General features: G+C 36.5%; 2 protein-coding genes and 1 pseudogene across 18 annotated transcripts in view; 2 read left to right on the top strand and 1 right to left on the bottom strand.

The window, feature by feature from the left end:
• The window catches only part of FYB1 (FYN binding protein 1), a 165,859-nt gene extending 34,998 nt beyond the window's left edge, over positions 1-130,861 (top strand). Inside the window, exons 1-19 of one of the 11 annotated variants that reach the window (XM_005556777.5) lie at positions 12,006-12,126; positions 28,546-29,707; positions 78,449-78,605; positions 90,952-90,998; positions 92,889-92,908; positions 93,457-93,491; positions 94,427-94,547; positions 97,170-97,329; positions 97,835-97,976; positions 101,576-101,598; positions 104,473-104,539; positions 106,071-106,208; positions 107,891-107,916; positions 111,769-111,835; positions 114,588-114,687; positions 115,143-115,305; positions 125,742-125,775; positions 127,859-127,890; positions 128,658-130,861. In XM_005556777.5, the coding sequence (XP_005556834.3) occupies positions 28,573-29,707; positions 78,449-78,605; positions 90,952-90,998; positions 92,889-92,908; positions 93,457-93,491; positions 94,427-94,547; positions 97,170-97,329; positions 97,835-97,976; positions 101,576-101,598; positions 104,473-104,539; positions 106,071-106,208; positions 107,891-107,916; positions 111,769-111,835; positions 114,588-114,687; positions 115,143-115,305; positions 125,742-125,775; positions 127,859-127,890; positions 128,658-128,680 (2,490 nt within the window). In that variant the 5' untranslated portion in view covers positions 12,006-12,126; positions 28,546-28,572 and the 3' untranslated portion in view covers positions 128,681-130,861. Of the gene's footprint in view, positions 1-12,005; positions 12,127-28,510; positions 29,708-41,368; positions 41,449-78,448; positions 78,606-90,951; positions 90,999-92,888; positions 92,909-93,456; positions 93,492-94,426; positions 94,548-97,169; positions 97,330-97,834; positions 97,977-98,462; positions 99,117-101,575; positions 101,599-104,446; positions 104,540-106,070; positions 106,209-107,890; positions 107,917-111,768; positions 111,836-114,587; positions 114,688-115,142; positions 115,306-115,565; positions 115,664-125,741; positions 125,776-127,858; positions 127,891-128,657 lie in introns of those variants that run through there. The other 10 variants (XM_005556774.5, XM_073993347.1, XM_005556776.5 and 7 more) reach the window with 10 other exon arrangements.
• Positions 130,862-158,371: 27,510 nt separating this feature from the next.
• On the top strand, positions 158,372-287,163 carry RICTOR (RPTOR independent companion of MTOR complex 2). 7 transcript variants are annotated; one of them, XM_065546187.1, is made up of 40 exons: positions 158,372-158,442; positions 158,613-158,660; positions 196,150-196,231; positions 205,299-205,396; positions 222,950-223,014; positions 223,890-224,021; positions 229,807-229,870; positions 235,583-235,709; positions 242,418-242,587; positions 245,796-245,863; positions 248,888-248,955; positions 252,587-252,669; positions 256,096-256,183; positions 256,705-256,795; positions 256,907-256,973; positions 257,423-257,503; positions 259,233-259,333; positions 261,086-261,251; positions 261,546-261,647; positions 261,766-261,812; positions 263,540-263,675; positions 264,092-264,291; positions 264,745-264,871; positions 265,242-265,406; positions 265,553-265,629; positions 266,396-266,474; positions 268,442-268,551; positions 269,302-269,389; positions 270,580-270,672; positions 271,052-271,158; positions 271,724-271,953; positions 273,357-274,365; positions 274,853-274,924; positions 276,858-277,035; positions 277,743-277,827; positions 278,571-278,804; positions 280,033-280,188; positions 280,529-280,652; positions 282,135-282,273; positions 282,715-287,163. In XM_065546187.1, the coding sequence occupies exons 4-40, from the start codon at positions 205,361-205,363 to the stop codon at positions 282,787-282,789; spliced, it is 5,040 nt and encodes a 1,679-aa protein (XP_065402259.1). In that variant the 5' UTR covers positions 158,372-158,442; positions 158,613-158,660; positions 196,150-196,231; positions 205,299-205,360; the 3' UTR covers positions 282,790-287,163. The 7 variants fall into 7 exon arrangements, with proteins under 7 accessions (XP_065402259.1, XP_015306804.2, XP_005556821.2 ...); XM_015451318.3 differs by lacking the exon at positions 196,150-196,231 and having other exon boundaries at positions 278,685-278,804; XM_005556764.4 differs by lacking the exon at positions 196,150-196,231.
• On the bottom strand, positions 203,825-204,022 carry LOC123573943 (androgen-induced gene 1 protein-like; annotated as a pseudogene).
• Positions 287,164-288,358: the final 1,195 nt, after the last annotated feature.

Genomic DNA, 288,358 nt, shown 5'->3' with positions numbered 1-288,358 from the left:
ATTTCTTATGACTGGGCTGTTTATTACATGCTTGAAATATACTACCCTGTAATAGTCATTGTACTATGAATTTTCCAGAAATATCTCATATGTTTTTCCAAACAGTCTTGGGTTTCTTGAGAGAAGAGATTTTTTTCTTATGCAACTTCGACCATAGCACCTAACATAGCACCTTTGTAACCCAAAAGGTACTCAGCACATTTAGAGAGAAAAGGTGGGCCAACCTTGTATTTTGAACTTGCCATGTGCCAAGCCCTGTGCCAGGGGCTTTTGAATGTGTTCCCTAATTCAATTCATGGGCTTGAGGCTGGAAATGGGGACATGACTTGTCCAAAGTAACACAGAAATTCCAGGGCAACAGCAGCTGAAGCTGGCAGCTCGAGCTGTTTTGCTCTGAGCTAAGTACTTTTTTCCATTCCTTCAAACCGCCTTCCGGAATAAATATGTCTTGATAACAGCTCTTCCTCCTCATTTTCTTTATTTCTTCCTCCTTGTTCTAATCAATATTAATATAATGATATAACACTTTAGTATATTTTCCTTTTTAAATGGAAAGATATTTGCACAAGATTATGCTCCATTTTTATTATGGGACAATGATTGGCCTGGGACAATCAATCATTCCATTCACTCTACTAATATTGTATGTACGTGTGTATGTATGTATATGTGTGTGTGTGTGCATGTGTGTGTGTGTATACTGAGACGGGGAAGTCTAAGTTCCCACAGAGTCAGCAATTCTCAGCTACACCCTGTGCAGTTAGGTTTCAGTCATTAGACTGCAATGCCAACATCAGCCTTGTGGATGATGCCTTTGAAGGGGTGTCTAGGTAAGGCCAACTCACAGAAGTAATAATACATTTTTACCTAGTGATAGGACTTTAAAAAAAGTGACTGTAAGCATGTTTAAGACAGAAGAGAAGCTGCAGGGATATGGAAGAATATATATATATATATACACACACACACACACACACATATATACACACACACATATATATATGCTGTGACAAATTACCATGAATTCAGTGGCCTAAAGCAACACAAATTTATTGTCTTATAGTTCTGGAGGTCAGAAGTCTGCAATGAGCCTCTGAGGCATGGGCAGAGCTGTGCTTCTTCTGGAGGTTCCGGGGGAGGCTCCATTTCTTTGCCTCTTCCAGCTTCCAGAGGCTGCCTGCATTCCTCGGCTCATGGCTTTATTCCATCTTGAAAGCCAACAATAGCTGATCAAGCCTTTAGTCTTTCTCAGCTGCATCACTCTGACACTGGCCCTCATGCCATCTGCTTCCATGTATAATGATCCTTATGGTTACTCGGGTCCTCCCAAAATAATCCAGAGTAGTCTTCTCATTTTAAGATTCTTAACCTAATTGCTCTCCTGCAAATTCCCCTTTGCTATATAAGGTAGCATACTCACAGTTCCTGGGATATAGAGGTAGACATCCTTTGGGAGATGGGGACATTATTTTGTTTACCTCGCTATAGGAAGAGTTTAGTTATGTTGGAAGCAGTATAAAGTACTTCAGAGATTCCCGATCTTGATTTGCCCATTAGAACCATCTGAGAGCTCTGAAGACTACAGATGCCCAGACACCTCACCCAAGTACTGTGATTTAATTGAACCACATGGGCCCGGCTGTCAGCATTTGGTAAAATTACCCTCAGGTTATTCTCTTGTGAAGCCTTGTGAAGCCAGCTTTTAGAATCACTGGGTGTATTGAACAAAGTGGATCTGGGCCATTATACAGACTTAAGTTTCAGGACCTCTTCTGCCTTTTAGGCAACTCACTTTACCTCTCTAAACCGGAGTGCCCTTATCTCTAAAATAGGCATAATCGTCACCTTGGCAATATTATGAGGATTAAATTAGACAATCTGTATAAATTCCCTGCACCTTGCCTGGAATATGTTAATGCCACAATAAGGGTAGCTATTGATCATTGTTTGACCTTCATACAGTAAGTCGAATCGTATCCCTAAGTTAAGGCAGACATAAATGTCAAAAGTGAGTATCAAAGGATGTACCCCCAACTCACCCACCTTGGTCAGACTCAAAGGAGTTTAGAGTCTCAACTAATTCTGGAAATGGACACAGTTCAGGTGAGTTACTAGTTTCCACTGTCATTTTATTTAAGTCTGGACAATGGCTGATTTCTCCTCGGGTTTTCTTTTTATATAGTCACTCTCTTAACACTGCAGAGAATGAGTCTATAGAACAAATTAGCTTCACATTTCATGCAAGCAGTTTGTTGTCTGCATTTCTCTATCGGGGAATGGTGGACATCAATCCCATCCCAACAAGCTCAGAGCCCTACTGTGTTTTACATGGATCCTTTAGTAAGGGAGTATCAGCCCCTGTCTTCTAAAATATTCATTCACTGTTCCCTGGGTCCTGAGTCCCAGGCTCCTTTTGATAGCCCCAGTCCCATTCTGGCCAAGGCAGGACATTGAATCAGGACAGACCCCAGTCCTAGGATCACAGCCATACTCTTCACACAGAGAGATGAGATCTTCTGCCACCATAAGACAAAGCCTTGTTACTATCTCATTTTATTTTCATGCATTACAAAAAAAAAAATTATAGTGGATAAAAGAACCATCCTAATTTTATCATGAAGGAAAGCTGTGTTTAGGTAAAAGTCCCAAAGTGGCCATCAACTGTAATACTCTAATTGTGTTTTAAAATTTATTAGCTCCCAGAACCAAAAAGGAGGAAAGATTACATTATAATTCAGAGATCTTGCTTTATTAGCTTTCAGAGTGAGAAGGAAAAAAAAAAAAAAAAAAAAGGAAGGGAAGTTTGTCTTGATTTTCTTCCGCTAACCTCTTTCTTTAACCACTGGGGAATAACGGGGAAATACAGTATCAAAAAATGTTGACCCTGGTGATTTGAAATTAAAATCAATGATTCCTGATATTCAATAGTATTCAAAAAAACTGGAGTCTTACGATTCTACTTCCACTTCCTTCAGTTCTGGAAAGAAACTGACAGCCCATTACTGTAGGTGATAACTTTTCCAAAGTTGGCATGTCCATGGTACAAAATATTTGTGGCTATCTTTGTCCCATGAGGGGTAGACACATTTTGGTTTGTTTGTTTTGAGAAACTTTACAAACAGAAAAAACAGAATATATAAGAAACAACAATGTATTCATCACTAAGAACTGGCGAAGATTTTGTCATCTTTGCTTAAAGGCTTTCTAATATGAAAAGAATAAACATTGTATAGAAAGTTGAAATTCAGTCATAATTCTTCCTCAGGCCTATTTCTTGCCATTGCTTCCCAAAGATAGTCTCTATCATGATTTCACCGTGTTTCCTTTGAGGTTACTTGTCTATCTACCAACCAAGTGTATCCTATTCATCCTGATTTTTATGACCAGGCCCCAGATCCTAGAAGGTGGAAACAATATTATTGTTCTTGTTAAAAGTTATCCTTTGTCTCTGAGTTTTTCATCTCTTATTCCAATCTGATCATTGATCTTAGAGAGATGCACTGGGCTTTATATGTGTGTCAAGAATGGAAACAGCGTATATGTCTTACCCAAGCCTTCTGTTCCCAATTCCCAGTTGGCCCTCGCAAGGTGAAAGGTCTTCCCCAGTGACAAACATTTTGGGTCAATCTTATGGGATTCAAGAAAAACAATTCTATAAAGAGAATCAGGAGGAGAATTTCAAAGTCTCATGACTCAATGAGGCCTGATGAAGGAAAGTTTTATATGTGCTATTAAGGAGTTGAAATTTCTTCTATTATGGATTGCAAACCAAATGCCTACTGGATTCAGGCAGATGACTTCAACGAGGGAAGCCATTATAGCAAACTATGGAGGCTTTTCAGAGCTCCAACAAATTGTTGCATCAGAGAATCAGACTTTTCATGGAAAGCTAGAAATCTGCATCGTTACATGAAATTGCTCTAGTGTTTATATTTTCTCATTTTTAAAAATTAAAATCTACAGAAAAGCTTAAACAATAATACAACACACATCTATATCCCCTTCATCTAGATTTATCCCAAATTGTTAATGTTTTGCCACATAATGTATGTATATAAATTATTTCCTAAGCGATTTGAATACAAGTTGTGCAAATGACAATTCATTCTTACAGATCTTTGCATGCACCTCCTACGAATAAGAACATTCTCTAGTTTAACCATAATACTATTGTCATCCCCTAAGAAAAATAATAATTTCATACCATTTAATTGCCCATATTGAAATTTCTCCAGTTGTACCAAAATTATCTTATCAACTTTTTTTGTGCAAACCAGAATCCAACCAAGAGTTATGTATTACACTTGATTTTTACATCTTTTTGGTATATTTTAACCTAGGCAAGTTTCTCCATCATTTTATGCTTTTCCAAACTACTTTTAATTGATTTATATGAATGTATGTGCGTGTGTGTGAATTTATGTGAACTTATATGTGTTTGCACACACAGAGATGCAACAAAAACAGGTCTGAAGACCAGATTTATGCGGTGAGTTTTATTCTCTGCACCCAGAAATAGTCTATCAAAAGTCCCAAAGACAAAAGTGGAAAGACAAGAGATAGAGAATGCCTTCTTTTATTGACATTTATTGATGGCCTGAGCACCTAATGCTGTACTAAACTCTAAGAATGACAAATGAAAGTCACTTGGAGGAGGAAGCTAGTTACAATAGCAGTTTGCCAGGTGCCACCCTAAGCCTACTAAATCTGGAATCTGCACTTTTAAAATCTCCTCTGGTTATTTTTATGAACACTAAAGTTTGAGAACTATTATTCTAAAGACACACAGGAAAATTAAGAAGTGAACTCTACCCCTGACAAGATCTAGTAGAATGAAGATGTAGAATGCTATTATACGATGCAATACATACTCTGAAAGGGTCAGAGGAGACTTTGATGGAGGAGGTGAAATTCTAGCTGAGTTTGAAAAAGGGTGGATTAACAAAGGGTAAGACAATGGGGGAAGAAGACATGAAGTCAGAGAAGTAAAAGCAATGCCACCTGCAAGTGAAGAGATAGTAAGGTCTGATGAAGGAAATGCTTGTATGTACTCTTAAAGAGTTGATTTTTTTTTTTTTCTAAAGGTTTGGAAAGCTAGTGAAAGGCTTGAGCAAATATCGTCCAGTTGATCACAGGAAGATCATGTTGACAATCCTGCAAATAAAGGATTAGAGGCAGAACAATTCCATCGGAAGCCACTGCAGTTAAAGAGGCAGGAAATGATGAAGGTAGTTCACTGAGACAGGAGGAAAAAGGCTGGATTCAAACAACACTTGGGACACAGCAGCAACAGGATATGCTGATTAGACATGAACATGTGAGTCAGAGAAAGGAGTCTAAAGCCAATCCTCAGCTCACCTTTCGGTCTTGTGTGGATAGTGCCTGTTGGACATTCAGGAGAAAATGTCCCTTATGTGGTTACTTAGCCAGGAGAGCAATAGTGAGACCCTCAGAAGTGTGCACCAGGGACCCATAAGAGGCCTGCTGCAGGGGCAAAATGCTGTGACGAAATAAGCCTTGGATCAGACTGTGGGCTGGGTGCACACTTGCATGCTGAGCAAAGGAACTTGTTAACACTATTTAAAAAGTGGAACCAACCAGTGGTGAACATTGTAGTTTTGTTGAAAGATTCCTGTATGCTTTGCCTACTTCTAGTGCTATCATTTTCTCTCTCCACTCTTTTTATCAGTTGCCTCCAAAATAAAGTAAATATCTCAGGAGGAGGGTTCAAGACAGTTCATTGCGCATGAAGAGAAATTGTTAGAAATCTTATGTTTTAAAAACCTCCTTTATTTTCTATTTTTGTTTGCATTTTATAATGGTTAAAGTATATTCACAATATAATATATGTGTATGTTGTTCAAAGAAAAATTTTGTACAAGATAAATTTAACAGTTTATTTGAATAAAAAACAATTCATGAATCGGGCAGCATCAGAACCACAAGAGGTTTAGAAAGCTCCACCCCACTGCATGGACAGTGAGTTTTCATAGGTGCACTAAGAAAAAAGACAAAGAAAATATATTTGACTGATTAGAGCAAAAAGACTAGTTAGAGGTTAGTTGGCAGTATCTGATTGGTAAAGTCTTTACTTAGAAGTTAGTTGGCCATTCTAATTGGTAAAGTTTATTTTATTGTTTACATTGGACTTTGGTTTGCTAACATAAAAACATAAAACTCTGGAGCTGTCCCAGCCTAATGTTGTCAATTAAAATGTTTTAACAGACACACACACACACACCACACACACATTTATATACATACATGTATATATGGGTTCATTAATAAATATTCACAGTTTTGCAGTGCATACTCAAATATATTTTACTGCTAGCTATACAAAACCAAAAATCTTCAGTGACCACTCTTCCGCATGGCAGAAAGTCAGGAGGAGATTCAAGGATGTGAAGTGGGGAAGCAGACACAGTTCTCATACCTCTGCTTCTCAAAGATTGTTGACATCTTTTATAAGGTTTTATCCACTAATAAAACCCCATGTAATAAAAATCTCTGGAAGGTATTCAAGTCCTTTATAACTTTCCCTAATGTAAATGTATTTCTAGAATTTTAGAAGCTTGGAGGTGGAAAAATCTCTGATGTTAACCAAGTAGTTTCCTACTTGGAAGAAAGCAGGAAGAATGAGCAGGTTAGAGGAAAGAGGTTGAGGTTAGAAGGATTTAGGGAGAGGCAAGTAGAGAAAAGCCACTTTTTACACATTAAATAGAAGCCAGTCCTGCAGCTTGCAGATTATAATGTTTCTCTGATATGTGTTCATGAGTGTTGAGTTGAGTAAGGGGAAGTAGCTGTTAAAGTCAAAGCAAATAAGCAGAACCCATTTATTTTCTTCTCTCCTACACAGTCCATTCTCATCCTAATGTGTTTGGGCACTGAGTGATTTCTGACAACAGACAATGAGCTCACTAGAGGAATACACACCTTTAATGAACTGTGATCAGGATGTGATTGGCTTAAAGACAGAGCTCTTGACAACTCAACATATGTTGGCAGGGCAACGACAAGCTTCCAGAAAGGTGTGGACTCATCAGAGCTTCATCTGCTGCTCATTACTCTGGAGCAGTGGCGAAGCCTGGGAAGCTATCCCTGGGTGAGCAAGCAGAAGGTGGCAGTCTTCCCCCATCTGTCTTCACAGGACGCCCAATCCCTGTAGTAAGGAAAACCGTCAGGATTGTGCTAAAGGCTGACTGGAGGCCAAACCATTTCACTTTCAAACACATTCATGATTTGTTTTCTGAGTAAGTCACTGGAGGCTTTTATCTAGCACAGCAGAGCTGGCTTGGCCACCAGAACCAGATCACCTTTCCTTGAAAGATGGCTGGAATGGCCATCATCTTCGTGCTATTTTCTCCTTTGAGAATATTAACTTTATCATTTTTTTAATTGCAGAAAAATATAATTGCTAGTAAGTACAACAATAAGTACAGTATTTAATTTAGAAGGCAGAGAAGCAAGCATATTGACACGTGATAGTCATGAACAGGCTGACTCCTCAAAGTCGTCATTATACTGAGCAGACAGCACAGGATAGGGTTTCTCCACCTGGAGAAGAGGGGAGTGTGGGATGAGATAGGAACAGCAAGAAATTTGGGCTGGGGTATAAAGACAGAAATTCTTATATCTGAAATGGATATTTGAAACTGGGAGTAGTGAGTTGAGAATAAGCTGATCTTCTCCATCTCTACTACACCCACCCCCACTCTAATTCTTTTACCTAGGGTTTTATTTCCTTGTATTGCACAATAGAGCTGCACTGGATAGGGAAGTGGAAACCTAGTTTTAATGTCCACAAAGAATGAATGAGCTACTCATTGAGACACTCATCATTTGCTTAGAATTACTCTTGCATGGGGGAATGGAAGCCCTAAACATTTAATAAAATATCCAGAAGCACTGAGGTGTTAGCTATGATTCTGTAGCAGATATAAGACCAAAAACTTTATTTAAGAAGGCTTTGAATTTTTTTTAATTTAATTGCTCAGGTTTCCCTGTAATTTATGAAGGCCTTTAGTGAATAGCCACAAAAATAATGAAAACTTCATACTCAAATAATAACGTAATATTAAATTATTGGTTTCCTTTAGAAACATAATGCAAGTAATTCTTTCTAACTTCACCTTCTGTTAACACCATCTCAAGAAGGACTATATGTAAAGGAAAATATGCTCTTCATATTTTTATATTTTCCTCTAAATGATAGGGGAAAATACTAGTACTATACGGTGTCTTAAAGTCTTACATTAATTTGCCAGTTCAGAAAATTGATTGCATGTAGCCAAAGCATGTAGTAAAATAGCTTTGCATCAAAAGCAATGCTTTTGCTTTTATTTTTTATTTTTAAATTTAATTTTATTTTAAGTTCCAGTGTACATGTGCAGGACATGCAGGTGTGTTACATAGGGTAACATGTGCCATGGTGGTTTGCTGCACCTATCAACCCATCACCTGGGTATTAAGCCCGGCATGCATTAGCTATTTTTCCTGATGCTCTCCCCTCCACTGTCTTCCCCCGACAGACCGCAGTGCATGTTGTTCCCCTTCCTCTTTTATTGATTATAAGACACATAACACAGAGTGACAAGGGGAGAATCAAATGTAATTATCAGCATCATCATCTTGTAATCAAATAATATTCTTGCACAAATTTTCCTTTGTAAGTAAAGAGTTTATTAAAATAGAAAAATGAATGTTTATTGTTATGCGATAATAAGAGAAGCTCAAAATAAGATAAAGTTGAGCAAGTATCTATACTTCCACTTATTTCAGAAACATACCATGTTACTAAACTCACCTCATAACATTTTAGTTGTTTTTATTAAATCTTCAAACCTTTCAGACACTACTAAGCATACAGACCTTTCACATCAAATTAAACTTTCAATTTTTTAAATTAAAACTTTCTAAATGTGTACATTTCTTTTCTTCCTTTTTGGAAAGCAAACTTTTAAAAATGTATATACTTTGAGGACACAGAGGCTGAGAAATATAAATTGCAGGGCTCACCTTTCCTTTCCTAGGACAAATTCATTAAAAAAAAGTAACAGTCCCACAAACCAGGAAGCTACCCTTGGCCTCTAATAAATCAATTTACTCAATGTTTATAAAGTGCCTTCTGTGTGCCTGGCGATGTACTAGAAGCTAGAAATCCAGGACAAATAAGCCACAGTTACCACCAACCCTTAAGGAACTCATGATCTAGTGAGAAAGACAGATATATCTCCAACAACTAAAACAGAGTACAAGACGCCAGAGCTCAGAAGGCCTTATCCAGTCTTGTGGGACAAGGTTCAAAAGAAGATGATATCTACCCTGGGCTTTGGAGCATGAGCAGGAGTGAGCCAGGTGAAAAAGGAGAGGGTGTGTTCATTCCCTGAAGACAGGGTGTGTTCATTCCCTGAAGACAGGGTGTGTTCATTCCCTGAAGACAGGGTGTGTTGCTCACTTTTGGTGGATTGTTTATTTTATTTTATTTTATTTTATTTTATTTTATTTTATTTTATTTTATTTTATTTTTTGAGACAGTCTTGCTGTTGTTGGCCTGGGCTGAAGTGCAATGCTGCAATCTTAGCTCACTGCAACCTCTGCCTCCTGGGTTCCAGCAATTCTCCTGCCTCAGCCTCCTGAGTAGCTGGAATTACAAGCATGCACCACCACCACACCCAGCTAATATTTGGATTTTTTAGTAGAGACAGGGTTTCACCATGCTGGCCAGGCTGCTCTCAAACTCCCGACCTCAGGTGACCCACCCTCGTGGGCCTCCCAAAGTGCTGGGATTACACGCATGAGCCACCTAGAGGTTGGCAGAGAGGAGAAGAAAAACAAATAATCCCAAATTCCAATTAGGCTTCCTTCATGGTCCAAGATTAACTGTCCCATGTTAGGTAAAGTCTTCCTCAACTCTTCTGCCCCCATGCAGAAGGAATTATATATTCCTGGGTATTTCCAGAGGCCTTTATTCGTACTTTGAGCTTAACACTCATCACAGTGTGTCATGGTTAGTTATACAGTGTCTATCTCTATAGTGGTTATAATACATGTTTGGTTGCAGCAAAAGAAACACAACATAACATTGATTTTTTAAAGTTAAATGTTTTTCCTCCTGTTCCCGTCTTTATAACCATCTAGCAAAATCCAGTGATGATGGGGTTGTCTCCTGTGTCGGGGGCCAGGTCCTTCTATCTTCTGGCTCCATCATGCCTAGAGTATTACCTTAGTCATCACTGGATCAGAAGAGCTCAGGCCCCCACAGCATTCCAGCCGGCTGGGAGGAGAAAGCTTGATGGGGCCCTCTTTTAGGGCACCACCAAGAAGCTACATAGATCCCTTCTGCATAGATCCCATTGACTAAAACTTAACCATATGGACAAATCTAATGGCAAGAGGGACTAGAAAAGGCCTTGTCCCGTGTAGCTGTGGGCCAGGTAAAAAGCCAGAGACTGCTTAGGATAGAATAAGCATCCTAAACTTTTGGCAAACTTCTTCTATCATTTAGGCCTGTCAAAAAAAGGACTAGATAGTAAACATTTCAGGCCATATACGATCTCAGCCATGTCATCATCATTGTTGTCATCATTGTCTTCTTTTGCTTCTTCTCCCTCTTCTTACAATTCTTAAAAAATGTAAATTCTTAGCCTGAGGTCTGTACAAAACATTCTACAGGCCAGATTTGGCACGTGGGCCATATTTTGCTGACCCCACTACTCTATAAGAAGGGAAAATCATACTGGGAGGAAAGTGACCATCTCTGGCATAACGTCTGTAAGATTATAAGCCATTGAGAGGAAAATCCTCGTCTTCTCCATCTTTCTAGTCTTGGGCAGTGCTTGACCCACACAGTAAGTGTTTGATGTTTATGAATGAATGAGTAGAAGGAAGGTGGGGGAGGTTAAGTGTTTGATGTTTATGAATGAATGAGTAGAAGGAAGGTGGGGGAGGTTAATTTCACAACCACAGTTTGTTAAAATCTCATTTAGTCCCAATGGTAGCCTCTGTTTTGGGGGGTTTCTTTTCTTTTCTTTTCTCTTTTTCTTTTCTTTTCCTTTTTCTCTTCTTTTTTTTTTCTTTTCTCTTTCTTTCTTTTTTTCTTCTTTCTTTCTTCTTTCTTTTTTTTTTCTGTCTTTCTTTCTTCTTCTTTTTTTCCCCCTTCAGACAGGATCTTGCTCTGTTACCCAGGCTGGAGTGCAATGGTACAACCATAGCTCACTGAAGCTTTGAACTCCTGTGCTCAAGCAACCTTCCCACTTCAGCCTCCCAAGTGTCTGGGGTTACAGGCATGCACCATCACACTTGGCTAATGTTTTTATAGTTTTGTAGAGACAGAGTCTCACCATGTTTTCAAGACTGGTCTTGAACTCCTGGTCTCAAGCAATCCTCTGCCTCAGCCTTCCAAAGTACTGGGATTAAGGCATGACCCACTGCACTCAGCCCCGATGGTAGTCTTTTCATGTGGATTATCATATAAATACTCCATTTCTTCCAGCCTGAAGAATAGTCTAACAGAGACCAGACAGAGTGAGTCTAGTGGGCTTTCCAGCACATGAGTGACCACCCTTCAGTTGATATGGTCAAGCACCCCACTTTACCTCCTGACCTCAGGTGCAGTTAGGTTCCAAATATTCCACATGCTCCGGTGGACCTTTCTAATTGTAAGCATCCCCCTATGGCCCCCACAGCAGGTGACACCTCTGGGTGTGTGGGAAGATTATGGGTCCAAAGAACTTACAGCTTCTTCCTCTTGAATAAATATGGTGGAAGGCAGGAGAACCTTGTTTTGGTTTTACCCTTTTAAATATCACATGCTTGGTGGGAATGTCAGCAGAAGTATCCAGGCTGAACAGGCACTTTTAAGTTCCTCTTTCTCCTCCTTCTTACTCAATATCCTGAGGGCATAATAGAACTTTTCTTGTCTAAGTTTGCCTGGTTGGGGGAGGGAGGTGTGGCTCACTCAACCACTGCCCTGAACAAAACCCTGCCAGGCATCAGAAAACTCCGCAGTTCTTGAGTTCCACATGCAGAGCAGATGCAACAGCAAAAAGTAAGTGGGTCCCAGACCCTGGCCCAGGAAGATCCACTAAAGGAGGCCATCCTTCCGCCTTATTCTGCAGGAGTCAGGTAACAGCTATGCCTAGGTTTCTTCTTTCAAATAAATGTGTAATTCTTTATAGCAGGAAAAAAAGCACCACTTCCAAATTCTGGCACACAGACTGTACTAGCCGAATAACTGAAAGAAATGCATGTTCTGTTGGAAAATAGCAAAAGAGATGAACATGAGACACTAAAACTCAGCCTCATTGTAGCCAAAAGGATGATAAGCAGATAAAAATGTGGCCAGGAATGCGTCTGTCACTTGCTGTTTCGTAACTGGATAAGGCCTCTCGTGTGTTCTTTTTGGAACCTCTGGTGCCACTAGTGTTGAACAATGTCTTGCAGTGAAACCAGAAACAAGGTTTTATTGCCAACAGAGCTGGGCACAGATGATTTATTTCATCCTGTTTTCTTTTTTTTTTTTTTTGAGACGGAGTCTCGCTCTGTCGCCCAGGCTGGAGTGCAGTGGCGCGATCTCGGCTCACTGCAAGCTCCGCCTCCCGGGTTCCCGCCATTCTCCTGCCTCAGCCTCCTGAGTAGCTGGGACTACAGGCGCCCGCCACCGCGCCCGGCTAATTTTTTGTATTTTTAGTAGAGACGGGGTTTCACTGTGGTCTCGATCTCCTGACCTTGTGATCCGCCCGCCTCGGCCTCCCAAAGTGCTGGGATTACAGGCTTGAGCCACCGCGCCCGGCCTCATCCTGTTTTCTAACAAACATGTGTCCATCCTTTTGATAAGAAAGAGTAACTTTCCATTTCCTCCAAACCTGGCAGGAGGTGGGAATTCGTGTGAGATTTCTACATAGACTAAAGAAAGGGACTATACTGCCATCAATTATGGAATCCTGGCAAACTGGATAAATGATGACAAACAGCTGCAAATCAGCCAAGGAGGCCTTTCAAAGCAACCAGCAACTCCAAATTTTCATCGGAGCCCTTGGCTCTCTTGTATACATTGCTGATTCTTCTGAAAAATTCACAAGGCCTTTCCCCCCTCTATTTAACTTGATTTGCCGTGAAGTAATTAATAGAAAATGGGCCTCTGACTCTGCTTTCTATTAGCTGTGTGACTTTGGGAGAGCCACTTAACCTCTCTGTGTCTCAGTTTTCTCATCTAAATATGGGGATGATAATAGAACTTATCTCATGAAGTTGTTGAGGGGAAAAAACTATATACACTTTTTGAATACTAATGTAAAATAATAGATTATTCATATCCACCATTTTAAATATTTTTGCATTAAATACAAATAATTCTGTGTGGAGAACAGACGGGTTTATCACAGGAAGAGTGAAGCTGTGGCTGTGGTTTTCTGCCCATGCTACGGGAATGCCAGCGGAGGTTTTAAGTAGAGCAAAACGTCCCCATGCAAGGTGAGACACACGCACTTCAAAGAGTCCAATGCCTTAAGAAATTAATCATAAGTGATAGGTGAGGGGGAGGAGGATAAGATTGCTCTTTACAATAAAACCACATATTTTATGATGTGCCATTAAAGGTGATCCTGAATATCAGAGGAGTTATGGTGCACTTAAGACACCCCATGGAAAAGTTGACCATCTGTTTCAAAAAGGAAAGGCTAAAATGGATTCCGTTTCCCTTGAGAAATTATTGTAAAGGTTGAAATCCACACTGCCTGATTGTCATGTCCATTATTTGTTTACTACCATTGGGCTTCAAATTCCCCCCAGCTTCTGCTGTAGTCCAGAGGCTTGGAAGCTCGCTGCAGCTGATTTCCCGGGCAATGCGACACCTTGCAAGTTACGGCCGCTTCATAGAGCAATCACACTGACATCTAGTGGTTCAAAGAGTAAGTGCAGGCGGTGGCTTTGAAGCTTTTACCAGCCTCAACGTGCTTTTAAAACCACATTTTCCACCATGTATACAATATGTTCACAAGACAGAGAGGTCAGTGAAGTAGAAATGATATTTCACTTGTCTGAGGTGTTACTAGAGGCTGCCTCTAAAGGAACATTTCTAAAAACAAGAAAGCAAAGAGAGTGAACCATGGCCCGCTGGTAGGTTTGGGCTGAGGTTCCAGAGGTTGCGGTTAAGACTGTGACTCCAGAATCAAGATCCTGAGCTTGAAGGTGGTCTGTGCCACGCACCAGCGGCGGGCCTTGGGCGAGTTCCCAAATCGTTCCATGACTCAGTTTCTTTATTTGTCAAATGGGGATAACAGTAACGTCTCCATAGACCTGTTATGAGGTAATCCCTGAAAAGCTCTTAGCACAGCACCTGGCCAAGAAGGCAATCCGGGTTGCCCTCTCTTCTTGTGACTGTTTTTTAATAGCAAGTTGCTGTAGACGCTGGTACCCCACAGGTCAGACAGCATAGAGCAATGGAAAGCTCAGAGGATGAGCAAGGGAGAGACCCAGATTTTAGCCCAGCTGTGTGACCTTGGACAGATGTCTTACCCAACTTCTTTTTTGTAAAATGAAGGACTTGGTTCGCTGATGTTTAAGGATATTTTTCTTTCTCAAACACTGTGCTTCTAAACCTTACACAGGCTTCTAATTGAAATTGTTCTACCTTTAAGGCCCATTTGTCTCCTTTCTTTTTACCAAAGCCCAGGGCCAAGCATGTCCCAGGTATTTATTATATAGTTGCTGACTGATAAGAAGTGATTGCTGGAACGCTCTCTATTGGTCACTAGGAATAAACCAAGAATGTCTTTGGGCAGGATGAAAATCCAGTGGGAAGCTCTGGAAGTCAAGGAATATTCCCCCATCAGAAGCTGGTCTGGGGTTTCTCTGATGAATTTGGAAAGCTCAGTGGTTGTCTTGTTTTTCTACCTCTGCTAATCAGCCTCTCTAAACAGATAAGAAACCAGGAAAACTATTTAGCTATATAAATTCAATACATAACCTTGTTAATCATGTTGCTGAGGCCTGTGCCATGAGAGTTGGTCAGAGCAGTGGATGACTTTGCTTCTAAGTGCAGGTGAAATGCTACCAAACTCACCTGCTGTCTGTGACTAATCCCCAACTCAGTCTTTCCAAGTTAGGGATAATCCCAGCTGGGATGTCACCTCTAATATGGCAACAAATGGTGGTGCAGCAAAAAATGATCATGAAACAATCTTTTCTCCCTTCCTCCTAAACTTCACCCACATAGACTATTGGACATTTGTAGAAATCCAACACAAACACAGGGAGGGGAACAACACACACTGGGGCATGTTGCGGGGCAGGGGGAGGGAGAGCATCACCATGAATCGCTAGTGCATGTGGGGTCTAATACCTAGGTGATGGGTTGAGGGATGCAGCAAGCCACTATGGCACGCATTTATCTGTATAACAAACCTGCACATCCTGCACATGTATCCCAGAAAGAACTTAAAATAAAATTTAAAAACAAACAAATAAACAGAAGAGTGAACAAAGGAGGGAGATGCGGGTAGAATTTTAACAATATGCATAACACTATTTTTATATTAGAGATTTCTAATATATGCTAATATAAATATACGCAATATTAAAAATCATATTATATACACACATGAAAAAAGGTAATTTGGGAGTTTTGTAAGGGTATGTATTATTTTCCTGTGGTTGCTCTAATAAAGTACCACAAACTAGGCAACTTACAACAACAGAAATCTATCCTCCCTCAGTTTTGGAGGCCAGAAGTCCAAACTCAAGCTGTGGGCAGAACCATGCTCCCTCTGAAGGCTCTAGAGGAGGATTCGTTTCTGGCCTCTTCCAGCTTCGGGTGGTTCCAGGGATTCTGTGGCTTGTGGCTGTATCACTAAAACCTCCACCTCTCTTATAAAATGGCCTTCTCCTCTTCTGCTGTCTTCTCTTCTTCCGTATCTTATAAGGACACTTGTCATTGGATGTAGGGCTACCTACATAACCCAGAATGATTCCGTTGAATGATCCTTAATTATACCTGCAAAGTCCTTTTTTCCAAATAAGGTCATATTCATAGGTTCTGATACGTGGGCGTATCTTTTTGGCATATAGATGGGCATAATTTATAGACAAGCAACCAGCATCTGCACTCCAATCCCATTCACTTGTGCTAAATCAGGGTACCCACTCCAAAAGGTGCCCCCATCCTTGCCACTGAATTTCTGCCACTCTTTTGGTAGTAATTGATCAAGAAAGATGTGAGGATAAGAGTAAGACAGATCCAGGATCCCACTCGTCTTTAATAATGTTTGCTTCTGAATACACCACAGGATGCCACACCCTCCCCCCCGCACCCCTGACTGACTGGGTTGGTGAGTCCCCCTAAAGATCCCTGAGAGGAGCACAGCAGGGTAGGTTGGGCCACACAGCAAGTGCTGCTTTAAAAAAACTTCCCCCAGGGTGATCCTACCACACAATGCCCTTCTCATTATTTCCCCATGTCATCGCAAAGAAAACCACTCAAAATACTTTTATTTACCCTATCAGTCAAAAACAAACAAACAAAAAAACAAAAACAAAAACAAAAACTAGTCAGAGTTGTGCTTATATTTCTCAAGTGGATTTTTTATTGTTTTATTCATATTAGATATTTGATACTGATCCACTGTTATATTTAATTTAAATTTATAATTCTTCAAACATTTTTTTAACATTCTTATTGAATTTTTAATTATGGTAAAATATATATAATATAAAATGTGCCATTTTAACCATTTTTAAGGGTAAAATGTGGCATTACATACATTCACATTGTGTGCAAACATTGCTACTATCGATTTCAGGAACTTTTTCATCTTTCCCAACTGTAACTCTATATCCATTAAATATTAATTAACTGTTCCCTCCTCCCTCCAGCCCCTAGCAACCACCATTCTACTTTCTGCCTTTATGAATTTGACTACTCTAGGTACCTCACATAAGTGAAATCACACAATAATTTTTTTTTTTTTTTTTTGACACAGAGTCTTGCTCTGTTGCCCAGGCTGGAGTGCAGTGGTGCGATCTTGGCTTACTGCAACCTCCACCTCCCCTGGGTTCAGGTGATTATCCTGCCTCAGCTTCCCAAGTAACCTGGGATTACAGGTTTGCACCACCATGCCTGGCTAATTTTTGTGTTTTTAGTAGAGACAGGGTTTCAACATGTTGGCCAGGCTGGTCTCAAACTCCTGGCCTCAAGTGATCCACCCGCCTTGGCCTCCCAAAGTGCTGGGATTACAGGCATGAGCTATGGCACCCAGCCGATACTTGTTGTTTTATGACTGGCTTATTTCACTTAGCGTAATGTCTTCAAGGTTTCTCCATGTTACAGCATATGTCAGAATTTCCTTCCTCTTTCAAACTGAATAACATTCCATTGTATTATAAACCTCATTTTGTTTATCCCTCTATCTGTCAACAGACACTTGGTTTGTTTCCACCTTTTGGCATTGTAAATTATGCTACTATAAACATGGGATCTACCCATATCTGCTCAAGTCCCTGCTTTCAGCTCTTTTGGGTGTACACCAGAAGTGGAATTGTTGGATCATATGGTAATTCTATGCTTAATTTTTTAAAGAACCACCATACTGTTTTCTACAGCAGCTGTACCATTTTACGTTCCCACCAGCAGTGCACAAGTGTTCAATTTCCCCAAATCCTGTCCAACACTTATTATTTTCTGCTTTTTTTTTTAAATTATAGCCATTCAAATGGATATGAAGTAGTATCTTATTTTGGTTTAAATTTTTAACTAAAAGAAAAATTTATCTAGAAATTATAGATGACTCTCTCTGTGGTACTTTGTTTTGAAAACCATTTAGTATTTAGAAAAGCATAACACAGGAAAGGGTTTTGGTGTGTTTCATTTTTTTTTGTTGTTCTTTGAACTAACCAAAGATGTTAACACTTTTTTCACTTTTTCATTCAGACAGAAGTTATTATATATAAATGCATTGTTATCAATCTGATTTTTGCCATGGGACTTCCCAAATTATAACTTCTTTCTCCTGTAGTATCTGTTTACACCCTTCTTCAACCACCCCTAGTAATAAGTTTGAGGCTGCAGCCAAATGAACAATAAGCACCATCTCAGGCAGACAATGAATGAACCAGAATGGTGTCCTGAGCCCCTAAGCCAGTTAGATGGTTCACGTAACCAACTCTAAGGGGCAGCTGTTTGGAGCCAGGGTTGGGCTGAAAAAGCCCTAATATAGTCATCTATCTAAATACCTCACCCCTACACCAACACACATATGCACAAACTAAACGTTTTTAAAACAAACGGAATTGTTTGTCGTCTCTTAGTTGTTTCCCCTTTTCACATTGGCCACGATGTTGTAAAGTCAATCAAGATGTTTTGGCCTTGAGCCCTGTAAACTCCGTGTCTTGCTCTGTTTCCTTGCTCATCTCAGATCTGCCAGGATCACAACCGTAAGTAGGACAAATGTTATCACATCCCTTGCAATGACGAGGGATTCTTGGGCAGGAGGTCAATGGCTAGAGTTAGGTGGAAAACATTTTGGATTAGAATCAGAAACTGCCAAAAAGTTTTGTGTGTGAGCTGAGAACTTAAACTAGTAACTACATGAGAAAGACAATGAAGGTCATGCTTCCTATGGCATATAGGGTGAGCACAGAATTTGGAATCAGAACCTGGGTTTGGTTCTCATCCTACCACCTGCTAAAGCTTAAGTGATTCAGTTTATGGTTGGGTTGTATATTAATAACACTAAGAACTAACTGGGCTTTGGGAGGATCAAATGAGGTATTATATGTGAAATTTTCTTTTAAAATGTGATTATTAGTTTAATAATGAAATTAGGAATGGGTATAAACTACTAAACTCAAGAATTTTTTTATAATTATATGAGTATATATAGAGGTGGGGTTTTTTTTTGGCAGGGGGGGTGTAAAGGCGATTTGTTCACCAAGAAAAGTGTTTTTAGTAAAGCATAGATGTTAATCTAGATTGTGGCAAGGTGCCACACAATAGATTTAGCACATAAGCAAGGAGTCTCTAGAACACACAGAAGAAAATGAATGAATCCATGAATGAATGGACAAGTGAGAGCCCAGAGCAGCTGAAGCCATGAAATGCTTTGGAAAGAGAAGCGTGCCTGGAAAAGGAGAGTGGCTGGGTCCTAAGAGCAGGATGAACACCATGGAAAGCTTGAAATTGAAAACATCACAATTTTAATGAGAAAAAGTGCAACCCAAAGTGAAGAGCACCATGATAACAAAGGTGAGAAAAGATGCTCATCTCATGGCAGAGTCTTGTTACTGCGCAGTTATCAGAAACAGTGAGCTAAGAGGTGTGAAGTGCTTATATTATTTAATCCCGATTACTAAACACTGAATGCATTTTCTTCAAAGCTCAAAAGGAGACAAAATGGAATGGGAACAAGGGGGAGGGTTGGGGGGAGGAAGGATACCCCGCATTGTCATAGTCCATAGAGTGAGGTTTCAAAATATTATCTCTTTCTCTTTTTGGAATCTTCCGTGCCTTTCCATTTCTAATGTATAGCTTTTACTTTCCTCAGATCAAACTCTGGATCTCTCATTGACTGAAAGCTGCCACCTACCTTTTTTTTTTTTTTTTTTTTTTGAGACAAAGTCATGCTCTGTCACCCAGGCTAGAGTACAGTGGTGCATTCATGGCTCACTGCAGCACTGACCTCCTGGGCTCAAGCAGTCCTCCCATCCCAGCCTCCAGAGTAGCTAGGACTACAGGTACTCACCACTGTGCCTGGCTAATATTGCATATTCTTTTTGAGAAATGAGCTCTTGTTTTGTTGCCCAGGCTAGCCTCAAACTCCTGGCCTCAAGCAATCCTCCTGCCTGAGCCTCCCCGAATGCTGGGATTACAGGCTTGAGCCACCCACTGTGCCCAGCTGCTGCCACCTGTCTTGGTTAACTCGTTGAGTTCTGCCTCTTCTTAGCAGTTTTCACACAGATCTTTTCACATTCTGGGAAGGAAGTCTCTAGAAAACCCCACAGACAGCCTCATTCCTCCACCCCCACTTCACTCCATGTAGACAATAAACTTTCAGTTTCTAACATCATGTTGAGTGTAGAAAAGAAATTGAGCGCCCAGGAGCGTGTGTCTGTGTGTGTCTGTGTTTTTGCATTTGTTAGGAGTGACACGACAGCTGAGGAAAAAAAGGAAGCATAACATTTCTATTTTTCCCTTGTCAAAAGTATCTTTCCCAGACAACAAGGATTTTTATTTCAGACTTCAAATGTCCTTAGCAAAACAAAGTTTTTATTGGGGTATATATGAAAATTGAACAACCATAAGAAATAGTAGTTGAAATTTAGGTCTCTCTTTGAGGTTGGAGGAACAGAAAAAAATGAAAGAACTTATATTGTATTATGAAGTGTACATTAACTGTTAGCCTAAGAATCAAATAAGCCACTAATAAGATATCTATGAAAACATTTTTCAATTATCTCTAAGTTCGTTAGTCAAAATATAAATTCCTGAAAAATTATTTTCTAATTTGGTATTTTCAGCTCATGCAGGCTGAGTGAATTATCCTAAACAAATGTAAGTTAAATTTGCTATAAAAATTATAAAATAGAATAAGAAAAATAAGTGGTTTTAGGACCATTTGTTGTTCTATACTATCTACATCTCAACTATGTATTCTCTACATCCTATTGCCATTCTATCCACATCAAGAACTCAAAAACATATAGCAATACAAACCTCAGAAACACCTAGAAAGTCATATATATTCATATGTATTATTTGTATTAGAGACAGGGTCTCGCCATGTTGCTCAGGCTGAACTCAAGCCCCTGGGCTCAAACGGTCTTCCCACTCAGCCTCCTGAATAGCTAGGACCACAGACATGCACTATCATGCCTGACTAGAAAGTCATATTTAACTTCCTTATCCATTTATGTTTAAGCCCTCAGAGGCCATGGCAAAGTCAAAACTATTTGTACAGGAGCTATTTTGTAGGATAACCAGGAAGAGAATGTTCAAGGTTCAAATTTGTAGATCGATGATGATTCTCAAACTCCTGATTCTAAAAACAGGGGGTACACAAAAATCCAACCGATGTATATGTCTTATAGAGTATACAAGGCACCAGCATTTGGGAGGTGGACCATCACCATCAAAACTTTACTACCTGCTAGGCTATCTTGCTTCTTCTGCTCTAATTCACTCTGGAAGAGAGAACACAGTAGAAACAGGAGAAGGGTCCGGATCGTCAGTACTCGGAATAACACCAGACCAGGAGATGATGCATACGGACATCTGCGGAGGTTCTCTGCCAAGGTCTGAGGGGACCTGGCGGGGCACACACACCACCCAGAAAGTCCCCATTTAAGTCAGGTGTTTCTTTCCACACGACACCTCACAATGCAAGACAGGGCATCGCTGATTGCTGGGGTTGTGGCAGTTCCATCTCCACCTTCACAAGCTACAGAAAAACATACAGGGGTTGTCACAATCAATGCTACCACCGGTGCTTCCGCCACCAGCTCCTCCTACCCATGCCCTCGCCCAGAGCCTGCAGCAGAGGGCTCCTGCCCCAAGAACTTAATTTGCGGCGAGAGTCAAGTTCCCACATCCTGTTGAAGAGGGGCCTGGTGCTCTCTCCAGCCTCAGAGGCTCAGCCCACTGGAATCCACCACAGCTCATTTGTAATGAAATAGATATTCTATTAGCAAGTGCTTAAATCGCAACTACAGGTCAACAAAGGAGCTAAGAAAATCATCTCCTCCACTCCCATCTGTATGACCAAGCAAGGTGAAATTTAAGTAAACTCAGTCCATCAGCCAGTATGTTCAATGCATATTATGGAAAGAGATGTGCCAGGTTCAGGGATGTGTGTGTTTGTTTGCCAGGGAGGGAACTGCTGTTGAGCAGGAAAAATAAAACAAGGTTCCTGCTTTTACATCTCCTTGGGGAAACAGCACATATGTAAATTATAATTCATTAAGAATCTAAATAGGCCGGGTACAGTAGCTTGTGCCTGTAATCCCAGCACTTTGGGAAGCTGAGGCAGGTGGATCACCTGAGGTCAGGAGTTCAAAACCAGCCTGGTCAACATGGTGATACCCCGTCTCTACTAAAAATACAAAAATTAGTGGGCGTGGTGGTGCATGCCTGTAGTCCCAGCTGCTCGGAGGCTGAGGCCCGAGAATCGCTTGAACCCAGGAGGCAGAGGTTGCAGTGAGCCAAGATCGCGCTACTGCATTTCAGCCTGGATGATAGAGGAAGGCTCCGTCTCAAAAAAAGAAAAAACGTATTTAAACAGTGTTAATGGGGATAGAAGAGATCCCTGCGGTTCTATTATCTGTAGTGGAACTTGTTATCCACCATGCCTGTGAAGGGTCTTGTCAGGAGTACTGTATTTTCAGCCAGCAACCATTAACTCTTAAGTTGGGGTAGTTTTTTTAATGTAATTTATAGTAGTAAAGAGTTTTATGAAAGTTTATTTTCAGATTAAAACCATTCCCTTTTCCAGGTTTCCTGGGTACAAAGACTGTGTGTGTGCGCGCGTGTGCATTGTGTGTGTGTTGTGTGTGATGAGAAGGGATGGAGGGCTTGGTCATGGGGGACATATGTATTATTTTCTTTAATCTAGGCAATGCAAACCAGTAATGCAGAATCCTATTGCTGTATAAAAATTTGAATTGCTTGAATCTATTACAAATTTTTGCCAGTGTGCTTCCTGCCTCAAGGATAGTAAGTTTCTCCAGCTTAGGGGAGAACATTCTGTCTCTTTTTGTTACACTTTTTTGTTACACATTCAATCTTTTTGTTACACCTCCTGGTCAGACCTTGGCAGAGCAGGTCCTAAGTTTGAGTAACAAAAGGCATCAGCCCCACAGAAGCTGGGTCTCCAACCAGAGCACCATCTTCATCTGCCCTGGCTACAACCTCCAAAGCCTTAGGCAGGACGAGGGCTGGCTTCCTGGAACCTTTTCTCCTGTACTCATGAGCCCCCTCACAGCCTCTTGTTGCCCTCTGATATCACTGTACTGGGGTCCTATTACGGGTAAGGATGGCAGTGGTAGGAACAAATTTTGTTCCATAAGAAGAACCAGCAGTTGAAACCGAGTAAGTCATGGGTAACAAACGATTTTATCTCAATATAAGAATAAAGAAACTCCACATATGGTAAAAATTTATCAAAGATTTTTTGAAAAACCAATTTGGGTAAACTATTTTATTCATTTACTGCCTCCCTCATGATTAGAAGCATTACATACAATCAAATGAAGTCATTTTATTCCTTTTTTATGGGCTTTATACAGGGAAGAGTAACAGCAGCCACAGCAGAGATTAATTCTCCTCTTGCTTTAATTGCAAAAGTGACACAAACATATCTTAAGGAGGTAAAATCTGACTTTGAAGTCATTTTAAATTCATTAGTTACCCATGATTTATGGAAGTTTCATTTCTTTTGTATTTTAAAGAATATCCTAAAGATGAGACTTTCCAAGGTGGGCAACTTTAAAAACCATTGCTAGTAGTGGCTCATTTAGTTTCTATACAGTTATTTGTAGGTGTTAGAGTGTAGTCTATGGAAAAAAAAATTAAAATCTGACTTCCTGGTAAGTTAATTTCAGTAGTTCAAGAGCAATAGAATTAGCTCAGGGTTTCTCAACTTTGGCACTATCCACGTTTTGAACTGATAATTCTTTCTTGTGGGAGACTCTCCTATAGGACAGATGTGCAGCATCCCTGGCCTCTATCCAACCCCTTCCCTGGCTGGTCATTTTAGTCAAAAATGCTTCTAGACATTGAAAAACCTCCCCCAGCGGGGGGGGGGGGGGAATTCCCACTAGCACAGGTTAAGAACCACTAGATTAGCACAATATCCAAGAAATATTTAAAACCATGAGTAATATAACAATAAAACTAAAACAAAACAAAATCCTGTTCCCAATAATAGAGATAAAATATTTTTAGTTTTCCACATGTAACTATGTAAGTGACTGACTACAAAAGGGAAATTTTCTTTCTAGGAACAGAAAAGATGGGATGTCTATCCTTCGTGCCGTCTCAGCCTTTAACTGTTTACTAGGTTCATTACTTTTATGCAGATTGCTAAAACTGAAAAAGATTTTCTGAAAACTGGGCTTTTTAACTGGAAATCTGGAGGATGTAACAAAAGCATTTTTGTTAACAGACATTTTCCCAAGGTCTGTGGCAAATGTAAAAGTTTATACCATTGAAGATAGTGAGGAAGGGCAAAATATATGGGGGCTAAAGGAAATTAATTTCCATGAAGAGATTTTCTACTATTAAATCTGTGTTTGTGAGCTATATTGGTGAGTCATCTGGACTAAGCATTATATGGATACATAGCAGGTAGAAATAATAACAAATTGCTTCAAATGGCTTTGAAAAGAAATTGCAAATGAAATTTTTGTTTTACTAAAACATTATAAACTGTGATGTCTTCCAGGTTGTGAAATACCTCCTCTGATTAATAAGTAGAAGCCCAATCTTGATATCATTAAGTTAAAAAGATTCTGCAAATAACATGCACCGATATGGTCCAACTGGCAAGGGAAAAAAGTAGAGCTAATATTGAAACTATTTAACAACTGGAATTGGCATAGGTACAAACAATCAGAAATGGTTGCTGATCATACATCCACCTGTACTGGTGTATATATATCTACTGAATATCAGTCCTAGAAAAAGACAAGGTGCAGAGTAGATGTTTCCATCTGTGTGAAAAGTGGGAGAAGGAAGGATGTAAGTGTGTGAATATGTGTGTGTTTATGTTTACATATGCATCGGTTAGCAGCATACATGGGAAACTGGTGACAGTGATTGCCTCTAGAGAGAACCAGGGAAGATCATCATGTAGTTTATTATTTAAGGAAGATCAGCTTGAGACTAAAACGTAACACTGCTAGTCATTATTCCAGAACAACAGGTATGAACTCATACTGTACTGGTAAATGAGGGCATCAGCCTAACTGGGGAACTAACTTAAGGAGTTGTAGAAGGCTTACTTTTCACTCTATCACACACAACAATATATTACCCCTACCCTTTTTTAAGTAAAAATAAAAGTACTAGAGAATTGAATAGATATTCAATCCACAATGAAATCAGAATGAGAGAATATCCATTTTAAAAATCATTTTTGCTTTTTCTATCATTATGATTAAAGAAAAAATCTACCTATTATTGTTACGATTAAGGATGAGTCTGGGTGTTGAACACTTTATCTACTAAACTTATTAACAGTGATCGTGATTAAACAATCTCTAAAGCTAAGAAGCCAATATTAGTGATTAGATAGTTGCAGAGTACAGGCTACTGATTTGCCAGACATATTAGTGACTAAGGGACTCTAAGATGTCCTGCATAGGAATTTGTTGCTCTTTCTTTCCCTGTCTTTCAACATCCAGTGACAAGTCTCACAGTGTAGGTAAACCAAACTTAAATATTGTAACTCTATTATGTTATTCAGGAGTACATTAGTTTTAGCTATTTTAATTTAAAATTGGGACATAACATTAATGATTGCAACTTCAGAATTTGGTCACCTAGAGAAAATAATGTTTTGTGACTAGCGAATTAGAAAAACAGAGATAGCAGGTAATTATTACATATATATTACAGGCAGTTCTTATCTAAGAACTTTACATGCCTTTACCCATTTAATCCTTATTTTAAAAGAAAAACCCTGTGAGCTATAGGTACTGTTATTATTCTCATTTTAAAGATGTAGAAAACTGAGCCTCACAGAGGATAAGTACCATGCTAGATCACGTGGTTAGTAAAGTGGCAAAGTCAAGGTTTGAACTCAAGTCATAACCCTAGAGCCTGTGCTATTAACTTTGACATTGCACTGCCTCCTGGGTCTGGGTTGGCAGCTGAAAGACTTACGTTCCAATCTAAATCTACCACATTGAGTTTGATAATGGGTCAGGGTATTTAATGGGTTTTCCCCCCATGAAATCCAAGGCATAAAGTAGCCACGTAAGTAGGATACCACTTAAAACTCTTGCTTTCCATTTCCTCGTTGATGCAGAAAGAGAAAGTACTAGAGAATGTCTAACATTTCACTTGATTTATAAAAATCAGAAATCCTCCAGTGTGCCAGGTACTCTTTAAAGTGCTTTACATATAGGAAATTGTTTACTTTTCCTAACAGTCCTACAGGTGCACATTATTATTCCCATTAGGGAGGTGAGAAAACTAAGCCCAAAGAATTTTGATGTCTTTTGTCCAAGGTTAAATAGCCAGTAAGAATCAAACCCAGGCCACCTGGTTCCTAAGTCCGTGCTCTTAGTCACTCAGCTATGCAGCCTCCTGTTATAAATCTGGAATATACATTATATGATATGGAATTATGTCTAGAATAAAAGACATCTTCCACAGAGACAGACTTCCTTCATTAGGGGGCAAATTTCTGTTCTTGGTACTGCCATAATTATGCCCTTTGTACTGACGTTTGGGGTCCTCTGCAACTCTGATCTCCCTGAGGGTTCAGGGAAGAACCCATTCTCTCCTACTCGCTCCCCCAGCACCCAAATTCTCCCTTGTTCTGCTGTCTTCCTACCTCTTGCCTTTGGGAATTATTTGAGGATTTGAGGAAGTCAGGGGTGGTAGGAAAGTGGCAAAGGGAGGAAAGGTAGAAAACAAGCAGTTTCCAACAACTCAGATAAGGGAGATAAATTAAAGGTACAAAATTCAAGCTGGAAATTGCTGCTCTTGTTAGCTTTTCTGCTCCTGCTTAAAACCCTAGCCTTCCACCCTGCAAACACACATGCCCTACAGTTTGGTATGGAGAGAAACTCTTGCTGAGGGCACCATTTCTTGTAAAATCACTATGCACAGTGTTCATCTGAGTGCCTGCCTTCATTCCCCAAGCATATATTAGAATCCTGACGGAGCCAGGCCCTGGGCTAGGTGATGCCTGGATACAAAAAGAAATGAGGCAGTTTCTGGACTTTGGAGACCCAGATACAACTGAGTTTGCTTGCCTGTGCTCACAGTTCCTAGAACTGTTAGGTAGCATATTCAAAACCTTGAGTACACTACTTAACAGTTCTAATAATAATTTCCATATATTGAACTCATATTGTATACCAGAGAGGCATTTTACAAATTCCGTGTTTAAAGCACATGACAATTCTGGCTAGGATTTAAACCCAGTTCTCATGCTTTTGCCATGCCATCCTCCTGCAGTTCCAGCCTCATTTTCCTTTCTTGTGAAATGGGGTTAAATAACGTCATTCTTTTAGAACTACTGTAAGAATAAGATGGGACGATATAGAACTAAGCACATGCATTTACCCCCCACTAAATGGTAGTTCTCATCACTCTAACAGGAAATAACATAGGGGCTTGTAGAAGCACCTGAAGTGTACATGAGTCAGGAGGTGGGAGTAGCCTTCCCAACCGGAGGGATCTGGTTTTGCACCTTGAAAGAGAAAATGTGCCTGGGTACGGGGCAATGAAAGGTGAGGGATAAGTAGGAAAACATGTTATGGGTGAATTTTAAAGCATGAAAAGGGAAATTGTTATGGCCACATTGGTTAACTTCCGTGAATTTTTTAAAGTCTCCAATCTTCAAATATTTCTAAAAGAACTAAAAATTTAAACTCTTTGCTTTCAAGACAAAGAGCAAACACACCATTAATTTTCCCAGGTAAAATGGGATTACATTCACAGAGAAAAGTGAATACCTATTATCTTTGCTATGTAATACCTTAATTCTAGACAAGCAGGGGAGACCCAGTAAAAGAACCTCTCAGAAAAAGGGATGACTGTGGAAAGAAAGGTCTGGAAATAAGATTGACAGCCCGTCCCTATTACCTCTTCCTTATCTTCCCCCTTGAGCCTCCAGAGCATGACCTCTAAACAGAACAATTCTGAAAGTGAGTACACTCACTTGCTAGTATGGACACAGGTGAATCATTAGTGCTAAATAATTACAAATTAGTAGAAGAAGTCATTTTATTACTTACTTATAAAAATGAGCAAGGTTTTCCCACCACATCTCCCTGTTAGCAAACAGAACTTAAATGTGGATAGAAGCAAAAAAAAAAAAAAGAAAAAAAGAAACTCTTGCAAACCATAGAGATGTATGTTAAACATGGCCATAATTTACAGAAGAACTTACTTACTTTCATTTTTTAAAGGTAGTTTCTACTTAAGAGTCTCAATTATAAAATATGGAAGAAATCCTTTTTTAGTCACTTCCATATTTTTTCAAGTGAAACTTTAAAAATAAATAATACCAAGTTAGAGTAAATCCAACAAGATATCTAGAGGAACAGTGGGAATAAAGAAAGGATTTGTTTCTTAAGCAAAAATAAGCAAGTCAGTCTGAGATAACCAAATGAAAAAGTATATGCACAACCATAGCCTTCCCCTTTCAAGAAACTCTCGCAATTTATTTTGCCAGAGAGGAAGAGAAATGTTACAATATCTTGCTAACCAATCAGCAACACTGCAGGCCTCAAACCAGGAAGCTCTTTAAGGTATAGTATTTTAAACTGTGCAAGTAAGACTTTTGTCTCTCAGCTAGTTTTTGTTCCCTATGTTTGTAGGATGCAAAGGCAGATGTAAAGTCCCTCATGGCGAAATTTAACACAGGGGGCAACCCGACAGAGGATGTCTCAGTCAATAGCCGACCCTTCAGAGTCACAGGGCCAAACTCATCTTCAGGAATACAAGCAAGAAAGAACTTATTCAACAACCAAGGAAATGCCAGCCCTCCTGCAGGACCCAGCAGTGTACCTAAGTTTGGGTCCCCAAAGCCACCTGTGGCAGTCAAACCTTCTTCTGAGGAAAAGCCTGACAAGGAACCCAAGCCCCCGTTTCTAAAGCCCACTGGAGCGGGCCAAAGATTCGGAACACCAGCCAACTTGACCACCAGAGACCCCGAGGCAAAAGTAGGATTTCCGAAACCTGTAGGCCCCAAGCCCATCAACTTGCCCAAAGAAGATTCCAAACCTGCGTTTCCCTGGCCTCCTGGAAACAAGCCATCTCTTCACAGTGTAAACCAAGACCATGACTTAAAGCCACTAGGCCCGAAATCTGGGCCTACTCCTCCAACCCTGGAAAATGAACAGAAGCAAGCATTCCCCAAATTGGCTGGTGTTAAAGGGAAATTTATGTCAGCATCACAAGATCTTGAATCCAAGCCCCTCTTCCCCAAACCTGCCTTTGGCCAGAAGCCACCCCTAAGTACTGAGAACTCCCACGAAGAAGAAAGCCCCGTGAAGAATGTGTCTCCATCAAAGGGGTCCCCAGCTCCCCTGGGAGTCAGGTCCAAAAGCGGCCCTTTAAAACCAGCAAGGGAAGACCCAGAAAATAAAGACCATGCAGGGGAGATTTCAAGTTCACCCTTTCCTGGAGTGGTTTTGAAACCTGTTGCGAGCAGGGGAGGCCCAGGCCTCTCCAAAAATGGTGAAGAAAAAAAGGAAGATAGGAAGATAGACGCTGCTAAGAACACCTTCCAGGGCAAAACGAATCAGGAAGACTCGGCCTCAGGGGCTCCTCCTTCCAGGTTCCCTAAGGCCCCTTCTAAGCTGAGAGTCGAGGGGCCATGGAGCCAAAGTCAGGAAAAGGAAAAGGGAGACAAGAATTCAGCCACCCCAAAGCAGAAGCCATTGCCTCCATTGTTTACCTTGGGTCCACCTCCACCAAAACCCAACAGACCACCACATGTTGACCTGACGAAATTCCTCAAAACCTCTTCTGGAAACAGTGAGTTCTTTTCTCCTTTGCTATTCAGTATGGTTTACTCCAAGGCAGAGAATGTTTTAGCTTCTGGGGAAAGTTTCGTAAGGAGGAATGATTCTGTATCTGGTACTCATATGTGGTGTATAATGAATTTTCTTTGTCTTGTTTTTTTCTTTCATGTGGGAGGCCTGGGAAAGTAGGAAGTCTTCATTCTGTGAGAAAATGCCTTGGTCAGCTGGGGTTTTGTTGGGGGAAGGGAGAGGCAATGCATCCACTTCATTGATACGTGGCTTTGCTTAATGATAACCATTGCATTTACTTCCTTTGTTGGGTTTCATTTCTGTTGAATGAGACTGAGGTATGTTACCCCATCAACGCAGAGGAGTTAGACAGAAAATGAGCTATCCTCTAGGTCAGTGGTTCCCAAAGGGAGCAATTTTGTCCCCCAGGGGACATTTGGCAATGTATGGAGGCATTTTTGATTGCCACAACTGGAGGGTGCTACTGGCCTCTAGTGAGTAGAAGCTAGGGATGCTGTTGAAGATCCTACAATGCCCAGCACAGGCCCACAACAAAGAACTATTCAGGCCATAATGTCAATAGTGCAGATCTGACAAGCCCTCCTTTAAGTGACTGCAAATATCCACACAATTCATCATGTTTTCTGAGCCCAGTATTCAAATGAGAAAGGAACAGGACTCATGAAATTCACATTTTAGCTATTTTCTATTTCTCAGTATAAAGTTTTCTGAACTTTTCTGATTCATAAAGTAATATATAGTTAGGAAAATGAGCCAGACAAAGGAGTACTTTCCTTTCCTTTCAGGTAAGTAGTTTAAATTTCTACCAGAGATGTCACTGCAATTCTCTGGGATGTGGTACTGAGTGACTGCATGACAGAAGCTCACACATGCCTGCGATGATTAATATTTTAGGTAAATGATGTGCAATTGTTGTTTATTGTGAGGGGGGAAAAAGGTGCCTACAAGTGACCACACTACTCTTAGTCACATCTTTCTCCTTACAAAAGTATGGTCTCGTTAAAGCGGTTCTAAGCCTAAAGGTCATTTTTAGTTTTTGCACTGTAGAAACATCTTGCGATATATTATCTTCCTGAGATCAGTATTCTCCTTGTTCGTAAACAGTTTAGTGATCAAGTCCTCTGCTAATTCAAACACACAGAAAGCAAGTTTGGAATGATCCCATGACCATCTGTCTTCCAGACAGGTTTATCCTTGTTTCACATTGCATCTTCTCCTCATCTGTCATTTTGTTTCAATACCGGTTCATAATTCAGAACTGTTATTTTTGTGAGACTTTCTAAAAGGTCCCTTATTTCTCTTATTTCTTCACCTCAGATAAAAAATTAAGTATTATAACCTCCATTTTATGGCTGTGACTTCATGCCAGGGAAGGAGCTCTGATGTTAGGCAGAAATCCCTGGGAACTTTCTTCCATCTTTGTTTCACTGCACCTCCAGTGCGGGTGGTGGCAGAGCACGGTGGTAACACACGTTGCCTGGTGTCATGCTTTTCAATGAGTTTCCACAAATGCTAACCAAGTCCTCTTTCTGACTCTGAAGGCCTGACAAGGTCTGATTTTTAGTGAAGTAAAGCTACAAAGGACCCAGGCAGAACTGCAGAGCAGACGGAGTTTATCCTTGTTCTCCTTCTCCTCTCCTTTGCAACCCTCCCCGGCTCCTGAATGCCTACCTGCTGTCAGTAACCCATGCCACAGTTCACATTTTAAATCTTGTCATCAGTGTAATCCCCTTAACATCTGATGCCTCAGGATGTATTATGCTCCAAAATGTATCCTGTTCTTTCTTCATTCACCTCTTCCACAAATCACAGCTCAATCCCTCTTAATCTAGATTGACCTCACTTGACATCTGGATTAAGCAATCTGATTCATAACTTTAAACTCTGACTAATATCCCTTTAAAGCATCCACATTCTTAAAAAGCATTTGAATTCTTTTATATTTTAAGTAGAAATTACATTCTGACTGAAAAAGCAGTAACTGTAAAATGGTGTACACTGAAGCTACCTTTAACCCTTGTCTGCCACTTTCTGGGTCTTTCTAGCCCCTACCCCGTAGAAACCACTCTTCTTAATTTCTTATATGTCCATCTGAAGTTTCTTTATGTTCACGCAAGCAAATACAAACATAAATACTACCCCCCACTGGCTTTTTACTCAAGAAATAGAATATTATGTGCAATGCTCTGATCCTTGTTTTTTTAAAACAAATAAATCCTGTATATCTTCCCACATTTTAATAAAGAGTAATTGATTGTTCTTTAGAGCTGTATAATACTTCAGTAAATGGGTGACAAGCTTAATCGATTTAACAATTTGTATTGTTTCCAAAAAACAACACTGCAGAAAATAAACTGGTGTTTGTGTCATAAAGTAAGCATTTATTTTCTGAATTTTCTGAACACAAAATTTTTTAAGTCAGGTCTGCCTACTCTTGATCCTGCCACTGCTATTTTTCTTAAACAATGCTAGAAATACTAAGTAATTTACCATTTCATTTAGGAAGGTTAAAATATATCACAATTAGAAAGTATATATTCATTTTATATAACTGGGTAAGCAAGATAAAGAAAAGAATTAAATTTCTGTTGTAGCAAAATTTTTTAAAATTCTGAATTCTATTTTTTATAATTCTGGAGTACGTAAGTAGAAAATAAATAATTATTAAATTATTAAATAATATACATATACATAAATAGGTGGTATATTGTACACACAGTCTTTAGATGGGAAAATTCTTTATTAAATGTAATTATCGCCCCCATTTCACAAGTGAGTGTTGAGATGTGACATATCCAAATCACACATCTGAGGCTAAAATCCAAGTCTCCAGATTGCAAGTTTAATAGTTTCTCCACATACCATTGTGCCCCTGTATGTATGTTTGCATGTTTGTGTTTAAAGCATAAGTGTATTATTTATTTATATTGAATATATATGCAGATACCCCTTGACTTATCATGGGGTTACATCCTTATAAACATTCATAAGTTAGAAATATTATAAACTGAAAACACATTTAATATACCTAACTACCAAATGTCATAGCTTAGCCTAGCCCACCTTAAACGTGCTCTGGACACTTACATTAGCCTACAGTTGGACAAAATCATCTCACACAAAGCCTATTTTATAATAAAGTGTTGACTATCTCATGTAATTTATTGAATACTGTACCATGGTTTCTACTGAATGCATATTGCTTTTGTACCATCATAAAGTCAAGTAACCATTAATTTGAACTGTCATAAGTAGGGCACCATCTATGTATGTATACATATTATCACAAATATATACATAGGATTTTAACTTTTTTCAAAGGACTTTCAAAATGTTTATGTCTTTTAATACTTATAATGTCCCGTGAAATAGATAGAGCAGCTTTAATGAACCCATTTTAAACCGATGTGCAGAGTTTCCAGGTTATCCGTTACTAATGTTATTAATGGTACAGAGCCTAACATGAGAGTGTTTGCCATATAATGCAGACTTCAAAGTCAGTAGACCTGGGGTTTAAGCACGACTAATGTATTTACTAGCTGCATGACCTTAGCTTTACCTCTTTCGGTGTATGTCTTTCTTCATTTGAAAAAATGAGTATAATACCACCTACTTCGCCAGCACATTATAATCACTACACGAGATTCGTTGTAAGTGCTTAATACAGCATTTGACATATAATAATATCAAAAAAAGTGAGCACTATCTATAATTTTATTACTTTTATTAGCATGAAAATTTTATTACCAGACCCGTGATGCTTTGATCATTTTATATTATAAATCATTTTTATGTTATATTATATTATTCTAGGAATCATTAAACTGCATTTTACTTACTTGTTTGTAATATGTAAATGTATTTGTGATTTATGATGCCAGAGTCAAACAATGATGGTTAGAAGAGAGGTTTCCCACCAGTTGGCCAAGAAAGTTCTGCCCTCAGATGCCTCCTTCCCCACAGCAAAGGCTGGTAGAGAGCAGTAGGCGGCACCCAGGTGGCACTAGGTCACAAGTGCCCCCAGATTTTGCCATCTCCTACTGACTGAAGCCAAGGGAAGGCATCTGACTCAGCCAAGCAGAGGTGGAGAGGCTGCAAAGCCAGCATAGATGACTGTCATCCCAAGACACTGGTATTATCAAAGGCAGTTTTCGAAGGTCATTGTTTCCAGAGTGCATTTGCTTTCCCCATTACCTGTCAACCTGGAAGAAATAAATAAATGTGACCAATGGATTTGCTATGGATTATGATTGGCCACAGCTGCTTAGATTGGCAAATTCCAGGGAAAATACTTCTGAGTGTGCTGCTACAGGCCCTAAAAGTTTTTGAGATTGGAGTTTTTATGCCAGCTCCAACAAAAAATGCCCAAAACACACCTGACTAGGCATGAATTTTCATATAACAGGGATTCCAGATAAATTATTTGCTGCATGGTATAATTAGAAAATTTATTTATTTGCTTGTAAGAAAATGGGAAAGAAGAGAGGGAGTCTATGCTTTAGAAAACATGAGATTCTATTACTAAATATTTATTCACTAAGATTTAATAGATACTGATGAGAGCAAAACGAAAAGCCTTGCTAAGTGAATGTGGAGACTCCAAAAAGACTATTTTTTGTTGTTAGAAGTAACTATACTAGCGTTCAAATTAACAAAGATTCATCTAATAACTCTATATGCCTTTTAAACTAATACTATTTTCATAGCCTTCTACTTCATTTCTTCCTTTCCAGGTTCCCATCCAATTCCTTAAACCTCTTCCCCAGATATACCCTCCATCTCATATCATCTTTGCCCAATATATTAACTGTTAAAAATATTCATCATTTATTGAGGACTTGCCATATACCAGATACACATTACGCTGTTTATTCCTCTCAAGCCATGAATAGGAATTCTATGAGGAAACCAAAGCTCAGAGAGGTTGGGTAACTTGCCCAAAGGCATAACATGACTAAACAAGGTGTGGGTCAATCTCATGTCTCTCTGATTCCACAGACTGTGTTCCCACCCGCATTCCACCTCGTCGTGCTGGGTTGCCTCTCTTCAAACATAGAATATCACAAGACAATGAATCAAGCATAAATGAAACCCCCCAAATCCTCATTCCTCTCCCTTTCTGTGGCCTTTGGTTGAAACATACCTTTTGTTTGTTGTCTGTTTTGTAAATACCACTCTAAGCTCCATGAAGACAGAATCCAGTCTGCTTGCCATTCTCTCATTTGGAGTACGGAAGTAATATACATTTTTGTTAGCTTCTCAAGTTTATTCTTTCACAGAATTCTATTTAAGCAGGCCGGGCGCGGTGGCTCATGCCTATAATCCCAGCACTTTGGGAGGCTGAGGCGGGTGGATCACCTGAGGTCAGGAGTTCAAAACCAGCCTGGCCAACATGGCGAAATCCCATCTCTACCAAAAATACAAAAATTAGCCAGGCGTGGTGGTGCTCACCTCCCAGCTACTCAGGAGGCTGGGACAGGAGAATCACTTGAACCTGGGAGGCAGAGGTTGCAGTGAGCCAAGATTGCACCACTGCCCTCAGCCTGGGTGACAAAGCAAGACCTTGTTTCAAAAAAAAATTCTATTTAACTAGAATTTATGTGCTCCCAGATTTTGTTCAGTATTAGATTTTCATACTTTATAGTGTAGCAATTGTTTTAACACAATAGATAACCCCTGCCAATAGACTTGTACTCAACTGAATGGAGCTTGGACACAAAACAACTGTTACAACAGAGGGTCTATCTTGCAGATCGATTTAGCTGCCTTCCTTGTTAAACTGTAAGCTTGACTCTAACATGTTGCTTTTCTGATCATGAAACTAAATTTTTTTTTCCTAAGAACAATTTAGGGTTACAAAAGACTAACCATTTTTTAAAAAATCAAAAATCTCAAAATATTCTCTGAACTAACCTTTCCTTTGCTTCCTTTTGGGTCCTGAGCCAGTTCTGACACAAAGGGCTTCTTCCCATGTATCAACACAATACTTCACCAAAGTTTGGGTTCATAAGAACCCCTGGACTGACTATTGGTTTGCATGTAGGATTTGGTAAAAACCTGCTGGGAAATATTCACTTCAACCCTTTTTTCTAGTCTTGTTCTTAATACTGGTGAGAAACCAAGACTGATTTTTTCCATGTGTGAGCTATAGGAATGATCAGTTAAGCACCTTGACAGCAACAGGTGTAAAGCCAGGACTCCAGAGGGCATTAACAAAAGACTGATGGTCCCCTCCTCATCTGTGTATGTATCATTTAACTAATCCAGCCTACAACAACTTGAAACCAAAAGGTGCTTGGGCTATTTTCACCAGCAAGTAACTTGTTTCCAGGAGTCGGTAAGTTTTTCCTTCACAGGCCCCAAAGCCATCACCCTTCTTTTTCCCCTCATTCTCCTTTTATATGTACTCTGTTAACATGACCTTATTAGATATTTACATATTGAAAACTGTTTTATATCAGCATGTGGCAGTATTTTACAAATTGTTGCTCTTAGCCACCACAGGAAAAAGGGATTCTATGTTCACATTTTAGAAATGCAGTGGTAAGTGCTTTTCTTTAAAGATTTCTCCAAGTGTTAATATGCCACTGTGCACTGGGAATGTAAGAACACAATACAAAAAGAAGAGATCCCAGGATACTTTGACTGAAACAGCTCATAGACTGGACTATTACAGTACTCTGAATCACTGGAGGCAAAGCTCTCTCATACATAGACTGGAATTGGGAGTTACTCAACAGTGTGGTTCAGCTTTGGGGGGCCCTCAGCACACCCTGCACTCTCATTGTCCCAGGGCCTGGTGCACACTTTGTGGCTGGTGTCATTCTTCTTTTTACTCCAGCCCGAGCCCAATTTATTTCACCCACCCTCCTTAATCCCTGAAAAAGTGGTTGTTCAGAAGACCTCCAGGGCTTCTTCCTTCTAGTGCACATTGAAATGTCTGAGGAACCCACTTACTGTTAATCAGGCAACTTACCTAGGTTTAAGCATAATAGAAATGCCTCAGAAAGACTCTCCTCCCTTAACCACACCGTCCCTGGTCAAATTTTATGAAGTACCCCTATTAATCTTCCCTCTTGGAAACTTCTCTCTTCTGCCCTTCTGAGATAAGCCAGCAAACAAACTGTTCCCAGTTGTTTCCTATCCCAGCTGCATTCTTTGGTCTTTTTTAATACAAGATTTCCTTCTTTCCTTCCTTCCTTCCTCCCTCCCTTTCTTCCTCCCTCCCTCCCTCCCTCCCTCTCTTCCTTCCTTCCTTCCTTCCTTCCTTCCTCCCTCCCTCCCTCCCTTTCTTCCTTCCTCCCTCCCTCCCTCTCTTCCTTCCTTCCTTTCTTTCTTTCTTTCTTTCTCTTTCTTTCTTTCTTTTTCTTTCTTTCTTTCTTTTTCTTTCTTTCTTTCTTTCTTTTTCTTTCTTTCTTTCCTTTTTCTTCTTTCTCTTTCTTTCTTTCTTTTTTTCTTTCTTTCTCTCTTTCTTTTCTTTCTTTCTTTCTTTCTTTTTCTTTCTGTCTTTCTTCTTTCTTTCTCTCTTCTTTCTTTCTTTTTTTTTTTTTTTATTTGAGACAGAGTCTTGCTTTGTCACTCAGGCTGAACTGCAGTGGCACAATCATAGCTCACTGCAGCCTTGAACTCCTGGGCACCAATCCCTCCACTTCAGCCTCCCGAATAGCTGGGACTACAGGCACATATTGTCACGCCCAGCTTTAATATTTTTTAAAATTTTTTGTAGAGACAGAGTCTTGCTTTGTTGTCCAAGCTGGTCTAGAACTCCTGGCCTCAAACAATCCTCCTGCCTCGGCTTCCCAAAATGCTGAGATTACAGGCATGAGCCACTGCACCCAGCTAATGTTTCATTTTTTTTTTTTTTTTTGAGACAGAGTCTCGCTCTATTGCCCAGGCTGGAGTGCAGTGGCCGGATCTCAGCTCACTGCAAGCTCCGCCTCCCGGGTTCACGCCATTCTCCTGCCTCAGCCTCCCGAGTAGCTGGGACTACAGGCGCTCGCCACCTCGCCCGGCTAGTTTTTTGTATTTTTTTAGTAGAGACGGGGTTTCACCGTGTTAGCCAGGATGGTCTCGATCTCCTGACCTCGTGATCCGCCCATCTCGGCCTCCCAAAGTGCTGGGATTACAGGCTTGAGCCACCGCGCCCGGCCTAATGTTTCATTTTTATAAGCAATCTACATGGTCTTTATTTCAAGATTCTGGCATTTAAATTTACTGTGGAGAAGTATGTGGACAACCTAAATTTCCCTCTTTGAAAATGATTTGCTTTTCTGCCTGGATTTCCAAAGAAATCTTTGTCCTTAAGGTTAAGAATCTTAGCCAGTATGCGTCTGTGTCAATCATTTTATCAGTATTCTCTCAGGCTCTCAGGAATTTGCTGTGCTATATGAACAGGGGTCACACTAGTTCTTTTGATCTGGCTGAAGGATGACAAGTGCATCTGCAAGTTCTAATCCAGTGTGATAAATTTGCCTTCCCCTCAGAACTGCGATTTGAGTTCTGAGTGTGGCTTTGAATCCATTCTTCTGTGGCATACATATTAGCTGTGCTGGTCTCTAGGGTAGTCCTTACTGGGGACCCAGATTCCATTCCGTTTCCTGAGATCTCATTCAGTGCCCTGTACCGGGGCAGGGCCAGCCCTGGCAACTCATCCCCCTCCTGCCTCTCCTGTGATCCTGTTGTGGTATTTAGGACTTTTGTGCTGAAGGATTTCCCTTGACCTTCCCAGGCTGCTCACTCACCTTAGAGTTCGCTTCTCCAACCTGTAGTGTATTAGAGAGAATGCACAGGCTTTTCTAGAACCACTGTCTTCCCTCAGTATTGCTTTTGGACATAGAGAACAGGTGGAAGGTTAGCTTGCCTCCGGTGGCATCAGAACCTTCTGTTTCTTCCCTTAGCCACCACTTTTTGAAGTTTATGCATGATATTGTCTTCCCTTTCTTGTGAGGTGACTGCTAGTGAGTTTTAGATAATGTTTGCCTTGACTTATTTTGTTTTTTACTATTTTTACTTGGGAATTGGAGGAGGGACACTCTGAAATTTCCCATCCTCATTTTTAAATACCACTAAATACTTAAATTATAGTCTAAGGATCAATATTTCCAAAAAGACCATCGATTTACCCCTTCACAAGGCAGACAGCAAGACGGCAGAACTATTAATAACATGCACTGAGTGCCCACCCCAAGCCTTGTTCCATGCTCTCTGGACCATGATCACTGATCAAGGACACTCAGGTGTCCTCTAACCCCTCCCCACGTCTCCCACTCTGAGGAGTCTTGTGGACATGATCCCAGTGGGGTATGAGGAAGATCCAGGGCTGGATGCCTGGACTGTGATAGAGCCTGCCCTCTCCTAACCTGCAGATGCCTTGAGGGCCATCATTGTGTAAGCCTTTAATCAGCCAATCCACTTAGAGGAGGAGGTGAACAGAACACTGGATGGGAGAGTGAGCCAGGACAAGGAGAAGGCCCCTGGAGCTGGCCTGCGAGAAAGGCAGATTCCTCATCTTCAGAGACTTTGCCATTGAAAAGTTCCCTTGGCATATTTAGGGTCCTGGTTCCCTGCTGCACACTCAATTTGACCTTCAAGATTCTTTCTGCTCAGGCACCAGCTATTCCTTTAATATTAATTTTAGCTCAACAATAGTCCACACTTATCATTTAGTTTACAGGGAAGAGTTTCCTTAATATAGTATAATATATATAATATAGTATAATATAGTTATAATATAGTTATACTCACCCTGCTTTAAGAGAGACTATCGCTTTTCTTAGTTATGTGAGCAGAAGTTTCCAAATAGCATAACTTAGGGCAATATGCCATGATTTGCCCTTGTTATAAGAACTCCTCCTGCGATCAAGAGGCTAAAATTGATATATGTTTAAGCATCTCAAAAAATAAGAAAATATTGTCCATTCAACTGGCATTGTATCAACTTTAGTAGCATACAAGAAGATATGACCACTTGTAATATAAACAAATGTTTTCACAGTTGCTGAAATAAATAAAATGTAAAATACATTACCCTCAAATAAAGTATGAGATGCATTATGAGATGATTTACTTAATTTGATCAAAATTATACAACCTCTAAAATATTAAAAGCATTAAAATGAAATTATAATTTACTTCAGAAAAGGAGAATGAAAAGAAATTTTAATAAAATACAAATACATATGAGTATAATAATTAAAAATAATAAAGGCTCTTTCTGATTTACTTTCAATTGTGCATACACGCATCAAATGTTTAAAACTAGCTAAGAATATCGGACAAATGTATGTGTTATGATTCAGTCTGCAGGAGATGCCTTGTTTCACACAATCTGCTAAAACAATTTCCAAGCCAAGTCAAATAAAATCCTTTTATAAATGATTAGATGATGAATACGCTTTTGCCATTAAAGGCTTCTACTTTGCCTTGATTAAAACGATTTCTGATATGATGGGTTTCTATGCTAAAAGAATGTCTTTGTTCATGCTTTTTGTTTTCAAAACAAAATGAAATTGACTTATCTAACAAAAGAATAATTCCAGCTATTGGAAGAACAAAATTATGCCTCATGAGCAAAAATCCAGCTACCTATTTTTACAAAAATTTTGGAAATGTTCTATCCTTTCAGACAAGGCACAATAATGACAGTTAATGGTGTGGCTTTAAAGTCCAGGGAATCATCTAGAGCAATAGATTATTTGTTTTTCCAGCATCTGAGGAATAAGGGAGAGAAAAAGAGTTAAAAAGCTGGAGACATTTAACTGCTATATTAACTAGTAGTAAAGAGATAAGAAATATGTCTCTCTTTGTTTAAATTGCCACCAAGGGGGAAGGATTATACTTCATCCTGTCTGGCATGTCAGAGGTAGCAAAAAACATCTAGAACACTCAATACAAATAGATATTATCAGGAAAAAGTAACCGAAGATGAGACATCTGGTTATAGAAAAAAATCAAAGCCAAAAACCATATGAGGTTTCCTTCTCCCCAAAGTAAGAACCTACATTGTAGAATCAGCTGTTTGTATTTATTATAACAGTCCACATCTCTCTGCAGCTGCATGACTGCACACCACAACGGTTTTTTCAGTCCTGGTCCTGGCAACAGAGCCTGTGTGTTTCCAGGGGTGGTAGTAAGTCTATTGAAGTTAAGAGAGACATGCTTCTGTTCTCTTTTCTTGTTTCTCTTATAATTATCAGAAGAATAAAACAGTTCCCCTGGTTTTTAAAAGCAACCTGTGTGGCGATATGATTAGTTACAACTAGGCAATTAAAAGTCTGTCCCCCAAAAATGGCAAAGCAGATAAATATCTCAGACAGACATCCACACCATGTTTGAGTATTTGTTTGTCTTATTCTGGAATATAAGGTAATCGACAATTATTAGGTGGAGAAAGAAACCTGGATTTGTGGAAAAAGAATCCCCTTAGTGTTTGTTTTACAATCCTACGGTTCTTCCTATTTCTCTTCCAAATTATCACCTTTAAAAAGTTGAGGTTGCTTCATGCGCTCTCAGTCATTGAGGATCTAGACTGCAGCTTCTCGCTTCTGCATCTCCCAGCTCTCCAGCCTTTCACTTTTGGTTCATCTAGAAACCAGATGTGAGATGTATGTGTGTGACAAATCCAACATCACACACACACACACACACACACACACACACACACATAAGCATGGTTTGCTCCTCAGTCATTTTTCAAAAAGCAGTTTTATGCAGAAGAAGAATGAGGTAAGCCTTTAAAATGCATTTCCGTAATCGCTGTTTCTTTAAGTTAAAGAGAATTTTCTAGACCTGATACGAGCCATTTAACAAGCAGGAAGTTTCATTTCTTTGTAGGAAGGAGTTGCCTTTGATTTCTCTGAGTCCTGGAGTCCTTAGTCCTCATGGGGAGAAATTAGTTGTTCTCGGGCTGAGTGGCATGCAACCGGATACAGTGTCCAGTTCTCCCACTAGGTCTGTACTTACCAGCTGGGGGCTAACCCTAAGATTGTCCAGAGCTCCTCAGGATTGGGTGGAGCAGCCTGTGCTACAAAACCTAGCAAGGAACATTCCATCACCCTGCCCCCAACCAACTTTCTCCCTCTCATTTTCCCACTTTCTTCTTCTTTCTCATCTTCTAAACAGTGTTCTTTCTCAAAAGTCTTAATTCTTTTCTATTCCTTTGACCATCACTGCAAATCTCCCTTCTTTTTGGTCAGTGAAACCCACAGAAAATACTGGGCTTTATGGAGCAATCTCTTTAAAGAGATTGCTGAATTCTGAACTACTAAGAAAGCACAGAGAATTACAAGCGTCAACATTATTTTAAAGTAGAAAAGCCAATGTAGGAATATAAAAGCTGTGTTACTGTGCTCCTTAAAATCAGGACAAAGTTAGTGCCAAACATCATCTTGTGTGTTATTCAAAACGTCTGATGCTCTGTGCAGATCTATGAAGGAGCAACTGGCTCTATTTCTCAAGGTCACTTCTAGCTTCCGGCTCCTGCTTCTTCTAACTTGGATGGGTTTGGGGATTGCCCCCCCTGACCCTGTGGTGTACTGCAATAACCCAAACAGAGACTCAGCAGTTTCCCTTGGTTTTCACTGCAGACCACTTATCAAAGGCATGTGTGTGCAGGACAGGCTTCACTGAAGGTTTGAGGAGCCAGAGGGGTTTACGTTGCAACTTGAGCTGGAAATTTAAAATATTGGCAGCCTCTGTCCTTCAAAAACAGCAGATATTTTGCAACTCAGGCTCCTAACTTCTCCCTGTAGCTCACCCTTTTTTTTTCTTTTCCTCATTTCTTTGACCTATCCTTCCCAAATGCAAAAAAACAAAAACCAGAACCACTCTTTCCACTTTATTACTCAGAATAGTTCAGCTATCTCCAAGCTGAACCCTTTGACACAGCTGTGGTCTTCCTTTGAATATTAACAGAAGTTTCTTACTCAAAGTCCTCCTCCCAGAAGAAGTCAATGGGAAGGGATGGCCGGGGGAGGAAGTGGGTTTATTTTCTGTTGCTATTGATAGTCATTGTATCACTAGAAATGAACTGCTGATAAACAGAATATATTCAGGAGAATTTGGTCAGTTCCAATGCAAGTACAGAAATCGAGTTGTCCCGAATTGATGTCAGAGTCAGGCTGTTTCATCTGTTTATTTTCAATGTCTAATAAAGATCCTTAAAAAAAAAAAAAAAAGGAATTCCAGAAAAGGCATTCTTCTGTCAGACCGGGGGTTTGAAAGCATTCAGGTTCTTTCCTGAGTTACAATATTATAAGGATACCCCAGACAACCAGCATCTCTTACTTGTCTTCCTGATCATTGTGAGCTCTAAATGGGTTTCTGAGGAGAAAGATGACGAGGACAGATAGTGGTTCTAATAAACAGTGAATGTGTCATATATTCGGAAGAAGCAAAAAAAAAAAATCAAAATTGTGCATTCATCTTTCAAAGGTTCTCAAACTTCTAGCTGCATAAGAATGTCCCCAAAGTTTTTAGCTCAAGAGGTCTGGGATGGAACTCAGGAATTGGAATAGTTATCCAGTTTCACCAGATGATTCTAATGTAGGTTGTTCCTGGATCACATTAAAAAGTACTGTACTCAGACGGACGCAGTGGCTCACGCCTGTAATTCCAGCACTTTGGGAGGCTGAGACGGGTGGATTACATGAGGTCAGGAGTTTGAGACCAGCCTGGCCAACATGGTGAAACCCCGTCTATATCTATACTAAAAATACAAAAAATTAGCCGGGCGTGGTGGCAGGCGCCTGTAATCCCAACTACTTGGGAGAATCACTTGAATCCCATAGGTGGAGGTTGCAGTAAGCCAAGATCACACCATTGCACTCCAGTATAGGCAACAAGAGCGAAACTCTGTCTCAAAAAAAAAAAAGAAGTACTGTAGTCTAGAGAAGGATTAGAGTGGGGGCAGTGGGGCTGCGGGGCTGGGGGGTGGTACAGTGGTGTTGGGTATGCAGGGGTTGAGGGGGAGAGGAAGGGTTTCTAAGCCATAGATATTTTTCTTAAAACAAAAGAAATGCTGTAACACTGAGCCAGGATACTCGCAGTTAGTGATTACATCAAAACAAGCAAATGAATGAATAATCCATTTAAGCAAACAGGTAGGTCTGTGGTTGTTCTCGAACATTTGCTTAGTGAGGGAAAGAACAAAGGTGTTATTCAAGTATCTAACATATTCCATGGCATAGCTCTGACAGCTTGGAGTAGTTGAACAAGTTCTCCGCTATGGCAGAGAACTTGTTTAACTTGTTTAGTTACTGGATCACAAAGAGGTCCAAGGGTTCCTGAGGGATGTCAGGGCCTTTGGAGGGCTGCAGCAACTTCACCGTTTCCATAATTGGTAGATAGTGCACACCAACTGACCATCAGCCTGGAAGAGTAGTGTTGTGTTCTACCCACATGACAGCTGTCATCAACGACTCATGCCACCCTCTCCCTCTCTTCCCTTTCTTTCTTTTTCCTGTTCTCTATTCCCTTTCATTTTCATTTCATTGTTCCCCCTTCTGCCCTGCATTGGCTTGAGGTTTGTTCCACATAGTGCTTTCAGGTGGCACATATAATTACTATTCCTTAAATATAAAAATAACTTAGCACTACTGGTGGTATGCAAGGCAAAGAAAAAAAAATAAGAGCTGCGTTTATCTTGATAAAGGCCATAATGACAATGGAGCCCACAGTCTTGCCCAAGATGACCCTACTTGTTCCTTTAGGAGGTCTCCATGCTTGGTGATACCCCTTCCCACCTGCCCAAACTGACCAGGAAGGCTCAGAGATGAGAGGAGCTAAAAGCACTACATCTTTTTATGCTCCCAAACTGATCATTGCCCAAATGTAACTGTACTGGCCTAGTTACCCCACTATCTAGATGTCTCATGGTTTAGTAACAATGTTCATCTTGTTCTTCAGTGATGTTTTGGTATGTTAAGTACCTAACCTTCAAAAAAGGCCTGCGCTCACATAGTACTTAAAAGAAATTAGACCAATGCAAAAGCAAGCTAGGCAGTTGTCCTAAAATCAAGGTGCCTTTCTTTTATAATGCTTTATAGTTGGGTCTTCAAAGATCAGCAAGTTGAAGACAAACACTCTCAAGTTTTCATGCTGTAGACAGACTCCTGTGTTTGTGAGCCTAACGATAAAAGAAGAGGATGAATGTGGCACTGATACAAACATTTTTTTCAAGCTTGTCACTGTATTTTTGTAAGCTGAAAGCTTTTTTAAAGCTTGCTTTGAAGTTGATAGGAGAACCTGCAAAAAGCACAATGAGCACTTAACGATCTATGAGAAGTGAGGTGTATTATAAAGACAGGACCACTTTTTTGTTTTGAAGAATGTAGGAGTTTTCACAATCTTTTTTTTAAATCAGGAGTTAAGAGCAGTTGCTTTCTTATTAGAAAGACTTGGGTTCCGGGATCAGCTGTACCAATTACTGTAGGACCCCAAGGAGGGTTCTCGGCTTCTGTTACCCTCAGTTTTCTCATCTGCTAATGGGGATAATAAGTCTGTCATAGAATTATTGTTAGGATTAAAAGGAAATATAGTAACGCGTAGCACAGTTCCTAGTACATCATAAAGACAATCATTGGCAGCAATTTAATTAACATTTTTAAAGGAGAAAAGGAGAAAAAACTCAAATAAAGACCCAATGGAAATAGATGAATAGTAGATGGCAGCTATTAGCCGCTGCCTCAGGGATCAATACTAGTAAAAAAAAAAAAAAAAAAAAAAAAAAAAAATAGGCATCCAATTGTTGCAAGTGTTAAATCACATTTTGTTTTGCTTAAATATAACATAAAAGATTTTCATTATCACATCAACTTGATCCTCTTGTAGATGCGGTCTCTTCCTGTGCCTCTCTTGCTGTATTACTCTGTTTCCTTAGGTGTAAATTCTACTCTTTGGTGACTTCAGAGTGCTGTTTTCTCGGTGTTGCTTTTTTGTTGTTGTTGTTTTGAGATGGAGTCTCACTCTGTCACCAGGCTGGAGTGCAGTGGTACCATATCAGCTCACTGCAACCTCTGCCTCCAGGGTTCAAGCGATTCTCCTGCCTCAGCCCCCGTGAGTAGCTGGGATTACAGGCACGTGCCACCACGCCCAGCTAATTTTTGTATTTTTAGTAGAAATGGGGTTTCACCATGTTGGCCAGGATGGTCTTGATCTCTTGACCTCGTGATCCGCCCACCTTCTCCTCCCAAAGTGTTGGTGTTGCCTTTTTAATGTTTGAAGATTCCTGGTTTTGTGTGTATGTTTTAGTGGAGATTGAATTCAATTGTCTGCGATTTCTGTTTGTGCAGCCCACTTGAGGGAAGAGAGGGGTGGCGTTAGTGTACCTGGACATGAGGCGCTTTGACAGCCCATCTTTACTCCAGGTGCTCCTCTTTCCTCCTGGACAAGGCTGCCAGCGGGGCTCTGCTCAGCTTCGCTCACTCGTAGTTCTCAGTATTTCTGTTGTGTAGAAGTCAAAAGTGCCTGGCTGCCCCTGCTTCATCCCCTCAAGTGGTCACCCATGAGGCCCTACCTGCTCCCAATGTTCTCTGTCTCTGAGTGTGGAACTCTCACGGAGTGGCTCCGACTTTTATAGCTCTCTCTCGTGCTCTCTTTGGGCTTTTATTACCTCGTTGATCTGATCTCTCTTCAAATCTTTTAGGGATTCCTCATAGTTTCTGACACACTGTGGGTTTACTTTTTTGTTTTCCAGTGTGATTGTGGTATATGTACATATACATTTTTAGTTAATTATCTTTTCTATCCTTTCTAGAGATTTAGGGTGAGCAGAGCTTGCTGCCACATGAAGCCTACCATCTTGACTGGGAACTTTTAATCACATATCTAAGAGGGAAAACATTAGTAAGGCATTTAACTGCTACAAAGCATCAATATCAGAAAAATAATGGGTTATCTTAAAAGAACCACCTAAGGTTTAGGTATATACAATGCAAAGAAGCGTGAAAAATTCAATCATCCTCAGGTATTGACAGTGTATTTATGATAACAATGAAGAGTGTGCACATGGTAACAATAAGAGAACCATCCTAAAGAAGTTAATTATTTATCTGGGCTTCTTATTTCTTGAAATAGGTCAAGAACAAAGCAGTGTTTACTTGGTCTAATGAGTACTCTTCCCTATCCATAGGACTTATAAAATCTGAAGAGAATTTTAACTTAGAGTCCAAAATTAAATTATAAATGCTAATGACATATAAGCTAAAATTAAAGTTAATTAAAGCTGGGTCAAAATTGTTTTCACTTATAGTACTTTGTATCTAGGGAAAAGAATGAATATATATTGATGTTGAAAGATGTCCATGGCATATAATTAATGAATTAATATTTTATTATAAAATACATATAATTGCTGTAAAATTTTATAATTAAGTTAGAACAGGTTGTGTATCATCTCTTGCTTTTGAGAGCATACTAGTTTTAAAACCTGTATCCAACAAGTGATCTCTATTACATTAAAATGAACTTGGGGGCAAAGGATGGATCATCAAGAAATTTATACATTTATTGAAGAGATTTTTTTTAAGTCACACTAACAAACTGATGGAAGTTACTTCAGCATCTTGATCCAACAAAGAATATTGAAGTCCAGTTTTCAAAAGCAGTAGCATATTCAATAGCATATTCTGCAAATATGAAATTAATTGTTCCTTCAAATGAACTAGCCATTCAATGTGAGAATTCTTGGCAAATTTTCTTGAAAAGGCAAGAAAACTAACCTTTCTGTAGTCTGTGAGTGTTACCCAATGGTTTAGGATTTTCATATACAAACTCACCAAAATAGCCTGTTTAACTTTTATTTTCAAAATTGCACATTGCAGTAATTTGAAATCAGATAAAGAGTCAAACAATATTATTGATTTTATTGAGATAAGTATACCTACCTCCTCATAGAAGAAAACTTATTTTTTGTTAAATAATTTAATTCTTTATTGTCTTAAGATATTGTTCTGTTTCAATAATAGCACTCCAAAATGTTTCAGATTTCATTGATCAGTTGGTTGAATTATAATTTACCTCAAAACTTTGACAACAATCTGCTTTAATAGTTTTTGTGAATAATATAATCCCATTTTCTTATAAGGTCACAAAATAACCTAGAAAATTAATTACTGTTCTTTCTGAAAACCAAAAATTGCCTTTTCTTCTAAATTACTAAATAGTAATATAATACTGGGTTTGCCAGTAGATGATATAAATTTTCATCATCTCAAAATATTTCACCTGATACCTATTATAAAATTTACTTTTACCCATCATTCCTCAAGGCAGTGTTTCTCCCAATGTGGCCTGTGGACCATCTATACCGGAAGGAGCTTAGATGCTTTTTAAAAATGAAGATTCGTGCCCCTGTTCCACCACCACCGTAGCCCCCTTCCTGAATCAGAACATCTTGCTTTGAGGCCTATGTATCTCCATTTTTAATAACTTGCCCAGGAGAGTCTTATGTGTACTGACAATAGAAACATTTTAACTCAAATTCGTCCATCTTTAAGTGGCAAATAGCTTTTTGATTTTTACAAAGTCAAGAATAGCTTGTTTTGAGTTGTTACAGGAACTCATTTTTTTAGGGACACATAGAGAGTAGGAATGGAATAATAGAGATGTCAAGGAAAACAACGTCCTGTAACCCAGGCAGTTGATATGAATCATTCTAGAACATCTCACTGTAGATGCTGAGCTTGTCTCAAGTGCTACTAGAGCTAGCATTTGGCAGTTCACTTGTGTAGAAGCATACAAGACTCTTGGGACCGCATTCGTTCTCCCTTTATGCGAGACACTGTAGCCAGCGCTTCTGTAAGAGGCAAGTACCCTTGGGATAGATACTAACAGGTCCAATGTATCTATTATGCTTGATTTTAGTTGTGATTAAAGATGACTTGCATACAACCACTCCTGGATTAGAGCTTCACCATACCTTAAACAAAGGAGACTAGGCCGGGCATGGTGGCTCACGCCTGTAATCCCAGCATTTTGGGAAGCCGAGATGGGCAGATCACCTGAGGTTGGGAGTTCAAGACCAGCCTGACCAACATGAAGAAACCCCATCTCTACTAAAAATATAAAATTAGCTAGGCGTGGTGGCACATGCCTGTAATCCCAGCTACTGGGAAGGCTAAGACAGGAGAATCGCTTGAACCCAGGAGGCGGAGGTTATGATGAGCCGAGATCGTGCCCTTGCACTCTAGCCTGGGCAACAAGAGCGAAACCCCATCCCTCTCCAAAAAAAAAGGAACAAGACACCTATAGGAGACCCACGGACCTTTGAAGACAAACTTTGTCAACCTAGTTTTGCTTAGAGTGAGGCCTGCCTGTAGCTTATTTCCTTTTTCCTAAGAAGACAACCCTGCCCCAAACAACTTTTGAGGAAAATGAATTTTTTCTGAAACACCTGAAAAAATTAATAATAACAACAAATGGAAAAGGAAACAATAGCACAAATGCCACACAGGGCAGAGGGACCAACTGTTGTAGGGAAGGTAGTAGCAGAAGGAGAGACTAACTCCTCTGCCTCCACTGGGCACTTTATTCTACTACATATATTTGACATCACCCATGTGCCACGTACTCTGACTTTCAAAGACCTTAAATAGTAGCTCCTTGTTTTTACTGATCGGTTCTAGGATGAACTAGCTAGCAAGGGAGATGATACTGCTAAAGGAAGCTCTGCCTTCCCAAATCATACCTGCATGGGTCACACTTACTAACCCAGTTAAAATGGTATGCATGACCTGAGTCTTTCTGAAAGCCTTTATGTAGTTAAAATTTTATGTTAACCAAGATAGACCTCAGATCTAAATAAAAACGTTATTTTATTGCTTTGAGGCACCTGCAACCTCTGGGAGCTTCCTCAAACTTTGATATAACCAAATAGCAGCGGTACATGATACTTGACCACATACACACACACACACACACACACACACATGCATGCACACACACACAAAGCATCTGTATGTGCCACCTGCACTCTGTTCACACTAGCATTATTTGAGGAATGATAAGAAGATGAATGAAGTTGCAGTGAGGATAAAGCAGGGAAAAGCAATAAAAAATCGTATTGGGGAGTTAGTTAGACAGGAACCAAACCTTATATGTCACGTTTTCTTTTTTTTTTTTCTTTTACACCTTATATGTCATGTTAAGGACTTGGGGCTTGAGCCTAAACATGAGGGTGACCTGGTCAGGTTTTGATGTTTAGGAAGAATTTTTCTAGTAGCAGGAGGAGGCCAGTACATAATTTCAGTTACACAAGATGAATAGGTTCTAGAGATGTGATGTACAGCATTCCAGCTCTAGTTAGCAATTAAGTATTGTGCATATAAAAATTGGTCAAGAGAGTAAACATGATGTTAAATTTTCCTACCACAATTTTAAAAAAAACATTAAAAAAGGAAGTAGGAGATCATGTAGTACTCCATGAGCCTCGACTAAGGAGGTCGGCATGGAGATGAGAAAAGCGGTTGGGTTTGGAGATACTTAGACTAGAAAACAATGGATTGGTTGTGTGGGTGAGAATGAGTGGGTGTCTAGGATGACGCCTAAGATTCTAGTTTGAACAATTCGAGGGTCACAGGTTTTGAGAGAGTAACCGGGATTCAGGAGAGGACCATGATTTTATTTTTATTTTATGTTCAATTTGAGGAATCATTGAGACCTTGGAGATGTCAAATAAGCAGGCAGTGCAAAGGCCCAGAGCTCACAGGAGCTTCAGTTCTCTCTACATTGTTGACACTCCAGCCTACCTCTTGGGACCCAATGCTTCTCTGAGTTTTTATAATTCTACCTGCCTGACAGACTACAGATCTATCAGATCTATACTGTCCTATATAGTATCCACCTAACCACAGTGAATGTTTGAATTAAATTAAATAGAGATTCAAAATTCAGCTCCTCAGTTGCACTAGCCACATTTTAAACATTCAATAGCCACATGTGGCTAGTGGCTATAGTATATAAGTATACTATATATGCTATATAAGCACAAACATTTGAACATTTTCATCTTCTCAGAACATTGCTTTGGACAGCACTGATATAATGATCCGCTGCTACTTCAATTCCCACACCTCTAAAACTTAATTCATATTTCCCACAACATCATACATACTCTGTTCTACATGGTGTCCGTTATTTCTGTTCCTAAATCCATACATATCGTGAGTTCCATAAAAGCAAGGACCATGCTCTACTCATCCCCAAGTGTCCCTTTATGCCCAGCAAAACACCTTTGAACTGTGTGCTTGACAAGCATTGGTTGAACGAATGAGTGAGTGACTGGCTGAGCGAGCAAATCCCTGAATTTCTGTTCCAGAAACATATGGAAAAGTAATCTTTTATATAATCTCTTAGACTTATACTGACAAAATAGTTACTAAAAATAAAAAATGTACGGCAATATAGCCTGGTCACAAGACTGCTTCAATAAAACAGTTTATTATTCACAAAATTATAACATAAATAGGGTAGAAGCTGGAGGAATAGAAAGTAGATGGCATCCTCTCAAGTTGCCTTCTGCCCCTACTGCTCTCAGTCTTAGCTACACCAGCATTTAGTGGGAAATACTGACCACCTTTAACCACTTAGTGGAGGCAGCAGCAACAGCGTTAGCATCTTTTGCTAAAACATCTCTGCTTCCATCTCAACTGTTTTCTTCCCCTAAGGAGCCAAGATACATGGCCAGAGAACCAAAGTGGGGGTATGAGTTCTGCCCACAGTCCTCCTGGGTTGGTCTGGTCAGCCTTTCAATAGGGACTTCTCTGACAGGTCTTGTCCAACACCCAACAGCATATGCTCATCACAGAGTTGTTACAAAGGGTCTCCTCCTAACACATAAAGATAGGAGGAATGGAAAAGGAATAGGAATGAAATAGGAATTAAGCACTGGTAAAGGGCATCAGGGGAATGGTGAGCACATGAAAATGGAAAAGAACAAAAGAGGCAAGGCTTGAGTAGAAACACTCTCCTCCTCACTTCTGACAGCATACTAGAGTCTGAAATTACTTTCCCATTAATACACTAGGAAGAAGGAAATTATAGAAATATTATTCTGGACATGGCAAACATTGGGGAATGGTGCAGTTGTGGATAGCAAGTATTAAACACCAACCATGTGCTCGGTACTGTTGTAGACCTCAGAAACCCAATAGAGATGAGACAGGTATCTCTCTGCTCTCCTGAAGTTTACCTTCTCATAGGAGTCATGGTCAGATAAATGGGCACTTACACTACCACAGTTAAATGCCAAGGTAAGGCGAGTATGGGGTACTGGGTGCCTGAAGGTTTAAGTATTCCTGGATGGTTAGATAGGGAAGGCTTCCTACTGGAACTGATGCCTAAGCTGAGCCCCAAAAACAGAGTAGTCATAAACCAGGCAGGTAAGGGAAGAAGATACAGGTTGAGGAGAGGAGGTAGGGGGAGAATAGACTTGCACGTGGAGGCCCCTGGAGAGAAGTAAAAGCTCTAAGTGCAGGGCTGGGCGCGGTAACTCATGCCTGTAATCTCAATACTTTGGGAGGCTGAGGTGGGAGAATCACCTGAGGTCAGGAATTGGAGACCAGCCTGGCCAACATGGTGAAACTCTCATCTCTACTAAAAATACAAAATTATCCCAGCTACTTGGGAGGCTGAGGCAGGAGAATCACTTGAAGCCAGGAGGCAGAGGTTGCAGTGAGTCAAGATCCACCACTGCACTCCAGCCTGGGCAACAGAGCAAGACTCCATCTCAAAAAAAAGAAAAACTTGGAAATGCAGCAAAGTGGACTTTTCTGTAACTCAGAGCATCCGTGGGGGAAATGGAGAAGTGTGAAGTAAAAAGTTACTAAAAGGATAATTTTTTTCCTACTTCACCCCATTTTCTTGTTCCCACACTAGAACCCAGACCCATCCTGCCGTTCTGCTGCCACATGGGGAGGGGAGAAGAGCGGTTGTGTTAGCAGGCTTTGGAACTAGGCTGTCTGGGTTTGAATCCGAGCTCTGTTCCTCCATAGTTGCCAGACTTTGGGCAAGCTAACAATTTGCATGTTTCCTCATGTACAAATGAGAACAATAGCACTGCCTACTGTATAAGGTTTTTGAGAGATTAAATGGATATTTTCATAAGTAGAGCTCTCAGAGCAGTGCCTAGCACACAGGAAGCACTCTAAAAATATTATTGGTTATTATCATGGGCTCAAAAGGACTCTTGTTAGCTAGTGTGGGAACTAACAGTCCGACGTTTACATGGGAAACTACATACGGACTCTTTTGTGCCCCAGCCCGCGGAAAGTCAGGGCTAGGTAGAAGATCTTCAAACTTAGCCAATTTTCTGTATGCTTGACAAGACGATATGTTTCCTAACATAAAGGATTTCCTAAGATTATGAGAAAATTATCCAGTACCTATCAGAAAACTACTGCAATGTGTTAAAAGATGTGGGGGAAAGCTGTCTAGTACATACAATGGTAATTTCCCAGGTGATATTTCTTTAAAGATTTTTTAAATTCACCTCAGTTGTCATCAGAAACATAATGGAAGGACTTATGCATTTTTTTGAATCTTGTTGCAGTTAAAAAAAAAAAAAAAACCTCAGTGTTGCCCATGTTTTTCCACTTTATTTGGATATTTTACCAGTAACTATTTTCGTCTCCCTCCCATTACCTCATAGTCTGTCTTTACTCTCCCACATTACAGTGAGGATTCAGAGGTTCAGAGACTAGGTGATTTATACAATGTTATGTAATTCATAGGAAGGACAGCCAAAATTAAACCACGGGCATTTTGACGACTATAGAGTCTGAATTTGTTCTATGATGTTTGAGCCTAACAGAGGCATCATCCCACTAAGGTGCTTGAAACACTGTAGGGCATACAGTACACACTCAATAAACGTTACTGTAATCTCATCATGACTCATCTACTAAGCGTTCTGCAGGATGTTCACACATGAATGTTGCAGAAGAAAAATCATTCAAATACATTCAGAAAATCTTGGGTTAAGCAAAGTTAAATTAGTTCTCTTATTATAAAGTCTTTGAGACAGTAATGAACACTATAAATATCAAAGGAAAAGTATAATTCACGCAATTTCCAAGTCGTATTTGACCACAGAACCTTTTTGTTCTTTCTTCCAAAATATCTCAGTAGGACCAGTGTTCACAGGAATTAACTTTGGCAGAAATGCTGCATGAGATCAATGCAGGTAACAGATAATACTTACAATTCCAGTTCACTGGTGAAAAATATTTTGTGTTTGCAGGAAAGCTTATGTACAAGAGCAGAAGTAGCATAAAAGAGAACTTAAAGTCATTGTTCTAAATCTTAATTTGCTTGAGATGGGGAAGCTGAGGGGGAACAGCTTTGCAAAAATATGTCACCAGTAAAGTAGGAAGTGGGTATTCTTGCAGCTTCTAACAGCTTCAGCAACTTTGTTGTTCAAAGCCAGAGCTGCAAGACACTTTATCTCACAAAACATACACACGTACATATGCAGTCTCCAGGACGTGAGAAAGAAAATGAAGAGGGTTATGGATTTTGTTGGTGCCATTTCATATATAAAATGTTGAGGCTCAAAAGTTTGAAGTAAAACAATGGCAAAGTTTGGAAAACTCACTGTGGAAAAAAAATAGTTTTGCCTTCTAAATGATCCTCTAATTCTATGACAATCAATTTGAGCACAATAGGTTGTAGAGAACTTAATCAGCCTGCAGTTATTACACTGAGCAATGTAGTTGGGTTTAATGTCAACAGATTCAGTCCTGGGCCCAACTCTGTCAGTTTTGGGAGACCTTGTACAAATAACTTCTTTGACCACCTTCTCATTTTGCAAAATGTGAAGATTGAATTAGACCACCCCTAAGATACCTTCTGGCTCTATAGCTCTGTGAATTTAAAGGAACAGGTAGGTTACAGATTTCTTTGGTTTGTTAGTTCCCCCAAGGAAATAGAGTCCTTTCTAGGTAGCAGGGGCACAGTAGTAAGAAGGCAGCAACAGAAACAATAAACTTTGGAGGTTAGCCACAGCCCTCAGGAAACAAGATAGGTGTCTAGCCTCCAGCCTGCGGGGCCACTGCATAATGTTACTCCATTCAGGATGGTACTGAAATAGTAAGTGTGAGCTACGAATGCCTGGAAATAATGACAGCCATCAAAAAGTTCTATTCTACTGTTGTCAGTTCCTGAGATAGTCTACATCTTTCAAAGTCAGAAACACAAGATACAGGAGAATGAGGATAACTGCCTTCCTCCCACATACCCATGATGCCTAATTGAAATTCTAACCCCCTAGTCTCTGGAAATTAGGCTGGCCTCTTTCCTTTCTGTTTTTGTTCCTGCCTATCAAGATGAAACCTAGTTGTGGTTTTACCAATGCATTTCTTTTAGCTGCCTACACCATCTCAATTAAAACGGGCTTGAGGAGCCAAACCAAACAACTAGCACACGAAATAACTTCAGTCAGAAAATCAGGAAGTTCTGTTGCTATTTTTATTTTACTTTTAACAAAAAGCCTCATTTCTGAAAAAACTAACGTTTTCATCTTTGTTTCCTTTCCCACAATTTATGACTGTTTTGAGAGATAAACAGCATTTATCTTTTTAAAGATTGGCACTTAAAGTAACGCCAGTCAGAATAATCGAGAAATGAAGACCAATCATATGATCAGTCAAAGTTGCAGGTTGTTAAATGTTTCACTGTTTTATTTCAAAGTATAGATTATCTTTTGTTAATGATATTGATTATAATAACAGCAGTGTGCCTTTCTAAACATGTTGTTCTTAAGCAAATATAAAAATGACTTGAGGCCTGGAACGGTGGCTCATGCCTGTAATCTCAGCACTTTGGGAGGCTGAAGCAGGTGAATCACCTGGGGTCAGGAATTCGAGACCAGTCTGGCCAACTGGTGAAACCCTATCTCTACTAAAAATACAAAAATGATCTGGGTGTGGTGGTGCACACCTGTAATCCCAGCTACTCGGGAGGCTGAGGCAGGAGAATCACTTGAACCACCAGGAGGTGGAGGTTGTAGTGAGCTGAGATCACGTCATTGCACTCCAGCCTGGGCAACAGAGTAAGACTCTGTTTTAAAAAAAAAAAAAAAAAAAAAAAAAAACAGAAAAAAAAAATGACTTGGGATTCTCTGAACACAAGACAACAAATATGAAGAGGCCACTGTGGGGCACTAGAATGGGTTCCCGTAGAAGGGAGGTTGTATTTGAGGAGAGCTGATCTGTGCTCTGTACCAGCCCCTGGAGCACATAACCCTTCTGGATCTCAGCTATAAAATGAGTGATTTAGTGTTCTTGAATGTCACTGACATCTGGGACACACTATTCCTGTCTATTACAGGAATTTTAGACTCCTTGACCTTGAGCCCCTAAGAAGCCAGTAGCATTCACTAGGTTACTCACTATTGTAACGACCAAAAGCAACCCCTTGCCCCTGACACCAGCACTCAATTCCAAACACTTCCTTGAAAGCTGGTACTGCCTACCCCCGTTTGGAGGCACCAGCCAATGAGTTCTGAGATTCCTTTCTGCCTAGCATTCTTTAAGGAGTGGCCAAGAAGAATACTGGGTAGTTAGGAGCCTGCAGTTTCAAATCTCTTAGAAACATTCCACACAATATGTACCTGCATGAAAAGGGCATATAAATTGTTGAGCCTATTATTAAATTACACAGCAGCGATTCTACCTGCTTTCACAGCAAGTTTTGTCACTTGTCTTTTATAAGTCCCAGAAGAAGGCAGAGGTTTTCCCCAGTGAGTCAAAAGAAGCCTCCAGCTAGTTACAATCATTGGACACTGGCATACTCCAGTCCATATGAGTCATTTTCATCATAGAATGGTGTCAACTCAATCCAACACGGTACACGGCTTATATCAGAGTCATCAATCAACTGGAGTCTTCTCCAAGCCCTATCTCCCTGTCTGATAGATGTCTAACCTAGTTGCTGTTGTCAAACCCCCTACCCCTACCAACTGGGCTCCTTCTTTGACATATTCTTGGTTTCTCCTTAAAGAAGACTGAATGGCCAATGTAGTGTCTGCCTGGCTGGATCTCCATTCTGTTCTCTTTTCCTACTTCATGCCCCCTTTCCCTTTCCCCAGCTTAGAGACTTGACTATCAACAATTCCCCCCCCCCCTTACTGTTATTTACCAATCTTGCTGACTCCTAAATAATCATCCCACCTCACACGCACACACACAGGTAAGAGCAAGTAGACAAACTTCTTTGTGTTTGCTAAGAAGCATAACTTCTAAGAAATTTTACAGTACTCCTCATCACAAAAAAAAGCTGAGGCACTGGTTTCTCTACTATGGGAGAAGAGTTCTCCCTGCTTCTGTTTGCCCTTAGTCTATTAGTTGTTGACTTTGTGTTTTGCCTAGTCTCTTCTTAGCTGCTTCTTTCATCTTAGAGAGTAGCATGTACCTTTTCAGTTATTTCACCATTGAGATGCTGAAAACACTTACAGAAAGAAGATGCTTATGTTTTATCTTTTTAAGGTTTGTAAACTAAAAAGAGAGAAAGAGACAGAGCTTATTTTGGTTTTATGGCATGATAGAAAGAACTTCAGACTTAAAGAAGAAAAACAGAATTTTAGTCCTAGATCTCATGATTTTAAGCTTTATGTCCTTGAGTAAATCATTTATTAAACTTATCTGGGCCTTGGATTTTTCATCTTTGATAAAAAGGAAGAGTGCTTTTCAGGGTTTTCTTATGCTATGTCATCCCTAAGTCTAAATGATATTCTCATTCCATGTGTTAAAGTCCTGTGCAGAACCAGGAAGATGGCTTCACAAATAATCAACTGGTTTGTGTATGCCAAACTATATAAAAAGCACTGGAACAGTAAATTCATAAGACTTTCAGTCCTCGGGTTTTATGGTTCTATCTCTAGGAACAGAAATTTTAATTCCTTGGTCATTTGTTCTATAAGTGATATAGGATAGGCCCAAAAGGGATTCTATGTACAGAAATCAGTAGCATTTTTATATATCAACAACATTCTAGCAGAGAACCAAATCAAGAACACAATCCCATTTACAATAGCTACAGAGAAAATAAAATACCTAGGAATTCATCTAACCAAGGAAGTCAAAGACCTCTGCAAGGAGAACCACAAAACACTGTTGAAAGAAATCAGAACACACAAATAAATGGAAAAAATGTTCTATGCTCATGGATTGGAAGAATTGATATCATAAAAATGGCCATACTGCCTACCCAAAGCAATGTACACATTCAATGCTATCACTATCAAAATGCCAATGTCATTTTCACAGAATTAGAAAAATCTATTCTAAAATCCATCTGGAATAAAAAAAATAAAAGTCTGAATAGCCAAAGCAATACTAAGCAAGAAGAACTAAGCCAAAGGCATCTCACTGCCTGGCTTTAGACTATACTATAAGGTTACAGTAACCCAAACAGCATGGTACTGGTACAAAAACAGACATATAGACCAGTTGAACAGAATAGAGAACCCAGAAATGAACTTACACTTCTACAACCATCTGATCTTTGACAAAACTGACAAAAATAAGCAATGGAGAAAAGACTCCCTTTCAGTAAATGATACTGAGGTAAGTGGCTAGCCATATGCAGAAAAATAAAACTGGACACCTGCCTCTCAGAATATACAAAAATTAACTCAAGATGAGTTAAAGATTTAAATATAAGATCTCAAACTGTAAAACTCCTAGAAGAAAACCTAGGAAGTACCCTTCTCAACGTAGGCTTTGGTAAATAATTTATTACTAAGTCCCCAAAACCAATTGCAACAGCAACAAAAACAGACAAGTGGGACCTAATTAAAGAGCCTCTGCACAGCAAAAGAAATTTCCAACAGAGTAAACAGCCTAAAGAACGGGAGAAAGTGTTCAGAAACTATGCATCTGACAAAGGTCTAATATCCAGAATCTACAAGGAGCTTAAATCAACAAGCAAAAAATCTAATTTAGAAATGGGCAAAGAACATGAACAGACATTTCTCAAAAGAAGATGTACAAGTGGCCAATAAACATGAAAAAATGTTCAACATCACTACTCGTCAAAGAATTGCAAATCAAAACCACAATGAAAAACGATCTCACACCAATCAGAATGGCTACTATTTAAAAAATCAAAAAACAACAGATGCTGAAAATGCTGCAGAGAAAAGGGAACACTTACAAATAGTTGGTGGTAATGTAAAGTAGTTCAGTCCCTGTGGAAAATGGCTTGGAGACTTCTCAAAGTCCGTAAAACATAACTACCATTCAACCCAGCAATCCCTGCTACTGGGTATATAACCAAAGGAAAATAATTCATTCTATCAAAAAGACACAAGCACTCACATGTTCATTGCAACTCTATTCACAATAGCAAAGACATGGAATTAACCTAGGTGCCCAGCAACAGTGGATTGGATAAAGAAAATGTGGTATATATACACCATGGAATACTGTGCAGCAACAAAAAAGAATGAAGTCATGTCCTTTGCAGTACCATGGATGGAACTGAAGGTCACTATCCTAAGCAAACTAACACAGGAACAGAAAACCAAATGCCTTATGGTCTCACTTATAAATAAGAGCTAAACACTGGATATACATGAAAGTAAAGATGAGAATAATAGACCCTGGGGACCACTAGACATGGGAGGGAAGGAGGAAGGTGTGGGCTCAAGAACCACCTGTTGGTTTAGTGATGAGCGATCACTGGCATCCCAAGCCTCAGTGTCACACAATATATCCATGTAACAAACCTGCATGTGTACCCTCTAATCTAGAATAAAAGTTGAAATTACTATTTTTTTTTTTGAGATGGAGTCTTGCTCTATCTACCATGCTGGTGTGGAGTGGCATGACCTCGGCTCACTGCAACTTCTGCCTTTCAAGTTCAAGCGATTCTCCTGCCTCAGCCTCCCAAGTAGCTGGGATTATAGGTGCACACCACCATGCCTGGCTGATTTTTATATATTTAGTAGGGATAGGGTTTCACCATGTTGGCCGGGTTGGTCTCAAATTCCTGAGCTCAGGTGATCCACCTGCCTCAGCCTCCCAAAGTGCTGGGATTACAGGCATGAGCCACCACACCCGGCCAAAATTATTTTTTTAAAAAGGGATTCTACCCACTTAGTGGGTCTGCTTTGTTTGATTCTGTTCCCTTTCTGTGTAGAAAATTGGTGATTGGTATTATATAAAGAATGCATTAACGACTGCTCCTCATCATGGTGCCTTCTTTTCCCCAATCTTTTCAATATATTATTTCCTAAAGTTGACTTCTGATTTTCCTCATTGTCTTTATCATCCTTCACCCCTCCTTGTCACTTCCTCATTTGTCCAATTACAAAAGAGGTAATGCCGTGGCATCTTAACAAGGCTTTTCCCACCTTACAATCCCTGGGTTCTCTTACTTCAGCAAATGTTTGGCCCATGTATGCTTTGGCTCTTGCAGAATGGGCAAGTGATAGCCAGAAGGAACTCTTAGAGAATGAAATACTAACTGAAAGTGTCAGCTGGTGGTTAATGTGATATTATTAAGAATCGCAAATAAATAAGTTGTGTTTCAAAACAGAAGAATGAGAGGTGACGATAGTATATACCAGGCAATATTGCACTTCAGCAATGCAATAACTTCTGAAGTTATTTGTCTCTTCACAGCCTGTTGCCTCTTATGGTGAACTTCAAATGAGACAATGTGTACCCACCATTTATTCTATATCAGTGATTCTCAATCTTCAGTGTGCATTGGAATCACCTAGAGAGCTTGTTAAAACACAGATTGCTGGGCCCCAGACCCAGAGTTTCTAATTCAGTAGGTCAGGCATGGGGCCTAAGAATTTGCATTTCTAGCAAGTTCTCAGGTGATGCTGATGCTGCCAGTCCACGCCCAGCTAATTTTTTTTTGTATTTTTAGTAGAGACGGGGTTTCGCCATGTTGGCCAGGCTGGTTTCAAATGTCTGACCTCGCGTCACCCACTCACCTCAGCCTCCCAAAGTGCTGAGATTACAGGCATGAGTCACCATGCCCAGCCTAAAAATTCTCTTAAGCAATTTACTTAAGCAGAAACATAAATGGTAATACAATAACAGGGGAAAGGGGCATTCTGATCAGAATGCAGGGAGTACAAATTCCTTAGGTAAGAACAAACTTGATGGGGTTAAAGAAACAGAAAGACTTGGATGGGCTGGAATATCAGAGATGAGGGAGCAATAATGGTTCCAGATGAAGCTGGAACAGTAGGCACTGACCAAATTCCATAGATCCTACATGATCACAGTTTGGAATTTATGATAGGAAGCCATTGAAATTAGAGCCATAATGAAGAGGAATGTTACAGTCTGATTTGCATTTTAGGACCTCTTTTTCCTGTGTAGAGCATAAATTGTAGGCAAATAATAATGACATCAAAAAACTGGTAAGGGGGCTATTGTTGAGTCCAGATAAGAGATGATGAAGTTTGTACCAGGGAGGTCAAATGGAGGAGAAAGAAGTGGATGAATCTAGAATGCGTTTGAGCTGTAGCATTAATGGGGAATTCTTATGTATTCGATGTAGGGAATAAGACAAAAGGAGGGAGGTTTACTCAGCTTGGGCCCCCTCCAGGTCCGCTGCTGAGGGGGCCCAGCCCAGGACGGCAACGAGACCACAGTGCAGCCGGCCCAGAGTCCTCAGGTTTGCCAGTTGGATTATTGTGCTGCCATCATGTCTTGGTTTGTTGATCTTGCTGGAAAGACAGAAGATCTTTTAAACTGAGTTGATCAAGGGGCTGCAACAGCTCTCAGTAGGAAAGACAACACCACCAGCAACATCATATATAGCAAAAATACTGACTACACTGAACTTCACAGACGTTCAAATACAGATTCGGCATATCAGACTCGACCTAAAGCTACTCCTATTTCATCAGCAGCTGATAACATTTGAAATAAAAAAGCCACCATCTTAGCTGGTACTGCAAATGTGAAAGTAAGAGCTAGGACGCCAGTGGAGGCCTCTCATCCTATTGAAAATGCCTCTGTTCCTAGGCCTTCATTCCAATTTGTGCAAACAAAAAGTCAGAACCTGATGATGAGCTACTGTTTAATTTCCTTAAAAGTTCACAGAAGGAGCCTACTGGGAGGGTGGAAATCAAAAAGGAAAAAGGAAAGACACCTGTCTTTCAGAGTTCTTGGACATCAAGTGTTAGTTCTGTGAACCCCAGTATAATCACCATCAAATCCACCCAAGAAAATTCTTCTGGAAAATGCATCATCAAATGCTGCGTGCACTGAGCACATCCCAACACCTAATGAAGATGGCAAATCACATGAACTATCTAACCTTCGACTGGCCCAGCTAATTTTTGTATTTTCAGTAGAGACAGGGTTTCACCACGTTGGCCAGGCTGGTCTCGAACTCCTGACCTCAGGTAATCCACCCTCCTCAGCCTCCCAAGGTGCTGGGATTACAGGCGTGAGTCACTGCACCCGTCCCTCCTTGGTCTTTCAACTGGAGCACCTCGAACAGCAGATGAACTCCGTCTCTGGAAGTTGTAGTAATGGGTCTTCGATTAATATGTCTGAATTTGACAATGGTGAAGGCACTCGTCTGTGAAGTGTTCCTGTTCTTTTTAATGGCACAGAAACTAATCTGGCAGGAATGTATGGAAAAATTCACAAAGCTAGTTCAATTGACCAATTCAGTATTTGTCTGGGAATTTTTCTCCGGAGATACCCCATAGCACGAGTTTTTGTGATTATATATATGACTTTGCTTCACCTCTGGGTCATGATTGTTCTGTTGACTTATATACCAGAAATGCACCACGACCAACTGTATGACAAATGAACTGAACCCAGGTGTTGTAATGATTAGTTGTCTTTTTCTAGACTTGGGATCTGCAAGAAGGCCAATTGCCTAAAATTTCTGAGAATGTGCACAAGATTATTTTAGCACTACAAGCTTTTAATTTTTTAAGTTATTATACAAGTATTCTGCTACCTAAATCTTCCTATTTCCTTTAAATGGTAAGAGTTTCTAAAATGGACAATAATTTAACAAGCTCAGCTCTGCTTTTTCTGAGTTCAGTGGTCCTAATATACACGTAGAGAAAGATTCTGGGGTTGCTCACCTCTGTACAGACCATCTGTATGTTAGGTGACATTGATTATGGATTACAATCAGGGAAAATAATTGTATTTAGTGACAAAAATAAAAAGTTTCCTTTTTTGATTAAAAAAGGAGAAATTAATAGGAATGATTATTAAATATTCATTGATTATGTGTTAATTTCACCAATTGACTATTATGTTTGGACTTTATTCAGGATTAGATGCACAACAGTAAATGTGACTATGGTTTTTAATTTAATTTTTATAATATAGTGATAAAATTTAAGAATTAAACTTAGAAGCTGTAAAACCTGGCATTGTTTGATATTAGAGTTAGAATTATCAAGCAAAGTATACAGATTAGATAAATAAGGTGGAGGTATCTTTACATGCAATTGATAAACCTGACTGTGGGAATTACAGCAATACAGATCAACCAGAGGTCTTTGGACATTCTCAGAGATCCACAAATTTCCTACACAATTTTTTATATTATGTTGTCATTCAGTGAAAGTCTAAAAAAAAAGTTAATGTAAGAATTTACCTTTTCATTAATTGTCATTAAAATACACCTTTACTTGTCTCAGGCTAACAAGTGCAGGCCAAACATTACTAATCGAAAGAAGAAATGTAGTGGGAAAATTGAGTTATAACACATGGCATGATAATATAGCAATGCTAAACTCGGGAGAAATATTCCTGGTTACAGCACTTTAATTAAAAATAGAATATGAATATGGGCTAAAATTTTTTGAATAAAATAGGCTTACTCAACAGGTAAACACATGCTACCAATTGCAAAGGCTTATTAGCACCATAAGAAAGTTACACAGAGACACATTTAGTTTGACTAATTTTTTTTCACTAAAATATCCGTAATAAGGGAAGAGAATTAACATTTATAGAGTGTCTTTTGTGAGTTTGTGATGGGTACTGTTGTTAAATAATATAATTGTCATAACTTTATTGTGAAGTAGAATTTTTGCCTTTTTACAGAGTAAGCTGATGCCCTGGAATATTAAGTGATTGTGCTGATGAAATTAAAAAGTGATCACAAACGTCCAGTGATAGAGTGGGTATGAGGAGACAAGACTTCATTGAGGCACATTGCTGAAGCCTCACTGGAGGAAAATTGGCAGATCCTACAGGGAAATAAAATATGCAAATCTTTCATCTCAGCAATGCTACTTTTAGATCTCTGTCCTAGAACACTGCCCCCACCCCACGATTTACACAGAAAAGCACGAGTAGGTGCTCATCACTACATTGTTCTTAGTCAAGGGGGAAGAGTGAACAAACCTGGACCACCCCTATCACAGAATACTCTGGAACATTTACAGTGAACAAGATAGGCCCAGAATAGGCAGCACAATATTCAGCACACAGAGCTATTTAGGTTTTTAATCAGATACTCCTGTGCATACATACACAGGTCAGTAAAGACTTAGGCCCCACAAAGTTCTACAAAGATGAACAATGGTAGTCTCTGGGAAGCGGAGGACAAGGGGGAGTGAGAGGTCGTCTGAAACTCTACTTCATCTGTGTTGTAACACTTCTTCCAGAAATGAGTCATGTATTATTTGTGTAATTAAAAAATACTTTAAAACAAAAACAAAAACAAGGGGGGGAGAGAGAGAGAGAGAGAGAGAGAGAGAGAGAACTACCTAAGATCACACCTCCAGGAGAAGCTTGATCCCTGGATCATCTCATTTCAAAACGCCCGCTCTCTCCACTGCACCCCACTACTTCTTTGTGGCTTTTATATTTTTTTCCTTCTGTGTCTTTTCTTCTTTTAGGTTGGTGCAAAGTTAACTGCAGTTTTTGCCCAAAGTAATGGCAAAAAACTGCAATTAACTTTGCACCAACATAATATATCTTTCTCTTCTCTGAAACCTGATTTATCATCTTATGTTTATGTACTATATTTCTTTTTTTATTTATGTAAATTTAAGGGATAAAGTGCAGGGTTTTTTGTTTTTTTTTTTTTTCATGGATACATTGTGTAGTAATGAAGTCTGGGCTTTTATTATAACCATCACCCGAATAGTGTACATTGTACCCATTAATTAATTTCTCATCCCTCACTCTTGCCAACCCTCCCACCCTTCCCAGTCTCCAGTGTCTATTATTTCACACTCTATGTCCATGTCTATACGTAATTTAACTCCCACTTACAAGTGAGAACAGCTGCTTTTTGACTTTCTGTTTCTCAGTTATTTCACTTAAGATAATGGCCTCTACCTCCATCCATGTTACTGCAAACGACATAATTTTTTTTATGGCTGAGTAGTATTCCATGGTGTATATACCACATTTTCTTTATCAGTGTCATCCATTTTATAAGTTTCATCCATTGATGGACACTTAGGTTGATTCTATGACGTTGCTATTGTGAATAGTACTGCGATAAACATACAAGTGCAGGTGTCTTTTTGGTAAAACGATTTCTTTCTTTTTTTTTTTTTTTTTTTTTTTTTTTTTTAGTATGAGACGGAGTTTCACTCTTGTTGCCCAGGCTGGAGCACAATGGCACAATCTCGGCTCACCACAACTTCTGCCTCCTGGGTTCAAGCAATTCTCCTGCCTCAGCCTCCCGAGTAGCTGGGATTATAGGCACCTGCCACCACGCCTGGCTAATTTTGTATTGTTAGAAGAGATGGGGTTTTACCATGTTGGTCAGGCTGGTCTTGAACTCCTGACCTGAGGTGATCAGCCCTCCTCGGCCTCCCTAAGTGCTGGGATTACAGGCATGAGACACTGTGCCAGGCCAATTTCTTTTATTTTGGTTGAATATCCAGTAGTTGGATTGCTAAATCTTATAGTAATTCTATTTTTAGTTATTTGAGAAATTTCCATACTGTTTTCTCTAGAAGTTGTACTAATTTATATACATTCCCACCAACAGTGTATAAGCATTCCCTTTACTCCACATCCTTGCCCACATCTGTTATTTTTTAATTTTTTAATAGCTATTCTGACTGCTGTACGATGATATCTCACTGTGGCTTTAATTTGCAATTCTCTGGTGATTAGTGATGTGGAGCATTTTTTCATAATCTTGTTGGCCATACGTGTGTCTTCTTTTGAAAAATATCTGTTCACGTCCTTTGCCCACTTTTCAATGAGATTATTTCAGAGGTTGTGAATTGATTTTAGATTCTAGATATGAGTCCTTTGTTGGATGCATAGCTAGCAAATGTTTTCTCCCAATCTGCAGGTTGTCTGGTTATTCAGTTAATTAATTATTTTACTGACAGAAGCTTTCTAGTTTAGTTAAATCCCATTTGTCTATTTTTGGTTTTGTTGTATTTGCTTTTGAAGTCTTAGCCATGAATTTTTGCCTAGGCCAATGTCCACAAGTGTTTCCTAGGTTTTCTTTTAGTATTTTTATAGCTTCAGACCTTACATTTAAATCTTTACTACATCTTGCATTAATTTCTTGTGTATGGTGAGAGATAGGAGTCCAGTTTCATTCTTCGGCATATGGCAGTCAAATATTCCCAGCACCATTTATTGAATAGAGTGTCATTTCCCCAGTGTAGATTTTTGTCGACTTTGTCAAAGATCAGTTGGCTATGGGTATGTGGCTTTCTTTCTGGGTTCTCTATTCCATTCCACTGACCTATGTGTCTATTTTTATACCAGTGCCATGCTGTTTTGGTTGCTATAGCCTTGTAGTATAATGCGAAGACAGGTAATGTGATGGCTCCAGCTTTGTTCTTTTTGCTTAGGATTGATTTGTCTACTCAGGGCTCTTTTTGCTTCCATATGAATTTCAGGATTATTTTTTGTAAGCAATGGCAACAATAGTCATTGCCATAGCAAAAGTAGCAAATATTTAACTTAAATGAATACCTTCTCTTATCACATGTCTGTACATATAGTTGTGCTTCGTACAGGTATACTGAGTCGTAGTCACTTTATCTCCCTTTGAGTCACGCTGAGAACACTTGCTCTGTCCAGGCACTACAGGGAAGCTCTTCCTTCTTTGTTGGCAATTCTAGTTCTTTCCCCAGTGCATTACAATTCTTTGCCTGGTCTCTTGGTCTAATTTTCCCTTTCAAAACTTCATAGTTTTCCAAGGAAAAGCTTGCTTCCTGAATGAACCACTGGTCAGGCAATTTCCTTTATTAAAACTTCTTTGTGAGGCTTTCTCTTTCTTTACTTAAAAAGGGTGCGTGTCGTAAATTAATGTAGCACAGGCCAGTCATGCTAGCTCACACCTGTAATCCCAGCACTTTGGGAGACTGAAGCAGGCAGTTCACGTGCGGTCAGGAGTTCTAGACCAGGCTGGTGAAATCCTGTCTCTACTAAAAATACACTATTAGCCCGGTGTGGTGGTGGGCACCTATAATCCCAGCTTCTCAGGAGACTGAGGCAGGAGAATCGCTTGAACCTGGGAAGTGGATGTTGCAGTCAGCTGAGATCACACCACTGCAATCCAACCTGGGTGACAGAGCAAGACTTCATCTCAAAAAAAAAAAAAAAAAAAAAAGGAATGTAGCCCAAAAACGTGCTTTGTTGGGTGTGCAGAATTTTTTGTTTGTTTGATTGATTTGTTTTGTTTTAATAGTTGCCAACATTCAAAAAGTAGAAGATTTTATGGAAAAATCTTGTCTTGTTCTTCACATATTTACAGTGGGCTGGAGCCCCACAGTGGCCACCCATTGAGACAGGATATTAGTTTCCTGTTCACCATGGTCACGTGCTCCCAGCTCAGTGCACACAGGCGTGTTCCTGCCTGGAGCCCACAGACAGCTGAATTTGGAGCACATGCTTTGTTGCTCCTCTGTTTGCCCCTCTCTGTCCATGAGGCTGTGCGATTGCCTCTGCACATCAAGGTTTATTCCTTCTCTGCTCATAGATGTTATATTACTGGCTTATATTGATTTTATCCTAAAAGTGTTCTCAAACGCTTACTACTGTTGATTTAGCCAAAACATTCACTATTCCCTCAACAAATAAAACAGTTAATCTGAGGATGTTTCTAAAACTTGATTTCTAGTGCTTTCTTTGCTCCTATAGAAGTTATTACACTTTCAAAATAACTTTTCATATTTGAAGAATAGAGATTCAGTTATTGCCTTATACCCAAATATGTTGTGTCTTAGAGGAGGGAAGAGGCACCCTGTAATCCATGAGCATCTGACAAAGAACTTTTCTTATATGCAGACTTTTTTCCTTTTTAAAGTCATATTTAACCTTCCAAAAAAAAGAACCAAAAGTCAGCACTCTCCCGTCAAATTACCACCTAATTTGAATTTCATATTATTTTATGACTGGAAAATGAATAAACTCATTTATAAAAATAATTTACCTTTCATGATTACATCTAATTCAATAACCAACAAAGTTATTGATTGGGGAGGTGAATTTTTAACAATTGAAAAAATTATTCAGAGACATTGAATATTAAAGTTAGGTCTGAAATGGAAGAGTCTATGATAGTGATCAAAGCCCTTCTTTACTTATTTTCCTCTCATTGATCATTAAATTTGTTTTGATCTCTACCTCTTCACCTCCATTCTAATTTCAGCTTTGATTATCTGTGTAAACACTGATGTTTCAGTATTACTTTTCTTTCCATTTTGAGGGACTATTCTAAGCTGGCCAACATTTTCTTGGCAGTTTGCATTTAAAGCAAAAGATTTCATACTAATACAGTTACGGTGCTTTGTTTTCAACTAAATTGGTTTTCAAAATTTCCCATCCACAATGGTTTACAAATCCTTTGAAGATAAGAACAGATGGCTTTGAATTAGAGCAAGGAAAAATTCCGTAAAACTAGATTTTCTAAGTCTGTGACCCAGACGTTTCAAGTCCTTAGACTTGCAGGCTGCTGAGGATCGAAAAGTTTTAATGATACTTTTACCTACATAACAATATATACTAATATGTTTGTATTGTATATGAAACTCTGTATTATATCAACACCAATCATAAAAGAGAATGTTCATTTTTCCAGCTACTTAATTAAATAGGGTGCTGTACTTCCAATATTCTTTATAAAGAAGACATACTCACACAAATAAAATGTCTTATAAACATATGAAAGAATGCTCAGCCTCACTTATAAATATGAAAATCCAATTGATATAGCATTAATTTTTTACCTGTCAGGATTATTAAGACCAAAAATGTATGATAATATACATGCCAGTGAAGTTATGGTAAAACAGGTATTCTCCTACCTGTTTAAAAAAAAAATCACTAAATGGCATTATTTACCAAAACTGGTTTTTTTTTTTTGAGCTGGAGTCTTGCTCTGTTGCCCAGGCTGGAGTGCAGTGATGTGATCTTGGCTCACGGCAACCTCCGCCTCCCAGGTTCAAGTGATTCTCCTGCCTCAGCCTCCCGAGTAGCTGGGACTACAAACATGCACCACCACGCCTGACTAATTTTTGTATTTTTAGTAGAGATAGGGTTTCACCATGTTGGCTAGGATGGTCTTAATCTCTTGACCTCGTGATCTGCCCACCTTGGCCTCCCAAAGTGCTGGGATTATAGGCATGAGCCACCGCACCCAGCCTACCAAAATATTTTAATGCTCAGTTCTTTTGACCTACCGATTTCACTTTCTAGGAATTTATCCTACAGGTACATTTATACTTGGGGTCAAAGACATACATACAAGAAAAATTTTATAATTGTAATTGTCTAAAATAGCATAAAATAAACAACAATCTAGAGTTCCTCAGAAGGTTGAATATGGAGTTACCTAGCAAGTCTACTCTTGGTATTTACCCAGGGGAAATGAAAACATAGGTCCACTCGAAGATATACATTAACGTTTATAAAAGCATTCTGTATAACAGGCAGAAGGTAGAAACAACTTAAATGTCCATCAGCTGATGAATGGATAAATAAATATGATATATGATGAAATATGATTCAGCCATAAGATAGTAGTATTAATATCTGCTACAATATAATTGAACTGCAAAAACAACTAAGTGAAATAAACTAGTCACAAGCAACCACATATTATATGATTCTCTTGATATGGAATCGCTGGAATAAGCCAATCTGTAAGAGACCAAAAATAGATTATTGGTTGCCTAAGGCAGCCAGGATTGGGGATAGGGATGGGGAGTGACTGCCAGTAAGTACAGGGGTTTATTTTTGAGGAGATGTGTATATTCTAAAATTAGATTATAGTACTGGTTGCACAACTGTAAATATATTAATACCATGGAGTTTTATATTTTAAACCAGTTTATGTATATGAATTATACTTCAGTAGTTATTTTTATAACTTAAGTGACCAGCAATAATGAGACTGGTCACATAAAATAAGGTAAATCCAAGCAATGGAGAACTCCACTGTCATTAAAAAAAAAAAAAAAAAAAGCCCAGATTGCTCTTTTTGTGCCAATATACAACAATATCTTTTTAAAATTAAGTTAAGAAAGCAAAGTACAGAATAATGTATGTACCATGGTTCCATTTGTGTAAAAAAAAAACGTAGAATATATTTCTTGAAATGTCCTTAAGAAACTAATAACAGCTGTTGTCTTTGAGGCTTGTAACTACAATACGGGGGTCTAGAACAGGGGTTTTTCGTTTCATCATTCCCTCCTATATTTTCTTAAATGTTTTACTGTCCAGATATTTATTTTACAATTTGCTTTTTAAAATCAGTTTTCTTTTCTAAAGGGAAAAGGACAAATGAAAAAGAAAATCAATCAGTGAAACATTAAATGTGTGATACATGCAGTGTTGTCAGGCATACACAGGTATTGACAGTGGAGACCCGCCTCAGAAGCTCACTGTTTAGCTAGGAAGAAAATGAATAAATAAACGAGAAAGTAATTTATGGCAATTTTAAATAAAATAAAAATGATCTGAGAAAACACATACCAGTCCTCTATGTACAAGCAGAGAGCCTCTGAGCTGGGTGTTAACACCAGGGAATCACAGGACAGTCACACCTCACTTCAAAAGGGCAGGTAGTTTTTCAAAATCTTGCTTTTGACAGAATGATCAGATGTATGGCAATTAGCATGTCATTTCAAGCACAGGTGACAGTTTAGAAAACTTCTAATAAAAGTTACTGAAGCATGATGATCCCAGTCTCTCTGCACAGATGGAAATAAACATGTCCTATTGATTTTTAAGGAGCCTGCCCCATATAGAACACAACCGTGTTAGATCCTAGAGTAATTCATAAGTAGCACTGCATACCTACTGTGTGCTTGGCAGACAGACATATTTTGAATTCTTGTAGCAACCCTGCAAGTTAAGAGTCAGTAGTCCCATTTTAATAGGCAGAGAATCTAAAACCCAGAGAAGCGAAATAAGTTACCCAGTGTCTTACAGCTAATACTGAATGGGATTAGTAGTCAAACCCAGGCCTCAATAACTTCAGCACAAACATTCTTTCTGCCAATCTTTCAGATTCTCCCACTGAAAATTGTTTCTGGTGTGTTTTGGAGTGAAGAATCTGAAAGTGGTATTTGGTTGCTGTGGTGCCTACTGGGGTAGATTTAGGAATTTAAACTTCTTCATTCTTGGACCATTCTAAGATTCTCGAACAAAACTAGGATTAGACATGACTAATTTGAGGAAAAAGTGGTTTCTGTTTGTTTATTGTTTTCTTTGCGGTTGACGGGAGCAGACTGTGGTGTATGAATGGGACAGCCAGATCAATTAGTAGCTAAGAAGAATAGGACCATTTATTAAGAACTACCATACCATGTGTCAGATGCTTCTGCAGAGTGTGTGTATGTGACCATTTCGCAGATGAGAAAATGAAGACTTGGAGATATCAAGCAACTTAACCAAGTCTTCATACTGAGTAATAAAAACTGGAAGGTTTATATAAAAGTGGTTGAATCTGAATTTAAAACTAAGCCTTTCATTCTTTGCTTCTCCATGAGGCCATCCAAGCGTTTTTAAGATATAGAAGTAGCAAATGTAGGTTTTTGTTCCAAGAAGTTTGGCCATGGCCGGGCGCGGTGGCTCAAGCCTGTAATCCCAGCACTTTGGGAGGCCGAGACGGGCGGATCACGAGGTCAGGAGATCGAGACCATCCTGGCTAATATGGTGAAACCCCGTCTCTACTAAAAATACAAAAAACTAGCCGGGCGAGGTGGTGGGCGCCTGTAGTCCCAGCTACTCGGGAGGCTGAGGCAGGAGAATGGCGTAAACCCGGGAGGCGGAGCTTGCAGTGAGCTGAGATCCGGCCACTGCACTCCAGCCTGGGCGACAAAGCGAGACTCCGTCTCAAAAAAAAAAAAAAAAAAAAAAAAAAAAAAAAAGAAGTTTGGCCATGAAGAAGAGGAACAAAATCAGCTGGTATCTAGGGTGGGGGAAGAGGTTAAAAAAGGATACTGTTGTGTTTCTTTAGAGTTAAAGATATCAGACCATGTTTAAGATGGAACGTGCATTGAAAAGATGAAACACACAGTTCAGAGCACATAGTAAGTGCTTAGTAAATGTTTCTTGCTTGATGCAATGAAGGAGTTAATAATAAAGGGAGTGGGTTGTACAAGGAAGCAGGCACTGATGGGAACTAAAATGCTGTTAGTATGTGCAAGGAGGAATGCCATCTTTCCAGAGAATCTGGAGCAAAGGAAAAATGGGAGAGCAAGATATTAGGAGATTTTCAGTTAGAATGCAGGACAAGTGGGGATAGTCAGATGGGGCATTCTCCATGTTCTTAGTAAAATAAAAGGTAAGGTCATCTGTAGTACATGAGGAAGGTAAGGCTAGGGTCCGGGGATGAAGGGGATTACAAACAACCTTTATGGTAAATGTGGTAAGATCTCAGTAAGACTGTGTTTAGTTTAGATGTGAATGACTATACGTGGCCATGCAACCATAAGAGATTCCATTAAGTGTCCACCCAAATAGTTTTACAAACTACTTGGCACAGAGGTCACCAAGATAGACTCTGGCAGTGCCATGTGGTTGCTAGAGCTTTTCTTCTTGTTTGAATGGGCAATGCTATGTACCTACACAGGCCCAGAGAAAATAAAAGTCTATATGATGAGTTGCCAGCTCCACGGCTAAAATCTGAGACAGATGCTTAATCATTCTCAAATAAATAGATGATGAAATTAAATAATTTCCAAATGTCTTAAAGTAACTTAGAAATGATTTTATTTGTGGCACCCCTCAGCCTTGTGTGATCATCTTTTATGTTTATGCAGTGCTTCAAACTTTTTAAGATGCTTTCACACGTATTAGCTCATTTCATCCTTAAACCCCTTTGAGGTAGTTAGGGCTCTATTGCTCCCATTTGACAGATGGAGAAACTAAATCACATGGAGATTAAGTGATTCGCCAAAGATAAATAGCTCTTTGGTGATAGAGCTGGAGATAAAATCAAAGTTTTCTAATGCCTGGTCCAATTCTAAGATATCCCAAAAAAGCCAGAATGAGAAATGCCAAGTCTAGGGTCAAGGTTTTGTGGCAATTGGGAGCAGCAATACAGTGTAATGTCTTTGGTGTTGTAAATGAATCCATGGATTTAAAAAGGAAATTGAGAACCAGATCGACACATGTACCTTATGATCCCTCAGGACATGAAGACTTTAGGTACCTTCTTAGTCAAAAGTCACAAACATCAAAATCTACAAGGTAGATATCCTAAGTCTTCATAGATTTTTGTTACCAGAATGTTGTAAAAATATCTAGAACCAGCATTTTTGACCAGCAGAAATACATAAAATGCAGTTTGTGAAGTAATACAATTTCCATTTCGCATGAGTATACCACCACCCTCGTTGGGTCCTTTCTATTTCCACCTCTTCTCTCCCAACTCCTTCTTCCACTGCCCTCAAATCCACTTTTCTGTTTATAGAGTTTTAGATTCTGACAAAATCTCACCATTTTGGGTAGCCTGCATTTCAGTGAACCTGGAGCCATTCTTCAAGGCAGGGCCAGATAACCACTGAGCACTCACCGACTCACGGAGGGTCTCTCCTGGTCATTTCCTTGTGGTAAAATGGCCTCAGTGCTCCACCCATTCCAGCATGCCTGAGCAGAGGAACATGACTTGTGCAAGATCTCTTCCAAACTTCCAAAATTAAAAAGGATGAAAAGTTTGAGTCAGAGGTTATTAACTTCCTAGATTTTTAAGAATTATTTTTGTGTTCTAGAAGATATTGCAATTTCACTCCCCGTTATTCGCAATTCTCCCCATTTTTCTGTAACCAGTATAAACTGTTCCCTAATAAAAATATAGTCAATTTTCCTTAATTTTGTCATTAGTCACTCAAGCTCCCACTTGACTGATTAGCAAGATGCCGATTATGTCCTTCTTGAAGCCTTGATTTCCTGTTAGAGTGCTCAGAGCACAGTTCCTCTGTCTGTCTCAGGACAACAGTGGGTAGTAGGTTGCAAATTCATCTGATTAGCTCATTGCTGCTGAACCATGCTGCACTGTCCAGAAGACCAGCTGTGCCCACTGCCACAGGGATCCATATCCCTGCACAATCCTGTCATTCTTTGAGGATAACATTCCACATGGTCTTTTCAGTTCCAGTACTTTCAAATCACAGCTATCCAGACAATCCCCCCTGAGCTTTGGGAGGTGAGATCCATAAGTAGATCAGAGTTTTAGGTGTTAGCTCTCAAATTGCACATCCCTAATTCGTAATGCCAGCTGAGGTCTAAACCTGTTGTTCTTTCCCCTTATTTCATGTCTCCTAAGTCCTTTTATGCTATTTCAAACTTCCCCGATTTCAGTTCTTGAGGGTTTTTTTTTTTTTTTTTCCAGCCAGCTAGTCTCAGTCATTCATCTATAAGAACCTATTTCCTACTAGCTTGAATGTTTACATCCCTGCTGTCTGGTTTCCAAAATCAAATTCTAAGGCGTCAGAATTTAGCATCCAGAACACCCCAATATGTGAGCCTTACAGTCTCTAGAGCCAGGTCTTTCCTGCATTAAACTGAAAACACTCATAAAATCACCCTAAGAGGAAAAATACAAATCAAAAAGCTGAACTTAGACCCAGATTGTGGGACAGTTTGCTAATGTGTCTATTTTAACTTACTAATAATTTTCATTTAATTATCTTGAGAAGCAGGAGCATAGCAGAAAGTGCATAGACATCATAAAAAATTGACTAGAGTTCAAATTCTGGCCAAGTTTGAACCCCACCGCTACTGCTTACTAATTCTCTGAACTTGGGTAGTTTTCTTAACTATCAAATGGAAACTAGATAATAACATATACCCCCATAGGGCTGTTATACAGAATAAATAAGATTACATATGTAGAATGACTAGTATGGTACTTGCCAAAAATTGTGTGATTAATTAATATTATTTAATATCATTACTCCCAGATATTTTTATCTTTATTGTTTCTGTTTCTTTACTCATTTTACTGCAGTTCAATATTCATCCCCTCTCTTTCCATCAGAATAAAAACATATTTTTACTTTTGAGGATGTTAATAGTTCTAATTATATTTTAGTACACTTTATAAAGTCCAGATTGAGATTTTAGAGTCAATCATTAGATTATAATGTCAATCGTTAGACATTAAAGTAAGTCTAACTGGTTTTTTCCTCCAGAAAAACTAAGATGCTTTTCCTTACAATTATTTTGTATACATGCAAATGTATTCCTAGCAGTATTTGAAAGTGACCACATGTTTTGCAAAGCAAAGTGTTTCACTGCCACATACTAGTGTAACATAGGAAGACTTTAGCATATGTTCTCCCAAGCTTGATGAGGAAGAGCATGCTCAAACGATTAGTTTAGTGCCTCATTACGTCTTTCAAATTATCTTTGACAATTTTCCAAAACTACTTTTTCTTTAAAATCTAACCAGTCCTTTTCCATCTCTTGCCCTGCTTCCCGCTGGTTTCGCTGCATTCTCAGGTGAGCCCTACTCTGCCGGTGGCGAGACCACTGCCAGCAACTCAAGGAGGACGCCCTTCTAGTTCCAAGTCTGGTAGAAGAGCAAGCACACCCCTTCCTGGGTTGCTCAAGTTATTATAACCGCAGAAAGGAGAATAGATGTCCAGTAAGCAGAACCACAGAGGGCCCCCAGATGCCACATCAGAGTCTCGTAAGCCTGTGTAAAGTCAGAAAGCCTGGATTTGGGGAAGTCAGTTTTCAGTGTTTCTAATTCAAAGGAATCACCATTCCCTAAACCAATTCTGTATCTTCTCACGTGTTGGCCTTAAGTCACTGTCCCAGGGTAATGCTTCCTGCTTGTCAAAATCTTTTCCATGAAAGGATAAGTCACAGATGGCTAATAAATATTTTTCTCCCTATTTGGACGGCTTATTAATATCTACTCACAGAGGCATATTCTCTTTGGGTACAGCTTTTAAATCATTTACCAATCTACTGAAGCATATTATTTATGAATTAAAATAACTGGATATCATTTTCATCTGTCATATTCACTAGAATTTTTCATGTTTATTCTGTGATGAAAGAGGCATGTCAAATTGGTAAGTAATAGCTTATCAGATAAATGGTGCAGAACATTTGCTAAATGATTTAGGAGCAACAACAACCATAAAATTAAATCTCTATCTCACACCAAACTCCAAAATAAATTACTAATAGTTTTAAAGAGTTAAATGTAAAAAAAAAAAAAAAAAAAAAAAAAAAAAAAAAAAAAAAAACAACGGAGCCACAGCGAAGTAGGAGAAAATATACTGTTTATAATTATCTGTTCTCAAATTAGGGAAGGCCTTCCTAAAGATAATGTGGTGACAGAAATTATACACGAAAGGACTGATTGATTAGAGGAAAAGTCTGATATATCCCAAAATTTTTATTTTAGTTAGGACAAAAATGAACCGGATTCAACATTTCTAACGTAAATATCTTGAGTTGGAGTTTTTAATTCATGAGATTTACAGGGGAACTAATTCTGTCTACCTCCATCCCCAAAAACTAGCTGCAAAAGCAGAACTATTCTTGTGGGAACTGTTCCTGGCCTGGAGGGTCTGGAGTCTGCAGTGCAGGGCCTGAGCAGTTTTTAAGACTCCAGGAAGAAGGGAAACACCAGGGTGAGGTCAGAGAATGAAGAGAGAGGGCAATATAGTCAGCAATTATCCTAAGTGAAGAGCTTTGGCAAGAGGGAAAAATACCTAAAAGAAACTAGGAATGTGTTTGTGTCATATGCTGTGTAAAACCTTAGCATTACCCGTGTAAAGAAATTTACAGTGAAGTGCCGTATTTTTTGTTTTTGAAGTTTGTAAAGAGGTTTTATTCATTGTGTTATATTTTTTAATGTATGGACAGGCAAAAGCAGGATCCAAAGCAGCCTAACTACATTCCATTGGTCCAGTTAAGAAACAAAAAGACTAATATCCTTAATAAAAATATTAAAAACCAACAAAAGGAAAATACTAATTTTGAAATAGGCAAAGTATCTGAATCAATAATACAGTTAAAAGGAGGCTGGGCGCAGTGGCTCACACTTGTAATCCCAGCACTTTGGGAAGACAAGGTGGGTGGATTACAAGGTCAAGAGTTCAAGACAAGCCTGGTCAACACAGTGAAACCCTTTCTCTACTAAAAATACAAAAATTAGCTGGGCACGGTGGTGGGCATGGTGAAATCCTGTCTCTACTAAAAACACAAAGAGAAACCCCGTCTCCAATAAAAATACAAAAATTAGCTGGGCATAGTGGCAGATGCCTGTAATCCCAGCTACTCAGGAGGCTGAGGCAGGAGAATCGCTTGAACCTGGGAGGCAGAGGTTGCAGTGAGCTGAGATCGCGCCACTGCACTCCAGCCTGGGTGACAAAGCTAGACTCCCTCTCAAAAGGAAAAAAAAAAAAGGAAAATGGTTATAAACATGAAAAAAGACCTCATTTGTGCTCAAAGGCAGGTAAAATTAAAACAAAATGTTTGTTAAGATATTATCCTCTTTTCCTCTCAGAAAATCACCCCCAAATGAGAAAGAAATTAAAATTCCATATTTAGGAAAACAAGGCAACCTGCGTAATTCCAAAGTCTGGTATATGAAATCAGAAAGTCAATGGAGGAATGAGTGAGAGGAAGAGGATCAAAGCAAAGAGGAAAGACATAGAAACAACTGATTCTAGTCACTATTTAGCAGATAGAACCTAGGAATTTTTTAGGTACCAGCAATGGTATGCTGATAAATGTTTAACAACCAGGAAAAACTCTGTGTGTATGTGTGTGTATGTGTGTTATACATATATACATACACGTAATATATTTTATTGATGTAAAGGATGAATAAGACCGGGTACAGTGGCTCACACCTGTAATCCCAACATTTGGGGAGGTCATGGCAGGGGGACTGCTTGTGCCCAGGAGTTCAAAACCAGCCTGGGCAACATATCAAGACCTCATCTCTACAAAAAGTTTAACATTTTTTAAAAAACTTAGATGGGCATTGTGGTGCACGCATGTAGTCCCAGCTACTCAGGAGGCTGAGGCAGGAAGATCCCGAAAGCCCATGAGTTTGAGCTTACAGTGAACCATGATGGAGCCGCTGTGCCCCGGCCTGGGTAGCAGAGCGAAATCCTGTCTCACAAAAGATATATAGCACACAACATAGTAATAATAATAAAATAAACATACTCTTTTTTGAAAATTCCATATAGCCAGTTGTTAATTTTTGCCAAATTATTTTATCTGTAGCCAACTATGGTTGCAATTAACAATCTTCTTTTTGAAGATTTGTCTTAATTCATGGTATTGTTTGCTTTGCTTCTTAGGTACTAGCAAAGGCCAGACGTCTTACTCAACAACTTCTCCGCCACCACCTCCACCATCCCATCCGGCCAGCCAGCCACCATTGCCAGCATCTCACCCATCACAACCACCAGTCCCAAGCCTACCTCCCAGAAACATTAAACCTCCGTTTGACCTAAAGTAAGCAAAAGATTATCTTGCCATTTCTTTCCCCATCTCTTGCCACAGATTTTCAAACTATGCTTGGTTGAATACTGAGAGTTCCATGGGAAACTTCTGGGTCTACAAAAGTGGGCAGCTGGCAGGGAGAAGAGCTGGCCAAGCTGACAGTGCAAATACCCCTAGGATTGCTCAGTTCTGAGTCATTTTTATTTATCTGTTTTATGTTGGGTTTCCCCTTAAGAGTTTATTTGAAGAAAATTTCCACTGTTTTTTAAAAAGTTCTGAAGCTTTCTTGAGAACCACCAACTCCTCCACTATCACAATTACCACCAGTCCATCACCATATTTTTACTGACTGTTTATGATGTGCTAGGAATTTTACATATATCATCTCTATAACCTTATTGATTAGATAGCATCATCATTATTTCACAGATAAGGAAACGGAACTTTAGCTCTGCAAAGAAGCCAGGTAACTTCTCCAAGATCACAAAATAGTGTAGAATAAAAATTTCAACCAATGTTAGTCTGAATCCAAAGTAAGTGTTCTTTAAACTACTATGCAAAATAGCCTCCTTTAAATAAAAAATAATACAGATTTTCTCTCACCCATCAGAATTTTTGGGTTGGCTTTAGAGTCTAGGAAACTTTTATTCAAGCCTGCTCTTGTTTGAATTTTCTTAGATGGTATTTTTCAGAAATGTCAGCACTGTAGGGGTTGCTATGCATGGGCTCTTTACCCAGGATTTAATAGAATAGTTGGTAAAGGGAAAAGCAAGTGGAAGGTTGGAATAAAATGGAATGTCATTTTAAGAAGAATGTTCAGACAACAGCAAGCATAAATCTTTGAGACAAAATGGACTAGATATTCCCTTTCTTCTCATAGAAAGTTGCTTAACATGATTCTCCTTTATCACAAATAAGTTATATCTCAACATATTTGTACAATTTGGTTTACCTTCACTTAAATTCCCCTACTGGATTGATGTTCCTTACAACAAAAGTACTTAATATCCATAATCCACGTAATGGAAACTGTTAATAACAATATTGGATTGACAGATTCCCTGAAATGCTTGATGACTACAATTTAAGGAAAGGATAGAAAACATATTTGTCATGCAAAAATGCCATCATTTTTAACTTTAATATGCTTTCTTGGGGGTTTAAGGATAGTAAGTAGAAGGTGCTAGAGCAGCTTCATGGCTACTATCTTATATGTGACCTGCGTTGTGCATTTATATTAACTGCACACCCTTCCAGGCATTTGAATTTATGGACGTCAATTTAAAGCCTCTAATCCTCCATGATATCTAGCTACTTTGTTTTTTCAAAAGGGAAAATGTATATAGTGAAAGACTTTCAAGCTCCCATCAGAAAGCTTAAGTAAATTCCACAGTGAAGCAATCTCTGGGTTAGAAAATTTTCCCCAAGAAGGGGAAGCTAGAAATGCATAGAGGAAATGAAATCAAAATGGCCCTTGATGTTCAGGCTCAAAAGCTTATATTTCACATGAAGGGGCAATGTACAGGGTAGTCTGTAAGAAGAATTGTGAAAGATGTAGGTGTTTCTGTACTTCTCACAGCACCAGTCCTCAAAACACATACAGGGGTATTTCCCAAACATTCCCTCTGCCAACCTGCAAGCATTCCTCCATTTTCTAATCAAAGACCACTCTCAGGTCAAGATCTAATAGATTTCCTTTACAGTCATGCAACAAGGATTTTTTGAGCCACTACATTGTGCCTTTGTAACAGGAGTTCAGGAAATATTAGTAAACAAACAAAGACCTCTGCAAAGCAGGGACTAAAGAAATGAAAATAATAAACAGGGCTGGGCACAGTGGCTCACGCCTGTAATCCCAACACTTTGAAAGACAGACGTGGGAGGATCGCTTGAGTTCAGGAGTTTGAGGCCAGCGTGGGCAAAATAGTGAGACCCTGTCTCTACTACGCATTTAAAAATTAGCTGGGCATGATGGTGCATGCCTGTAGACCCAGATACTCAGGAGGCTGAGGCAGGAGAATTGCTTCAGCCCAGGAAGTCGAGGCTGCAGTGAGCCTAATTATGCCACTGCACTCCAGCCTGGGTGACGGAGCAAGACCCTGTCTCAAAAATAAATAAGTAATAAACAGGTAAAGTATATGGTATTAGCACTTGATACTTCCTAACATATTTCCTAAGGGAAAACAGAGCAGAGGTAAGTGGTGGAGGTGGAGTGTGAGGGTGGCGTTGGGGCAACATGTTACTGCTTGAGAGAAGCAAGGGTAGCTTCCTATATATTTATACTTTTGCACCAACCTAATAGAAAGTGATACTTGAGCAAAGATTCAAAGGAAGTAAGGGAGTTAGACATGAAGGAAGACTGTTCTAAGCAGAGAGAGCAGGTAGAGAGAGCAAGGAAAGGAACAGTAGGGAAGGAGTCAGCTCATGTAGGGCCTTGTAAGCCGTGACAGAGACTGCAACCCTTATCTTAAGTGAAATGGGAACCAATTAAAGAGCTAGAGCAAAGCAGTGATGTTTTCTGACTTGTGCTTTATAAAAATCACCTTAATGGATATGCTGAGAAGAGACAGTAAGTAGACAATTGTCAAAGCAGGGAAACCAGTTACTCAGATATTACAGAAATGCAGGCAAGATATGCAGTAGCACTGACCATGTTGGGAACAGTGGAGGTGGTGAGAAGTGTCCATATATTGGATGTATTTTGAAGGGAGAGACAAAAGAATTTGGATTTAGGGTATGAAGGAAAAAGGGGAATCTAGAATGGGTGATTCCAGTGTTTTTGGCCCAAGCGACTGTCAGGATCATGCATCTGTCAGCCCAAGCACCACCATGAGGAGGCTGAGGATGTCAAATGATGAAGATGTTAAAATTATGGCAAATCTAAAGATCTCAAGAGTTTTTATTTGCACGTCTAAAATCGGGCAACACTTTGTTCCATAAAATAAAGTAAGTGTTCCAACGAGTGAAGCAGTGGAGGTTGGCTTTATAAACAAAAAGAACTGAAGAAAGCAGACACAAAGAACAAAAAGTGGATTGGTCATTTCAAAGTTACTTTCCTTGTAGGGCCGGTACAGGGAAATAGAACAATAGAAAAATAATGGATTGGTTAACATCAGGTTACTTCAGGTCCCTCTTTGTTGTAAAGATTAAAACAGAGCTTCATTATTATGATAGAAGGTGAAAATTGGCCTCTTCGGGCAACTAGGCCATTCTCTCTCTCTCCTGATTTCCCCAAAGGCCAGATAACAACTCAGTTTCCGTTTGGTGAGCATGGGTGATTCCATTTTGATTTTTAGTCGGTCTTCTGGGGCGCAGTGCAGGAATTTAGTCCAAAAAAATGGCCTCCTAGATTTTGTTTAACAAAGGTGAGCAAGTTTTGTTTAACAAAGGTGAGGAAGATCTGGAGGTCATGGCTATGTTAAGTTTGGGGTACCTTTTAAGCATTCACTTGGGTAAGAAGTGGAGAGTTTGGGAGAGAGTTCTGGGTTTAACATAGGGGAGAAATAGGAATATATTCCACGCTGAAAGTCGTGAGGCTCGTTAAGATGATCAAGGAAGGGAGTGAAAACAGGGAAGAAAAGAACTGAGCTCTGGGGCACTATAACTCTCTGAGGCCTAGTAGGAGGAGAAGGGGCAAAGGAGAATAAAAGGAGCAACCAATAAAGCAGGGGTCCTGGAAGCCCAGGAAAGGAAGCATCCAAGGAGGAGTCAGTGAGCAACTGTGTCAGGTGCTGGTGGAGGCCAAAAAGTGAGGACTGTGGAGGTCAGTGCAGGGGAAGTTGTCAGGAGTGGTGGGGATACAAGGCTGATTGAAATGGCTTTAAAAGAGTGTGAAAGGAGAAGAATTGGACAGAGAAAATATATACAACTCCTTTACAAAGAAAGGGAAACCAAAGAAACGGAACAGTAACTGATGGGAGAAATGAGATCAAGAGCCTTCTTAAAGATGGTAATAACAGCACATTTGTAGGCTGATGGGAAAGATTCAGTCAAGCAGGAAAAATGATAAGGATGGAGAGAGGGGAGAATTGCAGGAGCCGAGCGTTAGAGCAGCGGGGAGCAATGGCTTCCCTAAGGTTTACAGTTCTCCCTAGGGCGTGGAGTGGAATCTCTAATCGGGATCAAGGAAGGAATTTCAGAAGACAGGGTGGACTTTGTCATCTGCAGCATGTTCTGCCGACTCCTAAAGCTGCTCCCAGAAGTAACTTGCAATCATATCATTCAGGTCAGGATGTCTTAAGAGTGTAAAAGAGTTCAGACAGGTGAGAATCAGAAATCCTAAATAACTAAAAAATAAAGTAGCTGAGGCCAAAGTTAGATTGTATTTTAAATTGTATTGTTTCCCCACCTAGTGGTCAGAAATCAGTTTGTTACATTTTCTGCTATTTTTACTCAGGCATTTGAAGAGAAAATGAAATGGGTCAAAAGAGCATGTTTATTATTTTTAATGTTCAAATCAACATCTTTTAGTGTAATATATTTCTTGGTACCTTTTTAAATTATAATTTTAACATCATAATTTTTCATATTAAAACAGAATCAATGGCCGGGCGCGGTGGCTCAAGCCTGTAATCCCAGCACTTTGGGAGGCCGAGGCGGGTGGATCACAAGGTCAGGAGATCGAGACCACAGTGAAACCCCGTCTCTACTAAAAATACAAAAAATTAGCCGGGCGCGGTGGCGGGCGCCTGTAGTCCCAGCTACTCAGGAGGCTGAGGCAGGAGAATGGCGGGAACCCGGGAGGCGGAGCTTGCAGTGAGCCGAGATCGCGCCACTGCACTCCAGCCTGGGCAACAGTGTGAGACTCCGTCTCAAAAAAAAAAAAAAAAAACAGAATCAATGGTTGAGTGTTTTGGCATATCAAACAAATTACATGGTTATTAATAGTAATGAGACAGGAAAAGTGAAGTAATAAAAAATAATAAATAATGGGAAGTGACTAAGGTTAGAAAAGGAAAACTTCAACAGTTCTTACCCTGAAGTCATTCACAGTTAGTTTAAAGGGTTTTTTGGTTTCTGTTTGTGTGCATGTTTTATTTTTTGTCTGTAAAATTGGAGGAAAAGTAAGAATTTACCATTATAACCGTTTTGATTAGAGATGCTTAAAATGTTCTGAAACTTGAGACTTGCCATATCAGTAGCCCGCTGCCAGACAGTCTTCTGTCACACCAGTTGGAAAGTGTTGGCTTTAGCAAGTCAGTTTTCAAATTCCTCATGGGTTAAATATAGGAAGACATGTTCCAGAGAAAGGGTCGCAAGATTTTACTCCCAATAAGGCAGGTATAGAACAAAGTTTAATGTGTCATGTAGATTTCTTCCTCCTTCTTAAAAAAAAATTCTGATAATTAAAAGCTAAATGCATGAATAGCCAATAAAGTATAAAGGCCAGCTGGGCATGGTGGCTCATGCCTGTAATCCCGGCACTTTGGGAGGCCAAGGTGAGCCAATCACATGAATCCAGGAATTCAAGACCAGTTTGAGCAATATGGTAAAACCCTGTGTCTACAAATATACTTCTATATTTGTATATTTATGTATTTATATATTATATATACATTATATGTGTATATTTATATATATTATATATATATAAATATATATATAAATATATATATATATATAATGATAAGAGCGGAGAGAGGGGAGAATTGCAGAAGCTGAGCGTTTGAGCAGCGGGGAGCAATGGCTTCCCTAAGGTTTACAGTTCTCCCTAGGGTGTAGAGTGGAATCTGTAATTGGGATCAAGGAATGAATTTTAGAAGACAGGGTGAACTTTATCATCTGCAGCCTGTTCTGCCTACTCCTAAAGCTGTTCCCGGAAGTAACTTGCAATCGTGTCATTCAAGTCAGGATGTCTTAAGAGCATAAAAGATTTGAGACAGGTGAGAATCAGAAATCCTAAATAACTTTGAAAATAAAGTAGTTGAGGCCAAAGTTATATTGTATTTTAAATTTAAATACACACATACACACATATGTACAAAAGTTTAGCTGAGCATGGTGGCACTCGCCTGTTGTCTCAGCTACTTGGGAGGCTGAGGTGGGAGGATCCCTGAGCCTGAGAGATCCAGCCTGCAGTGAGCCGTGATCTCACCACTGCACTCCAGCCTGGGGGACAGAGTGAGATCCTGTCTCCAAAAAACACAAAAGAAAAGAAAAGAAAAGGAAAGAAAAGAAAAATATAGAGGGCAACAGTTTTACATCTTTATACGTCAGGAAATAAGACACTAATAAGCGTTCTAAAAATGACAGTCATTAACTTTACTTTTCCTGTTTAATTCTACATGCTATCACATAAAAACAAAGATCTATAGTGAGAGGCTTTATTGAATAGATCTATTATCATAACTGGTAAGCTTCCTTTTCTTCTTCTTCACCCCCTCCCTCTGCTCAGTTTCTTATGACTTGGGCTGTGACTGGTTCCATTGTTTTTCTCTTGCTCTCTCTATGGGGCTTTTCTCCATGCTTGGAACCCTTGGTGAAATTGCTGACAGTTTGATCTGAATTTACTCAGTGCACCTGCATCTATTTCTCTTCCTCATCTCTTTTCCTTTTGTTCTTCACCATCATTGCTATTATAGTCACCATTTCATATTTATTGAACATTTTAATAATATACATATTATAAATTCAGGCCTATATAAAGTGGCACTAAGATTCATATTTTGGGTCCATAAATAAAACAAATGTGTGCAGGTAAACATTGTCTACAAGTAATAAATGCTTTGCATAAATGTGCAGACACACATGTATGAATATGCTATGCAAATACCCTTCCTTTTAGAAGTATTTGTTATTCATACAGGTGTTTTAGGAAGTAAATTGCTTAAATCTGGTGGTCTTTTTGATTTAACATCCTTTTCACCAATGATAATTTGCTTTAGTAATAAAAGTTAGTCTCTTGGCATTATAAGAATATTGTTAATTCATCAAAAAAATCAAAAACCTATCATGACAGGAATTATTCTAATAATTTTCTAAAAGGATAATCATAATAATAAATTAACTAGCAAAGTGACAATCCCTTTCCTTAAGGAGTTTATGCCCTGGTAGTGAAAAGAGAGACCTGAAGCAATTAACCTATAATTACAAAGGAATATAGAATAATCACTATAACGGATGGATGGATGGATGATGCAGAGAAGCAAAGCAATGATTAGGCTTAAGGAAATCAGGGACAACTTCACAAAGGAAGGACTGTTTAAAAGAGAGGCTTAAAGAATGGAGGCCAGGTGCGGTGGCTCATACCTGTAATCCTAGTACTTTGGGAGGCTGAGGCGGGTGGATCACCTGAGGTTAGGAGTTCGAGACCAGCCTAGCCGATATGGTAAAACCCTGTCACTACTAAAAATACAAAAATTAGCTGGGCATGGTGGCAGGCGTTTGTAGAATCCCAGCTACCCGGGAGGCTGAGGCAAGAAAATCACTTGAACCCTGGAGGCAGAGGTTGCAGTGAGCAGAGCTTGTACCACTACACTCCAGCCTGGGCAGCAGAGTGAGACTCTGTGTTTAAAAAAAAAAAAAAAGAAAGAAAAAGTAAAAGAAAGAAAGAAGGAAAGAAAAGAATGAAAGGACTGCAAGCAGAGGATGCCGAGACGGGAGGATTATCCCAAAGAAGGGAAGCGTGGGCTGAGCATGAAGGAACAGGAAACCAGACAGAGTTCAGACAGCATATGAGTTTGCTGTTCATATGTGAGAAGATAATGTAAGAAAAGGAAATATGAGAAATAAAGCTTTACAGGGCAAGGTTGATCATAAGAACCTTGTATGCCATAAAAAGAGCTATGGATTTTACTCTGTACAATGTCAGTGTATTTTAATGTCTTAGGTATTTTCATATTTTTAATTAATATTCAATTCATCAAAGTTAGTAATGCAAAGGCCTATTTTACTTTAAGTACTTAAATTTATATTATGTGACTTGTTATTTTATTTATACATCTAGTAATTTGTACTTAAATTAGAATTATTTTCGGGGGATCTTTGATTAATGATTGGACAATTCACATGGCTCAAATTAAATTCTTTCAAATCAATAGTTCTGCTTATAAATGTGGTTAATGAAACTTCCTTTGATGTTTCATATTGCATGTATATATTAACATATTTAATTTCATTTTTAAACATTCCAGATATCTGAATGAACACATTTAATCACCCCACTAAGCAAAATCCTCTCAAGAATTTAAATGACTCTCGTAAATCTATTAAATTGAACCATATCCAGTTCCCATAAATATCCAATAGTATTTGCAATTAGATTTTTCTTATACTTTTTATGAAGTATATTTATTGCAAAAAAATTTTAAGCATATAAAAGGCAGGAAGAATAGTATAATGAGCCTCCATGTTCCCTTCACCAACTTTGACAACTATAAACTCATGACCAATCTTGTCTTATCTATACCCTCACCCACTTGCCTCTTATAATATTTTGAAACTAATACAAAACATCATGTAATTTCATGTATAAATATTTCAGTATGTGTTCCTAAAAAAATAGATTCTGTGCATTAATATAAAATACCGAGTCAGTGTTCAAATTTCCAGTTATCTCTTACAACATGTATGTCTTTTAAGTTGTTTGAATAAGAATACAAAGTATACACATCTTTGTTGGCATATATGTTTTGTGTTTTGTTGTTCCTTTTTTTTTTTTTTTTTTTTTTTTGAGACAGAGTCTCGCTCTGTCATCCAGTCTAGAGTGCAGTGGCATGATCTTGGCTCACTGCAACCTCCACCTCCCAGGTTCAATAGATTCTCATGCCTCAGCTTTCCAAGTAGCTGGGATTACAGATGCCCACTATCACACCCAGCTAATTTTTGTAGTTTTAGTAGAGACAGGGTTTCACCATGTTGACCAAGCTGGTCTCAAACTCCTGACCTCAGATGATCCACCCACTTCAGAAGACTCCCAAAGTGCTGGGATTACAGGTGTGAGCCACCATGCCCGGACTGTTATTCTCTTTTAAGATATAGGTTCACTCTCCCTGTCTTTTTTTAATTCTTTGCAATTTATTTGTTGAGGATATCAAGTTGTTTGTGGATACTATAGTTCCCCAACATCTAGATTTTTCTGATTGCTCACTATAATATAGCTATATGTCCCTCTCTCCTCTGTATTTCCTATACATTGACAGTAGGAGGTAGAGGTGGCTTGATCAAATTTATTTCTTTTATTTTTTGGTGTATTCTTTCATCTGGAACTAATAATGTTTGCTTGACTCTCCTTTTTTGATGTGAGCAGCCATTGACACTCAATACCTAGACTCCTTAATGTTTCACCTAAAATTTAGAAAGTCTAAACCACAAATTTTAAATTGATGTGACAAGTCTAACTGAATATTTTCTAACGTAACAAATCTCTTAAATATTACAAATATGTAAAAAAAATTGACTGTACATACATTGTCTCAATGGTTATAAAACTTATTCCACACATTGTTTTTACTATGAGTTTGGTTTATTCCATCATGTCTGTATTTAATTCTGAATGTTCCAAGGATGAAAAAGGCTCACTAAAGAAAGCAGTGTCTTGTCATGACAAATTTAATGAGTTAATTAACAGGGCCTTTACACTTACGCAAATAGAAAGCTAAGCATATATAAGTTAAATTTTTAATTTTCTATTTTTTAAAGTGAATTTATTAGATTAACAGTTAGTCCCTACCTATATTTACCATCTCAAGTAGAGACTGAGATAGATATCCATGACAGTTCTTCCTGAGTTACAAATGTATCCACTGAGCCCATATTATGGTTTTAGTGATAAAAAGGCACTTCCAGCCCACATTCTTCAAATGTGGTAAAACACACATTTTGCAACCAGCATCTCAAGTAATGTTCAAGTAATATTCTTTCCTAACTCTTTAAGGAGTTTGACTATTGGACATGAGAGTGATATAATCATATTTTTGTGTTAGAAAGATGGCAAAAGTTGGAGAAGGGACTATCAGGATAGGGAAGAGAAGGAGTAATTCTGATTACTAGAACACTGACCAGATGGCTGCTGCAAAAGCCCACTCCAGAGATAATATAATCCTATTTTTGTGTCTAGCGGGAGAGAGGAGAAATGGAAGAGGGAAGTGAATTAGTATAAGGAACTGATGTAATTTGATGATTGATTTGGCATGGGACTGAAGATGAGTGAAAAACAAAGGATGAGTTGCTGCTTGATGGATATGTGAATTGTGGTGCCTTTCACCAAGAAAAGAAACCTAGTAGGGAGAGCAGGTTTAGGCTGGGCTAAAAGGGGGAAACCTCAGTTTCTGAGATAGTAATATGGAACTGGCTGTAGGACACCCAAGATGTATACATTTGAATCGGAAACTCAGAAGGGAAACCTGGGCTAGAGATTTCAACATGGAATTCGCCAACATTAAGATCATATATAAAGCTGTGGAGGTACATGAAACCATTTAGGAAAAACTGCAAAGTGAAAAAAGAAGAAGAGAATCAAGACCAGAACACAACAGAACATCATCATTTAAAAGATAAGTCAAAAGAAAATAAACCACAGAGAAAATTGTGGGGTAGTAGCCAGAGAGACAAGAAGTGAGCCAGGAGCTATTTCTCATGGAAACAAACAAAGGAAACTCAAAGAGGGCAAAATGGCCAGTACTGTCCAGGGCCACAAAGCAATCGAGTAAGATGCAATTTGAGAGGGTCCAGTGGATTTGATAGCTAGTATTTTTAAGAATAGTCTCAGGGAAGAAGTGGCAATAGGGGAAAGATTGCAGTTGGGAAAGAAATGTGTGGGAGGAGAGGAAGTAGAGTCAGTGAATAAAGACAACTTTTCCTTAGCTTGGCTGGATAAAGGAGGAATATCTTGTGGTGATGTGAAGAATTCACAGAGGTAAAGTGAAGTGTTTGTTTCTTATGGAAACAGTAACTTGGGCTGAGGAAGAAAACAAAGAATGAGAGATTTAAGGGCAAAGAGTGAAGTAAGCAGAATATAAGTAATAAAGCAACACATGGAAGAAAGGGGGTAATCGATGGAGTAAAATTACTGAGAATTCAGATGAAATTAATAGCACAGGTTCAGAGAGTAGAGAGAAGGTAAGGATGGGTATAACTGAAGATGAGTTTGTGGGTTAAGAAAATGTATTTTCTTAAGAGAACTCACACCTAATGACTGCTGTTTTATCAGTGAAATAAGAAACAAGGTCATCTGATTATAGGGGAGCAGAGAGGAATCTCAGATTGAAGAAAGTGGTAAACATTTTTAATAGGTGTGGAGAAGGACAATGCAAGAGAAGGCTGACTACACAAAAAAGAGTGATGAGATTGTAGAAAAGCAGAGGGGGATACAGCTGAGATTTCATACCAATTGTTTGTAATGTCCAGAGTCAGTAAAATTGACAGCAATTTTCTCCAGCTATGTTAATTAACCTGAGAATAGGAATAGAAAATACAAATGGTCATATACATAAATAGGGATTTGTGGGGCCCAGGTATCAGTAATGCTATTAGGGGCAATTAGAGTGAAGCCGTTGGAATGAAGCACCTTGGAGTTCAGGGTGATAAAAATGAAGCCAAGACGAAACCATCTGGAGAAAAGGAAGGAGTCACGGATTGGAACTATATTCTTTTTTTTTTTTTTTTTTTTTTTTTTTTTTTTTTTTTTTTTGAGACAGAGTCTTACTCTGTTGCATAGGCTGGAGTGCAGTGGTGCCATCTTAGCTCATTGCAACCTCTGCCTCCCAGGCTTAAGCAATTCTCCCACCTCAACCTCCTGAGTAGCTGGGATTATAGGTGTGCAGTACCATGCCAGGCTAATTTTTTGTATTAGGTCGGTGCAAAAGTAATTGTGGGTTTTACCATTCGTTTTATGGCAAACACCATAATTACTTTTGCACCAACCTAATATTTTTAGGAGAGATGGCATTTTGCCCTGTTGCCCAGGCTGGTCTGGAACTCCTGACTTCAAGTGATCCATCTGCCTCAGCTTCCCAAAGTGCTGAGATTATAGGCATGAGCCATGGTACCCAGCCCTAGAACTAATTCTCTTTTGTATGTGTACCGTAGAACCAATTAAATGCCCTCATAACCCAGAATTGAAGTGTTGATTTACTGCCAATTTAATGGAAAACATATTACCCTCCAGAAGCAACGAATGAATTGTATGAGTCTACTATGAATGGATAGTGCTATACTCAAGTTTCCCAATTCTCCATTTTCTGCCACAGGAGCAGCATAAACATAAGGCTAAAGCCTATGCTAGTGATGTGTGAAGCTTTAAATCAGGGCAAATATTCAAGAGAAAAGAATAATTCACAAAATAATCCTTTTCTCTTTTTCATTGTAAAGTGAGCATCTGCTTGTTCCGTGTTCACTGTTTCTTCTTTCTTGTTTTCAGAAACCCTGTCAATGAAGACAATCAAGATGGTGTCATGCACTCTGATGGTAAAGGACAAAAACATATTTTATTTATTTATTTGTAAACTCAGGTACAGAAGTTTGAGCTATTCATTCTTATAGGTTCATTAATAGGTCATTATTATCATTGGTCTGTGCAGGGCCCCTCTCTTGTTTCATTTGTTTATTCCCTCTTATCCTCATAACTCACTTCCTTTCTCCTCCTTCCTTACTACAGACAAATATTCGAACATATTTAATGTGTATGCGTGTTTGCACAAATTCTTCACATATTGTGACGTGTATGCATCTATTTAGTTCACACAAAGCATATATTATAGGTTTCTCTAGTATTTTTGTACAATCGGGATAATGTGGTTTTGGGGCCCATTCATATCACTATGTGTGTGTGTAGTCTGTTGCTGTTAACGACTGCACAGTACTCCATGGTAGGCATCCATATTTCACTTGCCTCAAACTCACTGGTACCACAAACAACAATGCAATGCACCTTCTTGTATACATCCCCATGCGGACATCTCAGAGACTTACCTTTAAGATATATATCCCGCAGTGGAATGGTTGCTCAGAACTATGGAATACTTAGATTGACCGAGTATGACTGGCATGCTCTCCAGAAGAGGTTGACCGAGTATGACTGGCATGCTCTCCAGAAGAGGTTGACCGAGTATGACTGGCATGCTCTCCAGAAGAGATGCATCTCTCTACACTCTCATCAATCGGTCCTGTTATTCAGTTTTCCATTTTTCTCTTATGTGTATCAAATTATATCTCCTTTGAATTTCTATATCTCTGCTTACTCTTGAGTTTGAGCACTTTATTTGCTTATAAGCCTTTGTGGTTTCTTCTTCTGTAAGTTGCCAGTTTCTACCTTTTGACCATTTTTTTCTTGGAAGTGGTATACTTTTCTAGTTGACTTGTAGGAGTTCCTTTATATTTCAGACATTAATGTCATGTCAATTTCCAACACTGCAAATATCTTCTCCCATTCGGTCAGTTATCTATTAACTTAGCCCATGCTGTCCTTCATTGAATGTAAATAAATTTTGATATAATCAAATGTATTAATTTTGCCTTGTCATTTATGCTATTAAGAAGTCCTTTTTCCTGGAAAATAAGAATATTCTCATTTTTTTCCTGTAGACTTTATCACATGAATATATTTAGGTCTTTGATCTCTTTGCAGTTCCCTTTGAGGAGTTAGTAGAAATCCAGGATTGCCTCATGCATGGAGCCAGTTTTCTCTTTGCTGTCCTCTAAACAATCCATCATTTTCTCATTAATTTAGAGTGCTACCTTTATATTATATCAGCTCTATGTGTGTGTATGTGTATATTATGGGCCTATTTATGTACATTTGTGTATGTCACTGAATTTTCTGCTCTATTACATTGGTCTATTTGCCTGTTCTTATACAAACACCACACTGTTTTTATTATTAATATTATTATATTATTCCTCTTAATATTGGATTGTGTTTCAATATTCAGTAATTAGTTTTGATATTACACTGAACTCTTGAGTATTAATTTTTTTAAATCCAATTAACTTGATTTGTTTGATACATAAAAACAAATCCTTGGGAACTAATAAGTAAAAAGGTGTGAAACAGTGACCTTTTTTATACCTTGTTCCATACAAGCGCATAAAGGTAATAGTGTATTAATTATTTATTGGCCTTTGCATTATTTGATGAAAGCCAATTAAATGATTTTATAATTAAGTCACCATCATCAAATAAAAGCCATAGTAAAGATCTAAAGTACATATTTTATTTTCTATTTCTGTATCTTTGATAAAGCATTAAGTTCTGTTAGATTATGAACTATTTTGAATATCATTATATTATATCCAATAATCTTACATTAAAGTGCTTCCTTATTACAAATTTATTAAAATTTTTTTTTAATATTTTAGGTGCTGGAAACCTAGATGAGGTCAGATTTTTCTCTCTTCTTATATTATACTGATATAATTAGAATATTTCACAAGTATTATGATTCACTCCATATTGGTACAAACCAAACAGATGAAAATTCTTATGAGTAATGATAGTTTTCCATTTCTAATCTTATTTCATCTAAAATGCTTAAGACGTTACACACCAATCATCACACTGACTCATTATAATGCTGTAGTGCTGAACATAAACTTAAGTCTGACTACACGTCTGATTTATATAGCAAGATAGAAAAGGAAATCTTTTTGTTTTTGCTTTCCCAGTCTATTTCTAAGGAGAAAAAAAATATTTTAAACAAGCCAAACTTACATACAATGCAAGTTGTTTTACTATTTGAATTATTCTTTCAAAAATAATTCATAGTATGGTTCCTTTAAGTATTTATTCCTCTGGACCATTTAATACGTGGTTCAAATTATAAAAAATTTACATTCTTGCCTTTATTTTAAGTCTAAGCAATGTAATATATGTGTGTTAACTTTTTAAATAACAAAAATTAATCATTATCAATATTTTTCTTTACAGGAACAAGAGAGTGAAGGAGAAACATATGAAGACATGTATGAATTACACTTTTTACCATGGCAGTTTTCTTCAAAGATGAATACAATGTTTTGTATGAGGGATAGTGGATACATAACAACACTAGGAGGGAAGCTCGATTTTTTTCAAATGACTGTCATATAACTTTTATTTCAATTTAAAGGACCAAAAATTATTTAGTTCTCTAAGAGTTCTACGAAGAACTCTGTTAAAAAGCTGTTGTATGAGAGGCCAGAGACGTGCCTATGAGATAAACCACAGTCAGGAAATCAAAGACAGAAATCTGATTTCTTACTCTTAGTGTATCCTTGTGCAGATGAGTTCATTTACATTACCCCTTCTTCACCTGAACAGAGCTCCACCCACAGGGGTGCTATGAAAAATAATTTATCATGGCGCCCAGATGCCAAAGTGTCAGCTGCTAAAGTGGAAAGATGTTAAAAAAAGAAGTTTCTTGGAAAAGAAATTTCTTGGAAAGTGGGTGAAAGTAGAAATGAATATATTATCTTACTTTATCATATGTTGATCTCAGATACCTTAATTTTCTCTACCCGGTGTTTATTCAACTAACTCTGACTCAAGTTTCAGAGCCAAGGTTTGCATGTGTACCTGTGAATGCACAGGCACATGTGCATATGAAAGAGAGAAAAAGAGACAAATTCTATTTATGCGAACATACAGCAAGAATGGGGCCTTTATAAATGGTAGCTTCCACTTGTTGGCACAAGTTGTCAGGGAAAGCAGAGCCTTTAGAAGATATCCTCAGCTGTGTGCCTCCTACTGGTTTTAAAAATAATCTCACACATTCTGGATTTTGAGAACCTTTGCCTTTTTACCTTTATCTGTACTTCAGATACCACCTTTTCTGCTATGAGTAGAAACTTCTAGGTAGGGAGTTCTGACACATCAACACCTGCAGATGCGAAAACAACCTAACAATTTTTATTCACAGAGAAGCATCCAAAGAAAGAGAGAAGAAAAGAGAAAAGGAGGAAAAGAAGAGGTTAGAGCTGGAGAAAAAGGAACAGAAAGAGAAAGAAAAGAAAGAACAAGAAATAAAGAAGAAATTTAAAGTAAGGGCTTTCTTGCTAATGGGTGAAAGAATAACATCTTTTTATACCTTTCACACAAAAGGGGTACCATTCTTGAAACCTTACATAGTTGAAGAATTACTCATTGTTTTCTAAACAGTAATTATCTTCATAAAAGTACTTTTTTGTCCAATACACCATCTTATCCCTTAACTAATATAATAAAATTTTTAAAAATATGGTGGTTCATAATTAGTGGGCACCCAGGAAATTTATGTGGATTGAGTGAATGAATATTTACTTTTTCAAACCCATCTTGGCTCTCCCCATAATGCATTTCATATTAGCCTGCTTATACTATGAATTAGCATCACACACATAAATATCCCTATGGTATGTATTATAGTGGGGTATTGGACACAGGTGTCTCCAGGGTGAACCAGACCTGTCTCAGAATAAGATTTCCATGAGCTACTCTAATTGCTAGTATCTAAACATGAGTTACATTATTGCCTTTATTTTAAGTCTGTGTACATGCTGACTTCTGATACCTGCTGTTTCTCATCCCTCTTTGTCTATGTGGATTCTGACCCCTGTATTCTCTGATCTCTGGTAATTGTGTGTCTTCTACCATACTACCACCAGTAAACGCTACACTCATGGGCTATTTTCTCCTGGCTACACTATCTTTGATGACATGGCTCATCTGGCATGGGTCTGGCATGTCAGACATATTTAGGGTGATTATCTGAATTACAAAATTATTCTTTCAAAAAGAATTCACAGTATGCTTTCTTTAAATATTTATTTCTCTGGAGCATTTAATATGTGGCTCAAATTTTTAAAAAATGATTTATATATAACTTCCCAGAATATTTATTGTATTAAAGCAAAGGTTCAAAGCATGGTGCAAGGAAAACATATAGCATTAAGTCAGTTAGACGAACTGATTCAAATTCCAGTGGTACATACAAGTTATGTAATCTTGGGCTTATCACTTAACTTTTCTGAGCCACTGATGTTTAATCTTTTAAGGGAGAATAAATGATACTACTCCAGAAAGTGTGTTACGGAACTAAAATAATGCATAGCAGGCACTGTATCATAAGATTCTCATTTGATTTTGAAAAAACTCGCTATATATAAGTAAAATTATGATTACAGTATTAATATTAGAACATTTTACTTACACAGAATGCATGACTACCAATGTTTATATTTTCAAGGGAAAAAATAATTTCAGTTAATTTATGAAAAATCTATATAGCATACTTTCCATGGAGAGCTTGTTTGTAGATTTAAAGGAATTATGTGAAGTTTTTCCATATGTTTCTTTTGGAGAAATCAGCTTTACATTATTTCACTCATTCATTCAAATAATATTTTTAGTGAGAAAAGATAGGGTATGGAAATCATACCATTAAATATGAACTTAAAAGTCTGTCAAGACTAGGACTTCACCACCTATATTCCTTTCACAAGATGATAATACATAATAGGTAAAAAAAAAAAAATTTAAATAAATATGAGAACTGACCCTCATCAGCATCATGGCATATCATAATTTAACTTACATTCTTTTCTTTATTTCTTAGTGGTACATGATAATGATATATGTTTATAATTAATGTCATCATAAATTCAATAAATTAAAGGTAGAGCTTCTTCAAAAGTCGTAATGCATATTTGCATATTTGCATATCAAAAGATTCAAGAAATTCTGTTGAAAAGACACCAATTTAGGATTAGAAAATTAAGAATATGGGATTCATGGTCTAACCAAGATCATTACCCTTCTATCAATAAGCCACCATACTATTCAGAATATTAATTTTAAAGACCTCATGTAACATTTGCTTGCTATTTTTTGATTTGCAAGCTCATTTCTGAAATTTTGTCTTGTTTACAGCAGGTAATGTCTGCTTCAATTTTACAAACAATGAAAGGGGAAAAAACTCCATCTTCCAAATGGAATCCTGGCATATTCCATAAAGACACATAGCACACAGCATGGATTGTTGTACATAAGTGCTATTCAGTTATTGGGGGCTGCCTTTACAGGCCTCTTGCAGAATTCCTAGGCCAACAGATCCCTGCCTCACTCTCCTGACCCTATGCACATATTCACCTGTCCTTAACTGGTCCTGCTTGGCCCCTGTAATTTTTTCCTAACCCCTCCTGTAAGAAAAGCATTCACCCTCAATTTCTTTTCTTTTTTTTTTTTTTTTTTTTTTTTTTTTTGAGACGGAGTCTTGCTCTGTCGCCCAGACTGGAGTGCAGTGGCCAGATCTCAGCTCACTGCAAGCTCTGCCTCCCGGGTTTATGCCATTCTCCTGCCTCAGCCTCCCGAGTAGCTGGGACTACAGGCACCCGCCACCTCGCCTGGCTAGTTTTTTGTATTTTTTAGTAGAGACGGGGTTTCACCGCGTTAGCCAGGATGGTCTCAATCTCCTGACCTTGTGATCCGCCCGTCTCGGCCTCCCAAAGTGCTGGGATTACAGGCTTGAGCCACTGCGCCCAGCCCCCAATTTCTAGTTAAACCCTGTAAATGTTGGTTATAGGTAGGTTCACAAGTTGTAGATTTAGTATCTTTCAAAATTGCATTCCTTGAAGATTTTCTAAATTATAAGGAAATCTTTTCTGATTATTGTTTTCTCTTTGCAGCTAACAGGCCCTATTCAAGTCATCCATCTTGCAAAAGCTTGTTGTGATGTCAAAGGAGGAAAGAATGAACTGAGCTTCAAGCAAGGAGAGCAAATTGAAATCATCCGTATCACAGACAACCCAGAAGGAAAATGGCTGGGCAGAACAGCCAGGGGTTCATGTGAGTGCAAATTTTTCTATGGCTTCAAAGTGTTTTCTTTGTGAGGCAATATTCAATGTGCATGTTCCTCCAGAACTCCTCATAGGCACCAAGTTAGGAGTACTTTACAGAGTGGACAAAGGGAGGAAAATGTTAAATGGCAGGTATAGTTCCGTCTTCACCTCATCTGTTATCTTCATTGTGGGAAACAATGTAAAGTTTTATATTATTCCAGGAGGAACAAACAGCATTAGGTTTTTCATTGATGTTAAAAAGAAAAAATGCTTCATGTGAATCACTTTAGAATATTTAAAATAGGAGGTAGGCTTACATTAAACTACAACAGGATTAGACTTTGACAGAGTACAGTAAAATGTGGGTCTACCTGGGAGGTCTACAAATCAGAACTACAAGAAAATAAATCAGGGGAAAGTTTAAAGAGCAAATGTGCGATTGATATTTTATTCACAACTTTAAAATATTTAAACTACAGTTGCCTGAACATAAACCTTTCCCTTTTTGGTAGATGGCTATATTAAAACAACTGCTGTAGAGATTGACTATGATTCTTTGAAACTGAAAAAAGACTCTCTTGGTGCCCCGTCAAGACCTATTGAAGAAGACCAAGAAGTATATGATGATGTTGCAGAGCAGGATAATATTAGCAGGTACGTGCAAGTGCATATTGTAGAACAGATCAAACTGTCTCCTTGTCAGAAATTTTGTATATTAAGATCCTAGAATTTTACCCTCCATAACTCCTACTGCTCTCTATCACTAAACTAAATGACCACTTAAAATAACCCCAACATGAGTGAAAGGTCATTTGAAACTCTATAGTCTTTCTTTTGATTATATGCATCAAATGCTACTTGAAATATAGTGGGCCATTTGCCAGATCTTGTAAAATGTGTTGTCATTCTAAAACACTTTTGTAATGTTCATTATGACTTGATTTTAGGGATATGCCTAATAGAAATATGATTTGGTAAAATATGAAGCATAAAATATAAAATTTAGCCCATTTTTTCTCATAGATCTCTGATTCTAAATATATTTGGGTTTTTTTGAAAATATGACAAAAAATGATTTTTATGGTAACCTCAGTTTGCTCTTTAAAAGTAAAAACTCTGTTTTTTTTTAATGATCCCTAGGTATCAATTAAGGGTCCAACTTTCCATGGCCCATTTCACTAGATTAAAATGATCTTCACTTCAAGAATTATGGGAACACCTTCCTAGTATAGAGGAACAGAATAGAACATCTTTTCTGGAGGACCAATGAGAAGAGATTGGCCATGCCTCCCTTGTACCTCTCCTTCTCTTCTTTCCTTTCTCAGTCTTCTGCTTCCTTTCTCTCTCCATCTCTCCTCTTCTTCTTTTTGTTCCAGCTCTTATTTTTGTCATTCTTTTGTGTCTTTTGTACTTTTCTGTTCCCTTTCTCCTTTCATTCTTTCTTTCCTCCAATACTTCCATTTTCAGTTAAAGCCATAATCCCCTCAAGTTGAAAGGAAAAAAGAAGGAAAATCTCTAGTCCAGTTCAGAATTTTTATTTTTTTGATGACTCCCTTGTAAAACTAGGAAACCCCCATTGTGATCCTAAAATACATAACCTGTGCTAGCTCTTCACCTGGGTAAAACTGTGTCTGCATTCTTCAAAACTCAAATTCCAAAGGAAGCAATCTTCACTGTCAGCCATTTCTAAAACACCAAATTAGTAATACACTGAAAAAGCACATGAAGAATTAAATATTCCTCTTATGATCTTTTATATCAGAGTATCAATTAAACTTGTTATGCCACGTTCTAGCAGTTTTGTCTTTCTAAAATGAATTATAGTCTGCTATGGCTTCTTACCATGTTCTAAACATAAATTATGCAACATATACCAAAATATACAATGCATACACTAGAGTTTGGAGATCATTAATTGACTTTAGTCAAACATCAACCTAGTGTGAATCTGTAAATGCCAGTTTTCGGGTCAGATGAAGTTCCAAATTGTCATATTCTATAACTTCCAGAATTTTCATAAGTATGTCAAGTATATTACCAATGTATATACTTTGCATGTGCCTTTTGTTTGTTTTTCAAAAAGCACATTTCCTTAATTTTTGGTGAAAGAATTCCAGTTACATTAATGAACACGTATTTACACTGTTGTGCATACTCAAGAAAAAATAATAAAACCAGGAAAAAAATGATATTCTTAAAATGAAACTTTGTTCAACCATATTGGGTGACTATTGCCCAAAACTAGCATTATCACCTTTTCCCATTTTATTGAATCCATACATACCATAACTCTAAAAACCTGCTCTACTTTAGTAAACATGTAACAAAAAAAGAATCTTATATTTAGTAAAAGCAGGAAGTTAGAAGAGTTGTATGGTTTTAATGCTCAGTATCTGAAATGAGTATAGCTCCACAGTATTTACTAGCATCTAGCCCTTCTTATGCACCCTTAATAAGAAAATTAAAGAAGAAGCCATTTCTATACATGTTTTATTTTTGAAACTGCAGCTGCTGCTGGCAGAGATCTCATAACAGAACATGCTTTGTTCTTAGAAAAAGGGAAGATGCTGAGTGTAGCCGGCAGCTTGCCCTGGCAAGAAGAGGCAGAGAAGGCATCATCTTCTCCCTCCTGCTCATGACTTCTGACTCAGGCACTCTACTGGCTCTTTCCTGATTCCCTAGAGTGAAGAGCAATGGCTGTGAGTGCTTCAAACTCAGGGAGCAGACTTGAGGCTTCAAAGCACAGCCCCTGACAGCTGTCCTTCTCTTTTTCTTCTCCACTAAAGCAGTATCTACAGCGAATATGAAACATTGAAGAAAAGGGAATTGCAAATGCAAATACCCCTCTACCATTTCATAGCAAACCTTCTTCCTTTCATATATACATCTCTCTCCCTCTCCTCTCCTGTCGTGCCCTGCTCCTTCTACCTCTTCTTCACTTCGTCAAATATTATACATTCTAAACGACCATTTTAGGAAATTGAATAATTGCTCTAGACATGAAATAAAACAGGAGCTTTGCTCCTTATTCCAACAACCCTGTTCTTTGGAAATTGGTATAAAAATCCAAGATGAAAAGTATCTGCCAAGAGTGGCAGCCAAGCAGAATGCAGCTCTTCGCATAATTCCAACTGCCTGCTTCATGCATCAAGCTCAGAGGGAAGAGTCAGGAAAAATAAATGTCAAAATGGTACATAAGCAAGCGAGAGTGTACTGCAACTTCTTCAAAAAGCAGTTCCTTATTCATATAGGAAGACATTTACAGCATGTTTTCCTACAGAGTTCCTGACAGCAACTTTATGTTTTTATTTCAAATTTAACAGGAGATCTGCATCAGATCAATTTCTTTCACTTACTTTTAACGTTAGGAAATCAGATATGAGTACGATATAATTGTCCTCTAAGACACTAACATTAAACTGTTATCTGTTGCTGGCAGATTAACCAACGTGGAAAACTGGGGGTATAGTGAGTGCAGCTAGATGTAAAAGTGGGTGTAGTCAAGTCACTTAATTTCTCAGAGCCTGGTTTCTTTTCTGTATAATGAAGGAATTGAAGAGATGACTTCTGGGATTTTTTCCATTCTCACAGTCTACATTTCCTTTGATCTCACAGAAATCACATTTTAGTGGGAGATATAGGCAGGAAAAGAGACAATTATAACATAAATGCTAAAATAGAGAAAATATATAATGATATGAAACTAAATAAGAAACATAGGCAATCTGGATTTAGAGAGTCAGTCATACCAAATAAAAGCCCCCTGAATGAGAATTCAAGTTTTTGAGTTCTCCCTTTAAAGAAAAATGACTGCTATTAGACTAAGAGTAAAATGCTATGGTCAAAATATATTGAAAGATAATTTAATTTAACACAATGATAATTGTGCTATGTGACTCATGGAATAATAATACCCTTGGGGCTTGTTTTAATGGTCCATCTAGTGAATGATGTAATAATGTATCATCTGAAAACAACCTCATAGAAAAATATCAAAAGCAAACAATATCATCATTTTGTATATCATATGTAGCATTATAATTAACTTAATTCTTGTTTTTGTTTGTTTTTTTGCCTTGTAATTACCCATCTCTGATGATAAGAAAGGTTTTTTCCTCTTCATATACAACATTCTAAGAACTTTCAACTGGAATGTTATTTCTCTTTTGAATAACTGATCAGAATATGTACCTGCCTTCTTCCTAGCTAAGTAATTCATAGATTAACTTCATATTTCTGGGTTTTTTTTCTAGCCACAGTCAGAGTGGAAGTGGAGGTAAGCCACACACTTCTTAAAATGATGTTTTACAATTGGTACATATATTGGCATGTATTTATGGAGAACATGTGTTATTTTGTTACATGCATAGAATGTGTATTGTTCAAGTCAGTGTATTTAGGCTATCCATCATCATGAGCATTTATCATTTTTATGTGTTGAGAACATTTCGAGTTCTCATTTCTGGCTATTTTGAAATGTATAATGTATTGTTGTTAATTATAGTCACCATACTCTACTATTAAGCATTAGAACTTATTCCTTCTATCTAACCGTATGCTTGTACCCATTCACCAATCTCTCTTCATGTCCCTCAAACACATTTTTACATCCCTTTCAGCCTCTGGTAACAATCACTACTCTCTACTTCCATGAAATAAACTTTTTTAGCTCCCACATATGTGTGAGTACATGCAGTATTTGTCTTTCTATATCTGACTTATTCCACTTAATATGACCTCCAGCTTCATCCATGTTGCTGCAAAGGACATGATTTCATTCTTTTTTATGACCAAAGAGTATTTCATGGTGTATAGACCAAACTTTCTTTATCCATTCATCCAATGATAATTAGGTTGATTCTATATCTTTGCTACTGTGAATAGTGCTGCAATAAACTTGGGGGTGCAGATATCCATTTAATATACTGATTCCCTTTCGTTCAGAAAAATATCCAGTAGTGAGATTGCTGGATTGCATGATAGTTCTATTTTTAGTTTTTTTTGAAAAATCTCCATAATGTTTTCCATAATGACTGTATGAATATATATTCCCACCGACAGTATGAGTTTCTGTTTTTCCACATCCTCGCCAGCATCTGTTATTATTTTTCTTTTTGATAACAGCCATTCTAATTGGGGTAAGATAATATCTCATTGTGGTTTTGATTTGCATTTCCCTGATGATTAGTGATGTTGAGCATTTTATCATATACCTGTTGGCCATTTGTATGTCTTCTTTTGAGAAATGTCTTTTTAGATCCTTTGCCTGCCTTTATATGGGATTGTTTGGGAATTTTGCTGTTGAGTTGATTGAGTTTTTGTATATTCTGAATATTCATCCCTTTGGGGATGAATAGTTTGCAAATGTTTTCCCCCATTCAACAAGTTGTCTCTTCACTCTGTTGATTGTTTGCTTTGCCATACAGAAGCTTTTAGTTTAATATAATCCCATTTGTCTATTTTTGTTTTTGTTGCCTGTGCTTTTGGGGTGTTAGTCATGAAATCTCTACCTAGACCAATATCTTAGAATGTTTTCTCTATGTTTTCTTATAGTTGTTTTATACTTTTAGGTCTTATGTTTAAATCCTTAATCCATCTTGAGTTGATTTTTGTATATGGTGAGACATGGGGCCTAGTTTTATTCTTTTACATATGGATATCCAGTTTTCTCAGCACCACTTACTGATGAGGGTGTTTTTTTCCCCAGTGTATGCTCTTGGTGCCTTTTTCTAAAATCAGTTGGCTATAAATATGTGGCTTTATTTCTGGGTTCTCTATTCTGTTTCATTGGTTTTTGTTTCTGTTTTTATACCAACGGTGTGCTGTTTCGGTTACAACAGCCTGTAATATAATTTGAAGTCAAGGAGTGTGATGCTTCCAGCTTTATTCTTTTTGCTCAGGATTGCTTTGGCTATTAATGCTCTTTTTTATTGCATACAAATTTAAGGGGTTTTTTTCGTATTCTGTGAAAAATGATATTGGTATTTTGATAGGGATTACATTAAATTTGTAAATTGATTTGGGTAGTATGGTCCTTTTAACGATATTAATTATACTAATATGTGAGCATGGGAAACCATGCACTTTTATGAGTAACTTCTTCATAAGTCTCCATCATGTTTGTGTATATTAATGAAAAAAATGCTTTAGTTTACAAATAATGAGAGAGATCTTAATATGATGGAAAGAACACTAACTTGAGAGTCAATAAACTGGATTCTAGAGCTGGCCACCAAGTGACTCTGAGTAAACCACTTCTTTCTTTTAAGTTTGTTACAGATCATATGGTGACTCCACTCCAGTGTGTTCAGGACAGTCTTGATTTATGCCAGTCATCAGAGCACAATTAAAAACAACATTCTCCTTCACTTTCAGAAGTGTTTTTGTTTAGATGATAACCTATCTAGTCACCTTGACTATAACTCAATGGCCCCTATATTTCCCAGCACCAAAATAAGGGATTTGATCTAACACCTTGCAGTGCAAAAGTTCTCATACTAAAAGTCGAATTTCAAGGTCATTCTACATATTTTTTACACATAGAAACTACTCAATAAACAATTGTTAAGTAAATATCTGTCAAATAGCAAGTCTTCTGAGGAGCGTAGAATAACAAATGAAACTGCAAACAGTTTAACTTTCAAAAATGTGTATTTAAAAAGTCACTTTTCACTTCTTTCTGTTTCAACTACCATCAATATTTACAAATTCACCTTTCATCCCGCTGCTTTTCTTCACTTGTGTCCTGATCAGTATCTTTTCCTAAATGTCTCCTGACCATTAACTAGTTAGCTAGATTTATATCACCTCCTCACTTCTTTTTCCACAATAAATATTTAACTCCATCCCCTATTTAAGTTTACTTTTTCCAATGTTTTTGTACCCTCATTCCTTTCAACTGAAGTCCACAGTGCCTCTTAGCCCTCATTTTGTTATTGTAATTTCACCCCTAAGAATTCTTTATAAAATGATCAACAAAGTAAGTAATTATGGGATAGTAGGAAAATAGTGTTTTTTTATTTAAATGGCTTATATGAAAGTGAAATGTTCTCTGCAGTTAAATAAGGAAGATTTATAATGAAAACCTGAGTGATCATTACATAACCAAATTATAAAATTAACAGAAGGTTTTCCTCCAATCCAAATGAAGGGATATTCCCTCCACCACCAGATGATGACATTTATGATGGGATTGAAGAGGAAGATGCTGATGATGGGTAAGAATAATCAGTGAACTGCTTTTTGCAAATTATTATATATACATTGAAATTTAGTTTTGATTTCCAGTTAAAATAAAAAGCAGAAAATAGTGTCCTTTCTTACATTACCCCAAATGATTTGAATGTTTAATTAACAACAGTTGTAAACCGGGAAGTGTAATTGCACCACACTTCAAACAAAATGTTTGATTGTTTGGAAGAACCTCAATAACTATAGCAAAACAAGTGAAATGAAAAAAAAAAAAAAGATAAATTACAGGTGTTGAGGATATTTTTAAGCCTTTTCTAATAAAGTCTTTATTGATCAATAATTTACTTTTACAACAGTCCCTGAAGAGTTTATCAGTTGCATGGCTATCCCTTGTGTAATAACATGATTATAATATAGGAAACCCAAATAAATTGAGACCTATGCTACCTATGGCAGAACCAGAATTGAATACTTAATCTTTTAGCTTAACAATAAATATCTGCTCATTTATAATAATTATAACAATTTATAAAAATAAAAATACTTTAGGTCAGTAAGAAAATAAATTTGCTTTTTCCATTTTAAATGGCATATTTAAAAGTTTAAGGTTTCTTTTTCTTTTTCTTTTTTTTTTTTTTTTTTTTTGAGACTTGAGTTTTGCTCTGGTTGCCCAGGCTAGAATGCAATGGCACGATCTCGGCTCACCGCAACCTCCACCTCCCAGGTTCAAACGATTCTCCTGCCTCAGCCTCCCAAGTAGTTGGGTTTACAGGCATGCGCCATCACACCTGGCTCATTTTGTATTTTTAGTAGAGATGGGTTTTCTCCATGTTGGTCAGGCTGGTCTCGAACTTCTGATCTTGGGTGATCTGCCTGCCCTAGCCTTCCAAAGTGCTGGGATTATAGACGTAAGCCAACATGGCCAGTCTAAGATTTCTTAATTACTTCATTTTAATCATAAATAAAGCAAAATTGATGATCAAGCTTTTTTTTTTTTTTTTTTTTTTTTGAGACCAGGTCTCACTCTGTTGCCCAGGCTAGAGTGCAGTGGTAGGATCATAGCTCACCGTAGCCTCAAACTCCCAGGTTCAAGCAATCCTCCCACCTCAGCCTCTGAGCAGCTGGGACCACAGGTGTGCACCACTGCACCCAGCTAATGTGTTTTATTTTTAGTAGAGATGAGGTCTCACTATGTTGCCCAAGCTTGTTTCAAACTCCTGGGCTTAAGCGGTCCTCCCACCTTGGCTTCCCAAAGTGCCAGGATCACAGGTGTGAGCCACTGCACCCAGTTGTTTAAAACTTAATCCTTAGGGACTTGCTTCCCATTTTAAAAAGTGGGAGAATTCTCATTTAATAGAAAAAAAAACATCAAGTTCATAGGAGCGGTATTCAATCACCACGATCTATAAACTTAATAACACTATTTTGTCCAATAAAATGAGTTGTTTACTGCCTGAATTATTAATGTGGTATAATTATAAGGAATCTGAATGTCCACACCATGTCTTCACTTGCCACTGATTATTACATTCTGATCAATGCCTGTATGCTCCAAAGCTCCACACTACAGGTTCAAGAGAAGAGTAATACGTGGTCCTGGGGGATTTTGAAGATGTTAAAGGGAAAAGATGACAAAAAGAAAAGTATACGAGAGAAACCTAAAGTCTCTGAGTCAGACAATAATGAAGGTTCATCGTAAGAGTCAATCAACCAAATCCAGTGTACAATAACTACACTAATATGTATTTAATCAAATGCTACTAATATTCTATAAGCAATAACCAAATTCTGATAGACTTAAATCACCTTAATGCAATTTTCTATTAATCACCTTAGCCCGGTTTATGGTGTCACCTTTATGGTCATGCGTTACATAAAAGAAGGCCAAGTACTCAGAAATCATCCTGCAGTTCAAAGATATATTTTACTTTCTTCACAAAAATGTGCAAAAACACACATGTACACATAAGTGCACACATACCCTCTCACACTCATGCACACAGTCATACACAAACACTAACACACCCATTTAGTAGGACCTTTTAAAATACAGCATTACATCTGAAAACTCACAATTCCAATGCCACATTTTACTACAGAGTATTTTATATTGAATACTCTTCAAAATATACACTCTTTTTTAATAGTTTGAAATAAAGAACATAATTTTGAATTTTTTTCTAAATACAATAATTAAAGACTTTTAACTCTGTTACGCTATAATGATATATTAATAATTTTCCCTGTACTAAAAGTATTCTAAATATCTTAAGTTTGTCCAAGTAAAATCTAAGGCATAACTTTTATCATTCCATTCCAAAAATAACCCTTTAGTATACATTCCACATATATGAATTTGAAAAATCTTAATCATATTCCCTGGTACAAGAAAATCTTTCTGTTTTATATTTACCTCATGAATTCACCACATTTAGCTTAAGTCTTTATAAGATGTTAATTCCATATAGCATTCCCAATTGGGTTGTAAAACCCCAAAGCAACAAGTCAATACACAGTACACTTGAAATTCTAGGAAAACACAAGAAACCTTCTCTTCTCTTGAGCAGCATTACTCAAATATAACCCTTACTGAAAAATGAGAGGGTTTTTTTTTCTGCTTCAATTACATACTATCCAAATCTGATTTGGGATCATTTGAATTAATGATCCCTCACACTCTATTCTAACCAGTCATTTCTGTCCTGTGCACCATTCTTTCCGTGGGGGGGGGGTGTGTGTGTGTGGTGTGTATTTAGAAGTCATATTTCAGAAAATAGAAGCATGGGTCTTCTTATGTTGCAGCTAAATGCCACCTAATCCTGATTTCAGATCACTTTAATTAATAAGCTGTCACTCCCCGGTTTAAGTAAATATTCCTCTTATTCACCATTTTCCTTTTTGGGAATATATATGCACATATTGGGAAACATGGTCATATTCCTATGACCTCTGTTAATTTTGAGTCTGTATTTCTACTCTTTAAATAAGCAGTTTGGAGGCAGAGATATGTATGTCACAATGCCTCCAAAATACTGAATCCTTTTCATTTACTCTGGTGTGATATTATACCCAAACCTCATATAACAAATCTGGAAATTTTGATCCAATGGCTGTGGGCAAAATAAACCAATTGAGTATCTTGACTCTGCAAGTTTTGGCAAACATTTGGGGTCCAAAAATTGTCTTGCTAAGTTCCAAATTGATAAACAGAAACGGACTTAGCGGAGAAATGGAGGATGAGAAAGAAATAATGGTCAACAGATGAAGTAACCTAATATGCCTCCAGGCTGTTGCCTCTTTATACTCTCCTACATAACTGAATCAATTTCTGTGTTCATGTTAGTCTGATTATAATTGTGTTGTCACTTTCTTTGTAGTTTCCCTGCTCCTCCTAAACAATTGGGTAAGTAACAAAAACTAATAGTATGTTCTATATGTTCATTTCTTGCAGTGTGGTAGTGCGAAAGCATTGGATATAGTCACAGTAACTGCATTAAAGTCCTGACTCTGAAAATAATAAATTATGTAACCTTGAGCAAGTAACTTTACCATGGGTGGCCACAGGTGCTCAATGATAAAATAGCAAGATGAGAAAAATAAAAAAGATTGATAGTTTTTAAACTGTTCTTCCAGGAGCCACTATTGGGTTAGGGATAAGTGGGAAGGGATGAGCACCCATTTTCCCTGTGTCCCCCAGCCCCAATTCAGTCCAAGCTTGATACATGAGACTTCGGCATAAGGATATCTAAAAACATGCCAGATTACATGCCAGTAATGCTCTTCTAAATCTAATTTCTTTGAATATTTAAATGGATAGTTTATATTGTATTTGGAAAATGTTAAATATAACAGCTTCTTTATACAATTTCAATCAGTTACTGTTTTTTCCCTGCTGAGACAGATCTTTAGATGTTTTTAAAATTTACTTTGAACAAAATAAAATGTTGTCTTAAGAATATTCAGGGACTTTCAAAAAGTTTATTTATTTTAACTTATAAGTATATTAAAAGAAAAACCAACACACAGGTAATCTATTCGTCTGTAGACCCTTTATCTGACATTAGAGCTTTCTTTTCAGTTATGTGAAAATATGTAAGGGATAAACTCAAACTGATCAGTGCCTGATAATAAGTTTGTATTCCAATCTATAATTTTTTAAAGTATTCAAAAAATTAACTCTTCAAAAAGTAGGTGTAAAATGGAACAAAAGTAATCAATTCTGTAAAAAATAAGGTTTTGTTAGAATTGCTTGTTGTTCTTAAATATGTTTTAAGTGCATGTGCACGCAGTAGTAGCTTTTGACCCTTCTAGATGATATTTTTCAAAGTATTTATGTTTCATACAGCTAACCAAGTTTCATCGTGTGAAATTAATTAACCTGAGTACACACGAGGGTGGAGGATATGGAGGGGGGGAATTTATAAAGGAAATCAATTCCTTGCCACTACCAGAGAGCATTTAAACTTTTTACGGTAATGACTCCTTAAAATACTTGCAATTTCTTCAACTCAATCTCTTCAGCTTCATTGGCTGTAGAGCAATTAATAGTTGCAGAGAGTAAGCATTCTTCCTTAATTTTTTATTTATTTTATTATATTTTGTTTTGTTTTATTTTTGACACGGAGTCTCGCACTCTCGCCCAGGCTGGAGTGCAGTGGCGCAGTCTGGGCTCACAGCAAGCTCTGCCTCCCGGGTTCACGCCATTCTCCTGCCTCAGCCTCCTGAGTAGCTGGGACTACAGGCACCCGTCACCATGCCCGGCTAATTTTTTGTAATTTTAGTAGAGACGGGGTTTCACCGTGTTAGCCAGGATGGTCTCAATCTCCTAACCTTGTGATCCGCCCACGCTGACCATGGTACTGGTACCAAAACAGAGATATAGACCAATGGAACAGAACAGAGTCCTCAGAAATAATACCACACATCTACAGCCATCTGATCTTTGACAAACCTGAGAGAAACAAGAAATGGGGAAAGGATTCCCTATTTAATAAATGGTGCTGGGAAAATTGGCTAGCCATAAGTAGAAAGCTGAAACTGGATCCTTTCCTTACTCCTTATACGAAAATTAATTCAAGATGGATTAGAGACTTAAATGTTAGACCTAATACCATAAAAATCCTAGAGGAAAACCTAGGTAGTACCATTCAGGACATAGGCATGGGCAAAGACTTCATGTCTAAAACACCAAAAACAACGGCAGCAAAAGCCAAAATTGACAAATGGGATCTCATTAAACTAAAGAGCTTCTGCACAGCAAAAGAAACTACCATCAGAGTGAACAGGCAACCTACAGAATGGGAGAACATTTTTGCAATCTACTCATCTGACAAAGGGCTAATATCCAGAACCTACAAAGAACTCAAACAAATTTACAAGAAAAAAACAAACAACCCCATCAAAAAGTGGGCAAAGGATATGAACAGACATTTCTCAAAAGAAAACATTCATACAGCCAACAGACACATGAAAAAATGCTCATCATCACTGGCCATCAGAGAAATGCAAATCAAAACCACAATGAGATACCATCTCACACCAGTTAGAATGGCGATCATTAAAAAGTCAGGAAACAACAGGTGCTGGAGAGGATGTGGAGAAATAGGAACACTTTTACACTGTTGGTGGGATTGTAAACTAGTTCAACCATTATGGAAAACAGTATGGCGATTCCTCAAGGATCTAGAACTAGATGTACCATATGACCCAGCCATCCCATTACTGGGTATATACCCAAAGGATTATAAATTATGCTGCTATAAAGACACATACACAAGTATGTTTATTGCGGCACTATTCACAATAGCAAAGACTTGGAATCAACCCAAATGTCCATCAGTGACAGATTGGATTAAGAAAATGTGGCACATATACACCATGGAATACTATGCAGCCATAAAAAAGGATGAGTTTGTGTCCTTTGTAGGGACATGGATGCAGCTGGAAACCATCATTCTTTTTTTTTTTTTTTTTTTTTTTTTTGAGATGGAGTCTCGCTCTGTCGCCCGGGCTGGAGTGCAGTGGCCGGATCTCAGCTCACTGCAAGCTCTGCCTCCCGGGTTTACGCCATTCTCCTGCCTCAGCCTCCTGTGTAGCTGGGACTATAGGCGCCCGCCACCTCGCCCGGCTAGTTTTTTGTATTTTTTTTAGTAGAGACGGGGTTTCACCGTGTTAGCCAGGATGGTCTTGATCTCCTGACCTCGTGATCCACCCGTCTCGGCCTCCCAAAGTGCTGGGATTACAGGCTTGAGCCACCGCGCCCGGCCGAAACCATCATTCTTAGCAAACTATCACAAGAACAGAAAACCAAACACCGCATGTTCTCACTCATAGGTGGGAACTGAACAATGAGATCACTTGGACTTGGGAAGGGGAACATCACACACCGGGGCCTATCATGGGGAGGGGGGAGGGGGGAGGGATTGCATTGGGAGTTACACCTGATGTAAATGACGAGTTGATGGGTGCTGACGAGTTGATGGGTGCAGCACACCAACATGGCACAAGTATACATATGTAACAAACCTGCACGTTATGCACATGTACCCTAGAACTTAAAGTATAATAATAATAAATAAATAAATAAATAAATAAATAAAGAAGTCTAGAAGGGAGAAAAAGCTCTAATGATTGGAAAAGCCATTGAACCAGTTAAGGTCACGACAACTTTTCTGCCAATACTGTTTCTCAGTACCTGTAACAGAAGTATTTAGTTAAAAGAAATAATCTTTCCATTTAAAGGTGGTGCCACTCCTAATATCACTGTAAGGCAAAAGGTAATGGGAAACAGATCAGTGAGGCGAAGGAAAGGAGGAAGGAAGGCAGGAGGGAGACATTTAAATAGGATGATATATATTATCACAGCACCCTAAATCCCATAAGAATCTCAATTTCTATCTCCACTTCATCCTGCCAATGGCCAGTAATGTTGATTTGTTTATCAGCAATTTGCCACTTCTGACATTCATTGCACTTGTAGATCTTCAGATAGTCATAGCCACTGTTCCATGAGTTTTCTTCCAGATAACAATGATTATCATTATGGTCACTGGTTTTTTGAGGATAATTTAACCCATGGCAAGTAATAACCTCTCCCCTTTCAGAAGCAGACAATGCTTCCAGGAGAAATGTACCGAGACACTAGGAAAACTTTTATTGTCCTTGAAGCAATCTTTATATTAAAAACGTCATTGAATGCTCATATCAAAATCTAAACTAACAGTGCTTCAACCTTTGATATTTTGTCTTTTGTTAGACATGGGAGATGAAGTTTACGATGATGTGGATACCTCTGATTTCCCTATTTCATCAGCAGAGATGAGGTAATTAAAATGCTTTCATTACAATGAAGTAATGAAAACGAGAACACTCAAGAAAATTCAACTGAAATAAAAAGCCAGTGGGATTGTGTGTCTACTGTGTGTGATCCTGTTGGCTCTGACCTCCTCTCTAACGCTGTGTTTCCTTCCGATCTCAGCTCTACCTCCCTGCGAGGTTTGAGAGTAGGTACCCCCAATCCTTTGTCCCAACCTCCATCCCTTTCTCCCCTCATTCTCTTCCATCCCCCTGGTTCTGCTCCTTGTTTCCTGATTAACCTTGGGCCTGTGACTCACTGATATCTGGTTTATTTATTCATTCATTCACTGGGGAAACATGTTTAAGATCTTGGTCACAACTAGTCTCCACTGATTCTTCTCCTTTCTTTATTTGTACTGTTTTCCCCAAACCTTTTTTTCTTGAATATACTTCTTAGCTTACATCTCAGCTCTCACCCATCTTGTTCAAGCCACCTCTGTCTTCTACAAGATAGTTTCCTTTATGAAAAAAAGAAAAAAAAAAGATTTATTTGTAAAAGGACTTTTAGGTAGGTTACATTCAAATGTTAAAAAATTAATTTTAGGCTAAAATTGTATAAAATCAGTTAATATCAAGTAATACAAAAGGAGTGTCTTTTGGATTTTTTTTTTTTTTTTTGAAATAGAAAATAACATGGTAGGATGCTTTCTCATAATCCAATAAATACATGAAATGATTTGATACATACTGGGTATAAAAGCAAGAACACCTATCTAGCTTTTTCAGGAAAAAAGAAAGATGACTCAAAAGATCTTGTATTTGAATAAAGGATGAAAGTAACATAAATGGAATGCAGTAAGTGGTGTCTTCTGAGTTGTACTGGTAAAAATGCATTGGTAAACGCTAAGTATTAATTTTTGCCAAAATTGTTAAACTAATTTTATGGAACTAGAGAGAGTATCAAGATCAAAGACTCTGAAGGGAAAATATGCCATCATTCATATATGAAGATCAAGTTCCACAGGCAACACAAATAAGAAACATGAAAAGAGAATCGTTGCCCTTTTTTTAATTCTCCGTGAAACAAAAATGGAATCTTCAGTAATACGTTCAAGTTTTACTATTTCTCACCAGTGGTGTTTCAATCCTTTACAGTTGTTAATGCTTTTTTTTGTTTTTGTTTTTGTTTTGTTTTGTTTTGTTTTTGCTTTATATTACTGTAGAAATGCCATCACATTCCATAAAATCACTCTAGGAACCCAGAGTCACACACTGGCTGTATTCTTCAAACAAAATAAACCCCAGCTGACTAAGCTTTATGGGATATGGACAATTTTCTTCCCCATTTTGCTTATTTTCAGAGTTTAAAGCAAGTTTGTGTTCTCCAATGTCGTATTCTATTTTTAAATAAATTTCAATAAATTTTTTTAAAGATACCTTGTAGGGCATTTCTAAGTTTCATGTATATTCTGATTGCCCCAGAGAGTTCATCTGGGACAGTATTTCCACAAATGCCCAGACTACCACAGGCAGGCAGTACTGTGGGCATTCGCAGAGCCTGAGCTAGATATTGTGCCAATTCTTTCCACAATGAGTGAACTAAAAGCTAAGATTCCAAAATTGAGAATTAAACTTAAAATAAATTGGTTACAAACAAAACTTTATCTTAGATCATCTAAATAAAAATTCTTATATTCTAATTTTGAAAATGCTCACTAAAGATATCTACAGTCCTTCCCTACCATTCATAATTTAACCCTAGTGAATGGTTCTCAACCTTGGTTACAAATTAATATCATGCGGGAAGCTCTTAAAATGTGTCCATCACTACCTGGACCTCACTCAGACTAAATTAAATTTTAAAATTAATTTAAATTAGAATATCCAGGAATTGGGCAAGAGCAGTAGTATCCTTTAAAAGCTTCCCAGGTGATCCTCTGTGTGGACAGGCTAGAAAATCACTGTTTTAGGTATATTCACTTATATTAGGGTAATTGGTATCTACAAAATATAGTGGATTTCTATACCTGGATCCTAGCAGTTAAAAAAAATAAGTCTGTTAACTCATCTAAACACTTAGGATGTGCTTATCTTTCTTACTTTCTCCCTCTCCCACCTCTGTCTCTCTCTCTGTCTTTCACACGCACACACACACACACACACACACAAACACACACATGGACAATCGATAAAGTGATGAAGATAAAGATCAATAATAGCCATTTTTTTTAAAAGCTCCTTCTTATAATATCAAAAATCTTAACTGTTACACAATATTTTTTTTATTAACCAAAACTCTGGCTGCATTTTAAGTAGATTTGAACAACATAACATATAAATGTTATAAACCATAAAAATTGATTCTTTTTTGAAGTCTTCTTTTTTAAAAATCCCTTCTTATGACATTTGCCAAGCTACATAATTATCTAGAAAGGGTTGATAATTTAGGGAGGTTTAAGAATAGATTAAGTCATATGAAACCACTGACATGCAACCATGTTTAAACCGTGACTCAGTGATTTTATGTGGTTCAGTATAAGAAGGAATCTAATCTCTCACTCCCATTTTAATTCTTACAGTCTATATTTGCTTGAGGAAACCCTTCTACATTATGAAATGTCATCATTTATTACGACCACAGTTACTGTGATTTCTAACAAAAAGAATTAACTGAAACAAAAAGTTAAAAATATAATGTTATGGATTGTCTCTGTTATGGACTATTCTTTTAATATTTTCTAAACAAAGTGTTGTTTTATGTGTGTTCTGCCATCCTAGTCAAGGAGCTAATATTGGAAAAGCTAAGACAGAAGAAAAGGACCTTAAGAAGCTAAAAAAGCAGGAAAAAGAAGAAAAAGACTTCAGGAAAAAATTTAAAGTATGTCATATCTAAATATTATACAAAGTATAAAGCTCTACTGAAAAATCCAATGATTTTTAAGTACCAAAATGCACACTTTAAAATGTAATTATCAATATTCCAGTTAGCTATTATAACCCTTTTATTTTGAACAAAATTTATTTTAGATTTAAATTTATTTCTATAAAAGATTAAGTAAGCTATAATATGCACAGTATTCATACTGTGATAATCATCTAAATTTAGCTGTCCTTTGAACCTTAATAAGAAGGTTTAAAATAATTGTTATATTAGGTTGATGAGGTTATGAATGATGTTTGTCCCTCAAAATTTTCTTTAATATTCCTACATTATATTTCTAAAACACTGATTATCTCTTTAGCAAATACCTTTTTAATGAATCCATCCATAAATAAGTTGTTTCAATAATGCACATAAACCAATAATTTAAATATTGTTCTCTTTTTTTTTAGTATGATGGTGAAATTAGAGTCCTATATTCAACTAATGTTACAACTTCTGTAACTTCTAAAAAGTGGGGAACCAGAGATCTACAGGTAAAACCTGGTGAATCTCTAGAAGTTATACAAAACACAGATGATACAAAAGTTCTCTGCAGAAATGAAGAAGGGAAATGTAAGTCACTGCTTATACTACAATATATACATATATGTCACCCCAGAATTTAACAACCAGACATGTTTTAGTGACGACTCTGTGTTTACTAACTCTTATCTATCTTTTTGCTCTATCCTTTGTAAATTGTGGCAATCGTTCAGAAGTTGGTCATTATGCTGTGCTGAAATCAATGTATTTTATTCTCTTTTTATTTACCACATACTATCTATATACTCTGTGTCAAAAATAATGCCAAATTACTGCTTCTCAAAACACAGTCCTACAGACCATCAGCATCAGAAAGCCCTTGTGTGTGTATTAAAATCGCAGTTTCCTGGACCCACCCTTGACTTGCTGAAATATGAGTTCTAGAAATCAGGTAAAAACGTGATGATAACTTTTTCCCTAGCTCGTTCATGTATACACTAAAGTCAGAACCACTGTGCTAAAGTAGACAGTGTCTCTTGCTCTGGCCTGGTTTTAAAATTATGTAGAATTTCAAATTATACAGAATTGTGTAGAAATCTGGATATTTCACACCTAGAATTTCCAGTTTTCTTATCTTGCAAATTCACTTGTTTTCATTTCTTATTTGAACACACTTAGTGCAACATACTATTCCAAATAAATCCAAAAAAGTTCCTGTCTCCTTTGACTTTATCAGCTATTAAAGTTGACAGATGGGAGCCAGGTGCGGTGGCTCATGCCTGTAATCCCAGCACTTTGGGAGGCTGAGACAGGATGATTGCTTGAACTCAGGAGTTTGAGACCAGCCTGAGCAACATAGCAAGACCTAGTCTTTACTAAAAATCAAAGAAAAATTAGCCAGATATAGTGGTGTGTGCCTGTAGTCCCAGCTACTTGGGAGGCTAAGGCAGAAAAAATCACTTGAGCTGAGGAGTTCCAAGCTGCAGTGAGCCATGATCGCACTGCTACACTCCAGCTGGGGTGACAGAGCGATACCCTGACTCAAGAAACAAACAACAACAACAAAAAAAATAGAAAATAAAGAAAGCTGACAGATGAAAATATGTTTATCAAATTTCAAAAAAAAAGCTTATTTAAAATCCAGAGAAGAGTAATTCAAAATTACATTGTCTTATATTTGAAACTGAATAGCCACCACAGCTGCCCCATATCAGCTTAGTCAATCTGCATGGAAAACATGGACTCTGAGTTTAATTTTAATGGGAGGAAGGTGACTCAGGGACAGGAATTGAAATGGAGTTTCAAGAATAAAACACAGTGACTCAAGGATGGAGGAAATGGATGTAAAACTTATCACGGAGGAGGTGTGGTTGGCTTTTCAAAGGAAAATACGGAATGTGGGTACAAAAGATAAAGGGCCGTGGCAGTGTAATATTAAGATTGGAAGTTCACTGAAGATAATGTGTAGAAAGATCCCCAGGGGACAAAGAAAACCCCCATTCAGACTAGGATTTGCAAGGATCTACCTTAAGGAATAGCCATAAGTGTAAAAAGAACTATAAGCATCAAATTGCATCAAAAAATATTTAAAAATTCAGATTTTTAAATTATTAAATGTTATGATGAATATACCCAATTGAATGTTCTAAATGAAAATTATGATAGTAATATGATGAATCTCTCATGACATATGGTAGAAAAAGTAAGAAAGCTGTTTAACTTGGGGTAGGATTTATAGCCATGTTATAAAATCATGCAAATAAGAGAAACTGAACTAAAAAAAAAAATTAAATACCAAAAAAAAAGTCTCAATAAGGTGATAAGTCTAAATGATATGTTTTCTGTCCTCTACTTTCCAAAAATTTCCCATTTTTCACAACAGAGAATTGTCCTAGTATTTGTCACATAGACCTCTCTCCGGGGCACAAGCTGAAGCTTGTGCATATCTTGCCCTTGGTATGGTAGAAGAAAATCTTGCCATAGTGACCTAAGTCTCCCATGCTTAGCAGCAAGTCTTATCTAAAGCAATGCTCCTCCAACTTTGAAGTACATACACATCAATGGGGATCTTGTTGAAAATGTAGAAGTGAGGTCTGACATTCTTCTTTTTTTTTTTTTTGCTTATTTTTTCCCACCTTACATTTATAAAAATGGCATGACATTCTATGGGTTTTCAGGCTCCCAGGTAATTGATGCTGCTGGTCCTTGGATCAGCATGGATCTTCACATATCCTAAGTAACAAGGATGTGATGATCTCATCAACAAACATGTATGGATATCGATGGACAGGAATAGATATGGCACCAGTAAGAGAAATTCAGAGAAGAGACTCTTATCTTCCTAGGAACCAGCAGACTTTAAGAATAAGTAGCCATTCAGAATAACTGCATAATCTAATATCATTTTCTACTTGAACATCAATAATTCTAAGTACTATTACAAATACTGGAGGTCTCCTGTTCTCTTAGAATGTATCATCTTCTAAGAATTAGAGGTGAAAAAGTTTCATAAACTTCTGATAGATTACAGTCAAGAGTTTCATTTAAATATCTTTTTTCTTTCTGCTGCAGTATCAATGCACTTTACAGTTTCCAAGTTCATTGTTAACTACCTAAATTCTTAGATGGCTTTGGGGTACATCTCAGATGGGATGGAAACCACATGATTATATGGTAGCACTTATATGCATGTTGCTTTTTGTGTAAAGACTTTCTATGGGCTGGATTTTTTCTCTTTTTTTAAATTGTTATGTTACTTAATAATTGTAGATTTATTTTATTTTATTTTATTTATTATACTTTAAGTTCTAGGTTACATGTGCACAACGTGAAGGTTTGTTACATACGTATACATGTGCCATGTTGGTGTGCTGCACCCATTAACTCGTCATTTACATTAGGTATATCTCCTAATGCTATCCCTGCCCCCACCGCTCAATAGGACCTGGTGTGTGATATTCCCCTTCCTGTGTCCAAGTGATCTCATTGTTCAACTCCCACCTATGAGTGAGAACATGCGGCATTTGGTTTTCTGTTCTTGTGATAGTTTGCAGCGAATGATGGTTTCCAGCTGCATCCATGCCCCTACAAAGGACACAAACTCATCCTTTTTATGGCTGCATAGTATTCCATGGTGTATATGTGCCACATTTTCTTAATCCAGTCTGTCACTGATGGACATTTGGGTTGATTCCAAGTCATTGCTATTGTGAATAGTGCCGCAATAAACATATGTGTGCATGTGTCTTTATAGCAGCATGACTTATAATCTTTTGGGTATATCCCTAGTAATGGGATAGCTGGGTCAAATGGTATTTCTAGTTCTAGATCCTTGAGGAATTGCCACAGTTTTCCACAATGGTTGAACCAGTTTACAGTCCCACCAATAGTGTAAAAACGTTCCTATTTCTCCACATCCTCTCCAGCACCTGTTGTTTCCTGATTTTTTAATGATTGCCATTCTAACTAGTGTGAGATGGTATATAATATAAATAACTCTTATTATTTTGAGATACATTCCATCAATACCGAATTTATTGAGAGTTTTTATCATGAAGGGCTGTTGAATTTTGTCAAAGGCCTTTTCTGCTCTATTGAGATAATCATGTGGTTTTTGTCTTTGGTTCTGTTTATATGTTGGATTACGTTTATTGATTTGTGTATGTTGAACCAGCCTTGCATCCCAGGGTTGAAGGCCACTTGATCATGGTGGATAAGCTTTTTGATGTACTGCTGGATTTGATTTGCCAATATTTTACTAAGGATTTTTGCATCGATGTGCATCAGGGATATTGGTCTAAACTTGTCTTTTTTTGTTGTATCTCTGTCAGGCTTTGGTATCAGGATGATGTTGGCCTCATAAAATGAGTTAGGGAGGATTTCCTCTTTTTCTATTGATGGGAATAGTTTCAGAAGGAATGGTACCAACTCCTCCTTGTACCTCTGGTAGAATTCGGCTGTGAATCCGTCTGGTCCTAGACTTTTTTTGGTTGGTAGGTTCTTAATTATTGCCTCAATTTCAGAGCCTGCTATTGGTCTATTCAGGGATTCAACTTCTTCCTGGTTTAGTCTTGGGAGAGTGTAAGTGTCCAGGAAATTATCCATTTCTTCTAGGTGTTCTAGTTTATTTGCGTAGAGGTGTTTATAGTATTCTCTGATGGTAGTTTGTATTTCTGTGGGGTCGGTGGTGATATCCCCTTTATCATTTTTTATTGCGTCTATTTGATTCTTCTCTCTTTTCTTCTTTATTAGTCTTACTAGTGGTCTATCAATTTTGTTGATCTTTTCAAAGAGCCAGCTCCTGGATTCATTGATTTCTTGGAGGATTTTTTGTGTCTCTATCTCCTTCAGTTCTGCTCTGATCTTAGTTATTTCTTGCCTTCTGCTAGCTTTTGAATGTGTTTGCTCTTGCTTCTCTAGTTCTTTTAATTGTGATGTTAGGGTGTCAATTTTAGATCTTTCCTGCTTTCTCTTGTGGGCATTTAGTGCTATAAATTTCCCTCTACACACTGCTTTAAATGTGTCCCAGAGATTCTGGTATGTTGTATCTTTGTTCTCATTGGTTTCAAAGAACATCTTTATTTCTGCCTTCATTTCGTTATATACCCAGTAGTCATTCAGGAGCAGGTTGTTCAGTTTCCATGTAGTTGAGCGGTTTTGATTGAGTTTCTTAGTCCTGAGTTCTAGTTTGATTGCACTGTATTTGGCTTCCCCATAAAGTGATTCTGCAAAAATGCCAGTGGCAAGTGGAGAAATGAGATAGGGGAGCGAAGGCAGCCAATAAAGTCTTATTATCAAAAAGTTACCACTTGGATTATTGGAGCTTGATCCTACTGGAGACCCCCAAGTGTTAGTGTTATCCCTTCCAGTGGGAAATAAATTGGGATATTTATACACCAACTCCTGTCCTTCAGGAGCTGAAGCCTATTCCTGGGAAGGTAGCCAGAAGCCAGAGAAAAGCCATCAGTGAAAAAATTGTTAAATGCAAGTACTGTCAGTTGGATATGCAGTTACTCACATGGTAAGGATGCGGGTGTAAGGGAGAGGCACTAGGAGCATGTTACTGACTTTCAGGTTAAGTATTATTCTATGGTTTAATCACCTTATCTACATTATTTCAGTTTTATTTTTCCTAACCTCCTGCCTTTCTTAATTTTTACAAACCTGCTTACTCCTTCCATGGACTGGGTCCTTGACATTCTTAGTTTTTAAAAATAGCTAATTCATTCTTCACACACCTCTATAAGATTGTTTAACCCTCCCTTTGCTAGATGATTGCAATAGCCTTTCTAGTGATACATCTATCTTTGCCCTTACACTCAGAATCCATTTCCCCACAATGTTATCCAAATATTATTTTAAAAAATACAGTATTTAGGCTAGCACATAAAACTCTTTATCATCTAGGCTTACCCTCACCCACTGCTGTTTTCCATCTACAACTGACACTCCAGAAATACAAACTATTCACTTGTCATTCCCTGAACAAATCTCGTGTTTTGGCCAGCCGCAGTAGCTCATGCCTATAATCCCAGGACTTTGGGAGGCAGAGGTGGGCAGATCACTTTAGACCAGGAGTTTGAGACCAGCCTGGCCAACATGACGAAACACCATCTCTACCAAAAATACAAAATTAGCTAGGCATGTTGGCGCACACCTATAATCCAGCTACTAGAGAAGCTGAGGCAGGAGAATCGCTTGAACCCAGGAGGCAGAGGTTGCAGTTAGCCGATACTGCGCCTCTGCACTCCTGTCTGGTTGACAGAGCGAGACTCTGTCTCAAAAAAAAAAAAAAAAATTATGTGTTTCATCCTACTATGCTAGGAATTCAACTTGAAATGCCCATGATTCTCTATTAAAAACAACTCACTTGTCATCTAAAATTAGAAGCACCCCCAGTCCCTACTCCCAGCCACACCATCACAGTTAATCTCTCCCCAACTCAACCATGATACTTCTTTTGCTGCTGTCATTGTCATTATTGTTTTATCAATCTATCACTCTTATTAGACTCTGAGCTTCAGAGTCACTTCAATGAAATGTTCTCAACATTGTATTGTCAACACATTACACAATGCCTTGCACCTTGCGTGAGACTTGCTGGATTGAATGAAACAATTTGGAAACTGCAGTTGGATAGCCAGATGAAAGTCTGACATACAGACACTCACAGAAACAAGTCCGCTGAATACTTTAACTGGTTAGAAGACAGAAGTTCTCTCCTCTGGCTTTAGTGATGTAGTTAGATTGTTATATGCCATTGCAGAGCCTCTAAATCTTTTGGTTCCTTATTTCTGCATCTTCTGGTTACAGATGTCTTTGCATTTGTAATCGAGCACCAAGGTGAAACTAATGTTATCCTTACCTTCCATTCTTCTTTAATCCATCAGAGAAAGAAAAGCATAGCCTATTTCAACCTAAAGTTTGTAACAATAACAATTAAAGGCTAAAGCAAGAACAACAATCCCTTACAATTACGGAGTGGGGCATAAGCCACTTTTACAGGCATTATCACATTCGATCAAGCCTCACCCATTAACTTGTAGAAGCTCCTACTGTGTAGGCATTGAAATCTTCAATATAAATTTCTGGCACATTGCCAAATGTTTAGTTTCTTGCTAATATTTATACATATTCCACAACTCTATGTCTCATAAGCTGTGAGTTTTCCCACCTCCTGTGACTGAAAAAAACTTTCTACAAAAAATATAGAATGAGATACTTTTTGTCTGAGTTATTTGTGGCCAAAATGCTCTCCATTTTCTTTAGGCATCAAAGACCAAGGGATTTTAAGGGTGCTTTCAATCTTCCCAAATCCAATTGATCATTTTCTTTTAACTTACATAATTTGTTTTCAATTTTAAAACAACACAGGCTCACTGAAAGAAAATTTTTTAAATTTAGAAAGTTAAAATGTTGTCCAAATATGAAGTTCCAGAAATAACAATAGAAACAGAGAAGAGGGGAAGAGTGAACATTTTTATAAAACTAGGATAATAATTTATATTCATATTATACACAACACACTGTTTTTTCTTTTATTATGAGCATTTTCCACTGAAATTGGACATTGTTCCACTTGCCTAGGTAAATCTATACAATATGATTTTCTTGTTTTTAAACTATGTGAGGCCAAATTGAGTACATTTAACTTTATTTCTGGATTTACCCACAACAAATGAAATAATGATGAAATAGTATATTTTCATTTTTATTAAGTAAAAATTTGAAAATATTAGAATGAAGATAATTTCCACTTTTCCAAAGATTATTTTCTATTTCCTTGGTTAATCTGTATTCACAATATCCTTCTACAAGGTGAGTCATTAGTCCTGAGACACATCTGCCCTGTAGCAAGCAAACGTTTGGGGAAGAAATTAACTGGCACATATGGGGGGTGGGTGTTATTTTCCTAACTGGCTCTATCCCACCACATATTTCAAAACATTTGTTTCAAGCCATTATGTTCTGCTCTATAAATGTGAGGTTTCCAAATAATAATTTCATATGATATGTGAGAATCCCTGGTGTGCTCACACTCACAATATTACAGTGCTAAACATAGCTGCCCTTCTACATGATACAGACCATGATGAGATTGTTGTTGTTGTTGTTATTTCATGTGTTTATAGTTTTCACTAACATTCCCTATAATAAATGTAGATATGTAACATAAACAAACAGATTTTCCTATTGCAAAAAAAATAGATATATTTCTAGGACCTATAATGGAGAGATTATTTAAAAATTTATGGTAAGTCACTTGTTTTGATACTGTCATGAATCATGCTTTTAATAGAATGAAGTTTTAGCTGAGATTTTTAAAGGTACCAGACAGCAAAACCTGTATTGTATTAAAAGTCATTTACCCTGTAAAAAGGCTATATAATTGTGATTTTATAGCTAGCAAGCCCCATATTATCACATCATTTCTGCAGCACAGTACCATCTCACACTCCATCTCCCTAATACATTTTTCTTAAATAATATTCCCAATTATTGATGTTTATGTATTTCACACAAACACACAGCAGCAACAAAGTGTTCAACACAGGCGAAGGCTGTTCCTTAGAACTCTTGAACACACAGATATAGGAGGGAATGGAAATACAGGTTGAGAATCTAAGAGAATATGTTTTTTATAAGCAATTTGTAAAGTTGAGGTATTAAGCTGTTTATCATGAATGATTAACTTTGGTCATGTAAAGGACTGTTTTAGCTCTCTACATTTAGTGTTTTATCCAAGCCTGCAAAATTTTAGCATAAATTAGTTTTTAAAAATAGATTACCTAGAAGTGTAAGCAAATAAAAATCTTTAATTTCTAAAAATGGTGATCACATTCTCTTTGTTTTGAACTTTATATCTGATGCCGGAATAACTGCAGTCTCTAACAACAGTTTATAACTCTTATATATTTCTCTATTTATCATCCAATTTTAGCTCAGAGAGTGTATGAAGTCCTACCAAATCATATGAGATTGACTTCAGTGTTGAAAGCTTCAGTTCATACACATCATTATTTTAAAATTATTAACATCAACATGAGTATATTATGGGAACATTTACTATTGTGTTTTTTTCCAATTTGTTTTAGGAAAAAATCCAAAATGAAAGCAGAACCCCCAATTTTAACTGATAAAAAGAAGTCAATGGCTATTACTATCTGTAGAAAACTCTTCTAATTTTAGTGTAACCCTAAGTATAGGTATAGATAAAAAGTTATTTCAGTTATGAGGACCCTGATACAAACTCCACAATTTGTTCTATAAGCTTGTTATTTGCAGAGATTTTTCTCTTTTGAGAGACACATGTAGAATTGAATTTGTTGGACATGAGCTTATCTCTTTAAAAATATTACACTAAATTATTATGTATACCTTATTTAAAAAGAAAGTCTGTTAATATGAAATGAACTGTGATATAAAAGCCTACCCACAGACTATAGATATTAATTGTAGATGTTCTTACATTAATACTTTTTGCTACTTTTGCATTAATTGAAATATGAAGGAAGGTGCAACATGTTCTAATTTTTTTATACTCTGAGTAGTATGTTATTGTGCTTTTATTATCTTGACATGTTTCATTACTTTCCTATGTTCCTAGTGTTTCATTACTTTTCCTACTTCTAATTTTTTATACTCTGAGTAATATGTTATTGTGCTTTTATCTTGGCACATGTTTCATTACTTTCCTACTATGAGAATTCAAGAATAACTTTGATTCTTTATTTTCCAAATATGATACTTATAGTTTTTGTTAAAAAGTGGTAAGCTTCTTGATAAAATATTTTAGTGGAGTTTTTTTTTTTTTTTAACCCTGTAACACTTCAAGGGAAAGTTCATTTTCTTAAATGTTAATGCATAAATTCAGTTTTATGATTCTAACTTTTAAAAAATATTTTCATGTTTAATCAATGGCAATATGACATCAATACATTTAAGTAAGTTTATCATTTGTATTATTAATTTTTGCTTATGAGCTTTCTCCTTATAATTTGTAACATGCTTGCTTTGATTCAGAACCAAAATTAGATCTAAAGTGGACCAAGACCAATAGATTGACTCACTGAGAGAAATTATTTAGAGATTGTATTGAGGAAGCAATAAATGGTACTAATCTCAAGCATACAGCAGATTTTAGGCACTAACACAAAACTAACAATTCCAAAGATTAGTGATATTAATTAGATATCAGCAGGCATTTTCTTAAGAAAAATAGTTTATATTTTTCCTGAGAAATATGTGCACAATGAGGGGCAAATATAAGGTGCCCCTCGTATAACAACAACAACAAAACTTAGCTTTCCTGCATAAAATATGGCTTATTTTCTACTTAACCAGGCATCACAGAATTCATAGTGTGTGCTCTTCCAATAATGCTTTTGCTCCATGAGTGATGAAATGCAAATGTTGATACTGTCCAATAGCAAAACAGTAGAGGAATTTCTTCCATACAGAGTAAAAGAGACCTGTTTGAGACTATTTACAATGCATAGTCCCCCTAGTAGTCAATAGCTGGCTGGCATCTGAAAGGGGAGTTGAATACAGTTGTATGTCTGCTCAATATAATAAAATTTTATAAAGTAAGTCTTAGATCTGGTGGTATTTAAAATACTTACCAATAAACTACTTTTATAATCCATGCTTACTAAATTCTTCCTAAAACTGGATCATGGGGTAACACATTGAAGAAATAGATTAAAAATTGAAAGAACTCTGTTCTATAGCCTACAGAAGCTTAATGAAAAAACGTTGCTTTTTTTTATTTAAAGGAGAAAGGAGGAAAGATTGAAATTGGAGCAAAAAAGAGACATATTAGAGAAACAGAAAAGTTAGGGAGAAAAGGAGAAGAAAGGATGGACACAAAAGTAGACACAAGTAAGAAAAATGGGTCATTTCCAGAGATAGATACAATTATTCAGTATACTATGATTACTCTATTGTGTTTTGATTTCCTGAAAGAAATACTAAAGATTTTTCAAACCTGTATTATTAATGAAATGTATTTTCTTTTTCCTTCATAGATGGTTATGTCCTTCGGAGTTATCTAGCAGACAAGTAAGCACATTTTCTTCTACTACTATGCTTGTGAAAAGAATTTTGTGCCTTTCTTTTAAAAATATTTCTAATCTTATTTAAATAATGTAACCTACTGAACTATCATAAATAAATTTAAAAACAATATGCTATACTAATGTTAACATGCTAGTATCCATAATAAAGGTAAGGTTTTCATAAAGTGCTACTCTTTTAAATAGGCAAGAAGCCCTTCTCATTTAAAATTGTACAGCTCATAGTTCATAGTTTTATATATTCATTAGGCTCTCAGCAAACACTGAAGACAGGTCAAAGCCAGTAACCTTTCATTAATATTTTATATTTTACTTGCTAATGCAGTTGATTGAATGGAATTAATTTGGGACCAATTAGTGACTTCACAGTAGGTGCTAATATCACCTGTTAACAGTTCATAGTTTAGCCCTTAATTAAGGGCTTTGCTTCACTCACACTAGGCATAGTAGAGTACTATGTTGCCTTTTTTGGAAGCATGCCAGAGAAAAAGACAGTCGTCAATGATTCTTCTATTCTTATGAATAAGACATTGTCACAGTCTGTCACAGTCTGGTACTAGTGTGCCTTTGGAGTCCTCCGAAACATAAGATTCTGTCCCAAGTAACCCAGTGTAAGAAATGAACTCCATTATCAGGTTAGGTCACATGCCAATGCAAAGATTTACAGAATTCAGCGCAATGAAAAGATCCATGAGGAGTCACAAACTGTGTATCCATCAACAACCTGACACCAATCAGAAAAACACAAATCGGTGTGAAGAGCTTTGTCGGCAAACCAGTAGTGGCCAAAGAAAAATAATCATAATACCTTTGTTCTCCTGAGCACATTAATCACAGTGGGAGGCATGAGACTTTCAATAGGTTTTGTTCTATGAAAGATACAAATTTTAAGGACAGAATGTGTGGCAAATAATAGGACATTTGCATCAGTGATTATTACAGGCTGATTGAGAGAATTTAGAAAGCATACTCTGTAAGTAATTGTTGGTTCACCACCTATTGAAGCAAATACTTAATAAATGTTTATTGTATAAATGACAGAAAAATCTATCCTTCCTGCATTTGGATGAGATTTCCATTAGCCAAACCCTCCCTCCATCTCAGAGAAAAGATCCAAACAGAAGACATAGGGAACTCACAGCATCTGCCATAGTTGGCAGCAGTTTGAAGGGCCTGGTGCTGCTTCCATGATAATGCACAGAGATTGTACAGCAAACACTAAGTCTGGTCTAAGTGACAAAGCCACCCTACATTTCTGAATTTTAGAAGTATATCTTACATTTCAAGGCAATGTTCATGTTTATAATACTCTCTATTTTTATTTCTTATATAATCTCCTGTTTCATTATAAGGTACTTAAAAGCAAAGCTTGTCCCTTACTCATATTTGTGTCTCCTGGCACATAGAAGGGACTCAGTATGTTTGTCGGATAGAAAATACCACAAAGATTTAGGGCCAAGCAAAACCTAAAATGTGTAAAAGTAGCCAAAATTACTATTATGGATGCTGCCTATCATCATAAGTAGTAGTTTTAAAATTATATAAGAATTACCATAATAATAATATCTTGGTTACTTATTCTGTAACTAATATTTATATATTTTATTATATGTGTGAGTTATAATTAAAATGTGAGAGTGATGCAACCATTTCCTATGCCAATTATTATTGTATTTCATTCACCATTTGAAATTCAAGTGAAAGTGTGAATCTGGTATTAACAGATATAAAAGTCCATTGCTGCTTTGAATTAAGGTCCCCAATGGGAGTGTTGTTCCATGATGTTTAGTACATTGTTAACAAACATGTCTTACAAAGATGAGTAAGGCGTAGTCTATGCTCTTGAAGGATGTTTTAATTATTCTGTATGTAAAATGAAACAGAGGACTAGATTAAGTCAATGAAAGAAGAGATAATGAATATCAAATTTATTTCTACTTTAAAATGCATACTATGCTTAAAAGCCTTAATTGTGCCATATAAAATCATACTGTTAATCTTCTATATATTGCTCTAATGCTAAGATGATAGTTTCTTTAAAATAAAAATTATTTTTTTTACATTTACAGTGATGGAGAGATCTATGATGATATTGCTGATGGTAAGTCTTATGTAGTACCACCCCAGCGAACAGTCGTAGTGAATTTACTGTTTTTATAAATACTAAAAATAGTTTGTTGGATTAGAGACTTCCAATCTGATCAGAATTTGAATCATTTGAAAATGTTAGAAGAGGTAAATGCCCTGGCATAATGGGGGGACAATACCACATTTCTCACAAGATGGAAAATTAAGGAAAAACCTCATTTATTTCTTTGAAAACAGAAGTATAAAAATATTTGATAAATTTTTTATTGTACTGTGACTCATAATAAGAATTTCTTTTATCCAAACAAATAAACATTTTTGGCAAATAGATAGGTACTTATTTCGTAACCAGTAATACCAATATTCTCTAAGCATCATATAGTTCCAAACTATAAAAAATTAATCTAACTGAAATGATGCATGGTGTTGACCATGATGTCCTTTAGTCTTTTAAACTTATACGATTCTTGATCTTTAATATTTTCAACCTCGTTCAGAGTGACTACCAAAAAGTAAATGTTTAAGTGCCACGTAAAATAATCTTGAGTCTCATTTTAATAGAGAACAAATCTGTCCAGAAATTTTGTTGGAATTATAGACTAAATAATAAAAGTTAAATATATGGTCTTCCGTTTAACTCATTTTTTATAAAGTGAGCCAGTTCTATTTTTTTTTTAATCCTTAACCAAGAGAGTATGAATCACCCACATTTCCAAACTTGGAATACTTAGAGAATATGTTTTTAATAACCATATTTAAATTTGTATTTTTTTCTTTCAGGTTGCATCTATGACAATGACTGACACTCAGCTTTGGCCATCCTGCTGTGTTCCTTAGGTGTCAGTGTGAAGTCTGGATTTTAATTGGCATGTTATTGGGTACCAAGAAAATCAATGCACAAAACCACTTATTATCATTTGTTATGAAATCCCAATTATCGTTACAAAGTTTTTAAAGTTTGAACATAGAAAATGATCTCTGCTTAATTGTTATGTCAGAAGACTACATGAGTGAGATGTAAGAATTATTAAATATCCCATTTCTGCTTTGGCTACCATTATGAAGAATTTGAAGGTGCTTCTTTTAGACCATCAGTAAATAATCCCCCTTCAAAAAGTAAAAAGAAAAGAAAAAGGAAAATCCTTCAAGAAGAAATGACCTGTCTTAAAAAACCTAAGGAAGAATAATAATGCAAGAAAGGAAATTTTAAAACATTCCACCAGAAGAAAAATTATTGTTTATACTTCTACTTATGGTTATATCTTATATTCTCTATTCAAGTGACCTGTCTTTTAAAAAGGCAGGGCTGTCTTACCTCTTGCTAGTGGGTTAAATGTTTTCAAAAATTATAGCGTAGAAGAAGTTCTGTATAAAATTTGTCCCTATTTGTTAATTGTATATAAATGTTAATTATTTGATATGAATGTTATGCATTTAGTGTGCACATTGAAGGCTAAACTGTAGAAGAGTCTAAAACAAGTTCTCTTTTTGCAGATTCACATGCTAATGGTTTAATTCTGTGCTGTGTTTAAAGTACTATTATAAGTAGAGTAGATCTGAATGAAGATAACCCTAAAATCATGAGGAATGGAAGAATGGACCTTGAAACTAGCTAGGCTTTTATGGCATGGCACCTCTTTATAATGAAGACACTTTTTAAACTTTTTGTTTTTGTTTCAATTACTGCTGCATTTTTTTCTCTTTTTTTAAAAAACCATTTTACTGGAAAGTTGGCCAGCAGAGGGAGTAGAAATTATTAAAACTCTAGTGTTTGGATTGGGCCATTCTCTAACAGTACATACTCATTCCCAAAGCAATCCAAAAACAAAATATAAAGCATTTGGGTTTCAAATGTTAAGAACACTAAATAGCATGATTTAAAAAATGAAAAATCCTAACACCTAAGAAAAGAAGATATTAAGTGCTTTTAACAACTCCTAGAGTACAAAATGAGCAAATCCTAATGCTGGCCCTTTTACTAATGAACCTTCTAGTGATATTGAATAAATTATTTATCTTCTCAATTTCCTCATCTGTAAATTACAAGATTAGACTAAGTAAGTTTTTCCAACTCTTCACTACCAATTACCTTAGGCTTTTATAATGCTCCCCCTACTTCAGTCCCATGTTTCAAAAGCTTTTGTCTATTTTTTAAGCACATTGATTAAATAATGATTAAAGCATTCTCCACATTTTAACATTACAAAGGCCCATTGGAGTTTCTGAAGCGGCCCCACAGAATTGAAATAATTTCAAATAACTGCAAAGGAACTGAAAATCTTCACAGAGATGAAGTGGGGTTTCCATTAGGTGCTTTCAAGTTTGATAATAAATCATCAACTTCCACTGGTCAATATATAGATTTTGGGTGTCTGAGGCCCCCAGATTAGAAACCACTAATCTCCAAAGATTCCCTCCAATTATGAAATATTTTGATGTCTACTTTTAGATAGCATTAGCTAGTATATGACCATGTGATGAATTTCTTTTCATACTACATAAAATTACCTGGTTCAAAAGTGGTTTTTGTTTATTAAGTTTGGTAGTAAATATATATAATACACAGACAGAATAGTTTTTATGCTGAAGTTTTTCGCCAGCTTTGGTTTGAGGACTCCCTGATAAGCTTGCTAAACTTTCAGAGTGTCCTGAGGCACTTCCAACCATCCCTCCTCCTGCTTTCGTTGAGGCAGACTCGCACTGCAGTCTGACAGCAATTTTTTTTCTGATTGAGAATCAATTCAATACAATGTCAGTTTTTAAAAGACGAAGTTAGATCAAGAGAATATTTCAGAGTTTTGGTTTATACATCAAGAAACAGACACACACACCTAGGAAAGATTTACATAATAGATAATCATCTTAATGTGAAAGATATATTTGAAGTATTATTTTTAATATATTAAATATGATTTATGTTATAGTCTTATGTATGGAATTTTGTCACTTGAGATGAGCTGCAAATAAATAATATCTTCAATGGATAACCTTGCCTCCTACTTCATTAAATAAATTGAGGCTAGCCAGATGCAGTGCCTCACATCTGTAATCCTAGCACTTTGGGAGGCCAAGGCAGGCACATTTCATGAGCCTAGGAGTTCCAGACCAGCCTGGGCAACATGGTAAAACCCTGTCTCTACAATAAATACAAGTAATTAGCTGCGTGTGGTGGCACATGCCTGTAGTTCCAGCTACTTAGGAGGCTGTGGTAGGAGGATCACTGGAGCCTGAGAGGTTGAGGCTACAGTAAGCCATGATTGTACCACTGTCTCAAAACAAATTTACTCTGTCTCAAAAAAAATAAATAAATATATTTTTTTAATATTGATGCCATCAGGCTTCTTCTCCCTTAACTTGATCCTACATCTACAAAAGAGTCTTTCTCTGCATCGAACTCTGACTCTTTAGCTTCAGCCTCAGAAGATGGGATATCTCCTCTTCAAGATCAAACCTGCTACCAAGGCTCCTAATACTTTGACTCCTATTTTAGTGTCAGAAATTAAGATAACTAAATGCAATTCCTTTCAATTCCCTACAACCTTCGACTTTAACCCATATCCAGACACTGTCCCAGAGAATAAGATGTCATGCCTTAAATTCAAAGCCATAACCTTTGGATCCCATTTCTTCCTGCCTTTTCTGGAGTGTTCGTCCTTTACAATTCATTCTTTCTCATTCTCCTTCTCCCTTTCTTCCTCCCTCTCTCTATCCCTCTTCTTTAGGTTCTCCCACAGTACAGATTCCGTTCTCTAGACTTACAAACATTGAAATCTTTCCCATCTAAAAAACAACATGAAACTTTGCCTTAGGCCTAAAAACCTGTCCAGCTACAGCCCGTTTGGATTTTTTTTTTTTTCTCATTCCATTGACTTAAAATGGCAGGGTACATGTGGCAGCCAGGAGAATGTGCCTCAAAGACCTCCAACTATGGGGCATTTAATTGTCCAAAAGTCCTCAGCTGCTGCATTCTGAAATCCATCGCAATGTTTGTGCCAAGACCAGGCTGTTCTAGCTAATGACTGAGAGTTGCAGGGATACTGAGGCAGGCCTATTCCTGAAAGACACACAGCTCCTCACATGGCCAACTTCAGTTTGAGGACTCCCTGACAAGTTTGCTAAACCTGCAGAGTGCTCGGAGACACTTCCAATCACCCTCCCTCCTGCCTTTATTGGTACAGACTTGCACAGCAGTCTGTCAGCTCCTCCAGCCTTCTCCAGCTCCCTTCCCATTTCCTCTCACACATGTATTCTTCCCCACCCACACATGTATTCCTCCCCTCCCACACATGTATTCTTCCCCACCCACACATGTATTTTTCCCCACCCACACATGTATTCTTCCCCACCCACACATGTATTCCTCCCCTCCCATTTTCACTCCATCTTGGTGTCTGCTTTCCAGAGAATCCAAACTGAATACAGGACATCTGAAGAGTTTGTAAAAATACACATTTTTCTCTGCAGATCAACAAATAAAAATCTCTAGGGAAGAAACTTTGGAGTTCATTTTTCCTTAACTCTAAATATGAGTTTAATACTCAGCCACGTTTGAGAATCTCCCATCCCTATGCATCCTTTGCCATATGCTCAGGGTATATTCAATCTTTAACTTACTGCAACTTGATCTCTGCTACGATTACTCTGAAGTCATCTCTATATGATATCCCGCAGGTGCCTGTAACTCATGGAAATCAGAAAGGAACCTTTTCTCTTTCCCCCTAAAATTAATTATCCCTCCTATAGATTTTACTTCAGTGACATCTGAGTCATCCAGTCATCCAAGCTCAAGACATGGAGGCTGCTCTCTTTCTCCTCTTTTATTCTCCGTCTATCCAATGAAATATCATTAAATAGAGCTCCTAGAAAACAAATGATTTTGTCTTATTTGTTTTTATATTTCTTACTTTATGTTGTATTTGAAGCCCTTCATTATATATTTAATAACGAAAGAATCAATGAATGATGTGTCTGCAAGAACTGTGTTAATTCTGTGGGCTGCCACTGTAATTTTTTCTTAATTACTATTTCAGATACTATAAGAGGTTAAATAAATTGATGACCAAGAAATCCCTATTTGATTTAGCAACACGTAAGTCATTGGCCACCTTAGACAGATTTCCTGAAGCAATCAAGACCAAGCTGATTGCAATGATGTCACCCATCAGGCTTTCTGGAAACAGATGGGATAGAGTTTGAGGGAAGAGATGTCTCTTAAGGATCAATATCTGTGAAAGGAACAGGAGCAGGCAAGATAAGGCAGAGAAAGAGGTTGAACGTGAACGTGATGCAAGCGTGACAAAGATTCAGCCGACCAGACTGGGGCCTCTGGAGTAAAGGCGGCCCAATACTTATCTTCCTTCAGGCCAAAATAGCCAGCCTTTGTGACTTTGCCTTGCTCATGGTTATCTGTGAGCCATCCTGGGAAGGTCATGACCTGTACAAGATGACATTGCACAATCATGAACAGTTTCCATTCTGTTCTCTCCAGGAAAACAGTAGGCTGTATGTACATTCTCCTAAAGTAGTCTGGAGCATAGGCACAATCTTCAGTTTTACTGGCAAATTTGGGAAATGAATAAATGCTCAACAGGTACTTCTCATCTTTGGGGGTTCATCTGCAACCAGCAATTCCTCTATATCTCTCTCCACAGCCTATTGAGTTAGAAAAGTTTCCCAAATGTTGGAAAGTATATTTAAATATCAACCTATTAATGGTCTTACTCCTCAGTTTAGATAATGATTCAGTTATTATTCATGATTGGCAGCAAGCAAGAGAAATTTACTATTGCCCTTAAGTAACTTACTCATGAGTCAAACTCCCTACAGAGAGGACTCCATTGACTGTGCTTGAGTCATGTGCCTGACCATGTGGTGGAGGAAGGGAGGGTTCTAACCCTTCAGCTCCCATAGTAGCAAAAAGTCACCTAGAATTATCCTCTCAAACAAGACTACACTTAGTGGTGGAAAGATAATTTCCCAATAAAAAATTCAGGGAGGCCAGGCACAGTGGCTCACGCCTGTAATCCCAGCACTTTGGGAGGCCGAGGTGGGCAGATCACGAGGTCAGGAGATGGAGACCATTCTGGCTAACACGGTGAAACCCCGTCTCTACTAAAAACACAAAAAATTAGCTGGGTGTGGTGGTGAGCGCCTATAGTCCCAGCTACTCGGGAGACTGAGGCAGGAGAATCGCTTGAACCCAGGAGATGGAGGTTGCAGTGAGCCGAGATCACACCACTGCACTTCGGCCTGGGTGACAGAGTGAGACTCTGTATCCAAAAAAAAAAAAAAATTCAGGGAAAGCAAACTCGACCTCATGAGTGAAACAGAGTATATAAAAAAATTTTTTTTGAAACAGGGTCTCACTCTGTTGCCCAGGCTGGAGAGCAGTGGTGGCATCATAGCACACTGCACCCTTGGCCTCCCAGGCTCAAGCAATCCTCCCACCTCAGCCTCCCAAGTAGTTGGGATTATAGGCATGTGCTACCAGGCCTGGCTAATTTTTTATTTTTGTAGAGATGGGTGTGCCCAGGCTGGTCTCCAGCTTCTGGGCTCAAGTGATCCACCCATCTTGGCCCCCCAAAGTGCTGGAATTATAGGCATGAGCCACCACAACCAACCAAAAATATTTTAAGAGAAGATCAAGGTATATTCTACTTATACATTAAACGCATATTAATATTTCTCTGATGTATTATTTTCCCTCAGTCTTCTTGAAGAATTTGGTCCTTTAGCATTCCTTGCTCACTTTTGACACAGACATTGTTAGAAAATTGGTTTTGTCATGTGAGAAACATCATTTTGGCATGATGATAAATGGTAACTGATATTCAGTTTTGGTATGGAAACACTAGAGAAGGTGGGGGACTGTGGCAAACTGTAGAATATAAGCTCTGTCCATGGGAGTGAATTGCTAGTTATGCTGGGTATCTTCTGTTTGGCCCTCTGGATTCCCCCTCTCCAACCTTCTCCATCTTGTTCTGTGCCTCTTGAGACCAGCCATTATGGACTGCCTCAAGAGGCTCCCTTGACTTCTAGCTGCCAGTTTCACTGGGCCTGTAGAGGAGCAATAGCACTCAGTGAGAGGGACAGGGAGTGAGTTTTGGTTATTTATTTGTTCAGCATCCTCTCAGGGAAATCCTTACAAGCTGGAGGTGTCCTTTACTCAAAGGCCAGAGCTCTGTCGGACAGGCTTTTCCACATTGTGCTGGCTCTCTGGGTTCCAGTGCTTCTCCCTGCACTTACTCCTTCAGGATTGCAACCACTTCCTGTGTTTACCAGCCCTAGGGGACTGTGTTTTACTTTGTGGCTTCCTGACATACTGTTCACACATTTGTAAACAATCCCTGAATGAAGCCTTCCTCAAATTTCCCAATTTGAGTTTGCTATTTGTTTCCCACGTAGGTCCTGTTGATGTATGTATGACTCAACTCTGATGAATTGTGAGCCCTGTGTTGATTCTCCTCTTTTTCAAGAGAAGCTGAATAGCAAGGTTTATATATACAATTTCCACTTGTTTTTATCATAAATTCAATTTTTTAAATGCACTACTCAGAGCAAAAAAAATATCTCTTTAGGCCAGATTTGGCCCATGCAGTTAATCTGCAATCTTTGCCATTTTTGATAAGAAATAAATCAGATGAAGGACAGGCCACTCTAGCTATCCAAACCTGCCAATAGTGTGGAAACTTTATGTACAGGTGAGTGATGGACAAGATGTATTTAGTGTCTATAACAGCCAGATTCCATCGCTTTTAGTAGCACCAAAGGCCATCGAGTAGTCTAATAAGAATATGATCATAAAAAAGTAATGTGACTGCACAACATTCTTCAGCATCTGAAATGTTGCAAATACCACCACCTGAAACCAAACAGAAGTCTAAAGTCAAACTGTGGTTTAGGACGTGCTCAACTGAGAATAATATTCTCATAGTAATGTAGGCTGTCTGAGGTCAGGTTGTTATCAGCAATGGAGAGAAGAAATATCTGCTATGACCACCAATGTAAGCCCTCTCATCTCAGTTCTTGGAAATAGATATTTGAAATATTGTCATATTTTTCGAAAACTTTATATTAAGTTCAGTATTTAGTAACGTAAACCACATCCTCCCTTTCAACTTGATGATCTCAAGTTGTAATCACGCATGAAAGCATAGGTCTCCATCATGTCTCTAGCAGCAGTACCAAAGGGAATCTTTTTTGTTTGTTTGTTTGTTTTTTGAGACGGTGTCTCACTCTGTCTCCCTGGCTGGAGTGCAGTGGCATGATTTCGGCTCACTGCAAGCTCCGCCTCTCGGTTTCACGCCATTCTCCTGCCTCAGCCTCCCGAGTAGCTGGGACTACAGGCGCCCGCCACCACGCCTAGCTAATTTTTTGTATTTTTTTTTTTTAGTAGAGACGGGGTTTCACCCTGTTAGCCAGGATGGTGTCAATCTCCCAACCTCGTGATCCACCGGCCTCAGCCTCCCAGAGTGCTGGAATTACAGGCATGAGCCACCGCGCCCAGCCAGGAATCTTTTTTAAGTTAGGATGGAATTTAGGTTACTATACTTAAGCAAATTCAATATGTTTGTCAGAGCTTCACCCTAAATGGTGGAAGCTGTGTTAAGTAAAGCACTGAAATCCTCCCACATGCCTCAGGGAACCTGAGTTTTCTTTTGGCTTCTCATCTTTAATACCTATGGATCTAAAAGAGGTACACTAAGCTATAGTGGTTACCTAACTTCCAAGATCTCAATAAATGTGCAGAACTACAAAAAACAAAACCACAAAGTATTAAAGAACACATATAGGTGTTTGTCCATTCATCTAGAGGAGAAACAACAACCAAAGACCTCCACTATTCATATTGTATCTATTTATAGAAGTAGACTTACTAGGAAGATATCTTAGGTTGGTGTTTTCATTCATTTGGACTGCTATAACAAAGTATCATAGACTGGGTGGCTTATAAACAATAGAAATGTATTTAGTACAGTTCCAGAGCCTGGGAAGTCCAAGATCAGGCTGCCAGATGGTCAGATTCTGGGGAGGGCCCTCTTCTGGAATGCAGACTGCCTAGTTCTTCTTGTCTTCACTCTACAGCAGAGAGTGAGCTAGCTCTCTGGCCTCCTCTTAGAAAGGCACTAATCCCACCCGGGAGGGTTTCACTATCAAAGACTCAACCTCCCAATACAATCCCTAAGCCCCCAAAGGTCCAAACTCTCAAAGACCCAACCTAAATACCATCACATTAAGGAGTGGGTTTCAACATATGAAACTTGGAGGTGTGGTGAGCACGAGCAATCAGTCCGTAACAGTCCGGTTCCCTAGAAGCAGAGCTCTAGATAGGAATTCTTGTGCAAGGGATTTGTTAAGGGTGTGCTCTTAGGAGAAACCCGTAAGGAGTGAGGAAGCAGGAGAGCACAGGAGAAGAAATTAGACAAAGACGCAGGGGTAGCTATAGCCCAGTCTCACCTGATTCCACAGCAAGAAAGGCATCACTAAATTACATCACCTTGAGGCAAGGGAGCTGGGTTTTTATACCCTCCCACTCAGTCATTTTAAAAAATAAGGTGGCCAGACGTGTTGGCTTATGCCTGTAATTCCAGCACCTTGGGAGGCCAAGGCAGGTGAATCACAAGGTCAGGAGTTTGAGACCAGCCTGGCCAACATAATGAAATCCCGTCTCTACTAAAAATACAAAAAAAAAAAAAATTAGCCGGGCATGGTGGCAGACGCCTGTAATCCCAGCTACTTGGGAGGCTGAGGCAGGAGCCTGGGAGGTGGAGGTTGCAGTGAGTCAAGATTGCACCATTGCACTCCAAACAGGGCAACAGTATGAAACTCCGTCTCAAAAAAAAAAAAAAAGGAAAAGAAAATGAGGCTTAGAGATGATATATGATTTGCTCAAATTACAAAGCCAATGAGGCTTACACCCTGTGCCCAAGGTCTTAATTGTGATATCCTGCTTTCATTTAATATATGATACACACTTCTCCCGTATCTCACTAAATAATAATAAGAAGCAATAAACAAAGAAAAGCTTGAAAATTATCAGTGAGACATAAGGAAGTCAGAAATTAGAAAAATTATTAGTTCTTTTTTTATGATACAGATGACAATCAGAATAAAAATAATATTAAGTGAGGTCAAAGGCCTAGTTTTAAGAAAGGAAGTTATAAGCCTAATGTACACATTTAATTAACATTAGATAAATTTGGTATTATGAGCTATACAGTTTAAAATAACTGAAGAAAAATGATGACAACATGGTATGATTGACTGTTTAGCAAACATATCTGAGTTTACATATCCAGAATAGTACTGTTCCCTCCAAAGTAGTCAATATGAGGGGATGTATACCTATTTCAATATTTTGCATAAAATTAGGATTTATTAGCATATCAAAAGGATACCTGGCCAGGTGCTACAGCTCATGCCTATAATCCCAGCACCTTGGGAGGCCAAGGCAGGAGGATTGCTTGAAGCCAGGAGCTCGAGACCAGCCTAGGCAACATAGCAAGACCATGTCTCTACTAAAAATAAAAAATATAAAGTTAACTGGGTGTGGTGGGGCATGCCTGTAGTTCCAACTACTCAGGGAGGCTGAGGCAGGCAGATCCCTAAAGCCCAGGAGTTCAAGGCTGCAGTGAGCTATGATCACACTCACTGCACTCTAGCCTGAGCGAGAGACCCGTGTCTCTAAACAAACAAACAAAACAAAACAAAAAACAAAAGGGATAGTGCACATCTGTGTTTATTACAGCACTATTCACAACAGCAAATATATGGAATCAATCTAAGTGTCTATCAGCAGATGAATGGATAAAGAAAATGGGGTATATATAGATAATGAAACTCTAGTCAGCCATAAAAGAGAAATAAAATCCTGCCATTCGTGGTAACATGGATGCAACTGGAGGTTATTATATTAAATGAAACAAGCCAGGCACAGAAAGACAAATACTGCATGTTCTCACTCATATGTGGGAGCTGGAAAAGTTGATCTTATGGAGGTAGAGTACCTAGAGGCTGGGACGGGTGTGTTGGGAGGGGTGAAGCGTAGGAAGAGAGGGTGGTGAATGGGTACGGACATTCAGTTAGCTGGAAGGAATGTCTAATGTTCAATAGCACAGTAGGGTGACTATATTTAACAATAATTCATCGTATATTTCAAAACAGCCAAAAGAGAAGATCTGAAATGTTCCCAATACAAAGAAATAATAAATATTCAAGGTGATGGATAGCCTACACACTCTGACCTGATCATTACACATTCTATGTATGTATCAAGATATCACATGTACCCCATGAATATGTACAAATATTATGTATCAATAAAAATGATTAGGATTTTTTATTATGCCAAACAAGGGAGTGCAGAAGGATTCTATCTTCAAATTTGCCTTTAGGACTTAGGGAAAATTGATTTTTAATATCTTCATTACTAAAATATAATAAATGTTTACCCTTTGAAAGTGGATTTTATTTTTGCAAACAAGCAAAAATCACTCAGAGTCACATATGGTGTATAAAGGGGGTGAACAAGCAAGGCAATACTCTTGTGAAATTAAGCTGTGACCTTATGTTAATGATGGTTTCTTGTTTATCATAAACTGCCCCTAACCTTTCTTAGTATTGGAAGATAAATTTGGTTGAATGTTTCTTTTTTTATTTATAATAATAGTACAACAGTTTTCCATCTCTCTCTCAGTCACTTTTTTAAAAATAATTCTCTTGTTAAATAAAACATCACAAATACATTTAAAGCTGCCTGTGTACCTCATCCCAATTACTCTTTGCTTCCTCTTTCCCTCCTTCCTAGGGAAAACCAGTATCCAATTTTACTGTTTATCATTTCCCTGCATTTATTTAAGCTTTCATTACATATGGAAATTTTTCAGTATTATTTTGTTGGTGTTTTAAAAAGCTTTATATAGCTAGTATCATACTGTATGTACTTTTCTTTCATCTTTAACTTTTTTTTTTTTTTGGAGACAGGGTCTCACTCGGTCACCCAGGCTGGAATGCAAGTGGCATGATCTCAGCTCACCGCATCCTCTGCCTCCAGGGTTCAAGTGATTCTCATGCCTCAGCCTCCACCCCAGTAGCTGGGATTACAGGCATTCACCACCACATCCAGCTAATTTTTATATTTTTTAGTAGAGACGGGGTTTCACCATGTTGGCCAGGCTGGCCTTGAACTGCTGACCTCAAGTGATCTGCCTGTCTTGGCCTCCCAAAGTGCTGGGATTACAGGTGTGAGCCACCGCACTCACCCTGTATATACTTTTCTGCATCCTGCTTTCGTTGCTCCTCATTGTATTTGGGAAAGTTATCTCATTCTGTTGAATTACTAACCTACAGATATTTCTATTTTTCAATTGGAGGCCATGTTTGATTGTTCCCAATATTCTTGCTATCCTAAAGAATGTTTCTCTGAATGTTCATGTCAGAATTTCCTAGGACACATGGATGAAGTTCTCTCTATGTCATATATTCAGAAGGGGAATTACTAAAGGGTAGGGTATGCAGGTCTGCACATCCCCCACTTGAATTCATAGTGCCACATGGTTTTTTGTGTCTTGTTTAAGAAACACTTACTTTCACCAGCTCATGAAGATATTATCCTATATTTTCTTCTAAACTTTTACAGTTTTACCTTTCATTTTAAGTTATCTGAACCACCCAGAAATGTAGATCTCCCTCCCTCCCCAGTGTGAATAAGCAGATAGTTTCTCTGGGCCATTTAGTGACTGGTCCAAACCTCTCTACCAACAAATAATCCTCCTGCTTCAGCCTCCCCAGCAGCTGGAAATACAGGCATGCACCACCACATCCAGCTAACTTTATTTATTTATTTATTTATTTATTTATTTATTTTTATTTTATTTATTTATTTATTTATTTTTTTACAGTGTCTCATTACATTAACCGGGCTGACTTCAAACTCCTGGCCTCAAACGGTCCTCCTGCCTTGGCCTCCCAAAGTGCTGAGACTACAGGCATCAGTCACCGCACCCGGCTTCTTATACATTTTGATACAATTTACTTATAAAACTGTTTAAACCCAGCACTTGACCAGCCTAGGCAGCAGAGCAGGACCCTGTCTCAAAAAAATAGAAGTAAATATGAATAAACATTTAAGATAGATATTGCTATTGCAGGTAGATTTTAAAGTACCTATGCATTGGGTTTTTAATTTTATATATTTTTCCTAATGCCTACTTGATTATTTTTCAAATCCATCTGTTCCTTTTTAATTGCTTGTTTTGTAGTCATAGTTTTTTAGTCCATCTTTCATTCTCTTAAGCATTTTAACATCATGATTTGTATTATGTATGTAATAATTTTATTATCTGAAATTCTTGGTGGGGAGTATCATTTTCTTCTTTTGTGATTCTGCTGATTCTTGCTCACCTTTGGGTGGGCTTTTTCTGAAGGAATCCTGTGATGTCTGGCACGAGGGTGCATTTTCCAGAGATTTATTTCTGCATCTTTCGGGTGTCTCGGTTGCACTAATTCAGGACCTCAAGAAAATATATTTACTTGGAATTTCCCAGACTTTGCCAGTAAGTGTAGATGGGAACCTTAAAACTCCATGACAGCATGCTTGAATTCTCTAGGGAGCCTTTCTTTCTACACTCAGAGTCCAAAACTGGACAGAGAGGGGAACCTCAACATGTCCCTTGGCTGGAATGATAATTTATTCTAATTCACCTTTTTCCTGAAGATCTTAGGCTCTATCTGTGAGGGAAGTCTTTCTTTCTTTCAATTTCCCACCTTTGCATAAACCCAAAATCTTACGTTTCCAGAACTACCTTTAAAACACGAGTCTCTTGAACGTCAACATTGTCAAAAGACCCTGGGAAGTCATCATATCAGCTGCAGCTAACCATTCTGGCTTCCAGCTCTCTAGAAGCCAGTCTTTCAGTCCCCAGGGATTTCCCTTCCTTTCTTATGATATCAACCATACATTCAAAGAAATGCTTATTATCTCTTTTCCTGCATTACTAGATATTTTGTGTATCAGAAGGTCTTTCATGGTAACCTTTCTATTGAAGTGTTGGATTCAGATGTCCCAATATCTTTTTAACTTACAGGTACCTGTATCACAAGCATTTGACATTATGACTCTAATTGCAGGTTTTTTGTTTTTTGAGACAGAGTCTTACTCTGTCACCCAGGCTGGAGTGCATTGGTGTGATCTCGGCTCACTGCAAACTCTGTCTCCCGGGTTCACGCCATTCTCCTGCCTCAGCCTCCGGAGTAGCTGGGACCACAGGGGCCTGCCACCATGTTTGGCTAATTTTTTGTATTTTTAGTAGAGATGGGGTTTCACCGTGTTAACTAGGATGGTCTTGATCTCCTGACCTCGTGATCCGCCCGCCTCAGCCTCCCAAAGTGCTGGGATTACAGGCATGAGCCACTGCACCTGGCCAATTACAGGTTATTAAATTACTTATTGAAGTGTATTTTGTCATGTGACATTAGTCATTACAAATATAAGCCAATTTAAAAGAGAATGAAATGAAATTCCTTCTTGGTTACCTTATTTTGGTACTTCTATACCTGTTTTCACTGTGTAAGCTAATTTTTAAGTACTTTTTTTATGTGGCAATGTTGCTTCAAAAACATTTTAAAGAATAATTTCTAGTTTCCTTTTTTTAAAAAAGGAAATTAAATGAAAGGCCATTTCCAACCAAATGAAGTGCACCAGGAATATACAATTATGAAAAAAAAATTACTTGTCAGAGACATTACAAAGGCAGAGTTCCAACATAACATAACAAATGGCCAATTGTGATCACGTTTATCAAATAATTTGGTATTTCTTTACATATTTTAAAATGGATTAAATTTGAAAAGTAAAAAAGTATAATACCTATTCACATTTTCACCAGGCATTTTTGGATTAGTTGCACTATCATCAGTGAAAGAAGAAAATATTTTAAAAGTTGAGTCATAATTTCTCATAACATTACTAAGTTACCATCAAATCAGATTTTCTTAAAGCCTCAGTCCCAACTACTTGTTTTGGCTGAAGGTATGTGAAACTCATATATGTGTGTGGATTACCAACATCACCTTGCAATGAAAGGGATTAGCTCTATTACAACAAAATGAAAAGCACATAGCTGAGATAGGCATAACTGCTAAATATTTTGTTACTTCAACTTTTGAAGCATTATCTGTAAATTCCATTTCCCAGCTTACCAGGTGGGTACTTAAAAGAATAGAGAATTTTTCTCCCGAACATGATGTATACCTCAAACCCAAGGAAGAAAATGTGGCATCTACCTAATGCTCTCAAACTATAGTGAACATAATAATCACCTCTGTATTGAAGATTTGGTATTTTTGGCCACTAGGCACCCAATGTATCTTTTTATTAGCACTATGTGCTGGATTGTCTATTTTTGACTTGGACAGCAAAGCGCCAGGTCTAAGGCCCTGTGCAGAAAAGAATGAGCACAGCAGGCCTGAAACTGCTGCCTTAAAAAATCCTACATGGAAAGGTGGCTTTGGGTTGCTGTCAGGGGACTTGGATTTTGGGAGGATTTCCACCATTCCCAGAACTGATAAGAGTGGCTTGCTGTGCCTAGACTGTACAAACAATATGATTTACGCTGAACATCTGCTTTATTCTGGAAGCCTGGAATGTTGGCTCATGCTAGGCAGAGGGTACTTATGTGACCAGCCCTCAATAAAAACCTCGGGCACTAAGTCTCTAACACGCAGACTTAGGAAACAACATTTCAAACATGCTGTCATAAACTGTTGCTGGAGGAATTAAGTATATGTGTGACTCTACAGGAGAAGAACTCTTGGAAGTTTGTACCTGGTTTCCTCTGGACTTCACTCATTGTGCCCTTTCCTTTTGCTTGTTTTGCTTTGAATCCTTTCACTGTAGTAAATTATAGCCGTGAGCATGACTGTATGCCGAGTCATGTGAGTGCTGCTAGCCAAATTATCAAACCTGGAATAGTCTTGGGGACCCCCACACAGGGTGAAAACAACACATCCCAGAATCCCTTTCCCTATAGGGTTAGAATTGGCCAATGAAAAAAATTGTGCAGCATTTGGAAAACAAGCACCACACAGAAGTTATTACTATCAGAAAGTCCCAGCAGTCAGACATGGTAATGGACAGACACAAACATATTCAGTGGGTCACAGACAATCCTTACTTTCCTACTCTGAGCTCGTGTCTACTGCTGGCTTCATTGTTTGTATTAGTCCATTTTCACACTGCTATAAAGACATACTTAAGCCTGGGTAATTTAATTTATTTAAAAAAAGAGGTTTAATTGACTCACAGTTCTGCATGGCTGTGGAGGCCTCAGGAAACTTACAATCACGCCAGAAGGGAAAGCAGATACATTTTACATGGAAGCAGGCGAGAGAGCAAGCAAAAGCAGGGAAAACTGCCTTATAAAACCATCAGATCTCGTAAGAAGTCACTCACTATTACAAGAACAGCATGGAGAAACCCACCCCCATGATCCAATCACCTCCACTGGGTCCCTCCATGGGGGATTATGGGGATTACAATTCGAGATGACATTTGGGTGGGGACACAGAGTCAAGCTATATCACTGTTCAATTCCATCCCCAAGCACACCACCAAGCCCTTGGCTCCTGGCCTGCATAGGTAGAAGCTTCCACAAAGGCAGTGGCTTCCACACATCTCTCCATAATCTCCCAGATGCTGTCCCACCTGAAAACCAAATATACACAGTTTCTTGCACTTTTCATTCTTGAGTGTATATACAACAAAGACGCATATATAAAAAGGCAAGTACAACAATGTGTGACTAAGATCCCCTGCTCCTAAATGACAAGCTATTGTTGTCAGGTATTTTATTTCTTTCTTTTTCAAACCATAAAATTAAAATGCTATTATTATTAAAGGCAGAGTGTTTTTGTTTAAATTTGTCTATAAGTTTTACCAATTTATTTACTTATATTCTTTCTTGTATCTCAGATTGTGATTCCAAGGCCACTTTCTTCTTTAAGTACACATAATAAAGTTAATTTAGTCAAGTCTTGTAGTAAACATTCCCATTTTTTATTGACCCATAATAATTTACATATTTATGGGGTACATGTGAGTATTTGTTACATACATAGAATATGTAATGATCAAGTAAAATTATTTGGGTATCCATCACATTGAGTATGATTTCTGTATCACAAACCTTTCAAGTCCTCTCTTGCAGCTACTTTGAAATACACAATACATTGTGCTAACTATAGTCACCCTACTCTGCTATTGAAAATCAGAACTTATTTCTTCCACCTCACTGTATGTTTGTACCCATTTACCAATCACTCTTGATCAGCCTCCCTCCCACCCACATGCACTTTCCAGCCTCTGGTATCTATCATTCTACTCTTTATCTCCATGAGATCAACTTTTATAGCTCCCACATATGGGTGAGAACATGCAATGTATGTCTTTCTGTGCCTAGCTTATTTCATTTAACATAATGACCTCCAGTTCCACTCATGTTGCTGCAAATGACAAGATTTCATCTCTTTTTATGGCCAAATACATTCCACTGTGTATAAATACCACAGTTTCTTTATTCATTCATCCATTGATGGACAGTTAGGATGATTCCATATCTTTGCTAATGTGAATAGTGCCATAATAAACATAAAGGTGCAGATATTCCTTTGATATACTGACTCCTTTTCCTTTAAATAAATACCCAATGTGGGATTATGGGATCATATAGTAGCTCTGTTTTTTGTTTTTTTGTTTTTTTTTTTTTGAGAAATCTCTATGCTGTTTTACATAATGAATGTACTAATTTATATTCCCACCAACAGTGTAAAAGTGTTCTCTTTTTTCCACATCTTTACCTGCATCTATTATTTTTTGTCTTTTTTATAATAACCATTCTAGTAAGATGATATCTCATTGTGGTTTTGATATTCATTTCCCTGATAATTAGGGATGTTGAGCAATTTTTTATAAACCTATTGGCCATTTGTATGTCATCTTTTGAGAAATGTTTACTCATGTCCTTTACCCACTTTTTAATGGATTATTCAGTTTTAAAAATTGAGTTGTTTGAGTTCCTAGCATATTCTGGATATTAGTTCTTTGTCAGATAAATAGTTTGCAGATATTTTCTCCTATTCAACAAGTTGTCTCTTTATTCTGTTTATTGTTTTGCTATGCAGAAGCTTTTAAGTTTAATATAATCCCATTTGTCTATTTTTGTTTCTGTTGTCTATGCTTTTGGGGTCTTAGCCATAAAATATTTGCCTAGACCAAAGTCCTGAAATGTTTTCCCTAATGTTTTCTTCTAGTAGTTTTAGAGTTTGGGGTCTTACATTTAAGTCTTTAATCTATCTTGAGTCAATTTTTGTATACAGTAAGAGATAAGGGTGTAATTTCATACTTCTGCAAATGGTTATACAGTTTTCCCAGTACCATTTATTGAAGAAGTTGTCCTTTCCCGAATGTATGTTCTAAGTGAGTTGGTTGAAGATCAGTTGACTATAAATACATAGATTTATCTCTTTATTTTCTATTCTGTTACATCAGTCTATTTGTTTTTATACCAATACCATGTTGTTTTGGTTATTATAGCCTTGTAATATATTTTGAAATTGGGTACTGTGACACTTCCAGCTTTCTTCTCTTTTGCTCAGGATTGCTTTGGCTATTCGGGCTCTTGTATGGATCAATACAAATTTTAGGAATGACTTTTTCTGAGTCTGTGAAAAATGACATAAATAATTTGATATGAATTGCATTAAATCTATAGATTGCTTTGAACACTGTAGTCATTTAAATGCTGTTAATTCTTACAATCCATGAGCATGGAATATCTTTCCATTTCTTTGTTTCCTCTTCAATTTCTTCTATCAGTGCTTTATTAGTTTTCCTTGTAGAGATAGTTCACCTTTTTTAGTTAAAATTATTCCTAGGTATTTTTTTTGTAGCTGTTGTAAATGGGATTGCCTTCTTGATTTCTTTCTCATCTAGTTCATTATAGGTATATAGAAATGCTACTAATTTTTGTATGCTGATTTTGTATCTTGCAACTTTACTGAAAGTATTTATCAGATCTCAGTTTTTTGGTGGAGTCTTTAGGTTTTACTAGATGTATGATCATATCATCAGCAAAAAGTAAAATTTCACTTCCTTTTTCAAATTTGGATGTCTTTTACTTCTTTTTCTTGCCTGATTATGCTGGCTAGGATTTTCATTACTATGTTGAATAGGAGTGGTGAAAGTAAGCATCCTCATCTTATTCCAGTTCTCAGAAAATGGCTTTCAGCTTTTCCCCATCCTGTACAATGTTACTTGTAGATTTGTCATATATGGCCTTTTTTATGTTGAGGTATGTTCCTTCCACGCCTAATTTGTTGAAAGTTTTTATCATGAAGGGATGTTAAATTCTATCAAATGCTTTTTCTGCACCAATTGAGATTGTATGTAATCAACCATATTATTTTTCTCCTTCATTGTGTTGATGTGATGTATTTATCATGCTTATTGATTTTTATATGTTGAACCATCCTCGAGACACATCCCTCTTGATTATGGTATATTATTTTTTTTATGTGCTGTTGGATTCAGTTTGCTAGTATTTTGGTGAGAACTTTTGCATCTATGTGCATAAAGAGAGTTTGGTGTGTAGTTTTCTTTTTTGTTGAATCTGGTTTTGCCATCAGGTTAATTCGTGCTCCATAGAATGAGTTAGGGAGAAGACCCTTCTGTTCGATTTTCTGGAATTGTTGAGGAGACTGGATGTTAGTCCTTTAAAGTTTAATAGAATTTGACAGTGAAGCCATCTGGTTCTGAACTTCTCTTTGTTGGGAGACATTTTATTACTGCTTCAACTTCATTATTTGTTATTGGTCTCTTCAGGTTTTCTAAGTCTTCCTGATTCAATCTTGGAAGGTCGTGTGTGTATAGGAATTTATCCATTTTGTCTAGGTTTTCTAGTTTGCTGATGTATAGTTGCTCGTAAGAGTCTCATGATCTTTTGTATTGCTGTAGTATCAGTTGTAATGTCTTCTTTTTCATTTCCAATTGTGTTTATATGGGTCTTCTCTCTTTTTTATTGGTTACTCCAGCTAGTGATTCATTGATTTTATTTACTCTTTTCAAAAAAACAATTTTTTGTTTTATTATTTCCTTATATTACATTTTTAGTCTTTATTTCATTTAGTTCTGCTTTGATTTTTATTATTTATTGCCATCTACTAATTTTGTGTCTGTTTTGTTCTTGCTTTTTTAGTTAGTTGAGGTACATCATTAGGCTGTTCATTTGTGTCTTAGTAAAAGTATATTTCTACTTTTTTGATGAAGACATTTACTGCTATAAACTTCCCTAATAGCACTACTTTTGCTGTATCTCACAGATTTGATTTATTGTGTTTACATTTTCATTTGTTTCAATAATTTTTTAAAAAATGTTCTTGTTAATTTCTTCATTGATCCAATGTCATAATGTCATGCAGGAGCATCCATCTATTTGTACAGTTTCAAAAGTTCCTCTTGTTATAGATGTCTAGTTTTATTCCATTCTGGTCTGAGAAGATACTTGATATGATTTCAATTTTTAAAAATTTGTTGAGACTTGTTTTGTGTCTTCACATATGGTCTATCCTGAAGAATGTTCCATGTGCTGATAAAAATATGTGTATTCTGTAGCTGTTGAACAAAATGTTCTGTAAATGCCTGTTAGGGCATTCGTTCTAATGTGCAATTTAAATCCAGTGTTTATTTGTTAATTTTCTGTCTAGATTATCTGTTTAATGCAGAGAGTGGGGTGTTGAAGTCTCCATCAATTATTGTATTGAGTCTATATCCCCCTTTAAATTTAATAACATTTGTTTTATATATCTGGGTGCTCCAGTGTTGAGTGCATATATATTTACTATTTAAAAAATTATTTAGAGACTGGGTCTCACTGTATTGATGAGGCTGGTCTCAAACTCCTGGCCTCAAGTGATCCTCCTGCCTTGGCCTCCCAAAGTGCTGGAATTATAAGCATGAGCCACTGCATCTGACCTATGTACTATTTTTATGTAGGCTGGCTGAATGATGTTTTTATAATAAAAAATTTGACTTTCTTTGTCTCTTTTTACTGTTTTTGACTTTAAGTCTGTTTAATTTTTTTCATTGTTTAGTTTTCTATTAGTGAGTATTCAGAGCTATTTATATAGCCTGAATAAAATTACTTTATCAGATACATGAATCGAAAATATTTTCTCAGTCTGTGGCTTCTGTTTTTATTCTCTTAAAAGTGTCTTTGCAGGAGCAGAAGTTTTTCTTTTTGATGAACTTCAATCCATCAATTATTTCTCATATTGATCATGTTTCTAGTCTAGTATCTAAGAACTCTTTTCTTCCACTCAAGGCTACAAAATTTTTTTCTATTTTTTTTCTAGAAGTTGTGTAGTTTCAATTTTGCATTTAGATTTATCATTCATTTTGAGTTAATTTTTGCATACAGTGTAACATATAGATCAAGATTCATTATATGTATGTGGATAGCCAATTGATCCCACATCATTTGTTGAAAAGAACTATCCTTTCTACATGAATAGTCTTTGTATCTTCATTAATAATTAATTAAATATATATACTTTGTGAGCTCCTTATGATATGGTTGGGCTCTGCATCCCCACCCAAATCTCATCTTGAATTGGAATTCCCATAATCCCCACATGTTGAAGGCAGGACCTGATGGGAAGTAATTGGATCACGGAGCACTTTCCCCCATGAAGTTCTTGTGATTGTCACTGAGTTCTCACAAGATATGATGGTTTTATAAGGGACTTCCCCCTTTACTCATTTGCTCTCTTGCCTGCCACCATTTAAGACATGCCTCTGCCCCTTCTGTCATGATTGTAAGTTTCCTGAGGCCTCCCCAGCCCTGCGAAACTGTGAGTCAATTAAACCTCTTTTCTCTATAAATTACCCAGTCTTGAATATGTCTTTATAGCAGTGTGAGAACAGACTAACACACGTTATTTCTGTCCTATTAATTTATATGTCCATCCTTTCTCTAAAGTTGTCTTGTCTTCACTCTGGCATTAGAGTAAGTCTTGAATTCAGATAGTGTTTCTTTAGTATTGTACTGACAATTTTAGACCTTTGCCTTTCTATATAAACTTTATAAGCATTTTGTATATCTACCAAATAACTTCTTGAGTAAGCTTTGGTGTTTTCTGTCTTTGAAGGATTTGGTCCACCTCATCTAAGTTGACAAATTTATTGGCATAAAGTTGTTAATATTCCCTTCCTATACTTTTATCATCTATAGGTTCTAGACTAATGTCCCATCCTTCATTTTGGATATTTGTTATTTCTTGCTTATCTCTTTTTTCTTGGTCAATTTAGCTAGAGGTTTATCCATCACTACTTCATTTTCTCTGCCCCAATCTCTCTCTCCACTTCTTCTGGGATTTCAGTTACATATATTTCAGACTGCCTGATTTTTTTTTATATGGGTCACTGAGGCTTTTTCTTCTTCCTTATTTCCCCAGTCTTTTTCTTCTCTATACTTTTTGTTGGTTTGTCTTTAAATTCACAACCCTTTTCTTTTTTAGGGTACAATCTGTCATCATTTAGTGAATTTCTGACTAATATATCATCATTTCTGGCACTGTATTTTTCATTTCTAAAATTTACACTTGGTTATTTTTTTACAGAATACATTTCTCTCTAGAGAGTCTCCATCTGTTTACTTACTGTGTCCAACATTTCTTTTAAATCTTTGATCATATTTATGAAATTCTATTAATTCCAATGTCCATGCTTTCTCTGGTCTTGGTCTTTTTTTTGTTTTGTTTTTTGGTTTTGGTTTGTTTTTTGAGATGGAGTCTCACTCAGTTGCCTAGGCTGGAGTGCAGTGGCATGATCTTAGCTCACTGCAACCTCTGCCTCCCTGGTTCAAGCGATTCTCCTGCCGCAGCCTTCTGAGTAGCTGGGATTACAGGCACGCACCACCACACCTAGCTAATTTTTGTATTTTTAGTACAGACATGGTTTCACCACATTGGTCAGGCTAGTCTCGAACTCCTGACCTTATGATCTGCCCGCCTCGGCCTCCCAAAGTGCTGAGATTACAGGCATAAGCCACTGCACCTGGCCTCTGGTCTTGTTTTTAATTGATTTTTTTCTCATGGGGATGAGTCACATTTTCCTGATTTTTCAAATCTCATAAAAATGTTTGCTGTATGCTGAACATTATCAATGTGATGTGTTGGAGGTTGGAATATTGTTGTTTTATTTATAATGGGTTTAGTTTTAAACCCTGTTCTTTATTTATTGGGAGATCAGCTTGATCCTATTGAGGCTTGACTTTGAACTCTATTTAGGTATATCTATAGTAGCCTTATTCTAGGACAGAGTATCCTTTTCGATAACTTATGGCCTTTGTGGGGTCTCAGTGCAACCCATTTCCTAACGTATAGCCTTTTGGGGTCTTACTTGAATACTCAAAGTGTTCACCAAAGTCTCTTTACTTGCCGGTTGGATGTCTTTCAGCAAGCTGCAACCTCTGGAATCTCCATTTAGTTCAGAGCCCCCAGGGGCTGTTCTTTGCCTGGTTTCACTGAGTCTTACCCTATGCTTGTCCAGCTTAAAATTCAGCTAAATAAGCAAGGGGATCCCAGTGCAGATTTCTGGAGCTCCTACTTTGTACAGCTCTCTCAACTCTGGTATTCTGCCCCTCAACGTTCGATTACCTCATTATCTCGACTTCAATCTTTTTTTCCTCCATTCCGTAAGACTGCTGCTCTGTTTAGGTTCCATAAGTTTTGTGTTGTATTTTCAAAGCTGAAGAGAATTGAAACTCACCTTTTTTGCTCCTTTTATGTCAAGGTCACAGTGCCACACTATTGTCCAATGCCTAAAAACTGCTGTTTCATATATTTGTCTAAATTAACAATTGTTTATTGTAGGAAGGCACATCCAACTCTCATTATTCTATCATGGATAGAAGCATAAATTCATTTGGAAAAATTACTTAATATAGAATAGCTACTTTGTATTTAGCTTCATATCATCAATATCTGAAGTCCTTGGGTAGAATTCTGCTGATTTTGATTTCTAGATTCTTACTCATAGTCAGTTTTTTTCTATGAGTTTAATGATCTTTGAATGTGAGCTTCTATTTGTTTGATCTTAATATGTGATGATCCTCGGAACTGATGAAGTAATGGGCTTTACCCAGAAAGGATTTGTAATTGCTACTGCCGAAAGCCAGGGGGCACTACCAACCTGGGTCCACTTTGGTCCACTTCTAGGATCCTGGACTTAATGCAAGAGCCTGATGTTCTGCTTTCCTACCTTGTAGTGGCTTAGTCTTCAGATCTATATAGCTAGAGAGGTCCATTTTTCCAGTTTTCTAGTTGCTCACTGCTCCTCACTCTGACTTCAGTGTCCTATTTTGTTATTTTTTGTGTGTGTGGAGGAATTTGGGGGAATTTTTTTAGTTCCCTACCCGTTACCTGTCCCCTTCAAAAAAAGAAAAAAAAATCGAAAAGCAAAAAGAAAAGAAAAGAAATGAAAGAAAAACTTAAACTATTGATATTTATTAAACGTATTGACAATGGAGCTGTCATCTTGTCAGAAGGTTAAATTGATACGAGTCATATAAGTATTCTGAGTGAAGATTGGGAGTTCTACAACTCAGAAGAATTCACAACAGTCTCTCAGGAATTCTCTGCACTTTGGCATATGGCCATATACTTTATCTAGTCAAGTGGATTTAGGAGGATATTATAAACTATTCCTCACAAAATGTACACATGGCTGAAGAAGAATCTTGCAAAGAAATGGTATGTAACACAAATAATGAAAGCGCAGTACAGGTTTTAAAATATGGCAGAACTGATACTTCTGATTTTAGCACTTTATGAGCTTCAGTACAAGGAAAAAGCAATGATAATGCAATCAGATGTCACAATGTCAGCCAACACTTAAAAAAATTAAAAATATTAGAATTATGTGAAATATGAATTTACATGCATTATACTTCACTATTATCTAATTATATATTGTTCCCTGAGATGTCAGCTATTATAAAGCTCCTAGATTAGCAAAATATGTTTAAAATAAATAGAAAATAAAAATAATTTTCTGTATTTTTTTCTGTGATGTTAGAAATCATGCAATATTGAATCCATTACTTTGCAAAAAGAGTTTTTTCTTTTTTCTCAAGATAGGGTCTTGCTTTACCACCCAGGCTGAAGTGCAGTGGTGCAATCATAGCTGAACGTACCCTTGAAAATCTGAGCTCAAGGGAGCCTCCCACCTCAGCCTCCCAAATAGCTGGGATTATAAGAGCATGACATCATGCTAGATAACTTTATTATTATTACTATTATTACTATTTTAGTGGAGACGAGATCTTACTGTGTTGCCTAGGCTAGTCTGGAATTCCTGGGCTCAAAGGGTGCTCCTGCCTCAGTCTCCTAAACTACTGGGATTACAAACATAAGCCACCGTGTCCTGCGAAAAGAGAAAGATTTCTTATTAGCAACAGACAAAAAGGTACATATCTGTTGAGAATATAGTACTATTTCCTGCTGTGGTTAAATAAATGGCTGGGAATTAAAAATTAAAAATAAATGGCTGGGAATTAAAAAAACAAAAACCAAAAAAAAAAAACAGAGAAAAATATTTGTTGACAAAACTAAAATGCAAATTTAGTTTTGTCAACAAGGCAAGAAAAAGGGGTCAACCAAGGCAGAAAAAGGGGTGGGGTAGCGGAAGGCTGAAGATTTGAAGAAAAAGGCATTTGAACAAATAAGCATTATGGAAGCTTTGCTGTGTGTGCAATTGAATGAAAGCATAAATATTTCTAACTATGTCTTAGTTTACAGTGTTGGCTTAATTCTGTTCAGTTTTTTCTGTGCCATCAAAGTAAAAGTACCAAATACCAGGTATCCTTATCAGTAAACAACTTCTTTAATAAGAGTAATGTTTTATGAAAATCGATGAAGCAGTTCCCATAAATTTAAAAAGGGGTTCATACGGAAGTACAGATATAGTACCACATGTGATAATTTTGTATAAATAAGACATGAGACATTTAAAAAACAGTTTAATTTTCACATACTTTGAAATGAGAAGTGAAGAAAATCTTTTATTATACAGATGTTTACTGTTTATTCAGTGGTAAGCTTTTTTTTTCATGATGACTGGTGGCTTCCAGTAGCATGTTACCTATCAGACTTTTTTAAAAAATTAAAATTAAAAAATTTTCCTTCAAGGTAAATGTGATAACAATAACTAAGAAATGTAATACTTTCAAAAAAACCTGTGCTAGGATGACAGCATTTAGAAAATAGATATTTGAAAGTGTTTCAGTTTTGTGATTTTTTTCCAAAAAAACTTAAAATATAAATATGTCATATATATAAATTTTCGTATCTGCACACTTCAAAATCATGAGAACAGAGTTTCCCAATCTGCTTAGAAATCTTTCAGGTAAATGGTTTTGCAATCATTTTGCAGAAAATTTCTAAATGTTATGTTTTCTAGTTTGATAGGAAAACTGATTGACATTAGGGAACATGGACATTTTTTAGCCAAATTACATTTCAAAAAGCTTTTGTATCACTGGGTAGATGAAATGGGAAAATGAGTTTTATGGTTTAGAAATGCAGCCAATAAAGTAGTTCTTCCATTTTTAACTTTGTGTTTTGTGAGGTCTCAGCTATTAAAACCCTATACCCACATTAACTTTTCTTAAAACTAGACTTTTAAATTTCAGTATCACAAAGTATATAACATGATATGTCAAAAATAATGAAGTATATTCAGCCCCATTGCTTTGTATATGTGTCATTAGTAAAGTAACATTAAAAATTACTTTTAACCATTTTTATTTCATCTTTGTTTTATGTTCTAATTTAATTTAAAAAGTGAATATATATGTATTGCAGTGTATGTGCAAACGTTCTTTTTTTAATGAACAGATGCACACATAATTTTGATTGTTTATAGTAACCTGTTAAGCAAGTCATTGTTAAAATCAACTGTTTATAATTTTGGTTTAGAATAGCCAATAAAATTTTTCTAAAATAGTTTTCTTAAAAAAATTCACGAGTAAAAATTTGTTTGGGAAGAAGTAAAATGAGAAAACGAGAGAGAAAAATCACCCAAAATTCTACCATCTGTAGATAATCACTGTTGAAATTTTACTGCATACCCTCCTAGATTTCATTTTTTAACGTATCTTCATCTTCCATAAACATAAAGGTTTATTCTGCATTTAAAACTGTTTGTCATAGAGAGTCTTTAAATAATTATTTAAAAGGAAATTTATATGAGATTTTGGGAGAGAGATTAAAATTTAAAGACACAATACTCAGGGGCTCTGTTCTGCTGTGACCAAGACATAATTAACACTGGATGGGATTATAACATTTGTTAAATTTAATTCATTGCTTGTCATGTCAATGGCCTTTAGATGTCTCAAATGTGTGATTTAACTATGAAGTTACCAAGAAATAGTCTGACTGAATTTTGTGGTTTTTTTACTTGCTTCATCTTCAAATGGCCTGTGTATCAAGGCAGAGAGATTAAAGGGAACTAAGATTTTGATAAGGCTTTTGTTTCTGTTCAGTATTACAACTGTATCCCAAACCGATAAAATATGGTTTATATGCTAGAATTATTAACTGCATGCAAGAGGGTAGAGAATAGAACCAAGGGAGTGACTGTGAATGAAGTAACTGTATCTTCAGAATTAAGCAGTTGTCTTCCAAAGGTATGGTCCTGGACGTGATCTTCTTATAGAACATTTTTTATCAATGACTAACACTACCAGAAGAAAAACAGTCATTGACACAGCAAATGAAACCTAGCCGGGAAACGAAAACTAAGAAGAGGAAGTCACATTCTCAATGACCAGATTAGAATCAAAATAAAAATTGGAGAAGTAGTAAGAAGTAAACAAAATGAGTAAGTCATATGGGTGGGCTAACAGATGCAAGGAAGAAAAGTTTCAAAAGGAGGAATAGCTAGCAATTGGCAAGTAGAAAACTTAGGGGTTTTAACAATGATCAATCTGACTACAATCAATAAAGTAGTGCTACTGTTTAAAAACCAAACACATTATAAAATGTATTCCTTACTAAAATTTACCTAAACTTCTGCTTCCTAGTTGAGTGTCACTTCCAAACACTAATAACTTGTTCTTTTTTACCAGACCTGCCATTCATTCTAAGAGCAAATATGGAGAACCTAACCACTCAAACGACTGAAATAGTAACAGAGCAAAAACTAGTTTCAATGGAAGACTGAATGTAATTTTTTTCTCCTGCAAGAAATAGAGTAATTGAATAATTGTCTTTAATAGGAGCATAGTTATAATGATAAAATACTATTGGATTTAGGCACTTAAGTACCTCAAGTAACTTAAAAGTAGATTAGTTGTACTCAACTTTCATAAAACACTGAGAGAAAATGAAGTTAAATTGTATTAGGAAGGAGTTAATGTAGAATATACAGGGATTTTACAATATGATAAAAGATTGGTTGAAAATCAGAACAACTGTAAGAATCTGGTATAATTTATATTGATAGATCTCTACTTTTGATAGATCTCTACATTTCTATAAGGGTGAAATGTAATTGATACATGGAGGGTTGAAATACAACCCTCTGCCAGACCTCAAGTTTTGTGATTTTTGTTTTAGGCAGTAACTAGAATAAATAAATTGCACCAAGATTTTTAAAGCTATAACGGAGGGAACACGTTTGTTGATATTAAAACTACTACTGGTAATGCCAGGAAACATTTCTTTAAAGTACTGTAACTGTGTTACATCCTTAAATCTAAGTGCAGTATCAGTCGCAGATATATGAATGTAGACTTGGATAAAAAAAAACCTGGAATATATAGACAATTGGCAATATTCTAAGGAAGCAGTGTTCCTATTTTATTTTCCAGATGACGCTACTTTATGTTCCTTTTATTTTTTTCTTACCACTTATTTTACAAATGATATATATTAACTATAGGATATTTTAAAAAGTAGAGACAAACAAGAACAAAAAAGTGCAAGTGTAATTCCACAAATGAGGGGAGAAAATCAGTTAACATTTTCATGTATATTTTCAGACCTTTTTCAACATACATGTATATATAAAAATATTTTATAAGGCATACTTTTAATTTCGTACGTAAACTTTCATAAAAACAGGAAATTTGTAATCTTTTGCTTGATTTAATATCATGAACATTATTTCCTAAGTCTACCTCTTCACTTTTAATGGTTGACATAATTTACATAATCCCTACCTTTGGTCATTTAAGTGTTTCCAAACGTTCACTGTTATTAACAACTTCAACAAATATCCCCAATATTGCTTTTTTTTTTTTTTCTTAAAGTAAGCAGAGCGTTGGAACAAATTAGAAAACCAAGGCACTTACTCATCCAACAGATATTTATTGAACACTTATTTGTGCCAGAGATTGCATTAACTGGGAGCTGGGAAAACAGAATTGGGTAAGGCAAGATCTCCACTTTTAATTAACTTTCAGTCTCCTGGAATAGAAAGATGAGCTGAGGAACCGGAGAGCACAAATCGCTCCTCTCTTTAATGTACTTCAAGAGAAAGCTGCTGGGTCAGTGGCCAGGTGTGTGTGTGTGTGTATTAACTAAGCAGTTTCTAGAATTAAAATCCATAATGTTAATAGGCTTATGCATAAAATAGATTAATCCACAACATCTGCATGATCCACGATCTTAGGATCTGCAGAGACAGAAAAGCTGGACACACTACCCAGCAGCCTCGCCCCGGCTCCCGGCAGAGAAAACCCTCTCCCCGGCCTCCTGGCGCTGGCGCGATCCCACCGCGGGGACCGCTGCACCCCCTTCTCGCGTCCTACGCCTGGCGGCCAAAAACAAAACTGCCCAGCCACTTCCACTTGGAGAAGCCCTCCTAGCCCAGAGGGGCATCCTGAAGATCAAGGGCGAGGCTGGAAAACAAACTTTGTTCTGTGTTAACTTAGTAGGAGCAAAGCGATTCCAGGAAGGGAGGCTCAAACTGTGCGCAGCGTTTTTATAAAAATTGTTTCAATGGATACACGGGGGAGCGGGGCAGTCTGTGGCAGGGCTTGAGAGCAAGCAGGAGACTGGCAGGCCGGCGAGAGCAGGTGGCCCGCCGGCCGCATTCCGGCCTCCTCCTCCCCGCTCGCCTGCGTTTGGACGACGGCTTCCGCGGCGGCCGAAGGGGAGCATCCTTTACGCTGCCAACTCGCATCAATGGGACTTTCCTCGTGGGAACTGCCCCTCCCGGCGAACGTGCCCTCCGGGTCCGGCGTGGGCGGGTGGGCTGGCGCAGCGAACTTCGTGCAGACCTTGGGGTCGGCTCAGTGCTCCTTCCGCGCCCGGGCAGAGACAGCACCACCAGCCGCCGTCGCCGCCTAGGGGGCGGGGGAGGTGCCGCGGGGGGCGGGTGCGGCGCGCGGGGAGGGGAAGGGGTTCTCGCGCGATTGGGCGAGGTTTCCGGTGTTGTGACTGAAACCCGTCAATATGGCGGCGATCGGCCGCGGCCGCTCTCTGAAGAACCTCCGAGTACGAGGTAAGCCCGCTGCAACCCTCACTCCCCGTCGCCCGGCGCCCGCCACCCCTGGCACTTGCCTTCCCCTGGCCCTGGGTGGGGGAGCGAGCCGGGGCGCTGGCCGGAGCCAGGGCAGCCGCAGCTGGCCTGAGAGCGAATCCTAATTGGGGCTGTGTGTCTGTTTCGCGCAGGGCGGAATGACAGCGGCGAGGAGAACGTCCCGCTGGATCTGACCCGAGGTAACGCGGAGCGCCGCGGGCGCCGGCGAGGGCGCGTTGCTGGGGAGGAGCCGGGTCCGGGGCTGGGGGCCAGAGGCAGGGGCGGGCCCCGCACGGGACCGGCGGGGTGCGGGTGGCAGAGCCGGAGCCCCGCCTGCCGGCCCCCGGGAGCCGAGTCCGGGTCCGCCTCTCCGGACCCATCCCCCTTCCCGGCGCCCGCTTCCCTCGCCCGAGCCCTTCTCCGGGCCTCGGGCTGCTGCGGGTGCGGGGGAGCCCCGAGTGAAACTCGGCAGACCCAGCGACCCTCTGGGCTCGAGCTCCGGCAGAGTGGTTTGCACCTATCCTGGAGTCCGGCAGCCCAAGCTGGGGGCAGCCGGAGGGAGGTAGAGGCTGTTATTTAGGTTGCAGGAGGATGTTTGAGGAAAGAGCGACCACATCCTGCCCTCCCCGTCCCCGGAGCAGAAGCCGGACCTGCTCGGTGTTTGCCGACTTCGTGACTGCTTTCCCCTTTGCCCACCGTCCTGTGGGGACCCGCAGCATTGATAACTCGGTAGTGAAACCTAGGACTGGTCATTACTGCTAAATGTCTGGTTTATGCTGTTTCCCTTCTGCTTCCCTTTCCCGGGCCGCTGGGACTGTAGTTGGCTAAAGACCGCCCCCTCACCCTGCTGCAGGTTCATTGTTTACCTTCTGCAGTGGAGATGGGTTTGTTTACACCTCCCGAACTGAGGAATCCCGGCTTATATTTTTAATGACCTAATCCCATTGCTAGCCAGTGTTTCTTGTATCACTCACAGTACTAGAGTTTATTCGACATTATCTCGTTGAAGATTTAGTAGTTACGTACAAGATTCTTTTCTCTCCACGATAAACAGGATTTAGCCTGCTGATTCCGACGAAGTCATATTTCACACGGGCTGTAGCTTGGAGTGTAACCCGGTTCAGCTGTACAGAATCGGTTTCTGAGATCTATGAAACACCTTAGGAAGTAAACAAACAAAAAAAACTTGTTGTAGACATTCTGTATGAGATCAGTTTTTTACGCTATGTCGTACCTGACGTAATGACTGTTATCTACAGTAATTTGTTAAACCTGGGCTCCTTGTTGGCTAAGGCGAGAGTGAAAGCGTAGTGCATTTTCTAATTTGTTTTATTTTGCATATCACAGTGTAAGATCACTGTTTTATAAACTGAGTGGTCAGCTTTCACTTAGCTACAAGAGTACATTTTTATAACTTAGTATTTTATTCTGAAAGTTCAGGGACTTAGTTTTGGGGGAACTAGGTCCCTTTACAAGCCAGTTTATAAAATATAATACAATATAATAGAACTTAAGTCTTGGAAATGCCTACTAATTAGATTATCAGTGCACTGATTTCCAACATTTTTTTCAGCAGATCGGTTTTGAGAATTAGTACAGAAAGACGTAAAGCTATTTACTCCTGTGCAACTGTTTGAAAACTTGGCTATAACATACATGTGAAAAATCTATGTAAAATAGATTTACTGGTAAACTTCCTAACAAGCATAATTTCTACAATTTCAGGTCTGTAAAAGATGTAATTAGTTGAGTGATTTAATTTATATACAGGCATATGTGTTTTGGATGAAGGCGAAAGGGGCACTTAATAAATTTGAGTTTAGCTTGTGCATTAAAAACCTGCTTAGATGTGGTGCCGGAAATAATATAGTTGTATTTTAAATTGAGTTCGTCGAGCTCATGTGTATAGTGGTTTCTCTGCTTGGTATCAAAATGTTGAGTTGTGGAAGAGCTTAGGTACGTATCTGTTTTGATAATTTTGGTTTACTCCAGTTTTACTGAGGCACACAGGTAACTCTGTTTACTATTTAAAATGCTATATTAACAGAATTTAGTAAGCACCTATGTCCATAGGTGTTTCCAGGTTAATATAAATAGTGCAGAAAATGCTGTTTCGGCTTGCCCTGACAAAATGTACTTCAGTTTGGAATAAAATATACACAGCCATTTAAAACTGATTGCAAAAATAAAGAGTGAGAGATTATATGAGATCTGTATTTCTAAATCATAAGGAAGTTTAGAATTAATCTGAATTAGTCATTTTATAGTGATACTATTGTTTTAAAAAGTTGCTGTTGTGACAAACATTTCGTTGTTCAAAGAAGGCTTGAAGAAAATTCATGAGGAATTAAAGTTTAGTAATAATTTGAGAACTGTGAGGCAGTTTGGGTTGCAGCTGAAGGGCAGCTGTTTGTGGATTAGATTACAGTATGTAAAAACATAGTTTGGGCAACCAAAAATTTTTTTGTTTAATGCCAAGGCAGTGTTTGCTTTTATTCTTATTGTTTTAATTTAATCTTTTAGAGATTCATTGTGTATATACCTAATACAGCTCATTGTAAAATAGAGGTCATGGTCATTGTAATCCCTAAAGGAGCCATCAATATGTAGTGAGAAGAGAGTTGACTATAAAGTCAAATCATTCTGGGTTGTAACCTCAGCTGTGAGATTTAATAGTTGGGTGATTTGGGGCAAGTTATTTGACCTTGCTTTACTCCTGATTTCTTCATTTTTAAAAGAAGAGATAACTTCAAAGAGTTAAGAATGTGAAAAGTAAATGAGTTAGTTCTTAATTAAAATACTTGGCATAAGACCGGATACTTTGTGATATTTAACATTAGTTGCCTTCCTACATTGTGAAATCAGAATTGTAAAACTCACATTAAAAATACTTCAAACAGTTGTTTTGAGAATTATAAACTTGTTAATAAGGAATTATGGTATTCGAGCTTCTTTTTTTGAAACATACTGTTGTACTAATTGGGCATAGTCTATCTGAAGTTGAGTTCTTGAATACAGCAACTGTAAAGTAATCTGTGTCATTTCCAATAAATTAAGTGAAGTGCAATCTTTTATATTCACTTCGGATAAAATGTGATACTGTATTTCATAGAATCTTAGAGTTTTTCTCCCTGACACCAGGAAATTTCATACTATTTTAATAATGACTTGGCTAGCTTTGCAAGCTTCTTGAGGCTCAGAAGAATTCTAAGTTTCATTGGTTTTGGTACCAGTGTTAGTGCTGTGGTTCATACATAGAGCACCTCAGTTAAAAATTGTTGATGGATTATTTTTTATCTAGTTTAGGAACTTCATTATAGTAGATTTTACAGTCATTGTATTGGTTAATTGTTGCTTTCAGTTTTGTTCAGACGACTGCTTAATTTGTGAAAGTCCCCAATATTTGCTAATGATGTTATTAAATACTGTCTATAATGCATGCCAAAATGTATTTTGAAGCCCAAATGCTTCCTCTTGCAATTCGTAATGCAAGGATAGACTGTCATTTCAGTCCAGTAGTGCATCTCTTACTGGTACTGAATCACTTGGAAAGATACAGTGTTCTTCCTGGGTAAACCCCTCCTGGTTTACTTTAATTATTGTGTTCAAAGTGAATTCCCAGAACATGGACACACTAGTTCAAATATAATTATTAGAATATAATTTATTTAAAAGTACAGTTGAGTTTTACAATTTTTGATTAACCCCTTTACATTTCCACTAAGAACTAAAAAACTGTTTTGGTTGCCGTTTAATACCTAGAAAAGTAGAAAGGTTATCCGAAATGATGTAGATTTGAACTCTTTTTATTTTCTAATTTCTTCTAGTTAGGAGTTTACTCATTTGTTTAATCGTTCAGTTAGACAAAATGGACATTGACTGAACATCTGTTATATACCAGATGCTGAATTAACTGCTGGAAGAATAAAAATGAGGAAACTGTTTCCCCCTTTTAAGAGGTTCATTGGAATATGTAAGGAAATGATTGCAGATGGAAAAATAAATTAAGTGATCAAACTATATAGGAAACAAAGGTAATGCGACAGTAGTCAGAGGAGAGAATGATTAACTGTCTGATGGGTAAAAGGATCAGAGAAGTCTCATAGAGAGGTTAAAATCTTAAAAGAATAATGGTGAACATAGTAGAAGGAAATATGTGCTCCCTTGAGAATATACTATACCCTGGGAAGGGGAAAGTTAGGAAGCAGAGGAGCTGCCTAGGGTGCTGCTGATATAATCTGACATGATAGAAGACGGGACCATGGTGTTGGCTACAGAAATGAAGTCAAATACATATTAAAATGGAAGAATTATCTAATTTGCTTTCTCCAGATTTCAGACTGATTTCGTAGTCCCCCCACTCTATGCAGTGAACTTTATTTCCTTATAAAAAAGGTAGAGGCTGCCCATCCAGTGTGAATTCCTCAATTGTCTCCCCAGACTTACTGTCTTTACTCTGATTCAGAGAATAAAGCATTTCTATTCCTTTCCAAGGGTAACTTGAAAAAACTTTTATGCTTCTAATACTGTTTCCTCAAGATTGTTTGTAGAACTAAGATCTTCTCTTCATTTCTCCCTTCCAGTTGGCTTAGTTTTCTCATGTTCAGCAAGCAATTATTATGTTCTTCACATGGACCAGGTAACTATGCTAGTCATGGGCTGAAATTGTGAGATACGGAGTGATGGCAATATTACAAAACTTTTTTTTATGAAGGCTCTACAGACAGAATAGCTTGTCTTCACTCCACAACTTTATTGCTTAACCACTAAACTCTTGTAAGCAAAACTCTCCCTCTGTACTGAAAATAATTTCTTAAAAGATGCTAGTAACCTCTTGCAAAATTTGTGGGCATTTTTAAGTTCCACATTCTGCTATTATAAATACTATTACTATAATACTAGCTTTGTGCCAGGCACTGATTTCATTATTTTACTTAATATATGTTTTAGCTACACTTATTATCCTTGCTTTACAGTTGAGAATACAGGCTTTGAAATTTTGAAGGACCAAAACTCAGATAAGTAACTTAACCAGTGTCACAGGGCTTAGTGAGTGGCTGGTATGTGTCTGGTAATCATCTCAGAGTTGTGATGTGTAAAACTTTGCACCCCAAAGTGTGCCCGCTTTTCACATTCTAGGTATTTCTGCCATCCTCTGTTATTCAAGCTAAAGATCCACTGCTTATCCTTTGTTGTGTTGCTAAACTCCTCTGATTTGCTTTTGAAATAGTTATTGAATTCAGTCTCTCCTGTTCCCATTGTCAGTTCATATCCTATTATGTCATCATGTGACAGTAACATCTTCTCACCTTTTTTCACTCGGTCTACTGTATGGCTGCCAGGATTATTTCCCAGAAATCTAGATTTGATCTTGTTTTTCTCTTAAATGAAAAAACAAAACAAAACACATGCACACATTTTCTAGGCTAATCGTTGCTCACAAAATACAGTCCACATTTCTTTAGCTTGGCATTCAAGGCCTTTTTTGATTTATTCCCATATGGTTTTCTTCTGTACTGTTTTAACCGTACACATGTCAATATATCTGCCTCTTTGCATAGTTCACTTTTTACACACAGTCCTTCTCAGAGGATTGGGGGAGAGTTTCCCAATTTAAAGCACCAACCTCCATTCCTCTTCTTTCTCTGTGGAGACTGTATGCCCCTACTTGAGAATCTTTTAGTCAAAGAAGAATGTTTGCTATTCCTTGAACATGGCATGCAGTTTCACATTTGCTTGACCTTGCATAGGTATTTCCTTTGCCTTGAATTACATTTCCAGCACAGTTTATCTATAGAAGTCCTAATTCTTTAAGGTTGAGGTCACATGCCACTTCTGGAGATCCTTCCTTATCCCAGTGGGAATTTATTGCTTCCTTCTCTACTTTTTTACATCTTTATTTTATTCTTTTCTGAATTGCACTTACCATTGTCTTACTTTATCTCTTTGTCCAGTTTCTTCCCCCTTCACTAGATCTTTAGCTTCTTGAGGGCAGGAGTCCTGTTTTACCCATTTTTAACATCTCCTTCCCCCAGCATCTATCACATAATCACTGAAGCATTAATTGACTGGAAAAAGGGAGTGAGAGACATGGGAAAAGGAATAGTACAGTATTAAGGAGATTAGAAGGAAAAGCGTGCTTTAGGTTTGCTGTCCTGAGGGACAATGAAATTGGTGGTGCCGTAAAATGGAGAAGTCATTTGGGGAAGGATGATAATGAGTTCAGCTTTGCACCTTGAATTTCAGGTGATTATATAAATATGTAAAAGGTGGCAGAAAATACTAGAATGGAGGTTTTAGTTGTTCTGAATTTCTGATCTGATTGCTCTGTGTATAAGAGGTTGAGAAAGGGGATATAAATGGAGAAAGAGCTTAAGATTTGAATGTTTGAGGATAGATAAGATGATGAGGGTGTATATCATAGGGTAGGAATCAATAAGAAGAAAGGAGTCAACAGAAGAGAAGAGAGAAGATTGTGATCCCTTAAGCTAAAACAGTTTGGATATTTGTCCCCACCCAAATCTCATGTTGAATTGTAATCCCCAGTGCTGGAGGTGGGGCTTGGTGGGAGGTGTTTGGGCCATGGGAGTGGATCCCTCATGGCTTGGTGGTGTTTTTGTGATAGTGAGTTCTAGCAAGATCTCATTGTTTAAAAGTGTGTGGCCCTCTTACTCTTTCTCACTCCCACTTTACCATGTCAGATGCCTACTTGTGCTTCACCTTCCATCTTGAGGAAAAGCGCCCCGGGGCCTCCCTAGAAGCAGATGCTGGCACCGTGCTGCCTGTATAGCCTACAGAACCAATAGCCAATTAAATTTCTTTTCTTTTAAATTACCCAGTCTCAGATATTTCTTTATAGCAGTGCAAGAACAGCCTATTACAGAAAATTGGTAAGTGGGAGTGGAGCACTGCTCTAAAGATACCTGAAAATATGGAAACAGCTTTGAAACTGGGTAACAGGCAGAGGTTGGAAGAGTTTGGAGGACTCAGAAGAAGACAGAAAAATGAGGGAAAGTTTGGAACTTCTTAGAGACTAGTTGAATGGTTGTGATCAAAATGCTGGTAGTGGTACGGACAATGAAGTCTATGATGATGAGGTGTCAGGTGGAAATGAAGAACTTAGTAGGAACTGGAGCAAAGGTCACCCTCATTATGCTTTAGCAAAGCATTTGGCTGCATTCTCTTCATGCTGTAGGGACCTGTGGAAGTTTGAACTTAAGAGTGATGACCTCTGGTATCTGGCAGAAGAAATGTCTAAGCAGCAAAATGTTCAAGATGTGTCCTGGATGCTGCTAACAGCCCATGCTCAGATGTAGGAGCAAAGAAATGACTTAAAGTTGGAACTTATTTTTAAACAGGAAGCAGTACATAAAGGTTTGGAAAATTTGCAGCCTAGCCATGTGGCAAAGAAAAAGCTTTTTCAGGGGAGGAATTCAGGCAGGCTGTAGAGCAACCACTTGCTAGAGATATTTGCATAATTAAATGGATGCCAAAGTGCTGATACCCATGACATTGGAGAAAAGGCCTTCAAGGCATTTTAGAGACCTTGACAGCAGCCCCTCTCATCGTAAGCCCAGAGGCCTAGGAAGAAAGAATGGTTTTGTGTGCCTGGGCCCGGCCGGTGCTCGGTGCTCGCTGCCTTGCACAGCCTCAAGACAACTGCTCCCTGCATCCCAGCCACTCAGTCTTCCAGCCTTGCTCAAAGGGGCCCAGGTACAGTTCGGGCTGCTACTTCAAAGGGTGCAAGGCATAAGACTTGATGGCTTCCACATGGTATTAAGCCTGCAGGTGCACAGAATGCAAGAATTGAGGCTTGGGAGCCTCTGCCTAGATTTCAGAGGATGTATGAGAAAGCCTGGATGTCTAGGCAGAAGCCTGCTGCAGGGATGGAGCCGTCACAGAGAATCTCTATTAGGGTGGGGCCAAGGGGAAATGTGGCGTTGGAGCCCCCCAGAGTCCCCAGTGGGGCACTGCCTAATGGAGCTGTGAGAAGGGGCCTACCATCCTCCAGACCACAGAATGGTAGCTTGACTGGCAGTTTGCGTGCTCTACCCGGAGAAGCCACAGGCGTTCAACTAAAACTTGTGAGAGCATTCCTGGGGCAAGCTTGCAAAGCCACAGGGCAAAGCTGCCCAAAGCCCTGGGAGCCTACCCTTTGCAGCAGTGTGCCTTGAATGTAGAACACAGAGTCAAAAGACATTATTTTGGAGCTTTAAGATTTAATGACTGCCCTGCTGGGGTTTGAACTTGCATGGGGCTTGTAGCCCCTTTCTTTTGGTTGATTTCTCCTTTTTGAAATGGCAGTGTTTATCCAATGCCTATATCCCCGTTGTATCTTGGGAGTAAATAACTTGTTTGTGACTTTACAGCCTCATAAGTGGAAGGGACTTGCCTTGTTTCAGATGAGACTGTGGACTTTGTAGTTGATGCTGGAATGAGTTAAGACTTTGGGAGACTGTTGGGAAGGCATGAGTATATTTTGCATTGTGAGGAGGACATGAGATTTGGGAGGGGCCATGGGCAGAATGATATAGTTTGGATATTTGTCCCCACCCAAATCTCATCTTGAATTGTAATCTCCAATGCTGGAGATGGGGCATGGTGGGAGGTGTTTGGGTCATGGGAGTGGATCCTTCATGGCTTGGTGCTATCTTTGTGATAGTAAGTTTTCACAAAATCCGGTTATTTAAAAGAGTGTGACTCCTCCCCCCAGCTCTCTCTTGCTACTGCTCTGCTATGTGAGATGCCTGCACACACTTTGTCTTTGCTATGAGTAGAAGCTCCCTGAGGCCACCCCAGAAGCAAGTACTGGTGCCTTGCTTCCTGTATAGGCTGCAGAAATGATAGCCAATTAAACCTCATTTCTTATAAATTACCCAGTCCTAGGTGTTTCTTTGTAAGAATGCAAGAATGGCCTGATACGTAAGCCAAAAGAAGAGTTTTGAATTGAAGGGGATGCTAGACTGTTGTATCGAAGTTGAAGTCCAGAGAACGAGGTTCTACTTTAATCTGAGGAAGATGTGGCATGCTGTTTTACCTATCTGGGCTTCTATCTCCTCACCTCTAAAATGCATACTACTTTATACTTGTAGCACTTTAGCCTTTTATCTTTGTAATTCTCACATATCACTACAGACCTGGAATATTGAAAAGGTTAAAAAGAAAGCATTTGTAGCCTTATTAAATCACTGTGAGTAGTATTCCCACAAACAATAATGAATACATGTAGGAGTGGTGGTATTTCATAGCACTTTAAACTTAAATTACAGTCAACTCTCAATTTCCTTTTAATGATCAACCTGCAGTGACTTGCTGCCTCCTCCTGCTTCCAGGTGTCAGGCTACCAAGAGTAAGACTGCAAAAATCTCAGTGGGGTGAGCGAATGATTTGCTTGCCTGTATATCTGTGCCTCTGTCACCAAGCTATTAAATACAGTCCATTCTCAATTACCTGCCTTAAAAAGATGAATAATGGTAGAAGAATGCTAAATATATAATCTAAAATATTTATATTGGTGAGAAAATATTTTATGTTCCTTTCTCTCCCACAATAGATTGATGTATATTTTCTTCTACATTTTATTTGAATTATTAGCACAGATTTTTGTTTCCTAAGCAAATACTGTTAGTGGAAGAACATAAACAGATTAAAATATTTGTTAGATAATCTGTATGAATAATTGAAGTTGACTTAATGCTTTTTGGGTCATATACAGATACTGTTATTTGTGGTTTTTTTGTTACAGTGGCCAGGTTAAAGTTGAATGGCTCCTTAAAAATTATGTCTGTACAACAAATGTAGTTATAAAATTACACAGACATAAAAGTAAATTGAAAATAATTATGTAAAACTAATATGTATAAAATTCATATACCCAAAGTAATAGGGTTGAAAGATAATAAATATAAGTATATTCTTCATATTCCTCTTTTAGAGGCTTCCAGCCAGATTGCATAAACTGAGCAATGTACCTGGAATGATGAAATTTATATAAAATATAAAATTGAGGATATTCTGACGCTTTAAACATATCCTGTTAAAGATGTTGGTAAGAAATACAGAAAACATTTTTTTAACCTTAATTACCTGGATTTTCAAGAATCTGGCTCCTTCAATTACTTTTCCTTTTTTTTTTTTTTTTTTTTTTTACCCCATTGTGTTAATTTGGATTTGTAATGATTTTATTAATGTCAACCAGTATAGTTTTGATGACATGGGTTAATTGTATTTATATATATATTTTATGATCACATGGGTTAGTTAATACTGTTGTGATTGAGGAAGGCATATATCTTCCTTCAGGGAGTTTCTGTTGGGATATAGCTATATCAGTGTACAGTTAAAAGACAGTAGTATTTGAAGCACATGCCAGTTATCTTTGTAAGGGACTCTGATAGCTAGAGGAATTCAGAAAAAATGGGAGATCAGTAAGGAATGACCTAGAAGGAAGATCTCTTAGAAGTGAGGATATAATGACACTTGTAAGACTTTTGCATAAAAGAGTAGCGTTCAAATAGGTGGAGCTCTGCACCAGGGTTTTAAAACTTATAACTTAATTTTTTGAATGAACATTTTCCTGGTACATTATTTAGTATTTCAAGATAATGTTGAGAAAAAGTTAGCGATAAGTTTTGTATTCCTGTATATAAATTCCTTAACTGTTGAAGAATGATTACATTACAGACAGGCTCTTCTGGCCTTAGAAGGTACTGCCGGACTGAAAGATTTGGGGCACACTGTGAAATACTAATTGTTTGTGTGTACTTGTGACTATGAGTCTATAAATGTCTGCATTCCAGACTCCAGCATAAATAATTAGTAATATTTTTCTTCCATTGTTTTGTAGTGCATATGTCTCGCACCTTCAGTAATACTGTTTAATGGAAGGAGTATGTATGTTCAAAGGCCTTTGTAAATTTATCAAACTTATTTCTAGAAGTATGCAGTCTGGAAATAGAGGATATAAATGGGGTGGGTGGTGTTTTTGTTTTGTTCTACACTAAAATCACCAGATTTTCTGATCTCAAAATTTAAACATGTAACCTGACAGTCAGAATATTTGAAATGAAGATTATCCTGAGAACCACAGAATGTTTCATTGCCAAATTCAGACACCCTACCCAGCTCTCTAGTGATTTAGGTACAGGATAAATAGTGTTTGTGGAAATTATTGCATTATTATAGCAGCAAAACAGGACTTCAGGGATTTTAGTCATCTTGCATTGAATCCAGTGAAATTTCATGTGTTTTTTATAATGAATAGAGAATGAAGAGACATAGAAGCTATAAACAAAGAAGGTTGCCAAGTAATTTAGTTACTAAGAAGCAACAGCTTGTCAGATAAAAGTGTATTTAGCTGTTTTAGCTGTGTGCACATACATATTTTTGTCAGTAGTTTCATACTTCAAATCACATCTTAAAATAGTATTGCTAATTATTTCCATGCTTAGTGTTCGACCCTCATATACTAAAATTTTTAATTGCACTTTTTTTCCACTCATAATTCTATAATGCACTTTCTAATATTCACCACACTACCATCACCACCACTCCCCTCCCTCAAGAAGAAAAAAAAAGGAAAACTGAAAAACTCTGAGGGGAATGGAGTTGCAGGGAGAGACTCCAGTGGTTGGAAACACCTTTTGAGGTAGGTGAGCTGTGAACTCTTAACATTTAGCTATGTGGTAGTTTCTGGATAAGTAACCAGGTAGCAGGTGGAATATTGTGAAACTGTTTGTTCAGTGTATGTGTTGTAAGTTTTTAATCATATCTATCACATGTATTAGTATAAAATTATAATAATGGATGTTTGAATACTAAGCTATTTCCTACCTTGTTTATTTAGAGTGACTTATTACTGTTAGCTATAACTTTCAGTGGTGTTTTCGAATGGCATAACAGTACAAAGCAGGCCAGATTAATTCTTATGTCATATAAGGTTTCATATGTTATATAAGAATAATTCTTACATGACATAATAATTTGTAGTGAGTTAAATTTTAGGTTGGAATAGTTTTTAAAATACTTAAACCACCTTATTTAATTTAATTAATTAATTTATTTAATTAATTTATTTTTTAAACCACCTTATTTTAATAAGAACCTTAACATTGTCTTTTTTCTCATGGGAAAGTTTGTTGTTTCATGGTCATGTTTCAACATTGTTTTGAATACACAAGTATATATTATTGTTTTACCTAGCAGAATGAAACAAGTTATATATTTGAAAGGATTCTGATTGTTCTTCATATCAAAATTAAAAGGAGATGATTAAGAGATTCGGGTAAACTGTGGCAGTTGCCTTTTGCTATGCATTGTTTCTTTTAACAGTTACTTTGTTTTACTAAAAAACTCTACTTGATTTTTGATTCCTGGAGGAATTTTTTGCATACATCAATAATTGTTTTTATATTGGAAAAGTACCACAGAGAAAAAGTGTAATTACCTTTAAAACAAATATATTGCTGCTTTAAAACAAATATATTGTGTTCAACTGGAGTGTGTGAATATGTATGAATTTTGGATACGTATGTGCATATATAAATCTAATGTTTGTTTTTAAGAATATTTGGAAGCTACTTTAGAAATTAGTAGACCCCCCTCAAAGCAGGAATTTTCTCTGCAATATCAGACAGCTGTCATCCACCATCACTCAAACCTTCCACTCATGGGTAGGTTATTCACAATGGTTTGTTCCTTTGTTGAGCAGCTACGTTTGTTAATAAAACTCTTACATTGATTTAGTAAAAAATCTAATGAAAGAATAACTTTCTGCAGTTAGTCCTAGTTCTTTTATTTGGTAAGTTTTTGCAAATAAAAAGTAGTAGATGTAATCAGGCTGGACACTGCTGTATGCTATTAAGAGATCTGGTTACCCTTCTCTTCTTATACACATGCCACTCACCAAGTATTTATTGAGTACTGGTTATGTGTCCAGCATTGTTGTAAGTGGTAAATGTTTAATTGTCTTTGAACACAAGAAATAGTAGCAGCAGCTTCCATATTTTGAATAATGTATGTTGGGGAGTGTGTTAAAAACATTACTTAAATTCCCATTGTCTTCCTGCATACTTAGGAGAATATGCGTTAATACACCTGTGTAACTGATGAGGAAAGTGGGGCGATGCCTAACTAGCCCAAGGTCATATAGGTATTATGAGAGAGAGACAGGTGGGGTTCAGACTCCTTTCTTTGTTTCTGATTCTAAAACCCATGCATTTAACCCTTCGCAGTCTTCCCAAAGATAGCATCACATAGAAGATAAATCACATGGCTAGGACTAAATGAGTATTCTATGTATTGTAGAGTATTGATTTGGAACCCCCAGGAACCAGGTTATTAACTGAGATCTGAAATGTGTAGCCATTTCGATACAATTATTTCTAGAGCTGATTCCTGTTTTTTTTTTTTCTAACTTGAGAAAATACCAGCTATTAACTTCAGAAAAAGTTAAAATATGTTAACTTTTTCTCCTTGGCTAGGGTCATCATTATGAATATTGATTTTTGTATTGGGGGTGGGCTGAAGACAATTTATTACTACCCTCTGTAATACCTCACTGCTCTTTTGATTCCTATATGCCTCTGCGTTACTTTTGGCTGCCACTTTACAATGCAGTTATTATCCCTATGTTTAGTGGTGCTTTAATTCTTTATTTTTTTTTTTTTACTTTTATTGTGCTGTAGAATGGCAACTGTAAGTGTGGACTTATGCTAATTTACATAAAATAGGATAAATAGGTTGTGATTATGAAGAATTAAGAGGCCCTGCTGTGCATAAGATATGTGAATAAACTTGGTGGTGATACATACTTTGAATTTTTATTGTCATTTTTTGGAGTGCTTACATTTGAGTACTGGTTTTCCAAATAGGTAATTGCCTCATAGCATAGTTCCAAACAGGTGAAGTATGACTTGATAGAGAGTTGGCTTATATGTATGTAATATGGATAATAGGATTATATGAAGATAGCTAATAAGTTACAAAATATGGCTAATATGGACAAAATAACATCTAATAGGGTACTGACTGCATGGTGTGAAGACAGTCTAGTATTGACTAAAAGCATGGTATTGGACCCAGACAGATCTGGATTTGAATCTTGATCCTGCCTTTGAGAAGTTTTGGGCTCTGGACAAGTTGCCTTTTCTGAGCATGTTTCTTCATCTCCTTTTGAGATAACACTTATTTGAGAATTGAAGGAAATGTTTGTAAAATATTTTTTACAGTTTTAGCACATAGATATAAAGAAATAGATATACGTGTTCTTATTTGTATGGTCAATAAAAGCAAAAGAGATGAGAATAGAGAGATTGATATGAGCTAGAAAAAAATCATAGAAAGTGGAGGATTGTTTCAACCTTGGATGGGTAGAATGTAGTTAAATCTAGAGAAAATAGGGCTTGAATAAAAACATGAAACATTTTCCTGAAAGGAACCATAAGAATATAGAATTTTATGTGGGGAGGGGACAGGAGGAGGGATAGCGTTAGGAAATATACCTAATGTAAATGATGAGTTAATGGGTACACCACACCAACATGGCACATGTATACATATGTAACAAACCTGCATGTTGTGCATATGTACCCTAGAACTTAAAGTATAATAATAAAAAAAAAGAAAAAAGAAAAAAAAGAAATAAATAAAACCTATTAATACAGAAAAAAAAAAGAATATAGAATTTTAGTATTAGATTTGTAGGATAAGGGTAAGTTGTTGAGGACCTTCAGAGCTACAGAGAAGACAGTAGATGTTATATAAAAATTTTCCTTTATTGAAAGATAGCATAGATCCAAAAAGTCTGTTATAAATGTACAGTTCTGAGAATTTTGACAAATTGAACACATGGGGAATCAGAACCCAGATCAAGAAACATAATATTGCAAAACCCTGGAAGCTCCCATTCTATTTCCTTCCAGGCACTACTTCCCCAGCCAAGGAAGGCACTATCCTGACCTTTAATGCCATAGATTAGTTCAGCCTGTTTTTGAACTTTTTAAATGAGTACATCTTTGAGTGCTCAGAGTATGTACTCTTATTTATCACCGTAGATTACTTTAGTCTGTTTTCGAACTTTATAAAATGTACTCATGCAGTAGATGTACTCTTTTTATAAAGTTCAAAAACAGGCCAAACTAATCTATGGTGATAAGTAAGTGTATACTCTTTTGTATCTGCCTTCTTATATCTGATGTTATGTCTTATCACCATGTTGTATATAGAGAGTTAAAGTTATTTTAATCTAAGTCTGCTCATGTGTATCAGGTATGTTATGATGTGGATGGATTCCTTAGGATTGGCAGTGGGTTTATATGAGTGGACAAAGTTTGAAGTAATTACAGTAATTCCACCTTAATTTAAAAATTTTAAATAATCTTCTCCATTTCTCTTCTCTGTCTTCAGCCTGACCTTTTCATTGAACAGGTTTTGGCCAGTTAATAATATATCTAGATAGGTGAATTTTTATTTTTGAATGACTGTTAAATGAAAAATAATCAAATTACTTATAAAGACTTCAAAACTACAGATTAGAAAGTTGAAAAAATTAGAATTGCAATCTAGTAGAAGTTTTGTGTTGACCTAATTGTGTTTCTGGGATGATTACCAAAATCAATTTAGTATTTCTACAGAGAAAAAGGGAAGATGATAAACATTGTTTGGTCCTCAGTTCGACAATATGCTCACGTGAAAATATCAATATTTGTTAATATGTTAGATTTACAACATGCAATTGTAATTGTGCATCAAAGTAGAAAAGTTAGAATACAAAATAGAGATGCTTCTATGTGAAAGAGCATACATATATAAATATCTTTTCTGATTCTCTATTTTAAGAGCTCAAAATGAACCATTAGAACTGTGTTGTACGACTCCAGGTTTCACATAAGAGAGAAGTTATAAAGTAATGTCCTGGATTTTCTAATAGATATGTTAGAACTTTATTAGACTGAGAGTATCTAACATCCCATTGATACTTAACAACCTATCTCTGTGTGATTGTTTCTCATTCTACCTTGTTTTTCTCAGTTTCTCTCATTGCTTTCTGTTTCTATTTTGCTATTTCTAGCCTTTCTTCAGACAGCCCTTTAAATAGAACATGCTATATAGATGAATTATATTTTTCTTTTGTTGTACTTCATACTTTTTTATGTTCCTTGATTTAAAATAAGTTTTAACATTTAGATTTTTTTGTTGTTTTCAGTGATTTTTTTCCCCCCTAAGAAATAGTGACGTGAGAGCTGGAATAGGAAAAGATTCCACTGCCTTTCTTTTGGTGCTTGTCTCCAAGAAATTTAAACCAAGTATTTTGTAGGAAATCAATTAAATATCTGACAGCAACTTGGCAATGTGTGTTGTTTAGCATAGACTTTTAAAATAAAGAAAATTTTTACTTATTTTAGTATGCAAAAGCACTAAGTAAATATGAAAGTGAAACAAAAATACTGAAGTGTAGAAGGTGAAGTTTCTGATGAAGTACATTTTCTAAATGCTGATAAATATTAGTATTAATTTATTTTAAATACTTGAAGTGTATTAAATTTTTATGCATACACTCTTTGAAAGTGTGGAAAACAATGAGTTGGGAATTTCCTGACGATGGGAACACTTAATATAACTTTGACAGATCCTTGCTGACTCTGAGTCTGGACTATTTAGTTCACTAAGCAGATTTAAACTGAGTGTAGATTATTAGCTACCAAAAGAATACTTGTTTTTAGTGGTGAATTTTAAGTGATTGCTTGATTCTATTAAGAGTGATATACTGCAGTAAATGTATATTTTTAACCAGGATTGTATTATTTATTGCTCTTATATACACCAACACATCATTTTCCTTTTTCCAACCATTTTAAATGACTTTCCATAGAATAAAGCTGAAGTAGTGCAGTAACCTGATGACTGTTCCACATGATCTGAACTTTGTCTAAAGTGATATTTTGATTATTAAAATATTACTAAATGTAGTTTATGGAGTGATGGATTAATTTAGCAGACATCCCAGAAATTATATACTTACTAAGTAGTTGTTGTTTTCTTTTAAGCATTCTTGCAAGGGACAGGATCAATGGAACCAACGTCATTGACGTTGGTTCCATTGATGTTGCTATTGTTCAAAACATTTTAAAATTCTACTAGTGAAGATTGCTAAAGTTTGTAAGGCCTTTATGGTTATCCTTTATATTATTAGTCCTTCAAGTTGCCGTTTGGTTTGTCCTTCGAGGATGAATTGGAGTTTGGGAAATGGTCAGATATAATCGGGCTCAAATTTGGGAAGTTATTAATTCATTAATTTACTCACTCATGTATTGGAAAATAATACATTGAGTACCTGCTCTTTTCTCAGCACTGTTTTACGTACTGGAAGGTGGTATTTGCAGGGTAGGTAATTAGTTTTAAATAAATTACCACTGTATGCAGTACTGCTATTGTAATCTAGTCCCTGACTACCTCTACTACCATTCTCATTTCCTAACTCTCCCCTGATTCACTGTGTTTAGTGAAATAATTTCTGTGCTGGTCATTCCTAATCATATTTTCTTCGACCCAAATTTGTACTTTATCATATTCTTTATGGATTGTTTTTCCTCCTATATTTGTATTACTTACTCCCTCACTCTGTTTAACTCTGTTCAAATGTCACCTTATCATCAGTGAGGCCTTCTCTGATCACTCTATCTGAAGTAGCTCCTCTCTCTGTCACTTGTCTTTTTTTTTTTTTTTTCTTTTTTAATCTCATTGCCTTTTCTTTTTTGAGACAGGGTCTTGCTTTGTCACCCAGGCTGGAGGGCAGTGGCACAATCATGGCCCACCGCAGCCTCGACCTCCCAGACTCAAGTGATCCTGTCACTTCAGCACCCCCAGGTAGTTGGGAGTACAGGCACATGCCACCAAGCCTGACACATTTTTTTGGTATTTTTTGTAGAGACAGGGTTCTGCCACATTGCCCAGGCTTGTCTTGAATCCTGGACTCAAGTGATCCATCTGTCTTGGCCCCCAAAATGCTGGGATTGCGGGTATGAGCCACTGTGCCTGGCATTATTGCTTTTTCTTTCATAGCATTTGTCACTACTGACATTATGGTACATATTTCTTATCTCCCTGGAATGTAAGTTTTGTGAGGAGACAAGTACTTTGTTTTGTTCACCATTGCATCATTGGTGCTTAGAACAGCCCTGGGACATAGTAAGTGCTGGATAAATATTTGTTGACTGAATAATTGACCATCAAATTTGTGTTTTAGCTTGAGGACTCCAGACCAGTTTTGCTGCTTACTCAACATCATAACCATGTAGTCAAGTACATCAAACTTAATATCTTTCAAACTGGCTAATTATCTCATTATTCTAAAAATCTTTCTGGGTTAAAAGAAGTATTTTAATTGGGCCAAAGAAGACACCTAGGAGACATCTTAACCTCGTTCCTTGTCCTTATTCCACATATCCAATCTGAGACCAGATGGTAATGATTTTATCTCTGAAATACTTGCAAATTTGTTTTTTCCCTTTCTGTTGCCGTGCCTTTATTCAGGCTCTTAGTATCTTTCCTGATGATTCTATTGACTTCGTAACTACTCTGCCTATTCTAGTTCTGTTCTTTTCCAATCTCTTCTCTTCTCTGTAACCAACAAAGTTTTCCAAAAAGTCAGTCTTCCCTCGCAGAGTTGAACATCTTCTTCATTTGCGCTTTTATAATATATTGTATTTTAACTTTCTTATAATTGGTATAATTTTATTCACATGTCTGCCTCTCTATCACAGTAGACAAATATTTGTGGACCTTTACTGTGTGCTGGGTACTGATTCAGCAGTGAAAAAAATATGTTGAGTCGCTACCTTTGAGAGACCTATAGTCTGGTGGTGAGAACACAGACAGTAAACACGTGAATGCAGAATTTTAGGTACTGATAAATGCTCTTAATAGTGTAAAATCAGGTATGTGAAAAAGAGTGATGGCCGGGGGGGGGTCGTCAGAGAAAGCTTCTCTTAAGTAGTAATGTTTAGTTGATACCGACTAACAAGGAGGCACCATGTAAAGGAGGAAAGTCTTCCACGTAGAAGGAAAAACTAGCCTTAAAAATGTGACTATCAGAGAGACCAGAAAGAACCAGTATGGCTAGTGCTTGATGAATGAGAGAGAGAGTATAGGAATATGAGATTAGGAGAGAGAGGGAGACAAGTAATAACTTGGAGAAGGTGGTACAACTGCAAAGGGAAATCATTAGAGGGTTTTAGGCAGGAGTGTGATATGGTGAGATAATTTCAAAAAATCACTCTGCTCTTTGGACAATAGATTATAGCCCTTGGAGCAGGCACTCCATAGCACATGTCATTAAATCAATGTTAACTGGATTAATAAGTGAATGAATTAATTCTTTCATTTTTGTTACAAGACAGGCAAGATTATTCCATTTGAATAACTTGAAACTGAAGTAGTGTATTGTTTTTCAAGACGAGGTAGCAAAACCAAACATTGTGGAAATGATAGTGGTATTAATAGATTTCCTATTAAGCGATGTATGTATAACCCTAATTAATATTTTTGAGTTATCAAGTAATGCCTGATTACTAATTTTAACAACAATTCTTTTCACTGTGGGTGGAAATGCTGTATTTAATGGGTATATAACAGAGTATTCTGCCAGTTTTTCTGAAGGTTGAGGTTACAAGATAATCAGACCTTGCTCTTCAGGAACCTCCAGTTAGTTGCATGTTATTCAAAAAATGTAGACTGAATGGATGATTGAGCTAGACTGACAAATCAAGAGGCCCAGAAGGGACTTCTTAGCCTTATATAATCTTTGTAAAAAATTATTCTGTTCATTTGATCTACTTTCATGCTGCTGTTGCAGTTAGGTGCTTTAATTTAGATGTTGAATGTATCCTTGGGAATATGTAGAAGTACTGAAAATAGCAGCATGAGTGAAGTTAACTTTAATTTCAAATAAATTTTCATTCTGGATATGAGCTCTCCCCTTCCTCTCATTTATGTCAGTCTTTCCCCTTATTCAACTGTAACTGCCACTGTCGTCCCACCCATCCAGCACCAAGATATGTGGGCTGTGAATGCTTTGGAAACAATCATTTTTTCTTGGAGCTGAATCAGAATGGCTTATAGGCAGATTTGGGGGAAGTTCTTGTCTTTCATTTCACAGCTTTTATTCATATGTTCTTTGTACTTTTTTTTTTTAAGTGAATGTGATCCCTGCAGTCTGTTCTTTAGCATCTAGATTTTCAGCCAGTTGTTAAAATTAAAACCCTTTTTAACCCCTTTTCTTTTTTTTTCTCTTTTCTTTTGTTTTATTTTCTTTCTTTGAGACAGAATCTTGCACTGTCGCCCAGGCTGGAATGCAGTGGCACGATCTCTGCACACTGCAACCTCCACCTCCCAGGTTCAAGTGATTCTCCTGCCTCAGCCTTCCGAGTAGCTGGGATTACAGGCACCCACCACCATGCTCAGCTCATTTTTTGTATTTTAAGTAGAGACAGGGTTTCACCATGTTGGCCAGGCTGGTCTTAAACTCCTAACCTAGTGATCCACCCAGCTCGTCTTCCCAAAGTGCTGGGATTACAGGCGTGAGCCACTGCGCCTGACCTATTCTTGCTTTCTAATTCTGTGGATTTAATAAACATTTATTTAATAAATATTTTATTTATTTTTGTGCTAGGCACCGTGCTAGATCCTAAATATTTTTTAAAGAGGCTATAGCTTGAGCATGTGTGTCTTTGTTAAAATAAAATCATGGTTCGCGGTTGGCAGATGCATGAGAGCCGCTGTGGTGGAGATTGCTCAGCAATCACCACACTCTTTCCTCTGAGTGACACTGAGGGTTCATAATCCTCAGGGTAGTATTCGTGGAAGCACTAGGGCCGACGCTAGAGTTTAAACCTGATTTGCCATAACAAGTATAATTGAATAATGTCTGTTTTGGTTTGTTGACTGAGGGATATTTTGTACTTTTAGCAAATAGAGGAGTATTTAGTACTTATTTAATTGTATTATTTTTTACTGTTAGCATTTTCCAGAGAAAGTTTTATTGGTTAGGTGCATCAGGGGCATTGAAATAACCTAAAATAAATTGGAGAAAAACTATGAAAAAATTTGGCTAGTGATTTGTCTTTTTTAAAAAATTGGTTCATGAAAGTGTTTGGATGTAATCTAATCAATTGAATACTCTTACAAATGTAATTGCTGAAAGTAGCATGGATGTGATTCTTAACTGATACTGTTATTTATTTGATATTTAGCCCTTAGTCTGAGCAGGACATTCTTAGTAAGCCAAACTTTGCACGAGAGAATGGCTTTTTGGGTTCAGAAATAGTGTAGGTGAAGATCATTGGTGTGGAATTGTAAAATAGAAGCCAAGTAAGCAGAGTTTAGACTTCAGAACTAGAAGAAACTTATAGAGATCACTTAATTTTGAAAGACTTTTAACAAAAGAAGGCGGCTCTCTATGTACGAAAGGTAGTTTCCATTGTCAATGTACTTTCAAGAGACTGACAGTATTAAGAGGATTAGTTAAACTAGTCCTGCATTATATAATTTCTCTGCATTATATAATTCAGTGTGGAATTACTGGTTATATGCCATATATATATAAACTGAGTTAAACTAGTCAGTAATCTTCCCCAGGACCCCCACTGGTTTTATTTTATGTGTACCTACGTAAAATACGAACTGCAAATTATGGGAAACCTTGTTATTTTAGATCTTACTGGTAATTTGTACAGGTCTGGATCAACTACAGTTTGCCTTTGTGATACTGTAAAAAGATTTTTTTTATGTAGATAACCCTAGACTTATGATGGGATTACATCCTTATGAACTCCCTAAACTCATTGTAAGTGAAAAATGAGTATTTGTAGACACGATGGGTTGCAAAAACAATATCCAAAAAATGCTAATGACTGGGTACACTGTAGAGGGTTGGTTCTTTCTGTTGCCCCGGTTGGATTGCAGTGGCGGGATCATAGCTCACTGTAACCTCAAACTCCTGAGCTCAAGGGATCCTCCTGTCTCAGCCTTCTAAGTAGCTAGGACCACGCACGCACACCACCACGCCCAGCTAATTAAAAATTTTTTTTTTTGTAGAGATGGATGTCTTGCTGTTAGCCAGGCTGGTCTTGAATTCTTGTTCTCAAGTAGTCCACCCACATTAGCATCCCAAAGTGCTGGGATTACAGGTGTGAGCCACCACGCCTGGCCTGTTTACCCTTGCAATCATGTGGCTGACGGAGATCTTGACTCACTACTTCTGCCCAGCATTATGAAGGAGTATCCTACCACATACTGCTGCTCGGGAAAATATCAAAATTCAGAATTCAAAGTACGGTTTCTATTGGATGCATGTTGCTTTGCAACATCTTAAAGTAAGAAAATTTTAAGTTGAACCATCATGAGTAGGTGACTGTTTATGTATTAATTTTAAGCTATTTTAGAAAATTAGCATATCACTCCTTTTTTGAAAATATACATTCCTGATTATTACTGTGAAATGAAAACTGAGTTTGTAGAAGGGATAATCGAAAATCACATTCTTTTTTTTTTTTTGAGACAGAGTCTCACTCCGTTCCCCAGGATGGAGTGCAATGGCGTGATCTCGGCTCACTGCAACCTCCGCCTCCTGGGTTCAAGCGATTCTCCTGCCTCCAAGCAGCTGGGATTACAGGCACCCGGCCACCATGCCCAGATAATTTTTTTATTTTTATTTTTAGTAGAGATGGGATTTCGCCATGTTGGCCAGCCTAGTCTCCAACTCCTGACCTCAGGTGATCCACCTGCCTCGGCCTCCCAAAGTGCTGGGATTACAGGCATGAGCCACCCCATGCCCAGCCAAAATTCATGTTCTTGCTCCATAATTTGCAAGCAAATACCAGATGTGCTGTCAAGTTTTCTGAGCCTAACTTTTTTTATTTGTGAAAAGGGATACAATATTGTACATCTTACAAGGTCGTTATGAGTATTAAGTGAGAAAAATTATTTGTTTACAGACGCCAGCATATGTCTGGCAAATGCTTAGATGAAAACTCTAAGAACAAGTGTTAATAAACAAATAACAGTTATTTATCCATTCTTTTGGTCAGGGACATTTGTGTTATTTGTAGTTTCTTGCTATTATATACAGTGATTTTATGTATAGTCTTGTATATGAATCCTGCTACTTATATGTAAGTTTCTCTGCATTATATAATTTAGTGTGAAATTAGTGGTTATATGCCGCATATATGTATGTATGTATGTATGTATGGGGAGAGAGAAAGATTATCCATTTATATGTCTTTATTCTGACAGTGGTAATATATAGGAGTTGTTGATTCATACTTTTGTCAACCCTTGGGATTATCAGACATTAAAAATATTTCATTATGAAAAATTTCAAACATACACATAATTCGAGAAAAGAAAATATAAAAAAAAGTATAATGAGCCCTCATGTATTCTTTACCTTCAACCATTATAAACATATTGGACCATCTTTCTTCATTTGTATATTCTCCCACTTCCCTCATGATTCATTTTGAAGCAAATCCAAGGTATATATTATTTCAGATCATCAGTGTGTATTTCTAAAGGATAAGGACTTTTAAAATACATAACCACAATGACATTAACACAACTGAGTAAATTAACAGTAAGCTCTTTGTAGGTCAGGCACGGTGGCTCACTCCTGTAATCCAGCACTTTGGGAGGCCGAGGTGGGTGGATTGCCTGAGCTCAGGAGTTCGAGACCAGCCTGGGCAACATGGTGAAACCTTGTCCCTACAAAAATACAGAAAATTAGCCAAACATGGCAGTGTGCGCCTGTAGTCTCAGCTACTTGGGAGGTTGAGGCAGGAGAATTGCTTGAACCCAGTAGGTGGAGGTTACAGTGAGCCAAGATCGCGTCACTGCACTCCAGCCTGGGTGACAGAGACACCGTCTCAGAAAAAAAAAAACCAGCAGTAAGTTCTTTGTATTATCTAATACTCAGTCAATGCTCAAATTTTCCTGATTGTTTTACAGATACTTGGAGTACTTTGAGCAATGATTCATACAAGGTCAGCATACTATATATGTGTGTACACACATATACTATATATATATGTGTACTATATATGTGAAAAAGCAAGTTTCACATAAGCATGCTATATATAGTATATATACTATATATACACTATGCTATATATACTCTATACACACTATATATACTATATATACACTATATATACTATGTATATACACTACATATATATGTGAAAAAGCAAGTTGTTCATCTAGATCACCTTCCTTTTGGGTAATCTGTTTTTCTGTCTATATTTCTTTCAAACATTTTGTTTCAAACATTTCTTTCAAACATTTTGAATAAAATGTGTTTAGATGGTTATTTATTCTGCCTTGGGATTCATTGGGCATCCTGATTCTAAGTATTTCAAGTCTTTGAGTAATTCCAGAAAAGTGTCAGTCGTCGTGTTTTTGAGTATTGCATTTCCCCCGTTTTGTCTTGTTACCTCCTTTATGAACTCTCATTAAATGTATGTTAGACTTTCTCATTATCTTTCTTGGTTGTTAAACTTCTTTATGTGTTTCATCTCTTTTTCTGAGAAGCCAAGTTCTGTATAATACCTTCAGCTAAGTCTTTTGTTCATTAATTCTTTTGCTAACAGTGTTTATGCTGTTCATCCCTTCCACTGACTTATTTCAGTTATGATATTTTTATTTCAAGAAGTTCTACTTGGACTGCCCTCCCTCCCTCCCTTCCTTCCTTCCTTCCATTCTGTCATGGATCTTTTCGATATCTTTTTTTTTTTTTTTTTTTGAATGCTCTCTTAAGTGTTCTTCTCACTTCTTTTTTTCCGTTAAGCCAGAGGTTTGCAAATTATGGCTTGCAAATCTGGCTTGCTATTGCATATGTAAATAACATTTTATTGGCACGTGGCTATGCTTATTTGTTTTAAGTTTTATCTGTGGCTGCTTTGGTGCCATCATTGTGGAGTTAAGTAGTTAAAACAGAGACTGTGTGACCTTTAAAGCTTCAAGTGTTTACTGTATGACTCTTTATGAACAAGTTTGCCAGCTCCCCTGTTTTAGATATATAAAACATAATTATTATTTCATTGAATAATTCTGATTTTTAGTCTTTTTATATCTTTTTTTCTGGTTTCTATTTATAATGGCTTGTTTTGCTGTTTACTTGTATGTTCTTGGTTTTTGGTTATGCCCTATGTTTGTTAGGTTACCCAGGCTAAGTAAGGGTGGTTATCTGGTTGGATTGGTGGTTGAGTTTGCTTCTGCCTGCTGCCTGGGAGCATTATAGACCAAGGGCTACTTTAAATTCAGATTCTCACCTTGGTGTTTTTTTCCCTTAACCATGCAAGAGTACATTTATATTCCAAAGTCACATGTGGTGGCTTCAGAGTCTCAGCAGAGTCTCTTTTGTTTGTTTTGTTTGGTTACCCAGAACTGCTTTTCTTTGTTGTTTACCTCTGTTGGATGTTCTTTTAATTTACCTTTTTTCTTAGGATGTAGACTTTTTTAAGGTCTAACTTTATGCATAATGAATTCCTTGTCTTACATTGACTCAAGGGTTAGCCTACAGTCCTCATGGCCTGCTCTTAAGCTTTGAGAATAGGATTTCATGTGGGTTCTCTAAAGCAGAGCTTCTGAAATTTAATGCTTTGTTGGAGGTCCCAGACACCATCTTTAGATTCAGTGATTCACTAGAACTCATTATGGCAAAAAGATATGACACAAAATCAGCAAAGGGAAAAGATACATGGGGCAAAGTCTGGGGGAAACCAGCACAAGCATCTAGAATCTTCCCAGCAGAGTCACACAGGACTTGCTAGTTCCCTCCAGTTATGAATTGTGACAACCCGTGAAATGTTGTCAACCAGGGAATCTCATTAGAGACTCAGTGCCCAGGGTTTTTATTTGAGGAATTGCCAAGTAGGTACCCTCTACCTGGCAGATAACAAAATTCCAAACTTGCAGAACAAAAGCAAGTATTTCGTATAAAACATACTGTTTGTATAAACAGTTTAGAGAGCCACCTTACCAGTTTAGAGAACCTCCCAAAATTTAAGTTCCTGTATGCCAGCTGAGGGTCAACCTTGTAAGCAGGCCTTTTTAAAGATAAGCAGTTAGGCCTGCTGGGTTAACTTTTTTTCCTGCACAAATACACAGTTGACCACCTGGGGATTTTACCATAATGAAGAGTCCAGTTCAGTAGGGCTGGAAGGGCTCAAGATTTTGCATTTATGATATGCTCGCAGGTCATACCTATGTTGATTGTCCACAACTACACTTTGGTAGCCAGGTAGTTGTTCTTAGGGCCAGAAACCCTTCTTTTCATTAATGTTTTTATCCTAAATGGTCAAAGTCTTTTATTCTGAATTAGTGGGAAAATTCTTTGTTGTGGTTAAATTCTTTGTGTTGACAAACTATTTCTGGGGCAATATGGTTTACTTTTGGTTAAACTTTTTCCAACTTAAGATCTAAATTTTACATCACTACATATTTTGTGTCTTGGAAGAATGGAAAAAGTAACAGTTTCAATAACTTAGTTATAGAAAAGAGTGCAACATTTTCACTTTGGTAGTATTAATTATATAGGTCCATAGTCTCTTCTCCACAACTTTGAAAACCTAAAAACTCTGAGAATGGAAGCTTTTTCCGTAAATAACCTGACCTGTTAAAACTGACCTGACCTAAACTCATTTCATATAGCAAAGCCTGACTGGAATTTGTCGTCTTAATATTTATCTCAGTGTGTCTAGTCATATGTTTTTCCTAAAAGAAATAATAGTTTTTGAATGGGTAATGTTGTACAAAACACTGATTCTGTGTAAAAACAGGATACCTTATAATGTAGTCTATGTAAGAGGTTACTAAGATACATGAACTAAAGCAGGGGTTCCCAAACCCCTGGCTGTGCACTGGTACTAGTCCACGGCCTGTTAGGAACAGGGCCACATAGCAGGAGGTGAGCAGCAGGCAAGCATGCATTACCACCTACTCTACCTTCTGTCAGATCAGTGATGGCATTCGATTCTCATAGGAGCATGAACCCCATTGTGAACTGCACATCCAAGGGATCTAGGTTGTGCCCTCCTTATGAGAATCTAATGCCTGATGATCTGAGGTGGAACAATTTCATCTGAAACCATCCCCCCACACTTGACCCTGTCCATTGAAAAACTGTCTTCCACAGAACTGGTCCCTGGTGCCAAAAAGTTTGGGGACTACTGTTGTGAAGTGTCTCAGTGATACCTGATGACTACCTGGATGTGAGTAGATTCCATGGAGTCCATATTACTATTTTCAATAGTAATATTATTTGAAGATATAATTTTTTAAAAGTTTTTTTTAGGATGAATTAATTTTTTGGTTATAGGACATGCTAAATTTGAGGTGGACATACCACAAAACATACAGACTGAGGTGTGTTGCTTTTAATTATAGATAAAGTTTAGAATTGAACTTTTGAGGCATTGTTGACTTAAAGGGTAAAATTGAATTTGTTAAGAGTTGATGGAGACAGTGAAAAGAGAAACCTGAGGAAAAGGAGATAGTACTTTAGGTAATTTTTGTTGTCTTTGTTGTTGTTTACATTTAAAACATTTTTTTTTTTTTCCTGGCAACCTTCATTTAACTTAAAACTTTAGGTAATGTTAAAGGATATGGAACAGGAGGAGGGAATACAGATCTTTAAACCAAGACATAAGGAGCAGTGAGGGATAGGTATGAAAAGGACTGAGACAGTGTAGTTGCAGAAACCACAGGAAATAAGGTGGATTTGGTTAGCATGGGTCAGGAGTGTGATGGAAAAGTCAAAAAGTTTGAAAAACTGAGAGAAAAACTTTGAACTGGGCAAATGGTAAGCTTGAGGAGGACAGCTTAATTTGAATGATGCCCTTAAACACCAAGTTGATGAAGTTTAGGAGATGATGAGGTAAGAATAAATTCACTTGCGTCTCAGATTTGGCAAAAAAAAAAAAAAAAAAAAAGAAGTAATGTTTCAAAGATAGGAAACAATGGGCAAAGCATTTCTTCTTCTTTTTTTTTTTTTAATTTTGTTTTTAGAGACAGGGTCTTGTTCTGTTACCCAGACTGGAGTGCAGTGGCACCATCATGGTTCACTGTAGCTTCAGCCACCTGGGCTCAAGTGATCTTCCCATCTCAGTCTCCTGAGTAGCTGGGACGACAGGCACACACCACTCTGCCCAGCTGTTTTTTGTTTTTTGGTTTTTTTCCCCTAATTTTTGTAGAGACTGAAGTCTTACAGTGCTCTTATGCTGGTCTTGAACTCCTGGCCTCAAGAAATCCTCCCAACTTGGCCTGCCAAAGTTTTGGGATTACGTGCATGAGCCTCTGCACCTGGCTAGCATTTATTTATTTATTTATTTATTTATTTATTTTTAAAGACAGAGCTAGTGAAAGATACTGAAGATACGTGAAGAATAGTGAATAACTAATGATAAAAATACTGGAATAAGATAAGATGTGGAATCAATACAAATGGAAAGATTAGAAAATAATACGGTAACAACATTTTTCAGGTTGCTAATCCATACTCAAATCTAGTGTCCTGCAGCCAAGGTCTATTTATACCTTTGCTGTCCCTTATTACTTTCTAAGAAGGTAAGTAAGCCCTTTTAACTACTACCTTCATAGAAGTCACCTGTCTGACAAATGATCTGAACTGTAGGCATGTTTCATAGAGAAAAGCAGAAGCATGAAAGTAGCTGTGCATGAAAATATACAACTGACTTCTAAATAATTCTGCTAGACTGGATATATATCAAAATTAATGTCTCAGCCTTTAGGCACAGCTGTTCCATTATTTCACAGGGTTCATTTACATAGTGCATTGTTTCAAAGACAAACCGATTTTTTTTCTCTTATAATAAAGGATTCCTAATTAGAGGACTGTGGAAGCCTAATGATTTTACAAGTATCTTTGTAAAATATAACAGGCTAAGGCATATAAATTGTAGCAGATCATGCAGTAATGTTTAATAATTGCTTTTAGTTATTTTTACTGTCTTAGAAAAGGTTGTTCAAGTTGCAGATTGCATTTTTCAGTCTATAATGAAATTATTTCATATCTTGTTGCTCAGAGTTTTCCTGCTTTTCTGCAGGAAAATAACTTTAAAATGTTAGGAAAACATTTCTTAGAATGATAGTCATTTCTGTAGACTGGTGAAGACCTTTTGAATTCTTTGTATATATTCATATATACTTTGTGTACAAAGTAAAAGTGCTTTGTGAATTTGGTTCAGTTGTCTACCACAAATTATCTTTTAACAGGTGTTATGAGCCCAAGTACTCAATTCTAAGTTTACTGTGAAAAAGGGAAAGAGATGAAGTCTCAGAAAGCGCTTGGTGCCCTTTTCCATTAAGCAGGTCTTACCCATTTTCTCCTTCAAACATCTGTGCCAGAAAATCTTTATAAATTCACTAATTATCTACCATGTAAAAATAGACAAAGATGAAATGATTAAAAGATTAGGTAAGGTGAATGGTTAGGCTTTAGTTCTTTATCTAGCAAGTGCAACCTGGCAACATGATTTTTAGCACTGCATGAACATAATGCTTGAGAGGGTGGAATAGAAAATGATCAGAATGTGGTTTTCTGAAGGTACACAGCAGGCTTAAATTTTTATTTGCCTTTTTCTTTTTGTTTTCCTATGCATTGCCATTTTAAAAATTTTGTATGTGACAAATTTGGGTAAATGCTATTGCATTGTTAATTATATTTAAATAGGTTTGTTCTTAGAAAGTTCTTACCTTTTCAAAGCAATAGAAATAAGGTTGGTTAGGGTTTTTGGAAAATTATATTATTTCATATCTTGTTGCTCAGAGTTTGGGAAGTAGATACATTTTGAAGCAGTGTGATCTTTTTAATTCCCTCTTTTATGTATGTCCATATTATAACTACCATTATTATAACTAATCATAAGATAGTAAGTCCCTTGTCAATTCTTACATTTTAGAATTCACAGGTGTGTCCTAGAGACTTATTCTGTTATAAATGCCAGATTGTTAAAAGTCAATTTAAGAAGCATGGTCTTGTTTACTATAAAAGGACAATAAACATAGTCTTTAATATCTGGCAAAATAACAAAACTTTTTTCATTCTTTTTAACTATTTATTTAATAGACAGACATGAATTTATTATACATATTTGCTCAATAAATCTTTGACAGATTGACACCTGTGAAACCAGCACGAAACGGAGCTTGGTATATTTTAAACATTTTTAAACATTTTGGTTTTAATTGACACATAATAATTACATATTTATAGGGTACAGTGTGCTATTTTGATATGTGTATACATTGTGTAAAAGTCAAATCAGGGTATTTAGCATATCCATTAATGGATTAATCAGTTTTCTGTCGCTTATAAAAGAATACCTGAAATTGGGTAATATATAAGAAAAGGAATTTAGTTCTTGCTGTTACAAAGGCTGAGAAGTCCAAGGTTGAGGGACTGCTATCTGATGACACCTTATTGCTGTCATTGAAGAGTCCCAGGGTGGCACAGGTTATCACATGGCAAGGGGGCTGAGTGTGCTAATGTGCTAGCTCAAGTCTCTTCTCTTCTTATAAAGCCACCAGTTCCTTTCCTGTGATAACTCATATTCATGAGGACAGAGCCTTCATGATCCAGTCACCTCCTCAAGGCCCCACCTCTCAATACAGCCCAATTTCACCAGGCATGAAATTTCAACATGAGCTTTGGAGGGAACATTCAGACCATAGCAGTCACCTCATACATTTATCATTTCTTTGTGGTGAGAACGTTCAAAATCCTTTCTCCTAGTTATTTTGAAATATGCAATACTGTTAATCATAGTCACCCTACTGCACAAGAGAATACCAGAACTTATTCCTCCTAACTGTAACTTTGTACCCATTGTCCAGTCTTTCTCTGTTTCCCCTCTACCCTCCACTATTCTACTCTGTACTTCTATGAGATCAGCTTCTTTAGATTCCACATACGAGAGATTGTGTGGTATTTTCTTTCTGTGCCTGGTTTATTTCACTTAAGATCATGTCCTCCTGGTTCGTCCATGTTGCTGCAAATGATAAGATTTTTTTTTTAATAGCTGAGTAATATTCCATTGTGCATATATACCACACTTAAAAATTTCATTTATCTATTGAAGGACAATTAGGTTGCTTCTCTATCTTGGCTATTATGAATAGTGCTGCAATAAATATGGTATCTCTTTGGTTTACTGATTCTCTTTGATATGCTGATTTCATTTCGTTTGGCTATATATATATATACTCCTAGTAGTGGAATTGCTGGATCATCCATATGGCAATTCTATTTTTAGTTTTTTGAGGCACCTCTATACTATTTTCTATAATGGTTGTATTTACTAATATACATTCTCACCAACAATATGTGAATTCCCCTTTTTCCATGTTTGTTACTTTTTGTCTTTTTCTTCAGAGACAGGGTCTTGCTCTGTCACCCAGGCTAGAGTACAGTGGTGTGTTCATGGCTCCCTGCATTTTTTTTTTTTTTTTGTCTTTTTGATAGTAGCCTAATTTAGGTGAGAAGAAACCAGAACCCAGATCAAGAAACAGAATTTGGTATATTTTAAAGTTTCTGTGTATTTATTACTGAATAGTAAGTTCATTTATTCAACAGATACTTTTTGAGTGTGGTTACTGTTTCCAACCATTTTTTAGATATTTGGATGACATCACATTGGTGAAATAAAGCAGAATTATGGTATAGGGAAATAAACATCAAATAATTATACCATTAAGTGCATAATTATGAACCGTATGAACACCGAAGGTACACTGTCCTGTGCAAGGCAGTACAACTAGGTAGTCTGTATTGTATTATATATTGAGGAATAAAAGGTAGACTTTGGAATCATACTGCTTAAGTTCAGATCTCATTGCCACGTCTGGTATTAGTGTGACTTCTAGGCAAGTGAACTATGTCTCTAAGCCTCACTTACTAACAGGGGGACAGTAATAATAGTACCTACCTTATATGATTAGTGTGGAAATTAAAAGAGATTATCCATGCAAAAATATTAGCACAATAGTATTCTGTGTGTGTATAGGTTCTGTGTGTGTATAGTATTAGTGATTATTATTTTTGTGTCAGTGGTGTTGTTTTATATTGTAACATTTGAAGGTGATAAAAATATTTCATAGAGTAGGTTCTAGTCTTAGATTTCAGATTAAATAACCGAAAGAGATATCAGAATCTAGTTGCATTGCATTCTGGCAGCCTTTATAGCATGTTTCATATTTTAGTGTGCATAAGAATCACTGGGGTACTTCCTATAAATGCAGATTACTGTGGGCAACTTTCTAGGCACACTTGACCCTGGAATAGGTATTTCTATGATAATCTACATATTTTTTTAAGAACATAGGCTTGAAAACTGATAGCCTATAAATGTGGTTTAAAATAATTTTTAATTAAACATATTAAATTAAAAATTTTTTTTTTTTATTTTTGAAACAGGGTCTTGCTCTGTCACCCAAACTGGAGTCCAGTGGCATGATCATAGCTCACTGCAGACTTGAACTTCCAAGCTGTAGGGATCCCCCTACTATCAGCCTCTAGAGTAGCCATTCTTGACTAATATAAGTGTTTTTGATGTAGGAACAAATAGCCAATTAACATAAAACATTGTAAGGTTTGTTGTTACTTACTTTTGGTGCATAAGCTTACTACAGCTGGTAGAAAATTTCCCCCAAATCTGTACTTGCTCTATGATTCCCTGTTAGTGAATAGAATCATACATCAATTAACCCAATCCAGAAATATGGAATTCATCCTTGATTATGCCCTCTATCTTTTTTCCATCTATAAGCCATTATTGAGTAAGTTGTCTGCTTAGAAAATTTTTTTAACCTTTACTTAAACTTGCCTTTCTCCTCTTCTACAGTTCACTCTCCAAAGTTGTATTCCTAAAGCACAAAAAACTGATCGTGCCATTCACTTGCACGTGCCTTCCTTAATAATTATCCATTGCCCAAGGATATAAGATATGTTAACTTAGAAAGATAAAAGTTAACATATCTTAGAAAGCTGTTGGAATCTAGCTCCATTTTCATTTATTCTCATCATGCTGTTTTCTGGAGGTATAGAATTTCTTGCTATTTCTTGAGTTCATTGAGAAAAGTACCATGTTTTTTCACATTTCCATATTAATGTGCATATTGCTCTTCACATTTTATATGCCTACAAGATGTATTGCTTATTGTCAAGAATAAACTCGTGTTAAGCATCTCCAAATAACATTTGTGTCACTTACTGTCTTGCTCAGTATTTCTTTTAGCCACTGTTTATTGACAGTCCACCATGTTCCTGGCATTGTGCCAGAGGCCAGGGGAGCATCTGTAAACAGACAGGTTTCCTATTCTTACTTGTTTTATACTCTAGTGAAATCTCTATCAAGCACTCTCCTTTTATTTTATTCGCATGGTATTTACTACCTACCTGTCTATTATATTACTATTAGATATTTATGTCCCTCTTTTTTTCCCATTTAATTTTGATCTCCAGGAGTGAGATCATATATTTATTAATGTTCCTCTCCTAGCAGCTAGTGCAGTATATGGCAGATGAGGAACACTGAAATTTATGACTGAATAAAATGTAGAAATTGAAATACCTGTGTAGATATACAGAGCTGTTCCTAGGTCAGCTCATAACTGTCTTTTATAGTATAGATTTATTTTTTAAAATTATGTAAGTAATAAAATTATTAAATACAATCTAGGGGAAAACCTGTGTTCCACTCTATTGATGGTGTTAACAACTTTTTTGAAAAATAACCTTGGAAGGACCACTGTTTAAAATTTAATTTTAAAATATTTTAAGTTGTTTATATTATAAAACTTATATTCTAAGTAAATGAATTAAAATAGTAATTATAGCTTCTAATTACTAAAATTATACAACTTTTAATAGATGCTATGTTCAAATGAATTATTAACTACATCTAGCTCACTTTCTGTTAGTGTTCTATACCTAGGTTGATCCTCATCTATATTTGAGAGTTACAGTATATAATAACATGCTGATAATAAACCAATTAAAGACATGGCTTTTGTTAATAGAATTTTAAGACAGTCAGAGGAGTGACCTGGTAGATGTCACTTGTTTAATTTATCCAAAGGTACAGAATGATAAACTGTGAGCAAGGACTTTTTTTCTTCCATTAATTATAACTTTTTCTCCTTGAAATCATTCAAAGGGAGCAATTCTTTGGAATTACAGAAAGATGTTTTTATGTACACAGAAAGAGGAAAGTATAAAATGAGGTAAGTTTATAATTCAAACTTGAAGGGGGAGGAAAGTAGATCTGAATCCCGGAGTCCTTGAGAAGAAAAATTTATTTATTTATTTATTTATTTATTTATTTATTTACTTATTTATTGTTAAAAGCATATCGGTATTTATTTGTTTTTCAGCCTTTAGTTTCAGGGGGTACATGTGCAGGTTTGTTACATGGTTAAGTTGAATGTTGCTGAGGTTCGGTGTACAAATGATCCTGTTATCCAGGTAGTGTGCGTGGAACCCAATAGGTTGTTTTTCAGTGCTCACTCCTCTTTCCTCCTCCCCTGTTAGTCCCCAGTGTCTCTTTTTCCCATCTTTAGGGAACACAATTTTAATATTTTACAAATCAGCAGAAATTGCCATAACTCTTCCTGCCATCATTATTGTAAGAGTAGGACACTGGGGGGCCGGGCGCAGTGGCTCATTCCTGTAATCCCAGCAGTTTGGGAGGCCAAGGCGGGTGGATCACGAGGTCAAGAGTTTCAGACTAACCTGACCAACATAGTGAAACCCCATCTCTACTAAAAATAGAAAAATTTGCTTGGCGTGGTGGCACACCTGTAATCCCAGCTACTCAGGAGGCTGAAGCAGGAGAATCGCTTGAAACCGGGAGGCAGAGGTTGCAGTGAGCTGAGATCCCACAGTTGCACTCCAGTGCTCCAGCCTGGGCAACAGAGCAAGAGTCTGTTCCAAAAAAAAGAGTAGGACACTGGTACAAGAAGCCAACAAACACAATTCTAGTCTCTGGGAGAAGGAGATAATAGAGCAGATGTAATCCTAAGAAAAACAGACACTGCAGTTGAAGTTTACACTTAAGGCAATCATATTATTTATGGTTGTTATTTGTAATACAACCTGGGATACTTTGGGAAGTGAAAATAGATGGTATTAATAATTACAGTGGTACGCTAACTGTATATTGGAACCCTGATAAGTCAGATATGTGTAATATATAGCTATAATGTTAGTATGAAGAATGTATCATAAGAGCATAGAGAAGGGGGCTTGTAGGTTAGGAAAAACCTATGCTAATCTAGTCTGAGCTAGATTTCTAAAGAATGACAAAGTTGTTCCTCAAGTTGGGTTGAGAAACAAAGGGCATGACAGGTTAAAGGGACCTAGTGCCGTCTTGCTGTCCATGTTGCTCTGTCTCTGTCCATATCATTGTCTCTCAAGAAGTGCTTCATGGTTTGTCATTTTTCTGAAACTGCTATGAAACGTTCAGTTGGTTGATTGCACTTCAGTTTTCCTACCTAGGCACTGGTTCTCCCAGCAGTTTCTGCTCATGAACCTCTTTTCTAATACATGCGATTCCCTGTATGCTCGTGTCTATCTTTATGATCTTGGGGGTAGTGGCTTGCCCTGTGTCCTCACTTCTCTTACAAATTCAAGAAGAGTTGTTGATTTTTCAGTTCGTTCAGATTTTTACTTGTTAGAATGATGTCATGACTTCCAGGCCTCTTTTGTGTGGAACCAGAAATGAAGTCCGTGTTCGGTTTTTAGTATGATAAACTTAACATTTTAGGAACATTATAACCCAGTTAAACTGATTGACTTGCCATTGTAATTGACAGGTTTTTCTTTACTATTTTTGCCATTGTATTTATATTTAAAATATACCAATGATCAAAAGATTATTATGTGCTTCAGTTGCTTGAGAGAAAACATGGTTATTTCAAGTATGTAAATGGAAGATAATACTTGTTCTCTGCATTCCAGATGGTTACACAGAACAAATAGACAGAAATTACAAAGGGGCAGATTTTGGCATCAGTGAAAGAAAAAATGTTCTATTTTGCTATCCAAAGATGGAATAGGTTCTCTTGGCAAATTTTGACTTCCTCTGCGTAGTTATTTTATCATAAACTAGAGGCCCTTAGGAGATGCTATCCTTGGGATACAGCCTTTCTCTACTAAATTATATAACTTTTTGAAATTAATATTTGTTAGAATTTCAGGAAATGCTAGATTGTTTGAAGCTATGCTTTTCTCATCTTTCGTACCTGTGGATAAGGGTGAGAAGATGTACTTCCAGTGTCTTTGCTAGTGGAAACAGTTTTGCTTCTGGCTTTTGGAAAAGTAATGCTAACTACAGTAATCTTCATATACTTTTAGTCATGTCTGCTCACAATAATCATAGATTATATTAAATATATAATTACATATTAGATTTGTGTAATTGTTTAGTTTTGTTCTGCTGTTGAAGTCCTGTATGTATCCAACTTTTCTCGTGGGATATATTGTAGTGTTTGTTTATGTGTATTCACACATACATCATAGAATACATTGTTGAACTTTACTCCCAGTCCCAGTTTCTCTTTGAAATTTTCAGGAAGGTAGATACAGTGATAAAAGCTGGATTTGTACAGTTAATCTCACAGTGGCTTGGAGACTGGATTAGAAGAAAGAGAGGCAATATAAGCACAGGGAATTAATTCATTGTGCAGCTTTTGCCATAATTTAGGTATGAGTTAGAAGAGCAATTGAAATGCGGCTATGGTTGATACAATTAAAAAAAGGAAAAAGATGTCAGAAACTTTAGAGAGGAGTAAATAGCACTTTGCTGGCCAGTTGAAGGTGGGAGATCAGGGAGAGGAAAATGTCAAAGATAACTTTTAAGGGGAAGTTTTCCCTTAAGGTGGGCAAGAATTTAAAGGACCAGTAATTACTCAGTTTGCCTAACTACCTTTTCTTTACAGTGCCTCTTTAAGGCCATTATCAACAAGCCTGGTCAGTCATTAACTGTAATAATCGTCGTTTCTGAACAGTTATAGATGATAAATGGAAATATATTTAGACATTTGCTTCAAGATTCTAGTCAGCCTCTAGCCCTTCAAGAAAACATAAGTGATTTTAATTAGAAGGAGCTCATGAGTGTGAGAAACCTTGTATGAAGCCTAGAGGAAGAGATAATAAGAGGAACTAAAGCTTCCTTAGGTCCATGCTGCCTGATAGGCCATTATATGCATATCACCCTTCTTTCACATACTCCTTTTATAGTTGTTTCTTTTTCCTTCTTCTCTGTCCTCTTGGTGTTTTGCTTCACAGGGCTATTGGAAGGGATAATTAGCAATACTTACTGGAGTTAGTACATGACCAGACATGTACTTCATTCTTAGTGAATGTTGGTTGGACCCTCCTCCTCCTGAGTACTGTTAACAACAACAACCTGGTCTTAAAAAATGTTTACTCACATATTTATTATTTAATATAGAAATATAATTCTTGAAAGCCTACTGTGTGGCAGAGACTGTGGTAGGCATTTGAAGATAATTGTAAGCAAGATGTCCTTGTCCTCATAAAGCTTAAAACCCTTCATAGAATCTTGGTTCATGTTATATAATTGTTCACCTGTTTTTTTTACTGTCCTGTTTTAGAGTGAAAATATTAGAAATTACAGAGCTACACAGATAATGCTCTAGAGTAAATGACATCTCATCCACACTACTGAGAGTTTAGGTAAGAGTGATGGAAAATTAAAGGCTAGGTAAGTGATGGGATAGTGGATAAGAATTGAGGGATCCTTGAAGTTACTGTAAGATGTCGGGGAATATATTCTGAGAATATACTTATGACAACATAGTGGCCTGTTGAGTTATTACCATATTTGGCTTTATTAAATTTGTACTGACTCCTTTAATTTATTATAATTTACTACTCTTGCATGACTGAAAAAATAGTTTCTTTAGGGATTTGTTCGAGGTTTCATTAATAATAGTTTTAGAATTATGTATCAAAAAGTATGTCATATGTTATATAAGCAAAACAAATTCTACCTGCATATTAAATGATTTCAGGTAATTCAGACTAAACTAAAAGAAAGAGGGTCATAATTTCTAGTATCTGTATAGCACTTTATGGGTTGAATATTTCTATATGGAATATCTAATGTAATCATTAATATAGCTCTGGAAGGTCATTAATGTTTCTACTTTAAAAACGAATTAATCTTGGATCATGAAAGTAATATACCACTAAAACCCTCATATAATAAAAGTTAATTTAAACAGACTAATGTGTTAAACACTTGCCTGGGCCAGCTGTATAATTTTCACATGATTGCTCCATGAAAATTGATTATGCTAAACAAATAACTTTTAATTATAGTTATTATTTATTGAGTAGCTGTTATGGGCTAGGCATTGTGCTAAGGAAGTTATATCTCACATTTTGCAAGAGCATTTTTAAAGTAGGTCTATATTTCCACTTTACCTATGAGAAAATGGATGCTCATGAAGTTAAGTAATTTAGCCAAGGCTACATGGTTTGGGGGTGAATAAGCTAGACTTGAATTCAGTTCTTTTTTATTCCAAAGGTGTTTTTCCTTTCCATTACTCCCAAGTAGCATGTGCATGCCAGCATTTTTTGGTCATTAATTTACTTTATGTACATGGACTCAGATTTATTTAAAAATAAATTTTGTGTTGTGTATTTATTGACAGGTAAAGATAACAACAATATAGTTTATTGCAGCAAGTTATAAAGCAGCATATATTGAAGTCAATTTTATATTAATGTTTACACACATATCAGCATATCCATCTGTGTACATGTGCACATACACAGAATTGAGCCAATAAATAAATAAATGAATAATTAGTGAATAATGGTTTATACATTAGTTTTCTCTTGGTGGTCTATGTATTATGTATCTTTGTGTGTATATGTGTGTGTTTAAATATGTAAAGAGTTTTATGCAATCTTTGTTGAGCTGAAATTAACACAAAATAAAATGTACATATTTTAAGTATGCATTTAAGTGTCATTCAGTAATTATCCACTACTTTCAAACAAGATATAACATATTTTTATCCCCTTCCCTAAACCCCCTTGCCTATTTCCAGTTGGTTACTTTATCTTCCAACAATCACTGTCTGACTTCTATCATCATAGATTACCTCTGCTTATATTTACATTGCATACAAATAGAATGATACTATATATATATATATACTCTTATATCTGGCTTCTTAACATTTTTGAAATTCATCTATGTTGTATGTATGAGTAGTTTGTTTTTTTCTTATTAATATTGTTTTGTTTTTGTTTTAAGAGACTGGGTCTTGCTCTGGCACCCAGGCTGGAGTGCAGTGGCACATTCATAGCTCACTGTAGCCTCGAACACCTGGCCTCAAGGGATCCTCCTGCCTCAGCCTCCCTAGATGTTGAGATTACAGGCATGAGCCACTGCATATAGCTCTATTTTTTTTCTTTATTTTTGATTAATATTCCAGTATGTAGATATACTACAATTTGTTTATCCGTTTGTTGATGGACATTTGGGTTGTTTCCAGTTTGGGACTGTTATGAATAAGGCTGCTATAAATATTCTTGTACAAGTATATTTGTTGTCATATATTTTTAACTGAGAGTGAAATTACAGAATCATAATATTGACAGATGTATATTGCCAACTGTTCTTTAAAGTGATTGTAACATTTAATGCTCCTCCAATAGTGTGTAAGAATTCCGGTTGCTCCATAGCCTCTCCAACATTTGATGTTGTCATTCTTCTTGATTTTAGCTATTCTTATATGTGTGTAATGGTACTTCTGTGGTTTTAATTTTCATTTTCCTGTTAATTAATGATGGTAGGCACCTTTTCTCATACTTTTTGGCCTCTTACCCTCTTTTGCTTTCACATCTGTTTAAATCTTTTACCTGTTTTTACATGGGTTATTTTATTGTTGATTTGTAGATGATAGTCATATATTGGTTATTAAAATCTCGTCTGATGTTTGTGCTGTGAATGTTTTTTCCCCATTTTGTAGATTGTCTTTTCATTTTCTTAATAGTCTTTTGATGAGCAGAGGATTAGATACTTACGTCAGATAATTAACTTTATACTAATTAAGACTGCTTTCTATTCTGTATACTTAGAAAAATATTTAACATTGATATGTAAACATGCTTCTGCAGGATGGAAGTGTTAGTAATTTTTTAAAATTTTATTTGACTTTTTTATTTTTCAAAATGTTTATAAAATAATGTAACATCAGAAGTACTCCAAAAAATAAACTTCAACATAAATACGTGTAACTTATGGTGACGTTAATATGTAATACTCTGGTGAATACTATATACGTGTCATACAATACATGATAGTGAAGCACATATAAAACATTACACTTACATTTATTATATTTATTTTAAACTGCTTTTTCCATTTTTTCTTATAAAAGCAATATAAAGAGATTAATTATTTTAATCTAATCAGAGCCATGAAGTCTTCATTTTTTTTCATTTCCTCTCATTTTGTACATATTTTTTTAATACTCATTTAGAGAAGTTGTAAAATATAGTCCAAGACATAAAAATAAATCATCAGTAATTTTTGCCACCTAAAATTAACTTCTCTGAAAATATTTTTGATGTATATACTTTCCTAATTGCAAGAATCCTTGAATAGCCTTGCATCATCTCCTTTGGGGTAAATTAAGTGTTAACCCTATTGCTTTTCAGCTATACTTAAAGTTTTATACAGTCCTCCTTCCAAAAACATACAAGGCAGTGTAAAGTTAAGAAAATAAATCTCTTGACATTTTGGTTTCTCTTCTAAATCTGTATTTTGTTTTTCTTAATAATATGCAGTATCTAGTATGTGAGAGTAATACATTATTTTTTATTTTTTTTTTTTGAGACGGAGTTTTGCTCTTGTGGCCCAGGCTGGAGTGCAGTGGTGCAATCTCGGCTCACCACAACCTCCGCTTCCCGGGTTCAAGTGATTCTCCTCCCTCAGCCTCCCAAGTAGCTGGAGTTATAGGCATGCACCACCACGCCCAGCTTATTTTGTATTGTTAGGAGAGACGGGGTTTCTCCATGTTGGTCAGGCTGGTCTCAAACTTCTGACCTCAGGTGATCCACTCGCCTCTGCCCCTCAAAGTGCTAAGATTACAGGCATGAGCCACCGCGCCCAGCCATACATTATATTTTTAAGTCGTCTATTAAAAACAATGCCACAACGTATCTACAGTGTCACAAGCAGAATAGGCAACTCCTCGATGGAAGGACAGGAGAAGACAGATCAAATTAAAGATGGTTGAAATCAATTGTATTCAGCTCTACAACTGAAGATATTAAATCACTGGATAGTTAGAATTGCTGCAGTTATTGCATTACCTCCAGAGAGATTTATCAGGAATACATGTAGTATTTACAGTCTACACAGTATGAAGAAAAGAACCACTGTAATTCTAGTGGTTCTTTTGTATTTTGCTTCCTTCCATTTGAGTAGTTGCCTATCATAGCAAGCTACCTACATTTAATTTTTCCTTTTTTTTGTTTTGTTTTGTTTTGTTTTGTTTTTGAGACACGGTCTGTTGCCCAGGCTGGAGTACAAGTGACATGATCACTGCTCACTGCAGCCTTGACCTCCTGGGCTTAAGCAGTCCTCCCACCTCAGCCTCCTGAGTAGATGGGACTACAGGTGTAAGCAACTGTGTCTGGTTGTTTTTTCCTTTTTTCTCTCATACAGCCATGGTTTTCTAAACTTTAAGGCTTCAGAGAATATCATCTTAGATTATCTCACTTCTGACCTTATACTTTTCACATATTGCTGTTATCAGTAGACAGTTTTAGAGAAGGAAAATTGGAAACACTGTGAGCAGGAAGAAATAGAGACAGGTAAACCTCTCTTTAAATTTCTTTTGCATTTCCATATCTATTCATTCTATCTCCCTTATAAAAACCATGTCAATCAGCTTGCTTACCAGTGTAAGTGTTGACACTCTAAGGGTTGACAGACTGCAGCTCGAGAGCCAAGTTTGTTTTATTGGAGCAGTGCAATGAACTGAATGTTTGTGTCATTCAAAAATTCATATGTCAAAATCCTAACCCGTAATGTATTGGTATTAGGAGGTGGGGCCCCTAGGAGGTAATTAGGTTATAAGGGTGAAGCCCTCACCAATGGAATTAGTGCCCTTATAAAAGGGACCCCAGGGAGCCCTCTAGCCCCTTTCCCCACCATTTGAGGAGATGGTGAGAAATTGGCAGTCTACAACCTGAAAGAGGAACCAGGACCTGACCATGCTGGCACCCCGATCTTGGACTTGGAGCCTCCAGAACTGTGAGACATAAGCTTCTATTGTTGAATAAGCCGTTCGGTCTCCATTACTTAGTTGTATGGTATACTGAACTGACTAATACACCTGAAAAGTCAATTTTCTATACTTACTTTCTGATGTAAAACTTTAGAGTTGCATAGCTGCAGCAGAGACTTAAGGCCTGCAAAGCCTAAAATACTTTACCTGGTTCTTTACAGAGAATGTTTTTCAGTCCCTGGTCTAGCAGGTAAAGAAGAAAGCAGAGATTTCTCATTTTATTACCAGGAAAACTTAACCTGTTATTTCAAGTTAAAAAGTCCCTCAGAGCAGCATTGTACCACATGAATGTTAGATAGTAATTCAGTGTCTAAAATGGTCCTAATACTGTTTTAATTGATCTGGGAAGCCAAATACTGTCTGGGAGGTGGAGGTTCTTGGTAATTATATAAAGGAGAAAGCTTTGAGGAGGAGAAGGAAGGAGAAAGGCTGGTTCATTTTGGTTTGAGTTAAGAAGGATAACATCTTCATTAGGCAAACACTTGACTCATTGTTGAGTTACCACCACCTGTGAGTTTTTAAATTATGTGCATGCAGTTTGTTGTTGTCATCAGTTTTCTTCCACGTCTATGTTAGATACATTAGAGAGGGAGTTGTGTTGTTTATTGCTATATTTCCAGTACCTAAAACAGTACCTGATCATAATAGCTATTCAGTTAATACTTGTTGAATGAATACACTTAGATGCAAGATTTTGCTTTGTAACAAGATTGTGGTTTTAAAAAAATGTCTGCAATCAGTTTGTACCCAAAAAATAAGCCGTATTTAAAAATTTGCAAACCTTTGTAAGGAATCTATCTTTTCAGACTAATCATCGTAACTGTTAGATTAGATAGCAGTAACTATATTATCACAAGTAAATCTTACTGTTTGCTGCCTGACAAGCTAATGATAAATTGAAGTAAAATGTTTAGATTATACATTTCCATTAGATGCGTGTCACACTAGCTTCTATGAACCTCCACCCTGACTTTGCAAACTACCATAGGTCCTAAATTATCTAAAGCGTTGTTATAAAATTTTTATGAACTTCTCAAATATAGTTAAGTCATGTTAATGCCATTGACTTGCTTATAATTTTTCGCCTACAGTCTTTTCAAACAGATACAATTTATAGTAGTGAAAAGATAAGACTAAATACTAACAGTGACCTATTCATGGCCCCTTGTAATTCTTTTTAATAGATCCAGTCTCACTCAGTGATGGATCATTCAACTTTCAAAATAACTCCCCAGAATCACTAAGTATAAAGACATATGCTAAACCGTAAGTCTCCAGCCCCTGAGCCTGGACTGGTACAGGTCTGTGGTTTGCTAGGGACCGGGCTGCACAGCAGGTGGTGAGCAGCGGGGGAGTGAGCATTACTGCCAGAGCTCCATCTCCTGTTAGATCAGCAACAGCATTAGATAATTAATAGGAGCACAAACCCTATTGTGCACTGCACATGTGAGGGAGCTAGGTTATGCCTTCCTTATGAGAATCTAATGTCTGGTGATTTGAGGTGAAACAGTTTCATCCCAAAACCATCCCCACCCCGGGTCCATGGAAAAATTGTTTTCCACAGAACCCGTCCCTGGTGTCCAGAAGGTTGGGGACTGCCATGCTAAATCACTTAAGATTGAATTTTATTTACGTTAAAAATATTTCGTCTGTCATGAAAATCAAATGACTAATCTCAGCATATAGCAACTTCAAAGCAATTGGAAATAGCTAAGTAGTGTACTTAGTGCTTTGACACCACATTTGTTGTCATAGACAACACCCTGTATAAAAGAATGGAGTAAGGTAGGCAGACACAAGCTAAATTTAAACAGGACAATGCAAACAGTTTCATTTGGTGAGGAAAACACTAATTCAAAACAAACAATTCCTTGAGTTTGCGTTAACAGATAAGTCTCAAAGGAAGTCATAATGGCTCTTAAACTAAAATATCAAAAACTTGATAATGTATTTTGAAAATTGTGCTTTTGTTTTTATTTAAATAGGATGGCAAAGATTTTAGTAGTTTATAGCCATCTGAAGAAATTGACATTGTATTCCAGAGGTGGCGAACTACTGCCTGTAAGACCATATCTGGCCCATGGCTTGTTTTTGTAAAGTATATTTTTAAAGCATTTTTTTCGTTACTTTAAAGATGTTGCTTCACTGTCTTTTGTTTGGACAATAAATCCATTGTTATCCTTTTTTGTTTTTTTTTTGCTTTATGTAACTTTTTTTTGTTGTTGTTAATCTGGCTACTTTTAAGATTTTTCTCTATCAGTTGTTTTGAGCAATTTGATTGTAATCTGCCTAGGTCTAGTTTTCTTGGCTTGCTTTTGTAAAGCAAGTATTTTTTTCTTTCATTACTTTAAAGATGTTGCTTCACTGTCTTCTGTTTTGTCCTGTTTTGGATAAGAAATCCGCCGTTATCTTTTTTTTTTTTTTTTGGCTTTTCTTTTCTCTGTGTAACTTCTTTTTTTTTTTTTTTTTAATCCGGCTACTCTTAAAATTAGCTCCATCAGTGGTTTTGAGCAATTTGATTATAATCTGCCTAGGTCTGAAAGTTTTCTGCATGTTTCTTATGATTGGGGCTTGATGAGCATTTTACTGGTTTATTGTTTTCATCAAATTTGGAAAGTTTTCATCCATCACTTTTTTCTTTTTTTGCAAAGAAGACTTTATTAGGTGCTTTCTTTCTCTCATGAGGATTTGGGTCGCTCCAGGTGAAACTCCAAATTACTAGACATTACACTGCTTCCTTCAATTGCAGCAAGTTTATCTCTATCCCACAGTGGGTGCTCAGGAAAGCATCTTGAGGGTGAATGGGTTTCCGGCCATTCATGGTTAAGTTTGTCTGATGCTTTTGTTAGTTAAGATGTTCCTGTGTCATTTCTTAGAAGCAGTTTTGTGTCTCCCTCCAAATAGTCCACCACCTGGCTGCACCCCACCTCCATCTGTCCCCCAGCTACCAGGTAATAGTGAATGGTTCAGAAGGTGCTGCTCTGGGGCAGCCAGGCCTTTAGCTGCAACACAAAACAATGAACAGCAGCAATTTCCAGCTCCCCCCGTGGGTCTGATGCAAGGGCATTTTGATGGCATTCTAGTTGCACAGGATAGAGCAGTACGACAGCAGAAACACCACTGGCAGCACCTGGCAGGGGACAGGAGCCATGTTTGCAAGAGGCCTGGGAAGGCTGGGTGGCTTTTATCCATCATTTCTTCAAGTAATTGCTCTGTTCCCTCAATTCTTTCTTTCCTTTGGGGTTTCCAGTTACACATATGTTAAGCAGCTTAAAGTTCCACAGCTCACTGGTGGGGTTACATCCCAATACATCCATTGTAAGTTCAAAATGTCTTAAGTCAAAAATGCATTTAATGTGCCTAACCTACCAAACATCTTACTTTAGCCTAGCCTACCTTGAATATACTCAGAACACTTACATTAACCTATAGTTGGGCAAAACTATCTCACACAAAGCCTATATTATAAGATGTTGTACATTTCATGCAGTATATTGAGTACTATACTGAAAAACAGTGGTTTTATGGGTTCTTGAAGTATATTTTCTACTGAATGTGTATTGCTTTGGCACCATGTAAAGTTGAAAAATTAAGTCTAACAGTTGTAAGTCACGGACCATCTATATATTTTATCTAATTTTTTGGTTTACTCAAACGGGGACAGTTTGTTTGGTCCCTTTTACTACATTGTAGCCTTGCTATCAAACAAATATCAAGTGAAAGTTGTGATGTTGAGATTTTTCTTAGTCTGTTTTATGCTGCTGTAACAGAGTATCTGAAACTGGGAAATTTATAAAATACAGAGATTTATTTCTCACAGTTCTGGAGGCAGGGAAGTCTGAGGTCAAGGGGCCTTTATCTAGTAAGTGCCTTCTTGCCATGTCATCCCATGCTGGAATGGAAGGTCAAGAGAGCACTGGAGGTGGGGTGAGAGGAGACATGCTTGTGAGAGCAAGAGCACAAGCAAGGTGGGGGTGGTACATGCAAGAGGGAGCCAAAAGCTTTTATAACAAACCCACTCTCATGATAACCCACTTCCTCCTCAACAATCCATTCATGGGGGCAGAGCCTTCATAACCTAATCACCTCTTAAAGGTCCCACTTCTCAACACTTTGCATTAGTGGTTTAAGTTTCCAACACAACTTTGGGGGAACACATTCAAATAATAGCAATATTTAAGATTTTGTGGTTGAGTAATTCCAGGCAGTGATACAGAGCTGGACCATGGGTATAGGGGAGTAGAGATGTGAAGTTAATTTGATTCATCACAGAGACTTTGAAGTCATTTAAATTAATAGATTTGGGGTGGAGGGTAACACTTCAAACCAAGAACCAAAGTTGTGAAGTTTTAATACTGCATGTTTTATGTGTTTCAGCAGGGAAATACTCAAAAAATTATGTTAAATTGTCTTGTCTTTCCTTCTAGAACCTTCTGATAACTTAAGAGAGATTCTCCAAAATGTGGCCAGATTGCAAGGAGTATCAAATATGAGAAAGCTAGGCCATCTGAATAACTTTACTAAGGTAAGTAACTTGAATTTTTATTATTATCTAAAATTCTTTGTTCCTTACCACACTTACTAAATGTTTCTTGACCATCATTAAATACAAATTCTTGTGTATTCACTCAGCATTAATGCTTTTCTTTCCTGCTTCTCATGGATTTTGTCCTGTGTATCTTAAACTTAAAAATGTATTTGTGTAATGGAATCATTACATCTTTGTTATAGAAAATTTGGTAGGTTCAGAAAAGAATAAAATCACTGAGAAATTTACAGTTCAACCTTTTATTCACATAAGGATGCATTTCTTTTGCCTTCTACATATTTTACTTGATAATATATGGTACAGGCATACATTGGAGATATTGTAGGTGTGATTCTAAACCACTGCAATAAAGTGAATGCTGTAATAAAGGATGTCACGAGTTTTTTGGTTTCCCGGTGAGTATAAAAAGTTACGTTTATACTATAGTGTAGTCTGTTAAGTGTACAATAGTATTATGTTTAAAAAAATGTATGTACCTTAATTTAAAAATACTGATTAAAAAATACAGTCATCTGAGCCGTCAGCAGATTGTGGGGGTTTTTTTGTTGGTGGAGGAACTTGCCTCAATGTCGATGGCTGCTGCCTTATCAGAGTAGTGGTTGCTGAAGGTTGAGGTGACTGTAGCGATTTCTTAAAATAAGACAACAGTGAAGTTTGCCACATTGACTCTTTCTCTCATGAAAGATTTCTCTGTAGCATGCAATGCTGTTTGATAGCATTTTTCTTTCAAAATTGGAGTTAGTCCTCTCAAACCCTGCCACTGCTGTATCAACTAAGTTTCTGTAATATTCTGAATTATTTGTTGTCATTTCAACAGTGTTCACAGCATCTTCACCAGGAATAGATTTCATGAAACCCCGTTTTTGCTTATCCATAAGAGGAAACTCTTTATCCATTAAAGCTTTTTCATGAGATTGCAGCAATTCAGTCGCATCTTCAGGCTCCAACTCTAATTCTAGTTCTCTTGCTATTTCTTCCACGTCTGCAGTGACTCCTTCCACTGACACCTTGAATGCCTCAAAGTCATCCATGAGTATTGGAATAAACTTCTTCCAAGTTCCTGTTAGTGTTGAGATTTTGATTTCCTCCCATGAATCAGGAATGTTCTTAATGGCATCTGGAATGATGAATCCTTTCCAGAAGATTTTCAGTTTACTTTGACCAGATCCATCAGAGGAATCACTATCTGTGTAGTGTTACTACTATCTATTGCAGTGTTACAAAAAGTATTTCATTAAAATAAGACTTGAAAATCAAAATTATTCCCCAATTCCCCGATTCATGGGCTGCAGAATGGATGTTGTGTTAGCAAGCATGAAAACAACATTAATCTCCTTGTGACTATCAGCTCTTGGGTGACTAGGTGCATTGTCAATGAGCAGTAATATTTTGAAAGAAATCTTTTTTTTTTTTCCTGAGCGATAGCAAATACTGTTTTCTCAACAGTACGTTTAAAATATTTAGTAAACCATGCTGTAAACAGATGTGCTGTCATCCAGGCCTTGTTCCATTTGTAAAGCAGAGACAAAGCAGCTTTAGCATAATTCTTAATATCTCTAGGATTTTCAGAATAGTAAATGATCATTGGGTTCAATCTAAAGTGACAAGCTGCATTAGCCCCAGACATGAGTCAGCCTGTCTTTTGAAGCTTTGATGCCAGACATTGACTTCTCTTTAGCTATGAAAGTTCTCGATGGCATCTTCTTCCAGTTGAAGATTGTTTGATCTGCGTTGAAAATCTGTTGTCTAGTGTAGCTACCTTGGTCAGTGATCTTAGCTGTGTCTGCTGAATAACTTGTTGCAGCTTTTGTATCAGCATCTACTGCTTTACCTTGCCATTTTATGTTATGGAGATGGGTTCTTTCCTTTAACCTCATGAACCATTCACACTTTTCTTCTGCAGCTTCCTCACCTCTGTCAGCCTTCATAACATTTAAGAGAGTTAGGGCCTTGCTTGCTCTGGGTTAGGCTTTAGTTTAAAGGAATGTTGGCAGCCAGTTTAATCTTCTATCTGGACCACTAAAACTTTCTATCAGCAGTAAGTCTGTTTTGCCTTCATATTATTTGTGTGTTTATTGGAGTAGTACTTTTAATTTTCTTCAAGAACTTTTCCTTTGCATTCACAACTTGGCTACCTGTTTGTCACAAGAGGCCTCTCTGGACTTTCTTCACTAAGCTCAATCTTTAACTTGTGATTTAAAGCGAGAGATGGTTGACTCTCCTTTTTATTTGAACACTTAGAGGCCATTATAGTGTTATTAATTTGCCCAATTTTACTAAGTATTATATCTGAGGAAATAGGCCCAAGGACAGAGGGAGAGACAGAAACAGCCAGTTGGTGGAGCAGTTGGAACACGTATTTATTAAGTTCATCGTCCTATATGGGTCCAGCTCATCTTGCCCCAAAACAATGATAATAGTTACATTGAGGATCACTGATCATAGATCACCCTAACAGACAGTAATAATAATGAAAACATTTTTAGTATTGTAAGAATTGCCAAAATGTGACAGACACACAAAGTGAGCTCATGCGTTTGGAAAAATGGCACCAATGAACTTGCTTGATGCAGGTTTGCCACAAACCTTCAATGTGTAAAAAACACAGCATCTGTGAAACTCAATAAAATGAAGTATGCTTGTAAGTATTCGTATTTAACTACATATGTGTGCCATATTTAATAAATATAGCCATAAACCCAAAGAACTATATTATAACTTTCTCTTTTCCTGATGTTGTATCCCCATTATTTGGATCTAAATTAGAGCCCAAATTGTAGGGGTCCTGGTCCCAAATAAACATTGATTTGATCTCTAATAGCAGCCCAGAATTCTTGAGTTTGATGAGTGGATTGGTATATTTCTCAGCCTTGTAATGCTGGAGAGCCAATTCATGCAAACACTAAAATGCCTGCTATTTTGGGAGATACCCTAAAATAGAAAACAGAATGGGTCTTTGGGATAACGTTCCCCTTACCTTTTAGTATATCAAATATAAATTGTTTTTGATGAAAGAATTATTTTATGTTTTAACCCTTTGCTACTCAAAATATCCACAGTTCATCGGTATTGGTATCGCCTTGAAGCTTGTTTGAAAATGTGCTATTTTAGCCCCACCCCAGACCTACTAAATCAGGATCTACAGTTCAATAAAAAGTCTCAAGCAAACGTATGGGTACATTCAAGTTTGAGCTGCACTGTTTTAATCCTTCCAAATATTCTTTAAGTAATTGAACTGTGACTTGGATTTGATTTTTATTTCATAGAAATAGAAGGGGATGAGAATATAGTCACTGTGTAATACAATTTTTTTATGTAGTATAGTGCAATAAATATAGGTTGAGTTTTTTTCTATAGCTAGGGAAGCGAGCACATAGGCATTTATTTTTCATTAGTGAAGTTTTAAAATATTCTGGCTCTTTTTTAATATATAAGAGATGAGAAAATGATTTTGTATGAGGGATGAGAAAGTCATTTTTAAAAAAAAACTTTTAAAAACATTGAATAGGTACTGGAGAATGGGCTTTCAGAAATATGTTTCTGTATTTTGTAGTGTGAGTGAATGTAATGAAAATCTTCAAACATCTTTCTTCAACATGGTGGTGAGATAATGTCACATCTTTAAGACTCCAACATTGTTCCAAGGTTGCAAAATGCATCTTCTAGTTTCATTGTCTTTTATTAAATTTTACAATTTTATTTCACCAATCTTCACTTAATTCAAATAAGCCTCACTTGCTTAGTTTTAACCATTAAAAACAATTATAATAGAGGTCTGTGTCCTGTTTGCAGTTATGATTGCTGTTATAACCAAGTTTGGACACCTTGATATATAGTTCCACATCTCTTGCCAATTAGGATTCTGAAAGTTGGGGATGGAGGTGAAAATGGCAGTAATTCCTGTTATTTTACTTTGTTACCAGCATGGGCCCTACAGCAATCTTAAAAATCTAGAATAGTGTTGCCTAATAGAAATATGATGTGAGCCACATATGTAATTTTAAATTTCCTAGTAGCCATACTAAAACAGTAAAAAGAAACATGACATTAATTTTTAATATTTTTATTAAGCCAGTATATCTAAAACATTATCATTTGATGTAATTAGTATAAAACATTATTAAATGTTATTTTGCTGTTTTTTCATACTAAAATTTTGAAAGCAAGTTTATAAGACTAGCCACATTTCCAGTGCTCGTAGCCACTTGCGACTAGTAGCTAGTAACCACATTGGACAGTGAAGATACACAGCTTTTTGGAACAGGAGTGGCTTAAAAGCCTTCATTTCTAGGAATCTGTTGAACACCTCTTATTCTCCCTTCTCATTTATTTCTGTCTGGGTCCCAGGTTCTCTTGCATGAGGATTAGTTTCCCTTTTTTCTTTATTCTTCTCTCTCCAGTTTCCTTGTTTTCTGTCGGTCTAAATTTCCCCCACAGTATTTCACTAAGTTATTCACTCCACCTCCTCTCTCTTTCTTGATTTGTGCTCCCCCAGTCTCTTCTGCCTTTACTCCTTCTCATCCCTTCTCTACTTCTTCCTTTTTCCCCTCTTCATCTTCTCACTCTTCTTTCTTCACCCTTCCTTGTCACCTTTCTCGTCCTCCATCTTTTCTCAGTCCCTTTGCCCCCTTTTCTGTTCCCCCCTCCTTCCTTTTCTCTGTTGTACCACTGTAGAGTGTGCAGTGATACATCTCTGTAATGAAGGCTCTAAACTTTTGTACTTTTTATAGTCTTGTTTGTTTTTTGTTTTACCATATCCTTTAAAAAATGATTTTCATATATCCCTCTGGCCTTGGTGCAAGCTTTGCAGCAGCCCCTTTCTTTGCTATGTTGCTATGATTTTAAAATCCTGATAGCCAAACTTATTAGAATTTGTCTATTCTAAGAGTGAGTACGCCCTGAGTCACGATCTTAGGGGCTGTCCTCTGAATAGAGTCCATGAACTTTGGACTTGATAAAATCTGTTTTGACTGCTTAGTGATGTGCTGGGAAAAGCATGAGCTTTAGATCAAACAGATGGAGACTTGAAGCACAACTGTGATTAACTGTCAGGGCAATCTTAGGCAGATTTCTTTACTCAGAGGTAATCTTGCTTTCTGTAGAGGCAAGGTCTCAGTCTAGTGCCTGGCACATAATATGTGCTCTGTAATAGGCGGTGCCTTGATTCAACCTCATGTTTGGTTTTTGTGTTTTTTTGTTCTTTTTGTCACCTCTCTAGTTTTTTAGCTGACTATAAGGTGGTGAGTCTGCTTAATAGTTTGAGTGGTCAATTGGTAAACTATTACTGTAAATCAGGGTTCTTCAGTGCCGGCATTACTAACAAATTGAGCTAGATTATTATTTGTTTTGAGAAGCTGCTGTGTGTATTTTAGGGTGTTCAGCATTGTCCCTGGCCTCTACCTACTAGATGCCAGTAGCACCCCCGCCCCAAACCAGTTATGACAAGCAGAAATGTCTCCAGATATTGCCAAATGTTCCCTGGGAGACAAAATTGCCCCCCATTAAGGACCATTTTTGTAAATAAATTGTGTGTAGATTTTATTATAAAATTTATTCAAATATGCAGCACAAAACAAACACTGAATTTAATTGTACTGTGTCTTGAATTCCATTTGTTAGAGACCTAAGTATATAAATATTTAGGTAACTAGTATTCCTATAAAACCTGTAAATTCATTCATTTGCTTATTGAGTAAAATTTAGGAATTCTCAGAAATTTCTAAGAATAGCTCTATAGAATAAGAAAATAAGAAAAATAATTATGATACCAGGACTAGTGGAGTTTTTTTGCCACCCTCTTCTGTGTTTCCATTTAGTTGATAGATATGCCTACTAAATTTTATCTGTTTTATTATTTATTGTAGGTTGCTCTGTTATTAAACCGAGTTTCTCAAACACAAAAAAATACATAATGTTTATTTTTCCACCCTCATATCCCTCTCTACTCCAAAGTGTGTCACATAATATGTGTTTAATTAATGGTATTAGATTGGGAAGATGATGCATTTTAAATATGAGTTTTTGTTTTTACTGGCATTTGTTTTGTTATTAAGTGTAAGCCTGTTAGGATTAATTTATCTTACTAGAACAGTGACATTAAAATGTTGTATAGGGTGAACTTCAGCTTCAAAACTAAACCTCCTTTTAAGGTATAAAGAAAGGGAGCTAGTGATGTGATCCTTTAACCATGTGAATGTCACACACCCATGCTTGCCTTCTGACATCATCTCACTGGATAAAGTAATGTGTATAACAGACTGCTGATGAATATAATCTTAGTATTCTATTTTTAAAACTGACAACATGCTCATAATCTAAAGACCTGCTTTTTAAAGATGAAAATATTTCAACTCTTTCATATCTTAAAAGTTCTCTTTTCCTATACTTAATCTCATATATTTACATTAAAAGAAGCTTTAAAGGAATATTTATTTTGTTCTGCTTTTTAAAAACTTTTAAGGTATAAGCTGAGTATAAAAAAATTAAAATGGTACAGAAGAATATATGATAAAAAGTGAAACTCTTCCCTTTCATACCCTTCCCACCCACCTCCCTGTTCTGACAGAAATACCACTCTCCAGCGGTAACCACTAGAAAATATTTATCCTTTTCTGGTATAATTATAAATATAAATGTGTGTGTGTATTTTCTTGGGAATTGTGATATTTAAATGAGCTAAACAAAATGAAGAGTTTACTATTGTGCTCAGTTTATTTGCCATTTATTATACAGTTATACATCATTTATTTACCATTATTACCCAGGATATATTCAAGGAATGTATCATTAGGTGATTTCATCGTTTTGTGAACATCATAGAGTGTACTTACACAATCATTGATGGTGTAGTGTACTACATGTCCAGGCTATATGGTATAGTCTGTTGCTCTTAGGCTATGAATCTGTAAAGCATATTACTGTACTGAATACTGTAGGCAGTTGTAACACAATGGTAAGTGTCTAAACATAGAAAAGATACAGTAAAAATATAGTATTATAATCTTATGGTACCACAGTCGTACATGTGATCCATCATTGACTGAAAAGTCGTTATGCAGTGCATGACTGTAGATGTATATGCAAAAAGGTATTTTTTAAATGAGAATGTGATATATGTGTATATAAATGTGTATGTGTATATATATCTGTGTATGTATACGTATATTGACTTGCAGTTTGCTGCTTTCCACATCCCGATATATCGTAGGATGCTTTCCTTTTCTATACATATCAATCTACTTTTTTTTGTAGCTGTGTGTGTGTGTGTGTTTATGTCTAAATTGCCATGTGAAAGACTGCCATGGAATTCTAATATGTGAGATAACGTTTTTTAAAATTAGGGTTGTTATTTCTTTTGCTTATTTGGAAGAGCTATTTAACCTTCAAAGTAATACAAGTAAAACGGAAGTAGCATTTAGAACTACCTAGTTTTAACTAGTCATTACATTTTTAAAAACATGATCATTTTAATAAACAGACAAATTTTTAATACTTGGAGATAATTTACGGTTCTGTTGTAATCTTTGTCAGAATATAATTGTTTATAGCCCTTTTTGAATATTTTAGTATTTGTGTAAGAAAGTCATATAGATTTATTGTAACAAATAACAGATTGATTAACTGAGGATGGACGTGGATTTTAGTAGGCAAACCAGTGACATTATCAAAATCTTTAACCCATCTTAAAATAAGATTTGTATAATAGTATTTGTTTTGCTTGTATAAAAATGTTAAGTTTAACATGTTATACTCATAAAATAATTGTGAACTTAAGATACTGAATGTTTAACTTGATTATAAGTAACAAATTCAGCAAACCTAATTCATCTTAGCTAAAATATAAAGAAGTTACTTGTGTACATAATTAGGAATATCAAATGTTGGATCCTAATTTCAGACAAGACAACCCAGGGGTTGAGACACTGTCAGTTACATGCTGCCACTCTACTTTTCATTCCTATTTTCTTTCAGGTTGTCTTCGTTCTCAGGTAAACACTTTCCATGGGACTAAGATAAGATACATCATCCTTAATACTTCTAGTCTTGAAAAGCAGAGAGTACGCTCTCTTAACATCTTTGTATATGAACTCTGATGTTATTTGGTCATGTTTAGCTAGGCGTTGTGACCGATAGCCAATTAAAAAAATGCATGGATGGCATGGGGAGTCCCAAACCCAATGAAAAGTGTGGTGTCTAATAATTTAGCATTTTATGTGACTGTTAACGCTAATTCTTACATTTTGTAATGTCTTTAACAATTTCTAAACATAGTCAACGATTTGCTCATAATATATAATAACAAGCCTATGAAATAGGGTAGACCGAATTACATTTTAATGACTTACATTAATATAGGAGATAGGATGTCACCAGTAATAGCTAAAATAGTAGTGACAAAACTGCTGCCTAATGGTTGAAGATTAATTAGCAACTCGATTATTAGTAGAGGCTTCACAGGATGCCCATGTTTTAACTCACTCTGTGTTCTTCTGTTTCTTCTTGTGTCTTTCATAGTATATTAGTCCATTCTCACACTGCTGTGAAGAACTGCCCGAGACTGGGTAATTAAAGGAAAGATGTTTAATTGACTCACAGTTCCACAAGGCTGGGGAGACCTAAGGAAACTTATAATCATGGTGCGAAGGGAAGCAAACGTGTCCTTCTTCACATGGTGGCAGGAGAGATAATGAGTTCTGAGTGAAGGGGGAAGGAAGTTCCTTATAAAACCACTGATAGTGAGTTCTCTCAGAGGACTTTTTAAGGGGAAGTCCCTTATAAAAGCAGTGATAGTGAGTTCTCTCAGATCTCATGAGAACTCACTCACTATCATGAGAACAGCATGGAGGAAATGACCACATGATTCAAGTATTTTCACCTGGTTCCACCCTTGACACATGAGGATTATTACAATTCAAAGTGAAATTTGGGTGGGAACACAGAGCCAAACCTTTTAATTCTTCCCTGGCCCCTCCAAAGTCTCATGTCCTCACATTTCAAAACACAAATATGCCCTTTCAACAGTTTCCCAAAGTCTTAACTCATTCCAGCATTAACCCAAAAGTCCAAGTCCAAAGTTTCATTGGAGACAAGGCAAGTCCCTTCTGCCTATGAGTCTGTTAAATCAAAAGCAAGTTAGTTACATCCTAGATACAGTGAGGGTACAGGCATTGGGTAAATACTCCCATTCCAAGGGGGAGAAATTGGCCAAAACGAAAGAACTACTACAGGCCCCATGCAAGTGCAAAACTCAATAGGGCAGTCATTAAACCTTCAAGTTCCAAAATGTTCTCCTTTGACTCCATGTCTCACATCCAGGTCACGCTGATGTAAGAAGTGAGCTCCCACAGCGTTGGGCAGCTCTGCCTCTGTCGCTTTGCAGGATACAGCACCCCCTTCTGTCTGCTTTCATGGGCTGGAATTGAGTGCCTGTGGCTTTTCCAGGTGCACAGTGCAAGCTGTCGGTAGATCTCCCATTCTGGGATCTGGAGAATAGTGGCCCTCTTCTCACAGCTCTACTAGGCAGTACCCCAGTGTGGACTCTGTGTGGGAGCTCCAACCCCATATTTCCCTTCCGCAGTGTCCTAGCAGAGGTTCTCCATGAGGGCTCCACCCCTGCAGCACACTTCTGTGTGGACATCCATGCATTTTCATACACCATCTGAAATCTAGACGGAGGTTCCCAAACCTCAGTTCCTGACTTCTGTGCACCCACGGGCCCAACACCATGTGTAAATCGCCAAGGCTTGGGGCTTGCACCATCTGAAGCAACTGCCTGAGCTCTATGTTGCCCCTTTTAGCTGCAGCTGGGATACAGGGCACTAAAGACTACACAAAGCAGCAAGTCCGTGGGCCCTGACCAGGAAACCACTTTTTCCCCCTAGGCCTCTGGGTCTGTGATGGGAGGGGCTGCCATGAGGCTCTCTGACATGCCTTGGAGACATTTTCCCTGTTGTCTTGGTAACTAACATTCAGATCCTTGTTACTTGTGCAAATTTCTGTGGCCAGCTTGAATTTCTCCTCAGAAAATGGAGGAGAAATTTTTCTTTTCTGTTGCATCATCAGGCTGCAAAGTTTTCAAACTTTTATGCTTTGCTTCACTTTTAAACATAAGTTCCAATTCCAAATTGTATCTTTGTGAATATATAAAACTGAATGCTTTATAGAGCAACCAAGTTACCTCTTGAATGCTTTGCTGCTTAGAATTTTTTTCCGCCAGATATCCTAAATAATTTCAAGTTCAAAGTTCACAGATCTCTAGTGCAGGGGCAAAATGCTGTCAGTCTCTTTGTTAAAGCATAGCAAGAATCACCTTTATTCCACTTCCCAACAAGTTCATCATCTCCATCTCAGACCATCTTAGCCTGGACTTCATTGTTCATATCACTATCAGCAATTTGATCAAAGCCATTCAACAAGTCTCTAGGAAGTTCCAAACTTTCCCACATTTTCCTGTCTTCTGAGCCCTCTAAACTATTCCAGTCTCTGTCTGTTACCCAGTTCCAAAGTCACTTCCACATGTCGTGTATGTTTACAGCAGTGCCCCACTCTCTGTGGTACCAGTTTACTGTGTTAGTCTGTTCTCAGTACTATAAAGAACTGCCTGAGATTGGATAATTTATAAAGGAAAGAGGTTAAATTGACTTACAGTTCTGCATGGCTGGGGAGACCTCAGGGAACTTACAATCATGGTGGAAGGGGAATCAAACACATCCTTCTTCACATGGCAGTAGGAGGGAAAAATAAGTGCCAAGCAAAGGGGGAAGCCCTTTATAAAACCAGCAGATAGCGTGAGAACTCACTGTCAGATGAGATTGGGTGTGTTCAGGGTGATATGGTCATAGACGGAACTCATTATCATGTGAACAGCATGGTGGAAACCGCCCCCATGATTCGGTTATCTCCACCTGGTCCTGCCCTTGACACGTGAGGATTATTAGAATTCAAGGTGAGATTTTGGTGGGGACACAGAGCCAAACCATATCACATACAGAAAAAGCTAAAGAGATTAATGTTTACCTTAGGGTTTGGTTATGTAAATTAGGAGATAACTAGTAAGGTAGTCATCACAAGAAATTTGTATCAAAGTCATTCTTATAATATTTTGAGATCTATATGTGAACTCTTAGTGATTAACAGTAAAAGTATATTTCTTTGATAATCCAAAATTTAGAATTCTATTACTATCTTCTTTCTTATTCCCAATATATATGTGAATTTAGTTACACATAGAAAGTTTAATCACTGCTTGGGATAATTCTGATTCAAAAGGTTTTTCATTTAAGACTGATTAAAGCCCTCTTATACAATCCTGGAAACAACCTGAAAGCATTTAACCATTGTTGAATTCCATTTACTATCTCTGGAAAATAGGCACTAATTAATAACAAATATACTGTGTTTCTGCCATAATTGTTCTTTTTAGTTATTTATGATTTTCCAGTTTCCAGCTGATTCAGCATCTTTCTCAAAAATTTTTCTTGCATTTGAAATGCATCAACATTAATAATCAGAAAATGATACACCTCTATACACTTTTTAAATTGTGCATGTTTGTTTTTTAAGATTATAATACCTTCGAATTTTAACTTTTTCACTAAAACTGCTAACTCTAGGAAATGTTAAGTGGTAAATGGTCATATATTTTTCTGGTCTGAGAAGGTAGATAATTTGAAAATTAGGCCGAGCACGGTGGCTCAAGCATGTAATCCCAGCACTTTGGGAGGCCGAGACGGGCGGATCACGACGTCAGGAGATCGAGACCATCCTGGCTAACACGGTGAAACCCCGTCTCTACTAAAAAATACAAAAAACTAGCCGGGCGAGGTGGCGGGCGCCGAGTAGTCCCAGCTACTCGGGAGGCTGAGGCAGGAGAATGGCGTAAACCCGGGAGGCGGAGCTCGCAGTGAGCTGAGATCCGGCCACGGCACTCCAGCCCGGGCGACAGAGCGAGACTCCGTCTCAAAAAAAAAAAAAGAAAATTGTGTTCTCTGAATCTATAGTTTTCTACAAGGTTGGCAAGTATGAGAAACATAATGCAGGAAATGAGAGTCAAGTACAAACTTACGGGAAAAAACAACCCTTTAAAGGACAAGACTTTGTATATTGGTAGAATTTTACAACCTTTCATTTTATTAACATTCACTGTTCCTGTAGCAGAAGAATGGAAATACTGCCTTTTTAAGCAGTTGAGTTGATATGTGTAAATTATAATTTAAGAAAGTGACATTTTTTCCCAGTTTAAAAGCACAATATTTTGTATGTTGATATAAACAAATTCTAACTTTAATTTTTCTATATTATTTATATTTGGATATTCCCAAGGATGAAGTAATCATAGCTAGTGACCATAGATTTCTTTCTTATTCATGTATGGTACCACATAGTGATAATGCTAGTATTCTGAAATATGTGAGAAATCTTTAAAAATAATTATTTATTTTAAGTAGTGAAAGTGCAGTTGTTTATGTTTTCATTCTTTGAAATGGGCAGTTTTTTAATGGTATATTTTTAGTTAGCAGTTCTGGAGAAAACAATAGTTAAATTTTCTTATTTGTTTTATGTATATATATAGCCAGGGTGCAGTTCTCCAGACTCTTGATGCCACATTTGAGGCTGGAGAAATGATATAAGTTGGTAATATTCAGTTGTTTTTTTACTTCCCCTCATCCCCAACCCTGTGTAAGTAATTTCAATATAGAATTGTAGTAATGTTTTTCACAGTGGGCTCTGGCCTCACGCTGGTTTGATCTGATTTCCAGCTTTACCACTTAATTTCCTTTGTGGCCTTAGGAAGTCATATTAACCTCTCTAAGCCTCAGTTGTTTTCATGTACAGAAATACTACTAGGGTTGAGAAGATTAACAGTCAATAATTGTTACTTCTGTGTATATTCATCAATACTATATATAAAACTGTTCCTACATGGTGTGATACATGTTTAATTGTGAACATTTATAAAATACACAAAAATGCAGAGGAGAATAAATTATCTGTGATTCTGCTTTCTTTTTTGTTGTTAAATTTTTGGTGTTAAATTTTAATGTATACACTTTCTTTTAAAGTGTGTCTTTAAGAAATGTATCTTACGGAATCTTTTCCCTACTTAGCAATAGATTATGCATATTTTTTCTTATATATTATTTTAATAGCCTCATAAAGTTCCTCCTTTACAAACATTTTATTTCTGTTTCTTTAATGTTGTAAATAATGTCATAAGCATCTTGTACTTGAACCTACTTTATATTAATAAAATAATTTAAAATACATAAATCTCCAAAAGTGGATCTTGATCTTAGTGCATCTTTCCAATTTAGTTTATAAGATATTTTCAGTTTTCAATCCCATTACCAATATATAATATTTAAAATAATATTTTGCAATATATCTAAAAACAATATTATAGTAATATACAATATTTTAAACTATTTTTTGAAATATTTACAATAATAAAATAATGTTATACAATAATATTTAAAAAAATATTTTGCCATTTTTGTGAGTTTTAAGTAGAACTTTGCAATTCATTTGAGTTGGGTTTTAGGATAAATGAATATATGTCATATTTATTTGTCAATTATATTTCTTCAGTAAAATCCTTGTACATTTTCTTTGCCTGTCCTTCTTTGCGGTCCTGAGAAGTCTTTCCTCAATTTGTTTCAATATAAGGATCTGTATTAGTTTGCTAGGTGAAGATGGAATGCTATGAGCTGAATTGTGTCTCGTCAAAATTTGTGTGTTGAATTTCTAACCTCCAATACCTCAGAATGTGACTGTATTTGGAGATAGGGCCTTTGAAAAAGGTAATTAAGGAAAAATGCGGTCATATGGGTGGGTGGGCCTAATCCAGTATAACCTCTTAAAAAAGTGTAGATTAGGAGACAGACATACACATAGGAAGATACAGAAAATAGTCATATGTAAGGCAAGGAGAGAGACTTTGAAAAAAACAACCCTGCCAACACCTTGATCTTAGACTTCTGGCCTCCAGAGTTATGAAGAAGTAAATTTCTGTTGTTTAAGCCACCCAGTCTGTGATATATGTTATAGTAGCCCTAGCAAACTACATACAGTGCCTTAACCTTTTTCTTACTGTACTTGTTGTAAATATTTTTTACTAACACATTATGTCACTTTTAATTTTAGGTATATGGTTGGTTTTTTAGAGGTATAGAAGTTTTATCTCAAAACTTAGAAATTTTTATGTTATTGTTTTAAATATGTATGTATAAAAATGCATTCTTTTAAATTTTTAACTACTTGCAATACTGTACAAGACAGTAAAAACAAAAGAAAAACATTATTTATACTCTTTGAAAGTTTGAAGCCTCTTTGTTCGTCATATCAAAATTTTAAGGAATACCAGTATTGTAATAGCAGTGTTGCAATATCTGATAGCTATTCTGGTCCTGTCTCCTATCCTATTGTATTTGGGACCTCCTCCCCTCCCCTTTTTTCCTGTAAAGAAAAAATTGGACAGGACATTTTTATAGTTATCCTACCAACAGGGTAGTAAACTTCTATGATCAACTTTTTCTTAGGGTCCATTCTTCTCATAGATGTGATGTGATATGTTGATCACTTTGGTTGCTTTATACTGTATGGTTACAGTGTTTATAACTTCATACTGAGAAAGAATATTATTAGCACTTTGGAGACCCTTCTTGGTCTTCAGTGTTAAATACATGATTTATCTTCTCTTTAATCCATTTCAGTTAGCCCCAATAAATCAATTAAGGACATTAGACATAACTTTTGGTAAAAGTCAATTCTCCAAACTCATACCTAGATTAAACAGGCATATATTCATCCAGGTGGGATCCATATAGCTAGTATTAGACCACCGCTCTCAATGAAAACTAGGAAAACCTGTTTGAAGGCAGCAGGCAGCTGCTCGGGCAACAATAAGTGCAGATGCCAACCTTTCAGAAAAGGGAGAATCTTGTACAAGTAAGCTGCTTCAACAACTTTTTCCCAGGGGACACTTGCTGATGTTAAGTGTGGGCAGGAAACAGGATTCAGGCGTTAGGCCCAGGAATACTGTTGCTGAAAGACAAAGAAAACAGCACAGAGGTTTTGGTGGAGTCCTAGGTGCATCAAGCGTGAGGAGATTCTCCCCTCAATTCAGTTGTTTAATCCTGGGGCTATCTGGGATGAGAAACTTAAAACCTAAGTGGAAAATCTTTGAAAATCAGGAATGGAGTTTGCAAAACAAAAATTAAATTTTTCATCTGCCTTGTACGAGGTTTCTTAACAATAGGCTTTCAGTTGAAACTTCAGGTGGCAAGCAGAAAGCAGAGGTAGGCCTGGTCTTACCAGGACAGCCCCCTAATGTGGACTCAACACCATCTAGTGGCTTAACAGAAAGAAGGCTGAACCTTCTGTGGAGACAGATAACACCATCAAATCTTTGCAAGTTTTTAGATACAATCAAAGACTGAGGAGCCACCAAAGGACAGGATTACGTGACTGAAAGGGAAAACAGCTAATAACGGATCCAGAGATGATCCACATCATTCAGGTGTATTAGATGAAACCCACTTTCAGTAACAACTATGTCATGAACATAGAGGATGTATGGAAGAAATTGATGTGAAATGAAGAATTTCATTAGCACATTGGAATGACTAAAAAGATTAAATGGAAATTCAAGAAGAGAATAATACAGTATCTAAATTTAAAAACTCATTAGATACATGTAATAGATGATTAGACACATCAGAAAACAGGTTATAGAAAATATTCAGCTGAAGCATTGAGATAAAAGAAAATGGAAAAAAACAAAAGAGGATTTACAGATTTGTGATACACATGAAAAGATCTGGCATACATTTAATTGAATTACCAGAAGGAGAGTTTGGACAGAAGTAGTTTTGAAAATATATTGTATAGAATTTTTCAAAACTGCAGAAATAGATCAGCCCAGAGATTTAGGAAGTTTTGTTTACCCTAAGCAGAATAGCTACAAAGGAAACCACACCTAGAAACATTGTAATAAGATTGCTGGAAACCAAAGCTAAGGAAAGATGTCTTAAAAATAGAGTCTGAGAGGCTGGGCGCTGTGACTCATACCCGTAATCCCAGCACTTTGGGAGACCAAGGCAGGCGGATCACTTGAGGTCGGGAGTTCGAGACCAGACTGACCAACATGGAGAAACCCTGTCTCTACTAATAATACAAAATTAGCCAGGCTTGGTGGCATGTCTGTAATCCCAGCTACTAGGGAGGCTGAGGCAGGAGAATCGCGTGAACGAGGGAGAGGGAGGTTGTGGTAGCCGAAGGGTGCGGTGAGCCGAGATTGCGCCATTGCACTCCAGTCTGGGCAACAAGAGCGAAACTCCGTCTTAAAAAAAAAGGAGTCTGAGAGGCCCAGTGTGGTGGCTCATGCCTGTAGTCCCAGCTCTTTGGGAAGCTTAGGCAGGCAGGTCACCTAAGGTCAGGAGTTCGAGACCAGCCTGGCCAACATGGCGAAACTCCGTCTGTACTAAAAATACAAAAATTAGCCGGGCATGGTGGCGGACACCTGTAATCCCAGCTACTCCGAAGGCTGAGGTAGGAGAATCGCTTGAACCTGGGAGGCAGAGCTTGCAGTGAGCTCATATCGCGCCACTGCACTCCAGCTTGGGTGACGGAGTGAGACTCCGTCTCAAAAAAAAAAAAAAAAAAAAAAAAAAAAAAAAAAAAAAAGTCTGAGAAATAAATGACATTCAAAAGAGTCAGCAATGACTCTGATGGCAGACTTCACAACTGAAACAATGGAAGCCATCTTGAAACTGTTGGAGGAAAATAGCAGCTAACCTAAAATTCTAAATATCCAGCAAAATATTCTTCAAACTTGAATGTAAAAAAAAAAAAAATCATTTCCAGAGAAATAAAAAACAAGAAAATCATTACCAGCAACCTGGTCTAAAATTAAATCAAAACACTAACAAAACAAGTCAACAGCAACAACAGAGTTCTTCAGGTAGAAGGAAGATATCCCATTAAGGAACCGTTAAAATGATGAATAATAAAAAGGGCAAATATATGAATAAATATAAATTGATATTGACTGTTCAATTGATAAATACTGTTCAAAAACAGTAATACAGTATAGTTTTTAAAAGATAGAAAAAACAATTGTAAAGTGAAATGTGAGGGGAGAAAGTAAAATTAAAGTGTGAGATTCTGGCATTATTGAGGACATTGTGAAGTGATACTTTTTGTTAGATGAGTCAACAATGCATGTTGTAATCTTAGTAGTAGCCACTAAAAGAACCATTTTTAAAACAGTAAATTATTGAGAAGGAAAATGGAATAATAGAAAACAAATGAGTTTAAAAGGCAGGAAAGATAAAAGATTAAAGAAACTTAAAACTGGCAGAGCAAATGAGAAATAGTAAGATGATATAAATAAAGCTGCCTGTTTGAACAGTAGAATCACAGTTTTCAAAATATTCCATAAAAATACCTTATTTTGCAGTGTAAACATATAATGTATATAAATATGTAAAAATATACAACACATACATACTTGTTTTGTTTTTCTGACAGCTTCTTTGTGATATTGGCCACAGTGAAGAAAAACTGGGCTTTAACTATGAGGATATCATAATTTGGTAAGTGTAGTTCATTTCCCTCTCCCATCCCTTCCAGATTTTAGTAATTTTAATTTTAGTAATTTTAAACTAGAAATAGAATAATACAGCACCTCATATTTGATTTCATAGAAACAGTTGCTTGAACATTAGAAAAATTTAAGAGCTACAGTAGTTTTATTTTTGTGAGTCTTTGTGATATTTTCTAATTACTAAATATGGGGAACCAAAGTGAATGTTCAAAAATACCTGGACTTCTATAATTTAAACTTTTAAATTAAATCTGAAATTTGCAGACTAAATTTCTCATATTATTCCCAGGAACAAGAGGAACCTATAACTCTAGGTCTTACCTAAGAGAAAGTGGTGCTTACAACAGACTTGATTTGCCCATGCACACTAGTAGAGGCATGTTATATGGTTTTATAACTATCTTTTAGGTACTCTTAGGAATTAAAATTGATATAAAAGGTCTGTGCCTGCTATTGGTGTAAATTATTTTTATCATTGATTTAAACCAATGATTTTTGGGAGAGGTATGGAACAGGTAGCCAGAGAGAGGATATTTGATTGTAGAGACACAAATGGTATAGCTTGAAAAAGTTGTATTTAATTTTCCATTGTTTATATAAAATAAAGAACAGAAGGTAAGAACTCAGTAACATTTTCTTGATTGGCAAGAATGTACTAAGGAGGCACAGATTTAAAAAAGCAACACTAAGTGAAATTGTATGGGTTGGAGTGAATAATTTTTATATATGTAGAATGCTCTTAGATAGAATTCCGTTCATGACTAGAATTTTTGCGTATTTTGGCTGAGGAATAATTTGGTAATATAATTTTGTGTGTATTTGAAACCGTGCAGCAAAACTTCTATTTTGTTTGTTTTCATACAGTTTGCGGTTAGCTTTATTAAATGAAGCAAAAGAAGTGCGAGCAGCAGGGCTACGAGCGCTTCGATATCTCATCCAAGACTCCAGTATTCTCCAGAAGGTGCTGAAATTGAAAGTGGACTATTTAATAGCTAGGTAAATTTCCTAGAGTTGTTTATATGTTTTTGAAATTTTGTGTTGAGTTTTTAGCACGTCTGCCATAAAGTGTACAGATTTTTACTGTAGTATAACCTTGATGCGTTTTGCGCATACACACACACACACACCCCCCGCCAAGTAACAAGATTTAGATCATTTTCAGCATCCCAGTAAAGCTCTGTTATACACTGCAATCAGTTGTAAACATTATTCTAACTTTTCCCATTGCACACTAGTTTTTCCTCTTCTTGAGCATTGTGTTGGACGTATACAGTAATTACTCTTTTTTTCTCATTATTATCTTTGAGATTCATCTATGTTTTTTTGTTTTGTTTTTGTTTTTGTTTTTTCTTGCTGTGTAACATTTCATTTTATAAATAGACCACAATTTATTCCATTCTGTTGAAGCTTTTCTGGGTTGTTTTCAGTGTTTGACTATGGAATAAAGTTGCCCTGAATATTCTTGTAGAAGGCTGCAAGAATATTCTTATAGAAGAAGAAATGCACTCATTTCTCTTATGTATATGTAGAACTAGAATTTCTGGGTTATAAGATACATGTATGTTTAGCTTTAGTAGATATTGCTGAAGAGTTTGCTAAATGATTGCACTGATAATACGTCTACTATTATGTATAGGAGTTTCAGTCTCCCCGTATCCTCATCAACACTTGATATTTTCAGTTTTTGGTTATATCGTTTCTTGTGTGGTTTTCATTGTGGGGTCTCATTGTGGTTTTAACTTGTGTTCCCTGATGAGTGATGATGTTAAGCACTTTTCATTTGCTGGTTGAAAGTTTGGGTATCCTATCTTTTACTCATTTGTAAATTGGATTATCTTTCTTGTTATGTAGGAATTCTTGATATCTTCTGGATATGAGTCTTTACAGATGTATGTATTGAAAATGTCTTCTTTCAGTTCGCCCTGCCTTTGCTTTGCCTCTGCCTTGCCTCTTCACTCTTTTAATGGGTCTTTGATGAACAAAAGTTCATAATTAGTGAAATCCAGAATGCTTTTTGGTCTGTTTGGAAGAGATCTATGTTTTCTTTTAAAGGTTTTATTCCTTTATACGTGTTTAAGTCTTTGAACCATCTTACTTGATTTGATCTCATTTGATGGTTGTGTAAGGTATGAGATAGATGGCGAGTCATGATTCATTTTTATCTTTGTGAATATCCAATAAAATTAGCACCTTTTATTGAAAACATTTTCATTTCACGTCTAGATTTGTGTCACCTTTTGTTGTAAATCAGGTAGTTCAGTAGCAATCTATTGTTGGGTTCTCTATCCTCTTTAGTTAGTATATTTGTCCTTGCACCGGTTTCTCAACTGTTTTAACTACTGCAGTTCTATAATATGTCTTGATACCTGTTAATGTGAGTCTAATTTTGTTTCTTCAAGACTATTTTGACTAATCTGGGTTCTGCATTTTCATATAAGTTTTAGAATAAGATAGTCCATATCCACACAACTTGCTGGGATTTTAGTAGGGATTGCATTAATGCTGTAGATCAATTTGGGGTAAATTTACATCTTATTATTGAATTTTCTAAACTTTTATTTATTGGAGACTTTGATTTCTGTCAACAGTATTTAGTAGTGTGTGTTTGTTTTTTGCAGAGGTCCTGAACATATTTATTCAGTTTATTCTAAGATATTTTTATGATAGTATTAATGTAATTTAAAACTTATTCTTTTCTGTTTTTGTTACTAATATACAAAAAAATTGAGGGGAGATATTGACCTCTTATTTAGCAATCTTGCCAAATTCACTTTTCAGTTCTGGTTGTTTTTAGATTACTTTGGATTTTCTATGTGTATAAGCATTAATTATAGATGATGTCCATTTTATATCTTCCTTTCCAATCTTTATCTTTTTCTTACCTTACAACATGAGTTAGAATATTGCACTGAATAGGAATGATACTAATGGACAAGTTTGTTTTGATCTTGAACTCAGGTGAAGAGCATTCAGTATTTCACCATTATTTATACTTTCTATAAGCTATTACTAGATTTTCTTTATATTCCTAGTTTGCATTCTTTAAATAAACACCACTATTTGTGATATATTGCCCTTTTCATATATAACTTAATATCCTTTGCTAAAATGCACCTATGTTCATGAGAGGTATTGACCTTTATTTTTCCATTCATCTGAAGTCTGTCTGGTTTTAGTATTGGGAGTATGTATGTTTGTTTTATAAAACAACTAGGGAAATGTGGCCTTGTTTTCATTTTACTTGGAAAATATATGTAAGATATGTTTGTTTGTTTGTTTGTTTGTTTTGTCCTACATGATTATAATTCATTAATGGATCTCTCTGGCTGGGTTTCTTTTTCAGCCTGTTATAAAATTATATAGACTCAATTATTTTTCACCTATATAGTACTTTCTGACTTTTCTTTTTCTTGTTTCAGATTTTGAAGCTTTGTTGTTACTTCATGTTTAGAAGTGCTAAATCTTCATGTTGGGCTTAATCCTTTTATAATTATAAAATAACCCTCTTTATTCCTAGTAATACTTCTTTTATGAGTGTTCCTGTAATCTAATAATACATTACCACCTTTCTTTTGCCTAGTGTTTGCATGGTATACCTTTTACCATCCTTTTACTTTCTTTTTTGGTTTTTACATTTAAGTGTCTCCCCTGTAAATATCATATCGTTTTTTCTTTTTTTAATATCTGGTTTGACCAACTTTGTCTTCTTACTGGAGTATTTAGACTATTTATGTCTAGTGGTTTATTATGTGCATGATTTATGAACTTTGTCTAATGTAATTATTTGTGTGTATTTATGAGTTTGTTGTCTCATTACTAGCTTCCTAATACTTGAATTTGTTTGCTATGTGCATGATTTATGGACTTTGTCTAATGTAATTATTTGTGTGTATTTGAGTTTGTTGTCTCATTACTAGCTTCCTAATACTTCAATTTGTTTGCTATCTTGGTATTTCTATTCTGTTTGTCACGTATGTTCTTTGTTCTTGTATTTCTCATTTTTTTTGCTTCATTTGAAATAACAGTTTTTTTCCTCTTTTAGTGTCTTGGCTATGAAGTCTTTCCTTCTTTTTAGTAGTTATCCTAGAGATTGGAACATATATCCTTGATATATTTAGTTCTGCTAGTCATACTTTTGTCTGTAAATCCCTCTATTTTGCCTTCATGTTCAAAGGCTGTTTTCATTACCACTTATTTATTTTTTAGTGCTTCGGTTATTGTCTTCTGGATTTCTTTTTCTTCTTAATTTCTTTTCTTTTCTCTTTTTTTAAAATAACAGTTGAACAATAAGTAGCTTCTCTTTCTTGTTATGTAGGAATTCTTGACGTCTTTGAGATTCTTTCAGATGTATCTTTTTACCTCTGGCTGCTTTAAAGATTTTTTTTTTTACTCTGTTGTATATTCTGCCCTATTGACTGGTACTCCATCTATACACATGTTGGATCTTTTTACTGTCCCACGTTTCTGATGCCGTTACTGTATTTTTCAACCTTTTGTTGTGGTTAATCTTTGTATTTCAGTGTGCTTACTTTTCTACTTACCTGTTTATTAAAAACCTGTCATCCTGCTAGTACATGACTGATGAATTCTTAATTTCAGTTATTATTTTATTTATTTTAGGGTTTTTTTCCCCCCTGTTTGTTTGAGATGGAGTCTTGCTCTGTCGCCTAGGCTGGCGTGCAGTGGCGCTGATCTCAGCTCATTGCAACCTCCCTCTTCTGGGTTCAAGTGATTCTCCTGCCTCAGCCTCCCGAGTAGCTGGGACTACCGGTGCGCACCACCACGCCTGGCTAATTTTTTTCTATTTTAGTAGAGACAGGGTTGCACTGTGTTGCCCAGGCTGATCTCGAACTCCTGAGCTCCAGCAGTCCACCCGCCTCGCCCTCCCAAAGTGCTAGGATCACAGGCCTGAGCCACCGTGCCTGGCCTATTTTAGTTTTATTTAAAGAGTTCAGGTCTCTGCTTTATTTCTTCATCTTTTCTTCTATTTTCTTTAGCATATTAACCACGGTTATTTTGAAGTCCCCTCTGACAACTCCAATATGTGAATCACCTGTATTCTATTTGTAGTGCCATTTTCTTTTCTTAGTTTTTGGTTCTTGGCCCTTTGTTTTAAACCATGCCTCATATTGTCTGATAGAATGGTGAACATCGGTATTCAAAATTGTTGGGGCTGGGCTTGGTGGCTCATGCCTGTAATCCCAGCATTTTGGGAGGCCAAGGCGGGGCAGATCACTTGAGGCCAGGAGTTCGAGACCAGCCTGGCCAACGTGTGACGAAACCCCGACTCTATTAAGAAAACAAAAATTAGCCAGGCACGGTGGCACGTGCCTGTAATCCCGGCTACTTAGGAGGCCGAGGCACCAGCTCTGTCTCAAAAACAAAAAATCCAAACAAAAAAAAAATAATTATTGTCTCAGGATTATGTTATTTGCATTTTAAGAGAATTAAGTTTTGTTCTAGAATGTTGGCTTATTACACTGATTCTGTTAAAGTTTGGTTTTAGATTTGCCTTTGCTCCTAGAAGTGGCTATTTAGGATCTCAGAGTGGATATATTGAGCAGAATCTTTTCACCTTAACCAGTCTTTAACCCTAACCTATTTCTTAGAGTATTGTGTTTCTGCTGAAATCTATACTCTGTTCCTTTGTTTCTTAGAGTGTAATTCTGCTTTTGCACAATGTAGATGTTGACAAGTGTTTTAGAGAGCACTGCATGCAGATTTTAGCTCGTTTTCTTCTGTTTTCTTCTCTCAGGGATTTTACCCCTCAAGTCCCAGCTACTTTGGCTGCCCTGATGTTAAACCTCTGTCTTTTCAGGACAGCCTGATTTCTGCTTTCTGTTAGAACTCTGCCCATGAGGCCAGGGATTGACATTGATAAATGCACCCAGGGAACAAATGTGGTTGAATGTGGAGCTCCCTGTGCTTCTTTTTTCAGAGATTATTCTTCATTGCCCTTTTAACAGTTGTTTTATACTGTAAAGTATTTGTGTTTTTTTTTTAAACCTTTATGGTTGTTTTTGGCAAGACAGTCAGAACCTCCCATCTCTGTCATGACCAGGAATGGAATTCTAAGTCCATTTGTATTTTAATAGAATTGCCTTAGATTAATTGTATTCAGATAGAAGAAATGCTTTTTGAATCGCAGACTATCTATATATAAAGCATTGATTAGAATAATGAACTGTCTAAATAAAAATGCTCCTACATAAACAAAAGACTTTCAAAATTGGATAATTTAACACATTTTACAAAGAAATGTCAGTTTGGTGGTATTTGTTTGGACATCAATATTTGAAGTGAATTCAGAATTCAAATTATATTTTGGTGAGATAGAATTTTTATGGATAGTGCCTAATTTAGTTTAAGCCCCGGTCAAAATTGCAATTAAATGAAAAGAGCCTTGAACTATTTTTCCTTTACAATTTTTATAAAATGTCTGAATTTTATCAGAGAAAAGTGAATTTTTTTAGTAGACTTTTAATACTTTGTTTATTGTTCTTTCTCTATAAATAGATGTAGTCTTATCTTATAAATTACTTACTATACTGTTCTTTCCTGAGGTTTTAAAAGAAAAAATTGGTCTTTTAATTGACAGATATTTATCACTAGAGATGTATGCGTTAATTAAATAAATATATGTTGGTACTGAGAAATCATATACCAAAACTTTAATATACCATATTGACATGGTGAAAATGGGTTTCATCAAGCAGTATTATGATACAAAAAGTTGTTTAATAGAATTTTATCAATGATTAATATTTTGTGTATTGTTTAGGTGCATTGACATACAACAGAGCAACGAGGTAGAGAGGACACAAGCACTTCGATTAGTCAGAAAGGTATGCTCTATGTGTGAGAGTAAAAGGCAAATTTATGGTTTTTATGTTAATATTTACATTTTTAGATTAGACTGTTTTATGAAATCTTGATTAAGATTAAAGACTATTATTAAACATTTTTATTAAAGTTATATATTAAATAAATTCATTAAACTTTGAGGTAAACAAATATTTTGTGGAATTATTCTATGTGATTGGGTATAGCTAGAACAATATTTCTTATAAAATGTTTATTGTGAAGAATATTTCTTCCTTTAATAGACATGTAAATGTAGTTACCGCTTTGATAAGTTACTGAAGAAAGAGGATTACTTGCTCCCCATCCTAATTTTCTCTTTATTGCATACTTAGAGTTTATAGTATTAAATGGAAGTCACAAATAGTTAGAAGTTCATTGTTTTAAAGGTGAATTTGGATACAGTCTGTGGGCAGTTGCAATAAACAATTCAGGCCCTTATACAGGATAAAAGGTCACAGCCTAAACTCCACAAGAGAGGGTGTTAAGGACAATCCATAATGCTTCTCATGAGAGGCCTTCAGGGAATGCTTTGTTGTTTTACTTGATAACCCTAATGGTGGAAGAAGAAAGTGAACTGAGAGTAAATTTGGTTGGGACACAGCCTGAGTGAGACAAGTATCCCTCATATTTCATCTTAATGTTCATGAATCATGAAGTATATGTTCATTTGCATAAAAAATCTAAAAATATTTACCAGTTGAATTTTTTAGTTCTTTTTTCCCCTCTTCCTATCTTTCAATTCCATACAGGTTCCAAAATGGTGTACTGTTCAGTTTCTGTGTTAGCTAGGGTTCCCTCATTTTCACTTTTCTTACAATTGTCTACCTTTTGGTTAGTAATAGTACTCACAGGTGAACAAGTAAATGGATGAATTAAGTCTTAAAAGAAGTTTGAAATTCTACTAAGAATGATACTGGAGATAGATTAGGAGACTTGAACTGTTACACTAGGATTGTAATTTGACTTTTCAAATTCAGATTTTAAAAATGTATGGTTTTATTTATACAATTCTTCCTTCTTCCATGACTGAGAATTCAGGATGAAACAAAATTTGTTTCTGAAGAACCTAGAACAATTTTTTCGTTATTTGGGTTATGTATGTCAGTATTTGTAATATTAGGAACTAAAATATATATTAATATATTTAAAATAATAAACACATTAAATACAAACATAAATAACATTTTTATGAAAACCATATTTTATTTTATTTTTTCAATAATTTTTGGGGTACAGGTGGTTTTTGGTTACATGGAGACGTTTAGTGGTGATTGAGATTTTTGTGCCCCTGTCACCCAAGCAGTGTACACTGTACCCCATATGTAATCTTTTTATCCCTCACCTCCTCCCAAACTCCCCCCACCTCCAGTCCCCAAAGTTCGTTATATCATTCATATGCCTTTGCGTCCTCATAGTTTAGCTCCCACTTAGAAGCAGGGAACATACAATATTTGGTTTTCCATTCCTGAGTTAATTTGACTTAGCGTAATGGCCTCCGGCTCCATCCAAGTTGCTTCAAAAGACATTATTTCAATTGTTTATGGCTGAGTAATATTCCATAGTGTATAATACCACATTTTCTTTATCCACTCATTGGTTGATGGGCACTTTGGAATGACTATATTTTCCAAAAAATAATGAGAAGAGGGCTGTTGTTTCAGAGTTTTGCAACTCTCTTTAATTTTATCTTGATACACAAGTCATTTGGATTATCATATTTGCTTCTGCATTCAGTCTGTTTTAATAACACATGTGGTGGAGCCCCTGTAAAACTTTAGTACACACTTCTGAGAAGATCAGAGTGAAAGGGACAAATGATATTTTTGTATTGCTATGCAGAATCTCTGAAAATATCTTAAGGACCCTCAGAATTTCCTGGTCTACACTTTGAGCATCACCGCTGTAGAGACTGCTGTCAGAAGAGAAGACAATTTCAAATGGATTCAGACAATTAAATTCAATTTTGGATATTTTAGTAAATGTTTTACTTCAATTTTGTATTTTTGCAAAAGTTAAAATTTAAAGTAGCTCAGGTTTTAATTGCTCAAAAATAATTTAATAGCAGCATAACAAAAATATTTCATTTGGTTGTCTTCTGAGATGCAGAGTAGTTGACTCACATACCATTTGTGAATCCTAGAACAGGAAAATTGCTGATATTTGGTGGTGGAATATAGAATCAGAGGAAGAATTGTGGCACAGGACTTTTCCTTGGTTTACGCTAAAAGAATTAGAGTGAGAGCACATTTGCCGAACGAACAGTGGCCTCTATTGGCCAGAGAAGCTATAATTTCATTAGTGCTTTTAGCATCTGAGGCACCCTTTTTTTTTTTTTTTTTTTTTTTAAAGTAAAACCTTGGCAGCTGTACTACAGGTTGAGTATTCCTTTTCCACAATGCTTGGGACCTGAAGTTATTTCCCATTTTGGATTTTTTTGGGTTTTGGAATAGTTGTGTGTATATGAGAAGATATCTTGTGAATGAGAAGACTTAAATCTAAACACAGAATTTATTTATGCTTCGTATACACCTTGTACACATATCCTGAAGTTAATTTTGTATAATTTTTTTTTTTTTTTTTTTTTTTGAGACGGGGTCTCGCTCTGTCGCCCAGGCTAGAGTGCAGTGGCGCCGTCTAGGCTCACTGCAGGCTCTACCTCCCGGGTTCACGCCATTATCCTGCCTCAGCCTCCCCAGTAGCTGGGACTACAGGCGCCCACCACCACACCCAGCTAATTTTTTTTTTTTAATTTTTATTTTTAGTAGAGATGGGGTTTCACCATGTTAGCCAGGATGGTTTCAATCTCCCAACCTCGTGATCTGCCTGCCTCGGCCTCCCAAAGTGCTGGGATTATAGGTGTGAGCCACTACACCCAGCCAATTTTGTATAATATTTTTAAGAATTTTGTGCATGAAACAAAGTTTATGTACATTGAACCATCAGAAAGCAAAATTGTCAGATGCTGAATTTTCTACTTCTGGCTCCTGTCAGTGCTCAGAAAGTTTGTGATTTTGGAGCATTTTGGATTTTTGGATTAGGGATGCTCAACCTGCAGTAGAAATTAATGTTTAATATTATAATTACTGTATCAGTGAATTTTTTTGTATGCATTCCCAAAAGTCTTAAAATTTGTAATAAAAGTATTAGTCTATTATATTTTAAAAGATAAGGAAAAACACTTTTTGCTTTAGGATAACTTACACTATGAATAATTAAGGAATTCTTATGTTACTTTTTCTTTTATTTTACTCATCTCATTCATTTGGAAATATTCTGTCTGCTTTTTTCTTTTCCATGTCTCTGATTTCCCCCTTCCAATGCAGGCAGCTCTTTTGTGGCTTTATTTCTCTCATTTTTAATGTAGTTTTCCCGCTAGTCAGTTGTTACTATTCTTTTCTTAATCTTATTGAAATTCTACTTGCCATCTACCTAATTTGAACTGTCTTTTTTTCATATATAATTTCTTTATTCATGTAATAAGGAATTAATACCACAAACTTTTTACATTTGAAAGAGATTCATTGACTGGAATCTCATGCCCTTGATACGTAGCAAGATAGTGGCAAAGCCAGAGCAAGAACCCTCTTCTCCAAAATTTCCAAACCTACATTGGCCCATGAGTTTGAAGTTCAAGCTGCCTACTTTGGCCTTCAGAGCCCAGTTTTGGTTCAGCCAACCATTTCTATCTGACATGTCTTATGCCACCATGTGTAGGCAAACTACCCACCACTACTACCACAATTATTACCTTTCCAACTCTTTTCATTTTCAGCCCTTCTCACCTTACATTGATCTTCTAGTCTCAGCTCAAATATTAGATATACCCCTTAGGTAACTCAGTGCTTCTCTAATTCCTTTGTGTCAGTTCCACAAATTTATTACCTAGTCAGGATCTTTAATTTGTTTTATATGTCTGACCTGTCATGCCAGAAGAGATTATTAAACTTTTACAGTTTTAACAGTGACTGCATTCTATGGCTTCTCCCTTATTGAGCATTCATTGGTTTATGAAGAAAGCATTCTCTGATTTGCACACAGTTTAAGAGTTTCTTTGCATATATTTCCTGAAAAATAAGAAGAGTGATTTTATTTGTAAAAATTTTATGTATCTATTTCATAGCACAATCTGGTGAATTAAGTAAGTATATGTTTACTAGACACAAGATTTATATAGAATTTTATACTTGAAACTTTAGAAATTATCTGTTCATACATATCTTCATTTTACAAATGAGGAAATTGAGGCACAGAGAGGCTTGGTTTAGCCAAGGTAGCATAGTTTATTATAGCAGACTTAAGTCTAAAAACCATTTTGCCTGGTTTTTCAGCAAAATATTTTGCAGAATATATTACATGCATTTTGCTATTTGGAGAAATTTTCTTACAAGCTCCTTATAAGAATAGTAATAGATCAGAAAGTATTAAAAAATAACTTAATGTCATAAAATGTTAAAATTCTTTCACCCAGGAAGATCGATTTCCTATACTTCCTATACCTCCTTCCTTCTCCCTTTCTTTCTCTCCTTTTTCAGTTAATTGAAAAAACTGACTTAGAAATGAATATGAAAGCTTTTGTAGATTCTACAATTAATTGGAGATATGTTTGTTTTATGGTTGTAGAACTGTTGTATAGTTTCAGGTGAACTTTGTAATATGTCTTTAAAATGCTGCTTAAATGACAAACCACTTACAACTACTAATCAAACATATCTTTCTTTTGATCTATAAGACTTAATTGTGTATCTTTCATTTAGTTATATTGCATCCTCTGATTGTTTCATCACATAAGTTTTATTTTATCAATAGGACAATAAATCTAGTAACATCTGGGTCAGATTAATTTTCTGTAATATTTTATTACCATACAAACAAAGTATTTTCTTTTATTTCCACTCCAGGAACCTGCCATTTTTAATTAATTTGCAAAATAGTCTTTATTTACTAAACAATAGTTAGCTACATAATTTTCTGTTTTCCAAATCAAAGACATATGTTACCTATTTTCAGTATTCCAAATGTTATTGCCGGTTAGATCTTTCATTTAATGTGAGATTCATCTGAAGTTTTATTACAAGATATTTCCATCACAATTTTTGAAATATTTAAAATAGATTTGGATTATGAACTCTGCAACAAGCGATGGATGGGGAAGGTGACTAGAGAGTAAGGAGATCATTAGATATCTATTGCAGTAGTCAGAGTGAGAGTGCGGGCCCAAGTTAGTCAGTTAATTAGATGAGGAGAGGGGAGTAGAGGTAAAGATGTTATGGAAGTAAATTGGTAGGACTTGGTGATGATGGTATATGGAGAGATGGTCAGGATCGTAAAAGTGCAGTAATATATTGACTACTATTGTCACCTCTGGTTTACTTTGTCTAGGTACTGAAAAACTGTTTAAGATTTAGTCCCTATTCTAGAATAATTTAAAATCTCAGAAACATTTGGTCAATGAATTTATAGTTTGTAAGAAAAAATCTAACACATTTTCCATGGTAATGGCTATTAACATTTGTTACATCAATTATTAGTTATATTAATATTTTGAAATATCCATAAGAAGCAGAAGATTAAAATTGGTACCTAGATCTTATTCTGGATCTTATTCTATGTTATTAACTATTTCAATTTGGACAAAATAGGTTTAAGAAATGTGTTACTAAAGTAACTTCTTTTTCTGATTCCTTCTGTTACAGATGATTACTGTGAATGCTTCCTTGTTTCCTAGTTCTGTAACCAACTCATTAATTGCAGTTGGAAATGATGGACTTCAAGAAAGAGACAGAATGGTCCGAGCATGCATTGCCATTATCTGTGAACTAGGTCAGAATTTTCTTCAAGTAACAAAAATGTAATATTTTAGAAAGGATATCTAACATTTGATATGTATATATTTTATTACACTTTAAGTTCTGGGATACATGTGCAGAATGTGTAGGTTTGTTACATAGGTATACACGAGCCATGGTGGTTTGCTGTACCCATCAACTTGTCATCTACATTAGGTATTTCTAATGCTATCCCTCTCCTAACCCCCCGACAGGCCCCGGTGTGTGATGTTCCCCTCCCTGTGCTCATATGTTCTCATTGTTCAACTCCCACTTATGAGTGAGAACATGCAGTGTTTAGTTTTCTGCCCCTGTGTTATTTTGCTGAGAATGATAGTTTCCAGCTTCATCCATGTCCCTGCAAATGACATGAACTCATCCTTTTTTAATGGCTGCATAGTATTCCATGGTGTATATGTGCCACATTTTCTTTATCCAGTCTGTCATTGATGGGCATTTGGGGTGGTTCCAAGCCTTTTCTATTGTGAACAGTGCTACAATAAACATATGTGTGCATGTGTCTTTATAGTACAACGAGTTGTAAATATACCCAATAATGGGATTGCTGGGTCAAATGGTATTTCTGGTTCTAGATACTTGAGGAATTGCCACACTCTTCTTCCAAATGGTTGAACTAATTTACACTCCCACCAACAGTGTGAAAGTGTTCCTATTTCTTCATATCCTCTGTAGCATCTGTTGGTTCCTGACTTTTTAATGATTGCCATTCTAACTGGGGTGAGATGGTATTTCATTGTGGTTTTGATTTGCATTTCTTTAATGATCAATGGTGATGAGCTTTTTTTCATGTTTGTTGGCCACATAAATGTCTTCTTTTGAGAAGTGTCCGTTCATATCCTTTGCCCACTTTTTGATGGGGTTGTCTTTTACTTGTAAATTTAAGTTCCTTGTAGATTCTGGATATTAGTCCTTTGTCAGATGGATAGATTGCAAAAAATTTTTCCCATTCTGTAGGTTGCCTGTTGACTCTGATGATTGTTTCTTTTAATGTGCAAAAGCTCTTTAGTTTAATTAGATCCCATTTGTCAATTTTGGCTTTTGTTGCTATTGGTTTTGGTGTTTTAGTCATGAGGTCTTTGCCCATCCCTATGTCCTGAATGGTATTACCTAGGTTTTCTTCTAGGGTTTTTATGGTTTTAGGTCTTTAATCCATCTCGAGTTAATTTTTGTGTAAGGTGTGAAAAGGGGGTCCAGTTTCATTTTTCTGCATATGGCTAACCATTTTTCCTAACACCAATTTTAAATAGGGAATCCTTTCCCCATTGCTTATTTTTGTCAGGTTTGTCAAAAATCAGATGGTTGTAGATGTGTGACGTTATCCTGAGGGCTCTGTTCTGTTCTATTGGTTTGTATATTTGTTTTGGTACCAGTACCATGCTATTTTGGTTACTGTAGCCTGTAGTATAGCTTGAAGTCAGGTAGCGTGATGCCTCCAGCTTTGTTCTTTTTGTTTAGGATTATCTTGGCTATATGGGGTCTTTTTTGGTTCCATATGAAATTTAAAGTAGTTTTTTCCAATTCTGTGAAGAAAGTCAGTGGTAGCTTGATGGGGATAGCATTGAATCTATAAATCACTTTGGGCAGTATGGCCATTTTCACGATACTGATTCTTCCTATCCATGAACATGGAATGTTCTTCCATTTGTTTGTGTTCTCTCTTATTTCCTTGAGCAGTGGTTTGTAGTTCTCCTTGAAGAGGTCCTTCACCTCCCTTGCAAGTTGTACTCCTAGGCATTTTATTCTCTTTGTAGCAATTGTTAATGGGAGTTCACTCATGATTTGGCTCTCTGTTTGTCTATTATTGGTGTATAGGAATGCTTGTGATTTTTGCACATTGATTTTATATCCTGAGACTTTGGTGAAGTTGCTTATCAGCTTAAGGAGATTTTGCACTGAGACGATGGGTTTTTCTAAGGAGACCCATCTCACATGCAAAGACACACATAAGCTCAAAATAAAGGAATGGGGGAGTATTTACCAAGCAAATGGAAAGGAAAAGAAGCATGGGTTGCAGTCCTAGTCTCTGATAAAATAGACTTTAAACCAGCAAAGATCAGAAACGACAAAGAAGGGCATTACATGATGGTAAAGGGATCCAAGCAACAAGAAGAGCTAACTATCCTAAATATATATGCAACCAATATAGGAGCACCCAGATTCATAAAGCAAGTTCTTAGAGACCCACAAAGAGACTTAGACTCCCACACAACAATAGTGGGAGACTTTAACACTCCACTAGACCACTAGCCAGACTAATAAAGAAGAAAAGAGAGAAGAATCAAATAGATGCAAAAAAAAAATGGTAAAGGGGATATCACCACCAATCCCACAATATAAACACCTCTACGCAAATAAACTAGAAAATCTAGAAGAAATGGATAAATTCCGGACACATACACCCTCCCAAGACTAAATCAAGAAGAAGTTGAATCCTTGAATAAACCAATAACAAGTTCTGAAATTGAGGCAGTAATTAATAGTCTACCAACCAATAAAAGCCCAGGACCAGATGGATTCACAGCTGAATTCTACCACAGGTACAAAGAGGAGCTGGTACCATGCCTTCTGAAACTATTCCAAACAATAGAAAAAGTAGAACTCCTTCCTAATTATTTTTTGAGGCCAGCACCATCCTGATACCAAAAGCTGGCAGAGACACAACAAAAAGAAGAAAATTTCAGGCTAATATCCCTGATGAAAATCGATGTGAAAATCTTCAGTAAAATCCTGGCAAACCAAATCCAGCAGCACATCAAAAAGCTTATCCACCATGATCAAGTCGGCCACATCCCTGGGATGCAAGGCTGGTTCAACATATGCAAATCAGTACACGTAATCCATCACATAAACAGAACCAATGACAAAATCCACATGATTTTCTCAATGGATGCACAAAAGGCCTTCAGTAAAATATTCAACACCCCTTCATGCTAAAAACTCTCAGTAAACTATGTATTGATCGAATGTATTACAAAATAATAAGAGCTATTTATGACAAATCCACAGTCAATATCATACTGAATGGGCAAAAGCTGGAAGCATTCCCTTTGAAAACTGGCACAAGACAAAGATGCCCTCTGTCGGCCGGGCGCAGTAGCTCACACCTGTGATCATAGCACTTTGGGAGGCCGAGGCGGGTGGGTCACGAGGTCAGGAGATTGAGACCATCCTGGCTAACACGGTGAAACCCCGTCTTTACTAAAAATGCAAAAAATTAGCTGGGCGTGGCGGTGGGCGCCTGTAGTCCCACCTACTTGGGAGGCTGAGGCAGGAGAATGGCGTGAACCCGGGAGGCGGAGCTTGCAGTGAGCCGAGATCACGCCACTGCACTGCAGCCTGGGCGACTGAGACTCCGTCTCAAAAAAAAAAAAAAAAAAAAAAAAAGATGCCTTCTGTCGCCACTCCTATACAACGTAGTATTGGAAGTTCTGGCCAGGGCAAACAGGCAAGAGAAAGAAAGAAAGGGTATTCAAATAGGAAGAGAAGTCGTCAAATCGTCTCTGTTTGCAGATGACATGATTGGATATATAACATTTTTAAGGCCTTTAATACATGAATTCTTTATTGTTACAAAAAATATGAAAAAGCACATTTCTGGTAGGGAAGTAGAGAACTTGTGATTTAACAAAAAATTTCAATGTGACGTTAAAATTCTATAAATTTTAAACTTTTCTTCATCATTAAGTTAGCATAGGAATTGTCTAAATTCCAGTAATATTATATAATAGAATCTGTAGTCTGGCTGTCTAACATTAGTTATTCTGTATGTTTGTATTAGTTCATTTTCACACTATTATGAAGAACTACCTGAGACTGGGTAATTTATGAAGAAAAAAGGTTTATTTGACTCACAGTTTTGCATGACTTGGGAGGCCTCAGGAAACTTGAAATTGTGGCAGAAGGCGATGGAAGTGAGGCATGTCTTACATAGCAGCAGGAGAAAGAGCGAAGGGGAAGTGCCACTTTTAAACCTTCAGATCTTGTGAGATTCACTGTCACGAGAGTAGCATGGAGAAAACTGCCCCATAATCTAGTCACCTCCCACCAGGTCCCTTCCTCGACACATGGGTCCAATTTGAGATGAGATTTGGGTGGGACACAGAGCCAAACCATATCATTCTTGATATGGGTTAAAACAGTAAACAATCCATTATGCCTAATAATAATAAACTCTAGGCCAGGCGTGGTGGCTCGCACCTGTAATCCCAGCACCTTTGTGAGGCCAAGGTGGGCGGATCGCGAGGTCAAGAGATCGAGACCATCCTGGCCAACCAACATGGAGAAACCCCGTCTCTACTTTAAAAAAAAAAAAAAAAAAAAGCCACGCCTGTAGCCCCAGCTACTCAGGAGGCTGAAGCAGGAGAATCGCTTGAACCCAGGAGGCGGAGGTTGTGGTAAGCCAAGATCACGCCACTGCACTGTAGCCTGGGTGATAGAGCTTGAGTGTATATCCCCAAAAAAAAAAAAAAACCAACAACAACATATTTTAAATGTTCAGCCTCACTTATTATCAAAGAAATACAATTTTAAGTGACAAGAAAATATATTTTTTCCCCCACCTAAAGTAGGAATGATGTTGGTTACATTCCCTCTTGAGATGATAAATGATAACAAAAGTTTAAGCTAAAAAAAAAAAAAAAAAAAAAGAGAACCAAAACCTACCATTGAGGATTTTTTAAAAAGACCACAATATTTGTTGATTTAGAGACAAGAGTCAAAACTGTGATTAGGGAAATTAAAAAAAAAAAAAAATAGTAAAACTTGACTGTGTGCCAATCTGTAGGACTGCCTGGGTGCCTGGAACGCTATACTCAAAGTTAATTTTTCATTATAAAGTGCATTATAATTAAACAGAAAATAAATGAGTGAGCCAGTATAACTCAAGAAAACAAGAGAAGAAGAAAAAAGTCCATTTCATGTTAAGCAGATGGAGAAAAACCAATAAAACTAGAAGTCTTAATTAATGAACAAGATGTAATCTAAATTGTTAATTGGAATAAGAAAGTAAAATCCACAAATGTTTGGAAAACCCAAAGGTTTGAAATACAAAAGATTAATAAGGAAATGAAGAGAATAGTTTTTATGTGTATTTGGAAACTTAATAAAATGAATGGATTTTCAGGATAAATTTTAATTTCCGGTTACTCAAAATTGTAAAATACAAATAGCTCAAAAGCTATAGAAGTATTTGAAAACATTTATGAAAAAATTGCTTCAAGAAAACTCATCCAGGTTCTTTTGTTTTTTAAAAAAAAAACAGGTAATTCTTACGTAGTGTAATCTGATTTAGAGCATTAAAAATATACAAATTTCTTTTCTTTTTTTTTTTTTTTTTGTTTTTTTTTGTTTTTGAGATGGAATCTCATTCTGCCACTAGGGTGGAGTGCAGTGGCGCGATCTCAGGCTCACTGCAACCTCCGCCTCCCGGGTTCAAGCAATTCTCCTGCCTCAGCCTCCCAAGTAGCTGGGACTACAGGCACCTGCCACCACACCCAGCTAATTTTTTTTTTGTATTTTCAGTAGAGATGGGGTTTTACCATGTTGGCCAGGATGGTCTCCATCTTTTGACCTTGTGATCCACCCGCCTCAGCCTCCCAAAGTGCTGGGATTACAGGCATGAGCCACTGCACCTGGCCAAACCTACAAATTTCTTATTATGTAACTAGCATTTTATGTACATGTACACAGATACACATATACTTAGATAGATAGATAATTAGAAGGCTACTTTGTTAGCATTCAAGAATATTTATCTCAAATCAACAATCAATGCTATTCTTAATGGTGAATTTCTACAAATACTACATCCTTGTAACTTAGCCAAAATAATAAAGTATGTGTATATATTGGAAAGGAGACAGTATTACTTTGTAGATGGTATCTTCTATATAAAAAAATCTCTGAAGTAAAAACCAACTTAATTTTAGGTAGTAGGACTATGTGAAAACAGATTTGACAGATTTTTGTGTTTCAGCAATAATCATTAATTAGAAAAAGCAATACTATGTTTAAAGTAGAAAAAATATATAAGACAAATTTTATAAGAACTGTGTATGACTTGTTTGTGTGTTTGGGGAGTACTTTTGACTTTGTCAAATTGATTCTTAAGAAGATATAACTAATCTGTAAGGGTACAAATGAGAACGGTGGTGGCCTGTGCAGTGGAGGAGGACTCACTGGAAAGTAATGTGAGAGATCTTTCTAGGATAATGAGAGTTCTGTATGTTGAGTGGACATCTTTGGAGCAAGAAATTTCTGAGCTCAAAATTACTAAACTGTGTGTTCTGTGTGTGTGTTTAATAAAAATATAGAGAAATGAATTATACCATTTTAAACAAAATCTGAAATTAAATCACAGATGAAAGATTTGAGACAGATAAATGGCTAATATCCCTACCTTATAAAGAACTCCCTGCAATTGATAGGAAAAAAAAGCCATTCCAGTATTATATGGACAAAGGGTATGAAAAGACAATCCAAAGATATTTTAAAAATCAGTTTTTGGGGAAGTATATTCAGTGACTCTTTATCCACTTGTCCTTTTATCTACCTGTTCTTATAAATGTTGTTATTAGAAAGTTTTTCAAGTCAGAAAGGCAATTAAATTTTAAAGCCCAGATTTTTTATTACTTTTAATAATTACCCCAAATATAATATGTTAAGTTTTTCTCTTTTATTTTAGCACTTCAGAATCCAGAGGTGGTGGCCCTTCGAGGTGGACTAAACACCATCTTGAAAAATGTGATCGATTGCCAATTAAGTCGAATAAATGAGGCCCTAATTACTACAATTTTGCACCTTCTTAATCATCCAAAGACTCGACAGTATGTGCGAGCAGATGTAGAATTAGAGGTAGGAACTTTAATATTCTTTTCTAGTTTTAAAATATGATTATAAATGTATACTTTTACTTTGAAGTATTAAATTCTATAGATGCAGTACCACATTAATTATCAAACCTAAATTAGCTGAGACTGATTTGTTCCCAGCTCTATTTTACAGATCATTCAGTTTGGACTGAATTGAAAACATTACTCTTAATAATATTTCATCAATGTGTAAAGTAAATTTTATTTTTGTATTATATATGAAAAGTTTATGAACCAAATTAGAGTACAAAGAAAGTTATGTAAGAAATTTACCTATTTAAGATTACCATTTGCTTTTAAGGCCGTCAGTACATTGTGAATAGCTCCCGCTAATTATACAATATGAAACCTACTAAAATTTCTGAAGTTGGAAGCACTTTGTTAGCAACTAATTATATCTACTAGAAAGAAAGCGTATTTGTATATTTTGTAAATACCTTTTAAATTTTTTATGATTCAAGTAGGGTTTATTACAGTTAGTCAAAAGTAATAAGGCTACTGTATACTTTTCTTTATAAGAAAGTATGTAGGGGAGGTTGGAACAGAATTATGCACTATATTATAGTTTCTTCCTGTGCATGTATTGCATTATTGTCTTTTGAATATTTGGAGTCAGTTTAAATCAAAGATTTGTTTGTATTTAGGTATGAAATCATGTGTGATATAAATGATTGATTGTCCCCTAATTTGTTTTTCCAAATCATTTTTTGAAACTTAAGTGTTCTGTTTTTATCAGGACTATTTTTAAAAATGCTTCACATTATAAAATTGACATCAGCCTATATTATTAACTAACAGTGTTAGTAAAATATTCTTAGTAAGTGATTTCAAGTACATTATTCATTTGAATTCTATGGGAATAAACTGGCACTGTTGATATTTTATAATTTGTTTAGCTTTATTTTTTTTCTTATCAAGTAAGAAAACTATAATTTTAAAATTAGATGAATAAAAGATAATATGTATAGGCTCTGTGTTTTGTTTTTTGTTTTGTTTTGAGATGAGGTCTCACTCTGTTGCCCAGGCTTAAGTGTAGTGGCACGATCGTGTCTCACTGCAGCCTAGACCTCCCAGACTCAAGTGATCCTTCCATGTCAACCTCCTGAGTAGCTGGGACTATAGGCATGTACCACCACCCCTGGCTAATTTTTGCATATTTTGCAGAGACGGGACTTTGCCATGTTGCTCAGGCTGGTCTTAAACTCCTGAGCTTATGCAATCCACCCACTTCAGCCTCCCAAACTGCTGGGCTTACAGGTATGAGCCATTATGCCCAGCCAGCTGCGTTTTTATTCCTATATATCATACAGTGGATTAGCAAAGCCTTTATATAAATGAAACAAACCTCAAACACAGGAAAACCAGAGGTCTGCTTAGTCTTACCAAAATTGCATTGTAGCCTCAATTTAACTTAGTTGGGCATTAGAATAAGGTAATCAGTCCCCTTAATCTACCTGTCTAGCAGAGGAAAGAATAAACCATCTTGAGTGGGAGATAACATCACATGGAGCCTTTTATAAAGTGCACATTCAGTCAGAAATTAGTCATTTAAAAAGACATGACTGTATGACTGAAAACCCAAAAGAAAAAAAAAATCCATAGAAACATGCTTGCAGGTAATTCAGATAGAGGAAAAAGACATTAAAACAACTCCGATTAATTTGTTCAAGAAGATAAATAAAATACATGAAATAATGGAGAATTTCACCATATAATTGGATATGTGAAAAGAATCAAATGGAAATTCTAGTACTGAAAATATGATATCTGGAATTCAGAGCACAATGAAATTAAAATTCAGTTTGAACAGGAAGATATTATTAGTAAACTGAAAGAGAAGTCAATAAAAATATCCAAGGGTAAAACAAAAATAATGTTAATTCACACACAGTAAAGCACAGAGAGAAAAAAGAAAGAAAATTGAACAGCACAAAAGGGATAAAACATAATTGCAGTCTTTGGAGAGCAAAAGTTGGCAGAAGCAAAGATCCAAAGAGACAGTGGCCAAAGTTTTGTTTCTAAAACTGATAAAGCTTCATGTTATAAAGCTCAGAAAACAAATGAGATAATACATAGGGAGGAACTGAGCTCTCTTGCCAACAATCAGCACCTTGTGAGTGACACTTCTTGACGCAGATCCTCTAGCTCCAGTCAGGCCTTCAGATGACTACAGGCTTGGCTAACACTTGGACTGAAATCTTATGAGACCTTGAGCCATAACCATATAGCCAAACGTCTCCTAGATTCTTAAGTCACTGAAACTGTATACATTAATAAATATTATTTGTTGTCAAAAGGAGACATAAAGAAAGGCTAAAGGGAATCCTCAGTTGAAAGGAAAATGACCCAAGACAGAGAAATGCAGGAAGGAATGAAGAGCACCAGAAAAAGTAAATATATGACGATTTAAGAGTCATGACTGTTAAAAGCAATTATTAATCTCTTATATTTTAAATTATATTTAGAACTAAAATTCATGTCCACAGTAATGCCGAAGACAAGATGGGAAGGTTGTTAATAAAATATAGTAGTTCTAAAGTAGCCGGTAATCCCAGCTACTCTGGATCCTAAGGCGGGAGGGTTGCTTGAGCCCAGGAATTCAAGGTTGCAGTAAGCTGTGATCACACCACTCACTACACCTTAGTCTGCACAGTAGAGTATGATCCCGTCTCTTAAGTTTTAAAGTAATGAGTTATTTTAGCAAGGTTGCTGAATACAAGCAACAACACACAAAAATAATTTGGACTTTCTTTATACCAGCAACAAAAGGAACATGCAGTTCATTAATAGAACTATTTAAATTTTCAAAGACAGGCAAAACTAATTATAGCGTCAGAAGTCAAGATGGTTATCTTGGGATAGATACTGATTGTGACTACAAAGGTATAATAGAGCTTTGAGGATGCCTATAATGTTTTCTTTAGTACTAGTTACATGAGTGTGCTCAGTTTGAGAAAATGAGTTTTAGATACATATTAAACCTCAGTTTAAAAGTTCAGAACTTCAATTTGTACATTAAAAAAAATCACACCACATATTCCCCGATGATGAGTTAGAAGAAATAAGTCCCTCAGGCAGTAAACCCATTAAAGATAGAGAGAAATGGAATGAATTTAAGTTTGTTACAGAAAGGACGCATTTTAAAATAAAGACTTTTCTTCTTCTTCCTTTTTTTTTTTTTTTTTAAATAGAGAATTTTAGCACCCTATACTGATTTTCACTACAGACATAGTCCAGATACAGCTGAAGGACAGCTCAAGTAAGTAATATTGGTTCCTAATAATTTTTAGATAATGTATATGTTAATACTAAAGCTTTTAGGTTTGCGTGATTGCATGTACAGCCGGAGAAATATGAGTTTAAATGAATTTTTTATTTTATAGAATTATGTTGCATTTCTCTCATAATTTACTGTGGTTTAAAAATTTAAAGCTTTGAGAAATGTAAAGAATAATTTCTTATTTCAAAAAATATATGGTAGACTGTGACAGAAACCAAGGTCATTATTTTTATATTGTATATATTTTAGCATAATTACATTGAAAAACTAAAAGAATGAAATAACAGTAAGTAGTACAATGAAGAGTGACCTTAACTTACTGAGTCAGCAGAATGATGTAATATGTAGACTTCTGAGAGTAAGCTTAATACAGAAATTAATGAGAGTAAAGATTATTATCTAGAAATGAGAGTATAATTTTCAGGGTGTTTTTGGAGAGAAAGGCACATGTTCACTAGGTATTTGGAGATAACTTTAAACTAATTTAGGGATCAAATAAAGCACTCTGTAAAGATTTTGCAAATGACACATTTCCATTAAATGTGTTATCTAGTGTTTTTCTGGTAGACTTTATTGCACTTCAATTAGTTTATTGTCCGCATAAACTTACTGTGATACGTAGTATAGGTTTTTAAATTCCTCCCTAAATTTTATAACATTGCCAGGGAAATGTTTTTCATTTTTCCCCCTGCGTTAAAAATAGTGATTTCTGTAATCCTAGCACTTTGGGAGGCCAAGGCAGGTGGACAGCCTGAGGTCAGGAGTTTGAGACCAGCCTGACCAATCTGGTGAAACCCCGTCTCTACTAAACAATACAAAAACAATTAGCTGGGCATGGTGACATATGCCTGTAGTCCCAGCTACTCTGGAGGCTGAGGCAGGAGAATTACTTGAACTCGGGAAGCGGAGGTTGCATTGAGCTGAGATCGTGCCACTGCACTCCATCCTGGGCGACAGAGCGACACTCTTGTCTCAAAAAAAAAAAAAAATAGTGGTTTCATACCTTTAGTCACATCCGTCATTGTGAACTCAATTATCACACCCTAACATACCATGATCTACTTTAAGCTAAGAGATCCAAGTAGACGTCCTCTAAGACTTCTCAGACTTATTCTTGCAAACTTTAGTTATGAATTGGAATTTGTAAGGCCCTTTTTTGGCTTCTTTAAAATACAGACATTCTCTTATTGACGGAGAGTATGAGTTTTCTGTTGCTGCACACCAAATAACAATAAGCATGATGGCTTAAAACAATACCAGTTTATTAGATTACAGTTTGATAGGTCAGAAGTCTGGCTCAGCTCTTTCCTGGAGGCTCTGGTGAAGAATCCATTTCCAAGGTCATTCAGATTGTTGAGAAAATTTAGTTTCTTGCTACTGTACAACTGCTATGCCTTCTTCCTTACTGGCTGTCAGCTGGGGCCACTTTCACCTTCTAGAGGCCTCCCACATTCCTCGGCATGCGGTCTCCTCCCTCTGCAAAGGCAACAATGCTGGAATCTTTCCAGTGCCTTCAGCCTCTCTGACTTTTTCTTTGACCAACAGCTAGAGAAAGCTCTCTAATTAGATCAAGCCTGCTATATGATGTATACCCTGTCTTATGCTCTACTAGACAATATAATATAAACATAGTCACAGTCATAGCAGTGATATCTCATCATGTTCACAGGACCCAGAGATCAGGTCATGGAATCTTGGGATAGGGCCATTTATAGAATTCTGCATATGATGATGGACAATAGGCAAACCTAGATATTTTTTAGAGTTGGGAAGGTAGAGCTATTCTATCAGAATCCTTCCTTTCCTGTTTGATTCTATACTTTCTTCTGAGTTTCTGGAGTATATAGGCAGGTAGATATCAGGCCTGTAAATAAGGGTACATTATGACCAGGGAATAGGGAAATGACTGATTTTTAAAATATTACAAATTTAATAGGTTAGAGATGGATTACCAGACAGTCTATGTATGTCACCAGCTTTTTCAAGAGAAAGAGCGCTGAAAGCTGTTAACACAGGTGTCTGATTCTCCCTTCCAAGCCACCCCCGCCCCCATTTTCATTTCTGTTATTTTCTCATTTTAACTGGTGCTGCATAGCTTGGTCTTTTTCTTTGAGCTTTTCAATCCACTTTTGTAGACTATGTAATTGCTCACTAATATCTAATTAGATTTTCTGTCATTGCTCTTGATTCCTTCTAGTTTTTGTTGCTGTTTTTCCCAGTTCTGTGATTTTCTGTATGCTCACAACTATTAACAATTTAAGCAGGAAAGATTAAAAAAAAGGTGGCACAGGAAAAAAGGGACAATCGACAGGGTAGACATGATGGTTGGAGTGACATGAATAAAGAGACACAAAATTGCTATTAAGTATTGAAACTGGCCATAAGCCAACCATGAAAAATGTTTAACAGATATAAAAAATTCAATTGCTTAATTAATTGTCAAAACTATTATAGAGGAATGAATAATGGACACAGTTGGGTACATATTGTCAAGGAAGAAAGTAGCTGGTGATGTTAATATGTAGTTATTTCATAACATTTCAGTGACTATATATGTTGTTGAACTTGCTTGTTAGAAACGTTCAAATAAGTTTAGAGCAAAGATTGTGAAGTAAAGAGTGCGTGTGATTAAAATTAAGAGGTTTATGTGATAATTTTCTTTGCTAAGGGGCAGCCTAGTACCACAGATGCTTATTAAGCAGACCCAATGCTTAATTAAATCTTATCTACGAGTAGCTTTCAGAGAGAGCAGGAATGTAGAACTGAGTAGAAAAGCAGAATTTATGACTTAAACGATGTTGTGAATTTAAGTTCAAAGTCAGTTTATAATTGGCTGATTTGCTTTAGTGTAGATCTGATCTTTGTGTTTTTTAATGTCTTGTTTTAATTTTATGTGTAAATGTTTAAACATTAATGATAGCTCTTATGATTTAGTAGCAGGAAAAAACTCATTTTAACATTTTATTTCATTGATTCTCCCCCCTGCCCCCCTACCCCCAACAGAGAAGACAGAGAAGCACGATTTCTAGCCAGTAAAATGGGAATCATAGCAACATTCCGATCATGGGCAGGTAGGTTACTCTACATTGCTTTATAACATTCAAGAAGAAAAACTAGACTGCTTTTTCAAATGTTAAATTATTATTGTAGCATCTAATTCAGATGCTAATCTAGTCTTACTTTGTGTGTTATTATTAGAACCAAAGGAATTCATATAAAATTATTAAAATATGGTGAAGAAAATTTGTAATAGTCAATAGGAATTAGCTAATATTATGATCAGTATACACATATTTATTAATTATTTGCCAGTCACTGTGCTAATGATTACCTGGGCAATTAAAAAAAAATTTAAGCATGATCTTTACCAAAATAACCTACAAAACTTGAGTGTTAGCTGTATATGTAACTTAAGTTTGTTACTTAAAAGTACAATGTAGTGTCATAAATACAAAATAAGCAAGATAGGTCATTAATAGTTCCAAATTTCTTCAGAATAGTGATTGTACATGTTTTATCTTTCCATGGAATAAAAAGTAAATACTATTTTTAAAATAATACCACCATTAAACGTGTTGTTAATAACATTGGGTTTTTGCCGTTAAGAGTAATTGAGAGTAATGGCAAAAACCACAATCACTTTTGTACCGAATGTATTGATTATCTTCTTCCTTCTTGATTTTGTATTATTGTGAAGGGGTAGCATGGAAAAGAAGTAGCAATAAGCCAAAAAAAAAGGAAATTCACCTAAACATTTATGTGAACCTAGGTAACCCTAACTTACAAATACCTTTTCCATACAAATGTTTACTCCAGCCATTTGTATGGAAGGGCCACTTGGCCCCTAACCAGTATGTTTCCAGGGATTTTCTCTGTTCTCTTAGCAGCTTGGTAAAAAGCTCTGCCTTCTATACCTCATAAATGCCTATTTTCCTTACGCTGATGGACAACCATAGGATTCTATGATGATACAACAGTCATACATACTTTTTAAAAATACTTCATCAGCTCCCCAATACTTTGTTTTCTGTAGTTACAGTCATCTTCCTTTACCACTCTTCAGCTTCCTTGTCATTAGAGCTGTTTAATCAGTTCTATCCTGCATCCTAGCTACTATCTCCTTATTCTTCCTACATACAGACTCTACGCTTCCTGTAATGATTTCTGTTTCTGCCAGTCTCTTTCCTTATTGCTCTTAAACATTCTTTCTACTGTGTTTCAATTTCCCCTGGAGCTCTTTTATACTGATTCATCATTAGAAACTTAGAGGGGTGGGGCCGGGTGTGGTTGCTCATGCCTGTGATCCCAGCACTTTGGAAAGCCAAGGTGGGTGGATTACCTGAGGTCAGAGATTTGAGATCAGCCTGGCCAACATGGTAAAACCCTGTCTCTACTAAAAATACAAAAATTAGCTGGGTGTGGTGGCGCCTGTAATCCCAGCTACCTGGGAGGCTGCAGCAGGAGAATCGCTTGAACCCAGGAAGTGGAGGTTACAGTGAGCCGAGATTGCGCCAGTGCACTCCAGCCTGGGCGACAGAGCGAGACTCCATCTCAAAAAAAAAAAAAAAGAAAGAAGGAAACTTAGAGGGGTGGGAGTCTTCTACCTTTCTATTGAAGTAAGAAGAGAAATATCATAATTACAAGTTAAAATCTTGAAAGCATTTGTCTCATGGAAATAACTTCCTAAATAATATTTATATTCTGTAGTACTGTTTATAAGTTAAATAAACTTTTGTGTACTTGTAACATTATTTCTTTGATATATTTCCAGTTCCAAATAACTGACTGAAAAATGATCTTTTAGAACACATTTTTTAATGAGATGCAGTAACAGCCTGTTTTCCATATTAGCAGAGTACCATCTTTTGCGACTATATCTTATCTGTAATTTCTCAAACTACTATCAGACATCAAAATTTGCGAAATACTATTTTGATACTTTGAGCAAATAAGCTTATCTAGTATGTTTTAATTTGAATTTTGATCCTGAATCTAAAGAGAACATAGAGACTGTTCATAAATAATCTGTATGCTTAGCTAGAAGTACAGGGAACTTTAGAGTCCTATAAGACATTTTAAAGAATGTTTTCTCTAACATGTCATGAAAAATTTGAAACATACATAAAAATTGAAAAAACTATACAGTGAGCACCCATATACTTCCACCTAGATTTTACTGTGTTTGCTGTATTATGTATCTGTCCATCTGTCCATCCCCCTGGGCATTCATCAGTCCATCTATGTTATTCTAATATATCTCAAAGGAAGTTGCAGACATAGTCCTCTTCACTCCTGAACACTGCAGCATGCACATTATTAACAGAATTAGATGTTTGTTTATGGTCCTGATTTGTTTTCGGGGGGAGAGATTTGAGGTAAATTTATGTAGAGTGAAATGCACACATCATTAGTCTACTGTTTGATGCATTTTGACAAATGCTTACACCTTTGTAATTCAAACCCTTTTCAATGTATAGAACATTATCATTGCCCTAGAAAGTTCTCTTATACTCTTTCCTAGAAGGTTTTTGACTCAGTACTCCCAAGGAGGAACACCATTATTTTTGTGGCTTAGTTTTGCCTATTCTGAAACTTAATATTAGTGGAATCATACTGATACAAAGGCTTTTTTGTAAGACTTCTTTCACTTGACATAATGATTTTGATACTCATTTATGTTATTGTATATATCAGTAATATGTTCCCCTTTTTTACTAAGTAATATGCAATGAACATTTCAGTTTTTGTTGGTTTTTTTTTTTTTTTTTGCCCTTCTCCTGTTACGGAACATTTGACCTGGTTCTAGATTTGACTATTCAAAGCCCCTTTATCAAAGATAAAGCTTCTTTGAGCAATTTTATACAAGCTTTTTTTGTGGACATGAGTTTTTATTTCTCTTGAGTAAATACCTAAATGGAATTGCCGGGTCTGAGAGTGGATGTATGTTTGTGTCCATGAGAAACTGGCAGACTTTTTCCCAAAATACTTACACTGTTTTATACTCCCATCGTCAGTGTATGTGAGTCCCAGTTGTTCTGCATCCTTGTCAGTATTTGGTGTTGTAAGTCTTTAATTTTAGCCATTCTAGTAGGTATATTTTGGTTTCTTGTTATTAATATAGTTTGCATTTCCCCAATGACTAATGATATTGAGCATTTTGCATGTGTTTATTGGCTATTCATACATCTTTTGTGACATGATTTTAATGTTTAAAATTGTTCAACTTAGTTCTGTAACTTAAAAATTTTGAATCATATAATTTATTTGAAGTCTATTGCTTATTGTGCATTCAATATATTTTAGAATTGAACTTCTAAATAATAAATGCCAAGTAGAGTTTTTCACTTTAAAGTGAGGAGCATAAAAGAGGGGAGACAGACCATTGTCTTATTTTCTCCCATGTTCTTACTCCCAGAGAAGCGTTCATCAGGCAGTCAGACTCATGAACTTTTTGGATATGAAACAGATACTGAAGATGGAATTTAAGTGATGAAATTACTGGTAATCTCTAATCAGTAGAGAAATATGGAGTATGCTTCAAATATATTTCAGTTATATAATAGCTCTTATGATGACCAAACAGTATCATAGATAATCATATAATTTGCCTGGAAAAATATAACAGATTTTATATTATACCTTGCTATCGAAATTTTTTTGAAATTCATGTCAGTGATTTTTTTTTCTTTATATCCTCTTTAGGTATTATTAATTTATGTAAACCTGGAAACTCTGGGATCCAGTCTCTAATAGGAGTACTTTGCATACCAAATATGGAAATAAGGGTAGGTAAAAGTTACTAGGATTGTTTCATTCCTGGACCTTTAACAGTGGGAATTAATTATAAAACAAAAATTATTTCAGGTGATGCTATTTCCTCATTAGTTGTTGATCTATATCATATTTTTAAAGTACACAAGTACATATTTACTACTTAGTTAAACCCTAAATATAATAGGAATCATTTAAAATATTGCTGTTGTTAGGAATAATGGCTGTATTAAAAATTGAGTCGAGACCGGACGTGGTGGCTCACACCTGTAGTCCCAGCACTTTGGGAGGCTAAGGCATGTGGATCACCTGAGATCAGGAGTTCTAGACCAGCCTCCTCAATATGGTGAAACTCCGTCTCTACTAAAAATACAAAAAATTAGCCAGGCACCTGTAATCCCAGCTACTCAGGTGGTGGGTGCCTGTAATCCCAGCTACTCAGGAGGCTGAGGAAGGAGAATCACTTAAACCTGGGAGGTGGAGGTTGCAGTGAGCCAAGATCGCAGCATTGCACTCCATTCTGGGCAACAAGAGCGAAACTCCATCTCAAAAAAACAAAAGTTGAGTTGAAAATATGAACTTAGTTATGCTTTATTCATTAAAACAATGTAAACAACACACACGGGCATTCTCACTATAAAAGGTTCAAGCACTACAGACTACATTTAACAAAAAGTAAACGTATTTATGCTTTCTAACTTATGTTTTGTAATATGTGGTGAGATTTTATTTTAATGATGGTGGTTTTGATTAAAATGGAGTTGTTAATATTTCTATATTTATTAGATATATTTCTAAATTATTTGTAAGAATTTGTAATATACAGTAAAATCGAATTTGAAGGAAAAGATAATTCTTAAAGTGATTTTTTTCCTTTCTCCTTAAATGTTTTTATTTGTTTTAATTTTGTTTCTTCCTTTTGCCCTTTCTTATATGAACCAAACCTGGAGCTGAAAAATATTATTAGAAAATATTAGCCAGGTGTGCCTTGTTTAAATGTGAAATAAAAAGTATTTAGATAATGGAAATGAAAGGATATGATTATAAATGGAAAGATTTGTAAGCAGGTAACAAACTGTTGAGGTAACTCACTTCTTACCCTGTAGGTGGATAAAGAACATGGTCTTTGGAGAGTCTGACCAACTGAGGTTTAACCTCTGGTTTTATTTATTTTTTTGTTAGCTCCATGACCTTGGGAAAATTGCTTTATTGCACAATTAGGTTAATGAAAAATTTAATGACTAGATTAAGTGGTGTATGTCGTAGTAAGCATTTAGTCATCCCTTCTCTAATATAGCCCTTATACAGTTTCAAAATATGGTATAGTCATGCATTGGTTAATGATAGGAATATGTTCTAAGAAACTCACTGTTAGATGATTTCATCCTGTGAACATCCTAGAGTACACTTACACAGACCTAGATGGTATAGTCTACTACATACCTAGGTTATGTGGTATAGCCTATTGCTTGTAAGCTGCAAACCTGTATAGCATGTTACTGTACTGAGTACTGTAGGCAGTTGTAACACAGTGGAATTCGGGTATCTAAACATCTAAACATAGAAAAGGTACAATAAAAATACAGTATAAAAAATTAAAAATACTGGCCAGGCACAGTGGCTCATGCCTGTAATCCTGCACTTTTGGAGGCCGAGGCGGGTGGATCATGAGGTCAGGAGATCGAGACCATCCTGGCTAACACAGTGAAACCCTGTCTCTACTAAAAATACAAGAAACTTAGCCGGGCGGGGTGGCGGGCACCTGTAGTCCCAGCTACTTGGGAGGCTGAGGCAGAATGGCATGAACCCAGGAGGCGGAGCTTGCAGTGAGCCGAGATCGCGCCACTGCACTTCAACCTGGGCCACAGAGCACAGCACCTATATAGGGTACTTACAGTGCATGGAGCTTACGGGACTAATAGTAGCTCTGGATGAGTCAATGCATGAGAAGTGAGTGAATATTAAGACCTAGGACATGACTGTACACTACTATAGACTTTACAGACTTGTACACTTAGGCTACATTTATTTTACTAAAATTTTCTTCAAAAATAATTAACTTTAGCTTACTGTAACCTTTTTACTTTATAACTTTCAAATTTTTTAAACTTTTGACTTTTTTGCAATAATATTTACCTTAAAACACACATTGTATAGGTGTACAAATTTTTTTTGGTTTTAATATCCTTATTCTGTAAGATTTTTGTTTTTTAATTTTTTTTCTTTTTAAACTTTTTTGTTAAAAACAAAAACACAGGCCAGGCGCAGTGCCTCACAACTGTAATCTCAGCACTTTGGGACGCCAAGGCAGGCAGATCACCTGAGATCAGGAGTTCGAGACCAGCATGGTCAACATGATGAAACCCCATCACTACTAAAAATACAAAAATTAGCCGGGCGTCGTGGCAGGTGCCTGTAATCCCAGCTACTCGGGAGGCTGCGGCAGGAGAATCGCTTGAATCCGGGAGGCGGAGGTTGCAGTGAGCCGAGATCGCGCCACTGCACTCCAGCCTGGGAGACAAGAGTGAGACTTTGTCTCAAAAAAAAAAACCAAAAAAACCACACACACACGCGCACACACTAGCCTAGGATCATCAGTATCACTGTCTTCCACCTCCATACCTTGTCCCACTGGAATGTCTCCAGGGGCAGTATACATGAATGAAGCTGTCATCCTCTGTGATAACCATGTCTTGTTATGGAATACCTGCCTGAGGCTGTTTTACAGTTAACCTTTTTTTTTTTTTTTTTTTTTTAAGAGACAGTGTCTTGCTCTGTCACCCAGGCTAGAGTGCAGTGGAATGATCATAGCTCACTGCATCCTCAAACTTCTCAAATCAAGTGATCCTCTTGCCCCAGCCTCCCGAGTAGCTAGGACTACAGGAACGTGCCACCACACCCAGTGAATTTTTAAATTTTTTGTAGAGATGGGGTTTCACTATTTTCCTACTCTCAAAATTCTGGCCTCCAGCAATCCTCCCACCTTGGCTTCCCGAAGTGCTTTTTTGTTTTTTTTTTATAGTATAGGAGTACACTCTAAGATAATGATAAAAGGTATAGTAAATAGGTAAACCAGTAACACATTTATTATCAAATATTATGTAATTGTACATAATTCTATATGTAATACTTTTAAACAACTGGCAGTGCAGTGAGTTTGTTTACTCCAGCATCACCACAAACAGTTGAGTAATATTGCCCTGTGACAGACAATATGACTGCTACAGTTTCACTAGGCAATAGGAATTTATCACCTTCATCATAATCTTAGGGAACCACCATTGTATATATGGTCCATCATTGACTAAAATGTTGTTATATGGCATGTCATTGTATTAACAGTTCTGTTTTTATCATTTTTAAAATTGTGCGACTAGGACATTTAAAAATTTTGAAGTGTTTCATAAAAATAAATGAGGTGTATTTGTTTGCTAATTTAGCGAGGTCTACTTGAAGTGCTTTATGATATCTTTCGTCTTCCCCTGCCTGTTGTGACTGAGGAGTTCATAGAAGCATTACTCAGTGTAGGTAAGTATTGAAGTACATTTGTATCTTTTCATATATTGTAATTTTTATTTAATGGAGACAAAGTTCCTAAAAGGAGAAATAGTAAATATTGAACACCATTTTCTTTTCTTGCTGCATAATTGTGGCAGGAAATTAATATAAAAATAAAACCTGGAATTCCTAAGACTGAGAAATTTTAATTTCTTCTTTATCACCTTGGCTCTTAGAGCAATTAAATTAATAGGAATGGGCCAACAAAGGAAGAGAGGAGACAGTAAGAAACCTATGTAATCCTCAGATTATCTAATTCTCATCTTACATTATTGGAGCCAAATGACTTAAGGTACCGAAGTCCCAAAATGAAGGAAATTAGATCTGCGTATATTTACTTAACTAGTTTTTGTTTTTATCTTTTTGAATGTATGGTATTTAACCAGCACTTTTTAAACTTCTTTGTAGCCTGGCTAGCTGATGATTTTATACTCATCTGAAATGTTTCAGTGATATCTAATCTTTTCCTTACCATATTTTAACTATTTTAGATCCTGGGAGGTTCCAAGACAGTTGGAGGCTTTCAGATGGCTTTGTGGCAGCTGAGGCAAAAACTATTCTTCCTCATCGTGCCAGATCCAGGTAGAATTTAAATATAAAAAGGATTTCAATTTATTAGAATTAGGGTTTTTATGTTAGACTGTATAATCTGTGAAACTTTATTTAAATTGTTTCTCTGCTGTTTTTTTCCAGGCCAGACCTCATGGATAACTATTTGGCATTGATACTCTCTGCATTTATTCGTAATGGACTTTTAGAGGTAAGACTTATAAACCTTATTTTATTCCATTTGGTTTATTTTCTCTAACAGATTCTTTCAGGCCAGCCATGGTGGCTCACGTCTGTAATCCCAACACTTGGAGACGCCAAGGCAGGTGGATCACTTGAGGCCAGGAATTCAAGACCAGCCTGACCAGCATGGTGAAATTCTGTCTTAACTAAAAATACAAAAATTATCCACGCATGGTGGTACACCCCTGTAATCCCAGCTACTCGGGAGACTGAGGAATGAGAATTGCTTGAACCCAGGAGGCAGAGGTTATACTGAGCCGAGATCTTGCCATTGCACTCCAGCCTGGGCAACAGAGCAAGACTCTTGTCTCACAAAAAAAAAAAAAAAAAATTTGCAGATTGAAAAATAAATCTGATGCATAAATGTTTTCATATGTATTATTTTGCAACAGTGATGTTATCTTTTTATTTTCAAAGGGCCTAGTTGAAGTGATAACAAACAGTGATGATCATATCTCAGTTAGAGCTACCATCCTTTTAGGAGAGCTTTTACATATGGTAAGTTTAGCAACTTCTGATTATATGTTTCATACCTTTAATGTTTGAATTTATAAAACGGGTTATTTTAATAGTGTTGCTTTGTATTATCTCAAAAAAATAAATTTGCATTTTTTATAAATGTTTATCTTTGCATTACAAAAAGCGTTTGGTACTATATCCTGAGATAGATACATATGTGCACGCGTGCACATGCACACACACACATATTTCTATTGGTTTTGTAAATGGAATAAGTATACAACATACAAAGTACTGAAATGTTGATTTTTACACTCAGTTTCAAAGTTGTCATTTTCATCCTGTAAATCTTAATTGATCTCAGAAAGACTTCCTAAGAAGCAAGAAACTGCAAAACTATGGATACTACTTCAGTCTGCTAAGAATGTACTTGATATGTGGTAGTCAGTGCCTGAATTTTAGAAAGCTTTGTGCAGAAGCTTTAAATATAGTCTTGGTTGAGCATTATAGTCTTTTCTAGAAACTTGTAGTTTGAGGTTCAGAAGATGGGTTGTTTTTTTTTCTTTTCACCGTGATTTTGTGATTACAGTAACTTTTGGAAAGTAGGAGCTAGGAAAGACTTGACAATTCTTTACTCTCAGCAAATCAATCGATGAGAGATCCCTGATAGTTTGCAAGGTAGGAATTTATATTTTTAGATTACTTACTAGTTAGTAAAATACAAAATAAAAAGAACCATTTAAAACTCATTGAGGAAAAATTGATTCTATGGCAAATCTTTTGAAATTATGTCACAGTTTGCTATTTTTAGCAGATGTTTTTTGTTTAGGTTTTTCTTTCTTGATCTCTTCCCCTCCTCCCCACCCTTTTTCCCCTTTCATAGGAACTGGGCTATGTGAGTGAGGTAAAGAGCATTAAGTAGAATTTAATTTAACTGTCTTTTTTAAAATAAGTGAATTATTTAGCTGCTTGCTCTGTTCTTTTTTGGCCCATCTGTGAAAAAATTATGTAGTGTCAGAGGCTTTCAGGTCTGATTATTTGTCTTTTAATTCTTAAGATATCATTTCCTATTGAAGAATACCAATTCTCAGAGTTATTTGCATTTATATGAAGGAATCTCTGTACATTTTATCTTTTTCCCTTGTCCCATACCCAGAATTCTGTAATTCTCTTGAAATAAAAGAGTTGGTTATTTTGCTTATTATTCTTAAATTTTCTGTCTTCCACATTTGATTGATGTACTTGTCTTCATTGATAGCTGGTTGGGTGGTGAGGTTTTTGTTTGGAAAGTAGAATTAATATTCCTTATTTTAAAGATTATGGCATATGGGACAAACCTATTTTGTGATAGTAGTTTTTAAAACTTAAAGTCAACTCATAAATTTGGATATGGCATCTAGCATTTGACATGTTATTTTAAACATAACTTAGGTTGAGTCCTGTAATGTTTTGACATATAATCCCTTCTGGTCATTTAAGAATTGAGTTTAATTGGGTATCACTTGAAAACCATATTATTATAATAAAGAATCGATGAAACTTAATGGTTATGTTAATATAATATGTGTATCTTTATATTTCATCCATGTTGAAAGTATTGTAGATAGGATAGAAATATAAATAAGCATGTATTGGGGAAAATAAGAATTTTATGAATAAAACCTCAGAATTTGTAATAGTCTTGAATACAGCATTATATGTGCAGATAATCTATAACAAACTATTTCTACTTCTGAAAACTTATGTAAAATGTTATACTTCATTTTAGGCAAACACAATTCTTCCTCATTCACATAGCCATCATTTGCACTGCTTGCCAACCCTAATGAATATGGCTGCATCCTTTGATATTCCCAAGGAAAAGAGACTGTAAGTTATCAGAGCTTTAGCAGAGTTTTTGTTTAATATATTTAATATTGAATTAGATTATTGTCTCTTTAAAAAAAATAGTACGGATAGGTTATGCTGGGAAATTCTTTTAAGGAATTTGCTAAAGAAAAAACAGTTCTAAAAATATTTAATTTGTTTTTTAGGCTACAAAATACTAATAGTGTAATAAAATCACTTTTTTTCTAGCATGTTTGTAGACAAGGACATAGAATTGTTATCATATTACTAAAAATGTTAGCTAAGAGTTTTTTGGAGTCCTTTACGTCGTGAGCAGCAATTCTGGCTCTTTTTTTTTATGTCTATGAACTATTTCAAATTAAAGCTTTACAATATTAATATATTCTTTTATTTGCATGGTTAAAAATGTTGGAATTTAGTAACAAGTACTACTGGGCCACATAGCAGTAAGCTGAACTCTTACTACTGAAGGAGATATTGCAAACATAGAATTTACAAACAAAATTATGGTAATACAACTATAGCTCTGCTGGAATTCCAGTGCTAATAATAAAACATATATAAAAGGCAATGATGGAAGGGCTCAATTGGGAAGTACTAGGAGGAACTTAGTTTTACTTGGCGGAGATTATATCTAGGCTAGGAATGTCTTTTTGTGGTCGTTATCTTTTTTATTTTGTTACTATGATCAGAAACATATTTTTTTGTTTTTTTGCTTGATGTTAGTGAATGGAGTTTTTTAGCTATTCAAAATTTATGTATTTTTGTTAAGAGTTATAGTACATTTTTGAAAAGTTTACTTAGCTTTAATAATAAAGTACACTGAATAATCTATTAATTTTCATTCTGCCATTGGAAATATTGTTTAACAGACCAGAGTTGTCCTATAAACTGAGGGCATTAGGAGTCGTCTCAGTTCTGTCTCTAGGCTTATATCAGTAATAGTAGCTTTTAGCTTTTACATTAGTAGTTTCATGATGGAAGAATGTACTTTGCCAATACCTGATAGACCTAAACTCTGGGTTAGATTGTGGCCACAAATTCCAGGGTTCATCAGTAATTCAGATTTATCTCCAGAATTCCAGTAAGAATAGTCATCTTAAAATAGTTTTATCTTTAGCTCAATAAGCTTTCTTTATTAATAAATACTTGCCAGTCAGCACATCCCAATGTTTAAAAATTCTACTTACTAGAAATTCTGAAGGTGAGAGTTGCTACCATATTCTTCAAAATGGCACTTTTATATACCACAAAGAATTAAATATAGTTTATAAAAATACACCATTTACAATTACAGACCAATGGTGGAAAATAGAGACTGTTCAGTTGATACTGGGATCATTGATTATCTATATGGGAGTACAGTGAAATTATTTCAACCTCATGTCATAAACAAAAATAAGTTTCAGGTGGATTAAGGATTTATATGTGAAAAGCAAAGCTTTAAAAAAAACTTTGATAAGAAAATATAGAAAACCAGGTTTCTGACCTTGTAGGAGTTCCTAAAACCAATATACAAAAAATACCTACCACCATAGAAGAAAAGTGTAGTAAGTACATGTTCAATTGAGTCTAAATAATCAGTGTGTCTTTATATAAATCAGTAGCGTTGTTTATTTTTTGTCTTTGTCTCTCCAAATTTGATGAAATAATTTACTTTATCAATAATAATTTCTAGCCTTGAACTTACGTAAGCTTTAATAATTTACCAAGGTAATCTTTTAAATTATGTTGGTCTTGCTACTGTATTCATTGAATTGTTTTTCTCATTAGGCGAGCCAGTGCAGCCTTGAACTGTTTAAAACGCTTCCATGAAATGAAGAAACGAGGACCTAAGCCTTATAGTCTTCATTTAGACCACATTATTCAGAAAGCAATTGCAACACACCAGAAACGGGATCAGTATCTCCGAGTTCAGAAAGATATATTTGTTCTTAAGGTGCTGACATGAAATCATGATTTTCAGCTTAAACACAACATCTTACTTCCTTAACCATTGGATTTTAGTATCCATGTATTTGAGTTTGCACTTTTCTTCATGCATATGAATTTTCAGATGGCTTCTGAGTTTTATAATTTAGAGATGGGTTTTTATAACTTTAAAGTTAAAAAAAAAAACCTTGATGTATCCTTAAATGGAAAAACTGCCTTTCAGTTTTTCAAATTTGAACTTAGTTTTCTGATATGAGGACAGTTTGCCTTAATTTTTCTTATTACTTTCTCATGATTTTAGGATACAGAGGAAGCTCTTTTAATTAACCTTAGAGACAGCCAAGTTCTTCAACATAAAGAGAATCTTGAATGGAATTGGAATCTTATAGGGACCATTCTTAAGGTATGAAAAGATACTTCATGGCAATGGCTTGTCTTTAATTTTATTATTAATTATAACATAATTACATGTTTGAGAATTGATAAGTACATATGTAATATAACATATTATGTTTTTCTAGTGGCCAAATGTAAATCTAAGAAACTATAAAGATGAACAGTTACACAGGTATGTAAGAACTATTTTGCATTTAAATTTAAAGAACTTAAATATGGATATTAGGCCTAATGCCTGCTAAAATATGTAATAATTTTAAAGACGTATACATACATTTTAACAATGTCTCTTCAGTAGATACATTCATATATTTTTTAATATAGTCTTATTTTATAACCAAAACATATTAGCAAATTCTTTTTCTAGTTGTTTACATTCTGCTTTTAGTTTTGGAATAGATAAAGTAGTTGAGATAAAAGTTTTTCGAATTGGGGGGTAATATCAACTGTGTAGTGGGTCTTAGCCCTAACATATAAGGATGATATAATAAGGACTTATATTTTTAATATACAGCTTTTATTCCTGTTTGACTTTGGAGTTATCCATTATAACTGCTGTTTACTTTCTCCTTAACCACACCTTCCATAACTCGTGCAGATGTTTGTAGTGTGAAGAGCACTTGAAGCTACTATGCTGTTCTTCATTATACCCGTATGTTTTTACTCCTGAGTTTAGACTAACCAGCTATTACTACTGATCTCAGAAAGAGGTCCTTAGTATGTTCAAGAAATTCATGTCATTAACATTATTATTTGATTGCATTCTCTATTCATGATATGTAACCTAATATCTATAAAAGTTTTAAGAAATATAGATAACTTGTAAATTGCACTGAAATAAAAAAGCATAGTACTAACTTTTTATATTCCTTGAGAACACAGATGATGTCTTACTCAACTTTGTTTTCCCAGCTCCTGGATTGGACACCTCTATTGGATTGAATTGTAGTGCACTACACTGAACTGAACTAAATTCAATAGAAGCTTAGAACATAATGTTGAAAGATATAATGTTAAAAGATCATAAATTATGTTTATAAATTCATTGGCCTAAATTGCAACTTTTGTGCTTGACCTTTTGCCTAATTGTGAAAAACCAACAATATCATAGTGTAGTATCTTACAATTACCTTAACAATAGGACATTTTTGAGCCATGGGACAAAGTTCTTCATGAATACAATAGAAGAAAATTTAAGTTCACGTGACATCCTCATTTATCCAGTTTTATATTCTAGCTACATTAAATCTTCATTCATCCGGCCAGCATCTTTCTTCTACTTTATTTCTTCTAACCATCTCATCATAAAATTCTTACTCCACAGAGATATTTTTTTAAATGAAGGTTTTTTTGTTTGTTTGGTTTTTGGGGTTTTTTTTTTTGGTATGAAATGCTGCTATAAATAACGCCTGAGACTGGATAATTTCTATAAAGGAAAGAGATTTAATTGACTCACAATTCCACATGGCTAGGGAGGCCTCAGGAAACATAATTGTAGCAGAAGGGGAAGCAAACATATCCTTCTTCATATGGCAGCAGGAGAGGGAAGGTACAGAGCATAGGGGGAAAAGCTGCTGATGAAACCATCAGATGTGAGAACTCACTCACTGTCACGAGAACAGCTTGAGGGTAACCGCCCCCATAATCTTATCTCCTCTCATGAGGTCCCTTTCATGACATGTGGGGATTATGGGAACTACAGTTCAAGGTGAGATTTGGGTGGGGGCACAGCCAAATCATATCATGTACCAAACACTTTTGATACATCTCTTGCCATTTATCCCAATGGGTCAGACCCAAAACATATTCTGAAAGCCTTATTATGTCATGAGCAAAGGTTAAGATTCTAAAATAATTGCTTCATTTCTTACCTTGTTGCTACTTGTGTTTTGATTTTAGGTTTGTACGAAGACTACTTTATTTTTACAAGCCCAGCAGTAAATTATATGCCAACCTGGATCTGGATTTTGCCAAGGCCAAACAGCTCACAGTTGTAGGTTGCCAGTTTACAGAATTTCTTCTTGAATCTGAAGAGGTGAGCATTCTGAATATTTTCCAGAGCAAATGTTTTCTATTGAATTTGCTTCGCTTCCCCTCCCTCTGTTTCCACCTTCTGTTTTGCTTTCATTTCTGAATATGCATAAGCTGTATTTGGAAACATAGGAAATGATCCCAGACCTAGGGTTGAATCCGGACTTAGTCACTAGTTGTGAGACTGGGCAAGTTATCTGCCCTCTGGAAGACCTGGTTTACTCTTCCATAAAATGGAGAATAATATCATCTCCATGCAGCATTGTGTTGAAGCAGATTAAAAAACAGCAGGTACTCACTGATTGATAGCTGCTATTGGTAACTTCATCATTATTAAGTTTTTGTACTTGATTGAAGTCAATTTTCTAATTACAGAATTTGAATGCTTTTCTCACAGTATCACAATGTATTTACTTTTAGGATGGGCAAGGTTACTTAGAAGATCTAGTAAAGGATATTGTTCAGTGGCTCAATGCTTCCTCTGGAATGAAACCTGAAAGAAGTCTTCAAAATAATGGTTTATTGACCACCCTTAGTCAACACTACTTTTTATTTATTGGAACACTTTCTTGCCACCCTCATGGAGTTAAAATGCTGGAAAAATGCAGTGTATTTCAATGGTGAGCGTTCCTAAATTTTGTTGCAATATATACATAAACTTTATTTTTAATGTAGTTAGATATGGTATGCTTTTTAGTCTGTGTACATGTGTTTGGTTAAGTTTTGTTTTAAATTAGCATTATCTTTGCTTTAATATTCTTTTTTACATGATACTTGTTATTAAATGCTTTCTTTCCAAAAAGCTTGTTTATATTAGGAATTTTTAAAATATACATTGAACTGTCTTTATGCTCTTCCCACTCCAGCATTCAAAATAGTAACTATGTGTGATGATTGATATGTTCATTGATTGTGGTAATTTTCACAATGTATGTGTATATCAAATCAAGTTGTACACCTTGAATAATACAATTTTTATTTGTCATTTATACTTCAGTAAAGCTGGAAAAAATATTTGTTTAATGCATCAATATAGTAATTTCTTTTAACCTTTCTTCTTTTTTTTTTTTAAGTCTCCTTAATCTTTGCTCCTTGAAAAACCAAGATCACTTGCTAAAACTTACTGTTTCCAGCTTGGACTATAGCAGAGATGGATTGGCTAGAGTCATCCTTTCCAAAATTTTAACTGCAGCTACTGATGTGAGTATAATATAGCCAGTAAAACTATTTCTATAAACAATTAATTTGCTACTTTATGAATTTTGGGCTAAGTAAAATTAATTTTAAATTCTAAGAATATGATATGGAAATTGAGTTTACTTTAAAATTTTAGTTTCTCCAAGGAACTCCATATAGTACTCATATTTTTATATCACAGAGAAGCTGCTAGATAGAAAGGGAAGTATTTTATTTTACAAGAACCACAAAAGTATTCATATCAAGGGCTAGACCACCAATTCCAGTCATTCTTCCCTTTTCAAGTAGCAGGACTCTCCCAAAATAAAATCAAATAGGTTATTTATGGTGAAGGATTTTTTTTTTTTTTAAATGTATTCATTTATCTTTATAGGCCTGCAGGCTCTATGCAACAAAACATTTAAGGGTATTATTGAGAGCTAATGTTGAATTCTTTAATAATTGGGGAATTGAGTTGTTAGTGACCCAGCTACATGATAAAAACAAAACGATTTCTTCTGAAGCTCTTGATATCCTCGATGAAGCATGTGAAGACAAGGTAAATGTTCATTTTTTATAATTTAATACTTAAATTTTTTTGAAATACTCATTTGACAGTTTTGTAAAAGTATATAATAGGCATTTTGGAACTAAAAAATTTTCTATTTTTGTGCAATTATTAAAAATAACGATAATCTCTTTTAGGCCAATCTTCATGCTCTCATTCAGATGAAACCAGCTTTATCCCACCTTGGAGACAAGGGTTTGCTTCTCCTCCTGAGGTAAATTTTAAGTAAATTTTCAGTTATGTTTTTTTGTTGTGTTCTTTGGCAGTGTATATTAAAGATAAATTCAAATCCAAATAGAAAGTACCCTAAAGAGTTTACCTTTTAACATCTGAAATAAACCTATTTTAGACCTTGTACATCCTTTAATATTGAAACATTGTCTTTTCATTGTTTTGGGGTTTTTTGTTTTGTTTTGTTTTTTTAATTGGTCTGTTCGTACTTTTCATGACATTTTCCTTTTTTTTTTGAGACAGAGCCTCACTTTGTCATTCAGGCTAGAGTGCAATGGTCCAATCTTGGCTCGATGCAACATTTACTGCCTCCCAAGTTCAAGTGATTCTCCTGCCTCAGCCTCCTGAGTAACTGGGACTAACGGCTCACGCCACCACACCCAGCTGATTTCTTGTATTTTTAGTAGAGACAGAGTTTCACCATGTTGGCCAGGCTGGTCTCAAACTCTTGACCTCAGGTGATCCACTCACCTTGGCCTCCCACAGTGCTGGAATTACAGGCCTGAGCCACCGTGCCTGGCTGACATTTTCTTTATTGTGATTGGATTCTTGTGTTGTTGCAAAGATTGTGAAAATTTATTTGTAATTGAAGTTATAATAAATTATAGTTGACCTTTTAGTTTTATGAAGGAACTGTTCCTATAGTCTTTTAGCTCCTTATACTTTTTAAAATTTTAATTATTTTAGCTTCTTAAGACACTTTTTTTGCCAGACGCAATGTTAAAACTATTGCTTGTTTTAATTTGCAGATTTCTCTCCATTCCAAAAGGGTTTTCCTATCTGAATGAAAGAGGTTATGTAGCAAAACAATTGGAAAAGTGGCACAAGGTAACTTCTTATTTGAATAAGGTTGAATTTGTGTGTTTTTATCTTCTGAAATTGATTCGTGAATTTAGAAGGATGGTTTTTTATATCACTGTTTTGAAATTAATAAGGTTAAATATTTAAACATCCATATCAAGTTATCAAGTTGAGTCCTAAATTCTGCATAAGTGCTAGTATTTATAGTTATACATTTTTTTAACTACAGTTATTTATTTTATTCTGAACTGTTGACTGCATTCATTCTATTGAAATTTGACTTTCAACTCATTTGATTTTATAATCTAATTTGTTGGCCCTATTTATCATTTCTTTCATTCTTGGGTCCCTTAATATAACCTACAACTTTGCTAGTGCCCTTTTAAGCTAAAATTAAAATAATTTTTTTAAATGAAGGGAGATAGAAATACCAAGGAGATATAATCATTTAATTAAATTTTATTTTAGGATACTACTTTACCTAAATCTGAGAATGAACTTCTTGCTGTTATAGGGAAACCTGATAAGAAGGGAGTAGTTTGAAGATATGAAACAACTTTTCTAGCTTTTCTTTAGCTGGTGATTGCTGTGGCTTCATTATTTTGTTTGAAGTATTATAAGTCATCAAAGCATCTTGGAAACCCATGGTCAGAATGATCTTTACCAGTATAAATGATTTTTAGATTTTTCATCATTTCAGATCAGTTATCCTATTTTCTCTTTTTTGTTAACATAGTTACAGATTCTTTTATAGTGTCTGTATTGAACCATATTTCGTAAGAGATACTCCTAAATGGACTAAAACTTTGAAGCATACAACTTAAGGCATGAAGTCTTTTAGTATTTGATGAATTATAGAACTGAGACAAGATGTGATAGGTTTGTTTCCTAGAAGATATTTAAATCATCATAATAAAATTTATTATACAAATCATAGCAGTAGAAAATTGCTTAGAATATTGGTGCAGTGCTTACAAATAGTAAGCATAAAGTATTTAAGAGCTATAACAAACTCATATGCAAGGTATAAGGGGGGAACACAGAGGAGAGATTAATGATTGAGCTTTAGGGATTATCAAAAGAAATGTTGGATAGGCACAGTAGATGTGATACTTGAAATGCTCTTGAGGAGTAAATAGGCAAATAAATTACAAGAAGGGTATCCATGGAAGGAGCAGAATAAAGCTGTATAGATTATTGGAACATTATAGACTTATGAAGAAAGTCATATTCCAATGTAGTTGGAACTAAGATAAGTGTGGAGTGGCAAGATGAGGCTGGAATGGTAAATTAAAGCTAGATTGTAAAAGGCCTCTTAAGCCATATTATATCATCCTAAGGGATTTCAATTGTATATGTAGTGGGGAATCCTTAACAGCTTTTAAGGAGTTATGAGTTGCACTTTAGTAATCTGACAGGTTGCAGTGGAGAGGCGGAATTTTGATCATTGAAGGGAAAGTCTAGGAATATTGACACGAGTTTAGAAACAAGAATTGATGAGTGCCTGAACTTCACTGGTAGTTAGGTTGAATAGATAAGGACACATTTTCTGGGCATTTTCAAAATAAGATGGACAGAATTTATGGGCTGATTGAATACAGTAAATAAGAGGTCCAACTTGGCTCATAAGATTTTTAATTTAATGAGTGAATATATAATGGATCACTATTAAGAGATCACATTTATAAAAAGTGGTTTGCTAAGATTAGGATAATGAATTTTCAGTATGTTGAACTGGCATTGCCTGTGCGATGACCAAGTGATGGCTTAAAAATGTGGATCTGGAGCTCAGATTTGTGAGGAAGATAGCAGATATGGGGGTCATTAGTATATAGGTAGTAGTTGAAACCTGAGCCGAAAGCTTATGGGTATGATAGAACATTTGCATTCATAATACCTTGATCTGTCTACCCTTTGCTAAGTATCTGACATATTTTAAATTTAGTGACTGTCATTGTGATACTACGTGCAATTAAAACAATATTATCTTCTAGGAATATAATTCAAAATATGTTGACTTGATTGAGGAACAACTCAATGAAGCTCTTACTACTTACCGGAAGCCTGTTGATGGTGATAACTATGTTCGTCGGAGTAACCAAAGGTGTGTACCCAGTGCTAGTTCTCAGTTATCAGATTTAAAACCAGTTCATCATAAATTGTTTTTAACATTTCTGAGTTTTTGTACATTCTGTTTCTTACATGATATAGGAAGAATCTTAACGTGCAGCGTTAATTGCTCAAAAATTCAGTGGCATTCATAGCATGTTGAATATCCTTACTGATAACGCATTCAGATATACTCCATGCTGGCACCCCAGTATGTATCTCTAGCCCTAGATTCTCTTACCAGTACTTTGAGCTCTGATAAACTGTTACAGATTGAACATCACTTATCCAAAATGCTTGAGTCCAGAAATGTTTCACATTTCAGATTTTTTCAGATTTTGGAATATTTGCATATATATAACGAGGTATCTTGGGAATGGTACCCAAGTCTAAACATGAAATTAATCTGTTTCATGTACACCTTATACACGTAGCCTAAACATAATTTTATGCAGTAAGTAATTTGGTGTGTGAAATAGTTTGCGTTAAATACTAATGTGTGGAATTTTCCACTTACAGTGTCACGTCAGCACTTAAAATGTTTTGGATTTTGGATCATTTTGGATTAGGGATGCTCAGCCTGTATTTTACCTGAGAAATCCTCATTCTTTCTTACTTTCATATTTTTATTTATGCTGGAGAGTTGTATCTAATTTTATTTATCAAATACTTATTAATACTCTTTTGTTCTGATTAGCATATTTAAATTATCCAGGAGATATAATAATCGTCTTTATTATACTAGATTACAGCGTCCTCATGTCTACCTGCCCATTCACCTTTATGGACAACTAGTACACCATAAAACAGGTTGCCATTTGTTGGAAGTACAGGTAAAAACATAATTCATTTATTTTAAGTAGCTACAATAGTAAAAAAACAAAATCTTAACATTGCTAAAATACTACCTTTGCAAAAAGTTCTCAGTAGCCTTAATATCAGTGGTGTAATTGCTTTTAAATTCATCTATTTTGTAATTGACTTAGGCATTCTATATTTATTAACCTGAGAAATATTAATGGCCTTGCAGTGCATTAACTGACTTGTGTATGACCTTTTGAATAACTAACTTGTTATGTAGAGTAAGCAGTCCAATGAAGGTCTGAGTTCTTTCCTTACAGTTTATTGGAGAAATTCAGATCTCCAAAAACTTACTGAAAAAACTGAGTTTTTCTTCCACTCATTGGGAAATTAAACTGAACCTGATACAGATTAAGTTATCCTTGTTGAGCAGTAAATTGAAAGTTGCTGGTTGTGAGCACATTTTATTCTCATGTACTTCATGGAATGTAACAAGCATAGGCAAACAGTTCTTTGAGTTATAATATGTACACCGCATTTATGGTTCTGAATACGTCATGCAACTGTTTTCAATAAATGTAACTTTTCTCTTATTTTAGAAATAGTTACAGGAATATTTGTTTATGAGACAGAATAATAGTTATTTAACAATTTAGTTCCTTTTTGTGTCAGTGTTCATCTCAGGAGCACAAAGTTTTACAATGTACTCTCTAGTTTCGTCTGTGAAAACTATTGGGACAGGTATTTTCATATTAACATTTGAAAATTTCACTAAAAATTTAAATGATTTTCTCAGTGTTACTACTTACATAGTATGATAAAACCTAAGCAGTAATTTACTTTCTGTTTTAAAGAATAAGTATGATTGTTTAGTAATACTAAGTGCCAAGTACTTTGGTAAGCACTGTATGTGCAATAATTTATTAAATCCTGAAACCTTATGATGCAAATGTTATTATCACTCTTCTAAATATTAGGAAATCAAAGGGTGGGGAGATGAAGTAACTTGCCCAAGGCCATGCAGTTAATAAGTGATAATTCTAGAATGTGAATTCAGAACCCCTGCCCTAATGCTGCTTCTCAAGAAATTTTACATAAAATTATTTAGAATTTTAAGTATGCAAAAATGACAAAAAGCAAACCTTATATAGGTTTTATGATGCAATAAGAAAATAAATACATAAATATTTTATTACTCATGCTATTTTTTTTATTTCTCCAGAATATTATTACAGAACTCTGTCGTAATGTTCGTACACCAGATTTGGATAAATGGGAAGAAATTAAAAAACTGAAAGCATCTCTTTGGGCCTTGGTTTGTAATAAACACTTCTGTAAGATCTTTGCAATTTTAGATTTTTCAGGTTTTTTTTTTTCATTTATACTAAATAGATAAATATTATTTTCTTTGGAACTTCTTCTTAGATTAATATTCAAGACTGGATTGTTCCTGCCAATTTAAGTATTATCTCTATGTTGAAGAATAGATGGTTGAACTATTAGTTTCGTGACTTTTGTTTTGTTGCTAAGACAACTAGAATTAATTCATGCCTAATGTTTTTTACTTGAGGAGGCTTTTCCATTTTTTTCTCTCTCAGAGATGAGGTTAAATTTGTTTCTTGGTAGCTTTCCAAATCTTTTGAAAGAGTTACTCTTGTAAATATATTTGATGTAAGTGATTTCTTTTCTTTCAGGGAAATATCGGCTCATCAAATTGGGGTCTCAATTTGCTACAGGAAGAAAACGTGATTCCAGATATACTAAAACTTGCAAAACAGTGTGAAGTTCTCTCCATCAGAGGGTAGGTCATTTAACTCAGAAGTCTTTCTAATGTAGACATTGTTATTCACAAATGGATGTTAGGGAAAAGTATTTTATGATTAAGTGCAGTGCATAACTGTTAATCCACTGAAAGTTCTAATGATACAAGATTATTAACTGTATTAAGTTAAACATAAACGAACTCCTTGTTTACTATTATAATTTGATTTTTATTATGATATTGAAGTTTACCTTGTAGGTAACAGGTAAGGCATAGTGTTATACAGATATTCCAGTAGTCTAGTTGCCCAGCTGTTCCAGATTTATACTAGAAAAGCTAATATATATCTTTTTTGCTCATATTGCATTGTGTTCTTTTTATTTTGTTGTAATTACTATCTTTATTGGGAAGGTTTGCTTGTTTTTTATTGCTGCTAGTTTATTCCTAACTAGTTTTAATAAGTTTGTTTTTTTTTTCCACAAACGAAACCATTTTGGTGGGTTTTAGAGAAAGTTCAAAGTACATATAGCAAATGAATCTGTGATTGCTTTAAGAAATCTCAGCTTGGAATTATAACTGTTTTTACTGCATCTTTTATATACAGGACCTGTGTATATGTACTTGGGCTCATAGCTAAAACCAAACAAGGCTGTGATATTCTAAAATGTCACAACTGGGATGCTGTGAGACATAGTCGCAAGCATCTGTGGCCAGTGGTTCCAGATGATGTGGAACAACTCTGTAATGAACTTTCATCTATTCCAAGCACTCTAAGTTTGAACTCAGAGTCAACCAGCTCTAGACATAATAGTGAAAGTGAATCTGTGCCATCGAGTGAGTATCCTGACAGGTTCATTTAAAGTTAGCAAATGTTAATATTTATATTTGAATTTTAAAATTTAAATGTAGTTGTTACATTCCTAATTTGCTTTTGTCTAAGATAATTTTTTGGCAATAATAGCCTCTTGGAGAATGTATATCTTTTCATAACGCAGAGTATAATCACCAGCTTACATTGTTCTCTCTCCTTCTTAGTAGCTTTTGAGAATTCCTACAAAGTTATGTAATAAGCCATGTGCCAGAAGAACCAGTCCTCCTTTTTTCGGCAGAAAAGAAACAAATATAATAAGTATTTATTATATTTATTTATCTACCTTCTTTATTTAATCTTTTTACTCATTTTTCAGATACCGAGATTGTTGAGCCAGAATATATTTTTAACAGATATTACATTCACATCTTCATTTTTGAGAGAAGCACTAAATTTTAAAATAGTGAAATTGTTAATAGAGTAGCAAAAATAGTTATACATAAAATGATTTGTGGTTTTAAGTCCTGTGCTAAGTGGTGTTAGGTGTACAAAATTTAAGGCATGGTTCTTCCTTTTAAGAAGATAGTGTCAGATTTATCAGACTGTATTTCACCAAATCTGAGATGCCATGAATTATGAAATGTACCAATATTTTATGTACCACAAAAGAAGAAGAAAAAGTGCTGCCTGTTAAACTAGGATATACTACTATTGCAAGATGCATTCTGACTGTAGAATCAGCTTCTGTGTGAAAATAGAAGAGATTAAATGTGAAAAGTGTGCATCTTACAAATGACAAAATATAGAAATGGCAATGCAGTATGCAAGTTCACTTAGGATTTTCTTTTACTTTCTTTCAAAATATATTTGAAAGAGTTTATAATTATTCAACAGAGAAGTTAAAAATAAAAGAAAAATCCTATTAGATGTCATTAGGCACTCACTTGGGTTGCATCTTCTAGTAGAGTTGGGCACTAAATTTAATGAGTTTCTTAGTATCTAAGGTAAAATGGGAAATAAACATAATTTAAACATGAATTTAAAATGTTATCACTTGGTTCTCTGTAAGTATATTTTAAGATTGGGAATTCATTTCTTACAAGATGAATTTCTCCTGCCTATAGTAATTTAAAGATGAACTACCAGGAATCTGTAGTAACTGAGTAAGCATCCTTGGTCAAGTCTCCTGTTTCCCTTTAATTTAATCATGAATATTCTCATAAATTACATAATTTTACTTTTTATTCAAGTCCAAACTCTGGGTTTCAAGAAGGATATTTTCATGTAGCTGAATGGTTTAACCCTTTATTTTTAAATTTTTTCCTCTAGATGACTAAAAAAATATTTCCTGAAATGTGATGTCACTAGTAGTTACCATGAATTGTTATTTTTTATGTGTTTTTATTAATTGATCCTTCAATCATAGGTATGTTCATATTGGAGGATGACCGGTTCGGCAGCAGCTCTACTAGTACATTTTTCCTTGATATCAACGAAGATACAGAGCCAGCATATTATGACCGATCTGGACCCATAAAGGATAAAAATTCGTTCCCTTTCTTTGCTTCTAGTAAACTGGTGAAGAATCGTATCTTAAATTCACTTACTTTGCCTAACAAAAAACATCGTAGTAGCAGTGATCCAAAAGGAGGAAAACTGTCATCTGAAAGTAAGACAAGCAACAGGCGAATCAGAACACTTACGGAGCCCAGCGTTGATTTTAATCATAGTGATGATTTTACACCCACATCCACTGCACAGAAAACATTACAATTAGAGACTTCATTTATGGGGAATAAGCACATTGAAGACACTGGTAGTACACCAAGCATTGGAGAAAATGACTTAAAATTCACCAAGAACTTTGGTACAGAGAATCACAGAGAAAATACAAGCCGAGAGAGGTTAGTAGTAGAAAGTTCAACAAGCTCACATATGAAGATGCGTAGCCAAAGTTTTAATACAGACACTACAACAAGTGGCATAAGTTCAATGAGCTCAAGTCCTTCACGAGAGACAGTAGGTATAGATGCTACAACTATGGACACAGACTGTGGAAGCATGAGTACTGTGGTAAGTACTAAAACTGTTAAGACAAGCCACTATTTGACACCACAGTCTAACCATCTGTCTCTCTCCAAATCAAATTCGGTGTCCCTGGTGCCTCCAGGTTCTTCTCATACGCTTCCTAGAAGAGCACAGTCCCTTAAAGCACCCTCTATTGCTACAATTAAAAGTCTAGCAGATTGTAACTTTAGTTACACAAGCTCTAGAGATGCTTTTGGCTATGCTACACTGAAAAGACTACAGCAACAAAGAATGCATCCATCCTTATCTCACTCTGAAGCTCTGGCATCTCCAGCAAAAGATGTGCTATTTACTGATACCATCACCATGAAGGCCAACAGTTTTGAGTCCCGATTAACACCAAGCAGGTGAGCAAATACATGTTTAGAAGTGACCAACCCTGTCTCTACTAAAAATACAAAAAATTAGCCGGGCCTGGTGGCGGGCGCCTGTAGTCCCAGCTACTCGGGAGGCTGAGGCAGGAGAATGGCCGTGACCCTGGGAGGCGGAGCTTGCCGTGAGCCGAGATCGTGCCACTGCACTCCAGCCTGGGCGACAGAGCAAGACTCCGTCTCAAAAAAAAAAAGAAGTGACCAATAATGGTTGCATTTTAACAGATTTAAATACAAAACGTTAGCCAGGTTTTTTTAACACTACATAAGCCTCATAACTGACCTATTATAATTGTTTACTATGGTAGGCTATAAGCTCCTTGTTACCCGATATGACTTGAAATAGATTCTTGCAGCTGCGAGGGGGGAAGAAAATCCTATAGGCCCTGAAAATAAACACACATGCTTTGCAAAGGACATACAAGTCACAAGCTTTTTTTTATTTATTTCTCGCTTCTGCAAGGATCGATTTTAAAAAGAAGCATGTCGGGGGAATCAGGAGCTTAAGACCTACAATAACAAACAACCTTTTCAGGTAGGTCAATTTAAGGCTCCACAAGTTGACCTCTTTATTATTTTTTTAAAAAGATAACTGAAAATTGCAGTCAAATTATTTTCACTTTAAGTAGCTGTGATTATTAAATAGGAACCTAATAAACACTAAATGAATTACTTGATCCTCATGACTCAGCAGGGATTTCTATACCATATTTAGATTATATCAAGCTAGTCAAAGTGAATAGTTTAGATTTTACTTTTAAAAGATACACATTATTTGTTGCAAAAAAGTTTTGTACCTGTAATTTTTGTGATTGGACCAAATGCTTCTCAACAGCTTTCCTTAGTTTTATTCATTTACATTTATTTAAGTGGATTAATATATGTCAACTACTTATATGTCAACAATGTATGTTAGAATACTGTAGCACATATTAAGCACTCAATAAAAGTTAGCTATTATTTTTATCATCATTGGTTGTTATTTAATGTAATCCATCTAGCCCTTACATTATTCTTAATAACATTAAGCAGTTTTGTTTTAATAATACTTAACACATTTAATAGAGGGTTTCCTGGTAGCAGACGACAAATTATGTACCCTTGTAGGATTTAAGAAATGGTGCAGCAATGTCTCATCTATCTGGAACTCACTAGCTTTCACAGCCTTGTCCAGGACAAAGCCAGGGAAACTTCTCAACAGCTCACTGCAGTAAATTTATGCAGTAAAGGTCATGAATTTCAAAAATTCCTAAGCCTCAGTTACCTTATCTGGTGGAGATTGCACTAGATCAGTGGTTTTAAGCTTTTGTATTGTTGTTTTTTAAGCAGAGAAATTCCTTTTCCACATAAAGATTTATATGGAAACCCAATAGGTAGAACAGATAAAAAGGGAGCTATACTGGTTGAAATAGGAATTGGGAAGGGGAATTATCCAATAATTGTTTTCCTCCCACTCCAGTAATCTTTGAAGAGTTTTATGGAATCAAAGAAATGTAACAGATTACAGTTTGAAAGACTGTTTTTTTGGGTGAAAATTAGGAGCTTGGTTTTTGCTATGATAATCTTAATAGCTACTATTTAGAAAGCGTTTATTTTGTGTGTTTTACAAAATAATTCTTTGATTTAATATTAGGCTTTGATTTAATATTAGGCTGCATTCATACATTTTAAAGACTTGGTTTTCCAAATAAAAATATCTTCATAAAAATGTATATAAATGTGGAACCTTGCATAGTGCCTTGTATGTATGCAGCAGATGCCAAGTAAATATTTTAGCGTGTCTGTTGCATAAGAATCTGTATGAGAAAGATGTATCTTATGGAAATATCAGTGTATCATATTTGTTATGGAATCTCTAGTAGTAAGGAGTATGTTGTGGAAATATCAGTACATTGTGGAAATATCAGTGCTTTATACCAGGATATCTCTTGTCATAAATGACCATTTTTCTCGTGTCTGTCTTGTGTGCTACATAAATCTTATGTTGATAATGAAGGCATTAAGGTAATTATCACACAAATAATGATATATAATTGATCTTATTTTTTACAAATATAATATTAAATAGAGTTAATACACATATCCTTAATTACATAAATGCCAAATCTAGTAGTCTCAAGTGATTATGAAGATAGTCCTTGGACCATGCTCTTGACTACTGAGGTCAGTTTCTTTTTTTACTTCTAGATGTTGAAAGTTATTCTAATTGCCCACCTTTTCACCTTTACCTGAGCTACCGTAACAATTGTTTTTGGTAACAGTCAACATTACTGGTGACCTTTTACATAGCAGTCTATAACAGCTAATATTTTAAAGTGTTTATGTGTTCCCAGTAAACAAGATGACACTGCTTAATACATGACTAGCTGCTTGTCTTTTATGAAGGTAGGAATATATGTTATTTCTTCATATGATTAAAATAACAGGTCAAGAAACTAATACAAGTGGTTTTTTTTATGGTTTTATAGGTTCATGAAAGCCTTAAGTTATGCATCATTGGATAAAGAAGATTTATTGAGTCCTATTAATCAAAATACCCTGCAACGATCCTCCTCAGTGCGGTCCATGGTGTCCAGTGCCACATACGGGGGTTCAGATGATTACATCGGTCTTGCTCTCCCGGTGGATATAAATGATATATTCCAGGTATCATCATACATTTTATTGTTTTCCTATGAGTTGGTTTCCTGTTTTTTCATGTTCTATAACTGCTTACTAGAAGTCATAATTTAGAGTGGGCACTAGTTTGGGGCAGCATGATTTTTAAGACCGTTTTGTTTAAAGAAACTTTAAGATTAAAATTATTTTACCTTTTTCAACTACTCTGTACTCTTTTATTTAGTCCTTAGAACATTATCCTTCCCTCTCTTTCCATATTAAATCAGTATCTCATTTGATTTCTTTATCCATAGAAATTTATGTAGAAATTTGTGAAATTTCTAACTTGTTTTTTAGTCACTTTTAACTTATACTTCATTTTAAAATCCTCCTTCCTATTTATCCCATGAAAGGTAGCCACATGTGGTACCCAGTAATTTAAGGTGACCCTAATCCCAGGAGATGCCCACAGATCTCTAGATGGTATATAGTACTAAAGAACACATTTTCTTAGAAGTTTAAAGACATTTTAGATAAACACTAAAATAATTATTTTAATGTCCATTTACTCACTAAGAATATAATAAAGACTTTTTGGGTTACTTTGTTAAATTTTGGTAGTTGAACCTTCAGTAAATTTGATTATAGGTTCATATGCTATATCTATTTTAATTGTATTTTGTTTAATTTTGCTGATTTTCATAAAGTGGGCTTATTTTTATAGCAGGACTTACCATGGTTTATATCTTTTTTAGGTAAAGGATATTCCCTATTTTCAGACAAAAAACATACCGCCACATGATGATCGAGGTGCAAGAGCATTTGCCCATGATGCAGGAGGTAATGCATTGTGCTTTGTACTTGTGAGATGCCTCTTTATATTAAAAAGAAAACTCTTAGTTCTTTCTAGTAGGATAACACTAAAAATTTAGGAAGACTCTCTTTTGGATCAACTTTAAAATTATACCAAAACAATTGTTAAAGTCAGCTTAAAATTAAACCACATTTGTGTGTGTGTGTGAGGGACTTAACATTGTTTTCAGTGAAGTACTCAACCTTTCAAGGAAATAAAAACCAAATTAGTTGTTTCTGTTTTTTAAAAGTAGCACATGAACAATGTGTAACACAAATCCTCATAGATCCAGGAAATAGCTGTTTGTTTAGAGTAAGGAGAGATAGAAATGTACTTATAAAATACATGATCTTTGTTATGAACTGTTATATTTTAATATGTAAATATAAGCCACAGGTTTTATAGCTTTATGATTTTGATGACTTTTTAAACAGATGCCTCTTTATACTTAGAATTATTACATATCTTTAGGCAAATATTGAAGATAGTTGAAATGATGCATTATATAATCTCAGTTTTTCCATTTTGTATTTAAAACTCTATATTAAAATAACAAACATCTGCTGGCTTTCCTTATTTTTATAATTTAAGGCAAATTATTCTTTTTTCTTTCCAGTTAGATTTTTAGTCATAAAATGTGCTTTAGCTTTTTTAAAAATTTCACATAATTTAAGGTACCTTGAAAAGTACTATCTTTATTGGATTATGTTTTATATCTACTTATGCACAGGTCTTCCATCTGGAACTGGAGGTCTTGTAAAAAATTCTTTTCACTTGCTACGACAGCAGATGAGTCTTACGGAAATAATGAATTCAATCCATTCAGATGCCTCTCTGTTTTTAGAAAGTACAGAAGACACTGGACTACAGGAACATACAGATGATAACTGCCTTTATTGTGTCTGTATTGAAATTCTGGGTTTCCAGCCCAGCAACCAACTAAGTGCAATATGTAGTCATTCAGGTAAGTGATCATGTCCTTTGAGGTAAATCCACTTGAATTTGAATCTGACTTGTGGCTTTAGCCACAAGTCATCTCTCAGCCCTATTAATCATATATACCCTCTTGCTCCATTCTCACTATCTCAGCCTTAGTTCAGTCACTTAGCTTCTCCCTATTGGAGTGTTAGTATTTTAGCCTCTAATTTTGGTCTCTTCCAATTCATCTTTCATACTATATCCTGGAATTAATCTGTGTGCAATTCTTTAATGGCTATTCATTCTTAACACACAAGACACTGTGTCATCTGTCTAGTGGTCTTTTTCACCTTCCTCCTTTCCTGCAGTTGACATATCTTTACTAACTGACCTGAAGTTTTTGAACAAATTTTTAGGCATGAAAAACATATTTTCCCTGCTGTCCTCTCTTTGCTCTTTACCCTGCCTACACATACGTGGTCTATTTGGCAAGTCCACCTCATCCTACATGTCAGCATTATTTGGCCTGTGAAGTCTTCTCTGACTCTCTGAGGCAGGTGTTGACACTCCTTCCTGTTTCCTCTCATTGCCCTTTGCACATAGATCTCTTATGACAATTATAACTATTTACAACTTGGTTATTTTTGTTCTTCCACTCAGTTAAGTTCAGTTAGGGTATGGTCTGTCAGTCTTTACATTTTTAGCTATGTATGTACTGCTTTGTACAGCAGGCCCATAATATGTATTTGGTAAGTAAATAAAGTAGACCTACATTGAGCTTTTTTTTTTTAATCAACAAGTGACATATATTAGCAATTTTAAATAAGTATATGTGTGTTTAAAGTATTACCTTTTCTTGGTGAATATCACTTAACCACCTTCAGAAAAACCTGGTGATGACTAAAGTTCTCTGGTTTACTTTTCCAAATTTCTTTTTGGTATTCTAATTCAGAGTTTCCCAGCAGGTGAGTTGCAGCACATTGATATGCCAAATTATGTTATGCTGAGATGCTGATGCTCTCATGGTTCTAGGTCACAGTGGGGCCTGAGTCTGACAGATCCCTGGAGTAGGCCTTTTCCACTGTGAACAGCCCTGTCCGGGCCCTTTTCATGCTATAATCCTTTTCTATGAGGAAAAAGTTTTGGAGTGTTTGATGTATTGCATACAATTAGAGAAGATATTATTTTATATTCTTTCATTTCAATGTGCAATGTAAGCACAGGAATTAAGCCGTTATGGTGCTTTAATTGAAATAATTATTTTTTTTCTTCAGACTTTCAAGATATTCCATATTCTGATTGGTGTGAGCAGACCATCCATAATCCCTTAGAAGTGGTTCCCTCTAAGTTTTCGGGGATTTCTGGATGCAGTGATGGGGTGTCTCAAGAAGGCTCAGCTAGCAGCACCAAAAGCACGGAATTGTTACTAGGTGAGTCTTCGGATTCAGATCCAATCATTATTAGTAAAACTGTTATTAGTTGGTTTTGTTTTTCATAAATACTGTAAATTAAAGTTGTCTCAAAACAATAATACGTCCATTTTAGTGAAGCAATTTAACACTGTTAAATATTGCACCTATATCACCCACTGATATAGAGCCTCTTAGCTATCTACTTTTATTAGAGTTTTGCTCCCAAAATGATAGGCAGATCATGTGTAATTGATCTCAGTTCTAGGTCTTTAGGTGAAGTTTAAAAATAAATTTCATTATTTTTAATCATTTTTGTTGTGATATAGATAATATTTAACTTCTCCCTGAAATCTTTTAGGTGTTAAAACAATTCCAGATGATACACCAATGTGCCGTATACTCCTTCGCAAAGAAGTTCTAAGATTAGTCATTAATTTGAGTAGTTCAGTTTCAACTAAATGTCATGAGACTGGGCTTTTAACGTGAGTAAACTATGTGCATAAGTATTATTTGTTTATTCTGTTTTTTAAGTTGAGAAAAGATTCTTGAAATACTTCAAAAGTTAGGCTAGTTAACTTACATCAGTAGTTCATCAGTAGTTCTAAACTGCATTGCATACCTGTGTGAGGCTAGATTTTCTTTAATACTTCAACCAAAACAACATATGGCAACAGATCGAATGCAGAAGTATGAGAATCCAGCTATCTTCTATTAAGCCACACTTTTGAAGAGATCTGCAAAAAATGTAAAATAATGCCACTCTTCTCACTTTTTTACTTTTGGAAAATAGTTATTTTTATTAAAATATATGTTATTTATGTTAACATGTAGTGGATTTATTTTTAAAATAATTCATGTTAGGAAATTCTCTCAATTTTAACTTCTAATATAGTAGTTAATGGTCACTATAACCCACATAAAAATAAGCTTTTTTGGGTACTCAGTAATTTTTAAGAAAGTCCTGAGACCAAAAAGTTTGAGGAAAGTGGGCTTACATGTAACAAGTCATAATTTCTTGTAACAAGTCATAATTTCTTGGTTTAATTTTTTTCTTATTATTTAAAGCAGTGATTCTCAAAAGGAATGCACCTCAGGGTCTCCTGTAGGGCTTTTTTTTTTTTTTTAAGACAGTCTTGCTCTGTTGCCCACGCTGGAGTGCAGTGGGGCACAATCTTGGCTTACTGCAACCTCCGCCTCCCAGGTTCAAGCGATCCTCCTGCCTCAGCCTCCCGAGTAGCTGAGATTACAAGTGTGCGCCACCACACCTGGCTAATTTTTGTATTTTTAGTAGAAACATAGTTTCACCATTTTAGCCAGGCTGGTCTCAAACTCCTGACCTCAGGTGATCCACCTGCCTCAGCCTCCCAAAGTGCTGGGATAACAGGCAGGAGCCACCATGCCCGGCCAGCTGTAGGGCTTTTTTAAAGAGTGATATAGGTATTGGGGTCCCACATAGGTATCAGGGTCCCACAGCAGACCTCTAGGCCAGGAGCTCTGGGAGTGGGCCCTTAACTGGTCGCCCACCCAACCCACAGGTGATTCTGAGGTGCTCTCCTAGCTAAAAGCTGTTATTTGAAGTATCTGAAGAAATAGCCTGGTCAGGGATGTTAACAACTTAACTTTAAAGATGTATTTCTATTTTAAAACTTAATTTTGAACATATTTTAATCATCCTAGGCTGATAAATACATTTTGCAGTTTCTCACGCCAATGAAAAAGAATGCTTCAACTTTACGAGAAGTATTCAGGTTTTGATAATCTTTTTTTTTTTTTTAAACCCAAACTCAGAATATCTAAGTGTGTGAGAGGAATATTTAATATTTTATATTCTCAAGTCATCACCCCAAGTATGCTGTCTAATCCATATTTGTAGGGAAATATATTTTTAAAGTAAGTGATACCTTGGAGGAAAAATAGATACATCATGATTACAGTTTTCATCACACCATAATCTTTTATTTTAGAATTAAGGAGAAGTATCCTCAAACATTTGATGACATATGCCTTTACTCTGAGGTTTCCCACTTGCTGTCACACTGCACATTCAGACTTCCGTGTCGGAGGTTCATACAAGAATTATTTCAAGATGTACAGTTTCTACAAGTAAGTATGATTAGTACTTCTCAAATTTATCTTTCAAGAATAATTCAGTGTTTGAATTGAATTAAAATACACATTATAGTTGGGTGTGGTGACTCATGCCTACAATCCCAGCACTTTGTGGGGTCAATGCGGGAGAATTGCTTGAGCCCAGGAGTTCAAGACCAGCCTGGGCAACATAGTGAGACTGAGTCACTACAATTTTTTTTTTTTTTAATTAGCCAAGGGTGGTGGCATGTGCCTGTATTCCCAGCTACTTGGGAGGCTGAGGTGGGTGGATCATTTGAGTCCAGGAGTCAGAGGTTGCAGTGAGCAAAGATGGCAACACTGTACTCCATCCTGGGAAGACTGAGCAAGACCCTGTCTCAAAAAAAATTATATATTTATATAAACATGTTATATATTTTTATAAAAGTCATTAATGATACACCATTTTTTCCCTAGATGCATGAAGAAGCAGAGGCTGTGTTGGCAACACCACCAAAGCAACCTATAGTTGATACATCTGCTGAATCCTGACCTCATATTTATGATGGATATAGATATATACTATATATATTCATATTTGTGGATTTCCTAAAAGCCTCAGAAAATACAACTGACTAGGCAGCAAAGACAGGAGTATCTTCTGTACACTGTTCCGCAGTTACTGGTACATGAACAGTTGGAACTGCTGACTTTCCTAACCAAAACAACTTCCTTCTCTCCTTTGTTGAGCCTTTTGAGGTGTTCATGATTCATTACCACAGTTTTAAGAGTTTTAGTTACCATTGTAGCAAGAGCCAAGCACTGAATACCTACATAGGTTTTCTATTTTTTTCATTTTAAAAACATAATGACAGTGGAACAATAATGGGATATGCAGAATCACCCTTCACAAGTTATTTCTGAATTATTTTTAGGGTAAATACACAGATGCCTTGTTTGTTAACTAATTTGTGGAAAGCAGGAATCAGTGTCTCTAAGGCTGCATCCTGTTACCACAATGGGGTGTGCTATAACTGCTGGTATTAGAGAGGGAACTTTGGCCCTTTCACATTTTTCTTAATGTTTGTAACACTACTTCAGAGGTTTATAACCTCAAAGCAAAAGAAGAGCCTCAACAACCTGGGACGTATAAGTTATTTTTATGTTACTAGACTTGCATAAAGATTCTTGTTTTCCAACTCTTCATTTTGTTGCAATGTGTTATTACAGGATATATGAACCAATTAAGGTTTTTCACTACAGTTCTTGAATAAAATTTTAAAAATCATTTTTTATTTTAATTAAAAATATTTCCCATTTATAGAGTGCATATATTTGCAATGGACTTCCACTTTCATCACCTTTCCATCTCATCGCTTTAAACAGGAACTTGAATAAGCACTGTTAGTTTAGACCTAAAGGATAGGAAAGCATTAAATACTACTTTGGATCTCCTGAGGAAAAGATAAGTTTGCTTGCAATTTACACATTCCATGGAGGAAAGAAGAGCCATATTTCCTTTAAGAAAATCATTAATAAAGCTTGTTATTAAGAAAAATTGTAGTGAAAAGCCTTAAGTACCAAATTTTAAAGCAGCAGTAACTTAATTTTTATATCAGTGTTTTTGTTTTGCACAAACTAAATGCAGTGATAGGTGGGTTTATGAGTATATTAATTGCCTTTTTCCATTTGTGAAGTTAAGTTGATGAGGGCAAGGTTTTTGTTTGTTTAATTTGTATATGTCTAAAGATATTTGGAAATTTTTACAGGATTTAAACATATATGCAAATTTGTATATAAAAATAGCATGGCCATCATCATTTGAATGCTTGTAAATGAAAGGATTATCTTTTTTGAGATCTATATATAAATAGAAATAGAAAATCCAGCTGGACTGATTAGGATTCTTTTTTAATTCATTTGTGTATAACATTTTTATTACAATTACACATCAGTTTTGACACAGTCATAGCAACATTAATATTTTCCCATGATGCAGATCCTTTTTGTAATGGGCTTGTTCTTTGAGATCTCTGTAAAGAACCCTGTGAACTAGAAAACATAACTCACAGAGATACTTTTTTAAAAAATTTATTTACTGGCACTGAAAGTTCCAGTTGGGATGAAGCATTTCGTCTCACTACATAACACCTCTTTGACTGCACTTCAGTGAATTGTTCTTATGTGCACTGTGTAGCAACTTACATTATAACAAAGCAGATAAGGGCTGTAAGCTGCTGCTTATGTTGAAAAGTGGTTCTTCAGATTTCCTCTCATAAAATCCAATTGAAGATAATTTTTTTATACTTTATCACTGAACCCAAGTGTTTATTTAAATGTCGACAGTACTTCTAAGAACGTTGCCTGTCATCGTGGTCTTTGGTCTTGGATAACTAAACTGCCTTTCCAGAGAACCAAATGTCAGAGTTACTAGACCAAATAGTGGTTAAAACCTCCAAAGGAAGTAATGTAGTAATCTTATTCATAATGGGATTAACGTATTTTAGACATTCGTTTTAAACACTACCTCAGTTAATATAGAGTATAAAATCTGTGGTTTAATCCCTCAAAAGTTAACAGTGATTTTTTTTTTTTTGTCTTACACACATACACACCCCCTCCCCCACCATCACTATCCCTGTACCCCCACCTTGGTCATCTATCCTGAAATAAGGCTTAGTTAGTATTGGCCTGAATGTTTTGTGGGTTTTTTTTACTGTTACTTTGAAAAATATGTATGTATACATTATCATATTTGCCTATATCACTTACTTTGGGGAGATACTCAGAGCTTTGTGGTTATCAGTATACTAAAAAAAAAAAGTCTATGCTTAAATTTATAGTGCTATTTGGTTTCTCTATGATTTCACTGACAGGTCTAATTCATTTTCTTTGAGTACTTGTTTGTAAAAAGTAGACTTTATGGTGAAAAATACATGCAGTGCCAAGTGATTAACTTAGGTGTTTAAAAATATTATAGCAGAAGAGGTTAGGAATGATATCAGCAGTAATAGAAATAATTGAGAAAATCATCTATAAATAATAGATATTACAGACTATAGAATACCAAAATAATGTCAATACTGTAGTTTTTAAAGATTTTAGGATTAATCTTAGTCCATATAAATTTGTACTATTGGTAATTATTGAATAATTTGGAGGAATTTGGGCAGTTGTGCTGGTTGTAAACTGTGAATTTCTAATCGTAAAGTGAATTGTTATTTCTAATTGAACTTTTTTTCAAGAACAGATTTCAGCCTCACATACTAAGTAAATACTGATAAATAAGGAAATTAGAAATTTAGTATTCATAATTAAATATGCTCTAAAATTTATTATACTTCTATTTCCTGTTTATTCTTAGGTAGATTGGAGGGGGGAAACAGTCTGTTCTCCCTAATTAAAATTTTTCTAATAACAATTAGCAGAATAAGGACATTCTATATGACAGTGACATTAAAAGAGGCTCTTTGGAAGTATATACATTATTATAATGTAATAATGTGTACAAGTCCTTTGAAATGACAACTTTAATGGGTTTCAGCTCTTTTATCTAGAGCTCGAGATAATTAAAGCTGAGTTTTTCAGGGCATATCTATCACAACGGCAAAGTGTTCAACAGTGGGATATCAATGCTTAGATTTTCCTACTGCTATTTATATAAAATGTTATTTCATTCCGTTCAGAGGATGCCTTTTATCCCCACATTAAAGCACAGATCATTAAGCAATAAAAACCAAATTGTCTGTCATTCAAATTATAACTGCAGTTATTTTTGCATGGTAAGAGTGAGGTGCTAATTTTGTGTGAGATGAACTTTGTAAACTACTTTGGGAAATGTTCTTTGGAAGTAAGATTTTTTCCCCTTTAGTCTTATGTTTCCAGTTTTGTCTCAGATTCACAATCCATTAAAACATGGGAAAAAAGAAAAAGTAAAATTGAGAGACTTTTATTAGAAGAGCTGTTTGGAATGAACCAACATTTCAGATTTTCCAAAACATAAGTTAGGAAAAGTCTCCATTGTCTCTGCATTAACAAAATACACTGTTACTATCTTAATCTCAAAAGTGTCATTACAGTGAGAATCTCATGTAAAAGCATACCAGTGAAATTAATAGCAGTGCTTATCAAAGAACACAAATCTGTGAGAATCTTTCTAGGAGCATTGTTTTTTTCTTTCAGTTCCAAGTTCCAGGGTATTTTTCATTCCTAGTAGGTTTATATGACTCACAGAATGTGGACTTTTTTCCTGTTTGAAGTATTTTTGTAATGTAATATCGGATAGCTACACCACAGCATGCATAAATTGCACATTTTGTTTTACTTTCTTTATAGAATATTTAATTTCAAAAATATAATTTATGCCAAAAAAAAGCATACCTTTCAATTTTGCTACTTGGTTGATTTAGCACAAAATGCAAAGTCTTGGGGCAGAGACGGGGAGTGAAAAAAAATTTGTAGGTAATTGTTACAGAAATGCCTGTCAGAAACCCTAAAGCTGCATTGTAAAACAAATGGTGTAAATTAGTTTTGAAAAGTGGTAAGGAATTGTGAAAAAAGTATCAGACTTAATGCTCTCTAACCACATGATTTTCTTCTTTTTTATTTAGTAATACGCTGCTACATATTTGGAGGTTCTGGTGTTTGTAGGTCACTGAACAGACATTGAAATCTGATTTATATTGTATAACTGTAACATAGAAAGAAAAAGTATTTATATTTTTTCTGTAAGAATATTTCATTGAGTTGTGTATAATTTAAATAAGATTTGTCCCCAAATGGTTTTGCTCACCTTGATTTTTTTTGTTGTGATTCTCTTGTTTTTGTATAATGTGTACAGTTTATGTCAAGGGCATTAAAAGCCTCCTGAAGCATAATCTTATCAAAGGGATACATTGTTAATAAAATGTACTTAAAATTCTTAAACTTTGTCATTGTTTTATTTGAAATATTAAAATAATCAGTGGTCATATGGCCTTGATTTGAGTCCTGTAATGCTGATGCTGACACATGTGACTCCAAGCAAAAGTGACTTTTAGGTACCACAAACATGTAGAGTGGCTGTTACAATATTTTAAAGTAATATTCTTCTTAAACACTTCATAATTAAACATCTTTGTAGTTTTTTAAAATATCTATAGGGATTTGGAAAATAGGTCTTTAGATAGAACAGCTCTGAATTTTTTGAGGAAATACTGTACAATATGAGTGATGATGGCATGACAATGGTGACATCTCTGTGGAAGGTATCTGATGTCTCACACATAAACTGCCCGGATTGAATAAGCTTACCTACAGCTACCTACTGGCAAAAGAGAATACCACAGAAATTACGAATTCTGGAGGATAAAGTTGAGTGTCAAAGTTAGGGTCTGTTAATAAAATATGGTAAAATATATATCTCACTTCAAGAAACATTTTGGACAGTTTGGCAAATTTCTGTACATTTTTCCCAATGTCTTCCACTGTATATGTCATTGAAAATATAGTTGGCCCCAAAATAAACTAAAAAGCATACTTACAAATTCATCATGCCGCTGATCTTTTAAAAAAGTCCTAATGCAGCGGAACTTGGAAAAGACTGTTTCATTTTTAAAACTCTTTAGTATATAAAATACTCAAAAATACAGTACTAGTTCGGTATTGATTTTAAGAAACTAAAATATACTAAAACTTCCCTTAATGCTTAGAGGAATAAAACAACTATGCTTTTAAATTGAATATACCTATTGTGTTGTAAACATTTTAACTGAAAGTTCTGAAAACTCTCTTCTACTGTTTCTCTCTTCCAGAGTTTTAAAATTTCTACTTTATGCAGAGTGCTTTAACATGCTTTGTAAATTTGAGATGAAAGCTTATCTTTCAACAGAACTCTTAGAAGTGTTAATAAGCTATTAAGTCTTGATGTTCTTAATCAGTACACACTCTAGTAGGTAACAAGGTTGACCCTAATTAGTTTGGGTTAGGTGTTTGAATGTAGGAAGCGTTTCAGAAGTCGTACTGTTGTGTGAAGAGGTCCCAACTCCCATCCTGAATTGTTGAGGTCCCCCACACACAGGTGAGGACCATGCACAGGCTGATGCAGGATTTAAAGGCCATTAATGCCAGTGCCGTCCACCAC

Source organism: Macaca fascicularis, chromosome 6, assembly GCF_037993035.2.
Source record: "Macaca fascicularis isolate 582-1 chromosome 6, T2T-MFA8v1.1".
Lineage (NCBI taxonomy): Eukaryota > Metazoa > Chordata > Mammalia > Primates > Cercopithecidae > Macaca > Macaca fascicularis.
The sequence above is the reverse complement of the archived record's forward strand: the minus strand, read 5'-3'. Positions and strand labels throughout refer to the sequence as shown.

Bases quoted from the DNA above. Each gene is read 5' to 3' on its own strand.
- RICTOR (XM_005556764.4), top strand. From the start codon at position 158,394: ATGGCGGCGATCGGCCGCGGCCGCTCTCTGAAGAACCTCCGAGTACGA. The intron at 224,022-229,806 runs GTAAATTTCCTA...TGTATTGTTTAG, and splicing joins GTGGACTATTTAATAGCTAG to GTGCATTGACATACAACAGA. The intron at 264,872-265,241 runs GTGAGTATAATA...TTATCTTTATAG, and splicing joins TTTTAACTGCAGCTACTGAT to GCCTGCAGGCTCTATGCAAC.